General features: G+C 39.4%; 8 protein-coding genes across 21 annotated transcripts; 4 read left to right on the top strand and 4 right to left on the bottom strand.

Annotated features, from left to right (window-relative positions):
- Window positions 1-9,340: 9,340 nt before the first annotated feature.
- On the bottom strand, window positions 9,341-29,755 carry mfng (MFNG O-fucosylpeptide 3-beta-N-acetylglucosaminyltransferase). Of its 2 annotated transcripts, none has more exons than XM_072384621.1 (8): window positions 29,031-29,755; window positions 22,520-22,565; window positions 21,399-21,501; window positions 18,468-18,621; window positions 14,368-14,453; window positions 13,248-13,419; window positions 13,088-13,173; window positions 9,341-11,026 (listed from the first exon to the last, which is right to left on the bottom strand). In XM_072384621.1, the coding sequence occupies exons 1-8, from the start codon at window positions 29,415-29,417 to the stop codon at window positions 10,975-10,977; spliced, it is 1,086 nt and encodes a 361-aa protein (XP_072240722.1). In that variant the 5' UTR covers window positions 29,418-29,755; the 3' UTR covers window positions 9,341-10,974. The 2 variants fall into 2 exon arrangements, with proteins under 2 accessions (XP_072240722.1, XP_072240723.1); XM_072384622.1 differs by having other exon boundaries at window positions 9,343-11,026; window positions 13,248-13,413.
- Window positions 29,756-34,112: 4,357 nt separating this feature from the next.
- LOC140305664 (E3 ubiquitin/ISG15 ligase TRIM25-like) lies at window positions 34,113-45,096 on the top strand. Of its 2 annotated transcripts, XM_072384619.1 has the most exons (9): window positions 34,113-34,839; window positions 36,285-36,380; window positions 37,886-37,966; window positions 38,284-38,436; window positions 39,249-39,408; window positions 39,630-39,668; window positions 40,647-40,706; window positions 41,512-41,589; window positions 42,963-45,096. In XM_072384619.1, the coding sequence occupies exons 1-9, from the start codon at window positions 34,240-34,242 to the stop codon at window positions 43,514-43,516; spliced, it is 1,821 nt and encodes a 606-aa protein (XP_072240720.1). In that variant the 5' UTR covers window positions 34,113-34,239; the 3' UTR covers window positions 43,517-45,096. The 2 variants fall into 2 exon arrangements, with proteins under 2 accessions (XP_072240720.1, XP_072240721.1); XM_072384620.1 differs by lacking the exon at window positions 39,630-39,668.
- A 1,422-nt stretch (window positions 45,097-46,518) lies between these two features.
- On the top strand, window positions 46,519-57,253 carry man2b1 (mannosidase, alpha, class 2B, member 1). Its single transcript, XM_072384618.1, has 23 exons — window positions 46,519-46,652; window positions 46,857-46,959; window positions 48,736-48,909; window positions 48,979-49,172; window positions 49,805-49,937; window positions 50,024-50,169; window positions 50,309-50,508; window positions 50,610-50,730; window positions 51,196-51,274; window positions 51,540-51,649; window positions 51,790-51,897; window positions 52,068-52,184; window positions 52,855-53,037; window positions 53,323-53,420; window positions 53,548-53,668; window positions 53,888-54,006; window positions 54,140-54,241; window positions 54,367-54,454; window positions 54,648-54,728; window positions 55,182-55,406; window positions 55,689-55,838; window positions 55,941-56,043; window positions 57,116-57,253. Exons 1-23 carry the CDS (start codon window positions 46,539-46,541, stop codon window positions 57,217-57,219), a joined length of 2,973 nt encoding a protein of 990 aa, XP_072240719.1. The 5' UTR covers window positions 46,519-46,538; the 3' UTR covers window positions 57,220-57,253.
- A 1,250-nt stretch (window positions 57,254-58,503) lies between these two features.
- On the bottom strand, window positions 58,504-72,071 carry trmt1 (tRNA methyltransferase 1). Its single transcript, XM_072384617.1, has 16 exons — window positions 71,918-72,071; window positions 70,033-70,393; window positions 69,580-69,769; window positions 68,744-68,931; window positions 68,356-68,471; window positions 66,461-66,573; window positions 65,648-65,796; window positions 65,239-65,322; window positions 64,546-64,615; window positions 64,139-64,273; window positions 63,898-63,983; window positions 61,971-62,079; window positions 61,789-61,865; window positions 60,416-60,535; window positions 59,776-59,884; window positions 58,504-58,797 (listed from the first exon to the last, which is right to left on the bottom strand). Exons 2-16 carry the CDS (start codon window positions 70,380-70,382, stop codon window positions 58,723-58,725), a joined length of 1,971 nt encoding a protein of 656 aa, XP_072240718.1. The 5' UTR covers window positions 70,383-70,393; window positions 71,918-72,071; the 3' UTR covers window positions 58,504-58,722.
- Window positions 72,072-74,435: 2,364 nt separating this feature from the next.
- On the top strand, window positions 74,436-99,629 carry nacc1b (nucleus accumbens associated 1, BEN and BTB (POZ) domain containing b). 3 transcript variants are annotated; one of them, XM_072384616.1, is made up of 8 exons: window positions 74,436-74,648; window positions 81,958-82,108; window positions 83,266-83,508; window positions 84,905-85,117; window positions 86,285-86,741; window positions 88,138-88,435; window positions 88,657-88,754; window positions 88,879-99,629. In XM_072384616.1, exons 2-8 carry the CDS (start codon window positions 81,983-81,985, stop codon window positions 89,199-89,201), a joined length of 1,758 nt encoding a protein of 585 aa, XP_072240717.1. In that variant the 5' UTR covers window positions 74,436-74,648; window positions 81,958-81,982; the 3' UTR covers window positions 89,202-99,629. The 3 variants fall into 3 exon arrangements, with proteins under 3 accessions (XP_072240717.1, XP_072240715.1, XP_072240716.1); XM_072384614.1 differs by lacking the exon at window positions 74,436-74,648 and adding an exon at window positions 75,477-75,652; XM_072384615.1 differs by lacking the exon at window positions 74,436-74,648 and adding an exon at window positions 76,269-76,965.
- Window positions 99,630-101,857: 2,228 nt separating this feature from the next.
- Window positions 101,858-109,334, bottom strand: LOC140305658 (syntaxin-10-like). The gene is made up of 9 exons (XM_072384613.1): window positions 109,238-109,334; window positions 108,670-108,745; window positions 108,075-108,168; window positions 107,460-107,554; window positions 106,497-106,559; window positions 106,223-106,324; window positions 105,515-105,621; window positions 104,888-104,982; window positions 101,858-104,581 (listed from the first exon to the last, which is right to left on the bottom strand). Exons 1-9 carry the CDS (start codon window positions 109,270-109,272, stop codon window positions 104,505-104,507), a joined length of 744 nt encoding a protein of 247 aa, XP_072240714.1. The 5' UTR covers window positions 109,273-109,334; the 3' UTR covers window positions 101,858-104,504.
- A 6,294-nt stretch (window positions 109,335-115,628) lies between these two features.
- ier2b (immediate early response 2b) lies at window positions 115,629-117,208 on the top strand. Its single transcript, XM_072384612.1, has one exon. The coding sequence runs from the start codon at window positions 115,819-115,821 to the stop codon at window positions 116,374-116,376; it is 558 nt and encodes a 185-aa protein (XP_072240713.1). The 5' UTR covers window positions 115,629-115,818; the 3' UTR covers window positions 116,377-117,208.
- Window positions 117,209-126,432: 9,224 nt separating this feature from the next.
- cacna1ab (calcium channel, voltage-dependent, P/Q type, alpha 1A subunit, b) lies at window positions 126,433-259,490 on the bottom strand. 10 transcript variants are annotated; one of them, XM_072384603.1, is made up of 49 exons: window positions 257,498-259,485; window positions 219,244-219,350; window positions 218,539-218,678; window positions 202,448-202,539; window positions 200,892-201,044; window positions 200,084-200,271; window positions 196,582-196,685; window positions 196,320-196,435; window positions 196,173-196,217; window positions 195,773-195,865; window positions 194,288-194,485; window positions 193,514-193,626; window positions 192,034-192,146; window positions 190,393-190,524; window positions 190,227-190,299; window positions 189,219-189,339; window positions 188,848-188,915; window positions 188,397-188,503; window positions 186,979-187,132; window positions 184,210-184,820; window positions 183,457-183,764; window positions 182,728-182,860; window positions 182,447-182,576; window positions 181,478-181,537; window positions 180,643-180,749; window positions 171,536-171,635; window positions 171,077-171,237; window positions 170,451-170,588; window positions 169,992-170,193; window positions 169,717-169,881; window positions 168,943-169,053; window positions 168,500-168,583; window positions 164,253-164,369; window positions 164,094-164,159; window positions 161,848-161,945; window positions 161,254-161,404; window positions 160,936-161,063; window positions 157,257-157,353; window positions 153,075-153,180; window positions 152,592-152,699; window positions 150,676-150,779; window positions 147,670-147,791; window positions 146,709-146,829; window positions 145,347-145,460; window positions 142,473-142,490; window positions 141,999-142,034; window positions 136,438-136,639; window positions 135,880-136,118; window positions 126,433-135,312 (listed from the first exon to the last, which is right to left on the bottom strand). In XM_072384603.1, exons 1-49 carry the CDS (start codon window positions 257,805-257,807, stop codon window positions 134,584-134,586), a joined length of 7,293 nt encoding a protein of 2,430 aa, XP_072240704.1. In that variant the 5' UTR covers window positions 257,808-259,485; the 3' UTR covers window positions 126,433-134,583. The 10 variants fall into 10 exon arrangements, with proteins under 10 accessions (XP_072240704.1, XP_072240706.1, XP_072240703.1 ...); XM_072384605.1 differs by having other exon boundaries at window positions 150,676-150,776; XM_072384602.1 differs by lacking the exon at window positions 157,257-157,353 and adding an exon at window positions 160,259-160,355 and having other exon boundaries at window positions 257,498-259,484.
- Window positions 259,491-288,358: the final 28,868 nt, after the last annotated feature.

Genomic DNA, 288,358 nt, shown 5'->3' with positions numbered 1-288,358 from the left:
AAACAAGGACACTGGCTTTCCTTTAGAAGTTCATATAAAATTTGGAAGTAGAAGAAAACAACATCATGTAATTTCAAAATGGAAAATTATGCTAAGCCCTGTAATGAACTGGCAAATTGTCCAGGGTGTACCCTGCCATTCACCCATAAGGTGTAGAAAATGGATGGATGGGAAGTTATACTGTGAAGTGGCAGAAGTAATAGGGTCAGGCCTTCCGAGCTGCACAGCTCCTATTGAGAATGCGGCATATTAACGATGCCCTGCAAAGTGTTACTGAATTATCCATGTCACTGGATAATTATAAATCATTTTCGGTACATTGATCAACAGCTGTAACAATTTCACAAAATGATAGTCGAGGTCTAATTTATCTATACCGTACATTTACATCTTCTCACTTTGGCAAACCTCTGTTTTTTTTCTTTTGTTTAAACTTGAGAGAAAAATCTATAGCTTAATTTGTGAATCAGGAAACTCTGAAACAGAAAGGGCTTTGGTGGCTAAACATTTGTGGGAAGTTTCAATTACTCATGTGTTTTAGCTTATAAAGAACAGTCATCGCTCATTTTTATATAATCTTTATATAATCTATTAATTTTTGTACGATTGCTGTGATAGCTGAAAATCTACTGGTGTGTAATGTGTTATTTCCAGATAATTTTATTTCTTCGTTTATATATCTTTTTTCTAATTTTGATCAGAATCTTTGAACTAAACCGATACAAATTAAGCTTCTTGTGTGTGCCTGTACTTCAAGGGCATTGCACCAATCATACAAAAAAAATCAATCCAGGATGGACTTACTTATGAAGTGTCTTTCAATTTATTGTGATGATGAAAATGATTAGAATTAATAATGAACCTAAATGGAAAAAAACTGATGCACTGCCGTTGGTTACTTAAGCATTGTAAATTGCAGTCAAACTATGGCACAAACTACCCCTCAAAAGGGACAATTTGGCTATTATGGCTATTATGAATTTCCAAATATTTTCTTTTTGCCTTCCATCCAGGGATTTGCTGATGTTTTTGTTGATATACTGGACACTATTTGCATGGTGACAGTAAACAGATTATGTTAGCCAGATAACATGAACATACATTATCAGTCAAAAGTTTGGTGGACATACCTACTCTATGAATGTACGGGTAGCTGTGTCCCAACTTTAAACTTGTACTGTTGCTATTACATTATAGCTAAAGTGTCTTCTCTCTGACCCCTACTCTATATGTGCTTGTCATTTGTGCTTGTCAAGCTGACCCAGGCTACTTTTGTTCCCCTTGCTTTCTTCTACAGACTTTTTTGTGTTTAATATCTTATCATAAGGCCTCTCACTTCACAACTACTAAATCTAGCCTGTGGAATTATTGTATTGTGCAGAGTAGTATGAAATGAAAAAAAGGTTGTAGCACAGAAGCACATGGCAAAGTCTTTTCTGTAAATCTCTCCCACCAAGGAGGATGGTTTGAATCCTGTGTGAAAATGGCAATGACAACATTTACAGCATGTAGAAAAAAACTTACATTTGAGGGTATTACATCAAAGGCTGAAGAACTGAAGAGTTATACCTCATCCACTCAAATGTCAAGCAACTTTCAACACAACAGTGGAGAGGAAACTATCATGCTTCATTGCCTAAAACAAGTACTATCTCAGCAACAGTGTAGATACTTCTTATTATATTGTATTTATATTTTAAGTCTCCAAGATGTATCACAAAACAGGACAATAGAAAAAGAGGACCTTAATTAGGTCTTAAAAACATATTCTTACATGATTCTAATGGCCCCCAAAAATCTTCTTCTCTAGAGTACTGTCTGGTTTCCCATTGTTTTTTCTTCAAATCCTCTGATGTTTAGCATTTTCAGCTTATAATATCAAGTATTAATGTGTATACATGTGTCAAAACACCCAAAGCATAAGGTGAGGTTTTCTAGCAGTTGCATGGTAACAGAAGAAGTCATAGTTACATCATTAAATGACAGTACAACATGTGTTAATGAATTTGCCCTGTAGTTAACCTCAAAAAGATGATGTCATAATAAATAAATAATGAGAATGTTGATCCTCATTTAATGTCACATCACTGGTAGAATAGTTTAGAAGCCTTATCTGAAATTGAACTTTAACCCTCAGTGATTACTGCTAGCTCTGGTGTGTATAAAAGTCAATAAACAAAATGGATATACACTCTGTGGACTAGATATGTCGGCAGCCGTGTTAAAGACAAAACAATTTAGCCTCTCTTCATTTCTTTGTTACATTGATTTTTATTAAAATCTGGTTATGTATGTGGATATGTACAAGAACCAAAATGAGACTATATGCTCTCTTTAAAAAAAAGCTGTGAAACGTGACCTTCAAACTGAATTGATGGCTGGGAATATTGTATCTTAGCTTTGCAACCAAATGCACTCTGTTAATCTGAAATATATTAATGGTATGGACAACAGAGCTGGTGGCAAATTATTACATGGCTTGCTGAGATAAGTCTGCTCTCCTGGCATGACAGTGGACTTTGACCAGCTGGTCAATCTTTGGAGCTGTTAACTGCTGAGATGACCAGCCAGTCTCTCCCAGCATGCAGGACTTAGTGTCTTTGAGAACTGAAGCAGAATGGAAGAACTATCCATATATTTAAACTCTTAATGGTAATTGTCTTATCTGAAAAAAAAAAGTAATAAAATGGAAGACGAAAGTCTCAGTAATGTTGTGTTAGTTTACAGCAAACTGTCTTACAGTTTGAAAAGAACTTGAACATGACTATCAACAGCACCTCAAGTTGGAGCCCACATAAATGCCTGGAAGAGTTCAAACAGCAGAAACATCTCAACATCAGCTGAGAAACTACTGAGAAAGACTAATAAGAACAAAAGGTTTTTTTTAAAAACTTGCATCAGTGGATATTTTCTAGCTTTTGACTGGGACTGTACATACATATTGAGAGAACTGAGCTTAAGAAGTTGAACTTGAGTATTAATATTTGTCTACATTAGTGTATGAGCCATCTAATCTTGAGCTGAGAGCTGTTGCCAGCAGTACTGTGTAACCTCAGCTCCCATGGTCGAGTACCACTCACATAGAAGCTGCTCGAGCAATACATGAGCAGAGGAGCTAATCCTTGGAAATCCTACAGAGTTTGAGTGTTTTGTATTAGACTCTCCTGCTTCTGGATTAATTTGAGCTGAAATGAAATTTAAGATTGGCTTGGTTGTTGTAAACTTCTCTGCTTCTCAATGTTAAATGGGAATGGGAGAGGACAAATACAGTATGAACAAATACAAATGCAGCCTGACCCATTTTTGTTAGTTTTCTTTTACATTGAAGGACAGACCAACCTGACATGAGAAACTTGAAAAGAGACTTGCCGTGAAACAGTACAGGAAATGTGGACAAACAGCTTGATGCACCTGTGAAGGACTGGTGATGGTATTAGTATATGAGCCTTTCTTTCTTTTTCTACTTGACTAACTTATTTTCATGTGTTCTGCTCTGTTTGGTCTATGTTTCAGTCTGAATTCATCTCATCTCATCTCGTCTTATTTCCACCTTTTCTTTCCTTTGCCATTTTCCTGCCTCCCGGTTTCACTCTCTCATTCTTTCTTTACCATTAGGACACCCCTTCATGTTATTTTTCCATTTTTCTGCATGGCTGTTTCTGTCATTATACCTTGTTGCACCCCCCCCCCCCCACACACACACACACACACACTCCCCCACCCCGCCCACCAGAGCATGAGCAGCCTGAGAAATCTCTAGAAATCCACTCCTTCCATTTCCCACCCGTCACTGGTGATCAGACTTTAAATCTATCCAATCTACCGATCACACATAAACTTACCGTGACCATCTGACAATGTAGACAAGTGTGTTCGAGCCTCTTCCACCCACCGGAACGAGGCCACGTGGGCACCCATTTTCATTCCCTGTACCTTTGAATCAAGCTCACTTTTTCTCTATTAATTAGTGGGTGTTTGTTTGCAGGCTGCTGCCTCTTGGTGGCTGCTGGCAGTATGCTTGGTGCGATTCACAGCTGGAGTTTTGTGCTTCGTGGGGCTTTTATGATGGGAGGAGAATTCTCCCCACACACTCCACCATCTGTTTCTGGGACTTAACACCATTGCCCATTTAAACCCCGTCTCCCTCCCTTCACCTTCATCAGCCTCTCTTTTAAACCTTCTCACAGGTGTTACTTCTTATCAGTAATTATTGTTTTTTTTTTTTATCCTCTATTACAAAGTCCTGACAAAGCACCAAAGCTAAGTACTGTTGCTTCACATGCCATCAATGTGATGATTACAGATCATACCAAAAAGCGAAGGAGAAAACTTGATTACTATGAGTGAATTGTCCTTCTGAGAAGCTATTTGCAATTTTAGATGCATAATTGAACCGCAACAGCATGTAAACAATATATTTCCACCTTGTTTTCACAATTGTTTCTTTCACTTTCTGTCTATCTCCAATGCCAAAGCCATGCATGTCTTTATGTGGGGAAGAAAAGAGTGCATACTTACTCTCTTTGTCTTGATTTTGAATTTAATCATAGCAGCTATTTGTCTCTGATCCCTCGCTCTCTTCTCCTGCATGACTCCATCGTTTAGTTTTTGTTCTTGGGAAGGCAGACTTTTAATGTGTTTATCAAGAAGAAATGAGGATTTTCATTTGATTCCACTGCTCATGCTTGAAAAGCCCCTGCTTAGGCTGGAGTTGGACTGTAAGATGTTGTTTCTCTCTCCTGCTGTGACTATTTTTTAGTGCGATTACAGCTGGAGATTTCCATTTCACACTTGTGTATGATTCAAAATGTGTGTGGAACTGAGATCTAGCTTACTGTTAGGTTGGGACATCAAATTTAAAAACAGTGTCATGTTTTGAATGTCATTATGAACTTAAACAAGAGCTGAGAAGTAGTGGAGGGAAATAAGAAAAATGTCTGGGGAAAGTGTTAAAAGATCAAATGTGGGTAGGGACATAAATCTCTTTAAAAGGTTGTATTAGATTAATTCTGCTCTGTTAATTCTGATTCTGTTAATTCTGCCACAACAACCATGCTCTCTAAAACAGATATGTGTTGGTTGTTCATAATAGATATTAAACAAAATTCAAACGATGTAATAGATAAGTTTTAGGAAGAGTTTCAGTGAGGCAGAAGCTCAGGCCGTAGAAGATTTTTCTTTTCTCTTTTCACTGATTTCTTTATGAGGTCATCTGCTTCCCCTACAGCATAATCGTGAAGTCAAACAGTGGTCTTGGTAACTGAAACAACACCAAAAAACATCAATTTAACTAGTATTATAGGCATCTAATTTACTCAAGCATGTAAATCAAGGACAGTACAATGATATACTTCTCAGTTTTTGCAACGGCACGTTAAGTTTCTTACAGCAGACGTTTTATTCCACAATTAGCATCCGAGCACATACATCAACTTGTACTGAACAGGGATGTTTAAAGAATAAAGTATACAGTTTGTGACAGAAAGACTTAAAAAATACATGAGTGATTAATATGTACCAAACAAACTTCTAATGTTGTAATAATTGTTGCTGTGAATGTTTGTGCTGTTTGCTCTCAGATTTCGGTTGAAACGCATCTGATAAACGATCATTACCGATAAACAATGAGAAATTCTGTTGCGTTACATGTTAGCCTTCCATGACTGTAATTTGTGAGATGGGAACGTATCCCTCGGCTGTTGTACACATGACATGACACAAATCATTACCCATTAGTAGTAAAATTTGGAACCATATATATTTTTCAAACCATAACTACGCATGATTGACCATCTAAACCATATCATGTAATTCTAATAATAACCATGTTTTTTTTTTTTTTACTTGTAACTCTAATCCTTTGTGAGTGACGGGGAAGTAGAAAATTGAAAGGACTGAGCTAAACATTGTACAGAGTGTCTCTATGCGACTATGTTGCGCACAGGTCCATAAATTAGAGCCTTTAGCCATCCCCTCCTCCACGCATATGTGGCCAAATCAGCAGTGTCAAAAGTGGGGAGAGATGAGGAAAACTAGTCTTGATGATGTTCTTAATGAGTCATGGAATGTGAACCTCATCACACAGGCAGACGGAGTATGGACTGTGAACGTGAACATAAATTAAGACGTTGTACAACGACTTGGTAACATATGGAAGCGTTATCAGTGTCACTGTAGGGAAATGAGTAAGAAAAATGTTCTAATTGTATTATCTTACTGCCTTTTTTGTGGACACTAACATTTATTTTGCTGTAAACCAATGAAGCTATTACACATTCTGTTATGAGATAGAGTTGAATATGACCTATTTACTGTACAGGCAGATGCTCAACTAAGAAGCTGCATAACAGATATCATAGGAATAAACGAGTTCAGCTAAATGAGCTGCAAATTAAGCGTGTATGTTCCTCCAGTGCATGCAGTCGAGGAGAAACACAGCAGAGATATGGAGGGATAGAGGCAGCAGCAGAATGTGAGAAACAGAAATCAGACGCAGAAAGATGGAAGTGAATTAGACTGAACTTGAGGGGAGAGATGTAAAGAGTGAAATTGAGAAATCAAAAGATAAGATGCTGAGAATAGAATGCAAACCAAAAAGAATCACATAGTTAGGGACGAAGCATACAAACAGACTGAATTTGCAGCATTGGTAATATTTGACATTCACACCAATAAAGCTGCCTCGAGGAAGATATAAAGCAGAACTGACAGGCTGGGTAAAACAGCAGAAGAGGATCTGTGTAAAAATCTTTAATGGTTTAACGCTTTCTGAGGTTTCATTTTCATGGCAAAAACAAATCAGATTGAATGTAGATGTTCAGCTCCTTTCACATCCCCTTATTGTGTATACATTCATCATACCTGCTGTACTAAGGAGAGAAATCCTGGTGATTCAAAAAGATTTCATAGCCTCTGAAGAGATTTCAGTGTTTCTCAGACACAACAACAGACACAATGTTCACAATTTTCTCAGCTAAGAAGTTCTGTGAAACAAAGGTACCAATAATTTCTACCGCAGTGCTTTTGAACAACAAAGTCCAGACTTCAAGTGTCACGGTTATGTCCACCAATACCTAAACAATGTCATACAATATCACATTTTGATTCATTATACCTATAATACTATTTAGATTGGCAATGAAACAAGACACATGTACACTGTTATAAAGCCTTTTCACTGATTTTAGCACGTACCAACATGGAGTTGCTCTCACTGAACCACAAAAATGTTTTAATACGGTTCAATACTGATGATGAGCAACAAAATGTGGCTCACAGTTGATGCTCTATTTGATCTTAAACGTGGTGGATGGGGTCAGTCAGGCCAGTCATGATCTCGCTGCTAGAACTAAAACATATATTAATAATAAGCATTCTCAAAAAGCAATTGTGATTTTTTTTCTTTCTTGGTCCATTACTCCTGTGGAAGAAAAATCCGATACAGATCTTTATCCTCTTGTACTTAGCCTGTTAGATTGGATTGGATTGGTGGAGCCCAAACTATTCAAAGATGAACATTGACTCTTTTCTTGAAATCCTTGCTTCCAGAAATGTGTTGTGAAGAATTTGTTCAAACTTGGTTCTTTAAATAAAACACCAACTCGACTGTGAACACCTCATTCTAATTTCCCCTTCAATTTAGCTGCTAATCCCAGAGGTTTACATTGCAAAGTTAAATATATTTGTTTCATCTGCTAGATAAACTTATATCATGGAGAAATGTAGAGGGTTCATAAAGTTTCAAGCACCCATGTAAGTATGAATCATCATATAGGTCATGACCCAGTCAGTTTTAAATTGCTATAGACCATCATTTATACAATCTTGCACATATTAGTAGTCAGCAGTAGTTAAAGTTGTTTGTGTTTGTGTTTCACATGTGGACAATTTGGTGGTAAAAGCTTAAGCTTATATGTTAGCTGGTTGTGTATTCAGATAACAATGATGTTGTGATTTAGCAGATAAACGGACCCATTTAAAATGTCTAATTCGGTAAAAAAATGTTTGCATTTGTTACATTTGTGTGTTTATTCTGGGCTATAATCTACCAGCCTGTCACTCCCCCTGCTGCCTCTTCCATCATTTTATACTCCCCATGCATCGCTACTTCCTTGCTGTCTTTTAAAAGACCCCATCAATTTAATGTGATGGACAGAGGAGATGAGAGGTACCGTTCCTCTGACAGCTGTAACACTCTTCCTCCAATTGACCTGGTCCTCTGCTACCACAGTTAGTCCTGTTTATGGACAGCAGAGGCCATAAATCTACTGTACAAGGGGCACAGTCAAGCACAGAGGAGGAAGATACGAGAGCAGGATATTCCCACTCTAAAACAAGCCAAGAGAGTTTGTGCAAATATGCAAGATGTACATCCCGAGTCTGTAAGTCTCTTAAAATCGCTAAAGGTCTGTTAAAGTATTGCACCCTTTACTTTATTAATAACTATAAATCATCATGATTATCCTTCTGTATGTAATTTTCATTGACAGCTTGCTTATTAGTTGACACCAAATTCAAAACAAAAATTAAATGCACAATCTTAAAGTTAAAGCATTCAGTTTCTAGTATTGGCATTCAAGCCTATTCCTTTCTGTTCCAACAGATTAATTAGAATTAAAGGATTTTATCAGAAATGAATGAAATACAGAAAGTATGAAATAAAAGAAACACATATAACAATGTGTCATCTGGGGAGAATTTGTTAATTATTTTGTTATCACAAGAAATCTATCAGTTGTCTTGAGATAATGTGTTAATTAACTTGTAATTTTATGATAAGATGTTTGAAAGTGATTAGCCATTATGCCCGCACTTAATTTCCAAACCCCACTTGCTTACTCCTGCTAAAAGTCTTCATCTAAACTTAGGAAATCACCCTGTAACTGTAATTAGATCTGTTTAAAACAGGCTCTCATTTAGAATCAGTATGTGCAAAAAGGTAAAAACCCTGTTGGAGTCAAGGGAGATTAAATCAATATCAGCAATCTTGATACCTTAAGCCATATTCTTGTTCTGATTTTTACAAAAACATGCAAGGGTCAGAGTTTGATAACTACACCTACACTCTTGGTTTTGATATTTTAGTCTGTTAGGAATATTCTGATAAATCTAGAGCAGAGCAAATCAACACAGAGCTACAATCATGTTGATGCAACAAACGGCAATCAATCATAAGGTTACTCCTAAAGTAGTTGTCAGATAAAGAGAGATTAAAGTGTCATTTGCAGGTTGCCTTATTTACAATGTACAACCAGTGTCAAATGCCCAAAAAAAGTATGCTGTCTCAATTGTAAATAAAAACAGGAGCAATAAAATGAAAATAAAAGCAGGATTAGTTAATCCTGAAAAACATTTCCTTTCCTTTTCGACTGGCACCTCCTTGAATTTTTTAGACAGGCCATCTTTCCTGACCTCCTGAAAATCAAATTGTAGTACCTTTGGTGAGCTCCTCAATGGTCACATCTTCCAAAACAGGTTTAACATTTTATGTTTCAATTGTTAAACAATATAGCACTTTGATCAGTATGAATGAAAACATCATTTGCACTGTAACCACTGCAGTAAATTGATTTAACATTTTTATTGAACTTTCTGTTCACTTATTATTTACTCCAAAAAGTTTGGTCCAAGTATTCTCAATATAATGTATTAAAGTCACATAGTCATTCCTACGTCCTATATTCTTCTGCAGGGAAGGTCAGATCCAGACGCTTTTAACAGTGTATTTGTATTCATCACAACTCGATTCACACCAAACAAGCAAACCACGGGCACCCAGCAACGCAGTGTCATCTCTCTGCAGATACTCTGCACGTGGCCCCAGCCTTTTACCCCCACACGAACATTCAACTGTGTGCATATCGTTGTGATATTTGTATTCTGAACAGGATCTGTCCAGCTTGATGAGATTTTCCTGCAAATATGAGCTGTTTTTCAGGTTTCAGGCATGTCAGTTGTGATTTTCTTCATACTTGTGGTTTGTTGTTTAAATCTGAAGCATAAATAAATTATCAAATGCAACTGAGACAAAAAGGGATGAGTGGAAGTGTCGTTTACTTGCAGTCATGGCCTTCAAGGAGCACAACAATTGTGGACAGCGCTAAATAAACAGCAAGACTGAGGGAGGCGGAGGCATGGAAGAAGACAGATGGAGGGGTGGAGGAAGGAGGTAAGAAGAGAGGAAAGGGAGGCTGAGAGCTTTGGCTTAGGAGGGAGATGTGTGTTCAATGTGTGCAGATTTCAAACTGTAGGTGCAAGGACAGCATCCCCTTCATAGCAGCAAACACACAGATGCCCAATCAGTCTATAAAAGCGCAAATTATTTCAACACCACCTGTAATTCATGTCCTGTAAGTGCAACTTGTTAACAGTTTAATCATCAGTAACTTTAAATTATTACTAAGAAACAGAAAAAGGAAAACATACATTTAACTTTTTTTTCTTTTTTTACATGTCCACAGAAATGTGAGGAAAATTTCAAATAGATTAGAATTTTATTTGGCTTTTGTCAACAAAAGAACAAAATTTCAGTAAAAAATATTAATCTCCCTTATTTTAAGTGCTTCAGGCTCACAGAAAAAAAACACCAAATCAATTAAATTATTCAGTAGTAAAGACACAAAAAGTCACTGTTTTCTGCATGTAATATAATGATTTAAACACATGATAAACAGGAGAAAGTATCTATTTCCAGTACTTCCTGTAAAAAGTTCATTTTCAATCCCATGTTCATCAGTGTCCAAGTGTTAATTATGAAAGGAAGTATTCCATGATTTACCAGTTGTGGGAAACCAACCTTTTCCGCTGAACATTCAGCCCGATTTCATGCTTCTCCTGTTTTGGTTTCTCCTGGTTTTCTCTGCCTCAAACTGTTCCACCTAAGGACATCATTTTTTTCTGCATTTAGATAATATCCAGGATAAGTGTTTCTTCCAGCAAGACTTATCTAAGGCATTATAGTCTTCTATTAGGTACTCAAGGACACCAGCTGGTGAGAGGATACAGGATGCAGTGGACAGTCTTAAACCTGTAGTAAAAAGCAGAGTAATGAGTTAAAACTTAAGAGATCTCTAGACCTCTTTCTCCTCATCACTGAGCCACTCAAGAGATATAATGTCTCCAGTCAGTCCCAGGTCTGCTCCTAGGACTTCTCCAGGTAGGATTCTAATATATACTATAATTAGGTAAATACAATCTCAGATGAACAAAAATAATTGACTGATTACACCATGCCAATACTTACTTCACAAATATCAAGCCAATATACAGAGGTACAGCCCGTGATTCAACAGCATGTAGAACCACCTTTAGCAGCAATACCGAAGTAATAATTTTCTGTAGGACACTATCAGTCTCACATCGTCGAGGAGGAATTTGGGTCAACTCTTCTTTACAGCATTGCTTCATTCACACACTGAGTTTTGCAGGCATTTTCTTTATGCACAGCTCTCTTTAAGGGCCCATCACAGCATTTCAATCAGGTTCAGATCTGGACTTTGACTGGTCCTTTGCAACAATTTGATTTATTTTTCAACCATTCAGTCTGTTGAAGATTTGCTGCTGTGCTTTGGATCAATGCCCTGTTGTATGACCCAATTTGGGCCAAGATTTAGCTGTCCCATGGATGGTCTCATGTATGATTCAAGTATACCTTAGTACACAGCAGAGCTTTTGGTCAACTCTGTGATGTATTTGATCACCAGCACCTGCTACTTACCCTCTGATTTCTATGGAAGCAGTAGGGCTGTTTTTCACACTGTTTCTGCTTTTTTAGATGAATATTTGCAAAATAATGTCACAGTGTAATATTTCATGTGTTTTTTATCCAGTTTTGTACCTGGTAAGGTCCAGATTATTCTATTCTGTCCTGATACATAAAACTTTACAACTGAAAAAAAAAGTACTTTATTTTTCACACAACTAAGATGAAAATAATTTGATAATTTACTTAAAGAAACATATTTCACCTTTAAGAGTTAGAGTAATTAGTTTTTTGCCACTTATGACATCAACTTTTATTTAGAATGTCTTATTTGAATTCTCTGTATTTAAATATTTACATCTTGTCATCATTTTGTACATGTAGATAAACACATGATTTGCTCCCTTAAAATTCCACTGATACTGAACAAAAACCCCACTGTGGAGGATTTTTCATGTATCAGCACATGGAGGCTGGGAGAGATTGTCTCTCATCATAATGATTATATTTTTGCAAGGAGGTCACAAGATGAACTAGAGCAACTGGGTGTCACGTTTTCAATTCTGGTCACGGAAGGAGTAAAACTGAGAGCTGGGAATTAAAATTCTCATAAACAAACATCTGATCTCAGGAGAGAAAAATACCCAAAATCCACAGATAAATCACTTGTAAAATATTAAATATTTTGGTCAAAATCTGATTTCTTTCACCTGATTAACAATTTCTTTAAGTAAAATCCAGTGCTTCAGGTGAAGAAGAGCCATTCAACTTTTAAGTCTAACAGAAAAGACACAAACATGAAACAGAGATGGAAGAGCGCAGCAAAACAGCAGTAGTGACTCTCATTATGAGCTGAAGTGCATTAGGGTTACAAAAAGATGTCAAATTAATGAAAAGATTGAATATTTTGGAATTTTGCCAAACTTATAGACTCTTACTGCTGCTGCTTTTGTGGGCTATTGAGGATAGCAGATAGTTAGTAGAAGCATTTAAAGAACTCAACTCCTTCTGTATAAGATTGAAAATGAGAAGATACTAGTCCTCTTTTCAAAAGATCCATTGTGTTGCTTTAAACTCTCAGAGAATGAGGGATAAAAGATATGCTTGTTAGGCCAACCTTAAGGCTGAGCTTCCAATTTGACTTATAGCTTATTTATTTGTATAAATGTGTAAAAAATGCAATCTTTTGTAAAATTATTTATACTACTATATAGAAGTTACAGGAAGTTGAACAGCAAATCTAAAAATGCATGCTTTTTCTGCTGCTGTGTGCATCCACATTAGACAGCTGCTACCAGAAGCTGTAGAAACTAAACAGGCCAATTTCAGAAAGATTGCATTGCTCATATCTGCTCATTTACAAATTAAAGAAAGAAAAAGACAAACCTGGAGGGGTCCTCCTCCTTAGAGAAGCTTCCTTTTACTTCAATGCTGTTCATCTTGTTCTCAAATACCCCATAGCTCAGTGTCACCTGCAGAGAATAAACACAATAAGAGGCAGGGAAACTGAATATATTTTTTTGTTTATGTACGTGTGTAATAATACCTGCTGTGGTATGCTCCTTTGGCTTATGAGTAGCAGGTTTTCTAGGTGTGAATGGAACAATGGACAGTGGACCATGGAGATGCCCAGTCTCTTCTCCACAATGAAGCCCACCGTACAGTCGTCAGGGAGACGGATCTTGGCTGATGTCCGCTCAAACTGGGAGCCTCTGAAACTCACACAACACACATTCACTTGTTTGTTTTTGTATTCCTTAAAATCCTCACAATATTGCACGGTTCTTTCATTGTCAAAGACAAATGATCACAAAGTATGACTTTTAATGTATATTTTACTGAGATGAAAAGTCTGTAAAAAACAAAAAGTTTTGAAAAGTCCCAACTTTTTCCTCTATAGGATCATTATTGGTGAATTTGCATGTCATAACCTATTAGCCATTAAACGAATGAATCTCCATGCTGACCTTTTCAAAAGTCTACTATAAATTTTGGATCTGATTCCCTAACATGTAGCCCTGGGAAGCCATTAGCTCTTGGAAAGCACAAAAAAAAATGGCCTTGGAGAGGACTGAAATTTGCATTAAACTAGTGTATGAACACTGTCAGCATTTAGTCAGCTTTATTTCTTAAACAAGGTCTGCTGAATAAAGCTCCTGAAAAAAAAAACATTTGCCCTTATTTGTAGAGTATTCTAGTGTTTGCCAGAAAGTAAAAATTATATTAAGAAATAGAGGAAAAACTATTTAATTAGATTCAGAATTGCAAAGCTTTTGATCTTTTTGGAACTCAAATCTTAGTCTTATCTGTATCACTGGCCAACCAGTAAGTAAGTTAAAAAGTATATTATAAAATGTTCAGTGTGATGGATTACCTGCTAAATTTCAAGCAAGTTTTGAGGGAATTTCCAGTGTCAGAGCTAAGAAAGATCTAGCTGCCTGGGGGATATGAACTCAGTCTAAAAACTGTGCACTTAATTAAGTGAAAAACTTTGAAATCTACACCAAGCAAAAGCTGTTTGAAGCAAATGGCAAAAATCTGCAAAATATTGATTGTATTGTATTCAATAATAGCAAATAAGCTCTGTCTTTAACACTCACGCTGACATTTGAGTCACGCTGATGTCAAAATACACTTAAATACATAGGGATTTAAATTTGTGTTACCTTGCCCATGGAGACATCTTTTCCGCCAGCCTTTGACTCAGACAGAAACCTGCTCCTCCTGTAGCGAACCAGAACTGTACTTTTTTCTGACAACAGACACACACACACACACAATCATCAGTTATTTCAATACATGCAAATACAAAGAAAGATAGAAAGTAGGAACACTAAACACTGTCTCAACACGAATAGAGTACAGATGCTAAGGTTCAGAGGCTCTGACAAAAACTCACACACATACAAAACTTCTAATATAACATCATCCACCAGTGCCGTGGTTGTTAGTACCAGCAATTTAGTGTCAGGAGGTACAACTCGGACTCTGAAATGTCAATCAAACACCGATGAACAAAATGTCCACTTGAAGGCTTAAGAGCTGCTCTTTCCACAAGTACTCTCTGCTGAAACCCTTTTATGTTCTTTTATTTTATTTTATAGTGAAACATAGTGAAACAAAGTTTTACAGTGTTGTGTTGACTTTCAAGTTGTCTGGTCTTCAATTAAAGCTCATTTTACATTTAAAGGGATTGATATTAACTCCTTACTCCTCCCACCATACAAACATAGCAGCCAACATAAAGGCGTACATACAGACATCGTCCTCATATGGGTTAGGGGAAATTAAAAACTACATCTGTAAACTCAGAAACATAAAGCTACTCAAACACTTGTCTAGGTGTTACTAATATGTAGAACACTGGTACTCACATGCATTCATAAATCTGAAGAAATGTAGAAAAGAAAAAAGGTGCCCCTGTCACTGACTCAACAATTTGTGTTCAGTGCTCAGTTCTTTCAAAACCAGCTTTTTATGAGCAATATGTCTCTCCTCTATTTCTGTCCCTTTTCTCAGGTAGATGATATGCCTTATTTTAGATCCCTCTGTATATCATACAAAAATAAATGCGGTGTTATGGTTGCATGTTCAATAAGTGAGTATGAATGATTTCATTGCCTGCCTTCTCCCTTACTGAATATTTCTTGTCTTGATTTTTCCAGTCATCATTTGTTCTAGAACACTTCCTTATTCTTTCTTTTATTAGACATTTTTCCCATTACTCAGCTAAAAACATGTTTAACTTTAAACGTTTGATAAGTTTCCTAAGTTCTATTTTGAGTAAACTATTGTTTTATGAGAGATGGCTGCATTCGGTTTTTATTTGCATTAAACGTCCAATGTAGCATCCTGTCTTCTTTGTAACTGGAGTTGTAGTTCATTTCCTTACCTTTTTCTATCATATGTAATCTGTAAATCCTCTACATTTCTAAATAAAATCACTTTCCTTCTTGTGGATCTTGTCTTCTTTTCGAATATTTTCCATCCTTTCTCTTGAAACTCACACCCTGTCCCTCCTTTCATGCATTCTTTACATTCCTTTGCTTTCTTGTTCCCTTTTCTCCTTTCATTCTTCTTGCTGCCTCACAATAGTGACAGGAAATTGAAAAAGACGGGCAGCGAGATGCAAGAAATGGAAAAGAGGAGACTGAGAGGAGCATGGCATTTGTTTTTATTTTCTCTTGAAGAAAATGGGAGCAGATGGAAGAGAGAAGGAAAACAGGAAGCGAAGACTAATAAGGATCTATTTTTCAATATCAATGGATGCAATCAGAGCAGAGAGTGACACAAGGGAGATGAAGAGAGTAATTTCAAGAAATGAACGGGAGAGATTGAAAAGTGCAGAGAGCTTACAGGAATCAGGCAGCACTTTAACGCAATAAAAGTCTTAATTCTGTGAACTCGGTGGCCTATGCACACACATCACAGGCATGCACCAGTATGAGCCATTCAGGAAACTCTTTTGTCTGTATGTGTGATTAAACAAGACACTGATCTCTCATAAACACTCCTTAGGTGAGCAAAAGCCACACATTTTGTGTAGCTTCACTCACCCATTAATCCACTAACTTATGGTAATTGTAGTCACCTTTTTCAACATTCAGCACCAATGAAAGAGAAAAATGGTGCAAAATGTGGATTTTATGGATTTTAGATGATGGTGGTCAGCCTGGCTAAGCTACAGTTTGGCAGAAAACCAACACCAGCAAACCTTAGCTTTGTTTTACTGCTCTTTAGTGTCCCTGGCAGAGAAAAAAGAGGGGAAAGAAGGACCATAGGCGTAGAGTAAGGGGTAGACAAGAGAGGAGGAAAGTAAATAAACAAGGAAGGCAACTTAATCATCCTTTGGAGTTTTGACCAACATTCCTATTTGTCATGGTGATCTTCACTTAAACCTGCAACGAAGAACTTTTTTCCCCCCTTTGGTAGCGAGAGTGTTTACACAAAAAGTGTTGGATTGTGCTTTAGACTGTCATCGCGATCAATCAATGACAGACTTTTCTTATCTCAGGCACCAGAAACGTTTCGAGTATGCTTCCAAGGTTTTTCTGAGTAGGCTAATGATGACCATCAGAAATACATTGTGCCACAAACAGTTTTCTGTATAGCAAATAATACTTACCTTTCTATTAATATCTATTCTGTTCTCACTAAGATGTGGAAAATGCTGCCAGTATGGTGACTCTTGCCTAATAAGCAGCATTACTCTAATTTCTCTGTTTGGTTAATCAGTGCACCTTGTGATGGACTGGCGACCTGTACAGGGTGTACCCAGTCTCTCACCCAACGACAGCTGGGACAGGCCCCAGTCCCCCCGCAACCCTGAATTGGATTAAGTGGGTATAGAAAATGGATGGATGGATGGATGGATGGATGGATGGATGGATGGATGGATGGATGGATGGATGGATGGATGGATGGATGGATGGATGGATAATCAGTGCATTCTGATAAAAGTTATTCCAGTCTAGTAATCTATGATATCTCACCTATCCCATAAGCACAGTGCCAGAAACAATATGTTTCTAATATGTTTTTCTATATGCATATTTTACTTTTATTTAATTAATTATTTAATGTATTTTCAAAAAGGCATCCTTTGTCAAGGCCACAAGACAACTGATTGTTGTGGCTTATGGTGAAAAGCTCCCAAAATTCTGTATTGTATTTATTTGGACCACTGTCCTTGTCTCAATATACATGCAAGGGAGGGTAATCAACAGACTGACTGAAATATGTCCAATGCCGAAACATAGAGGACTTTGTGAGAAAATGTTGAAGATGCTCTGCATCCTCTAAATTCTTTCTGTTGGAGGTTATCGACCATATAGCCAAATTCATGGCAGTGACATTGTCTGTAAATCCCTTGACAGGTTATTTTTGTCAACAATAAAACAAATAAACAGGATTTTAACAGAGCAGAATGGCAGTCTGGAAATGGTTTAGGCCACCATAAGTTGACATGTAGTCACGTGCTGATTGTTTTAGAAATGTAAGAGTATTTGAAATTCTGCAGTCATTTCAAGCTGAACTTGATCTTACATCAAATGCATTATAATTGAGGACTTTTCAAGCACTTTGAATTGCCTTGTGAACTATTTGTGCTCTACAAATAAACTTGCCTTGCCTTGCCTTCAAGGGTCACTGGATTAAATTCTGAAAACCTTCCAATTTGTTACTGATACTGTTACTATTTGTGGTGAGGGCCAAAAATGGGAAAGTGCAACCATCCTCTCTACAACATAGAAAAAAAGACTTTGTTTTGGTTTGAGTTTGTTAATGTGCACAAACATTTACAGAAAAAATTTAATAATATTCTGAATAGCCAAAATTGCAAATTACTGAGCGACTATGTATAAGTGGAATCAAGGAAGGAAAGACAAAAAATGTAAAAAGAAAGCAAAGAATCTGGCGGAGGAGCAAGAAAAAATAAATCTGTTGAACCACAATAAAGACAATATTGTACTTTGTGGGGTCTCTCTGCAATAAAGTATTATCAGGATATATAAATGAACTTCAACCATTGTCTACTAAAACCAGAGCTTCTTTTTTTCATCTTGTTACATAGTTCAGTTTTTGAATATCCAGTAAAGTTGTTTTTGTACTGTTACTGTATTGTTTTTGATGAAATGAGAGTAAAAAATCAGGAGGTGTGTTCATTTGTGTATTCAATGTCTGGAACTCAAAACTCAGAGAAGCTTCAGAGCTGAAACGGAATCTTCCAGAAACCAAAAAAGCTAAGGAGTGAGTAAATAAATCAAACCGTTGTGTTTCCTTCCAGCAGTTCATGAGCAGTGATGGGTTTGTCCAGACTCGGTTTTCCCACATAGACGTCGGCATCCTGGGGGAAGGCAGAGAGCAGCGAAAGGAGGGCTTTGGGGTTCACATAGTTGTCATCGTCTACATGACAAAACCATCTGAGAAGTAGGAAAAAAATGCACTTTGATTTAGTTCTGGTGTCTGTCTTAATAGCCGGTTGTTTTTCTTATTTCCATCCCAGTCCTCTTTTTTATGTCTGCCACCAACAAGATTGGAGATTTAAACACCAATTTTCCTCTTAGTTGGTTCCATTCTTGCAATAGCACCCAAAGGCTTGACTTAACCAAGTCATGAATCAAGCAGGTGTTGAGACTTTTTAAAGTAACCTTTACTGTTGTTTTCACATCTGTTTCACAACTAAATCACTGACACTTTATTTCTACAGAAAGATCATCCACAGATTCCTAAAATGTATTAGGAAGGTAGTTTTCTGAATTTGAGTTTTTGTCTTAATCATAAAGACAGATAAGCACTGAATAGAGACCTGGGACCATCTGAAAGCCAGTCTGCACCATGCACATTCATATTAAGGTACTGTAATTATGGACTCTCAGACCCATATTCTTGCAGACTTAATGATATATTCAGTTTCAGCAGACATAGATTCAACAAGCACAAAGCAAGAACTCACATCCACATGAAAAGTGTCCTTGTCTTCAAACCTGATTCACCACATGGTTAGGCCAATGATTATGTTTTTGTTCCACATTCTTTGTGGCTGCTTAACACTGTGTCCAGGAATACAAACTTCAGAGAACTCTCACAGTGCCCTGACCTGAAGAGTGCAGACCATTTCGATCACAGGCGGAGCCGCTCCTGACAGTTGTGAGAAGAATCAGAAGTTCTCAGTCCTTGATACAGACAAACATGTGCCTTCATCCAGAGCATGGTTCATTTCTCATGAAGGGGAATTTCACTTGCTCAGATACTTCGTTCTCATCCAGTCCAGACTGTTTCAATCATTTCTGTCACTTCTGATACTTTCTGTAGTTAGCAGGCTCATTTAAAAGGGGAGAAAGTAATCTTAGATTAAATATTTAAATCTTTTTCAAAGTTGAAATTCAATATTAAATTTCACCTAAATCTTTTTTCCCCTCATCTTCTGTATGAGAGCTCCAACTAAATTGTTCAGCATTATGAACCAGAAAATGTATTTCTGTACCTTATAACACAAGAAAAAACAGGGGAGAAAAGCAGCACCTTTAGGCAAACCTCATGTCATGTCAGTACATTTTAAGATTTTAAAGTGTAGTAACAGTTACACTTTTGCTTAACTTTTTTTTCTTTTTAGGTTGAGGCACAACAATTGCTTGCTTTAGTTAAGGCATCAAAGCTAGAAAAAAAAATCTGAAAAAACATGTTAGCCACATGTTAGATGGCAAACCTCTCTCTTCTGCAACAAGCCTCTGTTCCAATTTATTGGCTACCATGGCAACAAGTCCTCTGATAGAGACACCACCAGCAGGCATCATTTATCTATAGTCTCATGGCATCAATTTAAGAGAACAGACCTCTATAAAGTCTTGTCAAATGCACATTTATAAGACTGCATGCTGACAAATTATACTAAAGAGATCCTAATGTCTTTCTCACATATTGATTTAAGTACCTGTTAAGCCTGTATTTAAATAGATTTGTAAAACCATATGAGGAAAGCGCTATTTAACCATAACCAGAGCAACACCTTTTCTACACACTGCATACATAAAGGAACTTGGTTTCATCACCTAAAGTAGAAAACTTGTTTCATGTGGGAATTCCTGGAGGTTGCAACACATAGTTGTCTTAAGATGCCGTCAAGTGTGGATATTTTAGATCTAAGTGAACACTGAATTTAGACTATATAATCACAAAGCTGCTCCCAGTTTAAAGCCTTTTAGGTCCGGATTTCCGCTTGTGCTTGCGTCATGATTTTCGCTGCTTTACTCTCAGTTATCATGCTGTTTGACTTTTTTCTGCCATATTAATAACTGGACATGATGTTAGGGCCTCATTCCAAAGAGACGTCGAACTGCAGCAGCAAAGTCCAAATTACAAATCTACTGGTTCCAAACTTGTTTCCTCTGCCAACCTAACGGCTCCCCAGCAATGCAAATGACTTCCTTCCAAACCAAACAGTCTAAATACCCTGTTCCATGGGACTTCAGTGGAGTTGGATACGTTTCTTAGTTGGCCTTGGAACCAAACTAAACACACTTCATCATTTTCTCTGCCATCTTTATAACAAGACAGTTGCCAGTGCCTTAGTCACACTACTCAACACAAGCTGTTGAGTTTCAAAGTATTTTTCCACAAAGAAAAAATATTTAACCCATTTCCAGTATATTTCATGGCAGCCACAAGCAGTAAGCATGCTAAATATATGCAATATAAAGTACTAGCCTATAATTCAACTGAGAGTCATTTTTAGTTCGGAGCAGATCACACCTTCCTAGGGTATCTACAAGGTGCTGTGGACAGCTGTTGGGGTCAACGGTGCAGTGAGAAACAACAACAAAAAAACCATGTTAGCCTCCGTGGTTCAACTACAGTTTAATCACAGGATTAGCTAATGAACCAGCCCATGGGTCATTTTCAGTCTGGCCTGGTAGATCCTCAAACGAAAACAAAACAACCCAAAACTCATTCAAAACAGCCTTTTTTTTTTCACAAATCTTTGAGTAAAAACTTCAGTCAAAATTGTTGTTTCACTCAATTACAGCTAAGAGTACTGTTGACTTGTTGTTTAGACTTAAGATTATTTACTTCTTCGATATCTTTCCACTCAAACTATGGCCTTATGTCCCCATGGTGATCATTAAAGCTTGTAATCTTAATCTTATTCCAATCTTTAAATCCAGTGCAAGGACGATAGATGAATTGTTGTCTGTCTCACCTCTTGTTTGAGGCCATAAATCCATCGTACTCAGCAGACATCTTGCAAGACAGAGCTTGCTGACTGTGATCTGAGTGACAGCCAGTTACTGCCATGTTATAACCTGCACACAGAGAGAGAGAGAGAGAGAGAGAGAGAGAGAGAGAGAGAGAGAGAGAGAGAGAGAGAAAGAGAGAGAGAGAGAGAGAGAGAGAGAGAGAGAGAGAGAGAGAGAAAGGGAGACAGGGGAGTTTTACATACAAAACGTATTCCAACACAGTTACTGATTAGAAGGATAAAGCCATTTTCTATGATCCTATATCTTTCTAATTTTCTGTTCTGCTTGAGTAACATTGAGTCTATGAAGCAGAGTAACAAATGTAGACAAGGAATGGAGGAGAGATGAAAGACAGCCAAAAAATGGTTGCAGGGAAAGAAAAGGGAAGAAAAAAGAGAGATAGGAGAAGAGAAAATTGAGAGTAAAATTTTTACATTAAAGCGCAATCATTTAAGAGTGATATTCAGTGGAAAAATAAGGAGTGGGGAGCAATAAGAATATATATGGGCACCAAGATATGACCCAAATGTGATAGCTGAGTTCCAAATCTATGCATATCAATATTTTGCAACAACAGCTTCCACAAGCTCTTGAATCCTGTCTGCAGGGACGTGCTCCCATTTACCCATAGTCAGCCTCAGATGTAGGATGATAAGGTCTGCCATGTACTTAGTGTTTAAATTGACCATTCATTAGCTGCCACATCAACTGGTGAAACAGAGAAGAAATGAGAAGCAGGCGGGAAATGAGAAGCCTGCTTGAAGCATTAAAGTGGATGTCAAGCGGGAAATCTGCTGCTGCATCACTGCAAGCAGAATATGCAATGCTAAATAACAAAGCTGTATAAGCAGTATGTATAGGGGAGGGGGGGGGGGGGGGGGTACTGCGCAGAAAATTACTATGAGCCTGCCTTTGTGCACTGTGACAGTCATGTTGTTGTGTTAATTTGGGCTAAGAGGACTTCAGACAACCAAGACAATATGTTCGATGTGTGAGATTTGTCTGAATAATCTTTGTCATACATCATACAGATCTCTGTATATATCTGAATTTCTGACTTTGTGTGCGAATTAGATATGCTTACCTTGTGAACTTAAGTCCTCATCCTCTATGTCTGTGAAAATGAATGTCTATACACACACGGACACACACAAACAGAAAAAAATCAAAGAGGAAAAAAATTTGTTTAGGCTTGTAAATAAACACATCAAATACAAATCATATACTCACTGCATTGATATAATTTCAGATGGAACAGATTCAGTGTGGCAATAACAAGGTTCTCCACTGACAGCTTATACAATATGTAACATGTACACAACACATATCTACAGTCAGCAGCAATCAATGGAGGACTACATGGCTGAGCCAAAGTAGTCTCTGCCAGATAATAAATCTAAATCCCACACACTCACTCTTTTCTGTGTGTCCCTGCCATCACAGCTGTCTCTGCAGCCATTCAAGCAGGAAGACAGACAGACAGACAGTTAAACAGATCGATCTGTAGTGGAATACTGACACCTGGTGGTACAACAAAGCAAAGCTCATTTTGTGTACGTGTGTGTCCTCAAAACAAACCATTTAATGTCAATTAATAATCGGAATTTGCATCTACAGTCGTGAAAAAAAAATTATGCCATCATTCAGCTCTACAGTTTTATATATCAGAACATTCTTAAATGAAAACGCCAGGTATTGAAATCTTCAGATGAAGAACAGATCTATCAACCTATTATTATCTACCATTCTCTTTGTATGTCAGAGTCTGATGCCACAGCTTAATTAATGAGGACTCAAACAAAATAAAAACATAATTAAACATCACTATCAATTAAAACATAATCATACATTGTTGTGTTTCATATTGTTTGGCTTTTTTCCCACAAATGTCCTCGCTAAAGATTTCTTTGAAATTAATTGAATATTTGAAAAGCTTTTACACTCTTCCTTGGTATTCTGAACCAAGAAAAGCCAGGCAATACTTCATTTGGAACATACTAATCTGTATGGTCTACGGGTAACAGAGACTGAATTGGTTGGCACCAATGATTTGAATAAACATTTCTATCTCCATACCCCTCAGGTTGAACCATGCTTCGTGCTTGACTTTCTATTACAACAAGGCCCCAGAGTGGGACAAATCAACCATTAGATGAAATAAACACCAACTAATTGTTTTGTTCAAGGGAACTGATCAAGGGTTTTGGCAGGAATACAAGATAATAAAAAGTTTAGCTCTTTTGTATCTTTTCATCCATCTTGAACTTCCTCTGTTGACATTAACTGTTGATCCTCCCACCTATATCAGCCATATCTGAGCAGGTGTGTCTTTCTTTTTTTTCATGACAGGGTTAGGATGGAGATTTGAGGGGTAGCAAAAATTAGTATTGAACACTTTTAACAGAATCACAGAACAGTGAAAAGACACAGGGTGGGAATATTACATATAATACATCTTTTGGTTTAATCTCTTTTGACCAATTAGCTGTGTCTATTTCTATAAACAGCCTCTGGGTAAGTCCGAGTCTGTGTGTAAAGGTATCAATGTGATATGTGCAGTGAGTAGCTTCCCAGACTGTCTGACATCAAAACTTGCTGATAACTGTAATCCCAGGATTATATGATGTGATTATAGAAATACAAAGTAATGAAGACCTTCTAAAAGCAAGGGAGAGATGTATTAAAATAATGATGTAATGATTTATCCCAGCATTTGGGTGATAAACAAATGCCCACTTTCATAAACTTTAAACGGTTTAAAACACCAGAAAAAGGGCCTGTTTAGTTACTGGCCAGTAGAGGACGACAGAGCTATCATATCATCCAGATGTATGAGTTTGTTCGTCTTTAAGTCAGATTTAAGGTAAGAATTAAGGGGATACAGGATGCATGATGTCAGTGGGTCCAACAAGCATGCAAGTACATACATTCAGTATCTCCGTATGTTGTCATAAACTCACACCATGGGGTGAAAAAACTGCCTTTACATGCTTAGTCATTGATTTGGCTAATATTTGACTCTGTGATTGCATTATGTAATCTGGATAATAACTGTAACTAATCCTTTTACGTTATAATCCAGTTATCACTAATGTTTAGTTTTCACTGCTTTGCTAGCACTTATTTGACATTAAAACACTGTGCTCATTTTAAGCGTATTGTAGAAATAGAGTAGCTTTACATGTTCCTCTTTATAAAATAGATCTTTCTCTGTCTTGTTTTGTGCAAATGTATATAAATATTCAACTATTTTGAGATGACTGTGCAAGCCTTTATGTACTTAAAGTAAATGCACACCACATGAAACCACTACTATAGTAACATTTTCTCCTGAGTTAAAGAAAAGCTACATCTATTCTTAAGTAACCTATACTGTTTTATTGTACCGCTCAAGTTCATCCAGCAGTGATCTTAATTCTCCCTCTTGCACTCAGCAACTTAAAACATTCTCCGGATCTTTAATTTGGTCTTTTTAATAAAGATAGAGTTCTTCCCTTCCTCCAGAGGGAGGAGGAGTAATGAGATACCTGGATCAGTCCTCCTGATCACAATTCACCACTACGACCACCACCAACTACGCTGCGAAATCCCCTTGAGGAAAAGCTGCCATCACGATAAGTTTCCTCTACTCTGTTCATAAGTCAAACTAAATCACACGCACTGAAATCAGTCAGCCTGGGCAGAGGGCCGAAAATTATAAAGTGCAGACTCACAGCCTGTAAACAGAGTTATGGAGGAAGTTTCACCGAGGTCGGTCAATAATGCATCAATCTCATGTTTCTTTACACTTTTAAAGGACCATTAAGTAAGATTTGTACAACGCTGCAACAGAAAATGACTGCAATGTATCTCTGTAAGGATTCTGATCAATATCTTGTTGATCCCTCAGCTGAGTATCAGGCTTTCATACATGATATTTAGGTCTTCACTGAGTTCCACTGAGACATGTTGAGGTGTCCCAAGGGAGCTATGCTGAGAGCACAAAGAGAATAATAGTAGAACTTTTAACTTTAACCTTCTGATTAATAAGGTTGATTCATGTATTGAATGTATCAGCCATCCATCACAACATGTTACCTACAGTTAAAATCAAAATGTAAAATTCTTTTGTGACTTTTTGTTACTTCCTGGTTGAATTCAGGCAATGGCATAACTCAGTTAGGGCTAGAAAAAGATCATGATAAGGGCCAAAAGACATTCTTTTTACACTATAACCATTGTGTGCATTGATTCCATTTCTACACTTCACGTGCAGCTGTTTTCACAACCAGTTGGTCTGTTATTCCTCAAACATAATTACAACTTGTTCAAACTTGAATGAAAAAAATGCCACTTGGGGATGTATTTGGGCTTAACTCAAGATTAAGATTAAGATCAGATTTATTGTCATGCATACACACAAAATTTGTCCTCCACTCATGGAGACAGATGCCATACACTGGAGCGGTGGGCAGCCATTCACAGCGCCCGTGGAGAATGGGAGTACGGTGCCTTGCTCAAGGGAACCTCGGCCATGACAAGGAGGTGGACTGACACCCCTTCAGTTGTCAGTTTCACCAATCAAGAACTTGTTGATTACTTTACTTTTGAAGCCAATGTCCTCACAAAAATAAAATTAACTGAATTAAATCTAAATTAATCTAATTGGGAGCACTTTATTAATCCCAAAAAAAGTAAATACTTTGCAGCATAAGGAATCAATAATAGTTATTATCTCATACTCATTAGTCATTTGTTTTCATATTAAAACAGCCATTGTGTATTACTTTTGCTGCAGGCAGGAATGAGCTCTTGTGATGCTCTTTGTTACAGCAGAGCTAAGGAGGCCACTTTTCCTTTCTGGAAGAAACATCGTTTTGTTCCATGTAAAGCGATGGAAATGGAGCTGGCTCAGAAGAACTTATCAAACTCTCTGTGCAAAAAAAAAGTCAAACTGAAGTGTTCCAAGTTATTACACTTCTTTTTTTACAACTGAAAAAGAAATGCAGAAATGATGTGTGACATCAATTTTGTGCAAGAAAAAAGCAACAACTGGAGCCCCGAGTGTTTGACATTTGTTTGTCTTGTTGCTATGGTCTACTGCTTGATACCTGCCCTTTTTTTAGTATCACATTTAAATCATATACTTCAAGGAAACTAAAATTTCATGTACCCTACTTTAAATCAAATATAACATTTGGATGTTAATGGGAATTGGTGCATTCTGTTTTTTCACAGTATACCAACTTTTTAGGAAATTGGGTTGTAATCTTAAACAAGTGTAATAATATCGCCATACTGGTCTGGAGGCATTTTGGTTCAGACCCAATGCCTCCAGAAGTCAGAATCTACTGGTCAAAATTCATGTTGACATCCAGGATCATGAACAATGAGTTCTAGTGATGCTAAAGACTTTAACCCCGTCACCAAAATTCAATTTGTTCAATTCCTTTCTACAAAATACGAAAATCTAACTTTTGCTTTGTGTTTAATGTATTGCATAGTAACATATGGAACTAAAACAATATGTATGGTAAATATATACATGTTCAAGATCATTGTATCATACTAGGACTGCTTTAAAAAAAATTAAAAAACCCTCTTAGTATGTTGCCATTAGTTTTATCTTGTTGGGGAATATATGTAGATGTATATGTACTGTCAAGGGCAGCACAAACTATGCTGTTCAGGGACAGTTTGTGTCACTATGATCCTTTTTCAAGCCCTAAGCTCACAGCAACTACAGTACATGGTGGCAGCAAGTGCCAAATCTGCTGGAAAGTCTCTGTGTGTGTGTGTATGTGTGTGTACTGATGTAAGTATGAGGTTCATTCTGTTCTAGAGTCTGCCTCTCCACTTCCTGTTCTATGACCAGCTTCCTTTTCAGTATTGTTAACGGAGTCACTACACAGAGGTTGCTTCCTCTCAGCCAAGACAACCTGCCTACACAACTTCCTGTGTCTCTGTGTGTTTTCTCCTGTTGCTGCATCTATGCTTGTGTGTTTGTGTGACTACATGTTTTTGTGTGAACATTCTCAGATACAAAAACTGTCCAAGGCATAAAGCTGAAAAAAATTAACAATCTTTTGTTTTGCACTTGCAGTGAGAAAGAGGAATACATTATCAGTAGGTACCTTCCTCTTTCAGTAAAAAAAAAACCTTTTCTTGCAATCCTTGTTCATTTGATAGGTTTTTCTGTTCTGTGAGGCAGAAAACAGGAAGTGAGATGATCTATGTCTTGTCATTAGTTTCATCTGGGGTTTTTTTGTTTTTTCTCTAAGTGATTTCCTGATCACAACATGGTATTAAATAAGGTTAGCTAAATTCTGAGAACATAATGACAGCGAAATGAGCGAAATGAGATCTACAGTTCATAGAATATTTGATCTACACAGATGTAAAAGATAGTTTAAAAAACAGCCAACTTGTGTCATTTCCCCTTAAGCATTCCGCTGTTTCTTTCTGAATAAGCCCTGTTCTGTGTCTGTATATCAGTACAGCCAACCTCATAAGTCAGTGATGATTTCAAGGCCAGCAACTCCAACTTAAAATTGCATGTATTGTTTCCAGGGATTAACTCATTTGATTTTTAGCCAGTCTGGACAAATCAAACTGCTGCAGATTAGAGATGTAGCACTATGAGACAAACAGATGTTCCTGGTAAAGTGTTTTGACATGCATAGATATAGCTGGAAAACCTCACAGAGCATCCAAGGAGAATGTAAGTGTGTGTGAAAGGGAGACAAAGAGAACAACCTGACGCACAGGGAAATGCTGTTTTGGACTTTGTTATTTATCAATTTGTGCCACAGCTGTCTGAAATTTTGCACTCAGTACTACAACCCTTAAAATCTCAGATGATGTGTAGCCAAACCTTTAAAACTGAATCCCAGATACCCCAAAGACATGGCTTTCCAACAGGTTTGTTACTCTCTCACTGAGCCTCAAAAGCTCACTGCAATACATGATCTCATCCTCACTACAGCCAACAAACCAAACCAAACTATTGCAAAGTCTTGGCGGTTGCATTTGCTACTTTGAAAACTTCCTCAATGTTTAGGACATTAGGCTGAACTGATAGAAAGACCCAAATAGAATATTTCCATCTTTAATATGTCGTAAGTTTTTATGTTTTATATATTCCTTCCAGTAGTTAATTGACTAACAGTTTCAAATTATCATTGGGCCCACAGCACGTGGCTTGAAGGGTCAGGTGGTTGATCTTTCCAGCATGAAATGTTGAGTTATGATGAGTTCATGAGCCCTGGTACGAACTAACTGCTAAAAAAAAACTCTATTCTGTCTGACTGTTTATTCAGTCAATTGTACATAAGAGCAGAAAGTACTTACTGTTAATTGAGACATATCAACATAATGCACCTTTATAAGTCAGTCTCTTTAAAACAAGACTGTAAGTTCAATGAAGTGACAAAATAGCTTCTCTTTTATCAAAGGTTTTCCTCCCAGATCATTGTGTTGTTCATAGAAATATCAACTATTTTAATGGTGCGATAATAGTGTGCTACTGATTGTGTTTCACGGGTTATTATTTTGTTGTTATTGTTGAATTCTGTGGATGTATGGCTGAAGTGAAATAATTTCCAACAAACACTTACATGCGCCTTGGCCCTGGAGATCCAAGTCTCTAAAAGAAGCGCAAGCCGCGTTTTGTGGAACCTCCCGGTGGTTTTGACTGCGATGTAAATGTCCTCCAGCTTCAGTTTGGGTTGAGTGACATGTGCACCCACAGAGACCGAGTGTCCTCTACTCTTGTCATTAAGTTGTGATTTGGTGCCGCTGCTCCTGTTGTAAACCCAACTCTGCGCGTCCTTGGCTGCGGAGGGAACCTGCTGGATGGAGCTGTGGAGCGCAGCAGTTGATGGATGGTGACCAGCGTTTAGTATGGGAAAGCTGTTCGTCCGTAGTTGAAAATCCACGTAGACAATTATGAAGAAGGTGAAAATCAAGGCAAGCAACCTACGGCGTACCCATCTTTTGTGCATGGTAGAGCAACGCGGTAATTAAATCCTCAGATGCATTAAAATTATGTCACGGGTTTCCTCTTTTGAAATCACCCAGAAGTTTTTGATGGGTTCAGTCTCGTTTTATAGCGGTTCCTTCATCACTTCTTCCTCGTTTCGTAGTTCCCTTATTAATAACTCACAATTCTCATGATAATCTTAGATATCAGAGAATTTCAGCTCATGGACTTGATCACTTTCTAGATTTTTGCCTCTTGTGGATACAGCAACAGGACATGGATTTCCAATCATTTCTACATTTTCAAAGCCACTAAAAATTATCTGACTTAAGCCGACGTGCTGCTTGTCACTTGTTTCAAGTTACGGGATACGTAAAGGATTTTCCTGTTCCACCTTCAAAGTAAAAACCCAATTTCGAAAACACTTCCGGTCGGATTATTTGTTTTAAAATGGTCAGCTCAACATGATTCAAATTATATGGGATGAATATTTAAAGTACATTGAAGGATGTGTGAATATACACTGACATCTTTAACTGCTGCACATTTTCGTGTTGAGATGATTTTATTTGCTTATCTCAGCACTGACAATGAGCCTCTTGCTCTGCTAGACACAGCAGCCTCTTCCTTCCTCTTCAGCTCTCAGTTATTGTTGCACAGCCCTCTACATGGCTTTCTCTAAAAAAAAAAATTTAAAAAAAAACGTCAAACTGTTTGCAAAACGGACAAGAACAAGTTTCTTTATTTGGGGCATCAACAAAGTATCTCTTAAAATTATCGAGTTAATAGGTCAGTGGAAGTGAAAGAAAAATGATGACTCATATGTTTAGAAGGTAATAGGCATCAACAAACAGTCCACATCATGTTTTAACAAGTTATGACTACTGACAGTTTCCTTCAATAGAAATCCAAAAGGAAATTGTTAGGTTTCAACCTACAATAGAATGACTTGAGGTCCGGGCTCTAGGGAGGATTCATCACTCAATAAGACCTGTTGCTACTGATTTTCAGTCCAGCTCTTGTGTCATTTGGCATACTTAACTTTTTCTCCCTGTTTCTCTTCCTTAATAATGGCTTTTTCACAGCCAGTTAATTCAGATTTTTGCAAGAATTCTCTTCCTGTTTCTTCAGGGCATGACTCTCAGATGTTATTTATGTGCTGCAAACAGTTTTATGAGCCTATTTATCTTATTCAAAGAAATATACCAAGTGAAAATGAGTGGAAAAGTAGTAATCATCTAAAATAAAACTCGAAGATATTCAGAAAACTTGGAGAACTATTTCTCAGGACCAGTATAATAGATTACAAGACAGTTTAGCTTCTTTAAAGCAAAATATAAAGAAAGACACCTGAGGATGATGTTGAAGTAGTGTTAAAAGAATTATCAAAATACAGATGTGACATTCATTGTGGAGCAATGTGCTTAGAATTTTTATTTATTTATTTATTTATTGGAGGGGGGGGGGGTAACAAGTCATAAACCAAAGCATTCAATTAACTGAAAGTCTGACCTAATAGTGGCTCCTTTATAAATAGTCAGTTTATAAAGTAATTAAGTTTGACCTTGGGGGGGGCATGAATGTCTGAAACAGATCTCATGGCAACTCATTCAGCTATGAAGGGATTTCATTCAAAGTCTCGGATGTCAGCTAGATGGTGGCACTTGTGGAAAATTCTGTAAATCATCATAGAAATTGGGCTAAATCCTCCAGAGGTCATGAGTGTGTGAACAAAATGTTGTGTCAATTCATCAATTAGATGTTTCAACTCATAAAAAGCTATAGGTTTCTCTAAGCTGTTACAAGTCCACTATTATTACAGTTCCCTGTGCGGCTGTCTCTGGAGACTGGCCAAAAAAAGAGAAAGAGCTTGATACAATTAATTCACCTCAGACCCTCATCGCAACCTTTGTTTATTTGTCCTTTCTCAGCGTTCTCACCTTACACAAATCCTTACACCCCCCCTCCTTTCTCTTTCTCTTCCTCTTCCACTGACCAGCTGCTTTCCTCCTCTCCACTACTTGCCAACCCAGCATAGACGAGCCCTCCCAGCCCCACCCCTCCGGGTCCCGTAGGTAAACCAGAGACGCCCGGGGCACACCCTGGCCAGGAAAGGCCCAGGATCGCCTTACGGCCTACCTGAAAAGTCCTTTTTCTAAAACAGCAAGCACATCACAGTCCCACTTTGAACAAAGGACCAGCAGAGTCAAGGGACCAGACCCCCTTTCAGGGCTTTGTCTGTCTGCCTGATTTAAGCTCCGAGTCAGATTGAGAGTTGGACTGTACTCAAGAACTGGGATTGGAGATACACAAGGGAGGAACTCATAAGATTGAGGGCTGCAAACTTTGAGAAACAATGTGCAAACTTAATGGAAATAAGTCTGTACAGCCTATTTAAGCATTATTTCAACAGCATATTTATAGCTGATTACCAGCTGCTGAAACAGCAGATCTGAGAGTGTTGACGTTCGTGTGAAATACTGTTAATTTCCTACAAATTATGAACGTTCAATTTGTTTTGCCTTACTTGCATGTGAATTGCAAGAAAAGCAAAGGTACATAGCTTACAGAGACAGGTACCTCTGTACGTTTGATGTTAGGTCCCACTGTCAGAATAAATAAAATAGACAAAGAAACTTATTGGTACAGGCAGAGCAAACTTGAATGTGTGTATGTGCTCAGGTACACAAAAATTCTCCTCTTAACTTTTAATCTCATGTTGAGGTTCAAATCAAAGCAGCATGATAGAATGACAAAGCACAACTGAGAAAACAGCAGACAAGACATATTTCAACTCCTTCAAGTTTACAAGATTGAATCATAAAAAAAATGATAATATCAAAACAACATACATTTTATGGGAATATCTGATTTAAAGCAGCTTAAAAGTGAGGAAAACGTCGGGGTGAAGTGGGGTGCAGCGTCTTACCCAATGATGTGAATTGGGACAACTTTCTGGTTGAAGGTTAAATGCTCCTAATCCTCAAAGTTGTCATGTCTTGTGCATGAAAGTGTTATGCCTACCCTTTAAATAAATAGTTTACTTGAGGCTTTGTATTCTTATTATGGGGTTTGATATGTATCACCCAAGGACACTTTAAAATTGGGAATGGGGATGCTGGGACCCAGGAACTGCTGACAAAACTGACCTCACACCCAGGGCCTCCTTTAGACTATTTACTATACAGGTACTTTAATTAGTTTTAATAAGTCACAACAGGTTCATTTGGTTGTCATAATGTGTATCAATCTCTTATTGACACCATGAAATATATTCTAAAGCAGGTTGGTGCTGCATAATCTCTTATGGTCCAATCATTGCAAACACACAACCTCAGCCAAATCCCAGTTCCTTCCCTCATCCTCACCCTTCAGTGTTCAGGGATATATAATTTGGCCTTTTTCTTTTAAGGATCAAGGAGTAGAACTCATCTAGTCTTCCAAATGGGGCATTAAGGGCCATTTAGAAGACTGCATGACCACTGCATGATTTCTAAAAGGAAAGGGGTACTTTAGCTCTGCAAAACAGTGGTATGCCCAAGGGGAGGATATGAGATCAAGTAATAAACTCGTAGAAGCCCAGCAAATGAAAAGTACTACATAAACTATTCCTTTGAAAGCTCTGCAAAGCCTTTTATTAATCAGTGGTCAGTGGGTCATGCACATATTCAGTCTAATTACAGCATCAACCATTATCAGTTAGAAAGAAAACAGCACAGTAAAACATAGCTATGATGTGATGCATTAGCTGTAAAAAAAAAAAAAAACTTTGCTGATATAACTACATGGTATAATGTGGTATGTGGTTTTAGTTTGCTTCTTTGCTTATATTTTGGATGTTTATGGTCTGAGTTTCTAAGATTCACCTGTTTGTTTTCTTGCTTCTAAACTCCAGCTGTGACAAGACATGATGATTTGATTAAAGTCTAAAATCAATATCAGAAAATTACACGGATGCATGAGAACAACATCATAATCACACTGTAGTGTGATATTTTAATACAGCAGTTTGAGATTCAGATGTGACTCACAGATACTGTGTTTCACCACGTACCTCTGCACTGGTGACAGGTCATTTGTGTCTGTGTTATGGGTGCTGGTCAACAGAGGGCGATGTAAACTTTCTGTGGCTTTCTCTGTGTGCTCTCACAAGGTACTGATCCACTTTCAGCATCCTTCACTTATTTGAACCATGTTTTTATGAACCATGTTTTGGTCAGCATTGGCTAAAAAAAAATTGATCAAACAGAACTGTTTTCAACAATGTTTTACACGTCTTGTTGTTCTCTCTCTCAGAAAAAGTCAACACGACCAAAAAATGCACAACCTGTCAGTTGCCGGTGATCTGTTATTAAAAACACCACATGCTTCATATTTTAGCTCTGTAAATGTGTCCTCATTTTGGAGCATCTATGAAAAACACAACATCATTTTTGTTGTTGTTGTCACTGTTTTGTCTATGAAATATTACTGCAGTCACATTAACTGAAGGCTACAGCAAGTCAAACATTCAAACAACGGGTTTATCGCTTTTACCTGTATTACTTCAGTCATTCTATTTGCTATGAGATATGAAATAACACATAGGAGGTGATAATATGTGTTGGTCTTCTATTTTTGCGATCTGAGCTTTTATAGGCATACCTGCCTTCAAGACAAAATGGAGGGCACAGAAACATCCCTCCATAATTGGCTGTATGACATTGCGGAAGAACTATTTCTGTATACCTACCTCTCCCCTTCATAACAACATTCTGGGAGTAAGGGATAGCTTTTCTCATCTGGAGGAGCGGAATCAGCACGCAGCTCAGAGGCTACCCGACAACACAGGGGATCCCACCGAGATGGCTCAGGCTAACATCTCTGTGACTGAGAGTCAGTTCAGGTGTCCCATCTGCCTCGAGATCCTGAGAGACCCGGTGTCCATCCCATGCGGACACACCTACTGCATGGTGTGCGTCAACAACTACTGGGACCAGGCAGAGTCGGGCCAGTTCAGTTGCCCTCAGTGCCGGGAGACTTTCAGCCCCCGGCCGGTGCTGCGGAGGAACACGGTGCTCGCCGAGGTCGTGGACAAACTCAAGCTGAGCGAGATGGTCAGGGCGCCGGAGCTCTACTTGGGAGGAGTTGGAGAAGTGCCGTGCGACTTCTGCCCGGCGGAGGGCAAGCTGAGGGCGGACAAGTCGTGCCTGGTGTGCCTGGCGTCTTTCTGTGACCTCCACGTCCTGCCGCACCGTGAGGTCGGCACTTTGAGACGGCACAAACTGGTGGCCGCGGTGGAGCGTCTGGCGGAGAAGCTGTGCGTCCAGCACCGCCTGGGTCTGGAGCCCGCGGGGAGCGGCTCCGACGCAGAGGCCGCGGTCGAATGGAGCGGAGACTGCCTGCTGTGCGAGGCTGACCAGGAGGAAGTCCGCAATATGGACGCACAGAGAGCCAAGAGACAGGTACTGGGTGAGATACAAGATAATCCATCAGTTTGCACTGTGGTGCAAAAGTATTGAGCAACCTCCCCATTGTTTTCTTTGATGCCAAAACTCTCCTTTAATCTCGTTTTGGGCAAAAGCTCTGAATGTCTCATAAAGTTTGTCTTTAGATAAAGGCAGATTTTATTTCTTGTTTTCAGTCCTTACTTGATCTTTTGTTGTTATGCTACTTAACGATGACTTTCAAACATAAAAAACACTTTAAACTCAAAGGATGAACCAGTGTTGTGTCTACACATTACAGACGACTTTCAAAGAACTCATTTCAAATGATTATCTCATGTGATTTTGTTGCCTGTCAAAAAGATGCATAATTTGTTCCCATTTATTTTGTTACATCTATGAAAAATGCCTAAGAGAACAAAGTTTGACAGGCAAAAAAAATAGTATTTTTGCACCAACAACGTTTTTCCCAAAGAGCTCTTAGCCAATAAAGTGGCATAGCTCAGCGTTGTGTGTTCTCAAAAACAGAGGAAACAGGACAAATGAAGGACAAAATAAGTAGCAGGACAATATATATATATATATCTACAGCTGAATAGTGTCTCAAAGTGATGTTCTTATGAAATGAGAAAAATCCTGCAAGCACCCGGCACAATCTGAGAGGTTTGGACATCTGGACTTTAAGTGGATCCACCTACTGTTTGCTGGAGTCTCTTCAGAAATGGTCTCCATGGAAGGGGGGCTGTCAAGAAGCTGTTCTTAAGGAAGTGGAATAGAGACAAAAAGGCTGATGTATGCCAAATGACACGAGAAGTGGACTGAAAGTCGGTGCCAACAGGTTTTATGGAGGGATGAATCCTCCCCAGAGCCCGGACCTCAACATTACTGAAGCAGTGTGGGATCATCTTGACAGAAAATTGAACAAACAGCAGCCAACATCCAAACAAGAGCTCTGGGATGTCCTTCAAGAAGCCTTGGGAACTTTTCCTGAAGACTATTTAAACAAATGACAAGAAAGCTTATCTAACAGGGTTCAGGCTGTGTTGAAGAATAAAGCTGCTCAGACCAAATATTGACTTTCAAGCTTATTAGAAATGTGCAAATGCTGTTTCTGCCTGTATGCTGTAGTTCTATTTCTGTTTACAAATGTTTCAGATAATCAGCTTTATATATTTCCCATTTCCTGGCTCTATATAAAGAAATGAGGAATTGTTCAAGAATTTTGCACAGTGCAGTAGAATCGTTTGTTCCCAGTGTCTTTAGTGTTGGAAAACTCACCTGAAAAAATGTGTTTGTGTTCATCTGAGGATGAGTTTACCTCATTTTAACAGCTGGTAAGGAGCAGATGGTTATTTAATATTAAAAATATCTCATATGTGCCTTAATATGTAAAACCTTGTACTTTACTTTCTATTTGACATGAGTGTATTAATAGTGTCTCTGTTTGTCTATCTGTCTGTCAGCTGCAGCTCCAGGAGTCTCAGAGGATGATCCAGGGGAGGATACGGACCGGAGAAAGAGAGCTGGAAGAGTTTCAGCAAAACTTGGAGTCCCTCAAGGTCACACACACACACACACACACACAGTCACACACAGTCATGGTGACCGGTGTTGTTCTTGCTAATTCAGTGCTTCTGTGAACATACTGTGTAATCAGCGGTGGAGAGTTTCCAAGAACTAAGTGATTATTTATATAAAGCAGAGAGCCCCAAAAGCTAAAACAGCTGTGTTTTATGTCTAGTGACTGACTAGTTTGTGGATGTTGAAACTCTTTTGCTCTTGCTTGCTATCAACAGGACATCTAAACATCAGTTGCACTGTTTAATGTTTTTTACCAAACGAAAACAGAAATTCCAATTTCCTGTTTGACAATGAATGCACCAGAAGTCCACTACTATAGCTACCATTACATAAAGAAACAGTTGTGAAATGTTGCTCATTTAGCAGCAGATCATGATGTTAGCTGCTAAAAGCTTACACAGAACACAGAGGAATGGAGTAACAATGAAGTCCAGAGTCGTTATGGAGTCGATATGTGACAGAAGAATTATGACGTGGAATTCTCTACAGGGTTCTACAGTGCATGTTTGAACAACTTTTGCCGTTAAACCCATAACACCAGGAGAGATAGTACATAGAAGAGGGTTCCGTATTCTACCAGCTGTCCATGGTGGAACTGAAGATGAGGGAAATGCAAGCATTTGAGTGTTTTTCTTTCAGTCGCTGGCTGGTCTGAGCTTTCAGGCAATTTACTGTATACTTTCTCATGTCATGATAGCATACAGATGCCAAAAGAGGGAGACCCTGAGGAATAGAGCGGTGGACTGGAGTCAAAACTGTGTCGGCTTGTGAAAGATGGGCAGAATATGTTTTTTTTATTAAGGGAAGTTATAGGCTGATTGAGGTATGAAACAGGAAGGTCAGATCTGATGTTTACACAGCTGACTGTGCACAACACGTACATGGTTCACACACACAAGCATCCTGCCTCAGAAGAGTTATCGTATCAGATTTATAGAGCCAAACTCATTTATGTTCCGATGTCTCTATGGTTCGTTGAGTCTTCCAGGAAAACCTTCTCCACGCTGTCTCCTCATCATCATCCCCTTTCTTTCATCCAGCGCGCAACTGCTCTAACGTTTAGGAGAATCACTAGCTCATAAAAATATATAATATTTAAATATAAGACTGACATCAAACCTGTTAGTTGGGCTGAATTTATTGATTGATTCAATTGAATTATAAATGTTGTGTCTCAAAATATCTGCCTGCCTCATACCATCTGATTATATGAATGGTATTTTCATTGATTAGTTTCTTTGAACACGAACTGATGTGGTTAATCTTGTCGCCATGTTGTGTGACCGAAATAAACCTTTTCAAGTCTAATAAAATGACAGAGCAGAACATTTGTGAGCAGTGAGAGCTCATTTTAACCTGTTGGATCCGATATCAGCTGAAGGTTGTTAGGGTTGCCATTTAGGCTTGAACTTTCTTCTTTTTTTTTTTTCCAGAAAGGAAAAGCCTAGCAGATGATTTAATTGTTGTGTTTGTGGTGTTTCAGGTGTCGGCATCCGCAGTTCTGGAGGACAGTGAAGCTCTGTTTGCTGACATGTCGCTCCGCCTTGAGAAAACTAAAGCTGAGGTGAGGGGCAGGATCTGGGAGTAGTAGCTGTGATACTTTCAATTTATTTAGTAGTGATAATATTGATAGGAACAAGCCTCTTAAACTACACAGCACTTGTAGAAATTGGAAAGCTTCAATTAACTGCTATAATGGCCTTAAAAGGAGTTAACATGGTCTGACAAAATTATTATTCTTTTGTGTGTGTTTAAATGTATAAAGTTGCATAGTACACTAAAATTAATTACCACAATGAAAATGACAAGCATCGGTTGGCACAGCCATACTTTAAGGGTTGCGAGGCATACTTGGTAGCCCTTTCTTCCTGTGTGTCACAGGTTCGGGCGATGCTAGAAGCAAAGGAGCGAGTGGCGGTGGGGCGAGGCGAACGAGACACGGAGCTGCTGGAGAAAGACCTCCTGGAGCTGAGGAGGAGAGACGAGGAGATCAGCCAGCTGCTGCAAACTGAAGACAGCGCCCATTTCTTACAGGTGAGGAAGGAAAAAAGGGACAATATGAGGAATCAGCTCAAGTTGTTTTAAAAAAAAAATGAAATAAAAACCATGATGAAGTTAATTTCAGGAAGACGGGAAAGCCTGTGGCTGACAGAGCCAATTAGGGCTTGCTACATAGACTTGAGGAAATAATTGATCAGTGACATCGGTGGGAGGTTCAGTGCAACAGAGATGCAAGAGCCATGATGATGAAACTTTCCTGGAGGTGGAGAGACCCAAAGCTGTTTGGAAAAGGATTCAAATGAGACTAAATGACAAAAAACAATAAAGAACAGAAAAATGTTGTTATTTTTATCAACCGTAAAAAACACAAAGCATTTATTACACGTTACGTTTCCTCTTGATTTGATGTAGCTTATTTGTTATTCTAGTTATTCTTTTTAATATTTCATTAGTTTTCTTATTCTTTAACAGATGTTCTTTTTTATGATGTTTTTCTATTTTTTTTTTGTCATAGCAGTTCTATTTAAAGGGAGCTGTATGTATCACATTTAGCCTCTCATGAGAACTTTCCTCTCTCAAAAGACAAGTAACACATTAGCTAATCTACCATTAATGCATCCTGGGAGTCATATGTACTCACCAGAGTGCACGCTAACAAAGACCCAGAGATATTGGCATGTAACTTAGATGGAGGATGGATGAGAGGAAACGATGAGTCAGCAGTGGAAAAGGACAGTGCTTGCCTAAGTGCTGTTTTCAAATTCAATTGTACAAGGGATTAAGAAGGCAGGGAGGGCAGGCCGAAGCTGTGATGTATTTTCCACTCTCTGTTTTTACTGGCTTAGGCGGCTCCACTTCTCTGCGTCCCTCTCACCGCTGATCAGCACTCCAGAGCCTCTGGCCTGCCCACTGAGGCCTTCAGTGGTGCTAGAAGAGCCCTGTGTCACCTCCGCAGTCGCATAGAAGAAGTCTGCAGGGAAGAGGTTGACAAGATCAGCCGTGCAGGTACACCAAATGACCCACAGGCAGAAGAGCAACCCAAATCATGAGTACTCAAACATGCAAATACTCCTTGTGTCAGTTTCTAGCGCAGCATGTGTATCGATGTAATGTTGTTAAAGTTCAGCTGGATAAGATAGATTTATGTTGAAAATTCAGTGTACTTACACTCTTACACAAACTGCTCCTGCGCTCAGTTTCACACCTTGATTATATTTCTATTCCAGTTCATGACAACTGCGTCCCTGGTAGAGAGTGTGTAAAAGGTAAGCATCAGTAACACAATCCACAGATGCACACGCACAGTCTGCAAGAGTCATGTCTGTGGTTTTACATGACATCTAACACTGCGAGGGACAGCGGAGAGTTAATTATTGATGTTGCGGAGGACGGGGCGTTGTCTGATACGACACACTCTGGCTTTTCTCCAGTTCTACTCGTCCTGATATGTTCAGTTTAGTTCCAACAGAATTGATTGTAACATCTCTTACACTTCCCCTGGAGTTGTCTTTAGGCCAAATATTGATGTGTTACATGCTTTTCTTTATGGCCAAATGTCTCCAAAACTTGCTACAGGTCCATTATCGCGTCAACTGCACTTTGATTTTGTTACTTATTCGCAAATGTTTACATGATAAAATGGTGAAATAGTGGACCTGACCTGTAGATATGATGGTAGAGAATTCATTCCGCTGGTGCCAGATTGCTTTGTTCTGCAGCTATTTGCAGCTCTATTGCTCTTTCTGCTTAAAGCAGCTCTGTCCAGTATTTAGTGACATCTAGTGGGGACATTGCAACTTGCAACCAACTTAATGCTCTCACCTCAACCACCACTTCAAGGTATGTAGGGAAAACTACCTACTACTGCTAAAAACTACAACCGTAAACATGTATGTTAAATTCCATATCTGCCAACAGATCGCTGTAAATGTTACATACTGGATATTTGATATGACGTTGGTCATTTTTGGAACTTGTAGAAGTCGTTAGGTTTAGCTTGAGTGTTACAGTAGCTTTGGCAAAACCTAAGAGAGAATTCTATGCATTTGTCTTTTTTGTGTTTTATGTGTATTTTGAGGCTTATTTCTAATGAAAATAGACAGACTGGACCCTACTGACTTTTTTACCAGTGGGACCAAGGGAATAGACACTAGAATCTATTTTTGTTGCTCAACTGTTTGTCTCCAAAGCGTAAACACAGAGCAGTTTCCAAAATATTCCATTTATTCTGTTGTATTTGGTAGGTGTCCAGAATCCTGGCGCAGAGAACTGCAAACCTCAGCACATGCAACACTCTAGTCGGGGTAAGTGGAGCCACATAAGATGAGCTGGAAACAGCTTGGTACATTAACGTCACTGCAGGTGGTTTTGGCTCGTTGCTTTTTGTTAGCACAGTGGTCAAACCTTAAATCTCATCATCAAAACTACAATATGAAGGAAACTCTTTAACTTAGCAGAATCTGGTTGTTTGTAACACTGAAGTCACTGTGGCGAACAGCTACTGACCCTATGGATCTGACTTGAAGAATAGCAGAGGTCACTTTTCACGTAGGTGCCGACAGACAGACAGTTATTTATAGTTGGCTCTTGAATGGCTTCAGATGATACACACTACTCATAGTGTCAATGGTTTTTAGTATTAAAACTTTACGCTGACAGATGCAGTACTACTGGAAGGGTTTATTTATAAATTATGTCTGAATTAACCGGATGGATTTATTTAAAGTGCCCAGTTAGGCTCTCCTGTCTGTGTCTTATTTCCACCGCTTTCGTTTGCTGCACTGGAGGGTCAGCAGCATGCAAGCAGGAAGTTTACGCTAACTAAGCTACTGCAGTGCATGTAAACGTGTTTTCAATGTCCTCTCTTCATAACACTTTATTTGCTCTTTGCATTTAAAGATACTTGGGGTAAAAAGCCTTTATTGGTACTTTACTTGTATTCCTTGGAAAGTTTTTGTGGTGCTTTATGACTCCTCATCTTTAATTCCCTTCTCACTGCGTTTCAGCCCCTTACAAATATCCATATCCATGTAGAGTTGTGCGTATTTTTTTCATGACATTGTTTCAGTTCCATCTTGTCTCTGTTTTTTGTCATCCATCCCCTAACAGCAGTGCCAGTCTTGTTCCCTCTGTCCACTTTGTCCCTGCAGCCAGCTGATCAGAGGATGAGGACAGCTTTCCTCAGATGTGGGTATTTTATCTTCTGTTCGAACAAACTACCCTCAAGTATTTACTGGCCATCTAGTAGCTATTTCTTTCTTCTTATCTGGCCTGTCCTCCTTCCACTCCCCCCGTTCTCTATCATCCATCTATTGTCTGTACCCGTTAAGTCTGTTCAGGGCTGCAGTGGGCTGGAGTTCATCCCAGCTGTCATGGGGGTGAGAGGCAGAGTTTAACCAGGTCAGGTCACCACTACATCATGTAGAATTGCTTTGGAATGTGGAAGGAAAGCTGAACAGTGAACATAAGAACAGTGAAAACATGCCAACTTCACAGGAAAAACCCCTAAGAGTTGAACAAGAAGCACCACCCTTCCTGTGAGACAACAGTGTTCATCGCTGTGCCACTCCCTCTTCCTGCATGCCACTCTCTTTTTTACTGCCTTTCCTCTTAATCCCGCTCCGTTTCTTCTCTCCATGATTTGATTCACCAGATAATAAGAATCTTGCGGGGAAATCGGAGAGCCCAGTCTAGACTGCCATCAATGATGGATGGCAGTCATAATGTATTTATGACATTCTGGTTCATCATGAAGACCAGTGCCTCTACCTGTGCCAGCTGACAAGATGACAGCATACCACCATCTTGTTAGGCATTAGTATTTCATGTGGAGGAGGACAAAGGTCGTACGGGTCATTTACCTCCTCTGTACTAAAATGTCATCTGAAATACTGGTCGACTTGGCATCTGGAAAAATGTAGCTGACTGACAGCAAGGAGGAGCCAATTGAATTTTCAGACAATTCTTTGACATTTTAGATAAAAACTCATCCCATTGATTCCAGTAACGTATTGTTGACAAATATTTCTTCATTGTATGTAGTACTACACCGGCTGAATTGCTCAGTTAATCACATACGCACAGTACAGCTGTAGTTATGCTTGATCCTTGGTCACTGGGCAAGTGAACTGTGACTTGGAGCCATAACTGTTGTTTCTGTTGCATGAGGTATATTGGACCGGCTTCAACTTATCTATTGTACTTTCATATAGAGGGTTTTTGTTACATTTATAATATACTGGGCACGTGCGCCAGGGATCACCGGGTTGAGAATGATAAGCGTAAACCTTTTAGGTAAACTTAAGGTATTTATACACCGGTATCTGGACCAATGATGATAAGAAAATAAGAATTTTGCTGAGTTTTTTCTTTTACCTATAAAACAATAGAAAACATATTGACTCACCCTGCTTTTTGGGGTGTGCATTCCCCAACTTTTGGGGCAGCTGTGGCTCAGGCTCCTCTCTTTTGTTAAGCATCATTATTGTTTAGTTTGGAGTTTTAAAAGTCTCAATTGTTGCCTCTGAACCTCACTTTGCTGTCTGTTTCCTTCCTTTCAGTTTCATGTCGTCTATCACTGGACCCCGATACAGCGCACCCTACTCTGGTTCTCTTGGAAGGGCCTCAGGGCGCCCATTGTGGTGAGGATCCGCAGTCCCACCCCCCTCACCCCCATCGCTTTGATTCAGTGGCACAGGTGCTATGCAAGGAAGGCCAGTTTGGCGGTGCCAGCTACTGGGAAGTGGAGTGGAGGGGCGGAGGCTGGGTCGACATCGGCGTCACCTATCGAGGAATCGGACGGAAAGGTGGCGGAAAGCCCTGCCTGCTTGGGCGCAATGACAACTCTTGGCGGTTGAGGTGCACACATGCTGGATATGCTGCATGGCATGATAACCGTAAGACCACGGTGGCTGCCCCGCCCTGCCCCAGGATCGGCGTGTTCCTCGAGCGCCAAAAAGGGGCCTTGTCGTTCTACAGTGTGTCGGACACAATGGTGCTCCTGCACACTTTTCGTTGCCAGTTCATTCAGCCGTTGTACCCGGCTTTCCGTCTGGACCTGGACTCCACTCTGCTTATATGCCCTCACGAGGGAGGCAGTGTTAACAGAACCTAACTATGCCTTTCCCCCTTTTCCAGGATCCTTAATTTAGCTTCTTCAGGACCAAACAGTTAACTCTACTGATGGATGTGACTAACTGAAGAGAGTGTAGAGACATTATGACAAGAGGGAAACGTCCCAGGAAGCAAACGATTCTATTGCCTAACATCTTTTTGCATTGTTTCTACCATGAGTGTCTGTATCTTGTTGTTTTTATTCCCTTTGACTAAAAGTTTCTTTGGGATCTTTCTCAGATTGAGCAACACAGAGCACGCTACAGCTGCCCAGCAGTGCTGAGGCTTCTAAAGATATTTTAAAAAGGAGAGATGGATTGAAGCAAAGATTTTAACTTCAAAACCAAAGTATATTGACTAATGAACCCAAGAGAGCAAAGTGAGGGAGGAAGTTGAGAGGTGGAGGGTAGCACATCAGACAGTGTGAAAGTCACAATGACAGAAGGCTTATTGGCTCAGAGGAATTAACCAAACATATTATTGGATGAGAGCAGTGATATGAAAGTTGATGATGGAATTATTTTGCCAGTGGAGAACTGACCAATAGCTTAGCCTGTTGTTGATCGTCATTCTTCACACTTGTTCTCTTGTCAGTTGTGATGTGTAAAAGTGTCCACGGTGAAAAACCCAACAGATTCTCTGAGCAAAGAAGTTAGAATCCTTATTGTGACACATATCAGCAACACAACTACACTAATCAGTATAGATTCATCAGAAATGAATTGGAGTGAATTTCAAATGTTTTCTTCCACATGAGTCACCCTGACATGCGATGCCTTTCACAGGTTTTTATCATAAACCTGCAAAAATGACCTCAGCTTCTAAATTAGAGGGATGAAAAGCCAGAACCTCTCCTCTTTTCTATCATATCTGTTGTATCCTTTTAGTTTTTTTTAAGTAATATGTACTTTATGAAGGTAGAATACCACAAATTAAAGAAATAATTCTTATTTTGGATTAAACTGGTTATTTCTTTGCTAAGCTAAACTAGTCAGCTGCTGTATGTGGCTTCATAGTCACTGTACAAGAAGGCAAATACGTGCAATTCCAATCATTCAAACGGGTTCCTTTAACGTAGGTCCTCATCTTTAATTAATCCATTACATGTTTGTGTGATTACCCTTCACCTCAGTGCTTTTTAGGACGCCATGATCAACATTCCTTCTGTAGATCTCAGCCTGTCTGTGTCTTCAGTCTCCTTCTGTAGTCCATACTGACTTCTCGATGTTGGGCCCTGTGTGAGTCTCAGACCGTCAGATGCAGGGCTCTTTGTTTCTTCTGTAGCTGAAGATAATCTTAAATTATTCCCGGAAGGATATTTAAAATCATTGTCAGGCAGCAGGATGAATTTGGAGCCGTCAGAGGCCTTTGTTCGTGTTACTGTTTGAGAGAAAAAATTCCAAATGTATAAGTGCCTGAAACAAATGTAAAGTACTGCAACTTTGTCTTGTCATGCTTCGGTTAGGTGTATCAGATCCATTTACTGGCCTGTACTGTATTTGCATGTTCTGCATGCCTCCAAATCCAGCCTAATGTCCACTGTAACATCCACTCAAGATACAATCCCATCAATATCTCATATCTATTCATTTAAAAAAAAAAAAAAGAGTGCATTAATTTTGAATGTTTGGAAACATCGGAAAAGATTTTAACTGCCACCGTCTTTCACTGGGAACTCTTGAGTCCTGCCTTCTGGAAACAATCATCCACTTAAAACAGTGATTGTAAGGCAATGCTCCTTTGATCAGGCCTTCCAACTGACCAGATACCAGACCGTGGCTCCTGCCTTTTGTCAATCATGGCATCATTTTGTTTGATCACCTTGATGAAGAACCATATGATCCCTTTAAACCAAACAATTGAAGAAATTTATCAAACATTTTGGCTCCAAAGGCACACGATAAAAATAAAAAGGTGTTATCAAATACATATCTCTTCATCTGTGATGAAGACCACAAGCTATTTCTGCCAGGAAGTGCATTGTTGTTCCACAAACTGAGGACTGTAACATTAAGTGAACTGTCTGTTCTGATCTATTTAAGATTCTTAGACCACCTGTTAACTCTTTGTGCCTCGCTGTGTCACTGCATTCTTCAAATGTCTGGAAAGATTTGTTTGTTTTAAGTTCTTTTTCAAAATGTCACGTTAATTTCACTGTGAGTCTAAATAAACTTATCGGTAGAGGTCTGAATTGTCCAAGAAATGTGTATGTAGTGATTGTGGATGCTTCCTAGGGATGTCAGTTGTTTTTGTTCTTTTTTTTTTTTTAATCCACATTTTATGATTTATGAAATTACTTGACCAGCACTCAAAAATGGATACACCAAGTTGCTTTAAAGTTATCTGAAATTAGGCCTTTATTGGCCTGACAGCTGGTTCATAGAACTTATGTGGCCTTGATTATCACCGGATCTTAACTTCTGCAGAAATGATGTGCATTTATGTCAACATGGAAAAATTTTAAAGGAAGGTTTGAAACATCTTCACATTCATTACATTTTGCACTAATATTGAAGTGTCTGTGACACCAGGAACATGCCATTTTTTGAGTAAAGAAAGGCCCTAACCGCTTGCCAAAAGCAGTATGATAACACAAATAAAATGATGGTGAGTAAATGGTTCTGACAAAAATGAATGAAATTAAACAGAAAAAATGTGGACAATCTGGACAGAACTAAAAAAAACAAAAGATATCAGAAGATAAACAACCTACCTAAATAAGCAGCCTTGTGCAGCTATAATATATTTATAACTATATTTTGTTAACTAAAAATTAAAAATCCCCCAACTCCAAAATGTACCTTTAAGAAAATAAATTTTGCAGGACAGTTTTATTTTCCTCCCTCGAAGTGATCCATCTTACTGCATAGATACTCTTTGTCACTGCTTCAGTGCTGCCTGATAGTCTGAACTGAGGGTAAAATTTAACCATCACCCTTTGAACATCCATGTGGAATTTTTAATACACGTGACCCCAGTTGATATATACAGAGGTGTCATATGATTTCGGGTTATTTTTCAACATGGCGGTCCGGTCTCAGCATCTGACGGGTGCTCTCCTGTTTACTCTCCTCGGCGGAGTTTTATGTTTTCCTCTCAACCAGGAGAGAAAAGACAGCGTGACCTGCGGATACCAGGTTAGCTGCCTTCACACGTTTAATGTCTAAGGGTTTGTTTTATGCTTTCACTTTGTTTGAGGAAGCTGATGTACTGGTAAAGAGAGAACCGAAAGCGAGTTTGTTTCTGCAAAGGCTTGTTCTACCAGTATAATAGCACAGTCGTGCAGTGATCGTGCTGCGTAATAAACTATCTGTGTTGAGGGAACGTGTTTGTGTTTACAGTCATGCCATGAGACCAAGCCCAACATGCTGAATGTCCACCTGGTACCTCACACACACGATGATGTCGGCTGGCTCAAGACTGTGGACCAGTACTTCTATGGAGGTTAGTCTACACCTTAATCCCACAATCACACACTGTAATTAGAGTGTACTGTACACATTTATTTCAAAGGATCTTTCCAAACATAGTAAGCTTAGTTACTGCCAGAGCAGTTGATTCTCACATTTACTTAGAGATTTAATGTTTTTCTTTCTTTTTTTTTTCTGGTCAGCTTAATTTTATTTGTTTCACACACATTTTTTGTAATACCTTACAAAAAAAAAGGTGGGATAAGGGCAACAGGGCTTGTAATAGGGTGCAGAAGTAATGATGTCAATTCAAATAACCGATTATTTTAGTCACGAGTTAGTGCAAAGGCAGTATCTATTAAAGGCAGACTCTTTGAGGAGCAGAGATGAGTAGAGGATCTCCAGTTTGTCAAAAAAAATCATTGAAGTGTTTAAAGACAATGAATTATTGAGGGATTTGCAAATATCTCCTTCTTAACTGCGTGCTATCATTGAACCACTCATAGGATGGAGAAGAATTTCACTATGTAAAGAGTAAGGGTGCAAACCTTGCCCAAGAACCGTCATAAATCAATGGTAGATAAAGACATTCTTTAAATGTTAATATTAGTCAGCAGCAACTTTGACTTTTCTGAGGCAAAAGTCCAAAAGCCAGGCCTTGGGATGGTGTCGGGTTGTATCAGTGCCCTTCAGGATGAAGTCTTTTCCTGCGACGTCTGTGCATTTTTCAACCAGACGATGCGAAACCACGTTCTGCAGACATGACGAAGGCCTGGCTGAAGAGGAGCAGAGTAGGGGGAATAAAAAAAGACGACAAAAAAGAAAAGCCTGCACGGTTTCACACCGTAAGACGGGTTTGCAGGAAAAAGCATCAGCGTTTTTCAAATGTTTGCCTTTTTTTTCAGTTTAGTTTTACTGGCGATCATCTCATCCCATTTAATCGATATCATTGATTGTTCGGTTGCCAAATACTTGCCCAACAGTGCTCAACGTCTTGTGAGTGATCAGCAGTGTTTTGTTGCTGCTTCAAAGTGGTTTTGTGTCTGTTGGTCCTCTCATGTAGGTTTACACTTTCTTTATATGTCACTGAAAATTTGGGCTGGGATTTTGTGTCAGGGTTTGACCTGAATATGATGTAAAGCTGCAGCTGATACAAATCTTGATCTGCCAACTGAAATGAATCAGTCGTTCCACAGAGGTTCTACGCACCTTGACCTATTGGCTCCTGAGACGAACCCTCGACTTTAGTACAGGTGGTTTTATCCACATGCTGTGCACCCTAACGACTTTGTTGTGAAATATTTGAGTCTGAAGTTGAAGAAACACAGCAGATTGCGCCTGACAGATTACTGTGTCAAAGATATTGCTCAGCAAGCTTTCATTAGATCAGTTCTTTCACTGATGAGATAACTACCTTGTTTTCCCAAAATGCTGTTTCGTGGCCTTAAAAAGAATAAATGACCCCCTTAAAAAAAGCCTTTTTAAGTTACTGACATGTATGTCTGTCAGCTGTCTTAACGAGAAAGCAAGAGACATTTTATGACTTTACTACCATTGTGTGACAACCTGCTATATTTCATCACCTTTTTTTACAGTGAGCCTGTGTATAAGCATTAGGAACTGAGAGATATGGCCGAAAGAAGTTTCAGATTCATTTCTTAATGCTTTTGTTGCCCTAAAAGCGTCAGCACCAATCAGACACTTTACAGATGATGAATACCGACAGATTTTCTACGCAGAGACCGGATCTTTCCTGAAGTGACCCCAGCGTTACAGGAGCACCTCACCTTTGTCCTCTGTCTGTGTGCAGATCGTAATGACATCCAACACGCTGGTGTTCAGTACATCTTGGACTCTGTGGTGGACCAGTTGTTGAAAAATCCAGACAGGAGGTTTATCTACGTGGAGACGGCCTTCTTCCACCGCTGGTGGAAGCAGCAGAGCTCCAGCATGCAGCAGACCGTCAAACAGCTGGTTGATGAAGGTACGTGAGCTCGTTGTGTTCGGCTGCATTTCGTCTGCCGGCGTTTAATCTGCATCCTGCATCCTTCAGGTCGTTTAGAGTTCGTGAATGGCGGCTGGTGTATGAGCGACGAGGCCGCCACCCATTACAGTGCCGTTATTGACCAGATGACCATGGGCCTGAGGTTCCTTAACGAGACTTTTGGACTCTGCGGTCGCCCCCGCGTTGCCTGGCACATTGACCCCTTTGGTCATGCCCGTGAACACGCCTCCATTTTTGCACAGGTACCTTCGCTTGAAGTAAATCCATACAATAGAATTTGAATCAATATGAGATAAGTTAAAGTCTATAAGATTAATAAATGTGGAAATCAAAAGAAATAACATAAATGCTTAAATCAGATTATATAGTGCAATAAAAGAATAAATACAGAGCAGCTTTTACTCAAGGAGAGGTTATTTTTTTGTTTATCTCAGGAGATGTTTTTAAATGATGAAACTTTGTTTTAAGAAACATATGAACTAATATCAACTAATCTTAATATTTCTATTTATGTCATTTCTATTTATTTCACAGTTTATTTCATTGCTTATAATTTATCTGTTAAATAATCATTTTATATGTTTATTTACTGAGGTATTTATTTGATCAAATGGGTCATGGCTTTCATCTCTACAGGGAATTCTGTTTTTATTTTTTGTAATGAATCATTTTTAGTTACTGATTAAATCCTCATAACAAGACTTAGTGGCAAGACAAATTCATGCTGAGAAAAACTTCTCGATGTTAACTCGCTGCTGGCTTTAGCTTATTTTGTAAGATGGGGCATTATTATGAGATGTGATGGGTGAAATGTAAAAACCGTGGAGGGAACCAGCGAGCCGCTCTTCACTCTAACCCGTGCGTGTTGTTCCAGATGGGATACGATGGCTTCTTCTTTGGCCGTTTGGACTACCAGGACCGAGCTCGCAGGATGCTGGACAGGGAGCAGGAGCTGCTGTGGAGAGCCTCCGACAGCCTCACGCCACCAATGGCCGACCTCTTCACTGGTAAATAGCCCCGCTGGATTTCTCTGTGCTGGATCACTGCAAACCATGTGAGCTGACTTGTTAACTTTTGCCCCGCTTACCGACAGGAATCCTTCCCAATGGGTACAACCCTCCTTCGGGATTTTGCTGGGACCAGCTCTGCGATGACCCGCCAATCAGTGATGACCCCGATCTAGAAGACTATAATGTTGATGATGTGGTGCAGCGCTTCCTGTATGCCGCCAATAGTCAGGTTCAATACACACTCCTCAATATATAAAAATATAAAAATCCTTTGTCGTTATTAACAGATTTGCTAAAATCGACTGACAGCAGACCATTTAATGTGTTTGGTTACGTTTTTCATTAGCTTTATATCCCCCTTCCCTCAGGCTATAGTGTATAAAACCAATCACATCATCATGACAATGGGCTCAGACTTCCAGTATGAGAACGCCAACCTGTGGTATAAGAACCTGGACAAGCTGATCCACTACGTCAATGCCAAGCAGGCAAATGGCAGCGAAGTCAATGTCCTCTATTCTACTCCGTCCTGCTACCTTCAGGAGCTGCACCGAGCAAACCTCAGCTGGTAGGAAAATCTGCTTGCACGAGCGTTTTTAGCCAGAATGACTGCATAAAAGAGCAGTCTTGTGTATTTTGAGGTCAAATTATATTCTCTTTTCTGTCCAGGGCTTTGAAGACAGACGATTTCTTCCCCTACGCAGACGCTGCTCATGATTTCTGGACCGGCTACTTCACAAGCCGACCAGCGCTGAAGCGTTACGAGAGGATTAGCAACAGCAACTTGCAGGTAGTCTGAGATTGAATCACTGCACATATGAAGTCTTACAAGCCAAAATCCTTATCGCACATGCAAAACTCTGTTTGTGATGTATCTAATTGATAGAAAAAGCTGAGAAGAGTCCTCTGTGTTTAGCTCAAACCAAGTTTATTTGTATAATGATGAAGTCGTGTAAAGTTGCATGATTGCAGAATTGTTTGCAAGAGCGTTCAATTTTGCTTAACGACACATGAAATGAAGTGGCTTTTAATTACCCCCGACACTGACTGTTAATGAGCGGCATTACTTTTGAGGCCATTCTTTCATTCATACTAACATGAGGCGGATATTTCAGGATCGTCTGTTTTTCCCTGTTGTGAGTTTAGTTTGGGATGTTGCTACTGAGTATGCGCGATAATGAGTGCTTCATTTTAATTTCATGCAGTTGGCACGTTGTTATGCTGTCCATCAGCGCGTTGCATATTATTTCTACAGACATGTAACCAGCTGGAGGTCCTTGGCGGTGCAGCTTCCAGGAAGGGACCTTTTGGAGAGGGTGACAGCCAGACTTTGAGTGAGATTTTTCTTTCTTTTACTTTACTGAAGATGTCTCACCACAGAGGTGGGAGGTCAGTGTGTTCTCCTCCTACTGATTCACGTCACGTAGAATAGATTATTGTCCAAATGCTACATGATAATGACTGTCCACCTTTATTAAAACATAGAGTCTCCCGTGAGGAAATCGATGCAGGAGATTTAGATTTTGAAGTTATTACTATAACTCTGGATGTCACAGAAAATAAAATCCAGACAGTCAACTTAAAGCTTCACATTTCCAGGGAAAGCCATGGCTGTGGCCCAACATCACGATGCAGTTTCAGGCACAGCAAAGCAACATGTGACGAATGATTACGCCCGGAGGCTAGCCAACGGGTGGCAACATTGTCAGGTAAGATGTTATCTTGCTCTGTGATGTCACTGTCATGAGTTTTCACTTCTTGTGCAGTAAAGTGGGCATTTCTTCACGTTTACTTTTGGAACAGCCTAATAATTGTTTGGTTGTTTTATATTACTTTTATGTCCCATTAGGTTTTGGTCAGTAACAGTCTGGCTGCTCTCAGTGGCTCCTCTGCTAAACGAGTCTTCTGTGATAACCTCAACATCAGTGTGTGTCCTCTCACTGAGTCCAGCAAAAAGGTGACACAACATGCACATATTTGATCATGCTTAATGTCTACTCAATTCTAAAAGCCCTACCTTTGGATGCATTCTGTGTGAAAATAAACAAACTAAATCAGTATCAGTCGAATTTAAGTCTTTACTGATATTCACCGGTCTCTCTGTCTCTGTGTTTTTCTCTCACTCAGTTCACAGTCAGTGTGTACAACCCTCTTGCTCGGCCTGTTACTTTGCCTGTGAGGCTGCCAGTCAATGGAACAGCATACACCGTAACAGATGCTAAAGGGAAATCATTGGACTGTAAGGTCTGTATGTGTAGCCGCATTAAAGTGCCTGTAGTATGCTAGTTTGCAGGTTCATATGTGTTACTTTGAGCATCTTTTAGAATAAGTTTACATGCTTCAGTGTTTAACAGAAAACTGTTATTGTACATTGCTGCAGTACCTCCTGTCACTCTGATTTTAAATTTCTTAATTTAACGACTAACTCTTTAGAAAAAAACTACATGTTTGATGGTAATATACTTAATTAAAGGCGAAATAAACTGGTCTGCAAATAAGGGTTTTTCAGGCAGTTCAGGGCATCGTTTTTTTTTAGAGAGAAACTTCCTTCAGTGTTGACTTTGTAATTCAACATTCCATATGCACAAAAAGAAATATGGGAAAGAACGGGGATAACCCACAAAGCATTACGACATCTTTAAGACCCAGACCAGTGTACCGTGTGTACACTGCAGTGTACCAGCGGCTCAGGGAAAGGAGCGGTTGTTCGCCAACTGTAGGGTCGGTGGTTTGATTCCTGGCTTCCCACTGAACCCTACATTGCCTCTCATGCATCCACTGATGTGTAGTAATATACAGTATTACTACACACAGGTTCTGAATAAAAATGAAAAACAAAAACAGGATGACTGATATGAATATCAAACAAAAGCATGTAACTACATGATAAGTTTTCTGTGTTTACATGTTGAAGGTAGTTCCAGTGTCCAGAGCCACTCGGGAGGTGAGGAGGAGTCGAGGCTTTGCTGTCAACGAGTTGGTGTTCCAGGTTCAGGCTCCTCCGCTGGGCTATAGCACCTACTCTGTGTCCGTGCTTCAGAATGGGCCCCCGCCAACCTCCAGACAACACGGTGCCCCCACAGTGATCCAGAACAAGGTCTTAGCATATGCTCATTTTGATGCTGGGATAGTAGCAGCAATGAACGTTTCATGCTCGGGGCAGCCTTGTTGGGTTTTAAAGTTGGGGTTGATGAGATTCCTTTGGCGTTCTGAGTCAGAAATCTGACCTCAAGGGGCATTCCAGCTCATTTTTCTGACTGAACTCAGTCAGAAACTCACCACTAAACTCACCATTACACCAAGGCAAAAAAGAAACTGGAAAGTGAAAAGGCCGAAGATGTATCTGTATTCCCTTCTGACAGTGATTTGTGTCCATGTCCAGTTCCTGCGGGTGACCTTTGACCCAGATACCGGCCTCTTAAGCAGCCTCAGCAACCTGGAAACCAAACAGAGCATCAAACTCACACAGAATTTCTATTGGTTAGTGTTTCCTACAAAACAGAAACTTAAAACTCTAAATAACTGAAAATGAAAACACAATCATTTTTTTTGGGGGGGTTTAAGCGAAGACACTGTTATTCCTATGCTTGTGTGTTACAATATTCAGGTACAACGCCAGTGACGGTAACAACAGCTTGAGTATACAACCCTCTGGAGCTTACATCTTCAGACCCAACTCTTCCACGCCTTTCATCATCAGCAGAATCGCCAAGACAGAGACCATTCAGGTAGAGAGAGAGCACCTTCTCTGCTTTGTTCACTTTCACTTCGATTGCGTTGCTTCCAGTTTCTCTTAAACTCAAAACCCTGAGAAAATAACAAGTTCATCGTATAGTTTTATCTTGGCATTTATATTATTCAGTGTTATTTAAAGAATTGTAGGTTGATGTTTTAAATGCTGTACACTTGCAGTATACTTATGATATTATACTTCCCTGTCTCTCCAGACCTCAGTGGTGCAGGAGGTGAGGCAGTGGTTTGCTCCCTGGGTGTCTCAGGTGGTTCGTCTCTATGCTGACAGCAGAGCTCTGGAGCTGGAGTGGACCGTCGGACCTCTGCCAATAGAGTGAGTGCGAGCTCATCCCATATATTATATGGGGAATAAAAAGCCACAGTATGTGGATTCCTCCAGTGCTCTGATGGGTTTTGTATTTCAAAATGCATGACATCATCTCACAGCTACTCTCTTCATCCATTAGTGACAGCCTGGGGAAGGAGGTGATCACTCGCCTGGACACCAGCGTCAAAACCTCTGAATTTTTCTACACCGACTCCAACGGCAGAGAAATGCTGCAGAGGAAGTACGCTAAAGTGCTGTTGGATATCTATTTGAACAATTTAAAGACACAGTCAAGCCTGGCGTTTAACTGAAGAGGTGTATAAACCTACTGTTAGAAGATCACCGCATTGGTTTTGTTTCCAACAGGAAAGACTTCCGTCCTACTTGGGACCTGCAGCAGTCAGAACCTATTGCTGGAAACTACTACCCCATCAACTCTCGTGCTTATATCAAGGTGTGCTTGTTTTCCGCTAAACTGTTGAGTTTCCCTTAGAAAGTATTCTCTTGCAAAGAAATCACTCAAATTAAAGCTTTGTAATTATATATATATACATCATTCAAAGTACACTTTGGCTTATTTTCTCTTTGTCTTCCATCATTTGCTCATCATCTCAATTTTCATCCTCGCCCTTGTGGTTCATCTTCAGGACGATTTGGACCAACTCACTGTGGTGACAGATCGCTCTCAGGGAGGAGGCAGCATCCAGAATGGTTCTCTGGAGATCATGGTAAGACATATACATACTGAACCATTTTCCTGCCAATAGAACACATTGTGCATACATTACCAGTTATGGTTAGACCATCAGTGTGTCCTTTAATCAGAATGGTGGACACGGCTTTGCTAATAGTAACACCCCTTCTCCCACTGCCAGATAAGCACTTTTTTTGCTTTTTTTGCACTTTGCTTTGTTACAAAGTTCACAATGTGGCTATTGTTGAGTCAGTTGTGATGATGGTCACGGAGCAACATTGATATGATATTGTAGGACCAGTACCAACAAAGTAATATAAGATAACTCAGTCCATCACTGTTAGTTCTGCAAACTGTGGGCCAATCTTCTATTTCCAGTTCTTAATCCTTGATCACACTGAACAGCATGACCCAAGCACACTTTGGTCACTCTTATTTTATTTCTCTCAGTACACATACGCTGAACTTTTTTCTCACTCCCCCTCAGCTCCACCGCCGGCTGTTGTACGATGATGTCCGTGGTGTTGGTGAACCTCTCAACGAGTCTTCTTGCATCTACCCAGAGGGGCTGGTGGTCCGCGGCCGCCTCCTGCTCTCCCTTGATCGTCCAGCCAGTGCCGCTGACACACACCGCCCCCTGGCCCAAGAGGTTGTCCTCCAGCCGCTGCTGTCATTTACTGATGGAGATCTGAACCCAAACACTCGGCTGGAGGTTAGTGGGGACAGGAGAGAATGATGAAGGGATTTTACAGTTTCTATACACTTAACCAGGCTACATTTTGCTGGTAGTCATAACTTCTCAAAGGAGCTGAGCTGTTTTGCCTTTTACTATAATTGCACAAAAGTGTTTTCAGAGTCAGTAATTTGTCAACATATACTGAGAATCTGACCAAAATGTACCATTAAATGTATGTGATAGTCCTCCAGCAGATCAAAAATTAAGCTGACCTGCAGGACTGGGATTACACAAAGTTGATTTTCTGTCTGCTTTTAGTTCTCAGGGCTTCAGGCTGCGCTGCCCCCTGCTGTCCACCTCCTGACACTCAGTCAGTGGGATAAAGACTTGGTGCTGCTGCGACTGGAGCATCAGTTCCAGAGCTGGGAGAGCAGACTGAACTCACAACCTGTCACTGTGAACCTCCAGGTTGGAGATTCAAAAACACACTTTTTAAAGGACGGTTAATATGAAGAGCAGTGGTGAAGCGATAATAAACCAGCTCTATCACTCTCTTTTCGGTCTGTGCAGAAGCTGTTTTCCACTCTGGATGTTCTGGGCATGTCTGAGCTAAACCTGTCAGCCAATCAGTGGAAGGATGAGATGAGACGTTTTGAATGGACCCCTCAAAAAGGTTCAACACACCTCCACTCGTCATTAAATTAGCTGTAAACATACTGAAAAAAATCTGGGCTGGTGTAACATATGAACACAGATTCGGTTCGTCGTGTTGAGGTGTCCCTGAAAAACAGCATTATCTGGGTGTTATAGTCAGGTTGTGAGATCTATTTTGGGCTAGAATAACATGTTTAAGTGCAAAAGTTTGGTTTTGGTCAAGCTGCAGTCATTGCAAACCAGAGTCGACCAGAGAGGGGGAAAAAAAAAACATCTAGAAAAAAGAAATCTTACCAATCTGCTTTCTCGTACTCAGTGTCTCCCGGATAAATGGCTGGAATAGCGTCAGTATTGCGTTTTGTGGTGAACACAGAGTGAGGGAAAGAGGAGTTTGCCTCGCGTTGTCCCGGTCAGCCAGACCCAGGGAGCTCTGGTGGCATGTCACGGGATAATAAAAGCACAAGCGTGCACTGCCTATGTGAAAATATCTGCAGCAACAAACCTTGGCCAGCACAGTGCTATCTGCCCTGGTGGCATAGCAGAAAACACATTGAAAGAATGAGGGTGGTGACTCAAAGCAAAAGTCCTAAGCCATAGTTTTGATGGGTGAGTTTGCTTCCGATATGTCTTGTAAGCAGCTTAATAACGAGCAAGACATTAATACGATCACACAAACAAGCAACATAAAGACAAGCTGCTCACCCCACAACACAGCTGCCACTAAAGACAGGCGGCTGCAGTGTTATACCCAACAAGACATATTCCTGTCAGCTGTTAGTTGACAGGTCTGTTTGATAGAGTCTTTGTTTCTGAGTACATGTAGTTAACCATATAATATTCATTTATCTATATTTCTCCTTTAATTTTAGCACCATTTAACATTTAACAGCTTTATCATAATCTAGAGGGTATTTAATGGTTTTATGAGACTCACGTTGTCGTTCTTCTTGCTATTATGTTTGTATCTTTTGGGAGGGGGTCTTTATGAGTGCTGTATGGTTTGGATGCAAACAAACCAGACCATTTATGGACATTTGTAGCAATGATGTGCACGTGGACTGTGATTTCAATTCGCTGTATGTGTTTTTCAGAAGAGAAGCCGCTGCTGAAGACGTTTGAAGACCCCTCTGTGTGGGAAGTGGCCTTGAGACCAATGGAGATCCGAACTTTCTTAATCAGGGTCAGCTTTAAATAACCAAAACCCTCATGCTTCAGATTTTTAACAAAAAGACTACGGATGAATTAGTCTCAGCCGACAGCCAAGAGCTGCTTGACCATAAGTTAAAAAATGTTTTAAGATAAATGAATTGATCAAAAATGACAATTTGCACACTGCTTGTGTCTAGTATGAACCCAGGAACTGACGTCACCGCTCAGTTTACATCATTTAATCAAAGCTATGGCCTGAAACTGGACAGAGATTTCTTTTAAACGTATAAAGAGGTTTGGTTCTTCCTTTACAAAGAAGCCAGTTTAATCTTAAGAGTTTTCTTTTTAAAACTTTTCTACTTGGTGTCACCGGATGTCTTCCCACAGTTCTCATTTGAAGCATGCATTTTTTTTTTTTTTTTAAATCAATATTCAACACAGCGGCAGAGCCAATTGCCACCAAACACTCTTGAACAGCGTTCAGAATTGAAAGTATTTGTTTTTCTGCACATCCAAGCCGCACAAAGCCTGTATGGTCACTTGAGGAAAAGGTCTCGTCTAAACTGTCTTGGACCCTGAAAGTTGCACATTTACAAACTGTTTTTTTTTCCTCTGCAAACTGCTGCCAAATTGTGCCGACTGACTGATCTGTGCAATAAGTGTAAATACTTTGAAAATGACTTTCTTTTGTACAACCAGCATCTGATAATAAAACTGATTTTACTTCATTACTTCCGTGACGTTCCCATAATTTGACCTCAGAGTTAATGTGCTGTTGTTGGAGATCGTCTCAAACACAGAGACGTGCGACTCTCCAGCACTTCTGAAATGATGAACGCAGCATTGTCATTATTAAAAAAAATAAATAAAAAACTTAAAAACTGAACGTTTCTTGAAGAAATGTAACATTCGATATGACAGGAGATGCTACGCTGCCTTTGACTGTTAAGTTGATGGCCTGCTGTAAATTTACGGAGTCACAACATCCAATTCTCACCACATGATTATTGTGGCCTAAAGCTTTCACAATAAGAGCACTACCTCAATAAAAACTGAAAACTTGAAGAAATATATATACGGCCATCAGACTTACTCATCTTTCCAGGTTTGTTTTGTCGAATTTAGTCATTTTTTTCGCCCATTTAACTACATTCAGAATAGGATCCAAAAAAAATGGTTAAAAACTAATCTGCTTTCACTAATTTTATCAGCCGAGGTTAAATCATACATGTGTATTAACATGATACCGATATTTCTCTCTTTTGATATCATGGTGATTGTTAGTATTCCAGTATATTGATAAAACTTTGTTTCCAAACAAGTCGAAGTATTTAAAGTCACAGATATGACTTTATTTGTGTGTAATGCAAGTTGCCAAGTAAAAAAAAAGGCATAAGACGAAACGTATAAATGTACATAAGCAGATATTCGTTGCCCTCTTACATTACAGTAACATGAACGCATGATTCTAAATTAAACCAGGCTAAACTGGGCCCATTTAAACTGCAGAAATAAAAGGACTTAAAAACAAAAGAACTCAAAGACAGAATCATTCAACTTTCTCTTCACGCGTCTGCTCCAAGTCATGGGAGTAACTGCATTTGTCTCCATGTGTGCATGTTCCCTGAGGAGAGAGAGAGAGAGAAAAGACACAGAATATTAAAAACATATTTAAATAACACCATAACAGAGGCTGGTGCACTCTGGTGCTGCATTACTATCTCAGCTAAATGAGTCACTGACCAGCCTGCCAACACAGCTGATGGAGACTTCGTCACAGATGGAGGCTATTTATGCAGTTACTTTATCTGCCTTCAATTCTGTGACTTTTGTGTCCCGAACATCATCATAAAAAAATGCTGAACTGATCTTCGCCGGCAAAACCTCAATCAGCTGAAGTCATCCAACAGAAACCAGGCTTCTACTGATCTATTCTGCTCGCACTGTGTTTTATTCTAAAATTCTGTCCTATTAAATCCTTGAGACTGATCAATATCACTATCTAAAAACTCAATGATAGGTGCCTTTGGCTTTTTTTTGCAACAGTCATAAGCACAGCAAATTCCCGATGAACACAACCAGTGAAACCTGCACTCTGAACACTCAAAAAACACTTTTTTGTGTCTGAACATGGCTTCATACGTTCAGACATCAAGTTCAAATTGGATCTCAACTCCACTGTCACATAGAGGCGAAACAAGCATGAGCTTCAATGTGCCCTGAAGGTACGTTTTCCTCCCCGGTTCCCATAATCCTCAAAGAGCCCCAACAACCTTTTGGTCCAAAAGCAGCTCATACTCCTGCAAACAAAAAGAGGAGGTACTTCCTCCAACTATGAAAATGTTCCTTCCATACCAGAGCACAGGCATATGAGGCGCCTTTGGACTGCAGGAGATGTTTAGACTGCAATCTGCCTCATCTTTGCAGCTCCAGATGTCATCTCCGACTGTTTATCTCTTTTTCTTTTTTTGCACTTTGTGTGAAAATAATTTGCTTCCACAGCAGTATTTACAGAACCTAATTAATTGTAAAACATGTAAATGACTATTTATTTTACACGACGTAAACCACCACTTGGTTTGGTAAGAAGTGAGTCACTCACCTGTCTGAACCTCTTGCAGGGGAAGTTCTTCAGCTGAGAAGAGTCTGTGATCTTTCTCTTGTTCTGGAACTTCTTCCTCTTGTCTTGCAGGTCAGTAGTGATACCACCGCTGGAGGATAAAACAACAGTAGCAAGTAGGTACAGGACATTTAGGGTTATCGTAGAAGAACCAGAACACCGTCTTTAAACAAGGTTTTCTTTACATTTGGGTTCAGACATATTTGGCCTATTTTTTGCTCAAAATGTTTAACATTGATCTTGGGCTTGTTAAGTCATTGCACCTTTAACCGGTTACTGTCAATGCTTTCATTTATTTATTTATTTTATCATCACCTGACAAAACCTCCCAAACTGTCGGGCCAAATCATCAATCTTGTGCCCTTTGGAAAAGAGGAAAAAATCCTATTTGAACACATCCTGAACTTGCTACCTCCATAAATTTAAAAAACAAACATCCAGTTCTTCAAGTTTAATGGGTTCTTCCTTCACCTATGCTCCATCTCTCCACCATTTTCTAAAGAAATTTGGCACAGTAGCTGTCGCGTGATCTCACCAACAAACGAAAATAGTGTTTTCAACCTGGGACGGACCTCAAAACTCTCGTTACTTCCCGTGTGTTAGAGCGTTGCGTGTTACTTACCCAGCTTTGGCACGAGCTTTGGGTCCCCAGAAGGCCTGAGGATTCTCCTGGAAGCGGGTCAGATGGCGTTTACGGGACTGAGGGTTGGCATCCTCTCTCACTGTGAAACAGGCCTCAAGGCTGTACACACACAACAAAACACATCTTAAAATCAAAAACAAATATCTTTGGCAAGTACAATCAAGTTAGAATAAAGGCCTCTTAATGTGCAAGTGACAAGAAATAATCCACTAACACCACCACATCCACGACGTTCAAAGAGATGATTTTCCAGTGTTTTCACTGACCCAACATCATCGTATCAACATTTAGAATTTGATGCAGCAACACACCGAAAAAAAGTTGTGATAAATGCAAACAAAGAGAAATACTGAGAGAGCATACAAGTAACAGCGTTGTGGAATATTCTAGAAACAACAGATGTGTTGGTAACAGGTGAGGATGTCCGGTATCTTTCCAAGGTTCACCATTTTGTGCCAAACTATCAGATGTTCATCTTCATGGTCCAAAAATATATTTCTTTATGAATAAAATCAAAGAATTTAGTGCAGGTCTTTCAGCACTTACAGAGGATGATACTGTGAAAAGATTCAGGGAGTCTGGGGGAAATCTCAGTCGGTAAAGGCCAAGAACAGAAACCACTGTTGGATGGTGGTGACCTCAGGCGGCACTGCATGAGAAACCGTCATGCCAACATGATGAATATAACCGCATCGGCTCAGGGATAACCTGGAAAGCCATTTGCCCTTAACGGGGTCTGCCGCAGCATTCACAAATGAGCCCAAAAAATGTATTACACAAGGAGGAAGTCATAAATCAACTCTGCACAAAAACACTGCAGAGTCCAGTCTGGGCAGAGAGAAAGTGGACACATGGTCAGATTACTCCATGTTTCAGGTGCTTTTTTAAAAAAATGTAAAAAAAAAAAAAAGGATGAGAGCAACCATCCAAGCTGTTATCCCTGAAAGGTGCAAAAGCCAGCGTCTGTCTGAGATTGTATTGCGGTGCATCGGTGTTCATGGCATTGATGCACAGGCGTGAGTCCTACGTTTCTCCAGAATTCTGCCTCCATCAAGGCAAAGTCTTTTAACACCAGACCTCACTTTGCACAGCTTACAGCGTGGCTTCACAGAGATAGAATGTGTGCGTTTGAGTGCGCTCGTCTTCTGCAGGCCAGAAAAACTACCATAAATGATTTGTATAATCTAAGTACAATGAAGTATGCCTGGAGAGATCATTTCCTGTGCAGCAGTGTCTGTTGAATAAAGGTCCAAACTACTACTGACTAAAGTCAATCAGCCCTCTCAAGTATCATTAAACTGATCATGTGGTCCACTGACTGGTCCCTGATAAACTGGCAGGACTCATCTTACCTGGGCTCAGTGGAGAGGATCTTAAATGCAGGACTAGTCTCAGACAATTTCTCCCTTTTCACAGGGTTGGCTTTCTCCTACAGAAGATGATAAATCAAAAATCCATCATTAGCTCAATTTGATTGCATTTTTGTTAGTTTTCCTTAATATCCCTCAGACAACAACAGCAGGAAAAAACGTACCCAGCATCGCATGATGTCCCAGATGACTGCAGGAGAAGCATCCGTCTTGACTGCGTTTTTACAGGCGTGAGAGAGGGAAACCCTGTGGCCAGCGTGGAGGAGAGCAGACCTGCGGGACAGAATTCATTCAGTTTGAGGCCAACGTAAGCCTGCAACACTGAGCTCTGGTGTGAATGCAGACAGGTGTCGGTACAAGTCAGTCAGGAGATTTATGCTCTCAATGTGTGCGGAAACAAATTATCTGAGTCACGAGCGGTTGGGTTAACCTAACTCATTAGGATAAAGCTTCATTATTCAATTGTTGCTGTTCCTTCGTGATGACAAAACAATTCAAAACCAATAAAGTAGTGACCTTTTTTTTTTTGTTTGAGATAAAACAAAGCAAAAGGCTAAAAGTTGCCCCACAGCCTCTCTGTTTACACGGATCGTTGCAGCATAAAAGCAACATCAAAATGACAGCTTAAGTTTTCCCTGAGAAAATAATAACCTAATCCCTTCAAAACTACTTTGTAACCAAATACTTTTGTTTCATTTGATGTCTGCAGGTCTACAGCGTTCGTCTGGCAACAGTTACTCACTTTCAGCTCTGCTCAGACATGCTTGACTCTTTGGCTCAACCATGTTACAAAACAGCTAAAGTTGTGTTGCGAATGAATCTGTTTCTGAGGATTGAAGTGTCACATTTCCAAGGTGTGTACATTGTGTCTCTCTTTAAAGAGAGTGCGAGGCCATAGGATTGAGGAGGAGGAGGACATTAAGTCTTATCCTCAATGTCTGACGCCTCTTCAAAGAGCATTTTGGGAGTAGCAAATATGAATGGGGTCTCATTAAAAAAGGCAGAGCAAGGGTTTGTACTTCAATGACTCGTGAGGGCAAACAAGCCATAGGCTCTCACAGTCTCCTTGTTTCTCAAGTTTCAGCACATTAACTTTGGTGCAGGTTAAGGTTGAGATTAGACAAACATAAGTCACTGTTCATGTTGAATTCAGGTTATCAAAACAAAAATCTGTTGATGGAGTCCAACAGTGACAATGGTGAGTTGGATCGAGTTCCTCGATGCTCCAAACGTTCCCCACAGCAGATTGTCTGCTTGGTGTAGAAGGCCCTGAACCCACTGTTTCATAGATCGGGCTCGTCCTAATGCAACCCAGCTTTGTCCTTGCAGCTGGGCCAAAGTTTTTTGGCTCTTTGCGGTGTCCCTCAAGTCAATCCTGAGGGAGCGATCTTGCAATGAGAGAAGTTTGATTTGTGAGCAACTGTTACGGCCCTTGGCTGTGGAAGAAGTGATGCAGCCTCCCTCCGTGCAGATTCCAGTGTGGCAGCACACCCTGAGGATTGGCTGCTTGGAGCCTTTGGCCTGCCTCCCTCTTGTGGGAAATCCATTGGACCAGCTTGGTGACACTGGACCAATCAGGACGGCTGAAACTAACACCTGGTGCTTCAAAAAGCCCAGAGGAGGATTAATTCACCGGGGAAATTTTGAACTGATGTACAGTTCGTCCCTTTTGTTCTGACTGAGAGTCTTGGGATTTGTGAGTCTTTGTGGCCCAAACTACATCAAGCTTATCTCTTAATTTTAGTTAAATTTGGTGGTGCTTGTCTTTTGAGAACGGTTTCTTTTGTTTGAATTCTTTGCTGACTGCCTCACTTGGATAATAAACCTTTTAACTCCAAATCCAAGATCTGACACATTTTTATGTCACCTCCCCTGACTGAGTCGGGTCGTAACAGTAACAATTTATAGATGAGTGGTATTTGTCATAGTAGAATCCACGTTATTACCCAGGCTTTGCAGCAGAACGCTACACTGAAACAACATGATTTCCCACTATACCGCTTACTGGTTTTAATATTCTAAGTGACTGGTGGGCAAGTCAAAGTAATGTCATCTATGTGTGGATGTGTGTGAGTGAACGTGTGTGTATACCTAAACTGGAGCAGCGGTGGAGTATTACAGTGTATTGTGCTGCTTAGATTGTCTACAGCATAGTACAGAGGCACATCTTCCAATTCCTGAAACAAACACAGATTCAAGAGGACAGTTGATGATCTGTACAGCTGGTGCAATTTAAAGCCACCTGAGGAAACTAACCACTGCCATAAGACAATGCCAAAAGATATCAGTTGCTATACTAAGAGCATAAAGAGTAGAAAAGGTAAGTGAATACCTCAGTCACCATGCTGAGCATGCCCTCGATACGTTTGGACGTCCCAAATCTGGACGGGTTCCCTGACACAGCAGACAAAACCCTCTGGACAAACGCCAAGTCGTGTATGGGCTCTGCCCAGATAGGACCCCCCAGCTACAAAAAGAGCAGACAGGTGTTAGCTGCTGCGTCAAAGAATACATGTTTGCACAGCAGTTACCACAAAGTAGCAGAGAATTCTTTACAGAACGTCAGGCGACGACAACCTGAGACTTTATTTTCACTGAGCAAAAACACGAAACCCTGCTGCCCACAATGAAGTCAGACACACCAACTAAGCTCATTTTACAAAGACTTAAACACATAATGGTATATACTGCTGCGATGTGTTGCACGTGAGTTTCGGTGTGTTACTGTCTGTGTGCCACCTGATGTCTCTGTCCACAGTGCTCACAAACTGGTCCAACTGGGGGTCCTGTGGCGGCAGAATACTTCATACTGAAATCACATAGAATTCCACTTTACCGCACACATACGGTGATCCTGCAGCACGTAAGGCAAGGAGAAATAACTCGGGATACAAGCTTGAGCTGTGACAGCACTACTTAAGGCTATCGTTCACATTTAACAATGAGGCACTCTCAAAATTAAAGCTGACTTTCATTTAACCAAACAGATGAACCGCTGCAGTCCACCTGAGTCAGTAATTTAGACAAATAGCCCTTCAAGTGGAAACCTCCCTATTTCTTTCCTATTACAGATCCTGACAATTTCCTTTAACGTTTTAGGTTCTGTTGAGACTGCAGGCAAATCACTTTTATTTCTCAAATCTGATGGTTAGGACAGATGGCCTGCACTGTTATTTGCAAGTGAGAACTAACAAAAAATACTGTTTTTTTTTTATTTTTATTACTGGTAAAACTCTTTCTAATCAATGTTGACACAGTTTGGATAACAGTTTAAAGGCCGGCAGTCTGAACGAGGCCTGAGTGCCGCCATATCAAATCATAGATCACATAGATTGAGTGTGTTTGGGTTAAGTAGTCTCCCACAGCAGAGTTTGCCTTTATTTGATCATCACATGCAAAACATTAAGTCCAAGCTGCACTGCGTGCGCTTACTTCTTTCCATTGCTTGTTCTCCTGCCCATTCTCTGGAAGTGGAAGGACCCACAGCCGACACAGTTGTAGATCAGCGCCTGTTTACTGCAACATAAAACAATGAGGAAAGATTTGCCTTATCTGTTGTTTCATTTGTCTGTCAGATGCAACCTTTTCTTAGAGCATGTATACATGCAGAGCGTAACGCTTTGTGCGCACATTTGCATCCACCTGCATTGCATGTCAACTCAGGCCCTTTAAGCTTGTTATAAAGCCATTATTACACTATACTTTGGGCTCTTGAGTTCGGCTCCCACTATTATTTCCAGATTTTGTTGCTGCAGTGACCTGGTCTTAGGATCGTTCATCTTTCAACATACAGTATATCAGGCTTTGCTAGGAGACAGTCTGTCAATGTGTGTGAGAGCACCTGGCTGAATTTTTGACTGTAGCCTGTCCTGTGAAGACGCGTACAAAGACCCGAATGTAAAAGTCAGCACTGACAGACAGCAGGGGCTGGATGTATCGCTGGTACACTCCGGCCCGCTGGTCAAGGCTGTGGAGGATGATGCGAAGAGCCTGCAGAGATTTAAGAAGGAAAAAAAAAAAAAAAGATGGAGGGGAAGACTCGTTAATTCTTACTACTGATATAGAAAATCTTTTGAAAACCTCAGATCTTTTGCAGGACTGAAAAAGACGTCACATCAACCTGTTGTGGCTGGTGTTACTGAGCAGACACTCTTAGCCAGGCCTACACATAGAGAAGCATTTAACCTAGCAGCGGGTTACATGTTCTGCTACTGGCTGCAAAAAAATACTTCAGCCAGAGCGGCATGAACACGTCAACACTGTAAAAATTCACCCGTTCCTTTTTTGTAGTATCATGCCGTACATAGCAGCATGTTAACAATAGCTGCAGAAGTACCGAACAACACTCGCTGTAAAGCAGCTCTATCAGTGGTTCAGAATCAACAAAGGCTAACATTTTAAAGACTGGAAATAAAAAAAAAATTAAAAAAAGCAGAGAGCAGCTCAGTGTTCTTAGTTTGGACCGAAACAGTGACTCTAAACCTCCAATCTAGGACGACCTTCACAAAGTTGCTGTTACTGACTCACATGTATTGTATGAAGTCACGAACAAAGGATTAAGACATTGTGAGCGTGAAGAAGCTGGCATGTCTCTACATGCGGCGCATGATCATTTTCACATTTCCGTGAGTGCCTGTGTATCCTGCGCCCTCACCATCTCATGGCAGTATTTGGCTTTGATGGAGACCGAACCATATTTGCTGTAGCAAGTCTCTCCACTGTTTCCTGCCATCACGGCCATGTCTGTACATGTTAAACACAACAGACCTGAGAGAGACAGAAAGAGCCCAACAGTCAGCGGAGAAAACAAGGGAGAAGAACAGAGAACAAACATTTTATGCAAATTAATTCAAGAAAAAAAAAACGGTATAAAGCCACGCAGGAACAATATCTGATCTAATTCAGATTTTTTTTTTAAATCAAACTGAATGAATAAAGCTGGATGACAGCAGATATATTTTCTAATTGACAATAAATCATCTTTCAGGGACAGTTCTGAAGTTGTTTCCCACCACTTTCATGGTATAGAACTTGTTGGTGCTTTGTTACTCAGTCTGGGCCACCTTGTGAATCCCAAAGAACCAAACAACTACAAACACAGGACTTAAAAACACTTTCGGTAGTTTTTAGGCTTTTTTCTTACTTGTAAGGAAGTCATTTTCATTTGGGTTTTATTGGTGTTTTTTCATTTCGCCTTCACATGCTTTTAATCCGTCTCTGCCTTTATGATTTAGTTTTCTGTCGCTGTGGTGTGTTGCGTTGTGTGCAGCATTTGATGAACTGGGGTTGTTTTTAAAGTGCTTTACAAATAAATTTGATTAGATTTTGATTCTACATGTGAGGATAAACACCACTTTGGCAATAAGAGGCAAAAGAGAAGCACATTGATAGAAAAGGACTGACTGCAGCTTTGTGCAAATACCCATAAAAGATTATTAAGTTAGTTTAAAATGGAGAAGTGGGGGAAAACAAGTCTTGTTTTTATGAAATTCAAGAAACCGTGCAACACGGAGAGCTGCAAATGCAGCTCCTTTGTGCTGTAAATTGAATCTTAATGGAACAAGAATTTCAGCATTTACATTTAGAAAACCCAAACGTTTTAACATGTTTCCTCGGTAAAGTGTCCAGTTTTATAGTCACATAATATTACCTGGAAGTCTCCTCCAGGTGGCGAGTCCAGTTGTCTCTAGAGGAAAACTGCTCAGTTTTACTTCAATAAGAGCTACAGTCATGTGTTAATGTACATTATAAAAACCCTCCCCCGTCATGGTTGATAGTTAATATGGAGGTATTTTTGTTTTTCTCCAAACTTGCTGCTGGTGCATTGTGACCAAACATCTCCACTTTGTTCTGTTTTGTCCAAAGGACGCGTTTCCACAAGTCTTGTGGTTTGTTCATATGCATCTTTGCCAACCTAAGCTGTGCTGCCACGTTGTTTTTAGAGAGGAGGCTTTCTCCTGCAGCACTTTCCAGACGAGCCATACTTATTAAGTCTTTTTCTAATTGAGCTGTCAAGAACTTTAACATATTGCATGCTAACTGAGGGCCGTTGAGTCTGAGATGTTGAAGGTTTCTCTGAGCACTGCATAGTTAGAGCTTGGGTTAAACTTGCTGGGAAATCCACTCCAGGGAAGATTGCAAGCCATCTTTAGTGTTTTCCACTCGTGAATAATCTTTCTAGAATGACGGATTTATAATATTTACTTACATAATATACATAATATTTACCTAATTTGAAGACCTGGTAAGGACCATGGACAAATTTTCATTTTGAAAAAAAAAGTGTACTTTCTTCTTCAGATGATTTTCTCTGCCTCAAGCCTGAAATTCTGCCTGTAAATAATCTAATTCAGCAACTGATTTTTACAGACAACAACCTGCAATTGGGTGATAAACTTAAAACTGATAAGGCCAAACTTTCCTTAAAAATGCATACTTATCATTACATTTTCTAACGTTTTTTTTTTTTTTTGTAATTCTCAGTTAAATCGAGCAGCCTGTTGTGGGCTGTGGACACATGAACTGGTGGAGTCAGGCTGAACTACCCACCTCCTTCACTCACAGCCTGCACGGCAGCATCCAGGAAAGAGGAAGGGCTACCATAAGGATCCAGGTCAATGACGTCATATGGCTCCTTCTTCCCTCGCATCTCATACATTAGCATACTGGGCACCAAAAAAAAAAAAGGGAAAAAAAGCAAACAGACAATTTTGGGCAAATTCATATGAACAAATTGATTTGAAAAAATCTGGGACTCTGTCGAAAAAGGGAAAGAGATGTTCAGAGAAGCATGAGGAGTGACTGAAGAGGACAAGAAAAGGTAATAAAAGAAGAAAAGAAAATGGACAAGAATGAAAGAGACCATATAAGGAGCAGAGGAATGAACAGAGGAGGAAGTCAAAGGTGAACATATGGAGAACATACTCAGTAGTCATACCTGGCGTCCCTGCAGCTGGCCTGAAGCAGGTGGCTGACTCCATTGTACTGGGCATTCCTTGCGATCAGGGCTGCTGCCTTGGAGGAAAAGTCATTAGCGGTGACGCTCTTCAGGCCGGGGACCTCAAGTGCAAAACGCACCGAGCGCAAACCAGATGCTGCCAGGCCCTCCAGAACACGAAGACCAAGCTGAAACAAAAGGGTCAGAGAAGCGATTTTTCATTGACATCATCTAAACACGAACAGAACACATTGATGTTTGCATCAGCTCAAACAACTTCAAAGCTGCAAAACATTTGGCCAGTGGAGTCGCTGTAGTAAAAGACACGGCAGAAAATGTTTTTTTTAAATCTCTGGTCTTTAGTGGACATTAATGACAGTGAAATATTTCGAAAAGTTTTATAAAAATGTCTATTTACTTCTCTTTACCACTTGGGGCCACCAAACTGTGAAATTACCTGGTCTAACACAGTTAGCGATGATCCAAAACACTTTACGCTGGATCCAGGGTGTGTACTTTTAAAGGATCCACTCTTTCAAAGGGCTTTTTAACCTTGTCTAGGTTCGACATAGTGCTTTAGAGTATATTTTCCACTCCCTCATAAAGCGCTTCCTAATATAAATACATATACACACACAGTCCTAGCCTCTGAATAGCCAAACCTTTAGCCATCTTAACTAATACAGAACCAAATAAACATAAAAGAAAGTTCCATTTAAACTGCTTAAGCTGCAAACATATGTTTCATTTCTATTCAGCAAATCTTTCAGTGGGAATTCTTCCACAGTTGCAGCAGTAGAATCTGCTGCTCCACTCTAAAAATCTATTCTACATACCTCACACTTCTCCCCCACTGTTGCAGTAACTTTGGGCTCCTCTGCACCATTTTTCTCCTCATTCTGTACGTCAGTCTCATTCGTCTCCTCTGACAGAGAGACAACAACCCTCTCTTTTTCCCCAGGCACCACCACCTTCACCCCACGCCGAGCCAGCAGATCTCTCGCAAACTCCGTGATAACGGCGCATCTGGAAACAAGGAGGCAAGAATTCTTACCGCACACATAAGAGTTAAATAACATGACATTCATGGCATTTTCTATCCTCCGGACACTAGTTCACAATTCTTTCCACACATCTTTGACGTGTCGTTGGGTAGCGTAGTTCTGATCCTACAGCATCTTTTTAAGAGTAAATGTAACTTAAATTTTCTTTTCCTTTTTGTAATTTCTTGCAAAAATGAATGAAGTACATGCTTTAAGTGTTACTACAAAAATCTCAAGCTCACTTACGTTAAATCTCTGTTAAACTCCTGGACTGGGTTGTAAAACACCTCGTTGGCACTTGGAAACAAGATGGCGGCCTTTCCCTCCTTAACAACCGTCTCTCCAGGCAACAGATCCACGGAAGGCGTCTTTTCCTGGCTGCCTGCGGCATCAGTACTCATGCCTGCTGTCGGAGATGGATTCATTGTTGGTGGAGGTTTGATGGGAGGAACCTCGGGATCCATAGATCTCAGTCTCCTGCGAGCAGCAGCGCCACCAACACAGCACCAAAAGTTTTGTCTGGCTGGACGGTTGCACGACCGAGGCCGGTGACAGTAGATGACGAGGAAGGACAGCCAAGCGGTCCGCACCAGCATAAAGCTTTGGCCTGCAAGGACAGACATTTACACAGAGAACAAATAGCAAACATCTGTGGGTTTGAGATAAAAATGTCGAGATGGCGCATCTAAAGGCTGGAAAAGTATGTGGTACTAAAAAGGAAAGGCTTGAAAAACACGCTGCAACTACTTAGGTTAACTGGCAACAGAGAAGTAACATGATTGGATATAAAAAGAGCACCTTAGCAAGGCAGAGTCTCTCAGAAGTAAAGCTCTTCAGCAATCTCAAAAAATGATAATGAAAAAAAAATGCATTCCATAAAGATACTCTTCAGAGTAAAGTTGTGAAGACTTTGAATATTCCATCATCTTCAGTGGATACTGTCTTCAAATAAATCTGAGAATCTGGAGAATTGAAAGCCAAAACTGTCTGCCCGTGATCTTCGGGCCCTCGTGCAGCAGTGCATTAAAAACAGCCACAATTCTGTCATGAAAGTCACCGCATGGGCTCAGAAGCACCTCCAGAAATCATTGTCTGTGAAGACAGACCACTGTGGAGATTACAGCTCTATCACACAAAGAAGAAGCCATAAGAAGCCATTTATGTCTGCAATTGGTTGCGTATTAAAGAGAGCTGGATTCAGCTTGGAGGAAGTACTGCTTTTATGAATGTTCTACAACTAACCAGCAAGCACAGGTGCAGAAGTGGAATGCATCCCCCATTAATGCATCTAAGCTTATGGTCATATATTGAAGTATTTGTTTATATATATCATACACCATAGCAATGCGATATCAAACGATGGCACTGCATATTGCAGCCTTATTCGTTCTAACTGCAGAGATGAATGAGTCAGGGTTATGGTGGGGTGGATTGTCCATGAAGGAGAGCAGTTTGTTCAGTGACTTCCTGCCCCTCACTGACTCCAGCATCTTCACATTAGTTTGGTAGCTTATTTTCCATACAAGTCTCCAAGGTGTGTTTTGACTGACAGATTCAAAATGCCCAATACATTTAGTTGAAAAAGTTAAAGTCCAAATTGATCTTTTGTTTGTGCACAACACCCAGCCGAGCTATAAAGTCATCAGAGCTGCTCTTTCAAGGTCGGCGGCGTAAGATCTCAGGGTGAGGTCAAACATTCACTCCACAGAGGAAATCAGCATGCTCGCAAAGCTGATGTGCACTGATGGGTGTGGGATTTTTGCTCACAAAAAAAAGTACACTGTCATAGCTGCTGCTATGTGTTCACTATCCTTTCATTCATCTCAACTGACTTTTAGCGTCTCGGTCAACAAGGAGATTAACTTCTACGTGCCCCCTGAAAAATGCATCTACCCTTAACCTCCAGTGCCTTTGATTTGGTGTTTTTCAATACAACATATGTGACTATATAACAGTCCTTTTAAATGTGACTAAACATGTGGTTACTTTAAGCTAATCTGCTGGGTGAAAACACTGTTCAGCTAATAAGCACGACCTATACTACTCAAGTTAGCTGCTGCATGCAACTTTCCATTAAAACTATTCGCATATTTGCTAGCTATGCTAAACAGGTAGAGGATGATATTTTTACCTCCACTACGTGGACACTGCTGTTCAAGTGAGCACGGCGTTTTCTTGTTAGCGACACAGATGGTCTCGTGCTGTTTGTTTATTTGCTGCTCCGTTCAATCAGCAGTTTGCTCACGTTAGCGCATGGAAGCGGCCATGTTTGGAGCGACTCTACGGAAGCCTATGCGGTCAGAAAGGAGCGTTAAAGCTGCAGGCTCCGGTCGCCTGAGACCTGGAAAGACCGGTGGGCTCCGGAGAAAAACGAAGCGTGGAGAGAGTGGAAAGGTACACCAGTCGAAATCTGCTCTAAATACATCAGACTGCTTTAATGAATAATAATTAAATGTGATTGTGTCTGAAGTCAGGGAAACAATGTACCGAAAATGCTAAACCACAATTTCCCAGCTTTATGACGTGCAGATATGAACATTTCCAAGAGAAAACGAACCATGTCAGTGCTGGTTAGTGCCGTGCAGCTCGCGATATGTACAGTAGGATATTGATTTACAGCTTGGAGTTTTGATGACCTGTCCCACTTCTTGCACTGACTGCTGCCATTTAATATATCAAGAAAAAGTTTTTAAAACATCGAAAAGAAAATGTACGAATGCCATCCTCTAAAATTGCTCTCGGATAGGTCCTGCTCTAAATTTTACTGAAAGGAAAAGTATGCCATTGATATAATAAAAATATTACCTTACAGAACAAAGATCAGAGTATATAGGGTGCATAAATATATATTCTGTGACTGTTATTCACTAAACAGTGATGTGCAAAAGGCTCAGCCACTCTTCATATCTTTATATACTGCCAGGAAAACATGAAGCAAGTCCAGCAATTTTCTGAAACAGCTGCAAATATAAATAGAACTATAGTATATTAGGCAAAGACTGAGTTGTACAATTCTGATGAGCTTGAAAGTCAATATTTGGTATGACCATCTTTACACTTCAACACATTGTGACGAGGCTTTAGAGAACAGTTTGGATCAACTAAAGGTTCCACATCTTTCAGGTCCTGCTCAGGTTCTGTGTCTTCCTTTTTTTTCCCAGTTTTCCCTGACTTTTTTAAGGACACACAACACTTCATACTCTTTTGGGAAAAAATACTATTTTCTTTCATTAAGATTGTGTTTTCTTTGTTTTCTTTGTACGTGCAACAAAATAAATGGTAGCAGGCTGCTAGTAACAAAGAGCCTAAAGATGCAATAAATTTAAAAAAAAAGTTATTTGCTAAGCTGGTTGTTGTACATAATACTTGTTTACCCCTTGAGTTATGTGCATTTTGCACATTAATGATTCAGTAGCAACAAGAAAGTGAAATATGGACTAGTTCATGGGTTGGACTGAAAATGAGTGGAAAAAGCAGCCGATCTTTAAAGGAAAGCTTTGGAAATCCCTCAGAAACCTTTGGGAACTTTTGGCCAAGACCTCTTTAAAAGATTACGTGAGAGCCTTGCTCTTTGGAAGCAAAATGTGAAAAAAAAGGAGAGCTGACTCAACACTTCTGCACAGTAATCACAGCATCTAACAGAGTAAGTTTGCAAGAGATTATTTTGATGGTCAGCTGCAACAAATTGATCAATCTTATAAATGTATATTGTCTCCATTAACTGATGATTTGTGGTATATTTCTTTGAAAATTAGCTTCAACACACCTGAACACAATAAATCTGGACTGCTGAGTATTCCTGGAATTTCCTTTGATGTAATTAATGCCTTACTCAGACACATCTGCATTTGAGACTGAAATGTTCATCTTTGCAAATTATTTACCAGCATAAAAGATATGATCATCTTCGAAACACCCTTCAAAATGATTTTGTTTCCATCGATCAAGGGTGCTGGGTTGCTCAGCTGGTTGACTTCCTCTTGTGAAATAAGGCTGAGGGTTCTGTGTGCTGGCCTAAATTTAAACTCTATGGTCCTTAGCTGCATATCATTCACTCTGTCGTGGTTTCCTGTTTTTCAACTTTAAAAAAAAAAAAGACCACAACTGTCGAAGAAAAGGCTAAACAAAAATATTCCCTCTACTGAAATGATATAAATGCTAGAAAAAGGTAAATGACCAAACCCTCCTTTTACATGGTCATTTAATTGTGCATATATCAACATTAAGCTGATAGCTATCAACAATGAAAATTTATTGCATAGAAATGCAACTATTTCAGCTATTATGCAAAAAAAAAGTTAATTTCTTCTGTCAGAGTTAAACTCTTCTGTTTGAGGGATGAATCAAGATAATTATGTATACAGCTTTTGAATAATCATATAAGAGATAAGTATAATAAGTAGAATACTATCACTGTTTTATCATCCCATCAAGTGGTTTCAGTCACTGGTTTGCAGCAGCTTCCATTGAGTGAAAACCGACTGACTGTGAGTACGTGATAACACGCCTGCCTCTATTGAACGCCTATCTGCACAGAAGCTTGAACATCTGGATGGGGGCGCTGTGACAATGAATGCCCAGAGAGCGTGGCGCTATACATCTGACACAGGAGAATTATAGAGTTAATAGTATTTGGCATGACAGGGAGAGAGAGCGGGGAGCGCAGTGCCGTGCCTGAATGCAGTCTCATCCTGTTTAGTATTCTCTGTGCGCAGCGCCTGGAGGCCCCGGAGGGCTCACCTGCCCGGAGTCGACGCGCCATCACACACGGAAGACAGCGGGATCGAACCGCCGACTCCCGGCTTCACGGTACGTGCGGCGTTGGGCAGGAGGGAATCGATTCTACGGCCAAAGACACCCCGGTGAGTGAGCGGCAGTTCAGTGGGTGGACTGGTGGGTGGGGCTCAGACAGTAGGGTCGGCTGGGGACGCTGCCCGCCTGTCTACCTGCTTCCTGCGGCGCGTGGGCTCCTGTGTGCTATCCGTTATTCCTTCAAATGTAATCGCATTACTTTTCTGTCATTAGTGTCAGTGGGTTTGATACATTGCAGCTTACATTCCCGCCAAAATCTTATTGCACTTTCTGGCCTATATTCTCAAATAGAACATTTTCAAACATAGAATAACGTGAAATAAAAACAGTCCAGTAGGCTCAATGATAGATCGATAGATGGATAACTTTTAGGTTTCTTGCTTTGATTTTATGGTATTTAGAAACCACAATGGTATGAAAATAAAGTTTCTTGTGCGAAATATTTAAAAAGAAAATTAAAGAAACAAATGGTGATAAATTAAGGATAACTTACGTTTTCGTTTTTACTTAGACTATATTTAGGCTATTTTAACAACAGACTAATGACAAGACACCGATAATATACATTAAATTTATAGCCTAATTATTCCATATCAGGCTATTAATGGAGAGCAGGAGACCATTATCATTATCATTATAAATCACTGCTGTATTAAAAGTAGATAGGGTGCCATATGTTGTTTAAGCCTATTGGCAAGATAGTGCCCACAGCTCTTTTATCTGTCTGTCTACCTGTCTATCTGTCAGACCGATCAGTAGCTCTGTGATCTGTCTGCAACCCCTGGGAGGGTTATAAAAAAAAAAAAATCCCCGCTCTGCTCCTCTGTGTGTCCCCCTCCTCGATAGCTCTGCGCTCTTTTCCTCGTCTGCGTGAATGATTGCGGGCACGCACGCTAAAGTGTGTATGCAAGAATCGTGTGCGTGCTCCGGCTGCTGGTTCACAGCGTACAGTCACAGTGAATGACTGTCTGTGGCGAGGCGGAGGGAGACACTCGACCGCTTCTTCTGCGCCGCTCCTCCATTGATACAATTTCCAGCGGAACACATCGGAGGGGTGAGTCAAACGCGGTGGGTCACCTCGGAGGGACGGTTCGGTGAGACAGATATTGGTCTCGTTGTACTGCTCCCGCACTGTGTGCTTGTGTGTGTGTGTGTGTGTGTGTGGTGTTGGTTGGGGTGCCTTCTTGAATTTGGATGGGTGAATAGCGGGCGGTGTATGGTCTCCAGCGGTGTTCCGAAGTGGAGGTTAGGCTATTGTTTTCTTTTTTCCCCTTTTTCTGTTTTTTTTTTTTTGGAAGGAGGGGGTGCTTGGTGTTAAAGTTGTGCTGGATACTATGGGGGATGGGCACATTGGGACAGACCAAACTTTAACCACTTCACACCGGCTTCATACTTTCGTCGCCCCGAGCTGCCTCTTGTCCTCCCCGGCGAGTGACTACACGAGTTGCCGATTCATCTTTCTCCCGCATTCCTGAACTTCCTCAAAAACTCGGCGGTGTTTGGAGCCGCAGGTCTTCTTCCTATTAATATGCAGCATCTGTAAAGCGCTGCCAGTCGGCGGTCCGCTAAATATTATGGTGTCCTGTCGGTAAACGGTTTAGGAATTTATAGCCAACCCCTTACTTTCCTCTCCCCTCCTCTCTTCTCTCCTCTCGCCATGCCGGATCCATCCCTCTATCTCACCCACAGTTGCAGCGCGTTTGTGTCCCGGGATGACCTGTTGATGTCGGTTAAAGATGGAGTGCCAGGATCGCCCCCCGTTATAGACCCCCCCCCCCTCCGGTAAAAAAAAATACGTTGGGAATCGGAGTTTAGCCAAGTAGCCTGTGTGGCTGCCCAATACCAATTTTTGATGGAGATGTAATGAATAATGTAATATCTGTGATTCATCCTAAGCGACATCTTGGAGGGGAATAACGTGTGGCAGACCCTTATCAGTAGCTGACATTGGGCCGTAGGAAGAGAAGGGAATTTGGTCTGAATGGGCATCACACCGTGCTGTCACGGAGAGGGGGAGAGGAGGAGAGCACCGGACTGCTGAATATCTTTACCCCCTCGACTGTTTTGTGTCAGCGTTCATGTCCTCGGTTTTTGTCGGACGACAAAACATTTGCGTTCAAGCGTTGAGTGAAGTTGGAGTCGCGACAGACATCCAAAATAAAGGAGAATAGCCCCTCTTTTTTGTGCCTTCTCTGCTGCCGACCCCTCCCGCTGAACTCGCGCTTCCACCGGCCCGGGCCAGCCGAGGACTCCCAAATTCTACCGGGCATAGAGGCTGGCACACGGCGGGGCACCGACAGCTCTTTGGCCGCTCTCGCTGACCTCCTTAACCGCTGGTGGCGGGATTTTTCCCGAGCCGTTTTGCCGGTGAGACACGACTCTGGTAGACTTTCACGTGAGAATAATGTATAATTTATGTGTATAAATGATATTTCGTTTTTGAAGTTTCAGCTCTAGTGGTGCTCAAGGGAGGCTACACTATAGCGACATCGTGGTGCCTGTCTACCCACAGAGTGTCGGTGAATACAGCTTTTTCCGCCATAAATGTCTTCAACCCAGAGCCTGGAATTTATTACATGTGATTAATGACATGTTTGTTACTTATATGTGGAGGTGAAGTGTACTCTCATGGCCAATGTTAGCTTTAGCTTTAGCCTGCTACTTGCTAACAGGCCACCTTTAACCTCCCTAAACCAGGAAACTGAATATGATCAAGCAGTGATTGATGTTGATATAAAGACTGATGTTCAGATTGATGCTCGCTTTTACTATGGCTGACTGTGATGATCAAGTTCCTTTTTTTAAATCTAGGTTGTAGCAGGAGTATGTGGTTAGGGTGCATAAAGTGAAACAGAGTTTGTAGCACTGAAATAAACTGAAAAAGTTGCAGAGGACACACACACACACACACACACACAGATCCAGCCACACACAGTTTGGCACTGAGTCAGAGCATGAAATGGGGCATATGTTGACTGCAGGGCAAGGGTCAAGTGGTGTGAATTAACCCCCTTTTATGTGTCTTGTAAGTTGTTGTGACCCCTCTGCCCTGTGAGGAAGAAAAGGTGGCGGGTGGGATGTCAGTGGAGTGACATGTCAATGCTCCACTGTGTTGAAATGAAATCAATCAAACAATATGCTTGTATGAAAGAACATGTTAGTCTTAAAAAAAAAAAAAACACCTCTGCAGTTAAGACTTTCCTCTCAAATTCAGGTTTGTTATGTTTATCATCAGTATCATTACACTCCGGGGGATTATTTTCTTCTTTTCTCCTTCCTCACACATGCATTGTCCTAACAGCTGCGTGCTTATTATTCATGTGATTGCACATATTTACACCTGGAAACAACCCCAGGAATCCATTATTGGTCCCTGAGAAGCTCCGCTGGGACACTTGTCTGTTGAAATGCTCGCTCAGGGCCATGTGCAGATGTGGAGGAGCAGTCAGTGGGCATCATGCGTTTCCTGCATTTTCTTAGCAGGTCAAGAAACCAAAATTAGTATTAAATCATACGGAAGTCTTTTAACCTCTTTTTTTTTTGTAAGATGGTAACGAGTTTATTGTTCAGTTATTAAGATATTATGTTATTATTATTATTATTATAAGACTCAAAATGCACGGAGGGAATATTCGTTTCAACCACCTCGGTTGAATTATAAATGCTTTAATGTTTATGTGTTTTGGCACACTAGGAGGCAAATGAAAATCTTGTTTGGCTGGCTTAAATATGTAGGTGTAACAAAACTGAATATATTAATGTAGATTATATTTTTTGTAATAGTCTTGCTATGATAATTATGTTCCCTATCTGATAGTTAATATGTGATCATAATTGTTGTTGTGCGGTGCAGGGCTGCCCCATTAATTAGGTGTAATGATATTGCAACAACAGTTTAAGCGGTTATTACGCACATTATTATTAACACTTGGGAATCTTTAACTATCCTATGTGCCGACTGACTTTGAAAGCACCCATAGGTGCCGATAGCCAAGACTGACATTGACTTTGTGAGCAGAAGTTCAGAAAAGTCAACAAAGGAACACTGAAAGGTGTTCTTTTCTAGCTATAAATAAACACGGTTTGTGCTTGTTTCTTTCTGCCCCCACCTTACCAAATGTTGACATTTATCAAAATGAATTAGTTACTGTAAAGCTGCTAATTAATTTAATGAAATGCTGATGGCTCTCTAGTCTCAGTGCTGTCCTTTATGTAGGCGTAAGGCAGGAGCTCAGGACTGCTTTAATCTACTTTTTTTCACCATTTATTTTCCAGCCAGGGAAGCTTTGCTGAGCATGCAAGCCACAGCAGCCTGCTTCACATTCACACCTGGAAGCTTCCCATTACAGTCTTTTGTTACTGGTCAAGGAGCAGCTCTTCCGAAGCGCTTAAAGGAAAAATCCAGCTTCAGGTGCTCCTGTAATTATAATTTGATTTAGGTCAAGAGTTAGTGTATTTACCGCAAAAAAAAAAAGAAGCTTTAATTGGCTTTTTTTTCTTCTCTTTTCTTATAAAAACCTTAGATTAGCTAAACTTGTTTAAGACTCGTTGAAGGATTACAGTGATTAAAGCACAAGAGTTTTTGCACTTTACGCTGATTGCGTGGTTGTAATGACGGATTTGCAACCGGAGACATTGTCGTGCTGTTTAGTCTACATTAAACCTGTCTCCACCACATCAACAAAGTTTAAGGTTTTGCTGCACTGCACAATGCTGTGCTGATTCTGAAGAACTCTGTCTTTTCCACTCATTGTGAAATGGTCGCTGTACAAAAAGCCTTTTGTGTTTTCAGGGAATGGCAAATTTCGGTTTACATCTAATGCCTCGATATCTTCTAAACTCATCATGGCTAAGCTGATGATTGCATGCCATTGAAATTGCAGTGGGCAAGTCTAATTATGATTCATTTTGTCTTTTTTTTTTAAATCCTCTTTTAGGATAGTCAAATTTTTGGATGCATTCCACCCTCCGGGTATCTGTTTGGGTGGGCGAGAAGTTTTGCTCTGACCTATCTTTTGCTAACAGTTCTTGATTCAAATGGAAGAGTTTAAGTATTTTGTGATCTTGTTCACAACTGATAGGAAGTTGGAGCGAGGTGGACGATCTGGATTTGGGCTTCTTCAGCAGCAATGAGGGTGCTGCTCTGATCTGTGGTGTTTAAGAGGGAACTAAAATAATAATTACAATTTTTTGACTGGTTTATCTTCGTTACAACCCTCACGTGTGGTCATGGGATTTGGGCAATGACCGAAAGAATGAGATTGCGGATGGAAGCAACTGTCACGAGTTTCCTTTCGGTGGATCGCAGGGCTCAGCCTCAAAGATAGGTTAAGGAGCTCGACCATCTGAGGTCAGCTGAGGTGGTTCGGACATCTAGTAAAGATGCCTCCTGGTCACCTTCCTTTGGAAGTTTTCCAGGCATGTCCAGTAGGGAGGAGACACCAAGGCAAACCCAGAACTTGCTGGAATGATTATATATCCCCTCAGGATTCCCCCAGGAGGAGCTGGAGAGTGTCTAGGTTCCCCTCCTGGAACCTAGATATGAAACCTTGACCTTATGAACCCACCTCAGCAAGATGGAGGATAATGAATGAATGGATGGATGATGAACAGAAGAGAGCACACATTGTATGGTGGAAGCCAGTTAAGAGACTCCCCAACGAATCATCAGTGAAAAATGTCTCCATTCAGATTTTTGAAGGACAACTGTCACACATGCTCAGGGGCATTAACTGAGTCATCAGACAAAAAGGCAAACATACGATAAGCCAATACAACAATTATAATAATGGAAATCTATTAAGGACAACAATATGAATTTTTATTCTTCCATCCAGGTTGCACTTCCATGGCTATATTCAATGTAAGGCATCAAATCGGTTTAATTTAATTATGCACAAAGTTAAAAACCCCAGTTGTTGTAGGATGATATAATGTTGCAAAAATTCATCTATTGACAGCTACGTTTGGTGTTGGGATCTTGCCCCGGCCACTGCATTCTGAAGTATGCAATCAGACAGAATGATGGACATGTTAATTGATAAAGAAGGTCACCAGTTGCAGCCCAAGCCACTCGAGTCTCTAAATATTTTTTATATATTAAACCAGAGTTAAAGGGAAGACTTTTTTTTTTTTTTTTTTTTACTTAAAAAGGAATCTGTTTTACTGAGAAATAATTTGACTTTGCAAAATTTGTGACCAGTTGGCTTCTGCCACTGCATCAGAGTGTTCTTTCCTGAATTCACGTGGAGAACTGGAGGTGATGTTGAAGCCTCCTGTTGGGGTTTTGATTGTAAGTCTTCCAGTTGAGGAGCGAGGTTAATCTGTCTAATATTGCTCAGATTAGTAGGTTGTTTAGGGTTGTAGCCAGGGTAGGATAGAGCGTATCATCATCTGCTCATTACAAGCCACGCTCCAATACCCGTCTGTGTCAGCGAAGCTTGGCCAGCATCCATCGCTCGGAGGCCACAATCTTGCATATAATGTGTTTGCTCAATAGAATTGTGACTCACCTTTGTGTTCTCATCTGTTTACTTCTGCTGCATCATATTTGGCATGAGAGCAGTTGTTTTTATGCGATGTACATTTATAAATCGAGGAAAAGGGTCCATTCAGAAATGATGCCTCCAGTCTTGAGAAAAAAAGAGAAATATTTTCAGAGACATCTTGTCTTTATTTATTCTTTGTTGCAACTTTGACAGCTCCCTTTCTTTTGATCACAGGCCTCTTTGTTAGATGGTGAAAAATACAAATGAAATAGATGAGTTATGTAAGCAGCTGTGTTTTGACTGTGAGGGAGTGACAAAAAAGTAACAAAGTAGGGCAAAAAAACAGCAAACTGTTTATTAACTGTGAATTAGATGTAATGTACCAAGCTTAGGAAAAAGATAAAGGCTTATGTAACTGTCACTGGTGACCCAGAATTCTCTCTCACGTGGAAGTGAAAAGTTTTGAAGAAAAGTTGTTTCCCAAATACTGAATGAATTAATCATTACACTTTACTTACCCAGTTTCTTTAAGTTCTTTTCCCCTCATTTCTGTCTCGTCTATCTTTTGTACATCTTCCAGTTCTTTTTTCCTCTGTTGTCCTTGTGTTGTAACTCATTTTTTATTGTTTTCTCTTCTGTTGTGCTGCTTTATCTCATCTTCTCCTTTTTCAGTTCTACAATTTTTCATCATTTTCCATCCCTTACTCTGCTCATCCTCTTTTGAATTATCCCCGACATCCCATAATCTGTGCCTTCCTTCCTATCTGATGCCTAAATCTCTCTGTTCTTGCATGCTGGGCCTGACACACTTTATAACCTTTTTGTGATCCTGTTAACCTGGTCGTAACTTTTGCCTTTATGTGTCCTGCAGACCCTGTGGTGCTGGGCTTAGCGTTATGGCTCAGACACTGCAGATGGCGATCCCTAACTTTGGCAACAACGTCTTGGAGTGTCTGAACGAGCAGCGGCTGCAGGGCCTCTACTGTGATGTCTCTGTGGTTGTCAAGGGGCATGCCTTTAAGGTTGTATTTTATGCTTTTTTATTATGAATGAATGGAATAAATGAATGAAATATTAGATTTAATGTTTTTGTGGGTTAGGGCTGGGGTTAAATGGGCTTATTTTTGGCAAATACATTGGAACACCAAAGATCACAGGGGGCACAAGGTCAGAGGGCGTCAAAATAAGATTTGCTTCCTTATAAAACCGTAACACATTTACTGAATTTACTGAATATTTTGAGATTATTCGTTGGCAGGCATATAGATAAAAGTGGGAGGCCAGCCAAATAGAAAGGTTGGGAACCACTGATTTGTACATGTATAAGTACATACTGTTATGTGAAAAAGAAAAGTTTTACATTCTATTCTGTCTTGCTTTATGTTGTGTCCAGTATCACGTGAAAATTGCTAGAATCGGGGCTGTTTCCATCATTCATTTTTTTACAGGCGCGTAAAAGGAATAAAGGAAGAGCGGCATTAACAGAAGTGACCAGTGCCCGAATCACTAAATGCATTTGCTTTAACAGATTGATAAAGCCCTTGTTCTTATTTAAGTCGTGTCTGAAAGGGGCTTTAGAGAAGCAGTTGATGCTGCCCATCTGTCTGAAAATGGCAATAAGACCATTTCCAAACAATACAGAGTCCATCATTCCAGCAAGTTCACCCCAGGGTTAAATCAGAAAATAAAATAACACAAGCTACATCTCAGACTTTATTACGTTATAATTTATGAATGTAGAGTTAGGCTGAACAAGTATGACTGGTATGGAAGATTTGATCGAAGAGGGCAGCACGGTTTAGGTTTGCAAGGCTGCAGCTGAGCAAACCACAAGGCTTCTGGAAAGATCTCCTTTGAACAGACACAGTTACTGTAATACAGTGGGAAAAGACTCATGCACATTTGGTACAATTTTAATACTTTCCTGAATTAATTTCTTTTTCTGTGGCAACTCAATATGCTAAATGCTACGATAACCATTAACTGTTGAGATGAGCCCAATCTTCACCCACATTTCTGTTTCTTTACGTTTACAAATCATGTAAATAGTAAGATATTTCATGAGTAAACGCTGCATTTCATGATATAAACCTTTATATGCTGTACATACTGTGTTACTTCAGAACATTTATGTTTTCAAACCCTGATGACTTACTTTTCTCTGTTGTTTACCCCCCAGGCCCATCGTGCAGTGCTGGCAGCCAGCAGCTCCTACTTCCGGGATCTGTTCAATGCCGGCGGGAAGAGCTCTGTGGTGGAGCTGCCGTCGGCCGTGCAGCCACAGAGCTTCCAGCAGATCTTGGCCTTCTGCTACACAGGGCGCCTTAGTATGAATGTTGGAGACCAGTTCCTGCTCATGTACACCGCTGGCTTCCTCCAGATCCAACAGATAATGGAGAAAGGCACAGAGTTTTTCCTCAAGGTAGCCTGATAATGAAGCCCTGATTTACTCATCCTATAAAATATAACGCAGGTTGACAGGTTCATACATGTATAATGGGGAAGTTAAGTAAATTATTATCAATTATTGTGGTAAAAAGAACCAGACATGAATAAAATGACCTTTTTTATGTGCTGCCTAAGTGTCCCTTTGCTCGATGCCACGGTGCGACATTGTGACATTATGCAGGTGTCTGTGTTTGTTTACACTCTCTTGTAACATGAGAATAATTGAAACATCGTAGTGACACTACAGGTTTCCGTCTATATTAGCACATGGTCTGATTAGATCTGGAGTGCCTTGCTGCATAAATCTGCATATTAATGTGGAAAACCAATTTTCAAAGTTCCCCTTCACACCTCCAGATAAAGACTTCACATGCTATGTAATATAATGCTTTTACTGTCATTACATATTGACATAAATCGGATTTGCCGTAGAGCACTTTGTGCAGCAAATTTTATGAGGTACATTTCTATTTGTTGCTGTATATTTAAAAAAAAGATACATAATTCATTCAGTCAAATACGCACACATTATAACTAACTGAGTTGGATAGAAACATTTGAAAAATATGCTACAAAATATGATCAAATAGAGTGCTTATGAAGTGATTGGACGCTGCACGAGAGCAAAATCGAGTTATTGACCAAAGTAGGTCTGATGCCACGATGCTGTGGACTAACTTTCTCCGTCAGCAGAATTCACCCCAGACGTTTTCAAATGACTTGAATGGTGATGTTGTCAGATGATGCTGCGTTTATGACATCCTGAATATAATAAAGAAGAAATGTTTCGAGTAACCAGCAATTAGTCTTAATGGGCTGCTTTTCAGTCGCAGTTTCTGACGTGTTTAGCTGTGACATGAAGAGGAAGAAATATGACTGAGAGCAGATTTTTTTGGGGGGGGAATTCAACTGTATTGAAATATGCTTGTTGTTGATTGTTTTTACATAAAGATGAGCGCACAGACTGATACACGCAGAAGTGATTCAGACCCCATCTGCATTTTATGGGTGTGTCTGTGAGCCTCGCTCTAAGAGCTTTGATTTTGAATGATTTCAGTCTGACTAACATGCATTTTAAAAATGCGCTTTTGGTTAGACTAAGACAATAGTTTCTTTATTTCCAGTGTCATGTAAATGTGTTCACTGATGGCTTTGGGGTAGAGGCTGGTGGTGCATCTTAGGTATTTCAGCTGTTACAAAGTGGGAAAAAAAGGCAACGAAAAGGATGAATATTGCCCTTAACATACTGCGTTGTACTAAATGTGCAGATTTCCATCTGTAGACCCTGAGTAGAACAGCTACTTTGGATGGGGAATCCTAATATTACATCTATGAAACATTTAACAATCTTCTTATCGCCTCACCTCCAGGTCTCCTCTCCAAGCTGTGACTCCCAGGGTCTCCACACTGAGGAGACTCCATCCTCTGAACCTCAAAGTCCTGTCACTCAAACAGTGGGAGGGGGTGGAGTCGGTGCTGCAACTGTCGGAAGGCCCTCGTCTTGTCTGACGCCCCTTCCACTGGTGGCTAAGGTGAAGACTGAACAGACGGCCACTACACCTCAGCCAACTCCACAGCAGCAGGTAAGCTCCAGGTGATGTTCTAAAACAAAAAAGGAAAAAAAACGTTGCTTCGGCAAAGTATTCATGAATTTCACGTGTAAATTCAGTAAAGCAGTCTAAAAGGAAGAATAGATTGTAATTTTTGTTAACATTGCCTCAAACTGGGCATCACAACAGGGTGAAAAAAGATTTTAATTAAACAGTGAGACGGTTACTGAATACGAATACAGTTACTTCTAAAGAAATTTAACTATTTTACACTCATTTTTTTGCAAATATTGTTCATTAAACCTGGTGTCCTCGATGGCATTTTTTTTTTTCACGCGTTCTTTGGTTTTCTGAAACTTGCCCACTCACTTATAAGGCACCCGAAGCGTTGTAAATCTGCAGTTCAGAAAGAAAAGTCCAGCTGCTTAAAATGCAGGCAGAAACCGGAGAAACTAGTTCTGGTTTTTTAAAGTTAGAAGGAATAATTTGTTGCCTTTTTCATAGTTATTTGCAGAAATGCCTCTGGCAGCATTTATTCAGCATCAGAATTAAGGGTTTAAAGTATTTGTGAGAGAGAGAGATAATTATATTGAATTATTTAAGATTTCTTCCTAATTTGGCGGTTGAGCTGGGGATTCAGTCTTGCTTTTGATATCAGCTGATAGGAGTTGAAAGGCTGTTGGAGCAGAATAGAGACAGTTTTCCATGTTGTCTTTGAGTGAGCTGCTTCACGCATGCATTGTGAGCAACATTGCTGCACATGGAACTATTTAACAGGTGAGGGGAGGTCGCTCGTTACAGCAAACACCTGTGGACTGTCAAAACACGTGCTGTGTTCAATGATTAGACGAGTATGAGTGACTGTGGAACGTTTCTCTGTGGATGGAGGTTTTTTTGTCAACAGTGCCGTGTTGATGGGATGTTTTTTTGTCAGCGAAGGAGAGAAAAGCTCAGTTTTATCAAAATACCTGTGTTTGTGTGTATGAGGCCTTAGTTACTGTTACACTGACTTATCTGTGTACATTTTGGTCGGCGCTTGTTTTTCCAGAAGCCTGTGAAAGTTAAAAACATGGCAGATTTGCATGTGGCATTGCCCTTTTTGTTCCGTTTTATTGTTACTCGTCAGCTTTTTAATAGCTTTTCAAAGCGTCTTGAGTCAGGCGGAGGTAATTAACCAGTGTTTCTCTCTTTCCTCCTCAGCAGGAGGGCTCACCATACTCTGTGGTCTGCACCCCTGTGGCCAAGCGGCTATGGGAGGGGGGAAACCGAGATGGGGGAGGGGGATGTGGAGGAGGTGGGGGAGGTGGACTGAGGAAGGCTGCACGTTACTCTTCCTCCTCTTCTTCTTCCTGCTCTTCCAACACAGTAACACAGGATGCCTCTGGGCGTGGACCAGCAGCTAATGCTGCTGTGCTGGGCAGCGGCACCTTAGCGGGGGGAGCTGGACTCAACAGTAACCACAACAATAACAACAACAGCGGCGGGACCCCTGAGGGCACGAGCCCAGGCACACTGAGCATGTACACTAGCGATTCACCCATCAGTTACCACGACGACGAGGAAGAGGACGACATAGCAGATGAGAGCGCTGAAGAGCAGTACAGACAGATCTGCAACATGTACACCATGTACAGCATGCTGAACGCCGGAGCAGCAGGTGAGACGCCTGATGAATACATCAGTATGTGAGTTCATTTCAAGTGTGAATATGAGCCCCAGAAAGTTTGCTAATGCAAGCTTCTCATGAGTAGAAAGGTTTAAAACACTTACTTTTATGGATCGTCTGTAGCTTCAATCATTAAAAGTTTCTGGATGACTTGATGGTTGTTTAGAATGAAATGTTCAAAGTGCTCAGAGGGCCTTCACTCCAACAGAGGAGTAGGGTGGAGTTAGAGTTGGAGTTGGTGCTGCGACGGTAGGAAGGTCTGCTTCTAGTCTCACGCCTCTTCCCCTGGTGAAGAACAGAGGGTCGCACAAACTGCAGTTGCATCAAATTTCATTAGAAATGTACTATAGATTGAACAGTATAATTAGAAATACCCTTTAACCTGCTTTACTTATTGTGTTCGTCTCAGGCACTTTGCACAAGAAGGCAGAGGTTGACAGTACAGGGAAATTCATAGGTGCACAAGTTTATTAATACAGTGCCAATTCACAATAAACATCATCTCAGGACTCAATAAATTCAAAATAATGTTCATGTCAACTTTGAATAAGTACAATCAAATTTAATCTGGGAATAATTCAATTAAATGCAGTTCAATTTCAGTATGATAGTATTTATAAAATATCAATTTGGTTAATCCAGTTCAGGGTCACAGAGGGGTAGCCGGAGCCCTTACCGGCCCCCATTGGGCGAGAAGCGTGGCAGTCATCAGTCCATCACAGCTCCACACAGACAAACATCCATGCTCACACTCACACCTACAGTCAATGTTGAAGGCATGCATATGGATGGTGGGAGGAGGCTGGCGTGCCCGGAGACAACATGCAAATTCCACACAGAAAGGCCCCAGCTGGGATTTGAACCTGTAACACTTTTGCTGTGAGGTGACAGTGCTAACCACCACACCGCCGTGCAGCTTAGGGAAGCCAGTGGATCTCATTAAATCTTTACTTGGATCCAGTCCTCCAGCCTGAGCATGCACAGGGCGGGGGGGCACTCTCCTCCATTGGATGTTTTGTGCTCAGAATTGAGTCTCATAGTGTGGGGTGTGCACTCTAATACTGCTGAAAAATATGCTGATTATTTTCTTGACAAAAGGTTTGTTTATTCTTTTTTCTGTAAATGGTGATTGGACTGTGAATTAAGAAAAAATCTAAATATTTTTATGTCATTACAATAGTAGTAAATCTGGCCTGAAATGTTTGGTTAAATGTCTACTGTACATTTAATTCATAATCTTGTATGTCTTGCTTTTTACAGCTGAGATATTTGACAGCTTTTTTTTTTTTCCTTGTGTAAATGAAGTATGAAGTAACCCTTTTATATACCCTGATAGAAACTGTAACTCCCACCCAGCATATAACAATAGATCATCCTCCCTCCTCAGTGGTTGGGGAGCGGGTGGAGGCTCTGCCAGACTTGGCCCCTGACTCGGGAGGTGGGCGGGGAGGCAGAGGGGGGCGGTCCCGGCAGGACCTGGCATCACTGCCCGCCGAGCTCATCAGCCAGATCGGGAACCGCTGCCACCCAAAGCTGTACGAGGAGGGCGACCCTGCAGAGAAACTGGAGCTAGTGAGCGGCACCTCTGTCTTTATCTCCCGAGCCCAGCTGATGAACTGCCACGTCAGCGCCGGTACCCGCCACAAAGTGCTGCTGAGACGGCTGCTGGCCGCATTCTTCGACAGGTGAGGGGACTCCTTTTGGTGTGCGTGTCTCTTTCGTGTCCTTAACTGCGTTTAACTGCGTGAGCAGAGAAGATGAGCCGTCATGTCCTTAAACTGTGGGAGTTACAAAGTTGTCGTTTTAAAGGCTCTTTTGTTTTTCTGGTGAACCCTGAATATTAGAGCCACAGGGGAATTATTTATATCCATTTTGCAAGTGATGGGGTTTTTGCTTTTTTTCTTAGGAGCACCCTGGCAAACAGCTGTGGAACTGGCATCCGCTCATCAACCAACGACCCCAGTCGTAAACCTCTGGACAACAGAGTGCTGCATGCTGTCAAATGTGAGTCATTTCAAAAGGTTTCTGGCAGCGAGATTTTAACGATGCCGCCTTACCAAGCTAATAGCTTTAGAACTTACACCGAGATTGAACTTTTTGGCTTTTTTTCCCCTTTAACTTCCTCCAGTTTACTGCCAGAACTTTGCACCAAGCTTCAAGGAGAGCGAGATGAATGCCATCGCGGCCGACATGTGCACCAACGCCCGCCGCGTCGTCCGCAAGAGCTGGATCCCCAAGCTTAAACTGCTGATGGCCGACAGTGACGCCTACTCCGCCTTCTTGGCTGACAGCGTGAAGATGGAGGCAGACGCGCTGGGGGCGGAGCAAGGCTTTGACCCCGCCTCACTGGAAGCCGTCGCGGCATCAGCGGCGGCCAACAGCAACGAAGCGGGAAGCATGTCGGCGGACAGCATCCCGGGAGCTGGAGGAGACGGCAGCACTTTGTTTTGAGTGAGTGATCGGACAGATAGATTGAACGGACAGATTGATGGAAAGAGGGTTGGCATTTCTCTGGGGTGATTAGTCGAGGACGATGGCCACAGTGGTCTTGATGACAGAACTCACTCCTTCCCAAGCCACCGTGTTTGGGGATCTGTTTCTTCTCTTGCACCTCTTTGGGTCAGTTTGTTGTGCTTTTTTTTTTGTGTTTTTTCCCCACCTTTCTGTCTCTTTCCACAACACAGAATGTGCTCTCATTGTTCTTCTGATGGAGAGAGACAGAAGGACATGGTGAAAGGCAGCAGAGTGAAGAGGCAAAAGAAAAGCCCCCCCCCCCCCCCCCCCCTCCTCCACCTCTTCATTCCTCTGCAACCTTTTTAAATCTGATTGTTTCAGCCTTTATTTTTTATGTTTTTAAATTGTGTATTGTAAGGCCCTTTTCTTATGATCATAATCAATCAGACATTCCCTGGGGACGTGGGGGGGGGGTGGTTGGGTTAGGGGTAATCTAGTTTGGAGAGAGTGACATGTCCTCCCCCAAACTCCGGTAACACTGTTGTTTTCATATTGAATGTATGCGTGATGAAGCATCCAAACTGCAGTGTTGTAAGTCAGCGGAGACTGAGTGAGACTGTGCTGAGCCCTTTTTGTTTGTGTATCGTTTTGCTTTTTAGCACGTGGACAGCAAGATGAAAGCTTTTCTGAGAGTACGGTGTTAATGAGGTCAGGGGCTGAGATGGTATTGATATGTATATTGGTATAGTTTACGATTTCCTGAACCTCAGCCTGACCCTGCTCGTTAAAGCCCTGCCAGGTAAGCAGGGGAACTGACCCACCGGTCTTAAAGGAAGTGCTACTGATTTGAGTTGCTGCTTTGGCAGCAGCACGTTGATTCGGTGGCGCATTTCGAGATTTGTAAGCCAGTGTTGTGGCAGAGGAAAAAAATCTACAATTTTAAAGCCTTTCCAAACCTTCCCCACTTTGTACACTTTAAAGATCTGTTTTATTTGGTGTTTTGTTATCTCCCTTTTGTGTGGTTTAGATATTTGCGTTTTTTGCCAAGGCTCCCGAGGGAGAGGAAATTCATTACAAATGATTGTTACAGAGTTTGCATGAGATAAATGCACTGTGTTATATCCTGCGGTATGAGTACAATCGAACTAAGTTTTTGTACGTATCAGAAGGAGATGGGGTGTTTTTTATTTAAGAAAAAGGAAAAAAAAGAAAAAAACTCTAAAATCAAATTTCTATCTCCGTTTACCGCCCGTGTTTTCAAGAGAATCTGAAGGAAAGTCAAAATGTACCTGTAAACTATGAACTGGAAATCTGCTGGAGAGCGCAGTAACTTTTGTGCGTGAGGATCGATTTCAGGACGAGTTCAAATTGATTTCCAAATGAGGATTTGCAGCCGCGCCATTAACAGGAAAGGCTTCTTCAGGCGCTGCTGTGCGCCCGCCTGCCTTTGACCAAAGTGCTCATTCAGGCAGCGGTACGAGGTAAAGGAATATATGTGTCGGTGTGTTGGACTGCGACTCAATCTGTGTGCGTGCTGCACAGAGAGAGAAAAATCAGGCAGCCTGTCTGCACACACGCTCGGTCGATTCATTCACCCATCGGTGCGGTGAGCACTCTTTACACCCTAATACGCATTTGGGCACCGTCAGCTGCATCAGCCACAGCACACCAGAGCGATTTTGGAATTGCACAGAAGTATACCTGAGAGGCTGCGGTCCAGCACACGCGAGCAATCAGCTACAGAGCGTTCATGTTTCTGGAGGCTGCGGAAAATCACAGAAACCTGCTTTTGCGCCGGCTGAAATTTCGGTGCGTTGGTTTGAAAGTGAAGTCGTCGCCTTTGTGTGAGGCGTTTACAATTGCATAAAAAGATGCTGCTTAACAGAAAAATGTTGGCATAGAAACAACCCTGAACGTCAGCCCAGTCATATTTACGTTTGTCTTTCCAGTGTTTTTTTCATATCCCCATTTCAAACGGCCTTAAGACTCACACATTACAGCTGCGCACGCTCTTCAGCTACACCCTGGAGAGGACTTTATGCTCAGCTTGAGGATGAATTCAGGGGCTTTAGATGAGATTTTGAAACAGTGGCGGTGGTGTTTTGGCCTTCATTTCCACTGACGGGTCAAACGAATATTCAAATAGAATTTTTTCCACCAGGTTCTAGCTGGATTTCAATCTTTTCTGTCCTAAAAGGCAGCACAACAACAACAAAAAAAGCAAATGAGTGTAGCCTGCTCTGTGTTCACGCCCAGAGCTTCATTTAAAGCAGCCTTCGGAGGGTTTTCTTGAAAACTTGAAAACATGTCCACAAAAACTTTCATTTTTTTTAACCCTCTGAAGAAACTAGAAACATGAAATGAAAACCGTTGGAGAGATTAAGCCTTTCAGCTTTTATTATAAATGACTGCGTTTGTCCAAGTTTTCAACAATACTTTTTCTATTGTGATATTTTGCGTGCGTCGATTGTTGCTCCAGGCTTAAAAAGGTCGAAGGACACGCGTGTTGCTCCAGATAATTATTTGTCAAAGTGATTTGATTAATGCTCAAACTTTGTGCTTCCTCTTAGTGTGAGTTTTAAAGAATGACACTACGAGATTCATATGAATTATGTTTGTTCACATAAATGTCCAAGTTGTGTGAAAAAGGGAAATTGAAGTTTTCCATCAGTATATATACATAATATAACGTTTACACGGTTCACGATATATTTGTGATTGGCAATTATATTATTTCAGTAAACTCATATATTGTCCGGGCTTTATTGAATTGGCAGGATTGTAGAACCAAACGAAAAGTGTTGCGATAGATTGCTGTAAAGCTAATGCTGTGACAAAAGATTTATCAAAAAAACAATCCAGTCCTCAAAATGACGATGCTTTAAAAAACAAAAATCCAAACCAGAAATGACCCGGCATATTGTAGTTCTTTTTTTTTCCTTGTTATTTTTTTTAGTTCTAATAGAATAAATCTCGTGCACCTTATTGCCAGTGTGGCGTCACAAGTGGGTACAATTTCTAGGCTAAACGTTGAATCGCTTATTGTCGCAGTCAGCTGACGTTTGGACATCCATGTTCACCTCCTGTCTCTAGGTGAAGGCCAAAGTGACAAAGTGTCTCTTAAGCGAAACACAGAAACAGTGTAACACAAGATAAGAGTGTTGAAACGCCCCCGAAACGAACCAAAACGATAGCCTTCGAGGTGTTGTCAGAGCTGAACTGAACCGGTTTTGTAGATCAGTGTTATGGGGAAAAAAAAACATCAAAAACCGTCTGCTTTCCAAGACCTAACTTTTAAAGAAAGAGGTTTATACAAATATTTGTTTTAATACACGCACAGATAGATATATATATATATGTCTCTGTGTGTATATAATTACGTGTATATCTTTTTTTATAATTACTATTTCTTTAAAATGGCCATTAGTCAAATAAACCTTTGAGAAAAGCACCTAAAAACCAAGAAGAGGAAGTGGAAAGCACATGGAGCACATGATACAATCTATGGAGAAGCAGCCAAGTTCAGAACCAGAGGACAGATGCTACAAGTTTGAGACATCAAGAGGTGGAGAAACAAAAGCAAAAGGGATAGTGTGAGGTTGAGGAGGAAGGGGGTGGGAGGATGGAACCGCTTGCACACATTTTTTTGTTTACCTTCTTTTTTATTTTTATTATAATTCTTGTACTTTATATCTAAATGTTGTCTTAGATGAGGAAGAAAAAACAACAAATCAGTGAGAGATGGCAAGGGAGGAAGAGGACAGTCTAAGCCTCCCAAGAGAGGAGGGACGGATGAATAGGGGGGGAGGAGGGGGAGGTGGTGGTAGCTGGAACGCTTGGATGATTTGGTGTGAATGCATGCATGCATACTGGTGTGTGTAGTTTAGTGTGTGTGTGTGCTTTGTTGCAGGCCGTGTGTGTGTGTGTGTGTGTGTGTGTGTGTTACTGTGTGAATCTGTGGGCAAACAATGTGTGTGTGTGTGCATATTAATGTATGTATGCATTTTTTCCCTCTCCTTTGCTTCCCTCTATCTCCATTTATGGCATGTTAATATCTGCCTCCTCACTAGAAAGAGCTTTTGACAGTGTGTGTGTTTAATGCGCATGCCTGTGCCAGGCTAAGTCTACGTCTCGATCTATGTGCTGCATACGTGTGTGTCTGGCTTCATAAAGCCACTGCGCATGTCTGTCACTCTGTGTGGGTGGTTTGGGTGCTCAGCTTTACAAGGCCTGTGTATATATGTGTGTGTGTGTGTGTGTGTGTGTGAGAGAGAGTGGGTGGTATGTGCACAGAGGTTGAGATGAGTGGCTGTTTGTTTTTTTTCTCTGACTAACGGAGCAGCATACCTTTCTTTCCCCCACCCTTAGACACAGTTCCACACACACACACACACACATCTGCAGTCACATATTCACAGCTCTGTCTCTACATATGTGCTATATCCAGGCTGCAGATGGATGTCGCATGTCATAACTGCAGCTGTGCTGTTCCTTGGCAGCTTAAATGTAAACTGAGCACTTCTGTGTACCCTTCCCTTCAGAATTGAGTGCGTTTTATATTTAAGATTCCCTCCCAAAAAGAAAAGCCTGCCACTGCCTGGCCAGCGTCCTGCACTCCTGCACGGGACGGCAGCACAACTGCAGTCAGGACACTTTTCCCCTCCATCTCTCATTTCATTCCTCCCTCCGTCGATTTTCTCTGTGTTCTTTGTTTACATCTTTCTGTCTCGCCTTTCCTCTCCATATGTACATTTCTATCTCTCTCCCTGTCTCTCTCCGCCGCACACACACAAAGGAAAGGAGCTAAAAAGTGTCGGTCCCTTGTTGCTTCATTACGTGAACCATCATTTTCCATCCACCGCTGCCTCATTTTTTTTTTGTCTCGACTCCATTTTCTTTACAGAATGCAAATCCACGCCACAGTCGTCTCTCCCCCTGTATATCGGTATACTCTTGTGTGTCTGAGTGTGTGCGCTCACATGTGGGTGTGTTGACTACAACAACAGATGGGGCTGCCAAATATTCTGCTGCCCATGTGTGTGTGCACGCATGTGAGCTATTTGAATGCAAATATGAAAGTCACTGGGCGTAGGTACATCTGACCAGGCACGACAGAGCTGTGTGTGTGTGTGTGTGTGCGAGATACTGTGGTGCGATGATTTTTGTGCTTACTGCACCTTTAATAATCAGACAATTAATGAGGAAGGTCTGTCTGTCCTATGTTCCCAAGGCTGCTGTGGCCGACCAATCAGAAGTCCACATCAGAGACGCAGCCAGTCATGAATATCAACCAGACTGTTGAACCAAGTGACCGAGCGAGTTTAGAAGATAATTCTAATTATCTTGGACTTGAGCAGTTAGGGGAAGGGAAAGGAGGAGGTGGTGGTGGTGCTGTTCTTTCTGAGGAGGAGATGTTTGTTAAGACTCTCCCAGGACAGACGAGGCATTGCGGCATTCTGCCGTCACACGAGCGAAGCTTCAATCCAGACAAAGACACAAGAGTGAGAGGAGAGAGAAGAGACTAATGACAGAGAGGAGATGGGGGAGGAGGTGGATTTCTCACTCTTGCCCTGTGCTCGCAAGATAAATACCTTGGTGCTGGTTGGTTTATGTAGCACATCATTTAGCAGAGAGGTGGCATTTGCAGGAGGGGGGGGGGGGGGGGGGTGTGTGTGAAAAAATAAATGATAGATTTGCTAGAACCCCTCAAAATGACCCCAGCAACACGAGCAATCACCGGGTGGATGCTGATGGGGATCCGAGTAGAGAATTCAACTTTGAAAACTTGACCTAAGATTTGCTTGGAAAACGGGAGAAATTGGCTACAATCTGTTTCCACGGAGTTAACGTTGCACTATCGATGTTTTGGTTACATTTTGATGAGCGCTGCAGTCTGATAATGTGAAGATATTTTTGCCACAGCTGGGGAGGCGACTGAGAGACTGAACGACTGTCGGAGCATGTCGTGTTGCGCAGGTCTTCATCCGATTCTGCGCTGGTGGAGACGTAAACTGGCCCCCGACCTCGTCTACCTGTGGTCCCTCAATCAGAAAAAAATATGTCGAAATGTAGAACATCGCATTCAATAAAAATAAAACAATAAAGCAGTTTAATTCAATCGTTTAAGTCACGAAAAAGAACAAATGAATAGGATTTGTGTCACTGATGCGTTGTTAGACAGACCGGGTTGTGCTTCTTCTGTAGGGTCCAAATGTAAATATTTGCTTGTTTTCTCAGTCCTCTGCGATACGAAATCGAATATCAGAGTTTGGACCGTTGGCTGAATAAGACAAGCACTTTGAAGGGCTCATAAAACCGTGAAGGAGGGGTTCACACATCAGACACTTCCTTGTGAAAGCGAATCATTAAGAAAATTGTTTTGCTGTTGCAACTCCATTGAACAAGTTCCCAAATTTCTTAAGAAAAAGCAATAATAACTGCACCGACATGTAGCAGAGAGAGAGTTCGTACCCTCATACACGGGGTGAGGCCGCAGTGTTGTTTTTCACTCATGGTCTACACTTAGTTTCAATCATCTGAAAAAGCATAGAAGCTTTAGAACACTTTGAATTTGGAAAAGTAAGTTAAGTCACCTTGAAATCCTTTTAAGCTCGGACACTGTTGTTGGGGATTTCGTGCCGCTGTGTGTCCGAGGCTCCGGGTCTGATCACCCGGAGCCTCGGAACCTGGGTTCCAAGAGGGTTTTAGAACCCGGACGCGTAATAATTCATCAACGTCTGCCGGTGAGTTTCGTTTCCTCGTCGAAGTCACGGGAGTTACGAGGGCAGTGGTTGAGGGCTTCTAAGAGACAAAAGAAACAAATTATTTTTGTAACGATGGTTTGAACTTTTGTCCGACGTGCAAAAGAGAAGAAAAAGAAGAAGAAAAAAGTCTGAAACTGAACAGTAGAACTTGGATCTCCCAGTGCCATGAGCTGCGGACACCTTATTATGAGATGTACAGCTTGTTTGTGCCCTTTGACCTTCTGAAAGTGATGGCATGTGGCAGTTTTTGGCCCTCTGTCGGGCAGCTACGTCAGGGCGCAGTTCTCTGTCTAAAAGGTTGAGTGGGGCCAGAGCAGATGTGTTGGGTTTATTTGGAACTCAGCAATGGATGAGAGTTTGTTTTTTTTCATTTCACATTTATTTTGTTTTCGGTCGTTGTATTATTTTTTTTTTTATTTGAGCTAGTGTGCTGTAGGTATTTTAAAGGAGATGCTACTAATAATTTGTGATTAACACCTGTATGTAGGGTTGTGTAAAAAAAAAAAGAAAAGAAAATGTATAAAAAGAGAAAGTTGATACACGGTTAGCTGTAAGATAGTTTAGTGAAAGAGAACCACCTATTTTTGCATTGCAGGTGCTATGGGCAGAAAGGGTTGTGTGGGTGGGGGGGGGTTGATGCTGAACCAGATGTTGAGATTTTTACTGTAGCTGATGTTCGGGACGGGATCAGGGGCCGACTGGTGAATGGATGGACAGTTTAGGCAAACAAAATGCTGTCAGGCTCACTTCATTTTAAGGCTACAAGTCTGAATGTCTGTTTTAAAGAAATCTCTCCACGAGAAAAATTGACTCTGCTGTCTTTTGGCGATTCACGTACATTTCTTTGCTAAGCTTCTCTTTACCTACATGAGAAATTGACCAAAAGAAAGTTTACTTGACCTGGTCCTTGGGCCAGCTTTTCTTTGAAGAATAAGCTACTGCTGCTTGAATGTTTAAATTTCCTCTCCGCACGCCACCTGGTTGCTAAATGCAGCTACTGCAGCACGGAGAGGTGGAGGTGTGTGTGTGTGTGTGAGGGTGGGGGGGCTCCACTGCTGCAGTAGCTGCTAACACCACCAGGTGGCGGGAGCCCAAGAAGCAGTGATCCTGCAGAAGCTATGATTGTAATCGAAGAGTCCTGATCACTGTATTCATCGGAGCACCTTAACAGCAGAGGCTTCTGCCACTCGTTCTATAAACCTGACTCCACGTGCAGACCTTCCAAAATGTCCACAAATTGTGGTCCCCGATGCCAAAAAAAAAAGAAAAGCGGTCAGTATATTGAAAGTTGCTGACATGACTTCCAAAAGAAAAGAGCACAGCAGTTGTTTTTTTTGTTCTGCTCCATCCATGAGTTAGTTCGCCTGCGTTTGACTCCTGATTTCTTCTCAGCTGCCGATCCACAGAAAGGAACAAAAGTGACACGCAGTGAGTGGAGAAAAAAAAAAAAAAAAGCACCTTTGGGCGAGCGCTCAGCTGTCCCGTAGAGTCGAAGCCCTCTGCACCTTTCTGAGTACGCTCACTGTGTCACTTCCTGTCTGTGGGTTGGATGTTGGTGTCAGAAGTGGGACTTTTGGTAAATCGAGGGGTGGGAACTGTGGCTGTAATGTGAGGGTTTTTATTCTTTTTAAATGTAAGTTTCTCTGACTTTGTCGTTTTTACCTTTTTGTACTATTGTTGCCTTTTTATTTTATTTTCTCTTCTTTCAAAGATATTTGTTGTTTACTATAAGAAAGATGAGGGTGTACTGATGAACTTGTCCCCCCCCCCTCCAGGTGGTGTGGTGGGTGGGGTTGGTCCAGTTGGGCGGGGGCTGGTGGTGTTGCTTTGAACAGGGTTCCTACACAGAGCTGGATATCGACATTACCGAACAAAAGGATTCACCAAAAAAGAAGAAAAGTATCTGGAAAAACACCAAGAAAGTTCTGATCGCACTTTTTGCTTTTACAGCCTCTAAACAACATGTTGAAATTTGAAGCTGAAGGAAACCTCAGGATTTAGTTGATAATTCTCTGTGGATTCATCACTACCTGCGACACCATTTGCCGTTGCTGACATGTGAAGCGACTAAAGAGGTTTTAGGCTTGTTAAGTGAGTAAAAGATTAAAAAGAAAAGCAAAATCCAATGCTGCCAGAACAAGGTTAATAATAAAAGGAAAATGGCCAAAACATTAGCTCGTAAACACTTGATCCTAGTTTAAGGTACGAGAACAAAGGGTGGATTTTTCCTGTGTAGGGACCCTGCAGAAAACCAGGAGGATTGTCAACAACCGTGTCATCATGTGTCTAAAGACTGGCTCAACTGGAGAGCTGGAAGACGACGCAAGGCCATAATCCTTAAGCAAAGCCTTGAGGTTTATCTCTCCATCTCCAGCCAACCCTCTCTGCCTCGCGGCCTTTCTCTATTTCTTCCTCCTCATCTTCCTCAGAGCTTTTGCCTGACCTCCCTCGCCCCTCTCCCAGCTTCCCACTTCACTCCTCAAGCTTCACAAATCTCTTCTTCTGCTGGCTGCTGGTCTGTAGTCTTCTACCTAGAACCATTTACTCTGCTGTTTTCCAAATCCCCACACACCAGAGACAATTCTCACGCTGACATATTTATATATACACTGTATATGTATACATGAAAACAAAACGGGCAAACCTCTGAGATACAGAAGCTCGCACCCACACCTGCAGACTCACCATGTGTTGACCGACGTGGGTGCGTCTTTGTGTCACTGATGCAGTTTAAAAAAAAAAGAAAAAAGAAAAAAAAAAAGTACCAGTTTACCTCGGGAGCTCTCAGCCATAGCAGACCTTAATCTCCACAGATATCTCAGCGCTGCCAGCAGCTTCTGATCTGCTGTGGCTGCCGTTACAAAGCAGGTTCATACTTTTTTTGTTTTTCAGGAACAAACCAGGGAGCCTCAGCAGAGTGCTCTCGGGCCATCTGAACACACACAGTGCAGGGTTTTTACAGGAACGAGACACAAGCAGAGAGTCCATGTCAACAGTCTTACCTCAGAAGCATACTACAGAGCAGTGGGTGGGGCGGGGCTTGCATATGATCATAGCAACCGTGAACGCCTATTTTTTATTCCCTCTCCTTGTCTCTGGTGTTGTTGGGTGAAAAATATCCTGCAGAACTCTTTCTTTTCTCGTTTTCCACTATAAATATATAAATATATAAACTGTACATTATGAAATAGAAGCACTATCAAGGTTTGATTGTTAGATGTGCACTCGCAGCATGAGGTATTATTCTTTATTATTCTTCATAACCCAGAAAAATGAACAAGCTAATTACCAACTTTTTGAAACTTTAAGAAAAAAGAAAAAAAATTAAGACAATGCAGTAGCATCTACTGATGTCAAGGAAAATACCCAACCTCACCCCACTCCACACATATCCCAGACCTCTACACAGGCCCTGCCCCTTCCATCCAACTTACTGCCCCGATGCTCCCTCTCACCAACCCCGCTGCCCCCCTGCCCTGCCCCGTGTACATGCCAATGTTTCCCTCATGTGTTCCAAGTGCCAATAACTTTGTGAATTCCTAACTGTGACCCAGTAATAAAGATAATTGCACATGAACTACTGTAAAAAGAAAAAGAAACCAGACTGATTAAAAATGAGGAAAAAATCTGAATATCTTAATAAAAGGTTTGTAACAAACAAGACCGACTTTATGGCTCTCTTTTGTCTCAATTTTTCTGAGTATTTGTTCCTTAGTCAGAATAACCGGGTGAATGCCAGTGTTCAAGATACGCTTTATAGCAAACAAAAAGAAAGTGCACCCCCCCTTTACTTCTACGGTTCACGTCTTTTATGACATGGTAAAAAGCCGTGTGGTCTTTACAGAGCCTTGAGATCAGGTCAGTACGACCTCACATGAACAACACCACATGACATGTTACATTGTGTCATTATTTATTTACCAAAAACTGAACCAAAATGCTGAAGCAGTTGGTGAAAAACCAAGTCCACTCACTGCCTCCATAAGAATTAAGACGGTAAAAGTAGCAACCAGGTTATTGATCATCATCACCTTTCTAAAAGTTTTTTTCAGTTTGCTGGTCTGGAGCATGGCCCACAAAGACCTGCATTCCAGACTCTACAGGCCTCAGTTAAACAAACAGATTTATGACGGCACAATTAGAAAAAGACTGAACAGGTAGGACTTGTATGGAAGGGTTGCCAGCAGAAAGCCTCGTTTTCCTAAAGCTAACAGCTTAGGTTTGTAAAGTTACATCTAAACCAACCACAAGACTGATGGAACAAAGTGCTTTGAATAGACTGACACCAAACTGGAGACGTTTGGTCATAATGCACAGCCGCACGTTTGGAGAAAAACAAACGCCGCATACGAACTGTCAAACACGGCGGTGGATGCGGGTATTTGGGTTTGTTTTACAGCCACAGGACCTGGGCACCTTCAAAGTCACTGAGTGAGCTCTTCTGTAAAGAAGAGTGAACCAAAACTCCTCCGCAATGATGCCAGAGACTCATAACGTCATTCGGAAAAACTATTTATTCAAGTTATTGCTGATGAAGGTGGTTCTCCAAGCTAATAAATCACGATTCTGTATTTTGGTAAATAAATAATGATCCAATGTAACAGGTGGTAACACCTGCTAAGGACCAGATGTTCCAGGTTTTTTTTAAAAAAGATTTTATGTACCGATATGTTAAACCATGGATTTGAAAGAGGGAACACTCTTTCATGATAGTTTGGACTAAAACAGAAGATGATGTCCTAACATGTTTTTTTTATTCACATGATCACTTAAGATTTACTAACATATAGTCAGACATCCCAGTATGCTTTACTGAGAGGTGAGCTACACCTGGGCAGATCACCGGGTCATCACAGAGCCAAACTGCAACGCACCATCACCAAATAACAGGCATGTGCTTTGGACAGTGAGAGGAAGCCAGAGCACCTGGAGAAAATTCAAACTCCACACAGAGAAACCCCAACCGGGATTTGGGATTCTTTCTGTGAGGCAACAGCGATAACCACCACACCGCCCTGCAGCTCTGTGCCAAGCTGATCACTAGGCAACGTCACACGGTGATGCAGATAGGAAAGGAAAGAAAAAGCAGAATGCGTTTTGGGCTGCTCAGGAGCCCTCTGTGGGACACTAAAAACTCCCTTTGGTGGGAACTTTGGAACTCTGCAGAAAATAAAAAGCTAAACACACACTGGAGGAATGTGAGAAACCCAAAAATCCTATAATGAACTATTTAAGTGCCCATATTAGGATTTAACAGGTTTGGGTTGTTTTTTTTGAAGGTATGTATTAAAATTAGCTGATAATTTAAATGATTTCCTGTTTCTCACAAGCAGCCAGGATCATGCTCCTGTGTCAAAATCTCAGGGAAAAACTAGATTCTGGAAAGATTTGTGGCTCAATTATAGTTTTAAGTACATTGACTGATTCATTCTGACTTTACTTTTTCCCTCAAAGTAATCAGTGACCAGCTGTTTCATCAGTTTGACGCCATTGAGGTTGGTCTCTTTAAAGCCAAGGCAGACATCGGCTCAGATGAAGAGTGTGGCCGATTTTGTCGAGCACTTCCTGACTGAAAATGTTTGAAGCCCTGGCCCAAGGTGGAAAGATGCGATCAGAGTTGGCCTCCTGCATGAACGGGGAACCTCTGTTCATGTAGGACTGTGCCGGTCTGACTGCTGTCAGGTTATTTTCAGAACCACTTGGAGCTCATCAAGCCACCAGGGACGCGCACTCAGCTCATTCCAGCTAAAGTAATTTCACATGATGGGTATGCTCTCAGAATGGGAGGTTTTCATTTTACAGAATGAGTCTCAATTAAAGCTCACTAAGATTTACAGTTTGGTAAAAGCTTTTATGTTAAGACAGAAAAAAAAACAAAAAACAAAGGTGAAACTTTCAAAATACTGTATTCATTCAAACACACAGCTCAGTCTGGTACAAGCTGCTTACATGGCAATTGAAACTCTTTGTAAAGAACAAATTGAATGAAATCTGAAATCCAACCAAGCCTCAGGATGCCAGCAACAAAACAATCTGCATCTGACTTTATGTTGTTGTTGTTTCCATTCAGGCTGGGCTGTAGCGCCAGCTGCCAAACACTTTCTCCGTCATGTTGCGGGTGTGAAAGTAAATTAAAGTGAAATCAAAATCAATATTTTGCCTCCACCGTTGCCCTTTTTCTTTAGCAGAGAAATATATATATATATATATATATATATATATGAAAAACATGTCAATGACGTTCTGTCTGGCTTCAAAGGGCACAATGTGCGAGACGTTTCATACGGATCCCAAACACATGCATCTTTGTGGTGCAACGAAAACTGGACGGTTTTAGTTAGGTAGGAAAGTTGTCATGTGGAATAAATTCTGAGCATTGTCACTTTCACAAGGAAAAGTATTTAGTTCTGTTCATCGTTTTGACTAGTTTTTCAAATCCAGCTGTTCCTCATGTCGCCATAACATTTGAAGATTGTGTTGTGGAGTAAGAAGCATATGTGCTCTCAGTATTTCTTCTTTCAATGTATGCAATACTGCAAAAATAAGTGTTCATGAGCAACAAAGAGTCCATTGTTCAGTTTGTACCTCCTCAGTCCCCCTGACGGTGACCTGGAAATCAAATACCTAAAATGCACCAAGCGAGAGGATCAAGGACGCTGGTCAGAAGGGGTATAAGTGCAGTTTCTCTGTCCACGGGATGTACAAAATAAGCATGTCACACTATGTTTAGCTGTGAAATTGAGATAAAATGTTAAAGTTGTCATGAGCAGTGCTCGTATTCCCCAGGGATGACTACAAAGTGAGTTAAGGAGAAGCGTTCTCAGGCTTAGGAAGCCGTTAAAAATGTACTGCTGCTTGTAGCTTCATTGACATCCGGTTTGCTTGCAGGGCCACAAAATGTGTTTAAACCACCGGTGCTTCATTGATGCTTTCAGAGACTTTCATCATTTTCCCCACTGAAGCACGAGCACTTGAATATATAAAAGCACACCAAAAGCGCTCTTTAACTACTTAGAGGAATAAAACTCAACAGAGGCTGTTTTAACCCTACCTGCACACAGCAAAGAGGCATCAGGCCTTTAAAGCCGTTGATATAACTGGGTGGCATAAGCAAAGGCTTGAATTAAGGGATATTAAATTAAGACTGAGCCAACAAAAGATCATTTGACAGTAATAACATCCATTTACACAAACAAACAAAAAGAAAATCAAAGCATTTCAGTTAATATACAGCACTTCCACACTTTAGTGTTGCTTGACAAGATAGGAAATTTAAAGAAATAACACACAGGCTCCAGCAGAGGGCGCCATGAGCCTAAATCTGGGCTGCACATGGAGACATCTTGCCCAGCAACTACTCCTCCTCATTAGCTGAAGCTTTTCAATAAAAAGGCAAACCCATTTGCTCAGGCTAGCCAAGGCTGTCTCATCATCCAGCAAGAGTAACAAAGCCCTGGCCAATCATATGCTTAAACGTTCGCAGACCTGGCTTCACCTCACTCCACTGTGGCAGGAAATAAACGGTTTGTCTAATGCACAAATCTTTAGATATGTGACAAAGTGTCTGACGGGTGATTTAAAAACAGGATCGATAATGGCGGTTGCCTTTCATGCCTTCCCCAAGCCTGCATGTGTTTTTTTGAATAAAAAAAAAAAAAAAATGTTTTGAGCGGGCACACACATCAGAGCAGCTGTTTCCAGTTGTGACCAAAGCCTCCCCTTCAGCTGAGATGCGTTCATCAGAAAAATCTGCAGCTGTTTTGTTTGACTATGAAGAAAATCTGAAAACCTCACCCTCGGTTTAGCTGACAGCTTGGAGTTAAGAATTTATTTTCCATCCTGATTCACATGTAGGCACATGAACATACTGCACATTTCAAAAAAGTATAAAAATATATTTAAGGCAACTCGCCACCCCACCCCACCCCTCCCATGCTCCTCCTGTTGGCTTAAAACACAAGTGCCTGTTTTCTTGATTTCATAAATCGAGTCGCAGAAATACTTTTGACCCCATAAACCTGCCAAGAAGCAGGTTTCGCAAGCAGCTAAAAATAAACACGTCACATTAGCTGTTAACCGTTTTATCACTATCGACCACTTGTTGGGTTTAAATTTCATACCCCACGAACATTAACAAGCGGCACAAAATAAGCTTGATTTGTTAAACGTGCAGATTTGTGTTTTACTCCAACAGCAGCACTTTGCTGCCATGTCCCTCCCATCACGTACCATGATTTCCAACAATAACGGAAATGCACAAATGTAAAATACGTAACACCATCGGAGTTTTGCTCGAGCCAAGCTCTGCTTCTGAGAGATAGCGGCCTTTTCTTCTCACCACAAAATTAGTTAAAAAGCAGAGCAGAGGATTAAATCCTAACTTTCCTCTGCCAGTCACCAGTTTCTCCTGGTTGGGAGGAAAAGGGAGTGACTGGACGGGAAGGAGGAGAGACCTCTCTCTTCCATCGGTATCTGTCCATTCATCCTGACAGGGAGGAGGCGGTGAGCAGAGTGGAGGGATCAGAGGTCATAGACATCAGAGAGCAAAGAAAAGGATGAGGACCACAATCATGATGGTGACCAGCACGCCGATGGCACACCACTGTCTCCGACCTGAAGGATGCAACAGAGAGGATCCTCAGGTACACAACTCTTTTTCTATTTTTATGACACATTGGTTTTGTCCTAAGTAACAGTATGACAGTTACGTGTTTTTAGAGGTTTTCAGTTTGTTAGTTGGTTATGAAAAGTTTCAGCCAAAAAGCACTTGCTTTTTAAAAAAATAAATCACAGTTCTGCTAGTGCAAGTGGTTTCCACTTTGCACACAGCTTTCTGCTTTTCAAAGGTCAGGGACTGACTGGGAGACCCTTGAAAACATCAGTGAATGCTAAGCTGTGACTGCTTGTGTGTTAGCTTACTGCTCGTCATGTGAGATACTTTCTCTAGCTTCTTTAGAACCGAGTCCATGCGGGACGACGTCTGGTCCATCTCATCTCCGAAATCCCCCAACATGCTAAAATAAAACAGCAGCACACAATCAAATAAAACAGCGACCAGAACAAAAAACACACATCCCACATCTGTCATTTCTTTTGCAGTTTTTTCAGATAAACACTGTATTATTCTTCAGACTCCCATGTTAACGTTTTATGCTACTGAGCTTCATGACAACGTTAAGCATAATAAACAAGAAACTTTGCGCTTATTTGACCTGCAATCATACCGACAAGGACTTGGTATATTTGAACAATAAAAGAAATATGGCTAATAACCGATTCAGAATTATCATTCACAGGAAGGAAGCTTCCAATAAGAGTTTATCTCTACAAATCCAGAAGAATGAAAACAATGAAAAGACTAAAGAAGACATAGGTCTTCCCGACCAAAACAAATATCTTGTTAACTATCCAAACAATGTTTCTGTTTCACACGTGCATCTGGCTATTTTTATGAATAAAAATAAATTATAAAAAATAAAAACTCCTAAAAAAAGGGAACTTTAAATCCTCATATAACTGTGTCAAATCCTGCCCAGGTTCACTCACACAGCCTGCTCATCAAGCTCATCTCCGATCCGTCCAGACATGTCTTTGAGGACTCTGATGCTGCCGGTCACCAACTCCAGCTGCTCATCCTGCTCCTGCATGATCAGCTAAACACACACACACACACACGGTCATGTTTACATCAGGCTAACTCACATCAACTTACTTGAGACTTATAACACATCCCTTTGTACCAATCATATTCAAAACGTTTCCCTAACCTAGCTTTGAATTAAGACTTAATCTTAAAACATAATCTGTATTTAACTTGCCTTTTCTCACAGAGAGGGTATGTGCTTATCTTGTGGTATAATTTCCTAAACACATTTATAAACTTCTTTTGCCTTTGTCGCGTTCTTTCTAAGATCATAACAACGCTGACACTGCACTGAGGTGAAAAAGATTCGAAGGCATCTACACCAAGCTGACGAAATGCTCAAAATGGTCGGAAATAACTCAAAGGTATGAACAAGCTGTGTTTCCATCACTGATTTCCTGTTCAAGCCACAATCTGACAGGATGTGTGATGACTTGGATCATTCAACACCGCTGTCAACCCACACCACAGGAAGCAGAAGCAAAAACCTCAGACTGAAACAAAAAAACCCAAGAAAACACCTGTATCTAATCTGCTTTCACTTTATTCACAGCATGAGAGCAGAAACATCCTGCAGCCACACTCGCCGCTCTTCTTTTCTTATCTTTTACCTGCTGTTGTTCCTGTTGCTCCTGGATGTATCTGGAGTTTGCAGACACCAGATGAGCCTCCAGTCCTGTTGACCTGTCCTGGCTGGTTGAAGCCAGCAGAGCCTGGATGAATACATAAATACACACGAGACAAGGCCTTAGAAAGGTGAATAAGACAGTTTATTCCTGCAAACGTCAAAAATGCTTTTAAAATTCCCTGCTTGAAGAATTGTTAAGTGTAATTAATGGCCAGCAGAAAAGATTCTAAGTAATGGTTTACGATGCACATACTGACCTGTCTGTTCTTCTTCTCTGCCTGAGCCACCGCAGAGGGGCTGGACACCTGATCCTTCATGTCCTACACACACACACACACACACAAATGACTAACTTCTCATTCAACAATTTGTCAAAATAGCAACAAAAATACTTTAAAAGCCGGGCTGAGTGCAGACAGGTGTATTATTAAGATTTCCGTTGCTGTGCCAAAATCGCCAATCAGCAAATTAAAATGTCAACAAGTCCTTTTATTTTCTCTCGGCTAAGTTCTTTTCTTAGTCTCCAGTGATTGTGCCTTTGACTGCATGTCGCGGTCGAAACTGACTCATAGTTTGACTCATAGTCAATTCACTTCCATTAAATTGAGAACTTTCTTCACTGCAGTGCAGTGAAACAGGCTGGCAGGTACTGATAATGAACCTCAGGTGTGCTTACAATAAAAACACAAAGTGCTGTTTTGTTTTGAGGTGCTGCCTGACTGATGTTTGGTTTAGTGTGTACGATTTACGTTCATCTGTAGCCACCAGAAACACAAAAACACACATACCTGCTATAGTGGTACACCTCTCTAATACACATGAAATAATCAGCCATGAGTAACTTTTTTTTTTTTACTGCATGATCAAAGTAATCATGCTGTAAAAAAAATATTCCTGTGAGCAAGGAAAGTGATTTTAGGCAAATATTTTGGGATACCACTTGGTTTATCCATGATACACTTTAATACAATCCAAAGCTCTGCTGCACATAAGTAAATAGAACCTGAAATGGCAAGTTTTAGTCAGAACTTTTACACAGGCTTTCACTCAACCATATTCTTACAATCAAGGCAGTTATTAGTAGTTGATTGAGCCAATTTACAAATATTCATTTGAAAAAAAAGCACTGCACAACACAAACAAAACATCAAGAATAGATCAGATGATTTAAAGTAATCATTGAGAGATGAAAACAATCCCATTTGTGTTGCTGGGTTTACCTGGACAGATTTCCTGGTTCGTTCAACAAAGTCTCTCCTCTCCTGAAGTTCATTGTCACCCAGCTTGAACTTCCCTGGGTTTGACTCCACAATGCCTGAACCAGTCAAGGATCCATCAGGCATGTAAAAAAACAACACAAAACTGTTCGAACTGTCTTACACTTCATAGTAAGGGTCACTAGTCACCCATAAAACAAACCAAAAAGTACCAAACAAGTTGGCTGAATAGGTTTCCCACGGAAAACACACTTAGATTTGTTCGAGTTGAGAACTAAAAAAAGTATGTATAATTATTGAGGATTACACAGCTATATATTCTGTATCAGTTGTTTAAATACATATATTTGTAATAACTGCAACAAGGAGATTTTGTTCACTCTTTTAAAAGAACATTCTGGTATTTGCACAATGTTTTCTCTGTTTTTTCTATTTCTCATGTTTGGTTTGTTATGAAATTAAAAATGATTCTGGTGTTTTGAAATGTTCAATCTCCTGAATAAGAAAGAAAATAACAGGAAGAATGAGTGACACAAAGTATATGTTTGCATTAAAAATACTCATGCGCATGTGACAATATGGGCTGAGGGTAATACATCTGTTTGTTTTAAAAGATACTGATAGTTTCACTGAGGTCCTCCAGGTCCCAGTCTATGGCTCTAAGACAGTTCCTCAGTTCATTGGCACTCCAGTCAAGCTCATCTCGACTCACCTGAGGCAGAAACCAGCAGACACTCCTTAAACAAACAGCTCCACAGACGTTTAATAATTTTACATTCTCCCATAGGCTTTTACTACAGTATTTTCATTGAGATTCATTTCCATAAGATATCGATCCCAGACCATCTCTTAAAACTCGCTGCACATCAAATTCTGTAACAACAGGATCTGCATCTATTGAGATATATTTATAAATTGTATAAGTTATAGAGCTTAAAACTCCAAAGCCATATACTAAGACCAAATACTACAAATCAGTTTGTTCAAAACTAAATTAAACCCTTTTCACTGTCCCCATGTCTTTATATATTTACATGTCTGTGCCCCATGTGTCGTCAACTTGTAACTGTGCCTCTCTATTTGCAAATTTTCTTTTTAGCTAAATAGAATCGATGAGTTAAGCTTTCTTATTAACCGTTTTGGACACAGTCTTTACCTCGCACATTTAATACTGTAGTACTGGAAACAATGATCACGATCCTCAGAGGCTCACCTGTGTCCCATCTTGCAAAAGTTCCTCCCATCTCTCAAAGAGGCCCCGAGCACGAGAAAGGGCCTTCTGCACCTCTCTGGACAAACAATACACATTTAACAGAAACGTTATCAATTTTTTTGTTTACATTTACTTTTTTAACTTAACCTTCAGAAACCTTGGCATTTTGTCAAGCAGTACTCTGCAGCTACGCCCCTCACTAAATCAAAACAACACCCAACTTCAGCGACTAGCAAATAGCCTCCAACGATATTCTCAATGGAAACAATGCTCTTCATTACAAGGCAGATAAAAAGAAACAAGGAACGTGGGATTGCTGAGTAAGGAACAGTCCTTGTATGTCTTTACACACAAACACATTTAGTACCTCTGCGCAACTGACAGCAAAGCACTGGCGCTAGTTAGCAATAGCTAGCTGCTGAGCTAACTTTGCTCATTGAACTTTTTTTAAAAAAAATTACGGGAACACTAACGACAATTAGCGTGTGATTAAACACCAAACACGCAAAATGTTTTAAACAACGTAACATACAACGAACATTTGCGTTTCAATGAGTATTTCTCTTACCCCTTCACAACGAAAAACGGATCTTCTATCGACATGTTGCTTCCTTCCTTTAAGAGCGATGCGCATGCGTGCGTCTCATGTAACGCAAAGACGTTTTTTTAGCACGTAAGTGCAATGCAAATACACGTTATGTACGCAAGAGACTGGGCAGAATCTATAGCATAGCATTTGTACAGTGTGTACATTCTTGCAGTAGGTTGCAGTGTTTGCTTTTATTGGTGTGATTTTATTGGACCAGATTTGTCAAACATTCATATTTAAGAAAAGAGCAAAAGCAAAGAAAAACGATTAGACATTTAAATGATCTAATAATGGAAACACATTGAGTTTAATATGTGACTTGGACAAGCACAATTAGCTTTACTCAAGTTCTGAATAAATTATTAACACACCAGATAGAGGAAGATGAGTAACATGGACAAAAATAATCTACTCATGAATTATAGTGCTGGTCAGCAAATCCTCCTCTGTTCTGTTTGCAATGTTGTCTCTTTTTACTTCTCTCCATCCTGTCCCACCCATTTTTCTCCATTCCTGGGGGTTGTTCTCTCAGTCCCACCCAATCCTGCTCAGCTCCTTCCTTCCTGTCTTCATCCTGTTTCCTCCTCCTTCACTCCAGTTCTTTTCATCCTCTCCTGTGAAAATTCACAGCTGAAGTCATAAAACATCCCTTTTGACACACACATACATGCCTTAGAAAAACCACAAATGTCATTCTAAAGATATCTATTTAAAAAAAATAAAGAAATTGTTTGTTTTAACAAGTACTCGGTCTGCTTCTTAATTTATCAAATGAATTGCAGTCCCTTGCTGTAACCCCACCATAACCATACATCACGAAATAATGAAGGCATTTCCAATGAGCGCGGCCACTTTTGCTGTTAGTATCCTGACCGTTGAGCATTTTGAATATTTGTAATGATGTCGACTTGGAGGAGCCCTGAAAGCTCTACATTCACCATTTCAGTTAATATGCTGTACTTTGAAAGAAAATAAGTCAGCATGAGTATAGATACCACAAACATTAGCAAAAGCTGAACTGAATACAAACACACTGTGGCAAAATTTTCCGCTTGTGTGAAGCAGATAATTATTTTTTTTGTTGTTGTTGTCTTTTGTTGTCTTTGTTTTGGCCTTTCTATATAAGATAAAATCACATAAGGCTCTGGCTTTTTAAAGATGTTGGCTGATTTTAAATTTTTTAAAAAAGCAGTAGCTATGAAATTCACAAAAAAACATGTTTTTACTAAATGGATTACTAAATGCACAAGGCAGGCTTTGACTTTTTTATATCACATTTGTGACAGCTGACCAAGGCTGGCTTCCAACCTAACTGTGAAATTCCTGCCACTGTTTGCGGGTAAATGCCTTCAACTTTAGAAGGCACACAGAAACTTTCACATTCCAGCTGAAGAGTTTAAGACCATTTTATCTACAATATATTGTAGTCTATTTTACAGGTGAGGATTTTTTACATTTAAGAAAAAGTCAATATGACCAAAAACATACTTTTGAGCTAAAGGCTCAGCATATATTTACAATTTTTCCATCCACTTTAGTGTAAACACTGAAGCAAGTTTTACTGTGCTGTAATTATTAACAGCATCAACAGCTGGGCTTGTATTGTTTTCACCTCTCGACGGGTGTGTGCATGTGCATGTTACTTGTAGCAGGAAGTACTGCAAAGGCGGTTTTGACCATCTGTGATTGTTAGATTGTATCAACTTAATTTTGCCAAATCTGAGCAACACATAAAAGAAAACTTAACAGTTGTGTTGTTCAATTGAAGAAAAATAGTCCTTGCTTATGTAACTACAGTAGTGAGAAATAAGCGCCCGTAGATCTGAACCATAACATGCTGATGGGTGCTGTGGATGCGGTGATCCGATTGCAATATTGGTCTGAAGATTGAAGTGAACATGAGGCTCAGCTGAGTGGATTTACACCTTTTAGTACAAAGTCTGACGTTATCGATGTTGACCTTTTTCTGCAGCTTTACACTCTCTTGGGAGATATAAAAATACTATAAAAGCAATGTCTTTGTTTAATATGTATTACTTTATCTAATTCAAACAACCGAAGCCTCATAGAAGTCTCTAAAATGTTTTGCTTAAAAGCAGACCTGTGGATTTTGTCCCAATCATTACATCTCAAAGCACATTCAGAGTGGATTTCTTAATGACACACAAAGATGAGGAATCATTACCTCTTGCATAAAAGAAAAAGGTTACCTAACAATTGAGTTTATTTGAAAAATTGTGAATCTATGCATGAGGAGTGCACATAGCTAATAGACTTGAATGAATTTGTGTCATTGTAAGCATTTGGTCTGATAACAGACTGAATGCAAATGTGAGCTACAATATAACCAGGAGTTTAATCAACTATGCTTTTAGCTAGTAAACATTATTGTTATGATGAAACTGCTAGCCATAGATGTGATTAAGCATTTTCACACATATTATAGGATGTTTTCAAGTGTGGATAAGGTGTTTATATGGCAATCCGCAGAGCTTCTTCAATTAGTGACTTTAGTCTTCTTAAAATGTGTTGGATTCAATACTTACGTGCTCCTCATCATCTAACAAGACCGAAACGTTTCTTTATCCTCTTTAATCCACACTTTCAGGGATTAAAAAGCTTTGAAACATTTGTTATCCAAAAGATTTTGAACTTTTAGAAAAATGGTTTGACTCTTACCTTGCACTGAACATTCATCAGGATCCTTTTTTTGGTTGCATATTGTATTAGAAGTTAACCAGGGGAAGAACAAAAGGCAAAAAGTCAGAGGCCCAGGAACACTTGAGGGGGTAACCAGGAAGACAAAAGGAAGATAAAATACAAACAAAGAACAACCTACAAATAAAAAAGGCTTCACATGTATAGTAGTGGATAATCAACGGATGGATCAAAGATATGGAAAGAAACAGGCAGGCTGTGCAGGCTGGCAGGCAGGGTGCTACTCATCTGACATTCTCCATTACAAAGATGGAATGATGGAAAATGTACCTTGTCAGATATTCTTTTTACAGATATTCAAGAGAGGAATTCAACAATGTGATGCAATAAAAAAGTTTTGTTTATCTGGTATTACCTGGTATTATCTGGTATTTCCTATTTTACACCCCGTCATCAGATGTTTTTTCTTAGTAAGAACACCCCCCCCCCCCCCCTTTCTCCTCCTTATAATCACTTGATAAGTTGAAATTTGTGTTTTTGAAAACTCATGCTTTGTGATTTTCTCCCCTTTCTTGCATAACGTGATTTATTCTGATATGGCATGAAAATTCTCTCCACAGGAACAAAACAACATCTGATATGGACCAAGTGGCCTTAGCATAACAAAAGAAATGGGCTCACAGTCAGCAAGCACAGTCAGAGAAATATGAGTCTAAAAATAGATGCTCTGACCCATTCCCCAGTGGTGCATTTAAGCGCTTCTTGTGAGGATGGCCTACCTTCAGCTTTGCTAAGTTAGTTAGAAGTACACCTGCATTCGCAGCACTTCTGACAGCATTTTCAATTACAGCCATTTTCAAAGGACGTTTTTTTGTCCATGCAGTAGTTTAAACCTACAAATAATGAAAGAGGCTGCTGCAGCCTGATGCTGTTAACAGTTGTTACTTAAAAATGACTAAAATTATGTTTGATATTCTATTCAGCAACTACTTGAGCAGTCATCTACTCTGTACAGTCAGGTGTCTGTCCACCCCTCAAATCTTAGTTGAATATGTCACATTTTTTCTTAACTGTATTTTGATCTCCTCCAACATCTGAAGTATGTATTTAGTGGCTGAACAACCACCAACTTTATTTACTAGCAAGTCACATACGAGGCAGTAGTAAGCATCAGGTAGATTTTTAGACCTCTTTCACTGGATCAACTGCTTGCTTTGGCTGGTGTAGATCAATGAGAACAGTGTGAGTAAAATAAACCAGTAAAAGACCACTACAGACCGAGACTAATGAGCTGGACATTATTAAAACACGCATTAGAGCAGTAATGATAATTTTCTTTGGGTTTGTACATAAGCAAGCTCCAAGAGTCTGCTCAGCCTTACAGAACTGAAAGGAAAGCAACAACCTTCTGCAGCTGTAAAGGTGGTAAGCGTATGTACAAATGTGAATAAGCACAGACTGCATTGAAAATAAAGGATTGCTTCTTAACTTGTAGTGAGGGAGCTAAAACTTTAACCAACTGCTCGTGTTCTTCAAACTCTCTTGCTGTTATTAAACTGATCATCTTTATCATTACAAATGTTGAGGACTGTATTACTCTCTGTGCCTCTTGTGTGCAAATGCTACACTTTTGCAACTAGGTCATCTCCCAGCCCTACCAACCACTGTTTACTGTACAGAAAGAAATGCTGCACAGTGAAGAATCAGGCCCCACCCTCTGGTCTGCATTCACACGCACACACTCCACCGCCCATTTGGCTTCAGGCAGAGGCAGTGTAAGTATAATCACAAAATGTATTGTCACCATAGCGACCAGTCGGGTACAAATCTGATGCGAAGTTGTCTTTGGTTACACAAATTACAGCCAGCTGCAAGTAAAGTAAAAATGGAAAATAACCTGCCAGACAAATTATCTTTTAAGAATGTTATATAGTGCATTTTCAAATAAAGAAAGTAATGCATTGTGTTTGGTTTGTTTGAATTTGACAGGTTTGTGTCCAATTTATTTCAGCTCTACAAAAATAGATAACAGCTCTAGATAAGCATTTGTATCCGTGTGTTTATGACTGTGCCAAGAAGGAAAAAAGTGAGAATGGTTTCCATAGCTACATGCAAATTAAACAATGTTAAACTGCAGGGCACTGATTGCCAGTGGTAATGATCACAAATGGTATTGGCCTTGTGGAGGAATGGTTACACAACACATGTATACTGTTGTTATTGTTGAATGGACACACAACAAGCAATGCTGGTGTAAAAAAATATCTTGGATATCAAAATATTGTATCTTTTAGGCCCACAGTTTTGATTACAGTTTGATTACAGTTTTTTTCACAGCACAGGAAATAGTACAGAAACAGGGAACAATGAGGCAATAGCGGGTGATTGAATAAATAAATAAATGAGTGTGCATAAATGAATGCTTTTGCACTTTATGAGCAGATAGGCGACTAAGATCCACCTCTCTGCAGATCTTTGCTTTGGTAATCTTACACATTTTGTTTCCTCAAGCGCTTGAAAGCAGCATAACTGGCTCCTGCAGTTTGACCTCAGTCGTTCCGCTGCTTAGTAACCTTATTTACACCGGTTACAGCACCAAATATGGAGCGCAGGTGACGGCATCACTGGCATGCCCGGTTACAAGGAAACAGAGCGCGAGGAGGAGGGACTGCGGTTGCGCGTTCACGTCATGGTTTTGCACTCAACGCGTTCCCCCGGGGCTCTTTTACTACCGGATGATCCATATATGGAGGTTTGTGTGTGAGTCTCTGTGTGTGTTTGTGTGTGCGAGTGAGTGACGTGGTGCCTGCCTGGATGTGAGACTGTGGGGGGAGCAGAAAGTCCCGGGTAACTACAGACACGGTATCTTTTTCTCTCTACGTAAATTTTTCGAATTGCTTGCCCTGTTTTTTTAAATGATTTTATTACCAGAATGTAAACACTAACTGACAAAATCTCATGATGCTGAACTTGAATGAAATTCATTCAGTTAAAACACTTCCTCAAACACTGTACGGGAAATCTTTCATGAGGCCTCTTTGTTGAATATCTCATAATTAATTATAATAGCCTACTATAATTACAAAGTAACGTTCCTGTAGAGTGAAGCTGCTATTTCTCCCATCAAATTGTGAACATAAGACATATGATAAGATATATAGATGTATTATACGTTAAACAATCTCAACATAACCTAGAATGTGCTTTGGAATATTTCATAATTCTAGGTAATGGTCGGTTAGATTTTCAAAATCACGTTGTTATTATGGGCTGCCTTCTTTGAAATGGTAATACTCGCAGCAGCTTTCAGGAGTAAAACTAAAGTGTTTTTTTCTCCTTTTTGAAGCACTATGTCAATACATTCACATATTGACATCCAACTGCTTACAGTAATCCGTGCATAAAACACATAGCTATCAAAAGAAAATCAACTCGTTTCAGGAGGAAACAGAACAAATTTAATTCCGTATTTGTGGAGGTGGACGATAAGAGGATGAAAAAGAGAAAGATAGAATCATGTAAATAATAAATGCAACCTCAAAGAATCGAGTCAGCTAAATTAGGCTCAACAAGAATGAATCTAAACAATAAAAGAGATTAACTGTGAGGGTAAAACGGCAGACGGAACAGATGGTATGTGTGTGTGGTGCAGCTACAGCAGGTGTGGGCGGCGCCTGATTGTCACTTACTGGGGAATGAAGTTCACTTTACGTCATAGAGGAAATAAAACGGCGCCCTACAACTCACACGCTCTCATTTCTCCGAGCACAACAGCTGGTGTACAGCCGAAGTCCGAACTGAGATACAATAGAAACAAGAAAGAGGAGTAATACATTGGACAGAAAACCTGTCGTCTTTGCTGAAAGTGCCAAAACAACCGTGCGTAATTACGCAAGAAAACAATGAGTTCTACAACAGCAATGGAAGTGAACGTGGAAGCCAGGCGGATCTTGGCCGTGTCGATAAGCAAGCTGTATGCCTCCAGGACCCAAAGAGGGGGACTGAGACTCCACCGAAGCCTCCTACTATCCATGGTAATGAGGTCTGCCCGGGATATCTATCACTCTTCCCGGGAAAGCGAGGGGCCAAGCACGGCGCAGTCCACTCCAGAGGAGCCAATGGACACCAGCTCCAGCGCCGGAGAACAAACGAGACTGTCAGAGGCTCAGCCTGAGCCACAAGCAGCCGTGAACGTGGTCGAAACGACCCCAAAGGAGCCTGACTATAAGGAGGACGATCATGATTGTGAAATCACAGAGGACAAAGAGAACTTGAGCCCGGCGAAACAGTCCAGGAAACGCCGGGGCAAGGCGTCGGCGGCGCCTGACTTCCTTCCCAGTAAGAGGGCGAGGCTGGAGCCCGGGGAAGAGAGGTATGCGGCCCCAGTGAGCAGCTGTCGCACCGTGGTTGGGGAGACCCTGTCCACTTTGTCTCTAAATCGGGTTATACCTGCCTTCTGAACAGATGGAGGGAGAAAATAGCCTCCTATGAGACTTAAGTGGAGCGATTCTCAACTCCCTGTCAACCTTTAGGGGCAGTTTGATCCCTTTGCGCACTAAGGAGCTGACCTATATCAGCAGTGCCGAGACAAAGGGATTACAGGTGCCATGGGGCGAGTTCTCCGGTCAAACTCAGTGTGCCTGCTGGGCTGGTAAAGCCCCTGCAGAGAACAACAAGCACAGAGGGTGAAGGAACAAGCCAAAAGGAGCTACAGGCTGGAAAGTTTGAGGAAAAACTGAAGGGGAACTGGTTGTGTTGTTTTCTGATGACTCACCTTCAGTTCAGTAAGTTCAAACAAGTGACTGCTGCTGAGTCAAAACGTGTGGATGTGTGAATCAGCCTAGAGTCAGTCAGAGAAGTAGTGAAGTGGTAAACAGTTGACCACATGACAACACACGCACAAAACTAAGACTTTCAGGGTATTTCCTGTCTTCATAACCAGAAATATGACTCAAACACCGAAAGAGGAAGGACGGTTGAGGCAGACACTGCCACGGACACTTTTATACACACACACACATCAACTGCTGCTGTGGACTTTGATAAATCGATACTACTGCTTGGGGACTGTCCTACATACTGCATTCACATGGTGCTTTTTCAAATGCAGGCTTTTCCACATGGGGTTGGAAGCCTATTCATCTAAACCTTCTGTGTTTTATTGTCACTGAACTTATCTTGTTCATGTCTGACCTGTGAAAAAACATTACCTCACACTCTGAGCTGCTTTTTGTTTGTGTGATTGAATTAAAGTTGTAAATATTGGAAATAAACTTTTTAAATGAGTAATAAGTTGTCCTGACATGTTTGTTTCTTAATAATGAAGGAGGTTTCAGAAAAGTTTAAAGCTTCCGAAAATGACAGATGTACTTAAACACCTCCCCACACCCAATATATTTAGAAATTAAAGGGCTGGTGGTTTACATTAGGCCTCAGCTCACAGGGTCAATCCTTTTTAAGAGGGACGAGGCTGGTACAAGCCAGTGCCAGCCTGGCTTGCTGCTGTTAATCTCCTGCTCACAATAAGACACACACAAACAGCCTCCCTCGTCGTACCATTTCCTGTGGATTACGACAGAATTCTGAATCACATTCTATTCCCAATATGACCTGACACTGATTCATAAAGGGGATATTAAAAAAGTTATGCAACCTCACAGCAGCAGCTGGGGCCAAACACAACGGCTGAATAAAGCAGAGAGCAGGGGGTGGTGTTTATAGCCTGTAGGCTTCTTCATCATCAACTTCCTGCCAGCTCCCTGGAGTCTTACAGCACTGTGAGTGCACCCTGATGGTGATAATGTCAATCAGGTTGTCAGCATTATTGCACTCGAATAACAGGCCTGTTGCTCTAAATATCATCCGCACACTCACTTCTCTCTCACAAATTGATAAAACACGAAGAGAAAAACAAATAAAACAATACGGAAGAAAAACTTAGCGCCACTGATAGGCTGAGAAAGAGGGGGAAAAAAGCTGAATGAAATACTTTCTTTAGTTTCCGTAAAGGATGATTCTGATCTTAAAACACCTCACACTCACCATTCTAACTGCTTTGATGTGGAATTATGGCAAATTCACTTCAGGAAGTTTGACGAGAGGGAGCGTCAGAAAAGCCATAAACAAACCATCAGTTTGGATACATGCCACAAAAAACTGACAAATATCCTGGGTGGTATAGGGCAGCGAGGAGAGTTCAATATGGTAATAATGTGACTGTTAACTTAAGTTTCAAACACTCGCAGCATATTTTAAACATGAATTGACTGCAGAAGACCATTTTTCAAGTGACAGTTTGCTCCATTGTTTCTCCAAAAGCTGTATACATAGTTTAGGCCAAATGGTGTAGTCACAGATCTGCAAGTTACCCATACTGTCGTGGAGACTGGTTATAAACTTTGTACTCAAAATGACACAGATAGTCACTCTCCACCTTAGTCCGGAGGATACAGTGTCTATGATTTTCCTGAAAAAAAAAAAGGAAGAAAAAAAAAGGGGGTTGGGTGTCATACAGTAATCTAGTCTATTTGTATTCTCCTGTGGAGATTTTTCTGAATTCACTGAATATTTTATCGCATGCAATAGAAGATGAAATCCTCAAATTCTTTGTAATAATACACTGATTGAAGTTATTTAGTAACTTGTCGTTCTAACTGAAGACCAAGTGAGATGATCAGCCAACTATCATAACAGTTTTGCGGCTATAGCTACAGTCTATTTTCATGAAGTTAACCACAGATTATTTGTCAATCTATTTCAGAAGACATCACTCCGTGTCATCATTACCTCTCTTTTTCCACAACTCTAGCACTTCACCCTCTTTCCCTTCTTTTTAAAAAAATGCTTGCCATTTTTGCCATCATCATTTTTGAAAGCTTCCTTAAACAGAGGCAATGTCTATTTCTGACTACGTATGACAAGACATGTGAGAGGTTCATTGAATGAGCAAAAAAATCTGGGGTAAAAAATTGCATTGAGAATCACTGATAGAAAACGAGTCATGTTTTGACAAGACCTCACATGCGTGGATGTTGTTTTCATAAATCAACGGACAGCAGCTGCGTTAACACAGTGTGATGATAATGCCAGCAAATATCCACACAGCATGAATGGTCACTTAAACCCTGAGATCAGAGTTTTATCACAGTGACCCTGATCTGCCAACTGCAGTGTTGGCTTAACATTTAAAAACAACCACAAGATCTGGGTCAAACCATATGGGGGACTGTTGATGTCATGTTTGTTTTCTAAATTCATCCATAAATCCTCTTTCAAGCTGCAGTAATGGTTTAGCTAGGTGGGATTTTTAGAGTGTAAAGGCATTTATCATTATGCCAAACAAGTCAATAAAATGATTGATTCATGGACAAAAACAATGCCACTCTTCACTCTCATTTGAATTAATTTACACGGATAAGACAACACTTAGGCGTGGTCTTAATTTCAACAGTCCTACTCACTCACACACAGTAATGATGAAGTTGAGAGTCTTTTCAGAGTCACTGACATTAGTCACCACATTTCTCATATTTACATCATTCTGTGGTGTGAAAGAGTAAAAGTATTAACCGGCATCCTGTTTAAACTCTCCAACATTTCGTCTTTAAGGAACCTCCGATAGGTACCATTAATATTGGATTGATTCCACCAAAGTGCTCAGAGGAGATTCAAAACTCAAGTTATTCACCGACAGGTACAGCAGCAGTAGTACATAGTGTTCCTCACAGCTACATAAGAAAACAACATGTCCTTGAACAGCACATGTGCTCCAGTCGAACACTGCTACCCACATATTTTGAAAACAGGCCTATTGTGTCTTAAATCAACAGTTCCCACGTTTCAAATTGAATTTGCAGTGTGTCAAAGGAACCTTAATGGAGCCAGAGCAAACCTTTCACTCAGGGAAATACAAGAATTGATGTTTTGTTCCCTTTTATTTCAGAAAGCCTTTCAGCTTTATGAAGAGACACTCAAATGTGTTCTCTTGTTTCCAGGAAATCTATTTCTCCAGCAAGTAATCTTCAAGGGCCATCAACAGCTATTTGCCGGTAATCAACAGTTTCTCCGACCTTTTATTTGAGGTGTGACTTGTCTTAGTGGCTGTGCAGTTTTTTAGGTGTTACTGGTGTGGACCTCTGTAAGACAAAGTCCTTTTTTCAGTGATTTTGGTCTGTAAAAATATTTAGCACACTGCAGTTCTTTTCAGCAATACTGGCAGAAGTGTTTAAGTTATCAATGACTACTTTATCAAAAAATAAGTCAAAGTCTGCACAAAGTTTAAAGGGAAAAAATCCCATACATGCTAACATGTGACATTTTAGGACCAGTTAACGTTTATGCAAAATTTATGCAAAATGTAAAAACATATATTGCTTATACTTACTTACTTAGATTACTGGGCCAAGCAGTTAACGAGGGCAATATTACTGCTTCACCAGCATCTGAACAGAATAATGTAGTTGGAGCTAGTTTGGGTGGTGCTACTTTCAGTACTTTATATCAAAGACCCTGTTGATGTGCAGTGGCGTAACTAAAGGACATGGTGTTAACCTATCACAATCAACAATGTATTGATCTGTCTGCTTGTACTTCCTGGCTTCTGAGCTCACAGCCCATTGAGTCATGCTGTGAGCCTCCATAAATCCATAAATGTATCAAACCCATAAATATGAAGCCTGCATCTGAGAAGACTCAGAAATGCTAAAAGAGTTGGACACTGATGTTTTGCCAAATAGTACATAGACAGAGGTAAATAGTGCATTTGTTGGGGACTATTTCAGCAGCAGATTAATCCACATCTGCTGCTCCAGGGAGAATTTTAAGCACAGAGGTGATGTAATTGAAACAAAAGTGCTCAGAGTCCCCAATCCACTCCAAACCTAATAGTTTCTTAATGGAGAAATAATTTGTGGTCATGATGCAACAGCTATTAGGCATTAGGGGAGCTGCAGTGTGCAGACTAATGAGACATTTCAGGTTTTTATTACACACACACATCACTTCTTTATAAGTGTGCTCCTTTATTGTTATTGTTATAGAATGACATATAATAATTCTTATCCCATAAAATGTAGGGAGGAAAAGACACATCAAGTATTTCCTGTAAAATAAATCTAATCAACTAGCACCACAGCAGCAAAGCAAATTGTAGATTTCTTTTCAGTGGTGGATTCCCTGGACCAATCCTGCAAGGAACAGGCTATATAAGAGGCAGCGTGATTAAGATGCAGAGTGCAGAGGCCAGACAGTCGCAGTGACGTAAAGCTCTGACAGCTCAGAGCTAAAAAAAGAACAGCACCGGAAATGTCACAGGATGCATGTATGTATCCACTGCTGTAGTCTGACGAATCAGTGTGAGTTGTGTGCAGATGTGCGTAGATACAGATACACTGTAAATTACCACTCCATAACACTAGTTGCATAATTCAGTTATACATTTGTAGACATTAATATTGCACATTACACACAATACCCATATGAATGTATTACCATATATTAAAGGGTGGGATGAGTAAACGTTGTGAAAGGTGGAAAAAACAGGATTAACACCTGCTCTCAAATAGAAGCACCAAGTCTCTTCATGTGAGGTAAAGCATCCATTGTAATGCTTTGCCACGTAAGACTTAATATATCAAAAGAACTATTCATCTGCAATTGTCTCTGATGTATAGAATTATAAATGGGGCAACTTACAGCTCAGGAGGAAATGTTTTTATCCTTTAATTAAATGGTTGCTGGTTTGATCCCCAATTTGCACAAGTGAGGTGCTTTGGCTGAAAATGTTAAATGAATGTAATGAAATTAAAGAATGTTCAAATTAATAAAAACATTATGCATCCTACAGCTATGCATTTTCAAATTAAAAGCTAAAACGTAATATATAATAGATGATCTTTATATATCCAATTAGAATTTTAATTTGTCTTCTGGAGTGACAGTAGATGTGAAATGTAGTTATGAATTTCAACAAAGACAGGGATATATTGTGTGTATCATAGATAAGACACTGATTCTAGCATTGGCAGTATATTTCCACACTCCAAGCTGACACCAAAAATAAACAAAACAAAACAAACAAACAAGCACAAAACACCAACATTTTTGCATACTGTTTGTGCATGAAAAATTCTATTTGAATTTATATACCACTTTTCCATAGAATTTGCTAAAATTTGAGCTACACATGAGTTTAACCTGTATCACAATTTTATTTCTTTTATTGACCATATTTGATAGCACTTAAATCTTACCTATAATACAGGTATTGCAGATTTTTTTAACATTATCTGGGCCAATTTCTTATTTCATGATCAATATATTTGTGTAGCTTCTGAGGATGACTAAGTGTACTCATCAATAACTCTTCATTTTAAAGTAACTCTTTCTGTGTGGATCTGTTTCTGCGAACAGGAAGTCATGCTCTGTTGAAATCTTGTCTGTAAGTGTCTCATGTTTCTCTGGAAAAGCGGGGGCGATTGCTGTTGCTCTGTGTGTTGGAGCATTTGATGATCACACATCAAAAGCCTGTCAATTCATGATCTCATCACTCTCACAGTTGCGAAGTTTCATCTGTACAGGAGACATGCTGATTATGAATGTGCAGTGTAAGAATGATTGTGTGTGTTTGCCTGAGTGTGTCTGACAGCGGCAGAGCTGCCACAGACAGGAAATGATGCGCCGATGCTGGAGGGCGACAGAATATGGAAGTGGAGTCTATTTTAAGACTATCCTGCACAAAGGACAGTGCTCTTGATACAACTGGCCATGTGACTGTGTGTGTATGTGTTTACAATGTGTGTGTGACTGATGCAGTGGGCACACTAATGGCAAGAGGAGATGCTTTTAGTGACCTCAAGCTCAGAGATATTTATATCTCTTCAGTTAAATCAAATGTAAATAATTCTTCTGGTTTTTCTGCTCGAAGTGTGGGTGCATTGAGTTTGAGGAGGTGGAGAACAGACAGACTGATGAGTGGACACACCGTCACAGAGAGGAGGAGGAGGAAGGACAGATGTGAGAAGAACTAGCACATAAAGAGCAGCAGACGCTCAAAAAGAGGAGGGGAAAGATAGAAGGGGTTGAGATGTGAGTGTAATGATGAGACCACAAAGGGAGGGGGACGCGTAGGAGACAGGAGAAGGCTACACGTGAGTGAGCAGGTCTGTTTGTCTTCCACATCAGTCATCAGTGACGTAGTGCAAAACGCAAACAGAGGAGGTTGAGGAGGAGGGACACAGTCTGAAGATCCTCAGTCCAAAGTTACTATTTGTGGTTTGAAAAAACATTTTAGATCAAACAGATTCAAACATCAAAAAGACACCCACACACAAGCAGCTGATTACAAAACATATCGACATAATGTACAATAAAGACATTGACACTTATACATTTTCAATATTCAATGGGAAATGTTTCTTTGAATTTTTCTGTTTTGTAGTGGCAACAATAATAAAATGCTCTTTACCAAACAGTAGAGAAGGATATTAAAGGATTGAAATACATGTACACTATGCAACATCTGGCCATACATATTAAAAGGGGTCACGTTTTCAATAACAGACACACTCTGAGCAATTTGTGATAACTGCCTTCAATCTATAATCTATTATTTCTCAAATACATCATCCATGTTTATCATGCCAGCTTCTTTTGTTTTTCCTTCCTGGGAATGTACAAACATCACAAGTGCTGCAGAACCTAATTTCATGACCCCAAATACCCTCAACTATTCCAGACTGAGAAGCTGAAGTACTGCACCAAGAGTTGGAGCTGTAATAATAATCATTTATGTTTTTGCAACAATCCTCGAAACAACCTGTCTTATAGTCATATAATTAAGTCCATAATTATCTTAATCTTAGAATCTTTAATCTTTGAAGTCACCCCAGGGCACTCCGCCTTCCAGCCACAGTCACACATCAAACAACCAAACGCATGCATGTTTGGTCAATTGGTGATTTTGAATTGAGCCCAAGAGTGAGTGTGCATGGTTATTTGTCTTGTTTGTCTCTGTGCTGGCCCTGTGATGTACTGGTGAGCTGTCCAGGGTGCACTCCGTCTCTTCCCTGATGGCAGCTGAGATAGGCTCCACCTTAGGCTCCACATTAGGCTCCAAAAGTAAATCATCAGAGTTCTTATTCAATGTGAACACTACTCTCTATGACATTCAAAGCTTTAATCTGGCAAAAGTTGGATTCTATTTTAAACTTATAAAGTTTCCAAAATGTTATTGTCACACTCAACCAACTTTGGTGCTGAAATTGCAAAACAGCAGTTTGTTTTTACAGTGCTCGAATCATTTTGTTCAATGTTAGTAGTCACATTGAAATCACAGTTCAATTTAATCCTGTTGCATGCAATTTACAGCTCAACAAGATTAGCAACTCTTTGATCAAACCATTGACACAGGATCCCTGTCTATTCAGTGGCTGCTCTTTTGAACTTCTGCTGTGTTAAGTGGAAATTGTTACTGACTGCAGTGAATAGGCATGACAGAACAAATACCACTGTCATTGTTCAGTATGTCAGAAAGTTGTCAAAACTGTCAAAAATAAAACACAGTAATCTATGTAATTTGCACTTACTTTTTTTCATAATCACTTACTGTTTCCCCTCTGAGGGATCAAAATGAAATACGCACATTTGTGTATTCCTTTTGTAGACTCTTTTGGACTTCTTGGAGATGTCATTTTGTGGAATGTGACAGAAATGATCACACTATCACAGCCATAGCGAACACATAGCGATCACATTCTGTAAAAGCTACACAGGAACAAGCAAACAGTACAGTGATGTTAGTCTGGGACTGAAACCTCACTAACAGCAATGTGTGCATCGACTTTGGATGTTATCAAAAAATGTTATCAAAATCGTAAAAACTTGATCTTCTAGCCCCTCCACAACATTGTTTTACGTTATCAAATATTGAGGAAAGACTCACCTTTCTTGAAATTGAGGATTCTTTCTTTCTTTCTTTCTTTCTTTCTTTCTTTCTTTCTTTCTTTCTTTCTTTCTTTCTTTCTTTCTTTCTTTCTTTCTTTCTTTCTTTCTTTCTTTCTTTCTTTCTTTCTTTCTTTGTGGAATTCATTCACAAACGGCGAACCTCGGGATATGTTGCGTCGTGGATGAGTTGCCTAAATGCAGATGTGACTTTGTGTTTGTACCTTTAGGAAAACTGGTTGCTTTCATAAAATTGACTTCAATTACTGTTTGTCCTTTGGAGCAACACTGTCGTCAAACACAGGAATTAACCACATGTTAGACTGTCTGACATGTTTCCTCTTTATGAGTAACACACAAAACATAGTTTTTGAGTCCAATATAACTTACTTGTGGAAACACTCCACGTGCAGCTGATGTTAGTTTAACAAAATGAACAGAGTTATGTTTGGTAAAAACATCAGCACCCAGCTATTTGACAGTAAAGATATCTTTTTTTTTACTGTGTTGCAGGTTCTTATTTTCATGCAGAACAAGTAGACGTCAATAGGTGTGCTACAACCAGGTGAGTGTTTTTATTTTTAAAGTGGTTGCATGTAGTAAAAAAGGTTTGAAACTTCAAAAAATGTGAACTAGCCAACATCTTTCTTCTGGCTGACTTCTTCACGAAGGGGTAACTTAATCACCATCACCTCCCTCAAAGAAACTGTGCTCAGCAGCAAAGGTACGAAAGGACAAAAAAACAGGACCAAAGGCAAGAGTAAATACTGGTGATGAGACAGCGTTTTGGCTGGAAAGAGTTGAAATCTGATGCACAACTTGAAACATTTCTTCTGGATTGGTCAGTAAAAATCTGGCATTGTTAATGTTGTGGATGCAGCTAATTTTGGTCATTGGTCACTGTGTTTGTTGTGTTTGCTACCATGTTTGGGCTGAAAACAAAGCTAACCATATAGTGTAAAGTGGACACATAAACTATACAGACTTGTGAGCATGTGTGCACTGTATGTAATTCTGTATGTAATCACTCATTATAACTTTATACTCATAACTTTATGAGTACTTATAACTCTGAAACACTTGTCAAAGTCATTCTTAAACAATTCTAATACTAATTCTTAGTAAATCTTTCTTCAGATAATTATTATTCATGAATATCTCACATGAGTCTTTTTGTATGTTTAATTGTTCTGAGAAAAACTGAGTGGAAACATTCAATTAACTTAAGTACAGTTCAAATGGTAATTGAACTGTTATATTTTGAGTTTATTTTACATGATCTAATTCAAAATGTGTAGGGACAACTGGATTTTTATGATAATTCAGTACCAAGGAATACCATTTAGTTTTTTAATGTATGTAAATACATGTAGAAAAAAAGAACAAAGCAACAAAATCTTCCTTTAAAACAAATTAGCTTTGTTACCAGTTCTAAATGTACATTACAACACAAATTGTATTTGTAACTTATATTATAGTGATAAAATGTTCTACTATGCACAATATCATGTATGTACAATTTAACTAATTGGACGTGTAACTCGGTGCAGGATCAATAAAGCAGACAGAAGGATGGGTAGAATGCATTCTCTCTGGTTTATTCAGGTTCTTTAGGAAGAATTCTGTTTGAAATTACAAAATGCACTTTTAGAAACAGCAGAGATAGAGAAAGAAACAGAGGAAGAGAAAGAGATGGTGAGAGTAAGAGAGAAAAACAGAGGGAGAGAGAAAGAAGGGACTTCATAGTCAGAATAAATGGGAATAACATCACCAGATTCAGGTTCAGGCAGCTCTTTACTCTCAAAGGAATTGTTTTTCATCAAGGAAAAGTTATGTATGCATTGCCCCCCCTTTTTTTTAAATCTTTTTTTTCTTTTTCAAGTTTTTTCTTTCATACTGTTAGTTAAGTGTTATCTATCCTTGTTGCCCCACTATTTTTCCCCCGTGAAAGAACTGGCAAATATAACAAACAAACATTCTTTGATTTCATCACCAAAGTCATTTCCATTTTTTGTCAGGGTGATTTTTTTTTCCTTTTTCATCTTTTTTTGGTCAGGTTTTTTACATTTTTTGTTTTTAAAAATAGAAGAAAAAAGAAACACATTGCTCTTAAAAACATCTATCTATATATATTTTTACATATATATATACTTTTTTCTTTATATTTAATATGTTTTTTATTTCCTGAAGTTGACTTGTTACCCCACATAGTGGCATGCACATTGCACATGCAAATCTGTAATTAAATACTTCTCTTTTATCTTAAATTATCATGTATGTTTATTTTTTCTCTTTTTTTCCCCCAACTTGCTGAGTGAATCCTGTATGGTTTTCTACTGTGGCACTGGTTTGATTTCTGCTGAGTTGAGCGGTGGATGGTGGGCATTGTGATGAGATGGATGGTCGGTAGTTGCCTCAGAGAGTTTCCCCAGTGCATCTCTGCACCAACAACACTTTTGCTCAGCTGGTATTTTGAGCCCTTGAAAGAATATTTAACCTTTTGTTTGTAATTTTTCTATTTCTGGATGGTATCAGTTTTTTGGGGAAGGGTCTTATTGAGTTTTCATATTTGGAGCAAATCACTGTTTGTGTGTAACTGTTGACACTTTTACTCCTTTTTTATTTTTCCTTTTTCTTGGTTTGACCTCACTGTAGCATAATGGTTTACTTTGGCCAGAGAACTGTAAGCCAGCTAAACAAACAACAAGCTTTAGATTTAATTTGTTCCTCACCTTTTTTCCCAGTTTGCGTTTAGAAATCAAAAAATCTTCCCCCCACAAATCACAGAGGGACAAAGTTTAATAGCATAAAAAAATAATACAATCTAGGCTACATAGGATTAAAGAAAAATTGTTCTGGTCTCTAAATCTTTTGGCACCCTCAGATTATTTGAGATACATCAGCCTGTAGCGTCCTGAACGGTGACTTTGAGAGTCAAACGCTGAGGACAAATCCTCAAGAAGCAACTCGTCTCCATTGGGTAGATGAAAACAAATGGAAAAGACGGAGAGGAAGGAAGAAAGAGGATGGCAGATAGATGGAAACAAAGAGAGGGGTTTTCAGGGTGGTAATGGCGACTTAAGGAGACACTTCACCCATGTCTCTGACGAATCAATTTATTGGAAAATTAAGGAGCTGAACAAGTTTCAGGGGTACAATTTATAATCATACTCGACCTCTATAGGGAGGTGCAAAGGAATAATTAAGAGAGCGTCAATAAATTATAACCTTTTGTTGATGTAGCCTCACAGCTAAACTGAGTGAATGGTTGAACCTCAGCTCAAAATACAAACTAAATGTGACTGCAAATTAATGTGAATGTTAACCTGTCTGCTACATATGTCTCCAGCTGACAATATTTAACTAAATTTTTCTAATGGGCCAGAAATCGGTTATTAGTTATTTTATCTTCTCTCATAATTCCATAGAATATCTTCTAATATAGAGCGGATCAAAAAATTTCAATGTGCTGAAGTGAAAAAATTTGTGCAGAAGTCATCATTACGTGTCCTAAAACCTGCTCGGCTCCGAAAAGATATATCAGACACACAGTCATGCAGTAGTCAGACGTTCACAAACGAAACACACCCACACAGACAGACAAGCATGAACTCACTCAGTCTTTTCTATCGATGATGATGAAAGCTCAATCCTGCAACCCTGTGTTCACAAATGATATTGCAATGCATCGGCAAAACCAGGATGAGATGCATGGACAAGACAGAAGAAAGAATCACAGTGAGATGACAACAGAAATAATATTCATAAACTTTATGGAATATATATACACAAGAATTACAGAGCCAAAATATACATCAAATGGCATGGGACATAGTGCGAAGATGGGTAAGACAAATGACATGATTATCAATCAACACCCTTCCACACTCTTTTATACATACTCGTACATCCTCCACTCCCTATCCTTATCCATCCAGGCCGGGAATAAGTAAGAATGAGGATTGGAGGAGGGAGGGAGATGAGGACATCCGATGTGTGTGCTGTGATCCGATGTGTGTACAGTGTAAGGCACTGAAGGTTACCTACTGTAGCTGATGGTGTAAGGACACACTTGTACACACATGATAGTGGGAAAAAAAACCTCACACATGCACACACGCAAACACACATCAAGCGCTGAAACGATTAGTCGAATACCTGATTAGCAAAAGAAAACAGTGATAGATAGATACAAAGAATTTATGTCTGACTGTTGTGATTATGAATTACACAACTTCGGAATTTTGATGACTGTTTTTCAGGTTAATTTATTAATTCGCCTAAGAACGTGTGATGTTTACTGTGATATATTTGTGATATATATTTCTAGTTATTTTCCGTTACATCTTGGTTTGTTTCGCCAGAGAGTCTGGAGAAAATAAAGTTTTATGTTTGTAAAAGTACTGCTGATCATCTCTAACGCTTTGTACCTGTAATCACACAGTTCTAAACAACAGATGAGCATCAAAACAAATTTCGGACATTTTACTCACTACTAATTGACTAATCAGTTTCAGCTCTGAAACATTTACACGTCTCTCCATCTGCACAGACACATACAGACTCTTAAACACTGTCTTAGAAACCAACACACATGCACACACAGAGTAAAATGTCTCCCTGTCGCAGCAGAGGCCCCGCCCCCCTCACATTGTGACTAAATGTGGATGGGTTGAACGTGAAAAGTGGTCCAGTGCCATTGTGAAATTGTGTATCAACATTACTAAAACCTCTTTTTGCTGCCCCCACAAGCCTCCAACCCTCCACCCCAAACAGTACCCCTACATCTTTAAAAATCAGTCTCTCAAAATCTGATAACCCCCCCCACCCCAACCCATAACCCTTTGCTTATGACCCCTTACACACATACACGCATGCACACATATAGTGCTGTACAAAGGGGAGACCACGGCGTGGCTTCAGCTACATAAGCACAACTTTTGGCAGCACTACTGTACATTAATACCCACTGTATAGTTTTTTTTTTTTCAAAAGAGAGCCCTTTTTTGTGTTTTTGTCCACACGTTGCCACACAACTGTCCCACTGACACAATTTCACAGCCGACTGAGCGGATGGGTGGTGCATTTGCTTGTTTTTCCTTCATCCCAGAGGGAAGAAGAAAGGAACAAATGATTAGTCAGACGTTAACACTAAAGGGTGGCAGAAGCCAGAGGTTAAGACAGAAAGCAGATGCAGAGAGGTGATGACTGAGCAAAAAACCTTGCAACCCCCCCCCCCCCCCCCCCAACTGCGTTCAGTAAAATAAGAGAAACCCCAACAAAAAGAAAGATCAGATGCTCACTTTTTTTGTTTTTGTTTTTGGAAAAGCACACACACACAACATGCTTTCACACAAGGGCAGTGTTGTGTGTCGGCCATTTTGGATCCGCTGTTACAATTTTGGACAAGCAAGTGGTGACATGGAGCCAAAATGGAAGTTGTTTTTTTTTCCTGCAAGTCTTTCAACACATTGACGCTGAGTGTTGGTGTGCTCGGCAGGCTCTTAATGGGGAGATGAAGGGTCAGAGTGTGTAATGTGTGCAGGTGAAAGGATAGAGGTGGGGTCAACATTACAACGTCTGATGCCATGCCAGGTAAAACCATACAATAACTCAATCTTAGACCTGCTTGTTTTGTAGCTGTCTTTTCCCTACGTAGGCTAACTAGCTACCTAACTCTAGAGGGACCTGAGAAGTAAGCAAACAGCTTTGAACCTCTGTAAACCTCTCACTACACCGCCTGAAACTGGACCCAGGACATCTCTGGGATGGACACAAAATGGTGCCATGCCAAAGCCAAAAGGGCTAGCCAGCTAGCAGGATCTGGAAGTTATGGCCATTGAGTCTTAAAAAGTCAAAACTACAAGGCTCTGATTCAAACTGTGAGGATATCATATGGTTTTTGGCAACTTTTACAAAAATCAGTGTTTGAATGGGAGATTTAAATAGTCTAGCACATTATGGATGTGATATTAGTTTCCCTGCATCAAGCATAGCCTCTTGACTGCTTCCTGACCGTGGCCCAGTCTCAATATTCCCACTCTCCCAGTTTCTATGCTAGCATGGGAGCCAGTGGGACTTGATTTTAAGGCGTAGTGTGGTTGATCTCAACTACTACAGAGGGTAAAAGGGGGATGGGGGGGGGCAGAGGAAAGCGACTATGAGTGAGGAGGTTAGGGGGGTGACTAATGTGATTCAGATACAGAAGGCACTGTGGCTCTGTAAGGGGCTTTGGAGAAGAATCCTCACCTGCCGCAACCTCTCTTGATGGAAGGTGAGGACAGAGGGGTTTCTGATATTTACCCCATCACTTCTGCCAGATTAATAATCAACAACCCCCTCCCCCTTCTCATCCCCATCTTCCCTTTGCTATGCTTAACTACATGGTCTGATGGCAACGTGTCTCAGAAGAGCAGAGAATTTTGTAGAAGGAAAAGTGATTAGCCGCAGGAGGGAGGGAAAAAGACAGCGACAGACGTTTATGAAAGAAAGCTAAATCACTATGGGTGTGATGTCACGTGATGTGCAAAAGTAGCGTGACACACGTCATCTCAGATTCTGGTGATTCTTGCTTCATGAATTTGTTTTACAGTACCACAGCGCTGCAGTCTCTCCTCTGAAACTGAATTGTGAGGATGCTCATGAAGTCTGCATAGAGTCAAAACACGTGTACTGGGGTTAGTTTTCTGGCTTTTGCAACTTCAAAGAAAACGGCAGGAAGTTTCAAGAGAAGCTTGATTCTTAACAGTGTCATGAGCATGATCAGTAAGCAAAATAAATAAATATCAGAAACTCTAATTATACTCTTTATTTTTTTAAATCTAACTACATCTACGGTATTATATATATATATATATATATATATATATATATATATTTATCTGTAGGTAATAAGCTATCTTTATCTATCTTTTATAATTTTGTCCTAGAGTTATCGAATAATTAATAATTACTGTCTCTCATAACAATAAGGATTAAATTATTATTCCTAAGTGTTTCTATCTGTAAAGTGTTTTGAGTGCCTTCAGTGACACTCTCTTGCAAGCTGAAAGAGCAGATATGAAAGCAAATTATTTGAAAAAAATATAGATGCAGAAAGAGAGTTCAATGAATACTGAGGTGGGTTTTGTCAGAGAAGGATTCAGCTTTGCTACAACCTCACATAATTGGACTGGGGTGATCTGCGAGAGGGAGCTGAGGGACCTGAGAGAAGGGGTTGAGGGGTGGGAAGGGGTGGTCAGCATTGGCACAGATAAGCAGACAGAAGAGTGGACTGACAAATGGACGGATATGGCATCTCTCAGGCCGCATCCATGTCTCCTGACAAGGAATGGGGCTTGTATATCTTGTGAAGGACATGAGTGGAGTAACACTGCTGGATTAAACACTAGAATATGTCCAAGAGGCTGTCCTGTGGAGGGGGAAGGCAGGGGAATAATGTGTGCTGATAGCTGCCCCCTAGTGGCAAAAACAACACCGGGTAACACTGACTGACACCAACCCTGTACCGCCAATGCTGTGCTGTCATTGCTGGCAACTTATCTCACTGCGAAACTACAAAGCCCAACTGAGGGAAAAGCTTGAGAGTCACTGTTTTTTTTTTGTTATTTGGCAGCAAGTGTGAGAATGTCAGCCTTGGTAGAACTTCTGTGAAGTCAGCTTTCACACTCTCGGTTAAATAAAATGTTCTACCACTTGCTTTAAACATGAGTAACTGATCTTTGGGTTGGCTTGACAAGAGGACTGACCCCATGGGTCATTGCAGGTCAGATACTGAGACTCCCCTGACCTCCACCTCCACAATTCTGGAGAGAGAGGGTATCTTGCGTTACAACACGCAATGCTAATAAGTGAATGTTCCCAAGCCATCATTGCCCTAAAATGTTTCAAGAAGGCATCAGGAACCCAGTAAACGTCATTGAACAGGGGTTATAAATGTAAAGGATGCAAACAAGATGGACATAGCATATTTGAACTCCAAATAACATGACATTTTTACATCAACGGTTCAATAAATCAGTCAGTCATGACCAGTATCATCGTCATTATAATTTTGCATTGACTTTTAAAATTGTTATTCTTATAACTGTCATCAGTAACAATAATAAATCAAGTCTGGTAGAGGTTTGCTTCTCTCCATTCTTTCTCTCTCTTGTTTCTCAAGCACAACAGGACATTTTACTGTGACTCTGCAGTGTTTTTTTGTCTCTTCATAGGTCGTAGAAACTGAGCTTTCAGCTGAAGACAGAGACAAAAAAAGCTGTCAGTCTGTTTCAGGTAAAAAGAAACCCCAAAAAAATACTTTTGTGAGAGAGAAAGAGAGTCGGAAAGAAGTTAACTTCTTTTGTAAACCTAAATGTTATGTTTCTTATAAAGCCCCCAGGTCCCACCCACACCACTTAGATTTCCTCTCTAATATGTATTTTATCAGTCATGCAGGTTTCCATCAAATTTTGGATTCCGAAAAAGATCAAAGGAGGCTGAGCGAATGCAACAGAAGAACCAAGCTCCAATGTCCGAAGAATAACAAGAAATAGAAGTAATCGATAGAAGAAATACTGAAGAAAAAGTCTTTTTCCCTATCCCTCCTTTCCTCTCCTCCGCCCCATTCAACCACGTGATGTCATTTCCTGTCAGGTTATCCTCCTCCGTGCACTGGGTCAAGTAACAGAGGAGGAAGAGGCTTGACAAAGTCTCGGACTAACTTCTCTAGTTACCTGAGCCCATCCCTCCAGTGCGCTCGAACTGGAACTGAGCCCACATTGTGCCTCATCCCTCTCTATTGCCACCTCCATCTGGACAGGAAGTGATGTCACAACAGTTCCATCAGCATTAAGTGAGTACATAACAGTAAACAGAGATGATAAAACTCATCAAATATCAGCCAGCGCTGTGATTGGCTGGTTTTTGCAGTAAAGGCGGAGCATCCTGGTTCTGTCTCTTGGAAAGGAAAAAGATTAAAGATAAAGTGGATGTTCTCCCTTTTCTTTTTTCATTGTTTGTCATGTAAAGTTTAACTGTGTTCTTCATTGTTCAAGTTTGATTTTCTGGAGGCATAGCTTGGCATGTAAGGGTTGGGGGTCCTGGCTTTTTATTTATTAATTTTTCTTTAAACATATCTGTCTTGGAACAGAGTAAAAGCGTTGGGTTCCTTGTTCCAGCTTGTTTTCATTTTACAGTAGTAGTCTGGCCAGAGATAGATAGCACATATCTGACAAATCTAAGCAATCAGGCGTCAGTCGAGGCAAAATGCTATTAGGCCTCACAAACCGCAGTGATCACAGCACTTTTTTAGAACCTCGTGTTCCTCCACTGCTTTCTATTCCCACACCTCTCTCTTCCTCTTGCAGCCTGGCCTTGATGGTGAAGGCTATTTCTGGGGAGTGTGGTTCTGAGACTGAGAAAGGCAGAAGTAAACTGTGCTCTGGCCTTATGCAAGTTCTCTTGGCTTTGTCTTTTTTATTTTAACCATGTGCCGCACTGTCACTGATTTAATTCTTACACAAAATGCACAACAGGCTATTTGCAGCACCTTCACCCCCTACCCTCCACCCCTTCCTCCTGTTTAGAGTCTGAGGGGTGAAAGTAGAGGGTTTTGATGGTATCCAAAACCTTCCAAAAACTCCACCACCCCTGCTTTATTAAACGTTTCCTTCTCAAGGCCAGAGCACTGGAGGTGGGTGTTCTTCTATTCCTCTGCTGTCCATATTTCTTGCTTTGTGTAGTCGCTAGCACCAGTCATCCTCGTCCGTCTCACTATAAGGTTCATGCAGGCCCTTGCGGGGCCCTCTGGCATGGGGAGGCCGGTGATGTGGATGGGGTGGTGCCCCTGGTGGTCCTCGACGATGTGGGGAAGGTGAGGATGAACGGTAGCCATTGGGTACACGACGTGGATGTGGATGAGGAGGTGGAGGGGGCCCATGGCGGGCAGTCCTGGGTGAGCGTGGGTGTGGGTGAGGATTTCCACCATGAGGGTGAGGGTTCCCATGGGAGAGGCTCTGTTCGTAGGCAGGAGGCTCATGGTGCCGCTCATACTCATAATCTCTCTCATAGAAGGGCCCATCACCCTCCAGGCTGTCCCCAGGCGGAGGCCCGCTCCAGCGACTTCGGTGAGGAGACCTGGGTGAACCGTGGAGGGGTGAGCGTGGGGACTGATGCCTAGGTGAGCGGGGTGAACCATGCCGAGACGAGGAACCCCCATGGTGTGGAGAGGTGTGGCGGGATGGGGGTCGGTGGTGGTAGCCTCTATCGTGGTCTGGTGGGGAGAAGTGTCGAGGGGAGGGCGAACGTAATCGACCTGGCCCTGGGGGGCCATAGTTGGACTTGCGGACAGCGGGGGAGTAGGTGACATGTGGACGTGGGACAGCGGGGGTCTGCGGCAGCTGGCGACGACCTCTCCGTGGAGTGCTGGTCCCCGAGGTGGAGGGGACTGGGCTGCCGCTCACCGAACTACTGCCCTACAGCAAAATGTAAACAAGGAAAATCAAAACGCACCACAACAACAACAGAGACCAGAAAAGAGCAGAGTGGTGGTGGGATAGATAGATAGATAGATAGATAGATAGATAGATAGATAGATAGATAGATAGATAGATAGATAGATAGATAGATAGATAGATAGATAGATAGATAGATAGATAGATAGATAGATAGATAGATAGATAGACACCATTGAAGATCATTCCAACATATTGATGAAGCAACAAATTGACACCAAGAAGCAGCGCGTCACATTGAAGAAAAATGGACAGAGAGAGAAACAGTGACAAATAAAAAAGCATAACAAAAAAAGAGAGATTGATATTCATAAGAAGGGGTATGAAAATAACTGTGAACTCTAATTGGATAAATGTACATATACTAATGTGAGAGAAAATGCAGACGTTAAGGATAACTGTAACTGTATCAGGCAAAAAGATTTATATCAGGAGGAGACAAAAAGACAAAAGTATGAGACTGTTTTGAAAAACTACTGTAAACATTTCACAACCCTTTATGTAAATCTTGTTGTCTTTGGAGCCCACCTGTCTGTGACCTCTTCCGTCTGGCCCTTCACTGGGTGACCGGGACCAATGGCGGTCATGGGGATGCCTGTGTGGGTAGTCGTGACGATCGGGGCCATAGCGCTCCTTGTCCATGGAGGTGTGATGATGGTGATGGTGGTGGTGGTGACGACGATCCTTGGTGCGGCCGCGGTCCCGCTCACGTTCCTTGGGTGGCAGGTCACCTGACTGTGTGGTGGTACTGAGGTCTGTGCCCAGGCCTAGTGAAGAGATGTCTCAGTTTACATTTGCAAATCAACCAAGCTCTTGAAACAGCCACACTTGGTAAAAGGAACTTGATTGATTTATCTGCTTCAGTGACCAGCTCCAATTTCCACTGAAAAAAACCCCTAGAAACAACTAAACCATGCTATTAAAAGAATCCTCATTAAACTGAGCATATGTACCGGTACAGATTCCCTATCAGATAACAAAGTCAGTTGTCAGATTGTCAGTTTTACAGTGGGTTCATTGAAATGAGATGTTGGCCTGGCATTAAGAGTTCACGTATGAGGTATATAGCCAAAGTGAGTGGCTCACCCGTGTCTGCGTCAGTGTATCTGGTCGGGGAGCGCTGTGAGGTGCGGTGACTTCTGTCCCTGTGCCTGCGTCCACCGCCGTGTCTCCCCTCCTCAGACACCACCCTTTCCAGGGAGTAGTCATCCAGCCTCACGCCACGACCTGAACGTCCGTGAACCAGGCTGGAGGTGGAGCGGCGCATTGGACTGGTGTCAGTGATGGTCTTTGAGGACAAAAGAGAGCATGCAGCAGGAAATACAGAAAGGGAAGAAGGATGGATAAGGAGAGCACAAGGTAGGAGAGGAAGTGGTAAGATGAGGAGAAAAGAGATAAACAACAGTGGGGGAGAGAGAAAGACAGGGAGGAGAACAGAAGTGAGATTTGTTGCATAATCCATTGTGAGACACTCACGTGAATGACTTTTACTGAGTGTATGACACTGCAACGGAGCTGCTCATGGTTAAGTGTCAGATTGTGGATTCCTATGTGTATATGTGCCCACTGAATCACAATTTTGATCTAATAACTCTACATATAGATTATCAGTTGAATTAGCATATAAAGACAATTCAGATTTTTTTTGAATGCCTTTTGTTTTGATAATCTAAATGTTTAGTACATGTGTTGTCATGAATGATCACCTCCTACGCAATTATGAGACATAACGCTTGGAATCCCTAATGACTAAGCGTTTGATGAGTTTGTAATAACATGTGACACCATGCATCTTCACCAAAAAATGTCAGAATTACACAGACAGAGATATAAATAGGGAACTGACAGGTAGGGAAGAGAGGGACAGAGACAGAGAACAAGCAAGAGGTATATAAAATCCATGCCTCACATGCACATGGCAGAGGAGCCCATTGGACTTTTCCTCATGACAGCAATATTTGATTTACATCATACTCAGGTTTCAAAGACAGAAAAAACGCTTACTCTGCTTCTGGAAAGTTTTCAAAACATTTCAAGTTTCCAACTCTTAAAAGAGACTGAATTGTTTCATCATTAATCCACACACCAAATTCCAAAAGCAAAAACAATTTGTTAATTGTTTTATGTTAATTTACCAAAAATAGAATAGAGTTTTAGACATTTTCAGTTTGCTTGAAAGTTACTCTAATGGGTTCAGGTACGCATTCCTGAAGCCATATTCCTAAATAGATCATTTAGGGATGAATTGCTGTCATCTGGCCACTTTGCCATGAATGCCTGTTTGGTAGAGTGCTGCACTGATGGTTGTCCCTCTGTAAAGGTGTCCCTTTTTTCCACATTCTTATCACCACTGACTTGTTAATTATCTGTCTAACCAAGTTCCTTTATCTACAGTTGTCTTGGAGGCCTATGTAGAATTCTCTGGATCTCATGGCTTGGAAATGACTCTGATACCATCAAATCTAAAATATAAACAAATTATGTTCAGTTAAAAACTCAATTAGTTATATGTGGACAACAGTAAACATAAAGAGGAATCACAATAACCACTGACAGAAGATGGACCAGAGCTCATTTGCATGGATCAGAGTGAGTGGTTTGAATCAAAGATTTCAGTCTTCTTGATTAAATTACAAAGCATTTAGAAACATGGTTTTTGCTTTGTCACTGTGGAGAACTGTGTGTAGACTTTGAACTTATTTAGCGGGTCAAATAACTTATTTATACCAGGATGGCGTTTAGGGAAACATGATGCCAAATAGGTATCCGGCTACTAAAATAAAAAATTTGCTGAATATTCCAGATGCTTCTTTCTGATTGATGTCCTCTACACTCTGCTTGTCAAACATCACAACAGATTTTTTTGTTTAGAATGACTTAAATCTGTTTCCAAAGTATGATGTTAATCAGATATGGACAATATGTGGATAAGACAAACCATCATTCCATAATCTTAGAGTCTGATCAAAAGCTCTGGAAGAACCCAACATCAAAGTCTGTTAATTCTGATACAGAGAGGTGTTTTGTTTGTATGTATGTGTGTGTGTATGTGTGTGTGCATGTGTGGGGTCAAACATGTGTGTACAAACTTGTCTGCTTATATTCAGTCAGAGGACATGGTGTCAGTGTTGTCCTTCAACATTTATAAAGTTGCTGCAAAGTTCTAAAAGAAAACTGCACTCTTAAATGTCTTTCATCAGGACAATCCATGGGTAGCAGATGGCATGCAAAGGAACTGGCTCCAACTGAAATTTAAGAAAACTGTTACATTGTAAGGGAAACAGCCTTATGTTATCTTTTTTTTTTTTTGCTGGGTTCATTTTCAGGCTCTTCTGACCAGGACAGGACCCTACCAACACTGTGAAACCCACCTTCACATCACCCATCAGCTGCACTTCACACAGACAGCAGTCTGATCACTCTCTGAGCAGCCCAACACAAGCCATGCATGTACTCGGGTAGCCGGCAATATCAAACATGTACAATTACACATACACTTGTGTTACCCCCCCACATTTTCTGGGTTGTTATTTTGGAATTAGATGCTTTGTTTCAACATTTACATCGACAGTAACCCTGTCTGCCGCATGTGCTGTAGGTGGGGGCAATTACCACTTGACAACACAGCATTTTGTGAAAACAAGTAATTACTTCTTGGATTGTGAACTTTGAACAAGTAAACGTGGCTCATTTACAAAGTTCTATTGGTTTCTGCATTGTTTGGGCATTGTGTGGTTTCAAGGCAGTCTAGCACATTTATTTGCTGTCATACTTATTCCCAGACATTTTTAGGCCATGCTGTGTAACCCTAAGTTTTCAGTCCAGGTTATTCTTCCAATCCTAATGACATCACCATGTAACACATTTGTATAATGCCAGTCTATCGAGTAGTTTGGCACACTTATGAACAGCTGCCAAACTCCAGCATGTTTGACCAGTCAGAGCAGATGGGGCCAAATGGGAAGGGGACTTTTAGTTTTTAGTTAAAATAGAGCGTTTCCGACAGGAGGCGACAAGAGGTGCAGCAGCAATGTACAGAATAAGAAAAATAAGACAACATTTTTAAAACATTAAATTATGCAAACTTTTCTGAGGGACCTCAAAACAAATTTATGAAGGGCGCATAACACAGGTTCTTTAAAAAAAAGACAAATTAAAATGTTAAAATCTAAAATAAGTTACATCACTGATTGTGCTATTACTTGAACTAATGTTCAAGCTTTTTAAAATTACTAATGATGACCTTTCCACACTAATAATTCTGGCCCTTGTGCTACTTTAGCAGATAGGAACGTTGTATAAATGTCAGTAAAAATGTGTAAAAATTTGGTCTTACATTAAAGTGGTATAAAAAAATTCTTGTTATTAATATCACTACAACTATTAACAATATAAACTGTAATAATAATGATAATATTGACAAAATCTTAATCTATCTGAGGTAATGACTTCTGATTTGTATCAGAAATAAAGAAAAATGTTCCACGATAATTTTCCCCCAGACATGTCACATTGGTGATAACACCTGGTGATTTGTGTGTCTAAATGAATTGGCTAAATCGATTTTTACCCAACATCCCTGGTTATAAGTTATGACTTGAAAAGTTACAAACAACTACATCGTCAGGTTAAATAAGACATGTGTTGAACATGACCCAGCCACTTTATGAGCACCACAGTCTACATTTGTACAACTTTCACTCCACTTTTCAAGCTTATGAATGACAAAACTTTCCGTTTTTGGTTTAACGCTCACACTCACATCCCCTGTGAGCCAAATCATGCATGGCTAATGACATGCCGTTGCATTGCCAAAGGCCAGTACGGGCCAACAGCCACATAACAGGGTAGTCCATGCTCTAGTCACACACTGTTGACTCGGTCTGCAGAGATGCAGCAGATTCAAACACAAACTGTGCACACACACACACACACACACACACACACACATACACACATACACACAAAGAAGAACACTCTCAAATCCTGCATATGGGCGGAACTCCAGGGAAAAATTCACAGATAGCAAACAATGGAGAGCAGCACGACCTGAACACGAGCAAACACGGGAGAGAGAAAGAAAAAAGGAACGAAACAAAGGCTTGGACAAAAAAAAGCAGGGAGAGTAAGAAGATAGAAAACAGGAGAGGGAACCAAAGTAGATCTGAATAGTGACAGTGAGGTCACAACTGATTTGAAAAGCTGGAGTACAAGGTGGGTTGGGTTCACTTAATCAACACAACACAGATGCCTTTTGCTGGCATGTTTGTTGTGGGTACAGCTGTAAATACAACAGCTATATGTGCTGCTTTAAAAACTCATCAGGGGCCAGATGCATAAAACTGTGTGTAGTTTCATAACTAAAACGTACAGAGATGTACACACAAATTCTATATGCAAGATTTATAAAGAAATGTATGCATATGGTTCTCTTTAACGAAACACAATTGTCATGACACTATACAGACAATGCGCAAGCCTGATTTCCACTCCCACTTCTAGCCAAGGATGGATGCATAGTTTCAACAGATCTTTAAATAAACATGATAAAGGAAGAAATGGTAAAGAAGAATATGAAACTGAGACACAGAGTCAGTGGATTGCAAAAAATTTGAATCAGTTTTATTTGGTGATCTCTGTTCATGAACAGAACAAAAACTGCTGAATGGAAAAAAAATGCACAGAGGTGATGAGCTCTAATTTCTGAACAAAGGACCCTGCAGAGGAAAAAAATGGTTGGATAATCACTGGATTACTAACTAAGTGACATTAGCAAGTTATTCCACAGCCAGTATGCACAAACATGGTTATTTGAATATATTTGAAAAATGATAAACATGCTACTCATGTCACATTGATGTCTTTTATGTCAAATCAGAACCTTATTTTTCCCCATTTCCACTTCACGATATTAATTGGCTCCTATAATGCGTGTATGCATGGTCTGATGAACACGTGAGGTGCGCACATTGTGGAGGAAAAGGCAAATACGTGGTTTTTGTGTGTACTTATCATATATGCATGAGGCCCCTGATTTCTTTTTGTCAGCTGCCTTCTAAAAACACATATTTTTTGCTAAACTTGATCTTTACCATAGATTTTAGTGCTGTGTTGTAGACCAATGTGCAGGTAGACTTGCAGAGAATGCTCTCAAGCACTTTGTGACACACATTTTTTTACTATACATCTCACACTAGTTGTCATCTATTAATAAGCAAAGTAAAAGAGGTATGACAGAAAATGCTTTGAGAAAAACAGAGCTCACACAAGCCGCTTGTGTAGGAAAATTGACTGATCTGGGTGAACAGTAAGGGCACTCTATAGAAGTTCTACCAACCGGTCATCCCTTCCTCATTTTGCTATTTTGATGACAAAACTGTATGCAGAACTGTAATTGTGCTCAAAAGATCAAATGGGTAGTTTCTCTGATACCGAATAGCATCATCAAGTCACACTAGTGACTAAAGGCTCAACTGACACCACCTAAACTGTTCCACTATGGTTTAAACCCACCCACGTGGCACCCCAGGTGGGAAAAAGCAACCAGCAAACCATAATTTTATGCTGATCCAATTTAGAAATTATCAGACAGAAAGAGAAGAACTGAGAGGGAAGGGAGATAGACAGAGATGGAGAGAGGTACATACACTGAGGTTATTTCCGCGAGGCCTGTGTCTCCTCCGCTGCAGAGCAGGCAAACACAGAAATGATACGTAGAGCAGAGCAGTGTAGCACACACACACACACACACACACACACGCACACAGAGCATAGGCCCGAAGCAGCACAGTCACCAGGGCCGAAAGAGTAAAAGGTCAATGAGAGAGAAAGAAAGAGATAAAAATGAGAGAGAAGGGGACATGTAAAAAGTAATGGAATGAGTGACAAAAAAGGGAGGGGAGGGGTAGATTTAAAAAAAGGAGGTAAAAAAATATGAACAAAAATTAGTTTTGGGGAGAGAGGGGTGCAGAGACAGGAGAAAGAGAAAGAGAACCCAGTTAATACAAAGAGGCCGGTGCACACACATATCAGCGAAGTGTGTGTGCCAGAGAGCAGGAGAGGACAGAGGACTATATAAGATGCATGTGCATCCAGACATTCACACACTCACACACACTTACCGAAACAGCATGAGCTCTCTGTAAGGCAGAGCAGTGTTAGAGGACAGTAAGTTATATGGTTTACACACACACATACACTCTAAATACATAACACACACATGCACACACGCGCCCACACACACACACACACACATAGGATATTTTCTGTGCAGAGGTCCTTCTTTAATTATGTTGACTCGCTGTCAAATTATAACAGCACATTTATATCAGCACAATTAAAGATCTAATTATATATACTTGCAGTGTTTTTCAGGATTGTGCAAGTAAAAAGAATTAGCTGTTTGCTTTCTCTTGAAACACAAGACAAAGTGTACAATATGCTAAGTCATGTTGTGTTGACTCTGTTTCTAGACTGTCACTGACTGTCCACACCAATGCAAGTACAACTAAAGAGATAACCATTAACATTTCTTCTAAGTTCTCTTTCTACTGTAAAAACTAATAATACAGGTTTGAAATTAAGCTGAAATGTTTTGTTGAAGAAAATGAACCACGGTTTAATCAGGAAAACTTGATGATGTAACCAACATACCAAAGTGAGAGCAAAATGACTCAATGCCGTGAAATGCTGGACTGTGACCATGCTTGTGCGCATGAATGTGCTTGTGAGCATGTGTGTGACTGCAGCCAGAGGCTTAAAACTATGTAAACAGGTGAGTCAATGAGCACTGCGTGGATATTGTGTTGGAATATATGAATAATACAAATCATACGCACTCCCTTTTCAGTAAAATAAAGGTTTTTAAAGTTTTTTTTCACACAAATCAGAAAAGCAGGTAAAGAGAGTCCTTATAAACAATAAGACAAAATTATGTATCTGTGAGTGGCAAATGTATACAAACATTTAGGATTAGTAGTTAATTTTAAGGTTAAATTATTGTTAGGTGTTTCCATTCAATGGGATGGCATTCGTGTTTGAAAGGAAGCCCTTTTCTAATATATATATGACTTTTACAACACATATTAGGGAAAGTGTATCAGGCAGGACTAAAATATAGTTCATAGGATTAGAAAAAGATTTATTTTTATGTCACTGGAGCCAACTCCTGAAAAGGAAGGGGGTTTTAACCCTGGGTGACTTTTAAGGTTTCTCTCACATTGGCTGTCAATGCTCATGAGTTCACCATCAAGAAAACACTGAACAACAAACAGACTTCCATGGCAGGGCTGTAAAGAGAAAACCACTGTTGGTCATGGAAACACACTAAATCTGATGATGTTTTAGGTCATACTTGCATGGGGTTGTAGAAAAATCTGAAGGGTTCATATATTTGAAACTCAACTCTAAATACATGCAAGTTTCTTGCATCATCCTGCTACACCCTGCCTTTGACGCAGCATCACACAATAACATTGCATCTCGTGTTCTATAATGTTGCTTTTTAAAGTTCCTTCACAGAGGGTTATTTATATGGCTCCAACAGACAAATTTGGACATTTTTTATGTAAAAAATTGTGAACCAAAAAATTAGTAGGAATCAAATGTGTTTTGCCAAAGTGTTTGAGAAGTGTTCACGCTTGGAAGGATTTGTGTCAGATATTTCAAAAATGGGATACACAGAAACCTAAATTTCACATGTGCTGCAAAAGGTTTAATCAATACGTTTTGTGCTGGCAGTTCTTTTACACCTATTTTTGTCTCTCTTGCACATATGCATTTATGCACAACTTCATCAATGAAGTAATGGTCTTGATCTTGCTGAGATCCCAAAACACGTTGTATTGTGTTTTTCAAATTTCAAATTCCAAAAATGGAAATCTACTTTTAATATAGCTTAATTTAATTTGTTCATCGGGTGCTTTGTTTGCCTTTAAATTGTGCAGAAACAATAATTGATAGCTCCTTCTCTCTCTTAAGACATTTGTATTTTCATGGGTGAAGAGTGACACTAACTCTGGCCACAGTGTACACAGGACAGACACACCAAGGATTTCATGAAAATGAATCAGGGAATGGGGTAGGGAAGGGACAAAACATTATACAGTATAAGTCAAAGGTTTGGAAACACCAACCCATTAGGTGTTTCCAGACTTTTGACTGGTGGAATAGGTCGTCTAGATATACATGTGTATACATATCTAGTACACCATTTCTAGTCTTTAAACCTGTTTTGCGTTTTTGCTGTGATGTTAGCATGCAGCTAGTGCTGTGTTGCTTACAGTGGATTTCACTTTGAACTGAGCAGCGGTGGGTCAGCTGCAGGAGTGGAAGGTAAAAGTGAAGCATTGACGGTTTGAGGGATGGTGAAGGAAGGAAAGGAAGATGGTCAGGGAAACCAGGCAGCGGGAAGTCAATTTAGAGCCTCATGTTGCATCCTAAATGATTTTTACTGTTCAGAGAACTAGCTACATAAAAAAAACAAAAACAACAAAAAAAAACCTATATCAACATTTATTCATAGGTTTGATAGATAAATAAACACTAAACAAATAATGATTGAATTAAATACATTTTGTGTAAAATAATATGTTTAGAAAATCAAGGAGTCTATGTATCTCCAATTCAATAACTGTAAAGTTATATTGTATAGATTTGATTAACAAACACTGCTGGAGCAAAGCTATAAATGACTTATTATAATTTGTTGAATAGACACACAGATATAAAATCCTTATTAGAAAAATAGATAAATAAATAAATACTTGATCAAACATATGATTTAATCATGTGTAAACAGAAAAAGAAACCTATGAATACTGCCCTTAACCTTGTTTTTTTTCCCCCTTTTTTCATTCCAGACTTGGTTCTCTTGTCTTTTTAGGATGCAAGGAAAGACTTTTTCAATTCGTCCGTTGTCAAAGCTAACAGCCATAATGAAGGAGAGCAATGATAGTGATGAGTGATAGTGATGGTAGTGGGATGAAGGTGCTCACTTGGTTGTCTGCCGAGAGGCGGGGCATGGAGATGGTCCGTCCATGCCCTTCCATTGGGTGATAGGGCTCAGTGTCGGAGTACCCGTCCCGCCCCATCTCCCACATCTCTACAGTCTGTAAAACACAATGAGAGGGGGCGTGACCACTGTCTGCTGAGGGAGTGGACTCTGACATGACGTGGGGTCAACAACCAACCGAGGGAAAGGGATGAAATAAAGTAAAAAAGATATGATCTTATTTTTCTCTTTAAGAATTCTGTCTTAATTTATGCAACAGAGCGTGGCATAAATTAGCTGTTGCAACCTTTGTTTAAAAAATGAATGCATAAAGTCAGTATTCATCAGATTAGATTAATTTAAAATCCGTAAAAGGAGTGCAATATGTATCTGTTTAATACTGTTCTGCAGAAATTCAAACTGTTTCCTCTCAGAAAAAACTTATTTGGAAACACCGAAACCTTATCTGACAAAGAGCAACTGAACCAAGGATTCAAATCTGGTTCCGAAAGTAAACTTTAAGCCTTTCCTTTTTAAGGCATAATTTCCAATCAAAGTTTTGTCTTTCTACATTCATCGTGCCATTCAATAGTGAGATGAGGCATTGGGGAGATAGGGCATCCCAACAGACAAGCGAAAGTAAGGGGCTATGAAAAGGAAAGGCTTTACATCACAAAAAACATCTATCAAGTCCAAGCCAACGAATCAAAAGTGGGTTGAAGAGTGAAAAGGGAAGATTGAAAAAATGAAAAGACTAAGGAAGTACTGAAAGATGTTGACTTTGAGCAGGAAGATTAAGAACGAGAAACAATAGAAAGATAAGAAGGTTTGGAAGAAGAGAACAGAGACTCTTGTCCACTGGAATTGCAGCAGCAGCATCCTGCACTTGATATGTGTAGAGGTTGACAGTGAGCAACGATTTATTGGAGTTTTCTGAGAAATCGGTGCCAGAAATGATGAAGTGGATTAGGAATTATTAGTTAACAATAAAACACAATGACACTGAAACACAAACATTACAGTGGAGTTTCATGGTGAATTAGAAAAGATATTTCTGAATACAAAGAAAATCAAGAGCTTTTATTTCCAGTTCAGTCTTTCCTCTTACCTCTCAGCACTGCCTTTGTTTATACTTTGTTGAATTGCTATAATGCTTGTTACATGTGTTGCAACAGCAGGAATCCTGAGTTGTGTTCTCCGTTAGCATCTTTGACACAGCATTTCATCCTAATGGCATCAAGATACCCAGTAGCTGGACCAATGCATAAACATAGAGGTTGGAGACAAACTGTCTGCCGAGCACCAAGACTGCTTGGACTTGGATTGGTATGTTACCATGGTGACACCGTGTTTGGACCCATCATACCTGGGGGTTGTGGCGGTCTTCATGGAGGTCATCAGGGTAGGGTCTATCTGGGCTCCAGTTCCCCGTCTGGGGTTTAGCTGTCACCCACGATTGGCTCCCAGTTATACCTCCCTCTGGAGGTCTGGCATCCGGACACATACACACAAAATAAACTCCAAATCCGAGATGTCTATTTAAAAATTTGAGTGTTTGTACGTTTGAGTGTTGGGTAATGCAAATAATATAAAATCAATTTATGTAAATCCTGTTTATGCTAAAGCACTTAATAAATTAATACCATTAATAATCAAAATAATCACTGAAATCACAGATATTTTAATGTTTTTTTTTAAAGCTCAATATAGAATCAAACATAAGGGGCAGTGACAAAGATGCTAAAACTATTTTAAAACCACTTGATAAGTAGCGCTTGTACAATTTCCAAAGAGGTTACCTTTGCCCTCAATACTGACACTCGCGGACTAATTTTGGTGATGGCCAATAGAAAAACACCAACACATTGTGATATAAAGCACGAAAGCAGACAAAGATCAAAATTGTATGACCAGTAACCACTAACATCTTGTTTGCATGAATAATAACTTCTCTTTACCACAAACATTTCACTTGTATTTCACTTCAACTTGCACTACTTATCTGTAATTTCGATGAAAACAATGCACTTCCCCCTCTTGATGATATGAATCTGCGATTTGATTAATAAGACCGTGTTCAAAATATAAACTCACGCTGTATTTTTGTCAAGTGTATAAGTTTCCTATGTAAAGTTGTTGAGAGTGATGATCCTGAACATAATTTTTGTGGATACTGAAAATATATTACTGCTATGAAATTCTGCTTAGGAACCAAGAAGAACACAATCACCATTTATCATCCAACATGAAAGTTTACCAACTGTATTCTAACTCAAGTGTGTAAATGCAGTGCACTCAGGGTCCCATTCCCACGTAAGTCTACTCACATGCTGTTGATGTTGTCTGGCTGGGTGCTAGGGAGGCCATTCTGGCCCTGCCCCCCCTGGCCGTCTGTGCCCCCTCCCTCAGAGAGTGGCTGCATGGGCTGAAACATTATTGGCGGTCGGTTCTGTGTGAGATACATGACATGGCCTGCAGGCTTGCATCAGGCACACTCAGGGGTCAGACATAGGACACAAACACAGGATGCACTCGCAGCATGCACCCACACGGGGGCGCCATCAGCAAGCACATGGCTGTGATAGCCAAAGTAAAGTTCCCAACCAGACTACTTATCTGGAGTCCCCAAGTCAGACTGAACCAGCGTATAAAAATGACACTGCTGACTTTAATGTGGGTATATGTTCAGAAAAAAAGAGGATTAATCTCAGATCAGTGTCTGAGGGGAACTTCTACTTTCAGATTTTGAGGTAAGATTGCTCTTAATTCGCAGGTATTGGAGCACATTACCATATGAGTGAAACTACAAAAGAAATAGACATTTTACTCAAATATCATATATTGATCATCCTTGTGATCAGACAACTTTTTGAGTAACATGTCATTTGGTGGAAGGTTGACATCTGATTCTGAACCAGTTGTGTTACAAATTAACCTCTGCTTCCATCAGACACCTCAGAGGTCAGGCAGTTTTCCTCCCAGGAGATCTGGAGTCCTTCGGGTAGTGGCTTGGTGTGACTGTGCCATGTCACTCCACAGTCTGGAAGCTGAAAGCTGAAGGAACTTTTCAGGCACAAATTAACTGTCAATCCTTCTTGTTCAAATGAGACTGACATAAGGAAGCTAATCTGACAACAATGTGCATCATAACTAATGACCAACTTTGTGTTGCCTGGCTAAAAATCTGAGAGGACATGAGATTCACAGAAAATCACTGTGACTGTTATCTTCTGTTAACTAAATACCTCATATTTCCTCCAATGATTCTGTAACATTAATCTGACACAGCACAGGTTTAAGAATGCTCTCTAATCCTGTCTGGTTGTCAAGAAAAGTTTGTTTCTGGACAGCCTGGTCTGGTACTGGCTACAGCCACCAATGTATCCTACTTTATGGTGCAAAATCATTTAATTAATTGTGTGCTGAACACCTAACATTAACACCAGCTTGAATGTAGTATATTAAAGCAGTGGATTTTATATTTCAATGAATTGTTCCCAGAATGACATAAAGAGCCACTGGTCACAGGAATCTCCACTCAACATCCCACCAATAATCACCACAGACAGATTTCTGAACACACAGACTGGAGAGAATGGGTCCTGGCTGGACAAACTTGAATTGACAAAAGAGAGAGAACTTCATAAGTCAAGGTCTCATCACCTCCTGGAGGGATAAACGGAGAACATCAGAGGGACATATATGGGATGGGAGATAGGTATATAAGACTGTCACACAGATACAAAGAGGAAAATCATGGACACACAATAAGAACAAATATCAAATAAGACAGTTATGAGTTGGCATGAAGGGTACAAGGCAGGATGAATGGAAGCAAAGAAAGACAAACACAACAAATGAGGTGGTAAAGAAAAAGTCCACCGTATGATAGCGTGATTTTGTGACATTTTCTCTAAAAGAAGCATTTTTTTCTGATGTACATACCTTCTTTAATTAGACTTTTTATTAGTACAAATACCATACCAACAGTTTCTATGGCCAAAACATTTGTGTGATTGTTACTCCCGAGTAAGTGACCATATATCCATATATGTGATGCACAAAAGCTACACTTCCTCGTCCAAATAAAGATTTTACAGAAATAAAAGCTAAAACCATATATTTTTTACATGTTTTAGTAACATATTCATCAGTAAATATTAGTTGTCACTGGTGTTTCATGTCTACTTTAAATCAAAGGTAGGTTGGTGGGCATATATAGTAAACTGAGTACTGAGGAGTTTCTGTGATTCACACCATCTACAAATTATATCAAAATGGTCTGAATAGGCTTTCTAACTTCATCATGTCTTGGGTGGATCCCTCCTTTAAACAGGCATTATGAAAAACAAACCCCACAGACAAGTAAGGGAAAATTAAATGAGATTATGTAGAGATGCCAAGACAAAACAGAGACACACAGATTGAAGTCCATGTGCACTGCTGAATTTGAGAGAGCCGGTGTGGGACTGTCCATTCAATCCAGTGGCATAAGCTGCATTTAGGAACAGACCCACACATAATTACTTTGCAACCCCTCACTGTTTTGTAAAATAAACAAATGAACATACTCTCCAGTCATAAGTGCACTCCTTTGTTCTGAAAAATGGAAACCCCATCTTAGGAAATGTATCTTAGTTAACATAAATCACACTGACCCTATTCCAAGAGCAAATTTAGACTTTTTAGATCATGTCAGGAGGCACTAAAAGACAGGAGAGATGTTTCCACACATCCACAGAGTTGACTAAAAATATAGGGACAGTGGGGCGAGTGCATCTTAAAGGCATTCATTGACAGGAGGGGAGGAGCACGGGCAATCAACAAAAGCTGAGGCCATGTGGTATCATTATTGTTGTTCCGAACCTTGCTGACAACAACGTCCAAAGCAGTTAAACCGTCATAACACCTAACCCTCCTCAACATATTCAAACAGCCCATAGAAACAGGAGAAATAAAACTTAAGCAGTTGGGAAAAGCTACCAACGACTCAGAAGAAAATAAAATAGATAGCTCTTCGCAAGCATGGGAAAAGAAGGAGGCTGGCCAAGGGAGCATCAAGGTGCTAAAAAAAACATTCAGGTGACATGCTAAAAAGGGCAGACAGGATAGGATATGATAGGGTTGTATAGCTTGTAATCTTTCAAGGATTTAAATTAGCGTTTTTTATGTTTTTAAAGTCATGTTTTCCAGTCAAAAGGGGAAAACAGGCAAAACGGTAAGTGGAAACAAGATCCTAAAAAGCTACTAAGGAGGAAAAGGGACAGTAATAACATAAAAGCATCTCATTTTGCATTTGGGGGAATTCTTTGGGATGCTGCGAGGGAGTCTACCTGTTCATCTTGCAGGGCCTGCTGCTTTTTCGTCTTGCTTTGCCGGTAGTATTCCATGATCATCATGGCAGCGTAGATTTTGCCCACCGTCAAGTCTGTGGCTGCTGAGAAAATGACAAGTTACCCTGGAAGATTAGACCCGAGTGAGATGGGACCCTGAGCCGTGGGGGGAATGGGAGTGGGGGACAAGACACACAAACACTAACAGAGAAATACACATTAACATGCAGAATACACCAGCAATTACGACAGCTGTGCTTCAGTGCACGGCAGACTTAAGTTTCAAATATTGAAAATGAATGAATCAAGTTATGTTTTTTTTTTTATAGTTGAGGTTAAAACTTAATTTGTCTTCCAGACTTCCCTATTTTGTACTGTTTGGTCTTGCTGAGTACAAAATAAAATAAGAACTCCACTGTCATTATCTATTCCTCATTGAAGGGTAGACATTTGTAGACAGAGCTTTATCTTAAGGGTAGGTCCTGCACATCAAAATCTAAAAAAAATGTTACCAAGCACATCAGTCTTTGGTAACATTCTTTCAACTAGCTAATAATACTATGAGAACGGTTAGAGTAAGAGGTAGATTTCTAAATCACCCTCCAAGAAGGATGCACAGTGCACAGTGGGCTGTGATGAGGAATTCAAACTGTGGAAAAGACCCTCAGAGGCCATGATGAAATATTAACTGAAGCTGTCCTGAAAGAACCTTTGCTAAGAATTGTTTAACCATTGCTGGTGCACAACAGACAAATACAATATTACAACACTGTACAGTTATCAACACAGTAAAGCTTGTCGTCTTTTCACAGGCAGATACTGCACTCATAACTCATCATTCAAGATTTTGTAATTACTCTAAGATCATCTTCTAAAAAAATTCAGGTATATTTTATTAAGACCTGGGACAAGGTAGCCACCTCACTAAGAAACAGATGGACACCTCAGTCAAATGAAAAACAGCAGCTCAATTTTCTTCTAAAAACTCTGGTCATGTATCCCCAGAGTTTGGATGGAACACATAAACATTTAAAATCAGAAAAATATTGAGCTTGTTGATATTACTTTTTGAACACATGGCATCCTTTTCAAAGTGGCATGGCTACAAATCATCCAAGATTAAAACATTTAACATAGGATAAGATGTGACTACACCCATGTCATTCTTTTAATATATTGCTGCATATCTTATATTTGATTTTGACCCATGCATTTAGCCCAACAACTTGATGTTATAGCTAAACATGCACGCTTATGCTACTATTGGCTTATTTTACCTAAAAACAAAACAGCATATTTGAAAATGGTCCTTCATCACCATCATATAAACGTAGCAGTTGAGATCTTATTTACTGTAAAATAAACTATAAGTTTATTTGTATCTAAATTCTTCCTGTAGTGAAAAGACTTCTATAGAGGATCATCTATAGCAGGCACCCCCTGATATCTGTACTGACTGAGTGGGTGGTGAGATCAGCAGTGTGGGTCTCTATGCTACCGTGTGTCTGAGTATATGTATGCACATGTGACCATGTGAATGTTTTAGTATATGTGTTTATTTGAACAAAAATAGTAACTGAAAGTAAAGTCAAAGTCAAAAGACTATGCATCTTGCCTGGTGAATGAAAAAATTCAGTGGAAAAACCTCATGTAGATCTTGAATCTTGATACCCGGTTTTACGTAAATTTATCCAGCTGCTGTAATATTTTGCTCCAGGCCACAGTATTGGAAGGCCTTCAAAAAGGAGAACTGGCGGATGTATGCATGTGTGTATGCACAGTAATATGATGTAGTCAGATCAGGAGATGCAAAGCAGTGAATGACACTGGCTGGTAGAAGCTGTCCTCTTGGTGACTTAGTGATCGGACACACATACATCACTATGCTCGCTATGAACTGTTTTTCCACAACTTACCCTTGTGTGGTGTAACCAGCAGATCAAGTGTCTTCTGTGATAAGTTTGGCCAGATAGCCATCATCTCCTTTCTCAGCTCTGCATCCATCTGGTGCTTGTCTGCACCGCCTGGATAGACCACGACCCAGTGTATCCACACACAAACACGCAACAAACGTTTGTGCACACAGGCAAACATTCAAATATACAAGTGAAAAAGCAACAAATGGTATAAAAACCCAGAGCAAGAAGGTACAGACCAAAAGAGAGGCACAGCGCCACAAAATCACCAAAGAAATATATACATATATCCATTCAGGCATGTACACATTCACCCAAAAAAAAAAAAGTTATTTATTAGTGTGTGCACTGAGACTTGCAACATTATACTTAAAAAAAATGCGGAAGAGAAACAGACAGGGATTAAGATGTGATTCTCAATAAAAAAGCTTACACTAATTATAGTTGGACATACACTGGTGTGATAATACTTTCAGATCATACCCTTGGCAATCTTTATATCCAGAGCTGTCCTGATCAAAGCCATGAGGGTGGAGTTAAAATGTACTGAGTTGTCATCGGCAACCGGCAGATCCATACGCAGCAGCCTCTGTGGAGAACCAGTCAGTATGAGAGGATGAGAAAAGGGATGTGTCCGTGTTTAATTGGGGTGTGCCTGAACCTCCAAGAAGGGGATGGGGTGAGGGGACGGGGATGGGGTCGAGAGAGCTCTATAGACCTCTGCCAAGTAAAGATGGACTGGTTTTGTCCAAATTGTATTTCTTTATTCCCTAAGATGGATTGAAATTAAGGTAAGAATGGCCCTTGAGTGTCAAGTCAGGGTTTTTTAAATCCTCAATAATTGTCAACTACATTTTATCATGCGGGCATTCATGTGTAAAGTATGCTACATTGTTATGGAATAATGCTGCATTTTCACGATGAAAGAAAAATTTAAACAGGTAAGTCTCAGTGTCTCCTGCTTTTCCAGTGATACTCTACGAGACAGCACAGCTATCCAATGCTGCTAAGCAACTGTGAGAGCTGAGAACCACAAGGGAGAACAATCAGAGCCAAAACGGCATCTGACCCAACCTGTGCCCATGTTCCCTACATGTGTGAATGCATGTGCGCATTTACACATCTTTGTTGTTACACACATGTATATAAATATATGACAGTCCACATACACAGACCCCCCCATCCCTCCCACTAACACACAATTATTTTCACAGACTGCAATTAAGAGCACTTAATTGGAGTCCTTTTGAGACAAAATACTTTGACTGAAGAGCAATAACAGTATCACTGGTGTAATTCTGCTATTTTTCAGGAGACAGCTGTGGTTTTATTTAACCAAGGCACCTGCTATTGAGCTCCCCCTACCTGTAAGGAGGTTCCCTGTCTTGGCGTGTCTATACCAGGTTAAACAGATGGAGAAATCAGCAGATAGGACAAAACAAGCTTTGCTTGCTTGCCGTATCTATCCGAACCAGCTGACATCCATCTGATTTACCTACGAACATGAGCGTTGGGCACTCACGATGGCAAGCACGGCAAGGAGATGGGTTTGTGTACATGCTTGTACATTCCTGATTGTGTGCGAGTGTCGGGCATGCCCAAAGCCAAGTGTGCGGCAGGCGAAGGGCATCGGCCAACATCCACAGCACTCGCCAGGCAGCAGGCTTGATAGCCATGCGACAAAAAGTGCGACGATTGCATGCAACACCACACAACATCCCCAGAAAAATCTCCCACATATGTGGACAAATCATGCAACATGCCTTTACTTCACTTCAGTTATCTAAGCCCCAACTCTTCCCACCTACCCAGCCCACTAATGCACAACTTCCCTCAAGACCCACTTTTACAATACAAGCAGCCGTGCATCCGCACAAAGAGAGTATCCTCAATCCAACTGGATTGATCCTTCCTATTGACAAAAAAATCTCTCTCTCTTTTTTTGGCCTCTACACTTTTACATTTATGAACCCCTGATCAAATTCAAATTCAGCAGCAGTGATAGCACTTTATATGAAGTCAAGATCTCTCTCAATGCCAAACGGGTGCAATGTCTTAAGTGGGTGTCAGAGTTAGAGAAGATTTGAGTTGTGGCATTGCCTGAAAGAAGAAAAAAAAATCATAGAAAAGATCAAAAAGAGATGATTCATGTTCTGTTCTTTTGTTATTTTGGACCAACCAGACCTTGTGGTTATAGTAATGTAGGGTCAGGGGAAGGGGGTCTACAAAAGGGGACACATGGTAGGGACAGCAGTTAGTTGAGCTAAACTCTGTGAATCTAAGCTTAGTCATGGAATGTAGTTACAGATAAAAAGGGAAAGGCAAGAATGAGGAGGGAACGAGGTATTGTGAAAACATTGAAAGAGTTTAAGAAGAAGCAAGAAACAGAGAGATGAACCGTGTATGTAGAAAAGAGGCTGAAAATTACAGAACAGGACAAGAGATAAAGACGAGGACTAAAAACAACACTTCACATCTGTTTAGAGGTCAGTTCAAGTAAAAAGGTGAAGTAACAATAATATGTTATCGCAGTTTTCTTTTTTTTTTGTGCCAGATAAAGGAAGTATCAAGGATTGGGTCTAAATATTCAGAATTATCTACACGGAACCCACCGCACACTATTCTAAAAGTCTTTCTGACTTAAGCCAACTAATTGAAAACTGGAAGGCTTTGATGGTTGAAACATGTGATGAGGGCCACTGAGGAGGCAGACTGACGTTCTGGAGAGAAAAAAAGAGGACAGCACAGAGAGGAGAGGTACAGGAGAAAGGCCAGAGAGATGAAGGAATGAAGATGGATCCTGACAGCTGACATACAAGTGGGCTTAGACGTCAACAGACAGAAGAGTGAAAGTTAGTTGGAGATAGTTGCCAGTGAGGAAAGAGAAAGAGGACAGAAATAAGCAAAAGGGGAAGAAACAGTAAAGAGAAACAGGAGGAGCAAGAAAAGACGAAGAAAGGAGAGAAAAAAGTGACAAAATGAGAAAGACAGACGAGATAGTGTTGCTGAAACCCAGATTCAATAAAAGTTCATATCATCATGTTTAATGTACAACACACTTGTGTACTTGTATGTGCAAAACTTTAAGACATGGCAATATCCTGTCTTAAATTGAGAGAGCTGGTATAAGAAAACATATCTAATAGTAATAATAACAATAATAATAATAATAATAATAATAATAATAATAATAATAATAATAATGATAATAATATTTTACTAAAATCTTCATTTTGAAAACTTCTTGGCACCACAAACACAATCTGTGAATCTGCTCTGTACTAAGCATCCTAACATAACATACTGATCAATATTCTATAAATACTGTTCTGGTGAATCTGGATGACAATGAGAAGAAGAATGGAAAGTAAGACAGACAGAGCAGGACACTACTAAGGGTGCAGAGGAAGAGTGGACAAGACAGAGAGACAGCAACTGCTGAAAAGCTCCACCCATATCTTTATCCTGGTGGTCAGAGGCACAAGAAATGCAAAAGACACTAAAGTTTCTATAGGTGTCAAAAATAAAATGAAAAACAGCATCCACCATCTTGGAAAAAAAGACCAATAAACTACAAAAGGGCCAGAACTATTTCCAACATCTTTTATGACAATATAATTATGTTTTGTGTGTACTTCTGTTTATTTGTGTGGCAGTGTTAGATAGTGTATATGTGAATTATGGTGTCATCTGCAGGAATAAGAGATGCAGAGGACTGAAGACAGACACCCTCGCCGGTCCTTCTGTACCTGCATCGTAAGCAGATAGTTGCACTGTAGAAATAAAAACCTGAGTAAGATATTCTGATGCTGTTTGTATAATTATCACATGAACAGAGAATTTGTGTTTCTTATTACTGGATAATTGCTTGTTTCATTTGTAAATTTTTATCATTTTAGAATATTTTCATGTACTGCAAACTTCAAACAAATAATTAAAAAATATGGTTGGATAATAAATCTTGTGTATATTTTTGGTGTTGTTCTCATTGTTTTTTTTTTTTAAATAATTCAAACTACAATGTCAACGTTATAGAAAATTACTATATTTAATATCTGTGTGCGCTAAAAATATGTAATCAATCTGAAAAACATCTTTTGTTCTCATTTTTTAAATTGGATTTGGAATATTCTCAGTCCCATCTGTACTTTAACTATGTTTCTCTGACTGGATTAGGTTTTGCGTGTGCATGCGTCCGTGCAGATTGCAGAAGGACTGGCAAAGCCTCTTGCGTTCCCTTACTCCTGCGGTATGACTGGAGGGAATAAAAGAAAGAGGACTGACTACCACTCCACTATCACTTCACTTCACTGCACGACAAAAGCCCATCCCTCCATCCCTGCGGTCGGAGAGAAAGAAGAGAGGACAGCGCTCACCACCACCACAACCACCACTAACAAACAATGAGGAGAACACCGCTGGGAGGAGGGAGAGGAGGGGGTGGAGGAGAGGGGGTGAGGAGGGGGAGGACAAGAAACAGGGAAGGAACAGGGAGGTTTCAGCGGATAAGAGAGGAGTTTTCCTCCCCAGCGATGGGGAGTTAAAGAAAGAAGAGATGGGATTGGGGAAAAAGCGGGAAGAGAGGGATAATGGGAGAGGAACGGAGAGATGGAGGTGGGGTGGTGGTTGTGGGGAGTGGAGGGGTAAGGTGGGGGGCGAGTCTACCTTATAGGCGACCCGGGCGGGACACCTCTTCCCGAGGCCTAGCGGCGGACACATGTGTCTTAGCATCTGATACATGTCTGTGTAACTGATCCGGCCGCTGGGGTGGCCACAAAACACACACACGCACACACACAAACAGACGTCACACGTCACATGTGCACATGCATTCGACACCCATACACCAACACACAACAGACAAAACAAACAGAGACGGACGACGTGAAAACGAAAGAAAGAAAAAACAATGAGGGGTGGGAATAGGGAGCATCACAGGGGAAGGACACAGACGTACAGAGGTGTGTTTGGGTGGGGGGAGACATGAGGAGAAATAAAAAAAACGACAAAGGAAAGGAAGAGGAGGGGAAACAAATACACAGTGGTTATTGTTTTGATCACTGTGGATATGTGGTTGCTGTGGTGAGAGAAAAAGAGAAAGAAAGAGAACTATAGAGGACGAGGGGGTGTGTTATGAGCCCTCTGGTCTGGTGTATCATAAAGTTAGGGAAAGGAGAAGAAAGAGGGGAGGAAGGAAGCTTAGGGAGGGAAGGGAGGTTTGGAAGAGGAGGTGTCATTTAAGTTTAGTTAGTTACTGTTGAGATATCGTTCTATGCGAGGTGAAAAGGGGATTAGATGTTGTTTATTTTTTGCTCTTTGCCCTCTTTCGCCACTCGGATAGAACTGGCAGCGGGGCCTCTAGCAGGCAAAGAAACACACCACTGCAGAGATCGGAGTGAGTCACAGTGACAAGTCAATGCAGTCAGTTACTGAAGTTGCGTGTCCACCAGGAGCCTCTGCTCACAGCTGTGTTTCCAGATGCTCATGAGAGCCCTCGTTAATGATGGGAGGGGCTGCAATGCCCCAACTAAAACTTGAATTTTAGAAGGCCAGTTCACCCACATCATCAAAAATGCATTGTCACCTACCTCTTGGGGTATCTGCATGTTCCGAGTTTTTGAGATGGGTGATTTCTCTTTTCACTTTAATCACAAAGGAAGCCCAATAGAATTTATTTTAGCCGTAGGTTGTTTGTGCTGTGTGTAAATCTTATTTTGATTAATCTAAGAGCAGCAATGCAAATTTCTAAAGGGCTTTTACATTGCCTTTTACAATGTTAATTGGTGCAGATCAGCACAAAAAAAACATTCAGCACCATAGTTCTTGAGCCACTACAACAATAAAGATTATTTTAAAAAATGTGAAACAAAGTTGTCGGCCTTCTGAATGTGAAAGAAGTTAAAATGCTTTAGTAGTGTCATCTTAAAAGGTTGCAACATATTTAGATGTCATGACCAACATTTTTTTTTCCAAGACCATCTGTCAGCACAGATTATTTAGAGGTAACTGGTGGACACAAGACCTCCAGAATCTTTGCCCTAAACCACACACACACACACACACACACACACACACACATACACACACACATACACGCACACACCCTGCGTCTTTCCTTCTGTCCTCATACATCAGAGACACAAACAGAGCAGGTTTGGTCATGTCACTCTAGTGCTGTAGGTACCAATTCCCGTAGACTGTTACCACAAGGAAAGTACCATACTCATTTAATTGCTCATACAACAAGAATGCACAGGGACAAGTGTTGTCATTCTGACTAAAATATTCACTTATATGTCGAAAAGATACGCAAAGCACAGCTTTATTCTACATATAAAAGTATCTTAAAAACAAAATGTAAAAAAGCTGGATGACTAATTTTAGAATCTTTTTCAGAAAATAACCATTGATATTTGGTCTTTTTCATTGGGTGGAATTGCTACTAGTTGAAGCAATTCATCACAAATGTTGGACTTTAAATCCAACATAGTATAATACTTCTGTTCTTGAGTGGGCATATTTAAGTATCTGAAATCGCGGCCATCCCAAACACTCAAAAAACAATATAAAACAAAGAAAATTCTGTTTGCCACTTTGTTTGGAATCTCTTAGATTGGAAAATATTTCATTCAGTGAGCAGCTCAGAATTTCTGTGGATTTCTCAACACAAGCCTTGCTCAGAATAGACATATCCAGCCTCCACACTTTTATCTCTGCCCAGCTTAAACTTTAAATAATACTACATCAGGTATTTGTCTAATGTTTTATGTTCCTACTTGGAAATCTGACTCATAATAGGCAAACTGTATTTATTTATTTATTTATTCGGCTATGACATATACGAACAGAGGCAGCTTAGCAAAGTTATTCCTCAACATGTAGCATGAACATAAAATAAATTACAGTTTCTCCTTCCAACCAACTATACCAGCAGCTGATACAAGATGGTCAAATAATAGTTTTCATCTGTTTGATTGACTCTGATAAAAGCCTGAAGATATTTTCGGTTCAGTGGCACAAGGTTGAAAAACACTGGCCAGGCTAATGGCTATGTGGTGACAGAACTGAGACCAAACCATCTCTGCTTATGCCTTTGCACTGAAATAACCCCGCCTCCCTCACCCAAACCCCAACTCAGACAAGAACAATGCACATTGCTCGAACATTTTCTGCCCAGGCAAAATTAGACAGCAAGCAGAAATAAAAGACAATGGCTGACTGGAGTCAAAAATGTATCGTTAACATAATACTAAACCAAAAGTAAACACATTAGTGTCATTTCTCCAGTGTTCAGTCAGAAGACAATTGCAAGTGCAGTGCACCACTTCATGCTTCACACACCGATATCAGTGTGCACGTGTGTGTTGGTGTGTGCAAGAGTGTGTGCGTGTGAGTGTGCATTTCTGCATTGTCCCAAACATTCTCATTTTCATGTCAGAATGCATAAACAACTACCCCCCAAATGAAAAAAAAACAATGATTCAATGGTGAAATGAGCTTAAACAACAGAATAATGCAAACCCGAACGGAGAAATCAAACCGATGGAAATAAAAAGTTAAAGTAATAAAAAAATTATCTTAAAAGTGATTAAGAGCAACATTCATTCCAGTCTCTTAAAGGCGAGCAGGTTGCGTTTAAATTTGTGCTTTAGGGGTTTGGTCCAAACCTTGCAGGCCACCCTATGTGGGCATTTCTTGCCAAGACCCAGAGGAGGGGAGATAACTCGCAATAAACTGTACATATCCTTATAATGTATGCGCCCGCTGCAAGAAAAATACAAGGAGGGGAGTTAGGTAGGGGAAAACACAGAACACGAAGAGAAAGTAAGAAATAGAGAAAGTGGAAGAACGAGAAGAGGAAGAAAAAAGTATAGAAGAAGAAAGCATTTATTCACTGAGAAAAAAACGTTCTCTCATGCACACAAACGTAACAGAGTGGAAAAGAGGGAGAGGGAAGGGTTACGTTAATCTTAGCTGTGCGATTAGAGAAAGAAGGCAGATAAACTAAGAGAGAAAAAAGAGACATAGAGAAGGATAAAACACTTTTGCTAGGACAAGCCCTCTTTCACTGTCCAGCTCTGAGTCTTATTTCTACACAAAGCAGATCCTGTTTCATCATCACATGTCCCGGATGAGGTCTTTGCCCCATTTTGGGATGGGAGAAAAAGTCATTGGTTAGGAGTTAGGTCACATTCAACACAAAGTGCTGTTTGAAATTACACACAAGTGCTACATGTTCCTGTTTATATATTTCTGTTTATAACCAAGTATGATGACATATTAAGAATTAATAATTCACATGTATGGCTGCTAATGTCTGGGTATGAGTGAGTGTGGCACTTACCAGGCGGCCGGGTCGTACTCAGCCCATATCCTTACATACTCATCCAAATGATGTGGCCCCAGGATAGATGAGTCTCTGGTCAGGTACTCAAAATTGTCCATGATGACAGCCACAAAGAGATTCAGCATCTGAAAATAAGCAAACAGACTGCTTACAAAGCTTTCGTTGTCAGATTAGATAACCCTGCCCCATAGACCTGCCCAATCAAAGAAACTGTACAGTACATGTTGTGACCCTATTAAGGAAGACTGTTATGGTTCACTCAAAACATTAAATGTGCAATTTTTAAGTGATTGGAGATTAGAATAGTTTTCTTGCCAGAAATGAGCAGAGGAAGATGAAAGAGACAAAGTATGTGTAGGCAAAGACGCTGCCACACTCTTTTCCTGTATTCCCTGAGTCCGGGTCGCATTTCTTTTCACCCAGGCAAGACAACATGATCTCATGCCACGCCTCACCCGTCGCGCTCCTGCATGACGACACACAGAGAGAAACATGAAAGCGTGAGCAGCCAAGAAAATGGACAAATCTAAAAAAGTTGGGACACTCAATGCAATAATCTGCAGATCTCACAAACCAGCGCTGCTGTCAAATTCAAGACGAGCAAATGTTTTTCAGAAAATAGCAAAATGACTCACTTTCACCATTTGATATGTTTTTTATGCTCAGTTTTGTCCTTCTGTGTTAGTTGTATTTACATTTTATATTATCCCTTTTTTTTTTTGGAACCGATATGGTAAAAATGTTGGCTGCATTTTTAATTGAACGAAGACCAGACATTCAACAACAGCTTGCAGTGTGAGACAGTTTTCAATACTTAATATAACAGATATTGGTAAATAGATCATGCACTCATTCACAGGGGATACATCATGGGAATTAAAACAAAAAGGGGAGACAAAGAGAGCTTACCTGAACAGCAGCATTAGGGCCATAGGGAAGGTTCTGAAGTTATTGTGCTCGTTGATAGCACTGTCTTCCTCCTCATCAAATGCTATGTTTCCAAACAACTACACACAGACAGTGAAAAAATAAGAGTTTAAAAGAGTTCAGTTAGAATTTAAATATGTCAGTTTTGAAAGGCTATGTCATTCCTTGACTTTCAGTCAGAATATTTACACATTTCCAAAATCTTTGCTGACTTAAGAAACACAAGATTCAAAAACATTTATCGTTTATAGATTCCTACAAAAATGTCAGACATCAGTCTGTTGGTTTTCTGTGTGGAGTGAAACATGTTACTGATGTTTGGTAAATCATTTGGCACAATGTTGTGCATAACATACTAACTAGAGGAAGACATTTGGTGTAATTGTAGACAGATTTACAAAAAGTAATTTTGAAATTTTGAAAGAACCTCCCTTTCATTTTACATTTAACCGTTTAGCAGACACTTTTATCCAAAGAGACTTACAAAGAGCAAAAACATTCAGGCTTCTACTATGGTCACACAGTCTGCGATTTTCTATCTCCATTCTTTCTTCTATTTTCGGATTGCGTTTTTTAAGTTTTAATTTTAATATGATCTATATTTGACTGTTCTTTGTTTTTGTCAGGTTATATTAATGATATTCTGTGGACTTCATGTTCTACGTTCTTGTCAGCTTGATTTCTTCCCCTTAGTTACTTTGATTCACTGCAGGATCCTCCTCTCTGTCATTTATGAATATTATGTCTTTGTCGTCTGCTTTTCACCTATTCTGTCCTCCATTTGGTTTCATGTTATTTTTTTTGTTATAAGAGTCCCTGCCTGTACAGTGGCCTCTGCTTGTTTAGTAAATTTTATTAAAACACTTCAGTTATTTATTCCCTTGTTGCATGTGAGTTTCCATTTGAGTACTAACCAGCTTGAGCTGTGACAGCAAGAAACCCGAGTGTAATCATCTTTTTAAAGGAAAGAGTTCAACAAATAGAGGAGTTAAAGCAATGCAATCTGAGTGCAAGTTCGGCATGTTAGAGTTTCTATGAAGTAATGAGGATGAAGAGGGATGCTCCTGTGCTGATAAGACTTGGTAGCTCGTTCAACCCTTATGGAAGTACAAATTAGATATTCCGGACCAAGATGTCATGTGCGAAGCATCACTCTTCCATACGCCATTTCTAAGAGGAAAGAAGATTGAAAAGGAGCCTCTAATAGTTAAAAGAGCTGACTGCAGACCCAGAAGCCACTATCCACGCAAGCATTAATGACCTGGATTTGATTTGAGCAGCCATATGTAGCCAGTGGAGATCTATAAGTAATGGAGTGACTGGTGTTTTTTTTGGCTGATAAAATACCAGATGTCATGTTCTGGACTATCTGCAGGGATTTCACTGTATATGCTGGAAGGCTATTGCAGTAATTGAGATGAGAAATAACCAAGGCCTGGACCAAGAGTTTGGTGGCATACTGAATCCGATCCATCCTCATTTTTCTTGTTGTTTAGTGGAAGATAAATGATTGAGAGACACAAAGTGGTCAGAGAGGTGGTCATCAGTCATGAAACTGACTTCTTAGTTGGGAAGACAAAAAGACAACTTTTATATTGATACTGCGTTATTGGATGGACCGATGGGGTGAGAACAGCAGTAGATATTTCTTTGATCAATAAGTCAGAGATTTGGTTGAAGCTGACGTTCCCTCGTCAGTGTGGACATGTTGAGATTCATTCTGAGAGCGTGGGTTCACCTGGCAGAAATGGTAGGTATATTCAGGTATCGTTTGTACATCAGTGATTCAAGAGGCTATAAGAGCAGACGATTGGACCCAATTAAGTGATACATGTTGCAAATAGAAGCCTTGGGGCACCCCTGTGGATGGCTGATGGCATGCGAACATTTGTCCTGGCCATCATGAATGAGTGTGTTCTGACTGGTACCTTTGCTGAACACAACTCAAAACATGTAATATCTAGGATGCAAATATGTGTACATTTTGACACTGACAGACTTTTGACTTACCACTTCACCAACCACTGGAAATGATGAATAAATAAATCATCAAATTTCATGGATCAAGTTGTAACTCTAGTAACTAGTAAGAAACTAGTAAGAAAATCACTGAAATGTCAGTTTCAGGTTTTTATCTCAAAGTGTTTCCCAGTTATTGCACTTAAAAAAAAAAAAAAGACTATTTTTAGAAAAACTGGACAAAAAAAAATGATTTCAGCAGCACCTACCTGCATGCCAATGATGGCATAGATAAAGAAGAGCATGGCAATGAGCAGACAGACATATGGCAGCGCCTACCAGAGCAGAGACAGGAAATTTCTGTCAGCAACATTAAGAGTTTTCACATTCTATGTACTTTATGTTTGACTCTATTAATGCTGGAATACCTTGAAAGACTGGACGAATGTCCACAGAAGGATGCGGATGGTCTCTCCCTGTCTCAAAAGCTTTATGAGGCGGGCAGCTCTAAAAAGCCTCAGGAAGCTCAAGTTGATGATATTATCCTATGGGACAAAGCGAGAATATAGTCAGATTTGCCAACACAAAATATGTCCCCAACTTCCTCTACAGTACTGAAAATTTTAGAAAAAAAGGGAAAAAGAAGAACAAAAAAACTAAATAAGAGTTAATTCAAAACAAACAAACAAACTACAAAAAAATCCAAAAAACAAATTCGACCACAAACATAATGACTCTTAGCATTTATAATCATAAATGAGAGAAAGACAGAGGAAAATTTGAATGACAAAAGCAATTTAGAAAATAAAGTAGAAAGACGCAAAAATGGAAAATCATATTTAAAAAATTTTGAACGTCATCATCCAATCTGGTACATTAAAACGCTTTTTTAAGATAACCAAATGCACTGATCGCTGGGGGGCAAGCAGGCCACACTCAAAATGGAGCACAAAGGACTTTGCCTATCAACCACACACATGTAGGCACACACGCACACACACAAACAGATATAGTACACACACACACTTACTTATAGCATGAAGAGCATGGCTTGTGCTTGCCTGTGACATTGAATATGGCACTTTCAAATTTTGTTTGGAAATGATGGAGTAATGGGTGCTTTTTATAACACCTTTATTAATCAAAATACGAACAAACCAATACAAAATCCAAATTAATGATATCATGGGTTGTAATCCCAGTTAGTAACCTTGTCAGTTCTGTATACATTTAGCCTCTGCAGTGTCACACAGAGAAATAATATAACAGCAGCCAAACTCCCTGGTCAGGCTGTGGTTGACAGACAAGGCCGTAAGAAGAGCATGAGAGGGGACAAGTGGGAGAGGAAGAGGGAGGGACTAGCATTCAGCCTCTGTGCAGGTATGGCATGGCAGCATACCGGCCTACATGCAGACCAGTGGCGGACAGACAGGGGCTGAGCATTTTAGAAATTAAAACATTAAAAGAACAGATTTTTTTTCTTCCACAAAATAAATATAAACCTACCAATTGGTTAGAGTTACTTTCAGCACTTATAGTTTACATGACTCAAATATTTCTAACCTAATACTGTTGTTGATGGAATTATAAGTTGTAAATTTCTCAGACATTTATTCAAGTGGATTGCAAAAAATTGCCTCATAGATTAAATTATGTGAAGAGTCAAGAGGCACAAAGTTAAACGTGACATTTCCCATCACTATATTGAGTGTGAATCTATCTTTTACCATTTTCAAATAAATCAAGAGAAGTGCCCAAACCATGAGCAGCCTACATGGTCAGCATTGTCAGTATACTGTCAGTATAATACAAATTATTGCATGCCAATGCCTGTGTCATCTCTGAGATGATGGGAACCAGCTTTGTGTTACTGTAAGTTTGTCTTGTAGCAGGGAAACTACTGAAAACTGTAACCGTCTTAAATCCATAATCTGTCAATCAACCAATGTCCTCAAGGATCTCCTTTTCTTGCACTGATCACATTGTTTCCAATTATATGAAAAACTCTACTGTAATAAGAAGTCAATATAACAAGTTTACCACTGATCTGACAATGGATATAACTTATATAACATTAACAATTAACCTCTCCATGTCGTCAAATACAAAAAGATTCAAAGGTCGTCATCCAAAAAGCGCATGCACTGGGGACAAGGGTTGAGACTGGACACGAGGGAGTAGTGACTGGGGGAAAAGAAATGAATCAGGGGGTCACATGGCCAATGAGGTTGCAGCAGGAAGCTTTGAGAAATAAATTACAAACCAACCAGATTCTACATGTGCGTAGATGTAGAAAGATGAATGGGGAAGAGGTTTTTATTTTTTAGTTTTTGTTAAGTAAATAGTGAATGGGTTAAAGATATTTTGGGGAGAAGGAGGTGGTGGTTGGTTGTGTGTTTTATTGGGCAGGGGCATGGGGCGAAACACACACCATCACCATCATTTTCATCATCACCATCATCATCACAGCACCACCACCACATGTCATGGCGCAGCACGGATGGAAAACACGATGAAGGATTTCATAGTGCATTTTGATTGGATGGATTATTATTTTTTTAATCAGAGGAGGAGGTAGTAGGAGGGCGAAGGGCGCCAACAAAGTAGAGAGGTTTAAAGAAAGCATGTAAAGAGATAGAAGAGGAAGACGGAATCATTATAAGCATCATTAGAAAGACAGTGAAAAACAACAGCAGACAACAACAGTTTCTTTGAAATAAAATGCGCTCAGCCTCTCTTAGATGCCAACTCCATTACAAAGCCATCAAATGTATCCAATGAAAAAGAAAAAAGAAAATATCTACCCAAATGATTTTACATATAGATCCTTGTGATACATATAGATCCTAAATTAATTAACCCTGTGCTACTTTACTGTTAGCTCCTTGAAGGTATAGTCTGGTTTTATTGAAGTGGGTTAGTGTAAGGTACGTAGTGTAAGAAAATCTACTTTATCTATGTTGTAATAATCACAAAAAACTTTTTAAAGTTTCTTACATATTAATAAAACCTAGTGAAGCTGTTAAAAGGAGAATTTACCAAGAATAAGAGCACAAAGCAAATAAATCAAATGAAAACAGTAACAACATTTCCACTGCTATGAATTGCGTTTCCACACTTTTCTTTGGATCCAAATCAATGGGTCAGCTCTCTAGTAACACAATTAAACATCAAACAAACTAAAGCAGTGATAGACCAGCAACCACTGTGTACTGTGAGACAAACTATGTACATGAAATAAGCCTGCTGCCTTAGGAGAGAACATGGATGGATGCAGTAGCTTTCGTTCCCTGTTAGAAATGGGTCCAAAAGTGATGAAAACGCTATGAATAATTTTAGAAGTGGGACTTTTTTAGCTGGTTAAACTAAGTTTGACTGCAGGCCCCCTTTATGTACTGCAACATAAGAGCATGGTGCTATAATAATCAATAATCAGACTCTTGCAAATTAAGTAAAAGGGGAGCTACAAAAGCTAAACTCATAAATTGAGTTAAACTAATCTAGCAGCTGGTGTTCCCTTAGTGAGGAAGCTACTGCAAAGACGCACAGTCCAGCTGCTACAGAATGTAAACTTATTAAAAAATTCAATCAAATGTCTAAAACAATCAGTTGATTGTTGAAAGTAGAAGTAGTGTTTGACAATTAATGTCTATTTGGAGTACAAATTGTGCAAGAAAAAGAGGTTTTGTAATTGAAACCTTGTGGGAAAATCCAAATTGCTATGTGGCATAAAGTAAAAAAAAAATGTAGAAGATGTGGACAGCAGAGAGAGGCTGAGGATGCTACTGAATTCCAGAAATATTGAGTTTTATATCCACAAGTATATTAAAATCACACAAACACAATTCAATACAGACATGCAAACAATGACAATGATCACAGTTTACAGTGAGATAAACATGAGTTTGTTTACACACTACAGCAATGTAGAGGCAAAAACTGTGAAGGGTTCAAATGAATTAAGCAATTTAGACTCAATTTTAATTTAAACAGCAAAATCTTTTTGACAAGCTTCCTCGACCTTAAGACATCTCGAAAGCTCACTATAACCATGTATGTTTAATGTAGAATGTGTCAAAAATACACAAAGCCTCTCAAAGCCTGCAAGCGTCCCATGATGCCACCACTACCACCAACAGGGGGCAAAATATGTTACAAATATGTTACAAATACAAGATAACACTGCTATAGGGTCAAGGGAAAAAGATTAGACATTGTAAAAACCGCTGAAGCACCATAGGAGAAACGCGCCAAAGGGACGGGGGCCAGGTTGCACTTGTATGGATTTTCTTGTGTGCTGTAAGTGAGCTCATCTAAGATTCACCTACTGACCACAGCCTTTCACTACATACTTCAATGTTTTCTTTCAGCCTCCCTTTAAGTGTTTGGGTGTAAATTACATTACTTTCTGGGTGGCAGCTAACTGGTTTAAAGTAAAAATGAGTCCAAACTGCATTCATTTTGGCAACTTGCCTGATGGTTTTGAAGTAGAAGGTTTACTGTATATATTACTGTATCACGGTAAATACATGAATAATAAAGTGAATACTCATTAAAAGACTATTTCTGATATTAGCACCATGGCAGATTTTGCCTTTCGTTCAGACAAATCATCAACTGGTGTTGTCCTGCAACCAAAAGATATAATTTGGCCCAAACCAACCGCAGCACTTACCCAAATTTCTGTCACTAATATGTCAGTAATGCTTCCAATGACAGAGACAAAATCAAAAACGTTCCAGGCATCTCTGAAGTAATTCTGGAAGAGACACAAATGAAAGATGTCCAATAAGAGGACAAAAGAGTTTAGTCAGTGACATCCTTTCAGAGCTGAAGCCAAGGGGCAGTGAGGAATACAGTTCTGCCATCGGTGCTGCTGGAACCATGGAGAGTGTAAAAGGAGGCTGACAGCGTGACTGCTGTGCACAAGGGCTTGCTCAAGGTTTCTCAGGGACAGGAAGAACATGCTCTGGATCTGTCAACTAAAATAACCTGCTTCATAAATGAATAATAGGATGAAATGCCGGTGCTTAAAGACTGGGTCAACCTAGATAAAGAAAAGATTTGTGCGTGGGTGTGTTTTATATTTCATTTATTTATTCTTTTCCAAAATCTTACCAGAGGGCCAAAAGCAACGACCTTGAGGACAGATTCCATGAAGAAGAAGGTGGTAAACACAATGTTAAGGTACTTGAGGACATTATCGTATGTATCGGATGCACCATGGAACTGCAAATGAACAAAAAAAGATAAGTCATGATAATACATACATACGACCTGCGACATACAACAACTTGTGACGGGAAACTTCTATTTTGGTATTCCATAAATTCCATAAATTGCTACTCTTTAGACATAATTAACTAAGAGCTGTTATTTGAGTATCTATTTAATGTCAGGTGATCATCAAGATAAACAGAGAAATAAATTGAATGAAAATACAGTAGATTAAACTCACATCTTGGAATATCAGATAATCTTAACACTACTGAAAATCAAAAGACTGATCAGTTGATTCCCTTCAACACATTCAGTTAGAAAAAAAAACAACAACTCTCAACTAGTATAAAGGCCAGAATAATCTTTTTTTCCTAATAGAAGTTGGGCTGATGCACTGATTACCGGTTTTAAAGTTAGACCCTGCAGTTCCTTTTAAATTTAAAGCTGCTTTGATATTTTTCAGAGCTGCATCATATACCGATTGAGCTGCTGTTCACACAAACATATATCATCTATAACATATTGCATATATAAACATAAATTCTATTCTGTGAAAGCATTTAAAATGGAATCCTTTAATACAAAATATTATGTCATGCTTGAAGACCTACACATAGTTACTGTTTGGTTAAAACAGAGTCTGAGAAGAGAAACTGATAGAGTGATTTATACCTTCATCATGAGGACGATAGTGTTGAGTGCAATCAGAGCCATGATGCTGTACTCAAAGGGCGGGGATACCACAAAATGCCACATGCGATACTGAAAGCTAAGTTTGTTCTTCGGCATGTGGCGAGTCAGGGGCTTTGCATTTATGGCAAAATCTATACAGGCTCTCTGAAAGGGGGAAGGGAAGAAGAGGAGAGAAATAATACCATTACACAAACACTTTTGGCTTAAAAGCATTCATAGAGTTTGACAAAAAAAGAACATAAATGACTCCTCACTTCATTCTTTTCTAAACTATAGTCTTCCATCATCTTATCCCCCTGTTCCTGGAAGGTGATGATGATCAGAGCCACAAAGATGTTTACAAAGAAGAAAGGGAAGACAACGAAGTACACCACGTAAAAGATGGACATTTCCATCCTGTAACCTGGGCTCGGGCCCTGATTCTCATAGGTGGAGTCCACTGAGTGCTTTAACACCCTGCAAGACAAAACAAGAAGGAGAAAAAAACATTAGATGGAAATGTTGTATTTCAAAACTATTCCATGCTTGATTCGTAAAGGACTTCCTTTTTTGTGTTAAGAGAAAAAAATATTCCATTTGTGTCAAATGGGTGAGTTAATTAGATCAATATAATCAATTTATTTTGATATTGAATAAATTCACTTTTAGATGATAACAAACAATTTCAAAACACTGTGTGAGTTTGTGTCTGTGTGTGTGAACAATCCACTCACTGTGGCCACCCCTCTCCAGTGGAGACAGTGAAGAGGGTGAGCAAGGCCCAAGCCACGTTGTCGTAGTGAAACTCGTACTTCTTCCATTCCCGCTTCTCAGCTTTAACCTCATCTCTATCATATACTAAGTACTCGCCCCTGCAGAGGAAAAAAAAAAACAATCAAAAACAGTAACCACTATAAACTATAAAAGCACAAGATACATATTAGTAACAAACATTTAAAAATGAAAATGCAGAAAAGCTCTTAAACACAGTAATATATATTTTTCTTTACATTTGACTTTTTTGACATGCTTTCTCTCTGAGTGACCACTTCTCACCGTATAACACTTCCTATTGAAGTATCCTGCAATTTACTCAAGGTGTCAACACCTGTATAACTAAAATAACTAAAATTCTAAAATTGACTAAAATTTAGCTGGTCAGCTGGTCCACTGACTACAAAATTGCTCCACTGATGCATTTATAGTACAGCACATGACAAGAATGATAATGATGAGACAGATATGATATGTGTTGCAGCTTTGGTTGTAATTTTACACTATGAGATTGTAGTGCTTTATGGTAAAAAAGAGCCCTGTGTGCACCAAAAGGACAGACCGCTAACTGCATTTTTGAACCGACCTGCAGTCCCGCTCAAACTCTTTGGATTCATCAGTGCAGTAGAAGAAGCGGCCCTTGAAGAGCTGCACGGCCACCACAGCGAAGATAAACATGAAGAGCATGTAGACGATCAAGATATTCAATACATTCTTCAGTGAGTTAACCACACAGTCAAAGACGGCCTGCAGGGCAAAAAATGAGAACATTCATGAGTACACTTTATGTGTTAGAATGATAAACAAGTTTGATTGGTTTATTTCGACTATGGTAGAAACACATTTTCATGACTGTAAGCTGATGAAAATCTACTTATAAATATATGCTCTCTTTTAATAGATCTTCTTAAATGTCAGATACTACAACTTGAAGCCTTTGATGTGAGACAGGTCTTGTCTATCTGATAAGACTTTTGTTAGAGAGATAAACCTTACACATGCAGCCCCTGAAATGAGATGAACCCACACCACAGCTGAGCTCTACCTTTAACTTGGGTAGACGTTTAATGGTCTTAAGTGGACGCAGCACCCTCAGCACACGAAGGGATTTGATTGTACTGATGTCTTTGCTTTTGCTGTTCCCTCTAGAGTTAGAAAAGGTGGACAAACACAGCGTCATAGAAGAAACAGAGTCAGAAAAGTAAGATATCCAACAATTACACAGGGCTCTTACCAAAGCCGTTTGCTATCATTCATCAACCATACAGTACATGTATGTTAAAAAGAGGGATATGTTCTCAAAGTAAATTCTTTTTTGAAAATAATTTTCACAAACCATCTAAATGAGATAGTAATAAATACAATACGTTTTTCTAGACAATCAAGGCGATTACAGTCTCTTGTTGAGAAAACAAACAAACAAACAAAAAAACTTTGATTTATGTCACACATGAAACCGGTGGCAGAGAACATCAGCTGTTATCTGACCATTTGGTTTCATGGATATCAAGAAATAGCATCATCATCGTTTGTAATGATCTTCATCATCATACAGTACACATTCACTCTTTGCATAACAACAGGCATCTCCCGGCAGAGTGCCCAGCCAAACCTCTTTCTTTCTTTTTCAGTGACATGTTGTTCAGTTCTTTGGAAGAAATGGACGGTTTAGATATCAAAACATGAAGCCTGAATTTCAAGTACAACATGGCTAGGATTATTCTAATATAATCCTAAATTTGTTACTGGATGGACTGATTTTTATGGGTTTCACATAGCTTCCTTTCATTAAAGTTCAGATTTCAAATGTCGCGTTTTTGATCGTCATTGGTCAGGATCGCCAGGTAAATCAAAGGAAACAAGGGCAGGGAACGGAGGCTATGCGAGACACTTGTACCCGTGTTGTTGCTCATAGGACACAACATCACATGTTATTACGCAAACAAACTACAACATTGGATGAGCCATGACAACGACTGGAGCAAATCACTTAAGGGCAAAAGGAAAAAAAAATAATAATCAGTTTTCTCCCCGAGGCCCATAACTCAGCATTCTGTTCATGATTTGTTCTCTCACATACCAATATCAGTGAGAAAAAAAATTGTGGCGTCAATGGAATAAATAGCTTACTTGATCTTTATGTAAGCAGACGGGCTATTTTGGAGGGGAAAAAAAAAGGTAGGAGGCATCTGGAAGCCTGCCAAGCCTGATCAGAGGAAAGGTCATCCATCATGGCTTACTCTCAAACTATGAACTCAGTTCCTGTGACACAACTCGAACGACAATTCAATTTAGTGCTGACTGATTTAATTGGAGCCTTGGCAGTTCTACGTGTCTGCGTGTGGGTTTTTTGTGTGCGTGCAGAAGAGAAACTCAATCAATAATCAATAGGCATTCCTTGTTTGAAGTTAAGTAGGACTGAGGTCTCTCTATTAGAGCAGCTTTAGAGTATTAGAGTAAAGCCTAGCAAGGCCAAAGGTGTTAGGAAGTGGCAGCATCCCTAAACATACACACACTCACAAGATTTTACATGTGCACACGCACACACTAGCATAATGAACAGGGCAAAAGTTCTTTGAGCCTTGCCATGTGAACAGATCTGGAATCCTGTCAGGTTTACAAAATGTCGTTTGTCTATAATTGGAAGGTCCTTGAATTGCAAATGAAAGCGGTACTCCCCCTAAAATATGTCTCCCCCCTAAAATCTGTCTGTTTTTATCTTTGGATAAAAGTCTACTAGGTTTTTGCAGAAACTTCTTAAACTGCTCCTGCATTGCACAGCATTATATATTTTGCCGATAATCCTAAAATCCCTGTATATTCTCATTATTGTTGTACCAAAATATGGCCAAATGTGCATCTGTCTCAGTCATCATGCATCTTCGTAAGCATAACTGCATTTTCATTTACACAGTGCAGTACACATCATGGGAAGAGGGAAACATGTGGGTCTATGCCTCAGCATCACATTGCAACACATCCATAATGACAAAGTCCCCCCTTTTTTTCAGATTTATTAACTTGACAACCAGTTGTCTCGATTTGTCCTATATCCTGAGTAATGTTGGACATGGAGCAGGTGGTTACGCAATAATCAGTGAGCTAAAAGTTGTGACAGTGGTTCTGAAAGAGTCGTATATGTATATTTTCAAACCCACATATGTGTTTGCATATATGTGGCTGGCCTGGGAAGTTTAAACTGAGCTGGGAATATAAGGCACACAGAGCAAGAGAGGCTGTGTGCTCTGGTAAGAACATCATTAGCCTGCAATGCTATATCTTTACATAGTAAGTAGTTTTTACTACTGTTCAACGTTTGAAATAATGAACATTGGAAGATCTTTGTGGACTTTTGTATCAAAAAGGGAACAGCTGTTTACTTATTGTAAGAGTAAATTAAAATCTCTCCATTCAGTTAATACCGAGTCTAATTTGCTCAAAATTGGATCATTTCAAAATGCATTTGTTGAAGCATTTTATTGTATAAAAACATGACTTCTACAAAATAGGGTTCAAATTTAAGTTGATCAGAGCCTAAACCTCCATGAAGGACAAGGGTTAGGTGACAAGAGTGCTCGATTATCCAGAGACAGACTTTGGGAGGGGTACCACTTTCATGCTGATTGTGAAAAAAAGTAATGTGTCATTGAACTTCTAACTAGACAATTAGATAAACAATTAGATAAATTAGAATTAAATTGTGTGTTTTTGAAAAAAAATTCTTTAGTTATGTGCGTGCAGTGGTAGAGAAGAAAACAAGTGACAACGATACGGCAGGAATGCATACGAACAATTAGAAGAACAAAGAAAGAAAGAGAGAGAAGCCAACTTGATCCGGTAATGGAGAGAAAAGAACAGAGTGACAGAGGAGAAACTTTACCGGGTGCTGCTCCTGTCGAGTTTCACCGAAGGTGGAGACAGCGAAAGTCAGTGACAGCAACAGAAAGAAAGACAGAGGATGGGGAGGAAAAGGGAAGGGGAGGAAAGGAAAAACACATGGAAAGACACACAAATACAGAGACTCACATTGATAGAGACGGACAAAGACAGACACAAGACAAGAGAGAGGGAGGTTTGGTAGAAACAAGGAAAAAAATCATCTACATGAGAGACAGACAAAGAAGGAAGGACAGCAGGATGGGCATACCTGATTAGAAATATACCCCCCCCCATCTATTAATATACCCTCCCCACACACACCAACATCACCCTTTCTCATTCCACCTCTGCCTTCAACACCCATCTCATGTTTTCATACACCTAAATGGCATGATTACATATCTGTTAGATTCGTACTTTACATGGTGGGTGTTACATCGTTTTATTTTGTAGCATCATAAAACTTCCCTATAATCTAACATTATAACACCTAAAGAGTATATAGGGTTTAATAATTAGTTTACATCCTGTTACATCAATAAATGAAGAATTATGACTACAGGAACACTTTCTTCCTTTTGACTAAGCTTTTAGTGGGTTTATAAGATTTGGGGCCAGGTGCATAAAATTCTGTTAGTTTTTTACTAAAACTGTGTACATGCACAAAAGTTAAAATGCACATACACATACTTTTTGCCAGATTTATAGCTGTGCGTAGACATGGTTCTCTTCATAAACCTCAGTTATTATCAAAATATACTCATATGAATGAACCTCAAGCTTTTAAATCCACAGCAATAAAATTGCATCTATGTGATCAGTGGCCTCTTTTCATCTGACCTGCAGACATGTTATCATAATGATCAGTTAAAAGAGTTAATCAATTCAAAATTCCAGTTTAAGTAAATGTGTTTTAAGATCTGTGTTGAGTAAAATATTATGTCCAAATTCACCTTTGTCAAGACAAATAAATCCCATTGCTCGGAGCAATGTTTGAACTCTTGTTTCACCTTTTATTAATTTGATCTGGAAACAGGCGAATCTGACATTTTTATCACTGCTTTGAACTCCTACACACATCTTTCCACTTGGATTGGAGATCCTTCTGATATAATATAATTATTATTTTCTTATTATCATTGTAAACTGGTATGATTTATGTCTATTTTAAATAGCATTGATTCTGTCTAAATGCATTATAACATTTAATTGTGTACCTTTTATCTGTTCAGAACTGCTTTAGTCTCAAAGATCTACAGTATAACAACATCACTCCTATTATTTTGGCCCATATTGTAACTCTAAGTGGAAACTCTCCTCTCAATTGTGGCTCCACCTGGCCAGCTCTATGAAGAATTACCTTCACAGTTGGAACTGTAAACTCAATAGCTGCATCCATTTACACTGATTCTTATCTTATCATACAATAACAATCAATTAGACCAGGCCAACAGCACTAATTGTCCTCATTAGCTCTGTAATTATTTAGTGGGATTTTATCAAAGTTCTTTTGCATGCACATCTGCGTGGGGTGGGGGGAGCATCAAATCTTTACAAGGGGCCGGTTCCAGGTTTTCTTGAAATGTGAAGAGCGCACAGGCATACATTCAGGACACAAATCATGAGTGGAGACTCAAGAAACCAGGATTTGTGTGTATTTTCCCATACACACACACCGTCAGTAGAAGGAAAATGCATTCTAGTAGAGTACTGTCACTACATGCAGTTCTAAGTCATGACACTGTAACACTCAGCTTTTGTTTAGAAAATGAAGAGTGCCAGAAGCTTATTTGTTATGTTTTTAAACCCATACAAATATGAAGCTATTGTACTGCTACCATGCTAAAAATCCTCCGTACAATGCTTCTGTGATGTACCTGGTTTTAAAAATTTTCATGCGTCAGAGTGAAATTTCACACGTGTGTAAAGCTTTTGCCCCCTTAAGCAAAACTGTATAATAGCTCAGCCCCATGGCATACGATGGGAGCAGAGAAGCAAAAGAGGAGACTGTGAGGAGGGAGAAAAGTTGGGAAGAAGAGGTGGAGATAGGGGACAGGTAATAGCAATGGTGTTCGAGCATTTCAAAAGGGAACGGTAAGGGTGACAAAAGAAGTGAGAGGGCAAGAGACGAAAGGCCATTAAGAAGTTGAGAGCGGATAGGAAAAGGACCAGTGAAGGAGGGGAGGAGGAATCATATTTTCAACAGCGAGTCATACTGAAGAGGGTGCTGCAGTGGAGTGATTTTCAGGTTGCTGTATCAAATCTATCAGCCAGATGGCATTGTAGACTGATAAGTTCCATCATGCTGCTTCTGATTCTTATCAAAACAGCACTTCATTCGAGTATTGACTCTTTGCATACTCCTGTATTCAAGATCATAATCAGTCCAGGATCATCAATATTTTTTATGAAAATCTATCATTGGTGCTGGTGTTAGTATGTAAAACAAAAATGACTCTGATTCACATATAAAGTTATATAAACATTTTACCAAAATGTGTAAATGAATTAATGTGTATTAATTCAACCTGTGAACTGGATGTTCGATACACGTAAGAAAAGGTCAGTGTACGTTACTTCATATTCGTATAAGTACCACTGTTTCCTGTCCAGCCCTTGTATGTGCACCTTCTCTAACACATTTATTTCTTGATTTAATTGATTTTATTCTTTATCCTGTGAGCTAACAACCATTATTACTGATCACTCATCAGTCATTAGTCATCAGTCACTTATCACTCATGTGTGACTGATTTAGGACATATAGCTTGCTGATTTTAGCAATAAGCAAGTTGTCTGATAAATAAAACAAAATTGTTGACGCTGACAAACAGTTTAAGTCTCTTGCTATGCCATTTTCACCGCAAAGGCTAAAAAGTCATGCAGTACTCTAGTTTCTTTACTCTGTTGCACACACAGTTAAAGCTAGCTTAAATTTAAATTTCTCAGCAGGTCGGCTTCTTATCTTATCTTATCTATATGTGTTCTTCTGTGATGACATACACTTTTCACATTTCGCTAGCAGTGAGCTGAGCATAAATCCTTATACAGAGACAGGATAGGATGGTGGGAGGTCTCGGACCTTAGTGAATCTCTCAGCACCATCATGCAAAAGATTGCTAGTTCAAGACTGCTCCTGCACAATGTTTTAAGCAGTTATCATACTTTTCTACTTCCCTCCCAGTTTAGATTTTTTATTTTTCTGCTGCGGTATCACAAAAGCTGAAATACCTAATTGAGTTAAGTGTTAAAAGTGCATGGCTAAGACTACATTTTACAAAATTTGCAAGGTTACAGCTTATATATTTTCATGGTCATGCGTTGCAGTTTCCATCATGTCGCATGAGCACTCCCTGACAGGAAAAACAGTCTTTGGATACATTGCCATTGCTCTATAAAGTATAAACTAGGTCTGAATATAGCTGAATCTTGCTATCTACTGTATCATAGGTTGTGCTCAGGATCATGCAGCCACAAAGGCAAAAAACAGGCCAAAGTGCTGAGGAGGATGCACAAACAAGCTCAACCTTCTTCCTTTAAAAAAACAGCCAGTTTATCTCATGTGGATCTATCATAGAAAATAACAAATCATCCAACAAACAACACCCTGCCCCTGCATGCCTGCCTCTTTCCCTCCTGTGTACTTTTCCAGGTCGTGCAAAGGAAAGAGAGTTAAATACCTGTGTCTCCAGGTTCGTTAACATGGTCAGAGCGGCTGATGAATGTGAGTATTTGTGTTTGAGTGTGTGCAGGTAAAAGAGAGGGGAGGGGGGGGGGGGGGTGTCCTGTTGGTTTTCCTCTCTGTTGACATATGGGTAGCCTGGGCACTTAAAGGGTTAAAGGTGTCTGAGGTGCCCTCACCCACACGAACTGATCGATTGGAACCTCCAGCAAGGAGGATGGAGAAGAATGAGGAGGCAGAAGTGTGATTAGGTAGAAGACAGGATGTTGGATTTAATGGCTCTTTGTGAGGTTGAAAGGTGTGTTTGATGGAACTTGGAACCAGGAGAATTAATAAAAGACTCCAGGGATCACTTTGAGTAAGGACGAGGGTTGTGGTTTATGGGAATAATGGCAAAGGAGCACCGGGCACCTGTTCCTAACATACAGCATGTGTATTCAAAGCAAGAACACAAAATTATCTGATGTAGAAGGAGCAGCTCTGTAAAATGTCCTATGTTTCCTAAAAAAAGCTCCTCACTTCTATTAAACCTTTTAATTTTCTTCATGATGCTACCTACAAGGAGAGAAATTTCATGAATTTATATTATGGTATGGTGGGTGCTAACAGATTTGTTCTGGTAGTTTCTTTAAGTACTTATGACATCAAAATCTCTGTTGTTTTTTTTTTGTATGCTTGTGCAATGTGTCGGCTATATATATAAACGTTTTATAGTTTCTTACGTGCATTAAATACTCTTTTGTATTTTGAAATTTATTAGAGCTGAAGTGGAATGGTTGTGGGCCCTGGCTGCTCAGGCTGGTGGATCTGACCAAGCAGAGTAGACCTGACATTTCAGAAGGGGGCAGCTTCTGTTCGTATGGGACGTGTAAATATGCAGAAGCAAATAGCACACCACAGGAGTTTTCAAAATAATTTACCAGGTAATTGTTTCAAACACAGATTGCAGTTTCACTGCCAAATGTACCTTCTCTACGATTTCAAAGCAGGTGGAAATATAAGCAGACATTTATATGAATATAGCTAAATGTCTTTTGCACTGCAGCATTACTTGATCCAGAACGATGTTACTGAGAGGACCTTTAATTGTAGTGTGAAGAACTGTACAAGTGTATTGTAACCCATGTGCAGCAATTTTCCACCAGTTCCTAAAGAACAGATTGTTTTGTTGCATACGGCCCTTTACAAGGCAAAGTACACTACATTTATACAACTGTAATAGGCTAAAATATATTAAAGATATTAACATAGATCGTAATTATATTTCGAACAGAAACACTTATTTGCCGCATAATGAATCCGGTTGTTTTATGTGATTTCTGTCTCACCCACTGCTTGCATATTGTTTAACAACCACTGGATGAGACAAGGGAAACGGATGTGCATCAATGCTTCAATGAACACATAAAGCAACTTAATACATGCTTATTTATTTATTTGTTATTTTTGCTGTATGTTAGGAATAATAAGTGCAATTGGGAAAACAGGGATACAAAAAAGGAGGTGTTCATATGAGAGAGGGAACGGAAAGGAATCTAATTAGAGAAGAAGGTATCTTTAAGACTAAGGCTGTACAGGATCGGGGAGGTGTGTTGATAAGCAAGGATTTGAAAGATCAAAGTCAGGGATTTAGATGCAAGAAAAGAGGAAGGGATGACTCACGGCCTGGTTGGTGGAAAGATCAGTGTGGCATGATTGGGAAAATAAAGGGAAAAAAGGGAACAGGAGCAAGGGAGATTGGAAGGAAAAAATGTTGGTAAGGAGCAGGTGGTGATCTAAAGTTTATTAGTTTATCAGACAGTTAAAGGGGAATGATGTTGTGGATAGTCGTTGTTTACAGTGTTTTTTACACTCTAAAATCTAATGACTTGTAGCATTAGGGGTTCCTCACATGAGAATCACTATTCAATAGAGTAAACTTCTGCGGAAATAATCACTTCAATCGAGAACTCCAGGGTAACTTGAGAGTCCTTAAAGCATTATCAAGAAAAAGCCAATATCATGAGGCCCCTTTTATTTTTAGAGTGTAGGTAAAATATGGGGAGAATCAGATGAGGATTGTAAGGGACACGTTTTAGTAAGGTTCAGTGGTGATTATTGAGATGAAGGTGGCAATGAAACGTAAAGAAAGACCCACTGATACAATACCAATGTGATGGTGACTAATGAGGAAACAGAGATTTAGATGGAGAGAGCATACATTGCAGAGTAAAGAAGAGAAAATAAATATTGACCACAATCAAGGAAAAAGGGGTTTAAAAACAACAGAAATGAGTGAAACATAGAGTAAACAGAGAAGAGAACAAGGCAAGATTAAAGCAGAAGAATAGAAACAGGAAAACAATAGGAGAAGAGAGGAAGAAGTGTGTAGATATTGAGGAGGTAAAAATAACAAAGAGTGTGAGTAAGAAAAAAGTAAACAGCAGAGGTGATGATTTCTGAGTACTAGAGGATAAGACGAGAGGCGAAAGATCAGCTTTGCTTAGCATAGTGCTTGTACAAGGCTGAGGGAGGAGGGTCTTTCTGTGGATGGAAGAATATTTGTGTGTAGGTGGTGAAGACGATGAAGAGGAGGGTGGAGGGGGACTTACGTGAAGGCGAAGGCCACCAGAGCACCACTAACCACTATAAAGTCCAGAATGTTCCACAAATCGCGGAAGTAGGATCCTTCGTGAAGAAACAAGCCAAGCACCACCATCTGGAAGACATGGACCAGGCTCAGTACAGCACAAACATACCGGCAATGCACAAATATACACTGATCAGCCACAACATTAGAAACACTGACTGGCACAGTGAGTAACACTAGTCATCTTACAATGCTCCAATATTATGCTGGGATAACATGCATCCTGGTACTCACATGGATATTACTTTAATGCTTGCAGCCAATCTAAACATTTTTGAAGACTTGTCACACATCTCACACTGCAATAGCAACCTCATCCAACAGGGCAGCAGTGTGCCTCACAGAAACTGTTTATAAAGGCCTCATAGACTACAACAGAGTCTGAGGTGTTCACCCAAACTTTCCTGGATACCAAACTGATAGGATCTGATGGCATCTGAGGGAAGCAAGCTTAATCCACGAACAGTACACCCCACAAGGCCCAAAGGATCTATTGCTGACTTCCTGACAGGTCAGATCTCCTGAGGAGGACCTACTCAATATAAGACATGAGTTTTTAATGTAGTGGTTAATCAGTGTACTCTCCCTCTTCACTCTCATACGCAAGGCAGTCCAATTACGAGGGCCTAGACACACAAAACAAATAGACTTCACACCCTAAGATTCCTCATATTATTGTACAAAAAAATTTTCACAAAAACAAATACATTTTCTTTACAAATGAGCAAAAACAAAGGCAAAGAAATATGGTAACTACAAACATTCACATCCACATTTGCACAGTGATACTTTGTTACCTTGATCAACATTTCAAATGTGAAGACGCCTGTGAAAACGTAGTCAAAATAACGCAGCACCTGCAGAGCAACACAACACCATGAGGAATAATTATCATATTAGGAAGATAGAGCGACAGAACCAGAAAGATAAATCTGTTTAAAAAAGACAAGAAACAGAGCTGGAGAGTCAAGCAAAGACAGAGAAAGAGACAAACAATTGAGACAACCAGACTAATCCTACTTCTAAATCTCAGTCTTACTTTTATTTTCTCTTTTCATAATGTATCTTTCACATCAAAGTGTGACTAGTTTATGTTATTCACAAGGTTTTCTTTAAATGTTCTCCTACCCATTATTTTTATTGTGAGTGTTTGTAGCTGGTTTGAAATAAATAAGGAAACGTCCAATCAGGCAGTATGAATGGTGGTGGCCACCATGGATAAATGGTGGATGCTTCACGCTGCTTAGTTGTATTAAAACTGATTAGAACAACGTATTTTTTCCGAGAATTAGAGCGAAAACAGATGGATTCCAAATACCATCCAGCAAGTAACATAAATGTTGTGTAAATGCAATATAATGCATACTGTAACATATAATATACAATCAACAGCTACAGCTAGTAATCCTTATTGCAAGGATGATATTCACAGCATTTTCAGTGTTGATGGTGTATAACTACAATGGAATCTTTTCAAGCCCTGGCATAAATCTTCATTATTATCACTGCCGTCATTATCAACAGTGAAAATATAAACTTCTTCATCCCTCCACCAATATGATAATCTAACAACTGTACTTCAAGACCAAAGCCTACTTCTGAGTCAGTCTCTGAACCTTTTAAAATTAGTATAAAACCTCTGACTTTGGAGGATTTTTCTCATCTTCATACTCTTGGAAGACGTTTTAGATACAATATGATGTGGATGCAAAGACATTGATAGGCATTAAGAAAAAGACCCGACCAGACACACAATAAGGTCTCACATTGTTTTGTGGTGAGTTAGGCTTGACGGGGTCCTCTGCAGCGAGGGCGATGCTGCTCATAGCGATGACAGACAAGATGCTGAACTCAAAATACTTCAAAGTCAGGATGTAGTGACAGCACCTCCGAAACCTGGTGCAAACACACAGATGCATGCACATGTTGACACAAAAAAAGCACACAAACCACATTAAACATTTCTTTGCCTGAGCAGAAAAACTCACATAATCAAGAATGTTTCTATTTGGGCCAGATTTTGCAGACACATAGCATATGTACTTACGGGTTGGTGGTAGATAATATGAAGCAAGAACTGTAAGGAGGCATGGGTTTGGGGCCGTCTTCATCCCCACCCTCATCCTCCTCCTCCTTCTTCTCCTCACTCTTCTTCTGGTCGGTGTTCGCGTTCTTGTTGACTGAGCAAAACAGGGAAGAAAGCAAGAGAAAGACAGAAAGAGGTCAGCTTCACCCCAGAAATCACATGAATTGTGTCCACGAGCATTGTTTCAAGGAATGGAAATTAATAAATCTTAATAATACTGGTACAAAGTAGCACACAGAAGAGCAATATTTTCTAAACTGACATGCCACCAATTTCACGAGCCAAAATAATTTTCTCCTCATGAAGAACTTTATTCAGTTGTATAATGTCTATTAAACCTTAAAAATAACTTTGTGAAAAGAACAATAACTCATATGACACCGGCAACAAAGCTACGCTTATTTTGAAAACAGTATTTTTTCAGTGTAAAGCCTTCATTACAAACTTTGACACTGAAGTTTGCGAGGCATGGGCATTTGCCAGACAAGGGTGTCTAACGAAAACACAAGAGACTAAAAATATAAATTGTAGTATCCTGTGTAAGCTTCCCCCAAACAAGGTCTTCAGGACTTTACTGTTGTATGCATTTAGAAACAGAAACTAGAAAATGCCTATCAATCATCACTGGTAACAAAATTTCTACATTTATAGCCATAGTTCTTAGCACATAGCTACACCTATGATGCTCACCTTGTAAAATGGCATTGGTGGAGGGGTACGGGTAGACGGGGGGCATGTCTATGGCTGTGTAGTTGGGTTTGGCCATGCTAGTCAGGATTAGGCTGTCCATGCTGTGAAGCAGGGTATGGGTGTCCGCGTCATGACAGTTCAGTAGGTTGTTGACGTGGTCAGGATGATCAGGATGATCAGGTGGGAGGGCATAAGGGTGCTCATGGGCATTGGCCAGCTTGCTGTTGTTACGGAAGTTGTCTAAGTCCTCATTATACTGCTGTATAGGTCGTGTGGTGGAAAGGCTGGGGCCCGTGCTGTGGTGCTCCCTAAGGGAAGAAAGAAATTGTGACGGACAAGGTAAGGAAAGAAAGAAATAATGAAAGAAAGGAAATCAGGGCAGAGGAGAAGAAGAAAAAGTCAAATCAGGCACAAGGAAAGTTGATGGAAGGTAGATGTCATTATTTACCTATTCATTTTTTTCTAATTCTTTTTCTCTCTTGAGGATTTCAAGTCAAGAATGGCAAAGTTTCAATCATTATCAATGACTTGTCTTCACACAAGTCATTGAAGGAATTTAATGAACACATGATTCAAATCAACAGGTGCAAGTGAAGTTGCCTCCAGCTTTAACTGAAAAACTAAGCAGGAACTCAGTGGTCACTGTATTAAAAAAGTTAATGGCCAAGGGTGTCAGGTTAAACAAATATTACTGCTTGCCAAAATGCAATCTGAGAGTCATGCACGAAGGAAATAGACCCATTCTATACTCACTTTCTGGTGCGATGACCTCTGCTCCTTTCTTGGTTGCCGTGGCAATGCCGTCTTGCCTTCCGCCCTTCCTCTTCCTCGCCTTTCTCACCCTCTCCCTCTGTCCTCTTAGATCGATGTCTTCTGCCCTCCTCCCCTTCCCTGGCTGCCCTGCGGTGCTGCCTAGAGCTCCTGTGCTCATTGTTCCCCTCTCCAGCCTCGCTATAATGGGGGGAAATGCTGCGAGCCTCCCTACCTTCCCTGTTCCTGTGCCGATGGCTCCGATGACTCCGATGGCTCCGATGGCTGTGCCTCTCCTCACCCTGCTGGCCCTCCACACTTCCCTCCACATTGCCCAAAGACGTGCAGCTGAAGCCATGCTCCATGTTGGTCTTCATTAGCTGGCATGTCTCTCCACCGTCTGGCCCAGTGGCTTTTTGATGATGATGGCGATGATAGTAGTGAACGGCACGTCGGCAGTGATCAATGTCCTGCCGCTGATACTGCTGGTCCAGAGGCATCTCACCAGGTTGAGTCTTGTTGGTATTGTTGTTGCGGTTGTCCTGTGGGTTTACAACCAGTGGCCTATCCAAGTGGGTCTTCATATCCCCACGCCCTTTCCGTGGGTAGGACACCTGAGTCAGGTTGATAACGTAGCAGTTGAGATGCGTGGGTTGTGTCAGATACATTTTAAAAGGTTTCTTACTCATCCATAATAATTATATCAAAACAGATTTAGATATTTGCTCCTAAAAATCTTTCTTGGCAGATGCTGCTCTTAATTTTTTTTCTCTAAAATACATTAATCTCCATTGTACTTAGGTAGGAGCAGAAATCTCAGAAGGTTGCCAGATAAAAGTGGACACAAAACAAAACCAAACATAAAAAGGATAAATGTACCATGTTAATTTGTGTTTTGAATAAACTATTTGACCTGATAATAGCTTTTAGGATATCTTTATCTTAACTTTTTCGAAGTTCTTAAACAGCTGAAGGCTGCCTCACATGTCATGCAGTTGTTTGCAGTATCAGATTTGCACATCCTCAGAGATACATACTGCATATATGCAAAATGTAGTAGGGAGGTGATGGGTAGAGGTCTACATGTGACCGGATATCCGATGCCCAAAATTAGGGGCCTTGAAAACTATCTTCAATACTACAGCTAGGGTTTTTTCTGCCATAATCTTAACATTAGCCTGACACTACAATTCTTTCCTGTTTATATGTGCATTGATTACATTCTGTACATCTGGAAGTGCTACAAAGTCTGAGATCGCTGGTGTGTCCTGTGGTGAATTCAAGTGTACAACATCAGCAAGTATATGAACATCAACAACTGAGTTGGTTGCCTATGTGAGCACAGCATTAAAAAGCAAGAATACTTTAATACTGGACATAGAAACGTTTATAGTTCTGGAAGATTGCATATGAAATCGCCTGTAGCTGTCTGCATCAAAGCTGACAAAGCAGATACAACACAAGCCAGCTTTAGCTCTATTTGAATGTAATTCATCCTTAAAATTCCAGTGTGTAACACTTAGTGTGAAAGCCACTGGCTCTCCTCTCCCTTCTGCCGTATTGCAGCACCATATTACTACATTAGCACAGAAGGAACAAATCATATTTTGCCTGTTCAGCAGATATTTAGCATTTTATCCAACTTTTATATTTTCCCCTTCACTCTAAGAAGGAGAAAATATATATTTAAACCAAACCCATAATTTACAGAATTTGCTCAATCTCCCATCTGGTTCCCCTCCTCAAGCCACAGATATACACAGTTCAGCAAATAGTCAAGAATTTTTGGCTTCACATGAACAGTTTACTAGCTGTTCATGTTTTTTCCAGAGCCATGAAATGCCAAAGTAGCTGCAGCAGCGAACAAATAGTTTGCTGAACTATATCCATTTGACTCCTGATCATCTTTCACAAGATTTTTATTTTTTTTTTAACCCTGCTCCAGTTTTTAGTTGGCTGCCTACTTTGAGTACAGCTCTGGATTTTTCGGCATGGCCCACTTTAATAAAGCATTGCTCCCAAGCACGCAGCTTCAAGCCGTCCCATATAGCTGTGCAATGGTTACACTTTTTCACAGGCTGAAAGGGATATTACACCCTGGAATTAAAACATCTGTGGAGTACAACATGACCCAAAATACACAGTGTTTGAAAAGCAGGTCAGGCCCTTGTGTTAGTCCAGTGTTTCCAGTGGATGTCACATACTGCATATACATTGCAGATGGGCCAAAATGTAATTAGAGAGCCATTTAGTATCTGGATGAAAAGTCTTGTTCAACTGACATTATCAGCTGGAATGTTCAAGCCTGTTTCATCACTGTGAGACCCAGAAAAATATGCCTCTATGTCACTACAACAGCATGAGAAGTTAAGCAACTCAAGGTAAACAGCAAGATTTCCAGCTAAGGTTAAACACCTTTGGTCCTACTTACCATAGAAGTGATTAAATGGACATGTGGTTTTTGGGATCATAATGATAGTTAATAAGCTTTACTATATATACAGTGACACCCATTTTTACCTTAGAGCTTATACACATTCAAATATTATTTCTTCTTGGGGACATTTAAGAAGGATTTTTTTTTCCTTTTCTTTTTATACTGAGGTGTCTTTCAGTTGAACATGGGTATTATATCCCCTTAGATAGTTAAAATAATCAGTCATACCACTTTATCCATATTACGACACTTATTTACCATATATATCAGGAGTAAACTGCATATATATGTGTATATGTGTGTTCTTCTTTTTTTTTGGGGGGGGGGGTCCTCACCTCTTCGCCCTCCCCTCCCACCTTCCAGTCATCCTGCTCCAGCTCATTGTAGAGAGCCTCACGACTCGTCATTAGGTTCTGGCGGCGAATCTCACTCGTTCTCTGCTCCCACACTGACTTATTGCCTTTTGCGTGATTCTTCTGTTGCTCCTTACTGTTGGCAGAGGTGTAGATGGGACGGTTGTGAGGGAAAGAAGAAGGTGTGAGGAAATAAGGATATAAGGAATTGTAGAAGTGCGATACAAGAAGGGATATTCAAGGAAGGGCAGTTGGCGAATGAGTATGGGATGGTTTTGGATTGGAGATTTTAGAAAAAAATTAGTAGCAGTAAAATCAGAAACAGTGCAAATTAGAATATTTCAGCACAATTATGTAACAAAAGACTTAGTTAAAAACTAAGAACAATGTGCAAATTTGATGTGAAACAATGTAAGAGCATAAGTGTGAATGAAGGCCTGAAAACCAGGGATAAAAACACTCAAATGTATGTAAGTGATTCAGCAACAAAATCCACAGCTCATATCACCAGTAGCTCAGAAAACAGTGAAAATGTTCAGTATGTGATGGCAGGTTGGAATTAAAGTTAAAACAACCTGATAGGATATCATGATGCAGGTGCTCCTGCTGATAACACTGAAGTAAAGTTGTTTTTATCAAACACACGTGGCAAAAAGTGAAAACACCATGTTAAATCTCTATGCTCAAAACAAATTATCAACCTAAATTCTATTTCACAAACTTTAGAAATGAGTTATTTTCATATCTTAAGGGAATTGTTCACACCCCTGTTATTCATAATGATTGTAAATGGTTAATAAATTAGTGTGTAACTGAAAATCACTGCAGCAAAAATCCATCTTGTGGTGAAAATACTTTGTTCACCATAGAGATTGAACAATCTTGTGACTTGTAAAGAGGCAGCGGGTTTATTTGAGCTCCCTTTTGATGTGTCTTATTGTCAGTGTTTCTGCTGCCAAGAGCAGATTTTACAGACTGTCCGCCTCTCGCTCTTCTTCACTTCACAAAGCCCTGAATCTGTTCTTTTCACTCTGAGAACAATTGCCTAATCATGTTTTAGAGGAGAGAATGGGGAGAAAGTAGCAGTGTGTCACTGTACGCATCGTGTGTATGTGAACGCCTGCCACTCAAGAATGTTAGGAAAGACAGCTTTGAGAGAAAAACAATGTACATAGGAGACTTTTTTTGTGCGTGTTCATGGAGTTTCATCAAAAGGATGAGTATGATTGACTTTTGTCCACAAGTGTGTGTACATCTATGTGTATGAAGGAACAATTTTCTAAGTCTGTTAACAATGGAGTATGCAGAATAAATGTGTGGAGCAAACTGCATGGAACCCATGCACATTTTTTCATTAAGTATCTGTAAACTGTCTGATTTTACTTCAGGAGTGTACTCACGCTGCAATAGACAGGTTGGCAGCAGACAGCGGGCTGACCTCCGCCACCTCCTTAGCCTTCTGCAGGGCTGTCTTCTGATTGGCTGCCTCCTCCTGCTCTTCTTCATCCTATAGGGCAAGAAGAAGAATTTTTTTATCAGTTAAAATATTAATGCTCTGACTTAAAAAGCAAAACATATATTTGTTATTTGTTGGGTTAAAAAAAAAAAGAAAAGAAAATTCAAACACATAAAGCTGATAAAATAGACGTTACATGTTATATGGCCTCACAAATTTGGCAGATGCTGTATAAAAGGTTTCCCCCTGTCCCCTTTTACAGTTGCTGAAAATGGGGCAAACTTATGAGCTAATAGAAGATCTATCTAAATCTATTTGATCCTTAATACAATGAAATGATAAGCGAAGTTTGACGAAAACAAACTGACTATCTTTTTTCTCCAGTGATCCTATACCTTGGTAAGCTCCTGGGCGTTGGCCAGATTGTCAACAGCGATGGCCAAGAAGACATTCAGCAGGGTGTCTGTGTTGGCAGAAGTTAAGGAAAACATTGAAGCTTATTGATGCAAAGAGAGATAGCCAATGATGCTTCATAGAGAGAAAAGTACAAAGGAAAGAGAGAGAGGTTATGCAGGAACAGTCAGAGGAGATAGAACAAGTGGAATTGTAAGGACACGAGTAATAATTTATGCATTTCATTGTAACTGTTGCAGACACAGGCTAAGCTCACGCACATCACGAGTCTGTGTTGTTGTGCTTCATATAGTTTCATAACTGCATATTTTACATGTGAGTGTATGTATTTGTAAAGGTGAAGGCAGGATACAGTTGCCGAATAGTGTAAGGACGATGAAGAAGATGGAGAAGACCATTCCTTTGTCATTCACTCCTCCCTGGGACTCAATGCCATCATACATCACCACGTTCCAGTCCTCTCCTGTCAGGATCTACAAAGACAGAGATGGCAAAGAATAATTTATTTTCTGTTTTAATGCAAGAAGAAGGAGAGGAATTGAATTGTTTAGAAATTTTTGTAAAAAAAGGGTGAAAGATGTAATTTACAGTGCCAGCCTTTGTTTAAAGAAAGGGATTAGAGATAAATGTGGCATTTCATGTCACATTCTTAACTCTTTAATGTCCTGGTCGACTGTTTACTAGAGCACTTTTTTAAGCGATTATGCTGTACCTTATCAAACATTTGAGGTAAACCTGCCTACACTATCTTTATCCTTTGGATTTGGTAAGTTATGTTGAAAGGGAAAATATTTTATGCCATTATTTTTCCAAATTTCAATACTTTTACCAAAAATAAAATCCTGATATTTGTTAATATTGCCTCAAGGAAATGAGAGATGGCAAAGAAACTTTTATTTTTGCTTTTTTCTCAGTGAGGACATTAAAGGGTCACAGCTCTTTGACGTTGCGCTCAACCAAACAACAACCTTTTATCATCTGATGAATTAAAATCAAACTGAAAACCGGAAAAAAAAAATCTTTATATAGTGTTTATAAAATTTATATATTTTTTTTCTTTATAGTGTTGATATTGCGCTTTTATGGCGGTGCACTGCTGCTGGAGCCTTAATTTCTAATTTCTATCTATCTATCTATCTATCTATCTATCTATCTATCTATCTATCTATCTATCTATCTATCTATCTATCTATCTATCTATCTATCTATCTATCTATCTATCTATCTATCTATCTATCTATCTATCTGTCTGTCTGTCTGTCTGTCTGTCTGTCTGTCTGTCTGTCTAATTAATCGTGTTAATGACGATAATCTCTTTGCGTGCAAAAATATATCATGAACACACCTCTCTCTTTCCTACCTGAAATACTGTCATGATAGCTGCTGCAAAAGTATCAAAATTAGTAGGTGGAGTTCCACTTTCAAAGTTGAATCTGAGGAAGAGAAAACACATCATCATATCAGTGTGCAAATATAACATTAATGCTGCAGACTGAGCTTGTTTTTAAATTAGTGCTGATACTGACTGTCCTCCAAACAGTTGCATCCCCAACAAGGCAAAGACCACAATGAAGAGGAAGAGGAGGAAAAGCAAACTGACAATGGACTTCATTGAATTGAGTAGAGAAACCACCAGGTTTCGAAGTGGAGCCCAGTACCTGAGGAGAGAGCAGACATAAGCAAGAGCAGGACATGTATAATTGGGTAGGAAAAGAAGTTTGAAGGAGCAATGAAGCAAGAGTAAATTTGGGAAAATATGACAAGGGAAGAGAAGTAAGTAAGTAAAGTAAGGGCGGCGTTAAAAACAGACAGAAGGAAGGGAAAGAGGACAGTTATAGAGGATAGGAAAACTGGAGTTCAAACACATTTTTTCACACACTATTGGACATATTTCCATATTTATTTGGGATCACTTCACACATGTGTTCTATGAAAACATTTTACACTGGCCAAAAGATCAGCAAACATCTGGCTTTTAAGTGCAATGGGAGAGTATTTAATTGGCATCTGGTCCCACATTAAAACTGCCAAAGACTGGCTGATAAAAAAAGCAGCTTGAAGCTCACTCCTGGTACCAGTCGGTGGGCTAAAAATTAGACTATCCCAGTCATCTCAGTAAGCTGTGATTATCAGAAATTGTGAACGAGCACAACTCAGAGGAGATGATGTATTTCTACTCTTTGTGTTGTCATACCTACAGCAAGATGCCTCGACCCCTGGCAGGTAGTGGTAACTGCTGGACATAATCCCAGTTGTAGCTCTCAGAGCACTGAAGGTTAAACACACTACAACTGGCAATAGAAAATAATTTATTCGTGTATCTGCTTTTTAAATAATTTCCCAGTTTTCATCTTTTAGCCGGATTGTCTGAGAACTGTTATCCAGATTTGCAGCCTTTGTTTCTACTGTTTCTCTTGTGTGTGTTTATTTTAATTATTTTTTTTCTTTTTTCATTTTACCTACCCTATGATGAACCTATTATACTCCCAGAGAGTTTTTTTTGCCAGTCACCTGTTTGTGAGTGCCTGTTCTTTGTCCAACCCTTGTATGGAATCGTTTGGAATTTGGGACTTTAATCTATCTCAGTGTCCTGCGTCTGGGTCCTCCCTTGAGTACACTAATCGTCACAGTTTCTGGGACAGTAAACTTCACACCAAACCTTCCTACAACCTCCATAAATTTAAGTTAAAATAGAGCACGGCCACATCTGTTCAAGCTTCACAAGTTTCAGAATGAAAAAGATCAGGGCTCCAATTTAAAGATGGCAACAATGAAACTCTCATATTGTCCCAGTACTTTACAGGCAGCTGACAATGAAACACCAGTGCCAATCATCATAAATTTAATGTTTTCTCTCCATTATTTGAACATCTTGCCACCAGACAGCCCATTAAGATTTATGCATTCTCTTCAAACGAGATTTGTCCAGATGAGCATCTCGTTCAGAATATCACACTTGAAGCACTTAAAATTTCTCCAAATGAGAGCATCAAATGTGTCAAAGTGCCAAAACTTCAAAGCTGTTTAGATGTTACACAAGTAGTTCAAAACATAGAATTTCTCTGTTCTATCAGGACTTCAACTTCACTATCTCATAATGATGCTCATTATTGTCTTTTTTTTTCATTAATAAGACGGGGGCAGTGCTGAGTAAGAAAGCTACTTACTTGGTTACTTTGAAGATGCGCAGCAGTCTCAGAGCTCGTAATACACTGATGCCAAAAGATGTGCCTGGTTTTATGGTGGCCCACACAACCTCAAAGATACTTCCGACAATTACCTACAAACAAACACACATACGCAATCAATACATCGTCACTGTGCGTCATATCGAGAACTCTCAGCAGCTATCGGATTGATTTTAGTAACTTTAGCCTCGATTAGCATTTCTGTCAAATGAATTGACAGATGAGGCCAGAAAGGAATATTTCTATTACTGTTAATTTTATAGCTAAATGCTCAGCTGAATTATTAGGAAGTTTAGGGATCAGATGTGTCCACTTAGATACATTAAATACCTAATAGTTTGCCTTTTTGGACAGATGTTCCATTAGTTTTCATTGCTCCAGACATGTTTTGTTGACTTTTGTTAGCTATAAATACCAAACATTGGGTTAAAACACACGTGAAAAGTCTTGTTTTTAAATCTAAAAGTGTAATATTTTTCTGAGTAAAATTAAATACAATTAAATAAATGGATTTAACTTTAGAATGTTAATCGTCAATATTTTAAAGTAAGACTAGAAAGTTTGGCAGCTGTTTTGCTCTTTGTCTCCACCTAGAGCTGTGGGTTGTAACACCACCTGTCATAAAAACAAATCTGTGTGTGAGCCTCCACATGTACATCCATACACATGGCTTTGTTGTCAGGTTGAAGAGGCCATAAAGATATGGAACGTTTATTTCTGACAACAAAAATTTCCATTTTGTAATTTACCAAATAAAATAAAAGAAAGAAAAAGACTTTATTCCAAATCTCACACATTTCAGCACCGTATGGATACCTGAGAGATGTAATTAAGACCCCTCATAAAATTCAGCTAGACTACAAGAATTGCAACACAAAAAGTGTTTAGATTATTGATATCAAGCCTAATTTAATAAACCTCTGTCAATATTATCTACAGATTTAAATTAGGATATTTTCACTGCAAATCTGTAACCACAACCACTGCAAACATGTGTACCATCAGCAGATGGTTTGTACACTGCTCTTTGGAAAAAAATAACACACACATATATATATACATACAACTATAACTACAACTCTGTCAGGCAACAACTTATGACTGTAAAGGTATCACTGCCTTGTAACTATTCTCATAATACTATGAGGTATTATAAGTGGATTTTTATAGAATTTCAAAATCTAATTGACAAAAAAAAAGACTTGGTAGGCACAGATGACTTCACTACTGTCTGACCCTATCCACACATCACTCCATGGTGTAACTTCCCCATGCAGAGTATGATAGCTATACTGTCAAGCAACCTACCAATACATCCTAATATTTAATTCACATTAATTGAAAATGCTCAGTGTCATTTCTCGCATTACATGTGAAAATTTCTTTTTCTCAAATCAGTTGATTAAATGCAGAAACCTGATAGTTAATTTATTTTGTTCCAGTGTGAGTGTGCACTCACCACACAGTCGAAGCAATTGAATGAGGAGTGTAAGTAGGGCTGGATGCCCAGACCATACATCTTGATCAGCATCTCAGACATGAACAAACCGAGGAAAATAAACTCTGCATAGACTGGAGGGAGGAAGGAGAAAGAGAGAAGAAATGTAAGGAGGGAGGAATGGAAGGGTGTGATTATTTGGACAGAAGGCAATACAAAAGAAAATAGAAGAGATTTAGTGAGAAAGAGAAGGCAGTGGTGAGGACATAGGAGAAGACAGTGATACAAATGTACAGGGGAAGGTGGAAGGTGAAAATGAAAGAAAGTGGGGTCATAGGGAGAATAAGAGGGGTGGGGAAAACTAAAGTCTGACAGAAGTATATGGGGTCGGGGGGTGGCTGGCAGGTATCAACAGAGAAGAAAAAGGATATGTGTAGAGATGTATGAGAGAAACTAAGATGAGTGAAAGTCAATGGTGGAGTGAGCCCAGGGATGTATGACAGTCTGCTGATGAATGGACTCTGTAAATAACTACAGCTTCATATGCAAATGACGCTGGATGCTAGTCAGCAACAAGATGGTTCTACTGTGGGCTGCGTTAGTGTGTGTGTGTGTGTGTGTCTGCTTGTTGTATGTGAATTGTGAACAAAAGTATATGTCACATTCTTTGGGCTGTTCAATGTCTCTCCAGGCATGCATGTATGGTTGTGTGCCTGTATAATTTCAGAGTTTAGAGGGAGCATTTACAACAGTCAGGGCTGTGTACCTTTATTGTGTCATTGTGCATATACTCACAGAGGAAGTCAGAGAGCAGCTCAGGCTGGTCGTAATGCACTGCAGCCACACACATGGTATTCAGGCCCACTAGGCAGAGCACCGTCCAATAGAAGGCCTGCGTCTTCACAATCTTGCGTATGAAGAATCGCAGTCGTCGCTCTTTTTTACTGTAATTGGAGCCCTCCTTACCACTCTTTATACTGGAGCGTGCAAAACCTAAAAGGATGAAGGAAGACATGACAGTGTATGCGTGAGTATGACACATTCTTTTTGTGTCATTCTATCATTCTAATTAATTAATATAAATTTCATATTAATTCATTAATTTATCATTTTCTAAACTCTAATACACCTCATAGTTTTCCTTTCCAAATACAGTTACGTTCAACTAAATGATGAGCTCATCATTTCTATACGTTTGATAAGAGCAATATGTTAACAACAAGAAAACCACGTGCTGCTACAGAAATCCAAATTTGGATCCATACCAAGATGAGAAAGGCGGGTCCTTGTCTAAACCAAATTCATTTACATTTTTTTGGAAAAGGTAGTGGGTGAACATCTTACACAGCATTTATGACAAATAATAGTTTACTCTTCGTTAAAAGCACTGCACTGAACCAGTGCCACTTAAAGTGTCTCTTGATGGCTGAAGATTCTGGAAAGGTGTCAGTTTCTTGTTATTTGGGACTTTGAACTGGCTTTTGATACTGTAGATGATGATTCCATTTATCTTTCTTACAGGAATTTCACTGTTTGTGTAAATCAAATCATATCAGACATCAGTCTTGTCATGTGGGGTCCTTAAGGGTTCAGTTGGAGCCCATCACAGCTCACACTCACTCTGAGGGTCAATTTAAAATCACCAATCAACTTAACATGCATGTGTTTCGAAGGAAGGGGAGGAAGACTGAAAGAACCCATTAGGAGAACATGCAAACTACACACAGAAAGGCCCCAGTTGAGATAAGAGCCAGGACCCTTCTCGTTGTGTTAACCACCACACTAAGGTGCATCCCATCCATTAATTTTGCCATCTGAGAAAAGATTCCAAGCCACCACCTCTAACCCTTCAGTTTGCCATGAGGCTTCTTCCCAGTTGGTCATGTCCAGAACACTTGTGCTGGAAGGCACAGTACAGAAAGCATTTTTTTTTATGTGGAGGACCAGTGACTCTCTTACTGACCCAGTGACAGGAATTCATGGAATATTTGAAAATTTTACAACTTAGATGCCCAAAAAATACCTTATTTCTTGCCTGAGATGTTCTGACAGGTGAAAAATCACAACTCCCCTCGCAAAAAAAAAACTCTCACTTTAGCATATCACTAGTACTTTGAATCATCTTTGTGCTGCATTTAGGAATATAAATGAATTTGCCTTTACCTTGTGCAGGAAAACACTCAATAACTAATATGACTGATGTGAGGTATGATGAATATTTTTATCCTCAGGTGTTTAAGTCTCCTGCACTCCTTCTGTCTTTCTCTCCATCTTTCTTACCTACTGCATCTCCCATATTGTCCTCTCCTTCTTCCTGGTTCAGCAGCTCTGTCTTGTTATTTCTGGTTTTGATGGTCGGCCTTCGCCTCGACCCTAGCAAGAGAAAAAAGAACAAGAATTACAACTTCATCTGTCCATCTCTCAAAGGTCACTCCTTAAACCTTCCCACAATATGTCACTTGCTAGTGTTCTTGTCCTAATATTAATTTTGACAGATTAGAAAGAGCTTTAGTCATATTTTGTCTGAAAAACAACTATTTTAATCTTATACATTTTCTTTTAGAAAAAGCTGAATAAAAGTCTTACAGTCCTCTAAATCTCTTATCTACTGTATATGAAGCTTTAGCTTTTCACTCTCTTCCCGTGTAACCATATATACTAAGAAAAGATGTTCAGTTACCATCAAAGTTCCCTGTACCGTCTTCCTCAGCCAGAATCACCTCCTCTGTATGAACAAAAAAAGGTGAAGATGTTAGAACAATGTGTACATGTAGCAGCCTGAGCAGAGGGTCTGTCAGGATGAGCGTGCTCGTAAAGGTGCACTGACCTGCTTTGCAGATCCACTCCAGGTATCCATTGAGCTCTCTCTCAATCTGCTGCTGTCGCCTCAGCTTGAGGAACTCACTCCTGTTTTCTACTCGCTCTCTCTCTTTGGCAAATTCCCTGTGGGAACATTTGTCATATGTTCTTATTCGCTCCACTCATTTGCATAAAACAAAGTGCAACATAGATAATACAGAAGGTACTCGGGAATTTAAAGTTTTATGTGTAAAAATAGATTTTTTTTACAGACAGACAGAGCACTGTACCCTGAGAGTACACCCAACACCAGGTTGAGCATGAAGAAGGAGCCGATAATGATGAGGGGAATGTAGTACATCCAGTTCCAGGCACTGCCTTCCACATCATTACTCTGCAAAACACCAACAGTCTCATTACTAATCACGTCATATATAAGAATGATAGTGATTTTTCTACTTTGTTACTCTGCAGGACTGACGATGAACACCAGATGTCTTTTACTTTTAACACCTCTTTGCTTTTCTTTTTTTTCCAGATTCTAATTGTGTTTCCTAAAATATTTTATCTCCAATAAGTACTGACTCTGCTGAAGGTTACTTTAGAGTATTTGCCACTGTGTTGGGTTTCCATCTTTTTGTTCCTTGGTTGTTATCTGCAAGACACTCATAATCAGAATGTTGAAGGCTAGTCTTTAGCCAACCCTGAAATGATTTCTGTTTCCCACATTACAGTCAAATAACCTTCTGAGCTAAACACTTAACTCAACAGATTTTGAAATATGTGTGTTTTATCCTTTTGCTAGGTGATTCGTTAAAGTTAGTTTTTGTTATTGCTATTATAATACACATCTGCTGAAAAACAGAGAGTGATTTATATATAAATATATATATATATATATATCATGCATATACATGTGAACACAGACATACACAACATAAATATATAACAAAACCCAGAGAGGACCAAAAGTTGTCTCACACTTAATGTGGTAAAGGTAGCGCACATTATCTATCTGAAAATGGACCTTCCCTGAAGGTTCCCTGAGATTGTGTTTATGTTCAGAAACAATAATACGAAGGCACAATCTCAGTGCAGTGTTATATTACAGCTATTTTTGCTTTTGCAGATATTTGTTGATCTAAGATATCAGGTGAGAACACAAACAGCAACAAAGCTCTTAGACACTGTCTCATCTATCTGTGTCACTAAACAAACTCAAGTGACAATCACAAAAATCAGGTCACTGAGGATCATGTTTGATGGATCTATCAGCTGATCACTAGCTGCTGCTGGAGTACTGTGTGCGCATGTTAGGTTTATTACTGCATGGTACAATGAAAAGTAGCCACTTCTACATTAAACTTTCATTGGTTTCCTCCTGACCGCTTGTGTGAGTGTGGAAGTCAGCCTTAATCCATCATAAAATATGTTAAATATAGAGCGAAACAGACTAGAATAGAGAGTGGAAGGGGGGGTGGTGGTGAGGGAAGCAGAGCAACTCCAAAGGCAAAAGAAGAACAAATGAGAAGATGAATGCTAAAATAGTGTGCTAAAATCTAAAACTACTTCACTCTTCATTTTAAAAAAAATTATAAATTCAAGCCAAACCCCAATGTCTCCATGATGTTGTGCTAAAATTACAGAATGTAATCTAATTGGGTGGTGTTTTATATTAATACCATTACACTGTATGTTGCAACACAAACCAGCAACATATTCAGCGTTTATCTTCAGAACAAAAAAAGTCTGTGTCAGGGAGAATCTGTAAGAACTGTAACATTTGTTAAGAACAGTTAATATTTGATATCTAATAATCAGTAATCACTGTAAATTAAAAGTTGACTTTAAGATTATTCAAAGAGTTTTCATAAGGTCATGTTTTTTTTTGTTGTTTTTTTTATTCTTTTGTGAATTAGAAAGGTTTTTCTGCATATAAAAGTTATACATCCGAAAAGTCCATAATAAAGGACTTTGATGCATCTCCCACAAAGGACAATGTACCTGACCTGCCAGAAATATTGTTTTAGTGGCCTATGTTTTCTATTTCTCATAAATATAGAGTGGATTCTTTGCATAATGCCTGTCTGTTAGGGGAGCAGCAGTACGCAAAGTTCAGGTATATGTACCTCGGTACTGAGCTTTGTATGTGTGGAGATTTCTCAGTAACTTGGATGTATTGCCAAGCAGAAATAGGAGACTAAATTTGAATGTGTGACAGATCATGATCAAACGTTTGCAGCCTACACAAAATCATAGTGTATGATCATTAATTTTGATATTATGGCATCAGCAGAATTGTTAACTTGTGCAGTTTTGTTGTGTTACACTGTGTTCAACTCCAAAGAAACATACCGGTAATCGGATGAACCAAGAAAAAAAAGCATTAAAAAAAAGAAGAAAAAAGAGAGAAAAGCAAACATCTGAACACAGTTCAGATTTTATTAACTCACTCAAGAGCCTGAGCTGGATAACACTAATATTGTGTACTAAATATGCCTTGTAAAAACATAGTACTTTGGTAATGCTAATAGGAACCTTGTTAGCTGGTTTCACCCTGACCCAAACTCTCCAAACTCAAGGAACACAGCCAGACTGACCAAACCAGGCAAGAACTGACAAGGCACTGTTAACATTGCCGTCCAACTCTAAGAAAGAGAAGAGAATGAACACATTTGTTGCAACTACTGCACAACAGCTAAGGGGCAATTGTACACTTTTTTTTTCTGCACATACACCAGGTTTCACAAGCTGTTGTTGACCACGGAGATTCTCATCTCTGTCAGGGTCTCAGTTCAGGACAAAGCAAATTCAGTAAATTATAGGAATATGTATTTTTAATTCATTTTGTGAAATATAAAAACGCTTTATTAACAAAGTCTCATCGGCCACTATTCTTGCTGTCACACTTGAGGCTTTCAAATTTTGGCATATGTTATGTAAAAGAAATAAAACATCATACAAATGTAAGTAGTGGACCAGCCAGGCTGACCTGTTCTACTCAGTGTACACTGAAGATGCTCTCAGTTGCCCCAAAGGTCATCCACCGGTTGGAAGGGACAAATGCTGGAGTTGCTGCAGGCACAACACACTGACTTCCTGTGATTGTGTATGGTCATGCTCAGTATCTGCAGAGATACCTATACTGCAGCATTAGTTCTTTGGTATGGGAGAATCTACAGATAGAAGCTGCTGTAAGAAGAGGAACTAGCTCTACAGTCTGGGTTTTGTTCTGTTTCTCTTGATGATACATTCCAGTAATGCCATATGGGTTAAGTTAATGTGGCGACAGCTGGGCGCTGCCAAAATGTCACACGTGGAAGTTGTGCAAAGGAACTTTGTCCCTCATCATGCTCATCAATCTTCACACCATGTATTCAACATATGACAGCGTGCACAACATGAGCATCTGCCTTGCTGTCCCAAAGTTTTGCCCGATCAGAACATTTGATGCAGTTTAAGAAAAAACATACAGACAGAATATAAGAAAAGAAAAATATAAACATAAGAAAAGAAGTGTGTTTTTGGAACACATAAGTATGTAAACCCATATAGCAGAAAAACCTATTTGAGTACATCTGCCAAATTATATTATGGGTCTGTAAATGAGCATATTATGGGCTCCCTAATTAAAGTCATGCTGTAATTTCTGAGTGATCAAATGTCAGCTAAGTGGGTGTTCATACTATGAAAATAAAATTTTACTGTTTCTACAATTGACTGAGTGACCACAAACTTTGCTTCTTGAATTACTGAAAGTTTTCTTTAACTCTGCTTGTGGGACAAACGTACGTAGTAGAGCATGTCTGTCCATCCTTCCATGGTGATGCACTGGAAGACCGTGAGCACAGCAAACAGGATGTTGTCAAACTGGGTGATGCCATAGTTCGGTCCAAGCCAGCCGTCTCTACATGTTGTGCCATTAGGACACAAACGGGATGGCTCGCGGTCGCCACATGGCACTTCATCAACAATCTCCTCTGATCAAAGGAAAAGAGAGAGGCAGAAAGAGAGGAAAATCTATCTTTAACATGGGATAACACCATTTATGTTTTCATCAGAAAGCAAAAGCTCAATGAGTAGCAGCGCTGTATTAGTGTTATCTGTTCAAGAGGCTTGTAATGTTAACAAGTAGCAGGCCCTCTACACAGAGGACATATTGACTTGGTATATTGCATTCGACTCACCCCTTTGTTCCTTGGTATTGCTATTTAAAGCAGCATGTGATCCTTTAGATTAAATTAGCTCTCTCCTAGTCAAGTGTCTTGGGAACTTGTGATCACGTGGCAGTGTAACAGCGTGAGCATAAAAGCGCCCCAAAAACTGAAGGAGCTACTGAAATTCTTTCAGCTGTTTTTCCTAATATGACATGATATGGTAAATGAAAAGAGCCCCATCCCATTTAGGCATATTGAACCGGAATGGTCATATATAATATCATATCCACTCCTGCACTTTTCCTGTTAGGTAAAAAAAAGTATGCCTTTTTATTCTTTCTCACAGTAAAAGACTTTAAACGAAACACATGCATGTGTCCAACTATAACATATTTCTAAGTGACTGGTGCCAACAATAGTTCATTATTTTATTTTCTTCTTACTTGTAATGTCATCATAGCAGGCTCTGTGGAATTTTCCCATGTAGAACTCAAGGCCGATGATGGCGAACATGAGGATAGCCACAAAAAGCAGGAGGCCAATCTGCAGCAGGGGGATCATAGCCTTCATAATGGACTTGAGCACGACCTGCAGGCCTGGACGACAATGCAAAACATTAACATAAGGAGATTGGAATAGATTCAGAGTTTATCAACTGAGTAGAATGTTCACGTATTCAGAGACAGTGTGGTAGCTCCTGCATCTCTTCAGTGACTCCAAACCAAAATAAGCAAAAGGAAAAAAGTCTCTGTAAACACTAGATTCTCAGTTATCCTGGAACCTGTAACATGAAGCAGGATTAGTAGCTTTTCCAGGCAACTTCAGGTTAAATGATGGATTTAAAACTGGTTAACTTCTTACTGGGGAGTACTGGATGTGGGATGATGCAGGAAAACCTTACCTACTCAATAACAGGTTATGTTTCAAGTTAAGAGATTAACACATGTAAAAGCACCACTTCTAGGTGAATCACTCGGAAAATGAAATACATTGAAAAAATGATGTTACCGCACAGACAGTGAGAGTCTAGTCTCCGATCCACACAGTGGCTATTCTTGGACTTATTTCCACCACCCTTTAAAGATTTAGAATGAATTATTTCAATTTTCTCAAATCATTGCGAAACTATAAACATTTCCTTGTTGCCAATTCCACTCATTTCACATTCATGCACACATATCTAATGGTGAAAAACATGTTGACTCACCAAGTTGATAACTAGCGTCATTGTAACAATGAGCAAAATCTACATTTGTAAAACAGAATATAATCTGGATTCATGGAGCCTGTTTGTGAGCACAGAACCCAGTTCATGGTAACCAATGTGCTTAAATAGATGGTGACTAGACTTCCATCCATCCATCCATCCATTTTCTATACCCGCTTAATCTGTCGGTCGGGTCGCGGGGGGGCTAAAGCCTATTCCAGAGGGCAAAGGGCAAGAGGCAGAGTACACCCTGGACACGTCACCAGTCCATCACAGGGCCACACAGAGACAAACAAGACAAACAATGACACACACACTCACACACTCCTAAGGACAATTTTAGTGTTAATTTTAGTGTTAATTAATGTAACATGCATATTTTTGGATGGTGGGAGGAAGCTGGAGTACTCAGAGAGAGTGACTAGACTTAATTTCTCTAATTGTAAGAGGTTCAAAGATGGTTGTTGTTAAGTCAAATTTGATCTATGCATTATACCAAAATGTAGCAAACAACGTTATACTATATTCAAAGTTATGCGAGTGCCTGTGTAATGAGGTTATGTGTTTTCCACCTGATTTTATAAACTGCGAATTATTTATGTAATTATATATAATCTTACTTATTTTACACATTTTCATTGCTTTTAGATGCACTTTAGCCTTGATTTTTGTCCTTGTTTGTCAGCAGGAAATGCACTTAAATTTCAATGAATCATGCATGGTATATTTATACATTGACAAAGATCTAATCTAATAATTTATCTATAAAAATAAAAACAAACAAACACTTACTGGGAATTCCAGACACCAGTTTTAGCGGTCGCAGCACCCTGACAGCTCGAAGTGTTCTAAGATCGAGCTGAGACCCCACAGATGACAAAATCCTGCAAAGAAATAAAAAAACAAGAGAGCCCATCAATTGCCTGTTTATCAGTTTAGCTTGCTATTACCAGTTCAACTAATAGAAAGTATTAGAAATCGTCATGTCTCATTTTTGGCATAATCTCCTTCCATCTATTGCACTTTTTGTTCCAGCCTCTTCGAGCAAACCCCTGCACCATCTCTCATCAGGTTGGTTGCTAATTCCGGTAAGAGGTCATTTATTAAGAGACACAGCACCGGCAGCCAAGCCACTCATTCCCTCAATGGCTTTTTAACTGTCAAAGCTAAATGACATGCTGCAGATCTAAAAAGACTGGACCTCAGCAGAATAGGCAAACTGCTTCAGTCTAACAAGATCTCTGTGTGAATTAGATCAAATAACAACAAAATAACTGCTTAATAACTGCTTTTCTTGTGTAGCTTTGATGTAATCTTGAATTTTTTTTTGTTTGTTTCATTCCAATTATGTTGCTGAAATCAAACTTACAATACACAATTTCTGCAGACATTCTATGTTAGTTGACACCTCATTGATAAAAATATATTTTCTCCTAAATTGATTACTGTCTTTGCATATAATTTTAGGTTTTGCATCTGTTGTACACTTGTTTCCAACTCAAAGCTCCAATGTGAACCAGAGTTTGTCATCATTTAAAATATCCATCTACTCATTTTTAAAGCCTGCTTCATCCAATTCAGGGTCGCTGGTTGGCTGGAGCCTATCTCAGCTGCTATTGGGTGAGAGGCGGGGTACACCCCAGATGGTTCACCAGTCCATCACAGGGCCATTTAAAACTTGTGTGACAGCAGAAAAAGTTTCAGATGTACAGATTTGGCTTCTATGAAAATTAGTAAAACTAATTAGCAATAATTATGTTTTGAAATTGTGAGTTAATTGGTATTTATTCGCTCACCTTTCAGTTAGTTTATTTTTGTATCATTTGAAGGAATGTGTTTTCACCTGTACCTCTAAATTTAGGGACAAATGCAGAGTTTCAATATTCAGCTGAGCAAGACAGCAAAGCTCTAGTTTGCAGTCACCCCTGGCAACAGCTGAACCTGCCCACAGTGCATAACTGTGGCCAGTAGATGGAGCATCTATCTATAATATGCTGCCGTTTGTGTGAAAAAATGGGGTGAAAAAGGGGGTGCACAAAGAACTATTGGAAGAGACAAGGAAAAGAAATTCAGGAGAGAAAAAGAGGAATTAGTGAGAGTTAATTGGAATGAGAAGAAGAAAACAGCTGAGTGGAGTTGAAAGAAAAAATCATGGCTAATGCAAGAGACAAAGAATAAATATTATAAGTGAAGGGTGAATTTTGATTATTGTGATCATTATGATTGATCTGGCTCTTTGTTATCATGCTCTTTGCTTGAATTGTTTAACAATGTTGAAGTACAATCATTGAAGAGGCAAAGCAAATATCTTTAATCAGAGTTACTGTATTCCCCAACATATGTATTGTGTTAAATGTTCATTTTTTTTCACAATATCAATAACCGAAGGCCGAATAAACAGGATGTTGTTACAGTCAATGAATGAATTTTAAAGTTAATTGCATGTCGACGAAAAAGTAATAATAATGGAACTGTGTCTACATTAAGGAAACACACTTCACCACTTGCCTGTTATGGCAGCTATGCCAGTTTTGACCAAATGTACAAAAAAAAATGCTAACAAATCATCATTAAATAACAAGCAAAATTAGACAAATGAGTGATGATATAACGAGAATTCTAATGCATGCATATCAAAATATGTATGCCATAAGCATTTAGATTGTTGTATCTCTCTAACCATGTATTCTATAACTTCTGGATAGAACCATGAAAATAAATTCTGATCTTCACCATGTACTTTTAATGTCTAACACTAACCATTTGCAGACGAGGGCATATTAGAAAAGTATGGATTTATGATTGGAACAGAAGTAGAAACGTAGAATGATGATGAAATTATTGTTAAAAACAAATTCAAAGTCAGCAATCACTTGCAGGAAAGTGTTCATTATCACAAAGGTCTAGTTTTGCCCCTTTCTTTTTTTTTCTTGTCGCTGGTGAGATGTGGAAAGTGGACATTATCACAGTAGAAGATGTATGGAAACATAGGATGTCAACATGCTGAAGAAGAATGTTTTGACAACAGAAATGTTGTGAATTTCTTTTCATTTTAAATGCTACTTTAAGTCATCTATCATATCATTTCAAATTCTGCTTCAACATACAGTAGACACCATGTATCCTTGAGTCATTATCCAAATTCCTCCTAATGATACAAATTATACAAATACAGGATATCATTTGGGAAGTGTACACCGGAGTGTCCCATAAGAAATAAAGACTGGGAGGAAAGAAATGCAACATCTCTTAAGAGACACAAAGTGTGAGAAGGAGCGAGCAGATTGAAAGGAGTGATAGTCCTGTGTGTCAAAAGTGTGAGATTCAGCTGCTGAGACAGAAAGACCGTGAAACTCTTAAGAGGGACAGAAGCGAAAAGAGACATAGAGACTCTAGAGAGAGGAAAAGGGAGGGTTTTCTCTGCAGTGGGAGAAGGTGTTTGGATGGTGATGACAGAAGCTCTCACTGCTGGAAAACACCTAACAATCAACTTGTAAATCACCACAAACACAATATAAACTGTGCTGTGTTGTGTTTACAGAGTGTAGACCTTTCTTAGTCGCACTGAACTCTCATCTTGTAAGTAGTATATGCACAGGAGTTAAATGGGGATACACAATGAGGTAACAGGACACTTTCAAAAATACAGACAAGGTGGAAATATGAGATGCTCAATTGGACGTGGAAAGGTGTTTTCTAAGTGACTTAATAATTTCACATATCAGGACCCGTGGTCCCTACAAGTACACCCCCAGATGTAACACATTTAATAGATAGCTACAATACGACAAAATACAAGACATTAATATGAATATATAACAACTGTGTTTACAAAAGCAGATTAAAAATTAAAAACTGTATGTCGGAATAATCCAGGTACGACAAACGTTCAAGAGCTGCAGTCTCAAAATGTGGTGTCCCTCTTCTTATAATACAGTCAAAATACATGTTAAATAAAAAAAGTTACAAAAACTATTCTTCACCTTTTATCTCCTCGGTGAGGTCAATCTCTAGTGAAAGATAACAGGTAGCCATGTAAGTAGTGATAATTATAATGAAGGATACAGTACACTAGGCCTCATGCAATATTTTTCCAGTATTGATGTTTATTCATTCATAACTTCTAATTGCCTGATAGAGATACAGTTATTGATTTTGTGATGTCCTCTAACTTCCACAAATGCCCCAAATCTGTTCGGAGTTAGCTGTAAACACTGTTGAACAAAAACATCTGAGACAGGTGACTTCCCGTTGTTGACGTTCTTCTGAAGAACATCAAGCTGATGATGATGGTTGCGGGCCTTGATAAAGATCTCAGAGGTCACCTGCTACCTTCACTTTGCTGTCTCTCCCTGTTCATGGCATTACCATGGCAACCGGCAATTCCTCTCTTCACCGAGTCTCCACGGTTACCGAACTGCTCTCATTCATAAGCGTTGCCAGGGAAACGCAGCCCTGGCTCATTGATGGAATCTCGGCAGTGCCGCAGCAACGGGGACGGGAAGTGGGTCTCCTAGCGATTGATTTTCAACCCCTCCAAACCTTTGCATCTCCCGCCCACACAAACACATACACACACACTATTCTCACCTAGCCCCTCGCACCCTGTTTTGACAGCAGATTCTGTGTACTTTCTGTGCATGCTGACAAACATGCCTTATACACAAATATGTGCAACTTCCTTGGCATACAGATATAGACAAACCATTGTAAGCACATTCTAATACCACATACAGGTGCACACACATCAGGCATACGTGTGTGTTTGATCAGATGACAGTGAGAGATGCAGCAAAGCCCAGGTCGTATAGATGACCCACTTTCTCTGCTGCAGGTGAACTCTGAAATGTTTGTTTTTTGCAACATGTCACACATTTACACAAATGCAGTCTTTATGTATCTGACTTTATATGGACAAATAACCCACCTACACCGGTAATTTTGGTCTGCTGTTTAAGTAGGGACTTTATGTCACTGGGTTGATCAAATCCATGTTATTGTGAGTAATCCTCAGCCTTTTTTTTAATGTAGAATGGAACAGCATGGCTGGTATTTAGCTTAAACTTTTGAGTGTGTGTGTATGATTGAAAGCAGAGGTTCTTGGGGCACCTAATGTAGTAGGAATGACAACAATCAGTTTTCAGAAGTTTGGCTGGTGATTATATGTCTGTCTGCTGAAGTCACTACAATTTAAGATAAAAAATTAACCCAATTTCAAAGGTGTGTTTGTATTTAGCCAAAGGAGCTGATTTATATATTCAACTGCTCTGGTTCTCAACAGCTCACTAGGCACAAAAGCCACATTTAAGCATTTCTAAAGACAGTCTTGACCCATGAATGTATTTCTGAAATTCAAAAGTCCAAACTGCAGTGATAGATCTAAGAAAAAGTCTCAAAATAAAAAAAAAATGCCATGTTTATGTACACAGGGACAGCAGTATCAGCCCATTTGATGTTTAGTTTATCACAATAGCTGGTGCACCAGCCACTTCAGTGTTGTTTCGGCCAGTTGAGCACCTTCAGATTTTTGTGACCTAGCATGCCCTGGGCGACTAGCACATTTGAACAACAGGAAGAGCTGCAGGGAGGAGTGTGCAATCAAGTCCCTTTTCTACAGACATCTGTTTGACTCCAGAAGGTACAACAATTATCGTAAACGTTTCAAAAACATCAAAGTTACGTTTTTGTTTGCATATTGTAAAACACACATCGTTCCATATGGCATCTAGTGCTATTTGTGAATAAAACAAAGAAGCAAATAAAATTATTTAACGGTTTAGGTGAGTGGATATTTAGTGGCACGATAACATGTTCCACCACTTAAATATATTATTAACTTATAAAAAACATCCCATATCTACATGTGCAGAGGCCATGTGAATCTTTACAAATGTGTGTGATGCATGTTGTCAGTGTGAGAGTAATTGGCAAAAATAGTACAAACACACACTGACAACATGTAAGAGACTGGGACAAGTTCCAGCCAGTGACAAGTGCATGAGCTGTACATGCTCTGTTTGTGTGTGCTAAGAAAAATGCATGTGCACGTGGTTTGTGTGTGTATCGTGTGGAAATAGTGTGGGAGTGCCATGTGTCATCACAGTGTGAGCTTCTGTCCCCTCAGTGTCTCCCACTGAGGCCTCAACCCTCACCCCTCCACTTACACACTCATACACACACATGCATGACGAGTAATCTTGGACCACACTTTATGGACATAATATGCACACAGTTAAAGAATCTGAACACTATGTTTGCAGCATAAGAAAAACTTGTGTCAACCCACACCATGTTTAATTTTTTTTTCAAAGAAAAAGAAAAGTGAGGGTACTTTAAAAAATGACACCAACAAACAATTTTATCTCTCAGTTAAGTTCATACAAACAGCAGTAAACAAAAATGAACTACATCCAATCAATAGTTATGTGACCCTTTGACAGAGCACAAAGTCCCCTTGTTACACTTGCTCATAAAAGGAAGATTGTTTCGGGCATCTTTGAGAATTGCTACAGCTCTTCTGGGGTTTCAGACTGTCTAAATGTCTTCTATGTTTCATGTAATCCCAGAATAACTCTATGATGTTGGGATCAAGGCTCTATGGGAGGCTAAACCATCTGCAGGACTCAGTTCTTGTTGTTATGTATGTTGTCAGTGTAAATACTAAAATCCCTCTGGTGACTGTCAGTGACACATGTTGACTTTTCCTCCGGCTGCTTCTTATTAATTAGTAAATGATTTTTTTTTGTTAAGTTTTTAAGCTGCTAAAGTCGGCATGAAGAAGAAAAGAGGAAAACATGAACTAATATACTAAGGACATGGTGCGCCAATTATCTTTCAGAACTCAAAAAAGACACTAAAGATAATAGACATTTTCTGTCTCTCTTTTATCAAAGGACTACTATTATTATTCTTCATCTTCTTCTTAATATTATTATTATTATTATATTATCATTATCATTCTTCTTTTTTTAATGTTTTGATAACAGTTACATAGAAAGGTTTTACAACTTTTCAATAATATCCAACAGAGAAGGCATTACAAACAATTAGACGATGCAAATACTGTGGGAATTGTATTGGGAATGCTGAAACCTTTTATTCCTTGTCTCTTGCCGGCTTCTGGCAAGAATCTGTCAGAGTGATTGTTTCAAACCATTGCTATTATAAACTAAATTAATAAATTACTCAGCATGGTTGTATGCACAGTTGAGTCGACCTGTCCAGCTAATTTTGATTGCCCTTTATTGCATAATCCAATAGAGTTTTTGACTAATTATTCAAATCTTGTTCTGAAGTACATCCAGTTCTGTGTGTGAATCCACCGAAACAGGATGTCAGCAGATTGGAGATGTTTGTATGACGTGTGGGTTGGGAGGAGGTTAAAATCAAGTAAATAATTCATATATGTGTATTTATTTTATCTGCATATTTATTGTAAATATACAATTTAACATAAGTTATGGGCACGTAAGATTATACAACAGCTCTATTTGCTAAAGATGAAAATGAGAGTAGCAAAACTGTACAGAAGGCTGCATTCACATTTTGAGCTATCTAACAGTGAATTTGTAGTTTACTTTTTGCCTTATAAATGTGAACAAGCTGTGATATATAAAGAGTAGTAAACCCTTCCTTAGATTGATGTAAGAGGAGAAAATGATTTCGCTCCCCAAATCTCTCACACCAACCTGTCTCTCTCCAGTAGATACGGGACATTAAGCTGCATTCAACAACTGTTATGTCAGTGCTCTCTCAAGCCTCTGCAACCAAGGCAGTAAGTCCAAACCACTTTCCCATAGGGGAGTCCATTTGATGGGTGCAGAAGGGAGGTTGAATTCAGAAGAGCTATAATGGCCCCATCACCCTGAGTCTTCTCTGCTTTATGTCATCAAGCCCCTCCCTCACAAAAGCTGGTTTCTTTTCTCTTTCCCATCCCTCATTTAATTCCACTCTCCTTTTTTCCCTGTTCCCTTTCAGTCTCTTACTTGTTGAAGCTTTCACTGGCAGAAGTAAGACAGAAGCACTCTCATTCTGACCACATTCTCCATCCTTATCCTCCCTCCCTCTTATTTCCCCCCCGTTCATTTTCTCGCCCTTGCGTTATTGCTGATCTCAGCAGAGTGCGAACACTCAGCTGATGGACTCACTGCTTACCTCCACCCCCACCAAACACACAACCACACTATCTTTCCTCCATTCCCTTCATTTCTTCTTTTGTCTGTCCTTCTTTTTCTACTTTGACTTCATGATGAAGGTGGCCTTAAGAAGGAATAGTCTCTAGTATTTTTTTCCCTCTCCTTTCATACACCCTTCTGCCTTTCAGATGTTTAATTAACCTTTGTTTATCTAGGGTATGCTTGCTGAGGGTGATTTGCTGCAAACCTTAACTGGCTATAGAGGATTTTGTACTGTTTTTGCACAGGAGCACTGTGATGGTTAGTTTACGAGTAAGAATATGGAAATTGCCATTTTTCGGGCATCAGCATTCTATATTGAAAACGGCTATCCAAGCTGTTTCCTTCAAACGGGCGAGTTTCTTCATAAAAGTAACAGAGTGAGTAAATCTCACCCAATTATTCCCAGATTTTCCCAGTTACTGTATAAATCTAAAACCATCAGTCTCATGATCACATACGGTCACTGCTTGCTGATCCTTCTCGAACCTTCCATTCCTCTGTCCTTTGAACACACTGACTCGTCTGTTTCCTCTCTTCTGATCATCAGCATCACTCTTTCCTGTCTCTAATCTTCCTAAAGTTTTTCCATTCACCTCTCTCCCTAATTTTCTCTCCCTGCCGGACCAGATGATTGGTCCATCTGTCCCTCTGTCTCCTGCCAGCATGACTTCTTGACTTCACAAGGACACGACGTCTGGACTTCTCTGTCCTTACTATCACATACTTTTTCCCTTTGTGTATTAGTGAGTGTTTGTGTGCACGTCATTTCATAGTTTAATCTTTGTACATTATGTCTTAGCAGTTGTTTCGGGCTGTCATTTCCCATCATTATGATATCTACTTAAGATTTACCCTCAAGTTAATCTCTTAATCAATAAATTCAAGCACAAGAAATCTATATAATATTCCAATAACATGGAATTAAAAGCAAATGGCAATGACACAATCGCAGAGAAGTATCTCTGCTGCTCCACAGAGCATTTCAGTTATCAACTCATTAACTGTGTTTTTTCAAATAATTATTCAAATTCTCCATAAGATCAAATTTGTTATTTAAATGTTTATTTCACCAAATATTCATTCTTTTAGTCAAGAATATGAACAAAATTTCCCTCAAAGTTAAAAGTTTTGTGACAAATCTGATGTGACAAGGCAAAGTTGTGGAAAGAGTCCCATCAGAACACTGAAGCCAACCAATGAGTGTTTGTTTGGGGAGGAGAAGCCTCCAAAGTTAATGTCTTTTTTGGGGATTTGTAAACATGCAGAGTCAAAATACACACTGAGCCATTTCATGGGGACTTCAGTTTTAGGTAAAGTCTCATCGTTTCGATAAGTCTCGTCTTCAGCTTCAGCAATCTGCTGATGCAGCTACAAATGCTCTCATAAACCAAATCTGCAGCAGCTAATGGCAGACAAAGTTAGCCATTAGCTGGGGGAGAAACTAGAGCATCTGCCTGATAGTTATATTTTAGGAGATGGTAGAGATCAAACCAGTGTAAAACCAGAGCAAACATCTGAGCATTGAATGGTCAGAAACACAACTTCAGTGATGCTTATCATCTACATTATGCAACCTGAACATTAGCAAGGCTTACTTGACCTGATAGAGTGATCTGTTATAACACGAAATACTCCATTAATATGTTAATAGTATCATGTTTACAACTAGTAGAGGGGACTTTTCTGTATGTCATGGAGAGTCATGGATTTTTTCTCTTTCAAAACACAATTGATAACATTTATCGTAAAATAAAAGACAATTACTTTCTTACCTTCATCACCCTGCTGCCCTAACATTATTTGTCTGTAGGTGTGTGTTTCTGTCTGTGACTCTATTTCTGTTCACAAGGGTGAGTGGGTGAGCACACCACACAGTTAAGCAGGCTTTTAAACAATAAAACTGTATTGTTGTAACTACTTCCTTTTGCCATTGTTTGGAAATGTTTGGTTGGTTTCTCTGTAGTGTTTTCCAAAGAATACAAAAGCGGTTTTATTATCATCGAGGTAAACCTGTATCGCATTTCAAAAACAGATAACAGATATTTGTCTTTTCGACAGAACATCCCCAGTGATGCATCCCTTTTGAACCATCTAATCCATCCCCCAATTTAGACATAGCAAAATTTGTATTGCTTCAACAACACCTCAGCAATTCCACCTACTATTCAGGTTCCTTTAAGACTGACCAAGATGAAACAGAATAATTCCCTGTCAAACTAAACACAACCCAGCATTTTTATTTCCTTAACACCCATGGTGTAAGCTGGATATTACACTTGGATGTCCTGATAAGACAATTAATGCGCTGAGTAAACAACACTCCTCTTCACATTCTGTCTGTCTTCTCCACCTTGTCTATCACTTTCATTTATCAGAATCGCTTATTGAATTCTACCAAACTTCTGGCTATCACAGTGCTTGCACAGCCTAATATCCTTAAGGAGTGTGTGTTTAAATGCAGCAGATAGCCTGCAAGGCACTGAGTTGGGGGGTATAGGAGAACATATAGGAGAGTCACGAGCCTGTAAATGACTGCAGAGCAATAATGATAATGGAAGTGATGGCAAAAGGACAACTTTAAACCAAGTACTCTCCCTCTCTCTTACTCATTGTGGCCTCATTTTTCTCTCCCTGTAGGATTTGATTTCCTTTCTTAGTGTTTTTAAAGTATTTCCTCTCAAATCGCACTGCTCTGTGTATGGTTGCTTACCATTTGATTGTTTTTTGATTGGCACTGGGGAGTGACCTGATTCACATCAAACTAATAACTGATGTTTCATACACTGTCAAGAGCATTCCAACCTAAATGTGTTTTGTCTTAAGCTATTAACCCTGATGGTATGAGTCAACATGGCTGAAAAAATGTCTCTAAGAAGACCAGTTTCATCGAATGTGTTCTCTTGCTGACGCAGGAACTAGGGTGAGTTGTCCCTGATGTGAGTCAGAGGTTCCTGTTTACCCCTATCTTGAGTTGCGGTGCCATTTGGCTTCTCTCCCAGATGCACCACTGACTCAGTAAACCATCGTTTTACCCTAAGATTTTTGTAAATGTCTCAACTCCACAATGTGTTCCCTGTTTTAAGTCATGTATGTTTTCATAAACTTCTAGTTTCAACTAGCAGTGAATCCCTCAGTGCTACCAAAAATACTCATCAATAACCAGAATTAAACATCATGTGACAACTCTTTTTCTGTGAAGAACCATTATGAGAGTCACACAGACATCTTCGGTGTTCTCTCATTGATTGACTGGTCCAGACTCTACTGTAAATGATTAGATTACTTTATGACGTCACAGCGTGGCACTGAAAATCAATGGACTGACATCCCTGAATACTAAATACACCGGTCTCTCTGAGGATGTGTGCATGTGTCTCTGTGTGTGTCGCCTCTCCTCTTTTTCCTCCTCTCATTAATTCTTGTTCTCATCAAGTATCTTTCTCTCCACTGTGTTTGCCAAGAATGAAGTCAGCACACGTGCATACATACACTCAAATGCACACACTTAACAAACTCTGTGTCAGAAGCCTCCTCAGTCACGACTCACGCAGCACAAGCACACACTCTCCTAGAAACCAATACAGAAGATAAAAAGTGAGAAAGAGAGAGACTGACACTATTAACACTTAAAATCGAAACTGAATTAAACGTCTGAAGCCTTGGTTGTGTCTCTCAGATGCTATAATGTTTGCTGCATAACACGTGATCAAAGTGGTAAGCCGGAACAATGGTAACTTGCCTGTTCTTGAGGCCTTACCAGTATGAGGCCAAAATTATAGCTTGTCGTAGATGAGGAAAAAGAAGAAAATCTATAGATTTGTCAAAATAAAGGGAATTACCTACTTGGGAGCATGAATGTAGTCAGCAACCATATAAATCCAATCTAAGCTCAGATAACAAGGTTTTGCCAAATTAAAACGCTGGCGTGATAACTGCTGGCACTGATTGAAATGTCACCAGAGATGTAAAATGGATAGGGTTCATCCTCTGGGAACCACAAAAAATACACTTTTAGAAATGTTCACAGACAAGTGAAATGGTTATTTGTGAGTCATTTGTACAGAGCTGATCTCTGTATTTCAACCGAAAGTGTACAGGTTGCACTGGCAGGTTTAGAAAATAGTTCCTGTGTTACTTTTTTCGGGAAGTCCAACAACACAAGAGTAAAAACTTAAACTAGCATTAATTGACTGCAGCTGCATTTCAAGCTATTTTATTACATCTGTGGTAGTGATGCTTTGTGAAAGACCAGGAAGTCACACTTGGGGACACAAAGATTTAAGGTATCTTATAAAAGGACTTGTCATAGTATGGTCCCTTAAGTCAAAGTGTTGAGTAGGTTAAAAGAGTAACCCACTAACCATCACATAACTCACTGCTATTTGAATGTCTAGCTGTAAACAAAAGCAACAAAAATATATCTAGGGTATATTTCACCTCCATAGTACATCACAAGTACAGTCGTATAAGCATTACTGGGTTATAAAATTAGGTAAATACAACCTCAACCTTATAAAAAATAAAACAAAATGGTGAAACATCATTCAGACAAATTATGGTTCTTAGTAAAATAAGCCTGGGGTTTACAGGGCCAATATGCAACAGAGGCATTACAATGTGATTTTGACTCATCTACCAACCACCAACTATTTGTCATGTCACTATAGTGTTCCTTTCTGACATCTGAATGCAACTAGAGAAAGCCACTGAAATTAGTCAAGGCAATTCACAGTTTCCGCTCAGCTGAAGGATCGTGTAACGGAAATTTCATCACCCTCAAACACAAGGTTGCAAATATTTGTAACCACAGACACTGTGAGAGTTGGCTACACACATGCACCTTTATCAATCTCAGTTCAGGAAAACAACTAATTCGACTAAGAAGACAAAGAGCAGAGGAACAACATGGACGCTTGTCTTGAGGGGAGACTCTGCACGAGAATGTCATCCACACCTCGACAATGTACTGTAGATCGATTAAATGCGCATGTATATGAAGCTTCGGCAAAGCTGACCTAAAAGGTAGTATGTCTAGGACTGCATGCTCGTCTGTAGAGTTCAGTCAGTATGTGTGCATCGATACAGAAAGCATGAATTCACTTTCAAGGAGCACCCCAATCCCCATTACCCTCAGAGAGCCCTACTGTTTGGTCTGAATGTGGCTATAAATAGGATTACAAGAACACAGCTCACATACACAGCAGGGATAACAAGGTAAGCAAGCTGCTTGCAGTTTGCAGTATGTATTCTTACCTTGCTTTCAATTCAAAATGTTCCATATGGATATATGCAAAGGTCTGCATCATGAATATAATTAGCAATCTAGGCTAGGCATAGTGATTATGTCTATGCACTTAGAGTATCTAAATAGAGGAATACTATGAGTATGCATGTGTGTTTTCGTATTCACCATAAGGAACAAGTAGTGTGTGTTTTATTGGCTGTGCTGAGTGATTGATCATAGGGAGATGGGAAAAGCAGGTTACTGCAGCGCTTACACACACACATTCATTCTCTCTCTGCGTTTCTCATTTCCCTCTCTCCCCTCCTCCTTTGTTCCATCTCCATCTTTGCCTTCCCTCCTCCTCCCATCCCTCTTCCAAACCTCTCTCTCATCCTCCATACATCACGCTCACCAGCCCTGTCCCTCCAGCCATCACTCTCCCCTTCTTTCTGTGGTCTACCTCCTCCAGCTTTAAACTCCTCTCTGGTCCTGCTCATGCCACCTTTAAAAGGCAAACCCATCTTGTGTTTCCCCTTTCTCTTTCTGTCCTGTTATCCAGAGCCCAGGGGAATGAGGAGACATTGTCACGTGTCTTCTTCCTCCACCTCCTCTGTTTTTTCTCCCTCTGTTATCTAGCTGCAGTAGTACTCTACTGTTACTCTGGCAAGTGGCTTCATCGGTCTCAGCGGGCTTCCTCTGCCTCTCTCCCTATATCATCTACCCGTCTACTGTTTCCATCCATCCATCCATCCATCCATCCATCCATCCATCCATCCATCCATCCATCCATCCATCCATCCATCCATCCATCCATCCATCCACCCATCCATCCATCCATCCATCTACAATGCTGCAGGAAGTGCAGAGATTACTGATTGTGATTTAAAACTGTACTTATGGTTATGCATTAGATGGTTGCAGCATGTTGTTTATAGATTGTTAAGGCAACCCCTTAAGAATTTGAACAAACATTATGTAGTCTTCTCTTTTCAGTAAATCCGACACATCCAATCCAGACATGGAGTGCGTACCACTGATGGCCTTTTCTGACACAAGTCATCTTATATATTTATATGTTACTGCTTCACTTTAGTCAGACATATTAGGATAAGAAAAACCCAAGGTAAAATTATACTTTTCACTATCAACAAGATTGGACACCAAATTAAGTGAGTTATACAGAAAGGCCAACGTCACTGCACAATCTGGGTAGTGGTCGCCATATTGTGTGACACATCTGTGAACACACAACCAAAACAAATACAGATCAAAGACTAATTTGGCCACACTAAGCAAGAGAGACAAGCTAAACATGGAAGCAAAATAGGTTATTTTGAGAAAATACAAGAAATAAACTGTGCTGTTCAGTGCGAATTTAAACAAAAATGTATGCATGTACATTTTACTTCTGGTCCTAAGGTATCATACTGTACGTAGCTATGCAACCAGTTAGTTGTACAAAGTCCAACCATGGCCGTGTATGTACAGTTATCTTAAACACATACAGTATCATAAATACTGTGTTCAGATACAATGTACCTGTGTGACACTTGTTGTGACACACCAGTATGTGTCAGGAATGCTTCTTTATGTGATGTCTAGTTGTCTTACAGCTGGTATTCATGCCATAGGACACCTCTTTGCTAATTCAACAACCTGTCTTCCATTATTTTGCCTCGAAGTTGGAAAGGAAAAAAAATAATTCTGCGTATGTTTGGAGCATTGTTAGTGCAGATGCTCAGAAACTAGCATTATGCGTTCCCAAACTGCAATATGTTAAAGACCAGTATGGGCAATGTAGGTTCAAGATGCAGAGGTAGAAATGGTGGGAAATTTTAAGGATAAGCTTGTAGAGAAAGACCACAATCACCCGCATCTTTATGATGTATCTTTGCCACTGCATAGTGACAAGCATGCTCATGAAAATAGCACAAGAAAGAGAGTTTAGATGTGCTCTGCTAAAACATGCATCTTAAAATACAACGTAATACTTTCTTTAAAAAAGTGCTGCTTCATGGGTGGCTTACTGGCAATTTTCAGAAGACACTAAGAATAAAGAGAGGTGATTAAAGACATCACTACATGCCAACACAAGACTGGGTTCATTCTTCGCTGTCGTTTTCATCATCAAGGGTAGCTGTTAACATCTTGTGAGGATAGATGAGCTCGAGGGAGCACAAAGGTACTCTAACTAACTAGCTTATTATATGATATTAGTATTTTGCCCTAAATCCTGCAGCATGTTTCTTGTTTGGCCTTAAAAAACAGTGTCGCAGTTAAGATTATTACGTTTGAAAAATCATTTGAGGATGCAGATTTAAGATAAAGAAAAAAATAACAAGAGAAGGAAGGAAAAAAAGGAGGGGAATGGTGGAAACTATGCTACCCCACTGTCAGCCATTGCCATAACAACAAACCTGCTCCCCCATCTCTCGGAGAAGTGACATTTCACTTTGCCCTGGTTGCTGCTCCCTGCAGGGATGCTCTGATCCAGTGTGTGTGAGTGTGTGTGTGTTTGTGTCCTCATTAAAGAAGGATAGCGACTGAGGGGGAGTGGCCCTGATCAAACATGCACACCTTGTCAAACCAGACCTCTGCTGTGTCTGCAAGAGGGTTTTTGAGATCAGAAAAGAGAGAAAGTCATACGAGTAGAGGGTTTCTTTCTCTCTCTCTCTCTCTCTCTCTCTCTCACACACACACACACAAGTTTCAGAGCAGAGATTAAATGGAAAAGAATTATATTTCATCATAATGTTCGTCAATACTATCAGGATTGGTTCTGTTGAGCCATATTCAATTAAATTATTGAGCTTGTACAAAAAGTGCAAAACAAATCAGATGATGAAAACAGACAAGCGTTGAGCAGAACCAAGAACAACCAAGAAGACAGCAACGGTGAGGATCTGACAATGACTAAGACAAAAAAGATTAATATATGGACAATTCAAAACATAGGTGCTTTAAGTTTTCATGGAAAACTGACTCCCAGTATGTATTGCAGTTTACAGGCATTTGGTGATATTCCTGTCATTTGGAGGATCTGTTGGCTTGGAGAGCTATATTAAGAGAGAGTGAAAACAAAGTGTCCCATTTTTGATGAAAAAAAAAGATTCGGCTGGCATGAAAACAGTGAATGCTGAACCAGGTGAAAAAGAAAAAAAATGTTCGAACTCTGTTGTCATTTCCCACTGTTTAATGTCAATTCAGTGCAGTAATTTTGAGGTCATTTTGGCATGTTAGCTACTTGTCTCCGACAAAGGGAGTGGGACTAGAAGCATGCCAAAATTTGAGATGGTTTTTCTGTTCCAAACCTTTTGCTTAGGCGCAATCCTACCAATAAAAAACAAAAAATTATAAATGGAAAAAAAAACATTAGCAGACATTGTGCATTAATCGAAACAAAACAAAATTAAATTAAATTAAAATATACATCAAATCAAAAAATACTTTCACAGTTGGAAGAAATGTTAATGTTGACTCACCCAGTGAGCACGACCACAAAGTCCATGACGTTCCAGCCGTTCCTCAGATAAGAACCTTTGTGTAACGCAAAACCCAGAGCAAGGATCTTTATCCCAGATTCAAAACAGAAGATGGCGATGAAGTAGGGCTCTGTCTCTTCCTACAGGGTAGAAGGGTGAGGTAGGGAGTAGAAGAAGGGGTGAAAGAAAGATGTAAAGGGAAAATAAATGGGACAAGAGACAAAAAGAAGTTGAGGAAGGTAAGATGAAAAGAAAGCAAAAAAGAGGAGTGTCGAGGAGAATTGAGATGAGAAAAGAAGATCAGGGTCATTTGCAGGCAGATTGTGGGCCCTTTTCTACTTAGGTGGAATATTATTTCCATAGAATATTAACTGATTGTATGACAAACTTCCATCAATTAGCTCATGAGTTTAAAAATTGAACTTTCTTAAGAGGGGATCAGTGTAATGACATTTGATATCTCTAAACATTTGCAGTAATGTTTGTAGTCCTAATTGCAACTGCTGTGTATGTATTGTCAGTTCTCTGTCCGATTGTTCTCTTGTGTACTTATTTCTGCTTGTGTGTGCTCAGTGAATATATGTTTAGTAATCATTTGTTTATCTACTCACCATCACCTGTCTCTGTGTTTGCTAACCATTGTGTATATTTCGAAATCTGCACGTTCTGTATACTCTAAGTATGCGTGTGTATAGGGTGTGTTACCAGTCGTTCGGACAGAGGCGTCTTGTCTCCATCAGGAAGGTGCTGTTCCAGAGCCAGGACAATGCAGTTTGCAATGATGGTGGTGAGGATCATCCATTCAAATGGAGTATAGCTGCAGTTAAGGCCAGTATCACCAACAAGCAGGGCACATGCAAACACATACCTTATACACATGTACTGTATATCATTCATCCAGAAACATCATTCACCCAAAAACAGGTCACTGCTAAGCACACTGCAGTTTAAATTTTCACTCAGTGTATTTTAATTGTGTCTATTATAAGAAGTCAAGTCTACCTATGTCTCATTCCATCGAATGGAAAACTGTAAAATTAAGGTAAAACTGTTTCTTCATCCACAAGTTCTGACATTTTAAAATATCCATTTAGTCATTCAAATTACTCTTACCACTCATAGAAAGCCAGACCTGTAACTTGGACTCTCTAAATTTAACACAAAATTACACATTATACAGTTTCCTCTTATACAGCATCCTGCAGACCCCCTTTGCTTCTTTACAGAATGTTCACAATGTGAGACATGATATTTGTTTACAATATTTGTAACATTACAGAGGGCCAATTGAAATTCATTTGATTTTAACACTGTTTGTAAACCTTTGTTGTCCTTTTATAAGTGCACCATACTTTATACACCAGTTAGCAAGAATATTAAATCTACTGGGCTAATACCCTGCTTTGTACCTAAGAAAACCTTGTGCCTTGGGTATTATAGTAAGCTTATATAAAGTCCTTATTACACAGTGCATTCAAGGCGGGGCTGATGTGGCTTAATTGTATATCAGTGTTATGTTTGTAAGGTAGGGTCGCTAAATGGGAGTATTGAAGTTGATGTGCCTCTGAGCCAGCAGTTGAGATATCCATTAAGCTAAATTGAGGTGGGTGTGTGCTTGCGTGTGTGTGTGTGTATATAGGGACCAGCTGACACAGCGGGACTCACTACTTTATCCAATGAGGCTGCTGTCAGTCACTTGATTTTTTATTTGAAACCACACACTGATACATTGATTTGACACAACATTGACTGTTTGATCAGAATGAACTTACTTAAGCTGTAGATGCTTTTACTGTTGTGACTGATTGATGTATAGGTATGTTGGCATATCAAATGGCACATTTTTGTGTCACTGGCCTGAAAATTAGAAACAAATGAAGTAGCTAGTAACATAATTTAAATTAAAATGGTCAGTTTTTTACAGCTCTAAGTAAGAACAATATCTCTGCGCACACACACACACTGACTAACAGAGGTCGCCTGTTGGAGCAGCCAGTTTTTCACAGCGCTCCGTGTAGTCAAGTCTGTTTCAAAGTGTTGTGGTGTGTGTGTCTGCATGTTATGTGTGTGTCCATGCCTGAGTAATGCCTGCTGGAGGGGCTAAGATGACTGGATACATCCAGACAGATCAAGCCTGTGCCTAATTGGCCAGTCATTATCCTGTTAGCCTGTATGTGTGGGTCTGTCTCTTTGCATGTGTGTCTGGATTGTGTAGTAGGAGTACGTGTCTATTGTCGTGTTTACCAGATGCAACGTTGACACTGACACTATGGCCAGAGGATGGCCTCTGTGTGTGTTTGTGTGTAGGATAAGAAGCTGCTGGTTGATGTGAGAGGATCAGACAGGTCAGTCTGGGGAGTGCACACTAACAAGACAAAGCTGAACTACACGGCACACGCTGGCTGGCAGACAACGCACACGCCTATACTTGCGGAACACATCGCAGTGGAAACTAGAATGTGCCCACATGCACCAAAACACTGTATCGGAGCACTTCTGGGTTAGATTTGAAAAGTTAAGTAGTTTAAGTTATAGAATGTGTGGCATTTGCCACTGCAAAAATATTAGTAGCAATGATCAGCTGCAGAGCGGTTCCCTGTGAGTTGAAAACTGGCGCGAGGGGCTCTTGACCAAGCAGCAGTGTGTTACAAGATGACAATGAGAATGTTTTGCGCCAACACAAAGTTCAGAGTATGCTTATATGTAAACGTGTACCTATTACGTATACCTATTTCTTTCATTATATAATTGTGTTTTTGGCCTTTGGTCAAGTTCGTATTACTCTCGTCTTTAGTTGTCTGTCATAATTACATTCATAATTGCCTTTTTCATTTACTTGGGTCAGTAGAAAGTCTTCTTTCAGGTTCTTCTTTCATCTTCTCAGCCATACTTTCCTCAATCCCCTCCTGTTTTGATCATTAGCTCCACTACCACACCTGTGTTCAATCTTGTCAGCTGCAACATTCACTGATCAGTTCTCCACAGTATTTAAGCTCTATGGTTTCTCATAGTCCTTGTCAGATCCTTGCCCTTACTACTCATGTTTCTCTTTATAGTTCATGTTCACATTATATAGGTTTTGTCAGGCTTGTTCTGGTCTTTGGTTTCTGTTTTATTCAGTTTAGTTTCCTGGTATTCCGGCTTGGCTGTGTCTTTTGTTCCAGTTCTAAAATAAATCTAGTTAACTTTCTATTCAACCTCCTGTTTGTATCCGTGTCTGCATTTGGGTCCTCAATACACCACAACATCTTGCAGATAAATAAGTTTCCCTTTCAATTAAAATCAGATTGTGATCACCTATCCATTGCACAGTCTCATACAGCCCATATATTCTGTGTGCCTCTGAGACTGTGTATGTGAGCAGACATGCCTGCCACAACATCTATTATTCAGCAGACACACACTCTGCTGGCCTAACAACCAGTGAAAGCAGAAGGTAGCACTCCTCTGTGAGTGTGGGTGTGCATCTTTCATTTCTTCCCATTTCTTCACATCCCTGCAATCTATTTCTATGTATTTTAAGATCTTTATCTATTTCCAACAATTTTCCCCTCTAAAAGGTCTTTCTGCTTTGTATTCTCCTGAGTTGCGTCTTTCTGTGATTACATTTTCATCTGCATTGTTTCACTATCCCTTCTCTCTTTCCTTTCATCCTCCATTTTTCCTGAGGTCATTTTTTCTTCTTCCTGTACCCTATTTTACCTCCTCCGTCCCCCAAGATCCGTCTTTGGTTTCTCCTCACTTAACCTTATTCATCAGTCACATCACACTGCCTATATTTGGAGAGAGAGTGAAAGAAAAGATTGGGTGAATCTGAAGCAATTAGAGGGCAGACATTTTTGGCAACAGTATTATTGGTGAGCACTGCAAAAATGTGAGTTCCTCTCTTGTTAATTAAAATACCTTTCTGATGGCCACACAAATGTCCTACACTGCCAAATACACTGAGTTCACACACACACACGCACAAAACATAGTTTTTCTAATTTTGTGGTGATTCACCATTAACTTGTTGCATTCCCCAGCCCCTTTACCATGATCAGAGCTGAATGACTATTCCTAACCCTATCCCCAAACCTAACCATAACTTAATTCTTACCCTAACCATTAAACCCAGTTCTGACCCTCAAAAATCTTTTTAAACATGTGCGGCCCACAATTAGGTCCCCACAAAACACTCTGGACCCAACAAGTATAGAAGGTTTACGTTTTTTGGAACCCATGAACAATGAAAATCAAGAGCACCCACACACAATGTCATTCCTTCTTCTTTTCAGCCTTTGGTGTTGCATGTAATTTCTCAGAGCAAACAAACCCCCCGAAACATACATTAAAAAAAAAACTGCCTATGAAATGAGCACAAACTCACATTGATAAGTTGATATACCAAAGCATACTAACACTCATGATTGCACAAACTAGCAAACTAAATAAAAAGGCAGAAAGATGACTGACACTTATCCACATTATCAAGTATCAATTCTCGCCTTATCCAATTCATGGTTGCACGGGGCTGAAATCTATCCCAGCTGCCATTGGACGAGAAGCAGGGTACACCGTAGACAGATCACGAGTCCATCACATGGTCAAAACCAAGACAAACAATCTCACACATGCTCTCAAGGTAATTTCAGAATCACCTATTAAGCTAATGCCTATATCTAAGCTGTGAGGGTAACTGGAGAGAAAATAAATTCAAGTAAAATGTCTATTATTTGTGTAAGTACAATGGTTTAACTTTACTTTTTCTGTCAAATAGCAGCATATTTCAATCTGCAGTGCACTTAAGCAATTTTATTCGTTTCTGACCTAAAAGTCAATCATATTCAATTAAGTTTTAATCCCAAATCACCAATTCATAAAAAGGTCACCTTAAGGTACTTTAAAAATTCTGTTTTAATGTAATTATAATCTAATTCAGCCCAAAGTTAACTCTTCTGAATATTTTACAGTCTGTAAAATTATACATAGGTGTATTGAATTTTGCTGGTATTGATTAATTTTAAAAGGAAGTGATGACTGAATGCGTTTGGTGTCAGAGCAATTTGACCAGGAACAGAGATCCTTAGACATGTGCTGTGTCGAGTCTCGGGCTGATTCTAGCTTTTTTGGAAGTTTTCTTCTTATTAAAAGTGACCCAGTTGTTTCATGAGTTTATAATAAACCTGATACATCACCATCCAAGATGCCCCTCAGTGGCTTTAGCCTCAGTGTGTATGCTTACTAGATGTTATAGTCTTCGTTTCTTTAACTAAGAAAATCAAACAAAAGAACAAGCATATTAATCATAGGGATTTTTATAGAGTAAATATTTTCTAAATTTCCACAGATACCGGACCACATTTTTAGTGTGACTTTTTCAACTGAATCTTTCGCAGCTAAGAAATTACTTCGAAAAAAAAAACTCATGGTCACTTCCCCGTGGTGTGGATACAATGTTTGCATTCTTTTGTTTGTCAAGTCCCACTGGATATGACTTGAAACAGTACTGAACTTACTGAATGAGTCAGTTAACAAGAGACTCAGATAAGCTACCTCTTGTTCACAACTGAGACCTCCACCTCTGTCCTGGACTGAAGTACACAATCTACTTGTGAGTAGCTGCTGAACAAGTTGATGAATCACCAAATATTCAACTCAATTAATAAAACAATGACATAACCATGATTTAAAAACTACACTATCTTTTTAATTTGGTTACACACACATCCATGGTCACTGCATCATTACATTAGCCCGTACAAATCCAACTTTCCAACATCCTACACTTATTTGAGGTCAAGTCTCCTGCCTTGAGGTCTCCTAGGATTTGTCCAAAAAACTAAGGGAGGTGATCAAGAGGAATCCCAATGAACCACCTCAGCTGACTCCTTTTGATACTGAGAAGCAGCGGCTCTACTCCAAGCTCCCTCAAGATGGTCGCGCTCTTCACCCTAGCTCTGGGACTGAGCCCAGCCATCTTGTGAGGGAACTAATTTTAGCTGCTTGTATTTGCTACCTCATTTTTTCGGTCACTACCCAAATCCTACGACCATAGGATTGGAATGCAGAAGGACTAGTAAATCAAAAACTTTGCATTTAAGCTCAGCTCCCGCTTCATAATAACTGGGACAGTGCCCTCATGACTGCTGATGAAGTCCCAATCCATCTATCCAAATCTCGCTCCAACCACTTGCAAACAAGCTTAACTTTGTACCAAGAAAGCCACAGAAACACACAGCTCATTTTTGGTTAAACAAGGACTTCCAACCCATACTCAGCACAGATGTTCATGTAAACTGTTCTAGCCACATGATGATGGCATTCCATTATGGCATACTGACTGTCTTGGAGGCCTCTTACACAGTTTGCACCTGGGATCCTGTCTGGTGGTACACCTTGGCCTCTTTTGCACTTGAAATCATGGCTTTTTCTTGTGTTGCCATTATCACTGCCTCCATGCTCTCTTTCAGACTAGCCTTTTCAAGCCACTGATAGAACTACTTGATATCAGCTGCATGTTCCATCTTTCCGTGTCCCATACCATGCAAGGACTTATCCTTCCATGATGGTTCCTCCAGCTCCTCCTTCTTCTCCTTGCTGGGTTTCAGCTGCTTGAGGCGTTCACTTGTAAGTTCATTACTGAACCTTTGTTGTTTTGTCCAGTGGCTCTGATGCTCGCTAGTTCCCTCCCCTTCCTCCTTACATTTAGTGTACAGTCTCAGGATGCTGGACTTGAGGTGAAACTTGATTTTTTAAAGAGCTCTCTTGTCTTGATGTTAGTGGCTTCTATTTCCATTTTTGGCCAGGTTATTATACCAGCTGGGTATCTGATAGCTGGCAGGAAGTACTTGTCAATGCTTGGACATAGTTCTTCCAATTCAGCTGGCTCTTAAGATATGCTTTACTCTTTGTAGATACTTGGTTGTGGTTGACATTCTCTTGGTTTTTCAACGGTTGCAATTTGCCTGCTCATTTTTTCATAATCAAAATTGTTCTATGTCTTTACAAACTACCCTTCCCATATCAGTGTTGCATGGATGTGTCCTCTAAATTCATTCATTATACCAATAAACTATTTACCTATTTAAAAGTTCTCCTCTGTCCACACACATAACAACCCCCAACCTACAAAAAAACACCCCATACCAATTTAAATCACTCTGCATCAGTCCTTCTCTGAAAAATGTCCCCGTGCATCAGTTTGTTTGTGCGCATGCAAGCTGTGTGTGTGTGTTCACCCAAGTGTGTTTGTGTGAGTGTTTTCAGCTGATGAGGCATTTTGGCGTGGCGCTGAGGCTGAGGCTGTGCTTTAGGGGAGTCGAGCCTGATGAAGGGGAGATTTTAAATCACACCAAATGAAGCTTTATCAAATAAATGAAACTGTGTAGCACTCGACTCAGCAAGAGTCAGTTCCTTTATGGGAGTGACGCAAGTACTATGTTCTCTCTCTTTTTCTGTCCTCCGTCACAAACATGCAGGGCTGAGAAGCAGCTAGAAACAGGTTTGTAGATAGTCAAACATTCTCTAAATTTCTATTCCTATTTCTTGTTCTTATGTTACTTTTGTATTCATAAACTGATACATTACCATTAAATTTAGTTAAACACACAAGAACTTTTTAATCCTTTTTCCTGATTCATGGAAAAGCTTTATTGCATATATATCAATTTGTGCTCATTAAACAAGAACACAACTAACTTCAAGTTAGACCACAGCTAAACATATGAGGCAACGTGGAAATATTCTGTTGTTTGGCTACTCTCCTTTCTGTAACATATTATGGTCTGAAGTGCTATTGCAAAAAACAAAAACTGCAGATATTTGGTTTATAGAACACATCTCCAATGCGTAGAGTTTGACATTCAGCATTAATTACTGTCTTGTTTCTTAAACTAGTCATGGCAATGGATGGAAGCATATCAAAGGATCTTCAGAACTACGCATGTCTAAAGGTTAGCAACTTATCAATGAAGGTAATCCCATCTTTAAGAATACCCTGCTTTATAATCTATTTGAATGTTAATGATAATGTCATTTACAAAATTAACAACATGATATGTTCCGATTTCCAACTAGCAATTGAGAAAGAAATGTTTACTGAGAAAATTATTAAAATTTTAAGTTGATTGTTTTTGTATATGTACATGATGTTGTATTAGTCCGACTAAAACCAGACAAATATGTTAGTCCAACTGATTGAATCACATTTACAAAGTCAGACTAAGTGTCTGGACATACTTTTGCAGGCTCTCTGCATTTAAGGCCTTATAAATGCATGTTTCAGGGTTTTGCTGGTACTTGGAGATCCGAAATATGTGAAACAACCTGAGCTGTGGACTGCTCTTGGTTGTGTTGGTGCTGTTATTGGTTCTTTATCTATACTCTGCTGAGGAAAACACAAAAGCCTAAGTGACAAGCAAATATCTGCTTTGTGGTGAAGTGAAACAGAAATGAAGTCTCAAGTTCAGCTGTTGTCTGATATTTTAATCAGTGCTTCTTTGGTATTGATCAGTTTTCACATTTTGACCTCTTTGTTATGAAATCAGTTGCTGACAGCCACTCCCAGCTACACCTAACTTTCAGCACATCAGCATTCGATGAACGCATAATGTTATTTCCTAAGCTTATGTGCTGTTAACTTTTAGGAGGACTGCATGTCTGTCCTTCTGCACAAAAAATACCCAACCACAGGGGCTGAGAGCAACACTGATGGACACCTCTGAGCATGTACAAATGGCCCCTAACACACCCAGATAATCAAATTTCTCCTGCATGTATAAGTTCAATGGGACCGAGGTCAAGTAAGTATTCTGGAACAAGGAGTGTACTACAGTAAAATGGTCTAGATGAGCTATAACCTTAGTTCAATCTAAAAGTGCACGTAAACATATTGACCTCCCCAAAGGCTGTTATTGTCATCAGACTTCTTTTTTCACTCCCTGCTGGATGTAAGAAATAATGCAGGTTACAGGCATTCTTTATTGGCCTATCTTTTTTTTTTTGGAAATTGTGCCCTTATATGGTCTGTGATCATGAATCTTAATCTATTAAAATGTCTCTATTTTTAAAAAACAGACCAAAAAATACTGTCAGAGACGACATTTTGACTTTTAAATTTGACAGGAAAGGGCTGGGGTCTCCTGTTTGAGACAGCTTTCAAATAATTACAGCAGAAATGATTCTGCTGAGGAAGCTAATCTCTCCTCGATAAACATACTGTTTAAGGACATAAATCTTTCTTAAATCAGGATGTCGAGTTAGCTGTGGCAGCAGACACAATTTGCATGGTAACATTGATTAATGTGAAATTATCATGTCTGAGCTTAGATGTGAAAAAATATGATTGTAAGTTACCTGCCACACAGGCAACAATAGTGATGAGCCAACAGGACAGTGGAAGAGGTACTTCAGTATTCCTCCTGACTTAATGTTCTGTTTCATCAATGTTGTTTTACTTCAGATGTATATTTAAATGTCATGTCCTTCAGCTTTGATAGTAAAATATAAATATTCCCTTTCTCTTTAACTTCCTCTATAACACTTTTTTTTTGCTATTTTCCATCTTCATTTTCCTGGTTTTTGGTTTTCAGTTTTCTTGCATACAATTTTTGTAGGTAAATCATCTTTATACTTTTTCTCTTTTGACTCTTTTGAATTACTAAGAATCATTACACATCTTTTCATCTTCTTTGTTCAAATTCAGCCATCTTGCCCTCTCTCCATCCTCTCCCTCCTCTTCCCTAACCACATCCTGCTTCGCTCTTCTCCTCCACAAACTGCTATATTTAGACTTATAAGAGATAAAAGGGTGCATCTCTTCCCTTCTCTATCCCCTGACCCCAGCTGTTTTTTAATTTTTGGGAGATGCTTAATTTTTTTCTTTTTTTTTTTCTGGAATATCTGCTGTGCACTTTGCAGGCTGGTAATGAGAGCTGAATAACTTCCTACTCTCTGTAGGTTTACACTCACATACACACACACACACACACAGAGCAATCTATCACTCACTCATTTCTAACCGTGCTGAGCCAACTTATTGAATTCACAATTTCCAAACCAAGTCCAAAATGCTAACACAGATAAAATGGCATGCATACACACTTGCATGCATAAGTACACAAACACATTATTCACACAGACTCCACTCACATACAAATACGCAGCAACACTTGCAGCATCTTTCATGATGCAACTCAAAGCAAGAGTCTCATCTATAAAGTGACAGACATGTACACACCAACATACGCACTTGTGTATCACACAACACATCCTAACTACTGGACAACCTTGTTATCACTTTATCTGAACCACTTACTGCAAAATGACAAAATACCAAAACAATGTTCAGTGAAATTTGGTCCTAATCCAGTGGCATAAACACCAAAATCCTCCTGAATCAGTCTTCCTCTCTTTCTTAATTTCCTTTAAACCACTGTTTAGATGATAAAGGCCAGAAATTACACTATTTAACAAGTGAATGGATTAGATTAGATTATCAATTATCATGTAAATTGTGTGAGTTTCCCAGCAAATTAAACATGAGCGTACAAAGACAAACAAGAAAGAATAAAGAGATAGATAAAAACTTAAAACATGAGAAGAATACAAAAATGTTGAATGTGCAAGAATGTCAGAGAACCATCACATGCACAAAGTCAATGTCTTTTACAATATATATTCAAAACAAGTTGTCAGTTTATGCGTCACTTATTTTAACTCTGACAGATACAAGTTCTGCCTCAGATAATGGTTGAACGGCAAATATTTTTTTCAGCTCAACCACTATCTTGAGTCCAATGCTGTCTAAACAATCAGGCTATGTCATTAATTATCAAATTAAATGTCCATCCATTTTCTATACCCGCTTAGTCCAACACACGAGTTTACGGGGGTGCTGGAGTCTATCCCAGCTGTCACTGGGTGAGAGGAAGGGTGTACCCTGGACAAGTGGCCAGTCCATCACAGGGCATCAAATGAGATGTGGAATTTATCATCTTTGTATTAAAAACAAAAAGTAACAAAGTTACTCTAATTTTGTCTATCAAATGTGTAATTTCTTAACAGTTCAAACCATGTGAAACCTACCAGTTGCCACTGCTTGCAGAGTTGCAGCCATTTAAACAATGCAGAAACTATGCTTATAGTTCAAAGAAACAAGACATCAAAATGATCTGACTGAAATTTTAGTTATTGTTGTTCAAAACAAACAAAGTGACTATTTCTTGTTAATATAAATCATCAACTTTATCAAGATTGTTTGGTTTCTTTCACCAAATATTATTTCATGGTATTTGTATCAACTGCTTATCATTAAATACAGGTTACTATCATCACTTCATCAGAAATTAAACTGAACAAGAACTCTATTTTCATCCTTGATATCAAATTAAATTAAACATCTCTACAGCAGCTCCTAATCCTATTTCTTTTCTCCAGCCAAGGGTATCACATGTATCTATCTACCAACCCCTCGGTGTCTCTAGCTATCCTATTTGAGTTAAGGCCTCTGTCTCATCCTTCTTAATATGGAAAACTCCTTTTATTATTTTCAGTCTCCTTTTCCCTTCTTCCCATCTCCTATTTCCTTTTCCTTCTGACTCCTGCCATCAAAGAAGTCAAAATTAGTCAAATTAAGAGTAGAGTATAAACAGAAGTCAGCAAGAAAAAAATATTCTTTCATACACTCACTTATGTAGCATCTTCTTAACCTAGGTTCTACAAAGCGCTTCACATGTGTTTTTCTTTCACAAAGAAATTCATGCCTGAATACAGATAATACACCTTATACAAACACACACTTTATACATTACACAGCACTTTTTCTCTACAACAATCACAAACCAATGAATATTGGGGGCAATGTGGGATTCAGTGTCTACCCCAAAGACACGTTAAAGCTGGGTATTACACTGCCAACAAAACCGGGAGGGAGAAGGTTTGTCTATTCAATCTGAGCCTGAAGGACTAAAGAGGGCAAAGGACAAAGGAGAAAATAGTGGAATGGTAATAGGAGAAAGCAGAGACTGATGAGCAGATAAAATATAATGAAGAATATACAGAGGTAAGTAGAGGCAAGTAAGTAAGGGTAGGTAGTAGTGGCGAACAAGGAAGTAATGAGGGAATTCAGATTCAGAAGTAGGATGGAAAGATGCAGAAAAAAGAGGAGAAGTTGAAGAGCTGGTGGAGTAGAGAAGGGAATGTGAGATGGAAGTAAAGCTAGACTGATAGGAAAGAAATGCAGTATTTTTTATCATTCTGAGTGAGTGAGCTCCATAAAAGTAGGTTACTGTCAGCAGACAGGGAGAGGCTCACACACAGAGCTACATGTACCATCTCCATTTTAGCTCTTCTGAAGCAGCCGCAGTATGTGTGCCTGTGCATGTGTGTGTGTTTGTGTGTGTTTGTGTGAGGGAGTGAGAGAGAGAGAGAACTTTGAGCATGCTCACTGAGCCACCAGCTGAACTGCTGGTTCCAGCATGAAAATACCAAGTGGATTGTTTAAATGGCAGCTGTGAATATTTCAGCAAGAGGAAGAAAAAAAAAGTGAAGAAGGAGCAGAACACATTTACCCTACAGGCGATGATGATGCACCACTCCAAAATAATCAACCATTCTGGCACTGGCCCATGTTTCCACACAATGTCTTGGTATTTGACTTAAATAATGTCACTTCGTAACATTATTTTCACTGAATAATCTATGACATTTGTGAAAAGCATGAGAAAAATGAAAAATGCAATACTGGTATCTTATCTTAAAGAATCCCTTCTTCAGCTAATGATTGTGATGTCCCCCCTAGAATATGAGTAAAATACAAACCAAATGCAAACCCTAACAAACCCTTCGAAAAGCTGGAGGATCTAATGAAAGAAAGAATGAGAGAAGCTGTCTTATCCTTCTTTTTACGAGAGACTTTTTAGCGAGGATAAATACAGAAATTTGCCCACTCCACACTGCATGGCATGGACTCACATACACCAACAGACAGTAGCTGCCACAACGCAGAACAGGGATGCTCGGATTACATCCCACACAGAGTGAGAGAGACTTCTTCCTCCAGTCCAATCGCCAGGAAAATGTGTCATTTTCCGTTTCTGAAAACCAGTACTGCATATGATAATTATGATGCTCAGCCAAAAGAAGCCAAGTGTGTCTGGTATCATATGACATAGTTTCTGAGGCACATACAGGTTAAGAAAGCCATGTATTTAACACCAAAAAATTTTGTTTTCCCTAGTTTTGGTTCAATTGTGCCACCAAAGACATTAAAAAAAGGCAAAGACAGCAGTGACATTTGTCATTGAATAAAGCGGTGATCCAACCGTACATTTTCGACTTCTTATCCTGTTCAGGGTGGGCTGGAACATATCCAGCTTTCTTAGGGCAAGAGACGGGGGTACAACCTGGACACATCAACAATCCATTACCGGGCCAGTTTAGAATCACCAATTAACCTTTTATTAACCTTTTAACCTCTGAAAGTTGGAAGTAAAAAAATACCTGTGAAACTTAATTGAAACACAATAAACATCAACAAGGCAGTGAGGTTTTTTGACCATGAAAGCCATGTGTTGTTTAAATGTAAAATCAGACTTTACAATTAATTACAAAGAGGCAGCACTGTTATATTTCCTTTTGTGATTGTTCACTGAGGAAAGGACCCAGATGCAGAACGCCAAAGAAAGAAAGAAATCCAAAAATCTAAACTTTTTATGACATCTGAGAAACACGCATGCGGTGATAATGTTTCAACATGACTGTATTTAGATTTTTAATTTTCTTCCCTTTTCGCTTCTACCTGTCCATTGGGTACATTGATGGCCTCCATGTGTTTAAACTGCTATGTTGAGAAAACTTTTGTTTATCCTCCATCTCTTTAAATCATAACTTAATTGAACACGTTCATGGCTCAAAAACAAAATGGGTGAATTGACAAATGAAGGAAGTAGAACTGACACAGACACACAAGTACAAAACATTCCAGTTAAAACAGGAATAGGCAAACAAAAACCACAGACTACATGTTAAAGTTGACAGACATTAGAATAGATTAGCCCTGCTTTCAGTGGTGCAAATTGGCAGTGATTGCATATGGGCAGCTGAATGTAATTGATTTTCTGAAGAATTGTTGCTGCTGAGTACAGTATCACTACAGGAAGAACTACAGTGGTATAAAAAGTGGAATGAGACTACATGCTGACAAAGTGTATGAGTGCTAACAAATGGCTTTTAGCTGTAGTGCATTTTGCCTTCAGTGACCTTTACTGAAGGAATATTGTACTTATGGTCTACTTGAAATATTTACTACTATATCATTAGTAGAATTACTACTGCGTCTACTTGACATCCTTTCTATGTCAAGATCCACCCTCATGCTTTCAGCTACAGTTCCCTTCCACGACATCCTCAAACACAATGATGACACAAAATACACAGGGACATGTTCAGGCCTGGAATGTCAGTGGTGATTAAATAACAAAACACACACAACATACACACTCTCTCTCTCTCTCTCTCACACTCACACACACACACACAGGATATCTTGATATGTAAAGAGGTGAGCTAACTAACATCCCACAGAATCGTGCTAGCTCAGCAGCCGTAAAACTGTCAGAAGAGTCGATGGCCGACTACTCTGTCTTCTCTCTCTCTCTCACACACACACACACACAGCAATCACCTTGGCCACAAATCTTTCAGAAGCACCACCTCCACTGTCAGTTGCTCAACACCCTTCCACACTCATATCAACGTCAATACACACTTTTCACATAAACCTTGAGGAAGAAGATGCACACTATGACTGTTTTGTGCATGGTGTTTTTAGGTATTATCCACATATGTACATAAAAATCCTTAAACATAAAAGGACACACAATATTTCACAGGCAAAACAATTGGTTGTTGGAATAAGAGAGTACAACTCTCATTCAAAGGTTGAAGCTAACATGGGACTTTTTGCGATTGATTTAAAAATTCTCATCACTGTTTACATCCTTTCAAAAAAGATTTAATCTGTATGGTCCCCAATAGATAGATCTTCTAGTGTGCCTTAAGGATAATTGAACAACTCTAAGAGATATTCGGGGTAAAATCATATCTCACATTTGGTCAATTTTGAGGACTCTTTTTCTTTCATACATAGTCACTTTCTCTCCCCATGTCATCCCCAGCTAGGCCCACACAAGAAACATTAGAAGCAACAAAACCAATTCAATTTTGAAAACTCTGATATCTTAATGCAGTTCAACAAGCTGTGGTGGTACATGAAGCTTTTGTCTTATGCTAGCCGCTAACAGTCCTCTACATTGAAAACAATCTTTTCCTAAACGGTTTCTCAAAATAAAGTGTAGTTTCCATGCAATAAGAGAGGTTGGATAATGAGTTAATTTTTTTTTTAAAGTCTCTCTCTGAGCACCTATATCACAGTTCACACTTAACTCTTAACTATTATGTTACATGTGTTTAATTTTACTTTATGAGTTCCTACATTTTTTATGCACTACAGCATTGTGTTTTAGACTTTATTTCTTCCAAAATACATGTGACATACAGCTCAATGCTGCAACTAAATGCCTGCTGTGAAGACACACACCTTACTTTATAGTAATTGGGTCATAAATTAATAATCCTTCCTTTAAAATGTTTCACATTCAGTTAAGTTACATGACTAAACTGTGGCTTATTGGAGAATCCCTGTGTGTCTCTAATGTGATCCGGTTTCACTTAACTATTTGAGACAGTTAGGATGTGTGTGACTAGAGCTAGCAGTAGTGCAGCTGCTATTAGTAGTTTGACTTCACACCTTCTTATTCTCTTTTCTTATGCTACTTGCTTGAACTACACATCTGTTCCCCTCCCCATTCTCCCCTTGCATCTTTTTTTCTATATACTTTGCTCCTCCTCGTTTGTCACAGCTCTTTAAATAAAAGCAACTTGTCATCTTATATCAATAGCTCATAACCTGGGTATTATATTGCCTTGAGCTGCTGTATAGATAATGAGTGTTCCCATGTGTGTGTCTTTTTGTGTATGAGCTTGAAATGTGAATGGCTTATAAATGATGAATGTCCAGGAAATGAGGAGTTCAGTGGCAAACATATGACATCAGTAGCTACAACATTAGTCACCAAATTGCATCTGCAGAATGGAGCACTATCCCAGCATTTAGTATACTCACGCATACAGACTCAGGCAGGTGAACACTCAATTGTACACAAAACATACAATTACAAGCTAAAACATTCTGTACAGGTACAATTGGAAACAAACACAAGGAAACCAGAGAAAGCGGAAGCTAAATGTGTGTGTTGGGTGGGGTGAGGTAGGAAGGGGGATTGTACTGGAAGACAAGGGTGGTTGTGCTTGTGCTGCTGCGGTGACTCATCAACCTACTGGATTGCTCAGAGATTTGATTTTGAAACAGACTGCATCCACCTGACTGGTGCTATAACTGACATATAGGGCACACAGTAACAGTAACATGCAGATCTGGACACAAAATACACACACATATGTACTGTAGTAGGGCACATGTATGCAAAGTCAGATGTAAAAGATTATGCAGACAGATGCTTATCCATGTATGCTGATGGACAGATACTTCATATTTACTCGACTCAAATCACATTTGTTTGAAAACTCAATCACCTACACTGTTCTAAATACCACTTAGCAAAGATTATAATGTTCAGTTTTGGTATGGGTTAAAAATATTTAGTAGTGGAGTTCACATCACAACATTATCAAGTGTAATATTATAAGTGTACTATCAACAGCATAACTAAATTACTTTTTTTATATATATAACTTGATCATTGCCAAGAGAGATATATCACAGCAGCCCTGTTAGAAACACACCTCAGTGTTATGAAGCCCACTGCCTACCACCTCAGTAAGATGAAATTGAATCAATTCATGAAGAAAGTTACAGGAAAATATCATTTTAAGGGTTAAAAAGGTGCAGTATTTGACTGAGATGTCATGCTAAATTGCATTATATCAAAATAAGATCTAAATCAATTCACTCTCTCTTGGAGTTGGTTTCAGATATTTTCGAACACAGGAGGTGAAAAAGTTTCTTAACACAGATTTAAACTTAATACCAAAGCTTAAATGCTTTGAACCTTATTGTAATAGAAAACAACTGCCAAACTCGTAGCATAATGGTACTCTTTGAGAGTCTTTCTCCTGTGATTTTATCCGAATGCTTGTGTTCTGTGTTGTGGCATTCAGTCCACCCGCATTTGCAAGAACAACCATAAGAACCATATTCTACGACTGAAAAGGATACAAACAGAGTCAAAAACACCAAGTGGTTTTCTGAGTTTGTAATGCGCACCTTTAAAAGCGGCCATTTGTATTTGGATTGATCTATAACATAGTGTCAATAATGTTTTACCAAGTCTATGTTTCTGACAGGAGAAATCAAATATAAAAATAAAAACAAAATTTTAAAATTAATATCAATATTTCAGATTTTTACAAAAGTTGATTTGAAACAAAACATATTCAAACAAGATAAACTCAGCGGAATCCTGGAAACACTTGGGTATAAGTAAGTAAGTAAGTAGGTCAATTTTATTTATACAGCGCCTTTCAAGAACATATGGTACAAAGTGCTTCACAAAAAACTAAATGAGTAAAATAAAATAATAAATGAAGAAAGAAAGATAAAATCGATCATACAACCACACCATACCATACATAAGATAATTAAAGAGCCAATTTCTGCCTGGAGCAGTTTTTTAAAACATACCATCAGTAAGGTAGTGTGAGTAGACCTCCCAGATGGTAATTTTCTTATATTATTTGTCTTAAAAAGCTAAATGATTTCACTTGAAAGTATATTCTTTGGTAAATAGAGTGGTATGGTATACTTGCAGACAGTAACTGCAGTTATCTTTTTTTTTTCTATTTTCTGTAAGATTTTCTGTAAGATATTGTAAACCCGTTTCACAAAAAAGTCCCTCGTAGAATCCGACCATGTTAAAAATTCATGAAATTACTGAGGAGCTTTAAAAACGCTCAGGAGCTTTAAAACCTTTAATTGGGAGACAAAAGTAGGTTATTCTGCCTCCTTGTCCTCCTTTAACACTAAATCCGTATTATACTGTGTTTAAGTCTGCAGCAGAAAAGAGGCCTAACTTTAGCTTGCTTGCTGTCCCTGATGATTTTGGCATCAGCTTTAAGGGATTTCAGAGCATTCTGATCTCCATGCACAACCTCTCCATTGACAGGTGAGTTCAAAGTGTTGAATATCTGTGTGTCACCCTGGAAGCATTAAGAGGAGGAGGCAAGTGTTGGGATGTGTGGTTCAAATAATTAGCCCAATACCAGTTCCCTGTCCCCAAATAGTTAATTAAAAGCTTGCTCACTGTGGGTATATGAGTGTATCCAGAGGATTAAAGGCTGTAATTAAAATTATGTCCGATGCTTTCTCACTTTTTTTCTCTTCACTTAACACATTCTCTCCACGCAAACACTAACATCTATGACACAAACTGTTCTCTCAATCAGAAACCCAATGATGATGCCTCTGGCAGCAACCACCCATATCTTTGGGCTTCATATGTACCAAAATAATGGATATTAAACATGCCAAGACCATCTGTTCTATGTAGCACTCATTGATCCAATACAGATGCATTTTACAAAACCTAATAAAAAGAAAAACGTCAACAGACAATAGGCAATGGTTCCAAGATTCTATTTCAACCAGCTTGTTTTTTGTTTTTTGCTCTCAAAACCGTGTTCACGCGTATGCAACCAAAGCTTGCTCAAGTGTGATTGTCTCTTCAAAATGACATTGACTACAAATGGATTGCAAACAGAAGTAAGAAAGCTTCCAGCAGCAAAAGTCTTGTATCTTGTCCTGTAGGAATTCAGCAATATTGCCATGGTAACGATACACAACTTCTAAATACTGACTGAAAATAATTTACGTTTTTTAATTAATTTAGAGAGGAATATTTTCAGAGCTCTATAATTATCAATTCAAATCTAAATATATTCATCTTATTATTTCTTTACAGAAATATTTATAGAATTATTCAAATAAATATTTTTTAGAGAGGCTGCTAGTATTAAGGATTCAATTACGATTGGATTACAAAGTTTCTGGAGTACAGACAATACAAATTTCTTCATATTTTTTAATCTTTCAAAGTGGTCCTCGCTAATATTTTTAGTCTTTAAAAGTTTTTCTTTGGCCATTGGCTGGTTTTCAGTCCAGCGCTTGTTCCCGACCATTTTCAGGGTAATGGTTTTTTTGTTTGTTTATTAAGAAGCAAAATTATTAATTATACAAGCATAAAAATGCACCTAACTCAGAGATTAACCAGTGTTCTCTGAACATATAACAGGAAAATTTGTAAAAAACTAATTTAAAATTCTATCTTGAGGCACTTTATTTTGAGCAGCTTGTTGTATATACAAGTTGTATATATAATCGGCAGCTATAGCTCAGGAGGAAGAGCAGTTGGCTGAAAATTGTAAAGTCGACTTCCACATATTGAAGTCTCATAGGGTAAGACACTGAATCCCAGGCCCAAAAACTACTGACAGCAGAAAAACAGTATCTCAAATTGATGTCCTTTAGAAATAAGAAAAAAATTCAGCAAAGATCCAACACAGGACCTGAGAGATGAATCAGTTAAGCCACTGTTGATAAACTGTTCTCGGAGGCCTCATCAGATACGGCCTCCATGGAAGGGTGGTTATCAAGGAGCCATTCTTAAGGAAGGGAAAGAGGCATATGCCGAATGACACTAGAACTGGACTTAAAATCATTGACAACAGGTCTTATGGAGTGATGAATCCTCTCCAGAGCCTGGACCACAACCTTACTGAGGCGGTGTGAGATCATCTTCACAGAGAATAGAATAAAAGGACATCCCAACAGCCAACATCCAAAGAAGAGCTTTGAAATGTCCTTCAAGAAGCCTGGGGAACTATTCCTGAAGGCTACTTAAAGAAATTACAAGAAAGCGTGTTTAAGAAGAATAAACCTCGACTTCCAAGTTTGCTAGAATTGTGCAGCATCGGTTTTGGCTTAAATATGATATTTTCCTTCATGTTTACAGATGTTTCGTTAAAATGCTTTACTTACTTCACATTTGTCTCATAATATATAAAGAAATGGATACAAACTTATGCAGCACTGTTTAAAAATGTTCTAGCTGATTGAATTATTTTGTTTTTCATCTGAGGTTTTAGCCCCTCATTGAGTAAAAAGTATCCATAGCCTTGAAACTGTTTTATAATAAATTATTTGTCAGCAGTTGCCTGAGATGATGGGAATTTTAGAATAGAAAACATTAAGGATACATATGAGAAATTTACTGCTGGGCTTGTAATGCATTTGACAATAAACAGAATCTCACTTTGTAAAACACGTCTTCCTCTCTACTGTACCCCTCAGAGACCTGCGTGGCTCAGTAACAAGGAAGGTGCCCAAGGAGATTAATTACTTCGACGTCTTATCCTCCCTGACTCAAATAGATGACCTCTGACCCTGAGATCTGAGACTTGTATTGACGTTGTGATCCCAACTAATGTAGCTGGCCTGCTGATAGACTGAGATAAGAGACTGTGTGAGAGGACAATACTGAACAAATACAAGCTTCCAGTTCAATTGAAAAAATACTTTTTCTTTTCTATTTCTTTTTTTTACATAGAGCACAGTGACACAAAGTTAAATGTCAATGTCACATTTTCAAAGTGTGTCATTTTTACAATTTTTACCCATTAGAAATTAGCAAATATTCACAATTTAAATAGGTAAAAATAAAAGGGTATACACCTGTTATCACTTGATAGTTTAGGCTTTTGAAGGCAAGCTGGGTGAAGATTTTCTCACTCTCTTCCACCTCCTGTACGGCCTTCAGAGGTCTTCAATCTTGGTCAGGTGGGTGTGGCTAACAGACAGCTACTAATGTTAAACTCACCTCCTCATCTGTCTCCTCCCCTTCAAATCATGCTCCCTGACAATCTGAGAGGACAGATGGACTTAAACTACAAAAACTGGAGCCTATCCCAGCTGCCATTGGGTGAGAGTACACCCTGGACAGGTCGCCAGTCCATCACAGGGCCACATAGAGACAAATGAGACTCACAACCATGCATGCTCACTCCTAGGGACGATTTAGAGTCAATTAACCTAACATGCATGTTTTTGTACAGTGAGAGGAAGCCAGAGTACCTGAAGAGAACCCACGCATACAAGGGGAGAACATTCAAAGTCCACACAGAAAGGCCCCAGTTGGGATTTGAACCAGGAACCCTCTTGCTGTGAGGCGACAGTGGCAGCCCCGCAAAATAACCCATTTTATGATCTGTTTCTGGTCACAACAAATGCAGTTATTGTAGCTACGGGTGTGTTTCTCTGAAGTTCACTCGTGATTTTGATAAACAGATTTTTTCATCCAGTCAGCTGTTAAAATTTTTTGAAAGCTTGTGCCCTTTTTCTTTTCTCTTTGTTATGGAGGACTTCCTGGATGGTTCTGTAAAACATATCTACTAATGATACTCCAGATTAACAGTTAAACAGTACGGTGTTTCCCACTGAATCAGGTCATACCTCGGGCAACTGAGGGGTGAGAGGTTTGGTACGGGTACTTTACGACACAGTTTTTTTCTTTTTTTTACGACACAATATTTTTACGTGTTGTTATGGACATTACATTAGAAGCAACAGAATGCCATAATTTCTCTCTCATTCACATTCACTTGTTCATTCTGCTTCTCACTGAATAGACTGTGGTTGAGTAGTCAGCTTCCACATTTACATGTTAAGATGAGCTGCAAATGAATTCCAAGCACACTTTTATTGTGATAAGTATGAATATAACGTAATGCATCAATACCAATGATCTCTCTGCTCTTAAAGTTGAAAAAGGCAGAGGGGGATTGTCTACATTTTTCACTTGGTGCGTCTTGTTGAAAAAGTAATGTCATTGCTGACAGTGTGACCGAACAAGTTTTTCTCTTACACTGAAAAATAACTGAGTGGGTTGCCAAATATGATAGTGAATATAGTAATAACTGCAACATTGACATGCAAGAAAACTTCTCATCTTGTATTTTTAGTTTAAATTTACCCATAGTGTTGCATTTCCTCATTAACAGATGGAATCAGTTTAAAGGTCACAGAGCCCTGAAAAACTCATTTCTGCTTTAAAAGGCATATGAACCATGAATAAACTAAATTTCAGTTATAGGGTTTACAAATACAATAAGGTGTACAAAGAAAAGCTTGCGTAAAGGTTAAAATTCACATACTATAAAATGCACCCTGGAGGTCCTGACTACACTCTACCTATATTAAGTGTCACATCCCTTATCCATCTCTCCCCTTCCCTGCTCTGTCACAGCCCGACTCTCTTCCTTCTCTCTGTTATCCACTTATCCTCCTCAGCATCTTTGCCTCAGGGTTCATTGATTGACAGCCATGCTGACCCCAGTACCCACCCTCTCAGAGTGACAACACCAATCTCCTGGCTTGACCAAGTGGCCCACTAATGTAGCAGACTTGTTGTCAGGCTGATTGTTAGGCTGCTGATGTCACAACGTCCCAGTCTGGTGGACTGGACTCTTCTCTGGCACTTTGCTCAGTAGGTAGAAAAATATCTCACACCCAAAAATATACTCTGGAGGGCTCGATTTTTTTTCAAAAAAACTTCTTGTGCAGTAAGGCATCTCACTGCTGATATTCTTATCAAAAATATTTTCATAGCTTTGACAAAGTTTGGTGAGCTTTGGGGATGATCTTAGTGTAAGATGATTATCATTATTAAAGTAATTTTGCTCTGTTTAACCATTATTTTGAAATCACATTCATGTCTTGATGGGATATTTCTTATGGACACTAACATAAATGCACAAATCTTTCTCCCTGGAGGTCCCTCCATATAATCATCATTTTACATTTGTTCTAAAAACATGATGTGAATACAAATACATTGCATGCTTTCTGTCATCTGTCCTTCAGAACAGAAAGTGCTTTTTCTGTCTCATCTGAGGAGTGAGCTTTCACAATACTTACACATTTATTAGGTTGGGTTATCATATCTGGACAGCTTTATAGTAATTGCAACCCAGTCTTGTTATAAAACAGGTAATGTTAACATGTGTCCACATGTTAAGAATGCAGTTAGTCATAATTAAAGTTGAAAATTATATTGACAGACTCCAACCCACAAGGATTCATATATATATTTTTCAAACCCTGGCAATGTGTTTCGAGCATCTTACCCAACCATGCACATTTAATTCCAAACCCCAACCATTCGTGAGGGAAAGTGAGGTAGAAAAGTAATGAATCTCTTGTGGGATTAGAAGCAGAAAAAAGTAAATAGACAAAATGGAAAACAAAAAAATGCAGGAAGAATCGGATGAACAATCTTTTGCATGAAAATTGAAGAAACGATATTTCACATGAATGTCTGCAAATTGATAGAATCTACCAAACTTCTAGTATCCCTTTGTATGTGTGACATTGCATTGGTTATAGACAGCTATTCTATAATATCCATAGATAGATAGCTAGCTAGCAAGATAGAACACAGACATTACACTCACAGAAACACATACACACACACCAATGCCAAAAACCCACGAGTGCAGTAATCACACCTACACACACTTGCCCACACTGACAGTAGTATAGACTCACACATGTACAGATGCCTTTACTTGGCCCTGTTTCTGAGGAGAGGAGCTCTGGGCTACAGAGAAGACGATACCAACTCAGATCAAACACACACACAGCCTGTCACCATTCTTACTTCTTTCCCCTCAGTGATCTTTTACAGCATATTCCTCACTTTCCCTCTGCATGTCTCTTTTCTTTCCTCTCTCCCTCTGTCTTGCATTTGCTCTCCACACTGCAGTCAACAGCAGCGAGAGAGTAAAATGGAGGAGGGGGGCAGTAGCGGAGGTGGGAAGTGAGCTGAGGAAAACAGAGGAGAGCCGGGAGGGGTGCGAGAAGAGGAAGAGGGAGGATAGCTCAGTCAGGAAGGGCTGGAGAGGAGACGAAGAAGAGATGAAGCAAGAGGAAGAGAAGCTGTTGAGAGCGCTGACGATCTTTTTCTTTGTAATATTCTCGCTCTACTTCTGTGCTGTTCTCACCAACCCTTATTCGTCCTACACATCTCAAAAGTACACCACTCCTCCCATTATCTATCTGAAACCTCAAATAATGTTCTATTGCAGCTCAATTACAATAATTACAATCATTAAGGTGATCATTTCCCAACACAACTATTCATTACTTTGGCAAAATAACTATTAGTATCAGACTGGCGGGGATGGAGTCGAAGATGGCCCTCATTTTACTCTCTAAACCAGAAATTTATCTTGCTCCCCAGTTGGTAGTTGTAGCCTTTGAGCGTTGTAACTATTAGGCTGTTGAATCAAGTCTTATTTTTGTTTCACGATCTGTCCATCATTGCCGTCAATTAATTGTTTGTAGAGGAAAAATGTCAGATAAATGACTCATAGAGTTTCATTTGGTGGCTACAAAAATAGTAAAATAAATTGCTTATTATTATTAAACTGGCCACCAGTTTAATACCACTCATTAAATGGAAATCTACAGTGATGTATCTTGTTTAAAGAAAAGTTTTTAATAAACCTTCAGGTACTGTATGATGTAACACGTCAACTAGTAATCCAGTCATAATCCAATAAAATCAAATTGATCAAAATTCAATTCTCTTTGACTCAATTCCCCATAAGTATGCATGAGGCGACAGTGGAAATTATTAGTTATTTTTCATAAGACATTCCTAAGACATTGTTTGGACACCTGAGATGCAGAATAGGATGGAGATGACACAGTCAAAGCCACCCACATAGAGAATGAGTGCCTACTAGAATTAATTTCTTTTTCCTTTTTTTTTGTTTTCCAATTAATCTAAAAGTGTAAACATTGTGCAGGTGCTCTGAAGAAGTGCTGATTCTAAAAAGTTCAAAGAGAGATCTGTTTTGGAAATGGGTGTGTCTGGACTGAAGAGAAAGCTGGCTCATGCGGCCTAAGAACAAACAATGTAAACTGTAAGTGAGTTGGTTTAGCTGTCCAATCTCCAACGCGACTGTTACAGCTCCAGTCTTGAAATTTGAATATTTAGACATTTAGATATCATACAGACGTCAGTGTTGGGTTTGCTCTGAGTGTCTCTTTGCATCCGTGTGTATGTAAGTATGTTTGCAGTGAGAATACCAACGTAAATTTGCATATTTACAGAATGAATAGAATTTGTGTATATGTGTATATTGCAGACACCTGCAAACCTGGTTGCTTGTGTATGTGCATGCGTGCTTGAGTGAGTATGAACATGTGTGGATGTGTGCATCCTTCTGTCCCTTTCTCTCTGCTCTACCTGACCCTCTGGCTTCATCCATAAAATAATAAAGAAAAGCAGGAAACAACACTGTGCTTTTGAGAAATGCATATCATTGTAAGCACACACTCACAAAGGCTGGGTAAAGGCCAATCAATAATTCACATATTGCAGATTGGATGAAGATTGGTGACTCAACCGGGCAGCCGGGGGGGCGCACTACAGCTTACCTTATTAGTCTAATTCTCCACAAAATCTTCTCAAACTGTTCCTTTTTCTCACCACTCTTCCTTATCCTTTTTTCTCTCTATTTCCCCTATTTTTATATATTTTTAATTCTCTTTAAGTCTATGAATCTATGAATGTGCATGTCACTGCATTCTTTCTGTTGTTTTTAGACATAAAACTGTATTTGTTAAATCCAAACAATATGGAAAGCCATTTTCTGCAACATATATACTACATATCGATACGATAATGTAATCACTCTTGTAACAACTTAAGAAAAAAGGTTTGAACACCCAGCAGCTGTAGACCAAACAAGCAAGAAACTGGAATATTATTTCATACCCAGAAGCATATTTTTCTGAGATGAATTCTGTATGATACAGACATGGTCTTTCAGGTGATCTTAATTTACTTATAGAATTTAATTTATCGAACAAAAATAGGTTACTCTTACGTTTCCATTTAATCAAATTTAAGAGCATAGATGGATGTCCACGTTGATTGTTTTACATTGCTGTTGCATCACATTGCAATCATGCACATTTTTATCAAACAGTTTTAAAAAACAATGTTGCCAGATCAATACAGACTGTTCTTTTAAAATGTCAAAAGGCTATTAACCTTATGTCACTACTTAAAAAAAAACAGCAGGGATCAAAGAATTGTGTAATCTCTGGCAAATTGTAACCCTAGGACATTCATGTTTTGCCTTTGGCTTATTCTTTGATAAGAAAAGCAAAATGCTGAAGGACAATTCTCCCAGAAAGGGGAGAGCAGAAGCCATATGATGTCCAGCACAAGGAAAGATTGTTGATTCTTGAAGCCAACTATAATATTGACATCACCTTTCACATCTCAAAATAGCACATAAAGATGCATGAAATAAAATTAGGTTGAGTTAACACATTTAAAGAAAGCAGTTGGTGGAAAGACAACATCGAGTTCACTCTGTATGTGTGTAGGCGTTACAGGGAGCATTGGATGCCAAGCATTAAGAGTCAGTTTTCTAGGTACTGTAAGCAGTTGAAGTAGTAGCACTGGGAGATGACACCTCAATTAAAAAAAAAACAAATAATCCTTTACCATTTAGCATTGTACCTATTCTTTTTTTAAAGAAAGGCTTCAAATATCTCTCTATACCACATTGTGACAGCAGGAGGATTATCTTTTATCCAGGCTAATAATAATCATTTGTCCAACTGAACTGTGGGTGGGTCAGAGTTTCTCTTCACCTGAAACCAAAATATGTCACTCAGCTCCTCAGAAACTGCATCTTCCTCAATCTGTATGCCAAAACAATGATGATCATTTCTGATCTCTTGTTAACAGTTATTACATTGAGGTAAAGCCAGACTGTCCATCTTGTTATGTAAAGAGTTATATGCGGACATTGATGTGTCTTTCCCAATTTAGAGCCGAATGTTTCAGTGGCTTCCTTCTTGTCATCATCTAAACATACTATTTGTCAATCTACCTCTACGATATGTATGCTATCACCTCAGCAGAAGGAGTATGGCAATCAAAGTGAAAATAAGAGGGGAAAATAAAATGACCTCTCCACATCACTGTGGATGACGTCAGGAGAAGGTAAATTTTTTGATCTAACAAAACCGTCATAACCATCTGAGACAGTGTCTGATGAAACCAATTAGAAAAGGCAGGCACTTTGACAGGTAACTAAACCATATGTTCACATCTATCACTGACTGGTTTTAACCAATCAGACAAACAGAACAGAGCCAGTTGGTAAAATCAAATTTATGCTAAAGCCACTCAAAAAAAGAAAGGAAACATGCATGATGAGGAAACATGCAAGAGTTCTCTTATAAGATACAACCAATATGTAAAAGAAGTTATGGCAGAACAAGATATATTCTCTTGTCATCTTGTCAGTGAGCCTTGCCTTACAAAGTAAATGTATAATGTGAAGAAAACCATCATAAGGTTCTTAAGGAACACTAAATTTGGACTGTAGGGTATAAGTTTTCAATCATAACCACCCAATTACAATCCCACAAAGGTTGTCCATTATACAGATCAGGAATGGAGCACAGCTCTCATTTTTAAGGATTTCCCTCCTAGTCTGTTTATGATCAGATTATTGTCAATCAATACCTTGATAGGTTTTAGTGACATGAACATCCTATGCAAATGGTCAGTAATGATAATTCCCTCAACTGTGCTCCACATTTTCTAGAGAGGACAACAAACAATAAAAAATGAATAAATAAATACATAAAATAAACAGTCACCCATGAGCTTGAAACTTGACAATTATGTTGTTGTTTCTGCAGCTTTATCCTATCAAAAAATATTTATCTATGCCCATCTTCACCGGGGCACATCTCCAAGCCCGTTAAACTGGACTCCAAATCTGCCAAATAATCATCTGCTGATGTTTTTATGGCTCAGTGTCAATGTGTGTGTCCTGTCCTGCAGATCTTCCATGCTAACTGGAGTCTTCTTTGTTTCTTAGTGTCCTACGATGATCGTCCATTTGCATAGTATTTTTAGGGTGAAGGATATTGCTGGAATTTTGTTAGGAAAACTTTTACATGGTTGTATTTTTATTTTTATCAAATAAACATAAATAAATGTTTATGGCATCCTATTCTCATACTAACAAACTGACCCTTGTTTTAATTAGCTACTGTTACCAAATAAAGTTATTGCCCAAACCCAATCAGGATACAACAAAGGAGATAAGTGGCCTTTGACTGGATCTATCTTTACCGTTCAGCACCTCTAACTCTTCTTTGTCTTCTCCTTTCTCCACCTATCACCGTGTGCCTCTCTTTCACTTCACCTTGAGCTACAGTACACTTGTAATGTATTTCTTTTTGTTATTTTGTCTTTCCCTGATTTTACCTTTTAAAACATACACATACAGTACCTATAAGTATGCAACAGCGATCACCAAGACAGCAGCAGCCGACACTAGCACACAGCAGTTGAGGAGAGGACAGCAGGGGCATCGCATTTCACCACAGTGAGATCCAGACAGACACACACATACACTCACACACTGAGGGAATTGACTGTGAGGGTCACATATCTGGAGCAAAGTTCTGTCTAAACAATTACTATTGTGGGGCTTTTCTGTCAGTCAAGATATTATAACCAGTAAACACCACTCTGTTGAAGAACCTGGATAGATAGTAGTACATCAAGACACCAAGTATGAAACACTACTATCTATTCATGAATATGTATCACTCTTGTGCAGTGTTGGGTAGCATTACTTTTAAAAGTTTAAGTTTAAAAAGTAACTTGTCACATTGCCTAAGTTGCTTCCTGAGAAAAGCAAGTTGTTGAGTACTTTTACCCTTGCATTTTCTTATTAATTTTACTTCTATCAAAGAACATCTATCTTTGAATGTACTGGATGAACCCCAGAGTGTAGTCTGTTATATTGCTTATAGAATTAAATCCTGCAGATTAATGACAGGAATGACAGAAACAACATCCTGTTTACAGCACAGTTTTTTTGACAATAACGAGCTGTCTGTATTTTATCAATGAACCAACTGAATTATGTCAATTTTACAGTTGATACTGGTAGCATCTTATCCATCAAATAACCAGCAACATGCTTGTTAATTTTCCTCAAAGTGGCAGCTTCAGCCAAGTTGTGATCTCTTCACAGAGCCATAACAGCTGTTATTGTTCTATTTATTTTATTTAACGTTACTGTTGAAAAAACAAGTTTTCAGTAATGCAAATTAGCTTTTTTACTAGAAATATTTTGTTTTTATTTTGACACTTGCATTTTCCAAGATAAAGAAACAAGGTGAATCATGATACCATATATTTATCATATCGCAATCGCAATACTGACCTCAATAATCGCCATGCGACTTTTTCCCCATATTGTGCAGCCCTACTGCTGAGGCTGTAGTAATTCCTGTGCTCTTGACAGACATTTATTAGCCGGCCACAAAATGCACATTGGTTGTTTTTTTTTTTCTTTTCATTCACCCTTTTTTTTCAGAAATTGGCCTTGAATGCTTAGCTGTTAAAATGCATTTTCACAGTGTTTTCTTTTGGTTATTTCTCATGGAGTCAGCATCATTAAATGTGCCAGAATGTTACATGTAATGTGGAAAATGACGAAGAGGAAAAGACAGAGAGATTGCACATTGGAGCGTGAACATCCCAAATGGTGCTTTTTTTGTGCCAACCACTGGGCTGCACTGACTGTGGATGTGTCTGCGAGTGTGTGAGCATATGTGTGTGTGTGTGTGCTGCAGAGCCCCCTGAGGTAAGTGATCCTTGTGAACAGGTGTTACAGTATCACCTGCCCCCACCCAAGCCCAAACACACACACAAATGCATGCACTCACACAAATACATATATGTGCAGACACACAGCTACAGCTATCAGAGCCTCTATCAGCCGTGACTGATCTGAACAGATCTACTTGCTTCAGGCCAGACAGTTGGTACCAAGCCACCAGCTGATTCGGCAGCATGTGCGTGTGTCTCCACACATCACGTGTGTGTTTATTTAATCATATATGAGTGTTAATTCAAAATGATCAAAACAGTTCTATATACTATGGATGTGTGTCTCTCCCTTATAAGACATTTTGATATATTTCAAAATAATTGAGGTAAGATACAATTAAGGGACGAAACATTTTTAAACAAAATGATTCGGTTCAGTTCAATTCAACGCAGTCTGATGGAGTTCTTAGCAATTCTTTAACAATCAAATTCATATTTCCCTGTAAATATAAACAAGTACTCTCTGTTGTCACAACTCTAATGTAAGTCCCCTATCATGTCACCAACGTAGTCACTTTTAACGACACTGTACAATTCTAAAGCTTCAACAATAAATCAGGCAATACATCAGGATATAGATACCATAATTACTTTTGACATGACTGAGTTGTGGCAGGATCTCAAATATCTGGATCTTTATCTTGTTGTTGTTGTGCTAGCTTTAAAAGTATTCAGAGATTCAGTGCTCTACAGATTCTGAAAGAACATTTGAGTTTTGCACTGTAAACTATGTCAGCGTTGGATAACGTACATGTTGTATTTGTGTTTACCTCTCAAGCAACTATCGTAGCTGCTACGCTAATAAATCTTAGGGGCACATAGGTGAGAGTTACTCTTGTTTTGTTCTAGAGTTGATGCAAAATTCTCAATTTGAATGTGCTAGTTCGGCAACAAAATCTTAGAAATAGACTTTTAACTTTGAAATCAAGCACAGTCCATATATTCACAAACAGTGTCTTGTCTGTCTGCAATGGGCATTGCGTTCACATGTAATGAAGTGTGCTATGGCCATAGCCCATAGTCATCAAATGGTTTATGGTACATTTTATTTGACACAAGGATCCATGTGTCTATGTCATTTTAATCTCTAACATTAAAATGAGGTTCCAATTTGTTAATCTTTACATGTCTACTATATTCTGTTCATAATTCTGATTTCTTGTGGAAGACTAAACAACCACAATCAGAAACTATTTAAAAACTATAATTATTTATGTATTTTCAGTCCTCCATAACTTCCAAACTGTATCTACTATAATGATCTATATCTATAACTGCATGCCTACCCATAGTGTTCTGAAAAGTTTTGTCCCACAAACTTCTTTCAAGGAACTCAAAGGTTTTTTAAGCCCGCTGTTGTCTGTATTCCACCACAGTTTTAAGGCACGCAAAGGTTAGACACATTAGTTCTCTGTCATATGAAAAAAAGAAACATCTGAGACAAGCAGTATTAGCAAAGTGGATTAACAACACCCAAGATGCCAGACTCCAAGTAATCAGAGAGAAATTACATGCTATTGTTGAGACTGACCGTGAATTAACTGAGGTGGTTTAGTGTTCCCTTAACAGTTCTATCTTGTAGCTTGAAACAACTTGAATTATCCCATCCCTACTGGTAGAATGCAATCTATCTATAAAATACTACGTCTTGTTTATAAGGCTACAAATTAATCACAGGGGCTCGTTCATTTATTATTCGAGGCACAAAAGTGTTTTATTAGTTGCTGCTTATGTTATTTAAAAATTATATAGATATTTGCAGGTGTAATCTATGGGCTCATGGGACTTTATTACCGTATAATATCCTGTTTCATTTCATTAGAAATATCTATCTATCTATCTATCTATCTATCTATCTATCTATCTATCTATCTATCTATCTATCTATCTATCTATCTATCTATCTATCTATCTATCTATCTATCTAAAGATGAACATTGTCTCAGGGGGTGGGGCTTTGTCTTTTATCTTTTTTCCTATCTCTTTATCCCTTACACAATACCAGGCTGTGCAGTCAGAACCCAGCTGGGAAAGTGTGAAACTCACACAGACAATGACCGCAAATGACAGATGGTCAGAGATAAAGACAGAAAAAGAGAGAAAAATGCAGAATATACATACCTGTATACTGAAACTGTGAACTTATTTCATAGTAGGCGTTTTGACAGCAAACCATCTATAGATGTTTCTTCCTTTGACAATCAAAGCAGATTTAAAATAAACTTAAATAAAATTCTTAGAGAGAGATTGTTGTCTTAGACTGAGAAAAAAAAAACTTTATATGCAGCCCAAATTTTAGCTGGTCATATAAGAAAAAGTCATGTCCCACAGGTTTGACGTGATCTAAGTAATTGTATTTGATTTTATTTTTTAATGTTGCCATAAAGCCAATGTAACAAGGTTGATAAGGTGGTGGAGGAGCTAAGGCCCAGGAATTAGCATCAGTCTACCAGCCAATGTCAGCATGCACATGTGAGTATATAGTGTCACAAGTATAGTGACTATAAAAATGGCTATCTGTTCAAATTGCTGTGTCTTTTCTCCACTGTGCTTTCTGTTTACACATCTGTGTCACAAAAATATGGGCAGGACAAGGATTTTTCACCTAAAATCTGAGGCACCATGCGCTGTGTGGTTTTGTGTATAGCTATGGAGTGGTGAGAAAGTGTATATCTGTGCTTTAAAAGGTGCTGTGAAGCAATTGATAACAATTAAGCTTGTTTTAGTACTTTGTAATGTGACTGTGACTGGACAAACTGAGTCTTTTGCTTTATTGATACTTTATCAATACTGCCTCACCTCACTCTTGATGTTGAATGCTTAGACTAAATACAGTAGCTGTGTTTCCCTGCTAAATTTGCTTTTATGCAGTTTAGTTAGGGTCACGGCAAGGTTGCATTTAGGCCCTACTGTATTGTTTGTTTTACAAGCTGATATTGTCATATGGTGTGTATATTTAAATCCATAATATTTCCATTTATTTTTGCCACATGGCTTGGTTACATGTGAATCTAAAATGTGATGATTCTAACATGAATAATCTATAATACAAAGGACTCAACTTCTGCAAATTTGGTGGAACATTCACGTTTCTATCCACCTGCTTTTATGCACACATGAAATGTAAGCATCAAATGGTGTATTAATAAAAAAAATTAATGTAAATGCAAATAAAAATTGTATTTACATGCCACTCAGGCTGAGGAGAAGAAAAATCGCAGCAAGTGAAAATTACATATCTCTGTTGAGCGGTCAGAAGGGTGTAACCTTCTTCAAATTCATAAACTAAACAAACCAAATGCTTTGACTTATAGTATCATCTTTGTCTAGAAAGGGCTTATCAACATTGCACTGAAGAGATACAATATTGGCAACACTATCTATCCATCTTCACCCAAATCCTGAAGAAGTCTGAATTTGTATTTGCTTTTTCTAAATGAGCTGAAATGTTGTTAAATGTGTGCTACATTTGGTTATAAATGGGGCTTTATGACACTTATTTTCCCCTATAATCTTTTAACACTACTTATTATTTTTACATGTTGTGCACAATTACAATACCACCCCTAGAAAACCTAATTAAATTAAGAGTAATGGTTGTGGAAAGATAAAATGAGAAAGAAAAGAATTACAGGATGGAGGATAGAATATTTTAAAAAGGTTTGGAGTGGAGAAGAGGACATGAAAGGAGTGTAGAGAAAGTGGGAATGGGGAGGTGCTGGCGGAGAGAAGGAGGGAGGTATAATGAAGTCCTTTGGGTCTCTAGTGGAAGAAGACACAGCATGCAGAGGCAACACAGCCTGACTCTGTACATATGGTGGCATGCAGTGGTATGCTCAGTTCACTCCTAAATCTGGATGTTCTACACATCTATTCAGACATTTTTATTCAGAAGGTTTCAGTAAAAGTCGTCTTCCACATCCAGTTTAACAACATAAAAGGTTTGATTTCTAGCTGCATTTCTTCAGCATTAGCATTTCTAGCTGTGAGATAAGCATAGTGAAATTGTGTACTTTTGTCTCATTGTTCAAAGTACAGGATTAACATGATGAAGATGACCACAATATGTTCCTAAACATTAGTTTTGATAGTTAAGTGGTTTTGATGTGTGAAACACAGCCTAACAGTGAATTAAACATAAATTATACAACACATAAATGAAAACAAAGACGTGGAAAGTAATCCTCAAGTAACTCAAGACAATGACTTTCATCTAAGCTAACCTGCGTCTAGCTACACAAGGACCTTCATGTTTGTCCACAAGCGAATACTCCAAAATTATGCTTACTGTACATGTCTAATGTCATTGTGGATAGTACATCACCAAACTATGCCAAAGGACGTTTTGTGTGTGTTGTAGCAACCCCAGGGGATTTATATAAAATAGCAATATTTGATCCCGTGTGAATGAGAACAGATTGTTGGCACTGGTACACTAAGTTTCAGTGAGAATCTATGAGACATGTAATGCAATTTGATAGAATAAAATGAAGCTCTTTTTTACACCAGTCAGAAAAACTCACTAACACCTGCTTACATCGGGTTTTTGAATGAAATGATAAAGTATTCAGTCCTGTGTCAAATAACTGCAGAAGTCACAGGTATTTACTGGCTCCAGCTCCAAACAGCATTGATGTTTGTCACGCATTTATGGGAAAACAGCCCTTGGTGACACAGCTCACTTTTTCTATATAGAATCACACATTTAACGACCGCAATATTCCACACGGAGTCTCTGAAACTGACAGCAAAAACTTGCAGACAAAAAGAGAAGAGATGGACTGATTTTACCTGGCATAAGGACAACCGGCGGCTCACTCGTAGTCCACTGGATACGGTTGATGGTCACGGTCAAGTCAAAATTTCTGATCTAATTGTCTCAAAAAGATGTAAACTGTGGTCCAACACAGCTTGTAGGATACCATGTAATACCATCTCCTCATGTTGTCATAGTTACATACTTGTTCCCAAGGAGATAGTGGTAGTTAGTGGACCAGTTCTGAATACACTGTACCCCCCCTGGAGCACAAAAAAGAAATATGATAGTAGCAATAGAAAAGGATATAATTTGCTTATTGGGTATACCTGTGATTATAAAAAAAACTTTATAAACATGCTACTTTTGGTGCAAAAATTACATTACAAAATAATTATTTAAATTGGTTTAAAGAATACCTCAGAATATTATTAGTCTGAAATAGAAATTTGATTTATACTTCATATGCACAACCAAAGACCCTTTGATTTAGAGAAAAAAACTCTTCTTGGCTATTAAGAAACTTTTCATAAAGTAAAATAAGACATGTTTTCACAGCTCATAGAAATTTAGGAAAAGGTCATGGTTGTGGAGTCTTACTAAAAAGCTTGACATAAAACATCAAACCTAAGATGGGAAAACCACAACTAAAACCATTTTGTTTTTAAAACATAACCAAAAGCCTTGAGTAACCTAAATCTCTGCATATGGTCCTGGGGTTTTTAAAGCAATATTCCATAATTCTCTTTCCTAAATCTGCAAGCATGAAAACATTGGGCTGAATTGGAAAATAAACTACCAGGAAACAAAATCACTGCATTAAATTTGTTTTCTCTGTATACATACTTCAGAGAAAACAACTTAGCAAAAGTTAAAGTTATTAAGAATTCTATTTTGCTAAGATCTATAATTTGTTTAGAAGACTGGTTATTCTGACCATGCCCAGAAAGCCAGTCAATGGTGACTCAAGTAACTTTTGCACAACTTGTTATACCTGTATTATTTCACACCTTCTAAGTTTTATGCAAAACTATATATAGTGATTAACTTTTAGCATTTAAAATCACTTGGTTAGGTTTAGGCGTCTGAGCTGTTTGATTAGCGTTGACATGGATTGCTTAGAGTGGTTAAACCCTCTAATAACATCAACCGCATAGTTCTTTGGAAGTTGTGAGTGTAACTTAAAGAAAAGTAGAATCTAAAAAAAAAATTGTATAGTAAGTTTTTTTCAAAAATAGAAAGCCTTTTAAAATGATGCTGACAAATATTGTTCTCAAAGATGTCTTACTGTTATTATCATTAGATTTTTTTTTAATCCGTATTGAATTTCCAAGTGGGCAGATTTTCTCCATATTACCTCAGAAACATATTCATCTTGCGACCAATGTGCAATAACTGAGCAAAAAGTTGTAAAGAGAGAGCAAACTCAGCTTTTTGTGTGACTTGATGGCTTTCCTCAAAATGTTTCTCTTTTTTCAATAAAAAGGCCAAAACATTTTGGCAGAGGGATGCACCTTTTTTTAAGGCACTCTGCCAAACTACATGAGCAGACGCATACTGAAAGACCTGAAAAGATTCCCAGGAGGTCAGCTCCTTCTCTCAGTGTCCCAGTGTGCACAGACCAGCTACTTGCACTAAATGTACTAATCTGTCCACTGTTGTCATATGAATTTTCTCTGCATCAAAATCAGTAATGCAAACTATCATTAAGTGTGAAATATGTGATGTGAGGAATTGCTTTTAATTGGTACATTTTTTCATATATCTCTTAATCATCTAGTCTATAAAAGTGTAAATAATAATATTTGGCTTTTTGGATTGCAGGTTGAGAAAGTGATGAAAATAATTATTAATGATGTTCAGAGACAAAGAGTTTTTTGGTAAATAAAAAAAAAAAGAAACTATATTCTAATCTCTGCTTGAAATAATTTCCTGAACCCATCCCAGTAGTTTTGAGTCGTATACTTGATCAGGAAACAGTAAAGCCTAAACCTGTCCACGCAGCCTGTGAAAGAGCAAGTGAAACTGAAAGTATTAATGATGAAATCTGAAAAACAGCTTTTCCAATGTGGTGTTGAACTCAAGTCTCAAGTTTCCTCCACCTCTCGCTAACCACATTACATGACACTAACGTTTTAGGAACCCACTTGCATGGACACCTTATATTTATATCAGAGACTTTCCGAGCATTGAGAGAACACCAGTATTTGATGCCCTGGTAAAGAGAAAAGACTGGAATACAACAGGTCCAAAAAGGTGTGTTCATCTTAAGGTGGACAACCATCATATTCAGAAAATCTCTCCCACCTGACACCTCCACAGGCTTCCATGAGCTCTGGATATATTGTGGCTATTTAACTTATTAGACTCTTGTTTGAGAATGCATGGCACTAAAGGGCATAGTACACTGGAACATCAAGCAAGTTCCAGTTTCTGTAATATCATATAATCCAGAGCCTTCATCACCAACAGTGCATTTAAGATTTTTGCCGTATTGTGCTGTGTTCTTTTTAATACATGTCTGGTGTGATTAAGCACAGCACTTTCAACCATAGGATTTGATTTCAACACCCAGAGAGGATAATACAACAAGACTTTATTAAAACATTTTTACCACTTCCTGGTTCAGGTTTGGCAGTAACATCACTTGCTTAGGGTCAGAAATCGAAAAAATACTCGGTTAGGGTTTTTTTATTTAAAAAAAAAAACAATATATTATTTACGACTAGAATTCATATAGTGTACTATACCTTTGTCACCTAAATGGAGGCCATTTTGAAACTTAGTATTGCTGTTGCTCTCGTGACCACTAGAGGTCAAATATTCTTTGAATAAAATTAAAATGTTATTATTTTTTGCATGCAGGAGTAAACACTCCATGTCATCATTTTTGGAAGGAGAACGTTTTTGAAAATCTACATCCTTTGTTGCCTGTAGTTTATTTCAAAAACTTTTTCCTTTCTACCAAGCAATAGCCACCAACTGGATCACTGCGTAGATGAAAGAGCGCATCAGCTCACGATGAGAGGCTTCCATCTGCTGCAATTCTTTATCTGTGTAGTCTGGTTCAATTAAGCACAATAGCTTACCAACCACCACAGACATAGATAATAAAACAACTTTGCTAAAGCGGATGCCTTCATGATTACATCCCAACATGCAGTCATGAACACATAAGCAGATGCATGCTCTTGTATAATGACACAATTGTTAGGTACATTTGCCTAACCTCACATCAGTTTTATGTAAGAAACTGCAAGCAATAATTTCTCTGGATTTCTTTGAACATCACAAGCCAGGCATCATTTAGTTCTGTTATATTCAAGAGAGGGCAGGCATCTTCATGCCCAGTGTCTCCAAAACAACAGTCTAGATTAATGAATAGAACAGGTCAGGACTCTTTATGAGGAAAACAATCGGTAGACTACATATTTGTTGATAGAGGGGAAGAAAATAGTACAGCAAGCGTGGGATATAAGATAGAAGCTGTTTAACTGTCATCTCTACACTTCCAATCAACGTGCTACAGTCCATCTAGACAAACATTCTTAAGAAGTAGGTTGCCTAGAAATGTGACCATGGAGCAATATCGGTCTTAATACTGTAATTCTCAAGATGTAAAAATCAATCAACATAAGAGTGTTCTAACTGCAGTAGACTGACCTGTCCTTACAATTAGCCCGCAGTTTTTTTTCCACTACTGTTCTTTTGGATAAGCCTTAGGCCACCCATATAAAGTCAGTAGTAATTACAGAGTGAGAGAGGAAGACAGTCATTTCCTCTCCCTTCTGGTTGCATGGTGCTTAAGCCTTTATAATGCTGACATCAGCACTCAGCTCTGACAACAACCAGCACACACACATACAGGTCACTAACAGGTTCTAGCCAAATGCTCTATTCAAGATGCAACTTAATCAACAGCAGCATCAGTGTGATTGTTACTGCTGGTGTCATGACGACCGTCATCATTGTCAACATCATCTTTCATTCTGTGTTAACTTGATTAATATGATAATGATAATGTTAATATGATAAGCCTGTGGGCAGCAGGATTTGAACACAGGCTGACAAGAGATCATGCAACGTGTTAATCAACAACATATACAATATACATAACACATAAAGTAACCTCTCACAGTTGTGGATAAAAGAAAATAGAAATAACTTATAATTCAGACACAAACAACAGGCCTAAATCACCACACCACCCACAACTTTCACCCTCCAGGTATGAGCAAATTCATCACCAAACCACTATTCATCACACAAGGCCACACCTAGTCAACCACTCCAGCAAACACACAACACCACAACGTCAGTACCTTGGTATTCTGTCTGGCATTGCTTATGAAAGGATATGGCCATTCCGTGATCTTTTTGGCGTACTTCCTCACAAAGTTGTCTTCACTGAAGAGGAAGAGGGAGCGGTTGACCGTTAGGCAGCTCTGCCGGACGGGTATGGGATTGTACAGGGCCATGGTCCGGGCTCTCTGGGCCATCGACTGCTTGTACATCCGCTGCGCTCCGGGGGGCCCACCTTGCCTGCTGCCGCCGCGGCCGGGCCCCCCTTGTCCGCCGGCACCCCCGCCACCACCGCCACCACCACCTCCTCCTCCTCCTCCTCCTCCACCTCCATACCTGTTGGGTAACTCGTCTCCAAAACGCGCCATTCTGCAGACACCAAACGCCAGAGGTTAGGAAGGAGCCGGGGGGGAACCTCAGAGTGACACCTCCACATGCCACCACCCCATCAGCCTCGGCTCCAAACACACATGCAGAATGAAGTTAGGTTTGGCTCTTTCGCTGGCTTATCCTTATTCCTCTATCTATCTCCGTCTCCTTCCCAGATCTTCAGCGCTGAGAAGATACCCCCATTTGTAAGTGGAGAGGGAGGGAGGGCAGGGAGGAGGAGAGGAGAGGGGAGGGATTGGAGATGAGAAGGAAAGCGCACGGTGTCTGTGATCGTGTGTTTGGAATATGAATTGGAGATACAACGATGTATTTATATAATTTCTGTCAGATCAGTTCTCTGGCAGAAAAAAAAATAGTTTGATTTCGGGGCGCCTCTGGAAACTAAAAAATCTGTATCTTGTCAGACCATCAACGTTTTTCTCTCCATCGAAGGCATCCTCTTTTATTTATTTATTTTTAATTTTTGATCGGGAAAAACCTCTTTAGAAGTGAGTCAATTCTTGCATTTGAGCAGGCAAACGAATCAGTCACATTAAAAAATACAATAAGGATGCATAGCAGTGCGTTTAAATAGATATTGCAATCATCTCCACTAAGTAGGCTACCCTAGCTTAAGACTGCGTCTTTTTAGGTCTCAACAGCCTTGAGCATCTTGACAGGATCTGCAGTTGTCTTTTCCCCTCCCCAAGTCCCCCTTTTTTCAGCGAGATAAAAATAGAAATAGATAAGAGTGAAATCTTTAATAATTAATTTGTTCTTGTACCATATATCTGCAGTGTTTGATGCGGCTGTTTGCCACCTCTCACTGCCACCACACTACTTGGGTTACACGCAAACGTCAAGCGAGGGGGGCTTCCCCAAAATTCGAGCCTGGTGACATTTGTTGATATTTGGTAATGGACGGTGCGGCATCCCCCTTCCTCCTCCTCCCCCTCTCTAACCTCCTCACCAAGGCGTCGGTCACTGATTTTGGGCGTGATTGCGCGCACTTGGATACGAAAATACACAGGTCCTCAATCTACTAATTTATGACTTCCCCGCTTCCCCGTGAAAAAACGAGTTGATAAAATAAAAAATAAAAACAATGTCCACGGCAATCATCTATAATCCAGTGTTGGCTGAACAAGAATCCCGGACGAAAAGGATCCGGAGAAGCAGACCACTGGGGGAGGCAGCATCATCACCATCATCAATTCTTGATCGGGAAATACGACGGCGGCGGTGCGGGTGTGTTACAGCTGCAGCTCGCATCTTTTCCTCCGCCACTAGGCAGAAACTGTGCACCATCCCCGCCCAGCAGCATCGCCCCCGAGGCTCCCAGAACCAGAGAGAGGCGGTCAGCCGCGAAGAGCTTAATAAGTCCAGCGTCTCTTCTCTCTCTCTCTTTAGCGCGCACTCCCTATCCACCCTCTTTATGATTTTTTTCCCCTTTCCTTGTCAACCCCCAAGGGGGACTTGAGCCAAAGCGCAGTCGGTCCGGAGGTTGTATTTTCTTGGAGACCAGCGCTGGAAACGAAAAAAAAAACCCGACGAGCGGAGCGCTTCTGCTTCTTCTCTTGCGTTCTGTCAGCCGTCGGGGTTCAGCCGTGCACTGGGCATCTGATCAGTCTGACGGGAACCGAGCGCCACGCGCATATCCGTGGCCAAGACTTGCAGCGCACGACGCACGGCACCTCCCCGGAGCCTCCCCCACACCAACCCACTCCCCAAAGGGCACGACGGAGATACAGCTACAGTATGGATGTCACCTCTGTATGTTAAAGCATCCCACTTTACCTTTGCCAAAGTGGGAAAAATTAAATGAAAAAATGGTTGGGAGGCCAAAGTACATCCAATTTGTGATTGTATGTGAGGTTATAATTGTTTTATTATTTAATAAAGAACTTCGAAAGTACTGATAACAAATAATGTTAGATAAAATTGCGTTGACATAGCAAAATGAACTGAGGCCCATTGGGGAAACGTGCCCACGGCTTCCTCTCATAGTTGTAAAGTGTCACAGCCACCAACTACACCCTCCAATTTACCTCGTTCACTGTTTACTCAAACCCATCCGACTGAGAACAAAGCACAGCCACGGGCTCAGTTAGTGTGAGGGGTGTAAGTTAAATATGGAAAATATAACTCAATTGCAGTCCCATTAAAAATATGAAACCACAAAGTGGGATTTAGGGACTTCTTAATATCCAGATGATTTCAGGGGATCATCTCCGTAAACAATAGCTGGATTCATTTCGTAACAGGCGAGTGTAGAGAGGTGATTAGTTTTTATAAATATTTCCTATGTAACAACTTGGTCCCCACTTGACAGTATAGACCGTTGTGTCATTTTATCAATGCCAGATATAACATTCAAATGGAATCCATTGAGATGTCATGAGATGCATTGCTTTGTTTGTAACCACGTGGTTTAGAGCAAATTATGGACATCTGAGCAGTGTTTATGAGGCAAACGTTTTTCCTAATTGAAAAATGCAAGAAACAAATCTCCCAATTAACTAAGTAGGAAAAACTTCTCCTACACACGACCACAAAGAGGGTTCGGAGAGAGTTTTAATTAATTATTCGTTGTTTTTTTTTTTGTTGTTGCTTTTCTTTTTTTCTGAGAACATAGCCTATGGTTATTTTGAGCATGATTTGAAAAAAAAAAAGGGGTTTTATCTTCCTTCAGTCCTGCCTTCCTCCAAGCCGTCTGTCAGTCTGGCTCCGGCATCTGAGTCATCTTTGATATGGCTGGGCAAGCTGTTTGCTTGGGCTAAACCGACCAAGCTGTCAAACTTACACAACAGGGAAATGTAGATGGTGGGGAAAATAGAAAGGTGGTGTTCATGGATGTGTGTTAGCGTGTGTGTGTGTTGGGGGGGAGGGTTGTTTACTGTGGCTCATAGGGGAGTGGCCCAAAAAAATCAAATGGTTTTATGGAATTAAAAACTCGTAAAGAGAGGGAAACAAACAAACAAACAAAAAAATGAATACTACAAAAACAACAACAACAACAATAATAATAATAATAATAATAATAACATTAAATTAATAAACAAACCGAATAATTATTTTAGGGATATTAGTTTATAGTCAAATAAAAAATCAAAAGACATCAAAATAAGCATCCGACGCTGTCCTTGGTACTGAAACAGCTATTAACATGGTTCCAAGGCTTTTTGGCGTTGTCCAAAATGCTGGGAAGAAAGAAAAAAAAAAGAGTAGGAAGCACCACACACCACCTGCTTACCTTTGGACACAGTTACCTACACTGTGCATCAGGGTAGCTTATTTACTTGCACCTCCCACCATCTGTTAATTTTGAGACCTGTTTGCAAGTTCTACTTGCTGTTTGTCTGCTCTACCAGCTAATTTGGCAGTTAACCATCCATCACTTGAAGGTCCGATTCTGCTCTAAAAACAGTAAGTGGAATACTCAAAGAAGGCCATATGGTAGATTTCTGGGATGCATCTGAAGGCAAACTGTGACAGACTATTTAGAAACCAACAAAGTCTCACCAAACTTCATGTAAGGGGAAAACCTGGCTCTTTATTCACATGTATTCCCAGTTCCTCTCATAGTGTTTCAGTCTCAACAAGCTCCTGTCCATCAAACAGTATCCTTGAGAAATTATTTAAAGTTGTATGGATGCAGGTTGTGTTGATTATTACATTCATAAAGAAGTCATGTAGCTTTAATTGGACCCAAAACTGCCTCATTCTATTAATGTTAAATAATAAAAATGTTGGAGAAAGTTATAACACCTGGTATTGAAAGGTAGGAGGGAATTGTGAGGTAGTCAACTTCCTTTTTTCAGTTGATTTTTTACAGTGACTTTTCAGTTAAATGACAACATATTAGAACGGCAAAAAAGAAAAAGAAAGCCAAGTGAACTTGCTTGTTGTTTTTGTTTAGCTGTTTACAATAAGTAGTACATAGAAACAAACAAGCAAACAAATTAACAAAAATATTGACAAAACGATGCAAAACGAATCCCATCTAGTCATCAAAATCTATTTCTTGTCCTTTTAACGCTGGTCTCACATGTATCTTGATTCACTTTGTGAAGATGGGAGATGTGCATTTTGTGTAGTCATTTGCTTATTATAAGCTTTGTTCTAGTGTATGACGCAGCCACCAGGTTTTTACAAGATGCTTTTTTTATATAATAACGATTGCATGCCTGGATTAGCTTGGCATCTTATTCCCTCAGACTGGTGGGTACTACCAGGCATGATAAAAGCTAGTTTTTGCTGACAGCAGAGGAGAGCAAGACAGTGAGTGTTGAAAAAAATGGGTGGTGGTGGCGAAATGGTGGGACGAAAGCGGTGCTAGTGGACAAGCCTTTCTGTGACTTGAGTGATCACAGACACCATGGCGTGGTCTGATAACCTGTGCTATCACGTATTAATAATGAGGACAGACGGATCGGAAGGTGACAACTACAGACATTTTAATGTCTTCTTCCTTTCTCTTATTGCTATTCTGCACTCTGGCAAACCTGTGTTATTGCTTCTGGTGCTGCATGGCTATGCAGCTTTCCCAGGCTCTCTCTCCTTCTCTCTCTTGGAGTGCGCGTGGGTAGGTGTGCATGTGCTGCTGAGGGAGTCGTGCTGAGATCCTGATGCACAGCATTGTCATTCAGGGAGCGTTCACATAGGCAACCCCCGCAGGAAGCCCTGGCACCTCCCACTTGAAATAACCCTCCTCTCGCCCCCCTCCCTCCTTGCCTGTTCTCTGATCTCACTCAGCAGGCCAAAGCTACAGAGCTGTCTGGGAGGGTGAGGATGAGAACAGAGAAATAACACAGCAGGCGTGAGGCCAGCTCACATTCAATTTAAAGGATGAAAATTGACATTATGATTTACGTTGACATTAGGACTGGCCCTATCAGTTCTAAAAGTTTTATTCTGAAATTAGATTTACTACTTCTCTATGGGAACTTTGTCAGAAAATAAATGTGTTTTCTAAGTGATAAAAAAGTTGTAATAAACATGATTTTCATATAACTGAATTCAACTGGAGGTTACAGCAGTTCTCCCAGTTTGATTACCACTGACACCTCTGTTGTCTTCACCTCCCACATCTTTCCAACTTTCTCTTTCAGCCCTTAGTATTTTTCAAGCTTCTCATGTTCCTCCTTCTTGATGTTGCTGTCAGTCAGAATTGCTACATCTATTATCACTGTCTTCTTCTGTGGTATGTCGACCACTACAATGTGCAGTTGGTTGGCCATCACCAGTTTATCAATCTGAATCCAGAAGTCTCTAGGGATTGTAGCTCTGTTATTCTCCAATACATTTGGTGGTATCTCCCACTTTGACTTTGGGACCCATTCTCGATACAGATGTTCCTGTACACTTTTTTACCCCACTGATTTGCCTACAACTGTCTACACCCCGCTACTAGCTGAACTGTTTTGGAGGCCTCTCTGCACAGGCTGCACCTGGGGTCCTGAGTCTGCCGTAGAGCCTATCTCTTCTGCTCCAGTGTCTATTGACCCTGGTCTGTGAGGCATCCCTCTGCAGCTTAGTCTGTCTATAAAATGTGTATGTTTGTCCACATTTCCAAATGTTCCTGCGTAAATTAATGAGGAAATTCTAAGCTGCCGATTTCCACCTATTGAATGTGTAACTACACGTTAAAATGTTCTACTTTATATAAAGTACTGGACTAGTCTTTTAAAGTTATCTTGAGTGATAAGTCTCCAGGCTTTTTAAAGTTTTTCTTTGGACATGGGCTGTTTTTTAACTAATTTTCAGTGCAGTCCTATTACCTGGCCATTTTTAGAGGAATAATTTTTTTTTAGTATGTTAAGACACTTGACACTGACTTATGAATCATTCAAGCATAAAAAGGTACCGAATTAAAAGAATAAATCAGTATTCTGTCTACACCATAACAGACAACTTAGTAAAGAACCTACTTTAAACTATGTCTTTAGGCACTTTGTTACAAGCAGCCTGTCACAAAGACACAGTTTATTAACATTTCTTTGGTCACGTCTATGAAAATTACTTACTAATATCAGGATAAAATCACATTTCAGAAAGTTATTAGCTGAAAACTTAAAACACTTCATTGTGTGCAGTGTGTCTATTCAATGTGTAAATTTTAGGACACTGGACAAGTGGAGGACTAAAGAAGTGACAGACCTACTAAACTACTCTATCTGAATCTGGTGTCTGCTAAAATAGGAAAAAAAAAATCTGCTATGACCTGATACAGAACTTGAGAGATGCATCTGGACTTCAGTTGATCCATCTACTGTTCAATGATACCTCATCAGAAATGATCTCCGTGGAAGGATGGCTGTCAAGAAGCCATTCTTAAGGGCAACGGGGAGAAAAGCGCATGTATGCCAAATGACACAAGAACTGTACTGAAAATCAATGGCAGCAGGTCTTATGGAGTGATGAATCCTCGCCAGACCTGGACCTCAACATTATTGAAGCAGTGTGGCAAAGAATGGAACAAAAGTCAGCCAACATCCAAAGAACAGCTTTGGATTAATCCTTGAAGATGTCTGGAGAACTATTCCTAAGGACTACTTCAAGACAGGGCAAGAAAGCTTGTCTAAGAGGAATCAGAAAGTGTTGAAGAATAAAGGTGCTCATACAAAACATTGACTTGCAAGCTCGTTAGCATTGTACACCTCAATTTTTGTCTTACATACAGTAAGACAAAATTATATCTGCACATGTTTCAATAAAGTGGTGCTTCTAAACATAAGTAAGTGATCTATGTATGTTATGATATTGGGGAGAAACAGACAACTTGACAGGACCATCTGGTTTTAATGAGAAAACTTTGCTTGAAATAGAGATGTCAGGCTCCTTTTTTGCTGACTTATTCTCACCCATAATACCCAAACAGGTCTGCAGCAATGACGTTTTGTCTCATTAGCACTGTGCTTTTTGTTACCATCAGGACTAGTGGTCCCAATGAAGTTAGTGTTTACAGAAAAATGAGTGGAAACACACACACACACCCATACAAAGTGTATGTTCCTCAGAGTTTGCAGTCTTTATATGAAGTGTGTGTATCTAAGAGAATAAGTTGTGGTGGTATGTGCATGTCTGTGTGCGTGTGAGCAGGGGGTTTTGCAGAGAGGCGGAGAGAGAGATATAGTGAGCTGATGTAGCGTCCAAGCTAATTAGGGGAATTGCTCTTTTTTTTTTTGGCTCGTTCTCACGCCGACTCAACCTGTATTAATTGATTGGCTAGTTAATGGAAGTGGACAGGAAGAACACAGAAGGGAGAGAGAGGACAAGGAAAAGGAGTGTGCTGGTCTAAGCTAATGGGCCCGGATCGGGTGTGTGGAGTAAGCATTCTAGTCAAAGAATCAGCACTATTGGACGAGGAGAAAGAAATAAAGAAAATGAAGATGGGAAAGAGTGATACAATAAGAAAAAAGCAGAGAGAGGAAGAGTGAGATCAGAGATGCAGGCACTGACTGTAAAGGAGGAGTTTTTCTTCTATATTTTATCATCAACTGAATCATTATACCACAGCGAGAAGTAAATTATGTCATTTTACAATTCTAGAAACGAGAAGTACGTACTATATGACCACAAAGACTGGGTTGAATATTGGCTATAGTCTATGAAACTATAGTCATATGAAAAAGCAAGTACCCGATGTTCACCTGAAGCTTTCTAAATGCAGTTTTAATATGACTTGGAGCAGATGTGGTTACTTCTATTATATAGATCATTTATTGCTGTAGATATCCTGAGTGCAATGGACAAATGTTCTTTTTGCATATTGAAAAAATTTAATTTCTGTGACACTTTATCTGCTAGTATGTCAGAATTGTGGTCACATTTTGTCAGAAGTTATTTCTTTATTTTCACTACTGTCTGTTTAAATTACCATCCAAACAGAAAATTTAAGGTGACCACAAAATGAAGGACTGTAAACTTTGCATTGACTCTGATAGTCATCTAGAAATCATTCAAAATGTTCTGATATGATGTGGTTGAAACTGATAACTAGAGCATTGTCTGATTCAATTTACAGAATGATTTCAATTGCTTCTCTTGTATCACATACCATCTATCCGTTATTTCTTTATTATCATATTTTGCATATTTTCACTAACGACGTAAAAGCTCACTTAGATTAATCACTGTTTCTGTCATGTCTACGAAATTGTTGACAATTTCCACTACAAACCACATTCAACCACATTCAACGGAATAAGCAATTGAGAGAAAGTAAAAAAAAATCTTCACGGGCCAATCCAAGAACCCAGTTGGAGGAAAAACTAAATGTTGATTTCAGTGCAGCACAATATGTGGAAACCTGCCAAAATCTGAGGGACAAACAGAAAGGCCAGTCAGGCACATTAAGCCCATATGTCCAAGGATGTCTAATAGCCACAGAGGGGTAATAATCATCCTGTTTGATGAATGTTGTAATTTCAGTAGAATCAATGCAAATTAAACTGTTAAATATGGTTTGTTTTGTCATTTCATTCGCTGTGTATTTCAGCGACCGTTTTAAAATTGACTTTTTAACAGGTCTGCTGAAAAATTTACTTCATGAGGAACTGACAGCAAAGAGTTGCATGGGTACAGACATATTCAGAAGAGCTCTGTGAAGTTTGTTTCCAGCTGGCAAATACACCTAAAGAGATATTTATATCTATCAGGAAGGAACATTTCCCTTTTCTTTCACAGGATTAACGGAAACAGTCAGTCAGTCAGTCAGTCAGTCAGTCAGTCATAAAGCTTAAAATTCCTTCACTTTTATTTCCAATACATTATTCTGACCAATACACTGACTATTTGGAAGAGCACAGGACGATGAGAAGTTCCAGTTGCTTTTTCCCCTAATGTATATTTCTTATGTCAAAAATCAGCTCAGATGTTTGGGTGAGATGGAGGATAGTAGTTGAGGTGCTGTGTGGGACAATAAGGAAGATTAAAGTCATTGAAAAGAAAAACGGAGAGAAAGAATATCTGCCAGTTCATACTCCAAAGGGATATTATGCAACGGAAGATGATGAGCCAGGATATGAAAAGTCCTGTGTGAATTACATTGCTTTACATGTTTACACAGTTTCAGTTTAAAGCGCCAAATCACAACAAATGTCATCTCAAGGCACTTACAAGATACAGTCCAATTCAAGCCAATTATCCAATTATAGTCCAGTTCATAATAATACAATCATAATCTAATCAAATCTAACTAATTAAAATCCAAATTAGTCCATTTCATTCAATGCAAATGCCTAGCTAAGGAAACGAACAGATTGCATCGAAACTTATCTTCAATTCAATCCTTCATACTGAGCGTACAGGAGGCGACTGTGGTTTGAAAAAAAAAAAAACTCCCTTTCAACAGGACGAAATCTCCAGCACAAGCAGACTCGGGAAGAGCAGTCATTTGCCTCGACAGTTTATGGATGTTCATATAGTCTAGTGTGAGAGGTGGAGACAGATAGCGTCCACGCGCAACAATGCAGGCTGAAGCCAGCCATGGAGCTTCCTAGATCAATTTTATCCGTATGTAATTCACCATTTCTATGCATTTCTAATACTGTGTTATAGTAAGTCTGTTGCATGGTGAATACATTAAACCAATTAAACTATCACCAGCATATTTGTGGCAACAGATGCAGTGTTCCACCAGGGTAAAAAAATTAAAATAATTCGTTATTTTTATTTTTTTTAAATAAAAAAAAAATTTGACACAGCAAAAAGATGACTCCAGCAGTATCTTTGTGCAATTTTTCTTCTTTTGACATACCCAAAACTCTGTGTAAGTCCCAATTTGCCCAAAACAGAAGAGTCATCACTGCACATTTAGGAAGCTGCTGCCAGAGTAGGGGCTCTGCCCAGTAACTGTTCAGTCTTTTTTGCTTTATCTTAATTGAGGAGACGACTACTAAAAGAGTAAGCAGGCAAATCAGAGGTGAAGCCAACTCATCATTTGCTGTTTTTTTCCGATTTGCAACCAAAAGCAGTATCCAGAAAAGGCTTTGATGAGTGCAGATGGGCAGTGAGAGCTTCAGTTACTCAATAATTGTGTGAGAAATTCATTGGAATGCTCAAAAATATCATCTTTAAAGAAAGATTTGAATGCATTTACATATTTTTCTCTCTGCAGTGAATAATATCAGTAAATGATTAAAGGAATATTAGAGGAACAAGGAAGCAAGAAGCTGGAGACCTTCAATCCTTAAGACAGCTCTGCATCAATAACCTTTATTCATCAATTGCTGATATAACCACAGAGAGCACCATGGGAAACTTTTGTCAACCTCTACAGTACTGTGTTACAATAAAAAAATCCCACTTAAATCTTTAGTCTACAAAAAAGGAAACCTTATATTAACCTTTTCGAGAGTCTGTGTCAACTTCTCAGGGCACGGAAACATCTGGGATGTACTACCACACGGCTGAAAGGGGTATTGCGGTCAGACCAATCAGTATTCAAGACTTTTGTGAAAAAAATTGGCACCTTACACTTCAGACTAAAGTCAAAAAGGACCATCTCAACTCTGTGATAACACAGGGTTGTAGCACTTCCCTTGACAAAGTTATTTTACACTTTTGTGATGGCAGCGCAAACGCAGAAAAGTACATTGAAATTTTTTAACATGAGCTGACTTCAAGACCACACCTTTTCCAGGGATGTCAATGAATTTTTTTTTAACGAGACAATGCATTTACAAATGCACTGCAGATGATATATATTAATAAATGAAAATAGGATTAACAAAAATGTAATCACTTAAAAGATGGGAAAGTAGAGCCTACGTTAAAAAAAAAACGAAAATTTTTAAATCTATATTAAACAACAGGAAGTAGAAAAGATTCTGATTGACTTTGACTCTTGTATATTTTGTATTAGATACACTTTTTGAGCAACTGCTGATTGGCAGCTCTGCACAGAGAAATGTGTTGTTGATGGGAGAGGTCAGATGGTCTGACTGGCTTAAAGTGATAGAAAGCACACAGTAACTCAACCACTCCACTGAATGTGGTGAGTGAAAAGCCTCTCAGAGTGCACAGCCCTGAGGTAGATGGACTGCAACAGGAGAAGACCACTTCTGGTTCCACCTCTCTCAGCCAAGAACAAAACCCCAAGGCTGCAGTGCTCACAGGCTCAACAAAACTGCAAACTCTCTGTTTACATACAGTAAAATTGATCCAAACTAACTACAAGACAAAAAAAAAAAAAAAATAATTAAATAAACATTGCTCCAAGCCTCAAACAATGAACAAAAACATGCTTCAGTAGCTCAATTGCCAAAAAAAGAACTGGCTATACATGAAAGTTGGTTATGGTACAAAACAAAAAAAAAGTCAAAATAGTAAGAAATAAGCTGCTCAAATTATCCTTAATATAGACATTGATGACAGTATTTGTTGTGATACATCTTCCTTCAAAATTCATGGAATCTAAATCCTTCAAATTAGAAACCAGTCGGATAAATTTGTTTTGCGACCCTAAACGGTTCCATGGAACCTCAGACCAGGGTCCAACTGTTGCTTCCTACAGCTTAATTAATTTCTTTATTGGACACTCCCATTACTATGTTAATAATATGTTAAAGCTATATGCTCAGCACTTTATATGAGGACTGAGATTCAGGTCCCTCTTCAATAATGCTGGAGCATGGGTACAGGACACTGATGCCATTTTTAGTCTGATCATAGTATAACCCTTATGACAGCTAAAGTCAGAGTTCAAGGGAAATGGAGACATAAAAGGAAGTGAAGGCTGACAGAAAGTAAAAAAAATGGGGAATTGAAGGAGTTTAGAAAAAGAAAAGCCAAACTCGAGTGAAAGGTGTAAGAGGCCATGAAAGAGGATGAGTGAGCAGAGGTAAGGGAGATAAGGGAGGTGTGAAAGGACAGAGGAGAAGAAGAACAGTGACGTGGAGCTAAAAAAAAATAGACAAAAAGCAACTGAGTGGAAGGGAAAAAGAAACTTGGGTCGAGGAAGAGAGATGAAGGAAAAAAAGTCTGAGAGGAATGGAAGAGAGATAATGAAATGATGAAAAGGATATGTGGAGACGAGCCAGCAAACAGTTTAATGTGTATGATAAGGTGGTGGAAGAAGGTGAAATGGAGGAGAGCAGGGACACAGAGGGAGATAGTGAAAAGGCGAGGAAGAGGTGAGTGGATGTGAAGATGGGCAGGGAGGGGAGATGAACAGCATATTTCCTCTGTTCTATAGCTTAAAACTGTAAGCATTCACAATAAGGCCACTGGTTCAAAGGTTATGAAGTTGATGAGTAACCTCTGTTTATCACAACATATCATCCAATCAAAATCAAACAGGTCATGTTTTCATACCATGATATATGACCCACAGGGACGATTATGAGCAGTGCTTTTAACAATGGGACATCCAGATAAGTCAACTTTTTCTTCAGTTCTGGGTTATATTCAGTCTTTAACATTACTTTACTGAAACACTTTTGTCACTTCCTTTCTGAGTTTACACTATTACATTAGTTTCCAAGGTTAGAAATAAAAAAGAAATAAGAAATAAGAAAGTTTAGAAATGAAAAACCACACTTGACCTGCTGTTGCTCTCAGAACCAAGAGGTTTCATATTCTTTAAACATAACTATAGGTCATTATTGCATGGACAAATGACCAATGAGGTCATTTTTGGGACGACCACAGTCTAACTTATCACTGAAATTTTAGGTTGGAACTAGCTATTGATATACACTAAAGTTAATTCCTTTCTTCTGAACCATCATACACTTAGATATTTTCCTGCCCATCTCACAACACCCCTCTGAAATGGCTTGTTTTAACAACCACAGTCACGTCCTGTTTTAGTCACTTTCATGTGTTGTTGTTTCATGTTGTGTCAGTCTGTAATAAGCAGTTAGTAATGTCATGTTGGGAGATTTCTCATTGCAGTAATTCAAACTTGCTTGAGACTAGATCAGATTCTTTGAATGAATTCCCCCTTATGAATGAATATTCATGACTTTTATGAATTTAATTGCCCTTACCTGCCATGTTCTAAGATGTCAGACTATTGGCGACTACATTGTTATGAAAGTCTTCACTGTTAAAATCTTTAGGTTTTGTTAGGATTTCTGCTGTGGGTCATGGGTTTTGGTGATGTTACTTTTCAAAATGTTTTAGCATTGACCTTGTATTTTGGATTTATTTGTTCAGTTTTCTTGTCTGTATAATTTCTGTTTTATTTAGAAGTTTTAAGTTTAAGAAGCCTGTTTACCTCTGATGCCTTAGCAAGCTTTACTCTATGTTCTTATTTGTGGAGCTGATTCTCTTGTGCATTCTGTTCAGTTTTGCTTCCATTCTTGGTACGCATCAGGTTTCATCTGCTGATTACTTTAGCCATTCCTTCCTTCAGGAAGTTTCCTTTATTCATTGCCAGTTTTGTTATTTTTTTTGTTGATAGTCATTGTTCTTTGTTTTTCTCTGTGCCAAGTCAAGTTTTGTTTTTCCTCATCTGTATCTCTTTGGATCTCTATTTTGGACCACCTTCCTCAACAGCACTAAGTTAAATTAGTTGATTTAGTTAAATAAAAACAATTTTTTTTTACCTCCCTTCCCTAATGTGAGTCTGCATTTGAGTCATTTCTACTCCTACGATAAACACTGACACTTCACTAATGATGGCTACTGGCCAGAGTTACGAAAAAAGAAACCATCCATCCACCCATTTTATATGCCGTCTTAATCAATGTCTGGATCGCGGGAGGCTGGAGACTATCCCAGCTGTCATTGGGCAAGAGGCAGGGTACACCCTGGACAGGTCACCAGTCCACCACAGGGCCACATAGAGAGAAACAAGACAAACAACCATGCACACTCACACTTTGAGTTAATTTAGAATCACCAGTCAACCTAACATGTATGTTTTTGGACGTTGAGAGGAAGCTGGAGTACCCGGAAAAACCCATGCATACGTGGGGAGAACATGCAAACTCCACATAGAAAGGCAACAAACCAGGGACCCTCTTTCTGTGAGGTGACGTTCCAACAACCTGTGAAGCCCAAAAATAGTTTTTAAAGGTTTTAAACTGTAAAGGACCTTTGGTAGAGGGTTCTAGTTTGATGGTAGAGTTGGAGCTAGACATAAAGTTTGTGTTAGAGGAAAAAAAGTCCTCAAAAGTATGTGTATGTGTGTGTTTGTGTGTGTGTGAAATAAGTAGACTTGGACACAGAGATAAACCATCTCATCCCTACATTTTTCCCTCTTCCCTCCTCAATTTTGTGTTACTATCTCTATGCATTATTCACATCCCTTCACTTCCATTAGGCTTCTCAATTTCTCTTTCACCCTCTCTTTTTCTCTTTCACTTCTTGGTGTATGTGTCCTAGTCAGGGTAGACATACTTGTTTGTCCTTTTCTATCTTGACCTGAGCCGGTCAGGCTTGAAAAAACAGGTAACTCTCTTCTGTTAGCTGGACACAAGGACGATGTGACCTCATAATCAAAAGACAGTCAGGATGAAGTGGCTTACTTATAAAACAGGTTCTAATGAGAGAATAAAATACTGAAGCAACAACCTGCAATTTGTACACTACTTGTACAAATTTTTTAAATGAGCACGTTGCACCTGTGTTTTTAAATCAGCACAGTTTTAGAAACTCATGGGCTGAACCAGACACTTTCATACAGTAGGCACATTTATTGTGTGCAAACACGTGCTAATTTGCCTGATTTAGTAAATCTGGACCATGGTCTTAAGTAATCGGCGAAAGGTGGTAAAAGGTGGAATCATTGCTGGTGTTGTTGGGGCATAGTTTAGACTTTTTCCATACAGTCAAAAAGTCATAGTTTATTACCTGGATGTTACCTTGGCAAATGGGGCAAATCAACAGCATCCAAATGTGGATAAGGGATGATGTTGTGATGCAAACATAATCTACTTCATGTAAGAACACAGGTGGTATCAAACACAAACATTTTCTTGAGTGCAGCATTACTGTGTTTAAAAGCTATTGGAAGTTTAAAGCCACTTATGAAGTCAATATGTCACACAAGTCTTAAGTGAATGAGTATGCACCATAAATGTCTCTAGTGTAAAAAATTCATTGAGAAAAAGCTGGAGCATGAAGGATAAGGCAGCGCCCTCACTAAACAGGAGTGGCTGGCAGCCGGCCAATGGCAAAGAGGGGGCAACCGTTAGTGAGAGAAAGAATGTCATCTAAATTATGTGGTCACCCTTGAACCAATCGGGATGGAGCACTCTGCTCACTCATTCATCACTTCCTTCATAAAACGTTCTCCTGCTCACTATGTGCAGAAATATGAACAAAAAAAAAGAAAAGTTGGAATAGCAACTAGCAACTGACGTCCCTTTAGAAAAAAATAGAACTATTACCATAGATTTTTCTTTTTAGGGGTTATAGCTTGTAGTTTTGCTGTTAGATTATTGTCATTTGTAAGTCATATATATGATGATTTACATCAAGGATTCAAGGAGTTTTATTTGTCATTTCAGCAAATGTCAACATGAGATGAAACAAAATTTGTTTCCCTGGTCCCGGAGCAGCCCAAATGTACAAAAGTGTAGAATGAAATAGAACTAGTAAACTAAGTATACAAATAAAAGAGAATTACACAAGATAAAGAATGCAAATTTAACAGTCACAGTCTGTGCAGCTTTAACCACCCTCTGCAGAGCCTTCTTCTCTGCCGCAGAGCAGTTACCGTGCCACACGGTTTGTTTACACAAGCAAAACTGGTGAAGTTGGCCTCGGGACCAACGGAAAAAGTACTAAAAGGGGGCTTGACCCCGGGAGCACAAGAAGCCGCTGCACGTCGCCATCTTAAATGATGGGATGGATGTCCAAAATCTAGATTTTTTTTTAAATTATCACGTATCAACATAATTAAACCCAAAGGATATGGATAAATGTTAAAAGTAGGATAAAAGTTAAATGTCTAGCAAATCTGGTGACATTGATTATGTTTTAGAATCAGCACTTAACTGAACTAATTGCTTCTATCTGCAATTTGACTTAGGGAAAAAATAAAAAGCCTTCCAAATCTTCACCACTGCCACTATTGCTGGTACGCAGCAGGAAGCAGAGGAATGACTCTGTCATTACAGGAAGATAACTGTGACTAAGACTATTGGCTAATTGATAGATTGAGTGTGTTGGCCACTGCCCTGGCTGTCCATCCAGACTGCCACAACAAAAAGAAACACACTCATATTCAATCAGCACGAATCATTTCTCAGAAACATCAAGTCTTCCTTGGGAAGAAAAACTTAAAGGATTTATTTCCCTGTTGAAAAAAGAAAACGCCCAAAAAGACAATCATTTTCTACCATTTATAGATTGCACTATAATTCTGAGAGTCCATTTACAAGCACAGTAGATACAAAAGTGCTGAAAATGCAAACCTGCTCTCTCAAGCAAAAATGTGAATGGGTCTAATGGAAATGGTATAGATGAACTAGCCAAGTAGCCCCTCCTCCTGCCTACCCCTGCTAGGCTACTCCAAACTCCTCCATCCCCAAGCCCTGAGTTTGATTTACGGCACTTTCACTGTGATATAAAATGCAAGAATCATTTTTTTTAAATAATATACTGTAAGTGCAGGAGGCTGGTCTCTGACCAAATACAAACGCAAACATAATGAACATAAATGTAAAAATAAAAGTTGTGTTTTCAGATGTGTTGCACGATGGTGTGGGGTATGGGTTAATTGTTACTACATGGCAGTGTGTATGAATGCATGAAGTACATGCATTTCCCTCTGCATGGTTCTGGAAGAGGATACTTGTTTAAAATGCTGCCCTGTGCACAGCACACTCCTCAGAGAGAACAACCATGTTCCCAGTGGATTTCTCCTCATTAAAATAAAGGACGAATCAATGATTTCTAAACCTTCTATTTATCCAGGGTAAGACATTGATGATTTTTTATGCATTTTCTACAATAAATGTTTTGCAACTTCTGCTGCACATCCCCACACCCCAAATCTTACATATATCTACATCTGAAATGTTCTCAGCAGCAGAATATGAATATTCATGTCATTTGATTTATTTCAAACTTAGGGAAAAAGCTTTGAATGTAACAGATTAAAAACATCATTAAACTTGTAACTGACTGCTAATCCAACATGTGAGTTCTCAAGTCTTTTATTTATTACTCATCACCATTTCTATCAAGGTATTTCATAATCACATTTTAAAAAAACGTAGCTACAGTGCGAGTGTTTGGTAAAGGATCTGAATAGTACTCTGCTGACAGTTTGTGGCCACATGAAGTACTGCAGATTCTGTAAAGTTACTATGACTACATTCATTATTACACAGTAAAAAGGTAACAGTGTATTATAGCTATATGTACATCTTTATTTGCACTGCCAACAACAACACATCTTGATTACATCTGTATATAATCTGCCAATCTTGGGACCATCTGTAAATGCAGTTCTATTTTTTGTTCTAATTGTCAATTCTTTTATCATGATATTATTTTGTATATATTATTTTCATCTTTTGCATTGTGACTACCCTATCGCTTGCTGCTGTGACAAAACAATTTCCCTTGTGGGATCAACTATCTTTCTAGCTATACATTAACAGACATGCCCTTCACTTGACAGACATAAGACAACAAAGCAATACTACATGAAGCTACATTCAAACAACTAATATCAAAGCTACATGGTTTGAATGGCCCGCAAATCTAATCCACCATTTTTGTTTTACACTTATAAATTTGACAGAATTCTACAAGCAAAAATAATAATAAATAGATTAATTTTGATACGTTTTCCAAAACTTTTAACGTTTTTGCTCAATTTAATCACCTCCCAGGCCTTTGATTTAAGATTCTAAAGATGTATTTTTTCTGTAATCTAATGAATCTCATAATACTGTAAACATATTTGAGCTCAGTAAACTGACAACTTTGTTGAAGAGCTCAAAACAGCACAGCTGTGTGTACATGTGTCTGCTGCCATCTAGTGGCCGATGGTAGGTACTGAATGATCAAACATGTTTGTCTAAAATCATTGTCCATTATTGTAATAAAAGAGCAGTTTGTCATTTTCTTTTTAATATGACTTTTTTTTCATGTTTATTTGGAAAAAAATATAACTGAAACAATCATCTCCATTAATGTCCATTGTTTTAAAACTAACAAACTGGAAAGAAGAGAAATATACAATTATTATCTATTAATTTCTAGTACTTGTGACAGAAAGACTAAAATGTGCAAGATAATAAACAAAATACCACACAAAGTTTTAAACAAATCAGTCTAACATCAGATAAATGCCTTTTTTACAAAAATACTTTATTGCATCTTTGATTTTAAAACAGCCTAAACAAAACAAATTGTACATGTCAGGCTCTTAGGTATAATGCTGACATGGCAGTAGGCTAATTTCTGACAGATGACGCCCCCCTAGTTTAAAGAAATATCAACAAAGTAGCAAAATAGCTGCATAACCATAATGGCAGTAAAGATTCAACATCAGCACCGACAACTCAGATTCAGCTAATTTAAAGGGAGTTATATACTTATTGCTTACACTTTTAAAAGTAATTTCAGATTGTAACTCATCAAAGCTAAAAAAAATATATAAAATCTTCAAATTTAAAGTGATGAGGATTGCAGTGGAGGTCCTCTCCTGAGCTGGTCATTTCACCATAAAATGGATGGAGCTTAAGGCTCTCCCTGGCCACCCCATTCAAACATCCAAGACATGGCCCTGAGGCAGTTTTTCTGTATGCCTTGAATCATGTCTATTGTGTGGGCACTGAGCCCACCTGCGTCAGAGTCTGTGTAAGGATGACGCATTTGGTCCCGTATCACCTTGCTGTTACATACACACACACAGAAGAACTCTGATTTATTGTCTCCCACCGCATACAATCAAACACACCTATAATGAGTTCACACCAGCACTATCGACACAAGAGGGCAGCATTTTTCCACTTGAGGACTCCCAAAGCTCATTCTAACACCTGTTCAATTCTGACTTCAGTCTGAGTGGTTATTAGCCACAAGAACCATCAGACCTTTGATAAGACTGACTCATCTGTGTGTTTGGAGCTGGACAAACTGAAGTGGAATAAAGAATAGGAGACAACCCACCTCCACTGGGAAGGGGTGGATTGACAAAGATCTGACAGCTTCTATAGGGGGTGTTATAACTTTTGAAGGAACTCACACGGGAAAATTTAAAAAACAGTCCGAATAAATCTGTATTTTGTAAAGCCTCTGAAGCAATATTCAAAATGGGGTTTACATTTCATAATGGTGCTAATTCAGCAGGTACACTAAAGTTAAACATCTTGATATCGAAATCATCAAAACCATATAAATCTCATCTCCTCTACCATAGAGCACAACAAAATGTTTCATACCAAACCGTTGTTGAACTCTGGAAACAGAATCTTTTACACCAAACAACCTTGAGAAGATAAGTGTTCATAATAAAGCTTAATTTTCTTGCAATTATGCTAACTTATCAGGAAAACCCAAATCTATAGTGTCTGCTAACTTGAATACCAATTCTGAGAATGACAGAAAAAAAAAACAAGGGAGGAAAGACAGAGACCAGCAAACAAATGAGGAAGGGAGGAAGGATGTAAAAGTGCTGAAGCAAAAAAAGAAGGGAAATGTGATGAGAGGAAAGAATAAAAGATACAGCAGATGGATGGAATGAAAAGAAGATATGGTTGGATAAGAAAGAACTGATGGATGGATGAGGGAAGGAGAGGTGGAGGAGAAGGAGACGGAGGGTAAATATTAAAATGAATGATGTGCATTCTCCAGTCTAAAGTGCAGCTGGCAGCAGAGCTGCATCGTCAAGCCAGAGTAACAAACTGACAAATTCTGGCAGTAATACAGCATAGCAGAAAGAAAGCCATCAATGGAAAGGGGAGGGAACACTCTACCTTTTCCTTTAATAAACATAAACCTCCAACCGATAGTTCAACAACCATATCTCCAAATTTCTGAAACATTTCTTTTGTTATTTTGATTTTAATATGTATTTTGAAGGAACTATTGCTTTGAACATGCTTAACTGAAAAATGATGTGAAGGAGGGTTTTTCTACAGCACATAAGCTGTAAGGAGGCGGTTTGTGTGAATGATGGATGATCAAGCTTCTGGAATTTGAACTAATAAAAATTCTGGAGAGAGAGAGAAAGTCACTCCAAGGTAACTGGAGCTAAATGCAATGAATCACTTTCTTGAGGTGCATATACTTTTCACGTCTAATTTTGTTACTACGCATTGAAATATGTAATTTAACATATTAGAATAATTCTTTTTCAAACAATCTTGTGTCTGCATGTGGAATACAAATTTTCTCACGTGTCCCTCAGTTTTGCCAAGATTTTATTAAACACTGAAAAACTTAACAGATACTGAGCAAAGTCAGGAAGACAACACATAGCGTGGTGTGCCACATAGTCACAGCATTAACTAACAGCTCATGTTAGCTCAAGGTGTTACAAGTAGGGATACAAGGATTGTGAAATTGTGGGCTGATACAGATGCTGAAAATATCAATTTGGCCGTCAGCCATAAGCCAATGCGGATTGTTTTTGTCCTTATTTTTCTTTCTTTAATATCAATGAAATAATAAAATGTGTGTTATATTAAAAAAATAGTGTCTTAGCCTTTTATCACACCATCTTTAAATGAGCACAAATTCTTTAATAAAAATGTACTAACCAACTTTTATGATAGCCTTTCACATTAAAAAGATCCTTTGCGTGAGAAATAACAGTCTCAAATGCCCTTTAGCCTGTTAAGCTATTACCCGCTCAATTGCTTTTTAGTACTTGATGGGCCAAACAGAACGTCCATCCATTTGCTATTTGAATGGGGGGGGGGGACCTATCCTAGCTGTCGCCAGTCCATCACAGGGCCACATGGAGGCAAACGATACAAACAAGACAAACAACCAACAATGCCCATACTCACTCCTAGGGACTATTTTCGAATCACCAGTTAATGTGACATGCATGTTTTTGGGCGGTGGGAGGAAGCCGGAGCACCTGGAGAGAACCCACGCATACACGGGCAGAACATGCAAACACCACACAGAAAGGCTCCAGCCGGGATTCAAACCCTCTTGCTGTGAGGCGACGGTGCTAACCGCTGCACCATCGTGCAGCTCCCAAACAGAATGTTCTTGTGTAAAATTAATTGCTCACTATACAGCGAGTTACAGTCATATATGGGATTAAAGTACAGACTCTTAGCTTTTATTTGAAACATGGAACAGATTATCTATTATCTAATTTATTTGACACCCTAAAAATTAGGGTTATATACATTTAATCAAAAAAATATTATCTGCCATACTTCTTCCAATCTGCAGGTGAGTTATAAATATGCCTGGGACAGAAATATCTTAGGGAAGATAAAACAGATTTGGGAATGGTGATGCACTGTTTTAGATTGACTGTTGTACTGTGAGAAAGTACACAGCAGTGATATGAACTTTATGGAAAAGTCAAAAGAGAAAAGCTTTTACTGTTTCCTCACCTCAAAGTTCAACAGTAGAAGTTTTCAAATGAACAAGTTAATGATAGTCTTTGAAAACAAGTCTTTTGAATAATCTTTAAGCTCACAGAACACTGTCTCAAGAAAAGCTGAAGATGAAGTCAAAATGGCTTGTAAAACCAGCTATTTGATCTTAAACGCTACACAAAGGAGTACCTGAAGATGCACCAGCTGAACACATTGACCTTAATGTCACTGAAAAGCTGACCTGGTGAATGCAGGAAAGCCCTGAAAACTGAATGACACTTAGCTGGCAACAAAAAGTTTAACTAGGCTGTGATACTTTTTCACAACTAGGCAGCATGCTCATATTCTGTGCTTGGCTCTGTTATCTTTTGTGTTATTCATACAGACAAAACTATGAACACAAAAGCTTAACTTTTAAAAGAAATGGATGGCCCATGAATCAGTTTGATGTGTCACATATTCAGATTTCTGTGTCAGAAGCAGTTTCTTCTAGGAATAAACTTCTCTTTGGATGATATGGCACGTTCTATTTGATTCTTGTTTTATAATGATCTCCTTTTTAATTTTACAAACCTCACTGTTAAAACTAGTTCACTCTTGTGATATGGCACTTTCACTTGACACACATGGTAGACTGATGTTCACTCGTGTTTATTTAAACATGTGGAGTACAGTAGCCATTTTTGGATAATTCAATGTCATCCAAAAGATTTTAAAATCTGCACTGTTCTTTTAGCAGGTTTTTATGGGTCAATACCTACCACAGTCAATGCTTCCAAGCGTTTATACAGTTTTGGCCAATGTTTTCCAAACCACTGGATTTCTCAACTCACTGTGACCTCAAAAACACATGTACAGCAACTGAGTGCTTTGACAGCAAAGAGTAAGAGGAGTTTGACAGGGACATGTTGACTTTCAATGCTGGCTTTACAAAAGAAAAGAAAAAAAAATACAATGAGATGTTGCCACTCAATCTATATACAAAAAGAAAAAAATTAAATCATATGAGTAAACCCACCAATTGTACCAAACTGTAAAGTGGAGCAGCAGAAATAAATTCACAACAAATGGCTTCAGACTGTGAAGCAGCTGCCTGCCACAGAGGTGAAGGACTTTTCTCCTCCAAAATCCCTGAAATGCACATCAACATGGCGGAGGACCATTGGGACCTGTAGCGGCAGCAGCTCGAGAGTCAATCTCAGCAATTCTGGGAAAAACAGAGGCAGCCTGAATGGTGCCGTGATGTTAGTTAGAGGAAATTATAATATTTTTTTTTGTATTTCTACCAAGCTTTTATTGTCAGAATGATGCACCATAGAAATGTCACACTTGTCTGTGTGTAATCACCATGTAGTCATTATATTCTGTTATGAATTGTATTCAGTTATCTCTTTCATTATATTCTGTATTCATATACTGTATGTTTCCCTGTCACTTGTTCTGTTGTAACGCAACAGAACTTTCTAGTTCTCATATCATCCTTATTAACCTTTACATTTTTATTCAGTTGCTGTGTGTTGTTTGATGGATTTGATCATTTTTGGCAACATATGGAATTCTTCATTCTGCCAAAAGTGAACTCACTGAGCTGAACAAGTGCCAGAAAGACTGAGACAGCCTCAGACAGGTGATGCAGCAGATGCAGTAAACATGATCTCAATCACAATTAAAGGGGGGATGATGGCAGAGGACAGATGAGAGGCTGCACCTATTGGTCCTGTTGCAGTATTTTCCATTTGGTTATGATCAGCTACTTGACTACCACAGTGAATGGGAGGGCATTAAACAGGATTGAGTGACATAAGAGGGGAGAAGCAGTCAAACTCACAGGACCAGAGGGTAATAAAATCTATCAAGCCCTTCGGCAATCTTTTCAACCGTGGATCCACTGCATGACAGGGTAAGTGGAGTTTTAACCTGTCATGTCTGATAAAAATCACCCCCAGGCCTCGCTGACACACCTGGTCTGATTTGCAACTGGGTCATCAGCTGTCTGTCTGCCTGTCTTTCTGCTTATTTGTTTGTCAAAAAAAAAAAAAAAACAAGGCAGGGTAAAGGTCTCTCTCTGTCACCATCCGCCACCTCTGTCACAAATCTCAGGGCTTGGCAACCTCAAGGACATGTGATGGACAAAGTCAACTTTTACAATGACTCACAATTGGGTGACACTGCAAAAAGCAAAATATATGACAGCTATATAAAGGCCATCTTTGGATTTATCCAATTGATAAAAATCGCTTGATGAACATTTCTATGAAAGTAGCATTCACTTTTCCTGTTTCAAAATTTAATATAAAGCTTCCAAAGATTTTTAAGATGAAGCTATACAAAATTGGTTTTAATCATACAGTTTTTTTAGAAAAAGATTTTAAAGATTTTCAGTGCTGTTTTAAGACTCTGAAACACCTTCTATTTGATTACCAAATCGAGAAACTCGAAACGTAAAAACAAACCTGCATCTTTTCAGTTAATGGTGCGTTATGTGACTAGCACACAGTCAGGAAAAAGACACAACTTTGATTTTCTTGGTTGATTGAATCGCTTTTGGAGTGAAAGCTCTAAATTCAGCTGGAGGCTTTCTGGTAAGTTCACAATTCTTTCTGTTTGATTTTGAAGGCTAAATCGTTATTAGATACATCCATCAAATATGTAAACATTAGTTAAAGTTTGATAGAAATTTTGATGTACTTTTGAGAGCGTTTCTCTCAACACAATAAAAGATACATGCCAGACAGACAGATGCAGCTTTGATTTGGAGCTGCTTTGCACAGGATATCAGGCAGCTTTTAAATGCCTCTGTTTGAGATACAACTTCAGTGATTTTCCATTAATCTTTCCATGAAAATTTAATCAAGACCTCATACTCAACGATTATAACTCTTACGAACTGGAACTATTTTAAGACTGTAAGATCCTTGGTACAATCACAGCAATTAGTGTTGAGCAAAAGCACTTACGATCTTCTGTTTCTAACCTGTAGAGTCCTGTGTTAGGTAGGTAACAAGTAGGTTGAAAGTGTTTTGAATGTATAACATACTATAAGATGTGAAGGATAATACATAATATCTCTGTGGCAAGAAGGATGAGGAAGATGGAGGGATGGATAGAGGTAGATGGAAATCATGCATTTATGTTGAGGTGGAAGCTCATTAAGTGATGCAACATCCCAACTCAATCAGTGGTATTTACACAGTTTTCAGCGGAGGTTATAATCCCAGACACCTGTTAATACATATCCTTCCTGAACTTGAATATTCAATCGTGTAATGTTTTACTTTCCAAAAGGCAGAGATGGCTGACTTACAGTCTGGGTGCCTTTAATGCGAAAATTTGCATAAAATCTAATTCTGACAAACTCATTTCTAACAAATAAGCAAATTAATTACAGAATAAGTTGTTTTTTTGCTAAAAAATGAAGCACTCTAACAATAAGGTGGCATATATAGAGATACATATATCTCTCTCTCTATATATATATATATACCTATATACATATATACATATATACATATATACACATATGCGGAAAAATTGCTTTTAGTAACATTTCCCACTTCCAAACCTTTTTGCGATATTATAAAATGAACTTTACTTACTCCCATTGCTTCCTCCTGGCCTGTGGTGTGTTGTGCAGCTTGTGCGCCTGATGAGCCTGGATGACATCCCTGTAATCCACCATTCCTCCCCTCCGGCGTATGAGTGGGACTGTTGGATCATTGTTGCTAGTAGCAAGGGACATGGAGCCCTGGTCAAAGGGATCCCCATAGCTACTTCCCCCACCAGAGAAGGGCACTTCACTGTACTGCTCCACCTGGACATCATACACTGTATGATAATATGTGGGATTAGGGCCCACACTGCTCCCACTGATTGGTGGAGGGTGAAGGCGCAACGGCCGGTGGAGGCCCTGAGAAGAAGAAGAGCAAGACGAAGTCTGAGGCCACACCGCCGAACCACCATGGTCCTGATAGAGGGGGGACAGCATGGAGCTGCAGGAGAGGGGGGAAATAGGAAAAAGAGGACAAGTGGGGATGAAAAAGGGAAGCATAAAGGTCAGAGATAAGGAGAGAGGTGAGAAACAGTTCCATGCATATGTGTATCAAACTAAAGATCTTTGGGGTTTTTCAAGCTCTCCAGTAAAATCAGGGATTTTTCAATCTGGGCCATATTTACCCTTCCATTTAGGTGTACATTTTGATAGACAAAAACAAGTATTTGACAACATTATGAAGAGGGGCTCTGCTGCAGTCGCCTTGAAGAAAAAGCCTTGAAATCTTGTGGGAGGTAAGTTGTTGCAGTAAAAGTCAATTGTAAACATTAGTGAGAGTTGTTGGAGCTGCACTGGAAAAAGCCGAACAATGCTACACTGCTGGTCTTAAAACAAGCAACGGTTTGAATGTTTGAGTGAAAGGGAGATGCTGACGCTAGGCTAGTTTTGCTACAAATGTGCAGAGACACTCCAATTCAAAGTGGACACTCCTCTCTTCACTCATGTTTGCAGCAAACATTTTGACCGGGATTGCCAGTCAAACAGAAATCAAGGCACATGGGTGTTGTTGTGAATACTTTAAAAAACTATTTAGTTTACTAGTTAACTGCCAATGACCATACATTCCTCATCAAGGTGACTGTCCAGAGTTCAGCCACATTACTGACAAAAAAAGGTTGGAAACACATCAAAAGGTGTCAACTGAAGAGAAAAACCTTGTTTGTGAATTTACAGCCTGTTTACTTATTTATCCATTTATGTGTTTATCAAAAATTAATGAATTCAATTATCAAATAGCCATAGATGCCTCCTTAATGTGAGAATGAACATGCTTAACTGTTACTCAGATTAATATTTCAATAATTTACTAAATAAGCATTTCAAGAAGAGCATTTCTTCCTGTTGAAACTGTCCAGCTGTGTGGAGGAGTGAAAGTAGGCAGAATGCTATTCATCACTGTAACTTGTCATGTACACATCTGATTGCAACACGATGAATGTCTTTAAGGAAACACAGCCAACAAATGTGTGACAAAAAGCTCATTGTGTTGTTAATTGAGTGGCGACAGAGACAAGAATAATAGAGTGAATCCTGCTAAGGGATTAGGAAGATTGCTTACAAATGTAGGATTCTGGAACAAATAGAAAACACCTTTTCTTGCTACAGTTAAATAACTTTATGGCTATTGTTATGACCAAGTTTCAAACACAAAGGCAGATTTGAAAAGAAAAAAAATCTGAGTTGCATTTTTAAATGAAAATTTTGCATTATGCATCCCCTCACAAACACAAAATAAATCTGTAAACAAAACAAAAAAAGGACATGAATATAGAGGGAAGTATTTCAGAGGTTTAAGGCCAACTAGGATGGAAGTAGGGGAGCTATGGAGATTGTGGGATCAATGCAGTTGAACAAAAGGAGTCTTGGACTATATTAAACACTCAAAAAAAGATTTCCTTTGTAATTTGAGTGAAAAAAGTGCTCCAAAAGTTCCCTTAGTCTTTCCTTTACTAAGCATATAACAGTCAGAGCATCCATAAAAAAGGCGCTATGTCCCGCTGCTTTAAAAACTCATGTTTGAACGGCAAGCAATAGCAAAGTAATAAACACACCAGGTTTTGTATCATAAGACAGTGGCCCAAATTACTGAATCAGTGGGAATCCTGAGCTTGTTTAGCATCAAAGAGTCCCGTTGAGAGATAATACGAAATGGCGTTTGACACCCACTGCAAGTTCAGCTGTTTAGACACATTCACTGCAGTAAAAATCCTGTTTTACAGAAAGAAATCTTTACGGGCAAAATAAGCTTTAAGTGCCTTTCAGTGCTGTTATGGATCCGACTTTGATCGAAACAGATGCCAGAGATGTTTCAAACAAATTTAGCCCGCTGCCATTTTAGCCATTTTTAAGAACTTGATCCATCCAGTTTACTATGACATTAACAAATGGGTCATAGATCCATTACTTCACACTTCTTGGGTTGTCTGTAGTTTGGACGAAACAGTAGAATTATGTGGACAGTGAAGCAGGTTACTGCTCATTAGCCCTAAAGGCACAGTTTAATGACAATTCTGCACTGAAGGTTGTTTTTTGTTTGTTTTTTGGCTGAATAAAACACCCACAGCCCAGTACTGGTCCCAGTTCCAGTGGTTGGACACTCAACATTAAAAACATTGTTAATGAATGTAATCTCGAGTTGTGCTGACTTATTCAAAAGCGGCCAAGGTTCTGGCCAAATCAGAGATCCACCTTTAAGCGATAAGCAGTAAGCTGCGTTAGCTCCAGATGATGTACGAGTACACATAAAATTCGCAAAATGAGGATACACAACAATTTCGTAACAGCCTAAAAATGTTTTGCATAACAGTCAAAACTGTATTCAGTGAATTTTCAACTAACATTTTAATGTCATTGGTGAAACTGTAGCTTCGAGATACAATTCCTCCCTTACTGAAAGACAAACAAAGAGAGAGAAAAAGGGAAGAATATGAGTCAACAGAGCGAGGGCACTACATTAATAAACCAGACATTCAATAAAAGGGCAGAGGACAAACAACAATGAGAGGCACAGAGGAAAAACAGAGGAGAGAACTCAGGGGTGGAAGGAAAATAAAGGAGGAAAAACTCTTCAGGCTAACTTGACATTTTCATTTTTTACTACATAATTGTGAAATAAAATCCGCCATTCGTGTGCAGCTATGCAGAAGGTGCGTGTGTCTGTAGGTGTGTGTTTATGTGTGCTAGTGTGCAAATGTAATGGAAACAGCACTTTTCCTCATCACTTATCTGCTGAGAGTGCATTACACATTATTTCTCACTGACATGGTGTAAAGTGAAAACTAATTCACAGAGACAGACACACACACACACAGATTTACGTTCACACGCTGCAGGTACAATGATGAGACATAGTGCTATGGTAAGGACTTTCTTGGGTGATTGAGGGTCGTAGCTCATGTGTGTGCGCGTACGCCTCAGGGCTTGAAAAACGCGGGTCTAGTTGCATAACACACAAACTCAGAACCCCGCACTTAACACGGGGCAAGGACAAACTACAGAGCTAACAAGGACGCAGAGGATTCATGGAGAGGTAAGGTAGAAAGTGAGCTTATGAAGGGAGACGGAGAGGGTGACGGATAGATAAATGGGAGAGAAGGGGGCAAGTTAGTGCACAGAAATAGGAGGAAAGACAAATATAGTAAGAAAGAAAGAAAGAAAGAAAGAAAGAAAGAAAGAAAGAAAGAAAGAAAGAAAGAAAGAAAGAAAGAAAGAAAGAAAGAAAGAAAGAAAGAAAGAAAGAAAGAAAGAAAGAAAGAAAGAAAGAAAGAAAGAAAGAAAGAGTGATACAGTAAGGGAGGTGGAGAAAAATATTTAATCAGCATTCACCCCACAGAGGCACAACGGTGGTGAGAGCACTTTAATAAAAAGGTACAGAGGCAGCAAAAGCCAGCACGATGTGAGAGAAAGAGTGGGAGAGATTAACAGACATGACAGATGAGTGCAGGAATGACTAATTGCTGGGAGTGAAAGACAGAGCAAAGCCGTGCAGATGAAGCAAAATCCTTTCTTGTCCCTGTCTTTCTCCCACAGGGATTGACAACAGAGACGATGAGACGGCTTCTCTGTGTTTGGCATAGCAGGGAAATACTATAACTCTTCATATTGTAGTTGTACAGCACAGGATGCCAATGAAAGAAATCAACAAAAACCAGGTCATAAAGATTGCATCAAGTAAATTGGAAACCATGTTTTGAATAATTTTTGGATCAAGCAGCAACTAGTTTAGCCAGATTAGGCACTTTTCTGCCTAGCTGTGCTACTTTTCATTTTACCAGGAGATGAAAAATAGTTAAAATAGCAGAATGTGAAAAAATTTGGGCTACTTTTTGTGCATTTTGAGTGATTTTCACAGGTGAAAAATTATCCTAGTGACTCAGCCTCTCCTCTCATCTCTGTGGTATGATGAAGTTTAACAGGCACTAAGAGACAGATCCACACACAATATCATTTCAGTTTATCACAGCTGCAATGTTAAATCTTTCTACTTTTTACAATTATCAGTCTCTTATATGTTGATATGACATTAATTAACATTATCTTAAACACTACTGACAGATTATTTCTTTATTAATTGAGGCAGATTTGTCTTTACAAATCTCAAAATTATTTGCTTGGCCTTTCTATTGAGGTTAAGTAAGTGTTCAGGACGATATATGGGTGCTTTTTCCATTATTATTTGACCATACCTCGAGTCTTGAATGTGGACCTTGTTTATCGCTAAACTGACTATAAGTCCATTTTACAAAAGGAGCGTCGGTTCTTTATACATATTCACTAATAAACTATTTTGGGTATTTTTAAACAGCAAAGGCGGTTTTCTGGTACATTTTATCATCAAATTTGTGCAGTTTCTTTCTGATGGTGGACACCAACACCACAGCCTGCAGAGCTCTTGTGATGAAAACTTTGGGATTCATGGAGACTCATTTTTGTATCAAACAGACTGCCCATGGGCTAATTTTGCTGGGTTGGCCAGTCCTGAAAATTATTAGCTGGCAAGTGAATTTGGCAACTGTGTTCCACAGCTGTGACTACCGAATGGACATATGAAGATTTTCAAAGTCAGGCATCAACAGCTCACACTTTGTGCTGCAAACATTTTTTTCTCTCCAGTTAGCAAGTTAGAACACCAGCAGTTTCCAGAGTTTACTTTGAGAAGTTCTCATCTGTGAATAAAGAGCTTGGAGATGTCCCTCTTTGATAAACTTGGCTGCAGAAACAGACTGTGTCAGTGAGCACATGTGTTCATGGAAATCTCTTGCTTTACTTGTGTATATGCATGTGTTGCGTTAAGTCATTTTTAAGTCAATGAGGATCACAGCTAAATAAATGTATAAAAATATCGTACATACAGCACATTGTAGTTGCCATATAATTATACAATATGTAATATACCTTTAGTGTCAACTGAAAAATGTTGATGTCAGAGCAGCTGATATGTAAGCTCTATGTGACTGATTATCGCCAAATTAAGTCCTCCCACCAAAGGACATTAACTAACAACAAGAACATAGAGTCA

The sequence above is a fragment of the Leuresthes tenuis genome, unplaced genomic scaffold (assembly GCF_036924035.1).
Source record: "Leuresthes tenuis unplaced genomic scaffold, fLeuTen1.0.hap1 SCAF_4, whole genome shotgun sequence".
Lineage (NCBI taxonomy): Eukaryota > Metazoa > Chordata > Actinopteri > Atheriniformes > Atherinopsidae > Leuresthes > Leuresthes tenuis.
Note: the sequence above shows the minus strand (reverse complement) of the source record. Positions and strands in the feature narration are given on the sequence as shown.

Bases quoted from the DNA above. Each gene is read 5' to 3' on its own strand.
- mfng (XM_072384621.1), bottom strand. From the start codon at position 29,417: ATGCACAAAAGATGGGTACGCCGTAGGTTGCTTGCCTTGATTTTCACC. The intron at 13,420-14,367 runs GTAACACAAATT...GTGTTGTGTGAG, and splicing joins AAGATGTCTCCATGGGCAAG to TTTCAGAGGCTCCCAGTTTG. The intron at 11,027-13,087 runs GTTTGTCTTTTT...TTTTTACTACAG, and splicing joins AAGGAGGAGGACCCCTCCAG to GTTTAAGACTGTCCACTGCA.
- LOC140305664 (XM_072384619.1), top strand. From the start codon at position 34,240: ATGGCTCAGGCTAACATCTCTGTGACTGAGAGTCAGTTCAGGTGTCCC. The intron at 38,437-39,248 runs GTGAGGAAGGAA...TTACTGGCTTAG, and splicing joins ACAGCGCCCATTTCTTACAG to GCGGCTCCACTTCTCTGCGT. The intron at 39,409-39,629 runs GTACACCAAATG...TTTCTATTCCAG, and splicing joins TGACAAGATCAGCCGTGCAG to TTCATGACAACTGCGTCCCT.
- man2b1 (XM_072384618.1), top strand. From the start codon at position 46,539: ATGGCGGTCCGGTCTCAGCATCTGACGGGTGCTCTCCTGTTTACTCTC. The intron at 48,910-48,978 runs GTACGTGAGCTC...TGCATCCTTCAG, and splicing joins CAAACAGCTGGTTGATGAAG to GTCGTTTAGAGTTCGTGAAT. The intron at 52,185-52,854 runs GTCTGTATGTGT...TACATGTTGAAG, and splicing joins GGAAATCATTGGACTGTAAG to GTAGTTCCAGTGTCCAGAGC.
- trmt1 (XM_072384617.1), bottom strand. From the start codon at position 70,382: ATGCTGGTGCGGACCGCTTGGCTGTCCTTCCTCGTCATCTACTGTCAC. The intron at 60,536-61,788 runs GTAAGATGAGTC...GTGTGTGTACAG, and splicing joins ATCCTCTCCACTGAGCCCAG to CCTTGAGGCCTGTTTCACAG. The intron at 59,885-60,415 runs GTAAGTAACACG...TTTATCCTCCAG, and splicing joins AAAGCTCGTGCCAAAGCTGG to CGGTGGTATCACTACTGACC.
- nacc1b (XM_072384616.1), top strand. From the start codon at position 81,983: ATGGCTCAGACACTGCAGATGGCGATCCCTAACTTTGGCAACAACGTC. The intron at 83,509-84,904 runs GTAGCCTGATAA...CCTCACCTCCAG, and splicing joins GCACAGAGTTTTTCCTCAAG to GTCTCCTCTCCAAGCTGTGA. The intron at 85,118-86,284 runs GTAAGCTCCAGG...TTTCCTCCTCAG, and splicing joins AGCCAACTCCACAGCAGCAG to CAGGAGGGCTCACCATACTC.
- LOC140305658 (XM_072384613.1), bottom strand. From the start codon at position 109,272: ATGTCGATAGAAGATCCGTTTTTCGTTGTGAAGGG. The intron at 108,169-108,669 runs GTGAGCCTCTGA...TTTCTGCCTCAG, and splicing joins TTTTGCAAGATGGGACACAG to GTGAGTCGAGATGAGCTTGA. The intron at 105,622-106,222 runs GTAAAAGATAAG...GTGTGTGTTTAG, and splicing joins AGCAACAGGAACAACAGCAG to CTGATCATGCAGGAGCAGGA.
- ier2b (XM_072384612.1), top strand. From the start codon at position 115,819: ATGAGTTCTACAACAGCAATGGAAGTGAACGTGGAAGCCAGGCGGATC.
- cacna1ab (XM_072384603.1), bottom strand. From the start codon at position 257,807: ATGGCGCGTTTTGGAGACGAGTTACCCAACAGGTATGGAGGTGGAGGA. The intron at 187,133-188,396 runs GTGAGTACACTC...CTCTGCCAACAG, and splicing joins GCCAACCTGTCTATTGCAGC to TAAGGAGCAACAGAAGAATC. The intron at 157,354-160,935 runs GTAAGTGCCACA...TGGCCACCCCAG, and splicing joins GAGTACGACCCGGCCGCCTG to CGGCCGGATCAGTTACACAG.